Here is a 288,358-nt window from a genome sequence, read left to right as displayed (position 1 = left end):
TATATACCACATCTCCTTTCTCCAGTCATCTATTAATGGTCACTGGGGTTGCTTCCATTATCTTGGTTATTGTAAATAATGCTGCAATAAACATAGATGTGCATATATCTTTTCAAATTAGTATTTCAGTTTTCTCCAGATATATACCCAGAAGTGATATTGTTGAGTCAGAAGGTTGTTCTATTTTTAATTTTTTAAGGAACCTCCATCCTGTTTTTCACAGTGTCTGCACCAGTCTGCATTCCCACCAAAAGAGCTTGAAGGTTCCCTTTTCTCCACAAACATGCCAACATTTGTTTGTTGATTTGTTGATGGTAGCCATTCTGACAGGTGTGAAATCATATCTCACTGTGGTTTTAATTTGCATCTGATGATTAATGACTTTGAACAATTTTTCATATGTCTTTTGGACATCTGCATGTCCTCTTTGGAGAAACGTCTATTCAGGCCCATTTTTTCTTTTGTTTTGTTTTGTTAATTCTCACCCAAGGATATTCCACTCCCCACCCCCCTGATTTTAGAGAGAATGGAAGGGAGATAGGGAGGGGAGAGTGAGAGAGAAATATCAATGTGAGAGAGACACATTAACTGGTTGCCTCCTACATGCACCCTACAGAGGCCAGGGTTTGAACCTGAAACCCAGGTATGTGCCCTTGATGGGAATCAAATACAAGACTCTTACATGCATGGGCTGATAGTCTAACCATGGAGCAACACTGGCCAGGACTCCTCTGACCGTTTTTTAATCAGATGGTTTGTTTTTGGTGATAAGGTGTATGAGTTCTTTTTAAATAGTGGATATTAAACCCTTATCAGATGTATCATTGGCGAATATCTTTACTCATTCAGTAGTTTGTCTTTTTATTTTGTTGATGGTTTTCTTTGCTTTGTAGAAACATTTTAGTTTGATATATTTCCATTTGTTTATTTTTTTCTTTTGTTTCCCTTGCCCCAAAAGATATTTCAATAAAAATATTTTTAAATATTTAGAGAGAGAGAGAAGGGAGAGAGAGATGGAAAGAGAACATCAATAGGATGCCTCCTGGGACTGAGATCTGCAACCCAAGAGCGTCCCCTGACTGGGAACCAAACCAGCAACATACTGTTGCCTGGGAAGACGCCTAGCCAGCTGAGCTTTCCTCTTAAGGCCTTCTTCTTCCTCCACACTGGCCAGGGCAGGGCGAACAAAACATTATTAAGAGCAGTATCAGAGACTTTATTACCTATGTTTCCTGAAGTTTAATGGCTTCAGGTCTTACATTAGGTCAGTACTTCATTTTGAGTGTATGGTATAAGAAAGTAGACCAGTTTCACTTCCTTCCTTCCTTCCTTCCTTCCTTCCTTCCTTCCTTCCTTCCTTCCTTCCTTTCTTTTCTTTCTTTCTTGCTTTCTTTCTTTCTTGCTTGCTTGCTTTCTATCTTGCTTTCTATCTTTCTTTCTCTCTCTCTCTCTCTCTCTCTCTCTCTCTCTCTCTCTCTCTCTCCCTCCCTCCCTCCCTCCCTCCCTCCCTCCCTCCCTCCCTCCCTCCCTCCCTCCCTCCCTTCCTTCCTTCCTTCCTTCCTTCCTTCCTTCCTTCCTTTTTTTCTTTCTTTTTTTTTCATATATCTGTCCAGTTTTCACACCATTTATTAAAGAGACTGTCCTTACCCCATTGTATATTCTTGCCTCCTTTGTCATAGAGTAACTGGCCATATAGGCATGATCTATGTGTGGTTTTATTCCAGTACCATGCCATTTTGATTACTATAATGTTATCATGTATTTTGATATTACATAGCATGATATCTCCAACTTTGTTCTTTCTCAAGATTGCTTTGGCTAGTCTAATTTTTGTTTTTCTTGTGTGTGTGGTCCTATATAAATTTTTGGATTACTTGTTCTTTTTCTGTGAAAAAATGTCATTGGTATTTTAATAGGGATTAAATTGAGTCTAATGATGTTAATTCTTCTAATTCATGAGCATGCTATATGCTTCCATTTATTTGTATTTACAATATCTTTCTTCAATGTCTTATAATTTTCCAAGTTCAGGTCTTTTACAACCTCAATTAAATTTGTCCCTAGATATTTTAAGGTATTTTATTTAGATACAATTGTAAATGGGATCATTTTAATTTCTCTTTCTGATAGTTCATAATTGGTATATAAAAATGCAACTGATTTTGAATGTATGAATTTTGGATCCTGCTACTTTATTGAATCCATTTATCAAGTTTAGTAATTTTTTGGTAGAATACTTTAGGGTTCTCAATATAGTATCATATAATTTGCAAATAATGACAATTTTACTTCTTCCTTTCTAATTTAGATGACTTTTATTTCTTTTTCTAGTCTAATTGCTGTAGCTAAGATTTCCAATACTATGTTGAGTCAAAGTGGTCAAAATAGACATCTTTGTTTTGTTCCTGATCTTGAGGAAATGCTTTTCACTTTCACCATTGAGTATGATGTTAGCTGTGGGTTTGTCATTTATGGTCTTTATTATGTTGAAGTATATTCCTTCTATTCCCACTTTGCTGAAAGTTTCCCCCAAAAAAATATGTTTTTATTGACTTCAGCGAGAGGAAGGGAGAAGGGAAACATGACTGATGAGAATTATCAAATGGCTGCCTCTTACATGTCCCCTACTGGGAAGTGAGCCCATCCATAACCAAGGCATGTGCCCTGACAAGGAATGGAAATGGTGACCTCTTGGTTCATGGGTAAATGCTCAACCACTGAGCCTCATTGGCCTGGCTTATTCTTCATTTTGTTTATGTGATGAATCACATTGATTTGTGGATATTGAAGTGACCTTGCATCCCAGGAATAAATCCCACTTGATCATGATCTTTTTAATGTATTGCTTTTGATTTTCTACTAAATATTAAAGGTTTTTACATCTCATCAGGAATATTGGCCCTAAATTTTTTTTCTTTGTAATGTCTTTTCCTGGTTTTGGAGTTAGGATAATGCTGGCTCATAAAACACTGTATTTTTCTGTGTATAAGACACTATTTTTTTTCCTAAAATTGTTAGATTGAAAATCAAGGGGCGTCTTATACACAGAAGTCATCCCAGGAGGGAGCCGTGTGGGTGTGTAACCGCCCATATTTTGTCAAACAGGCTTCCTCCAATCACAAGCTTTATTATTACTGACGTCAGCTGATGCTGTAATTGGAGGTGGAGGTGGAGAGTGCAGATGCAACAGGGACCCGAGCATTCTGAGCCCATGAAGATGTAAAAAATAAAAATATAAATAGCAGTAAGTGATTGTCTTACTCTGCAAAGTTCAAACTGAATGTAATCAGATCTGCAAAAGAACATGGAAATAGGACTGCAGAGACACAATGTGGACCTCCTCCCACTGAAAGTATGATCAGACAGTGGAGAAAACAGGAAGAACAATTCCTTAAGATGCCAACAAAGAAGAAGGCCTTAAGAGGAAAACCAGCAAAATGGGCAAACTTGGAGCAGAAGCTTAAGACTTGGATTATGGAACAGCACCAGAGTGGCTTATGTGTGTCAACCAAGCTTATTCAATGTCGGCAAGAATGTTTGCAAATGGAATGAACATTGTTATTTTACAGGAAAGGCAAAATAGTGCTTCAATTAAATGAGGAGAGAAGGGTTGGCCATAAAAGAACAAAATTAGCTCAGGAAATGCCACCAGTTTTGAGGATGATGTCATATATATAGACAGTGATTCAGAAGACAGTAGTGATATGATAGAAGTTGGAGAAATTGATGTGGCTGGAACAAATAGTGATGAAGAAGAGAATAGTGATGCAACAGCGACTGAATAAAGTGATATGCTGCCTAATATCATAGTACTGGTATGTAAACATTACTTGTGGTAATTACTAAATAAAAATGTCTTCTGTTTTATGTCTAAATATTGATTTCTTAATTTGGGGTTGGAAAAGTGGGGGGGTCTTATATATGGGAGTGTTTTATATATGGGGTCATCTTATACATGGAAAAATATAGTAAGCTTAGGAGTCTTCCCTCCTCTTGAATTTTTTGGAATAATTTGGAAGGATATGTGTTAGTTAGTTCTTTGAATGTTTGATAAATTTCACCCATCTGGCCCAGGACTTTTGTTTTTGGAAATGTTTTTTTTATTACTGCTTCAGTTTCACTAATTGTAACCTGTCTATTCAGATTCAGTGATTCTTTCTGATTCAGTTTGGAAGATTGTATATTTCTAGAAATGTACCCATTTCATCCACATTGTCCAACATGTTGGCATATAATTATTTGTAGTATTTTTTTAAATAATCATTTGTACTCCTATGGTGTTAGTTGTCACTTCTCTTTCATTTGTTATTTAATTTATTTGGGTTTCTCTCTATTACTTTTTTTATTCTGGTTAAAGTTTTATTTATTTAATTTCTTTTCAAAGAACCAGCTTTTGATTTCATTGATATTTTGTGTTGATTTTTAGACTGTTTCATTCATTTTTACTCCAGTCTTTATTATTCCTTTCTTTCTGCTGTGCTTGGGCTTTGTTTGTTGTTCCTTTTCAAGTTCATTTAGTAAAGCTAGTTTGTTATTTGAGATACATATTTTTTGTTTCTTGAGGTAAGCCTGTATGAGTTATCCTCTTAGAGCTGCTTTGTCTGTGTTCCATAGATTTCAAGTCATTGTGTCTTCATTTTCATTTTCTCAGAGATCTTTTGATTCCTTCCTTGATCTCACTGTGAACTTACCATTGTTTAGTAACATGTTGTCTATCCTCCATGTGCTTGTATTACTCTTTCCCCCCAGTTTTCTTTTCGTAATTGTTTCTAGTTTCATACCTTTGTGTTTAGAAGAGACCATTGATATGATTTCAATCTTAAATTTATTGAGAGTTGCTTTGTGGCCTAATATGTGGCCAAAATGTTTCATATGCACTTGAAAATAATGTATATCCTCCTGTTTTGGGGTGAAATATCAATTATAATTTATTTGCTCTAAAAATATCAATTAAATCTATCTGGCTTAACTGCTGTTTCCTTGTTGATTTTCTAGATTATCATTGATGCCAAAAGGACTTTATCCTACAATTACTGGCAATTTCCTTCTTTCTATTCACCAAGATTTATTTTGTATTTTTAGGTGCTCTTATATTTGTGCATAAATGTTTACAAGGATGATATCCTCTTGAGTTGATCCCTTTATCATTATTTAGTGTCCTTCTTGTCTCTTGTTATGGCTTTTGTTTAAAAGTTTATTCTGTCTGTGTAAGTGTTGTGAACACAGCTTTTTAAACATCTTCATTTGCATGAAATGTCTGTTCTATCCCTTTACTTTCTGTCTCTGTGTGTTTTCTTATGTAAAATGAGTGTCTTGTACACAGCATATGTATGGGTTTTGTTTACTTATCCATTCAGACACCCAGTGTTTTTTGGTGAGTACATTTAATTCATTTATAATTACAGTGATTAATGATACGTATTTTATTTTGAATATTTATTTTCTTTTCTTCTTTTTCTTAAAAAAGTACCTTTAACGTTTCTTGTCATACTGGTTTGGTGGTGATGCATTCCTTTTCCTTGTCTGGGAAGCTCTTTATCTCTCCTTTGCTTCTCAATGATAGCCTTGCTGGGTAGAGTAATCCTTGCTGCATGTCCTTGCTTTTCATGAGTTTGAGTATTTTGGGCCAATCCCTTTTGGCAGTCTGTTTCTGTTGAGCAATCAAACAGTTTATGGCAGTTCCATTGCAGGTAACAAACTGCTTTTTTGTTTTGCATGGGTTTTTTTGTTGTTGTTTATTTGTTTGTTTGTGGAGTTTTTTTTCTGTCTGCTTTTAAAATTCTCGCTGTCTTTAACCTTTGGCCATCTAACTATGATGTGCCTTGGTGTGAACCTCTGGGTTTCATCTTGTTTGGGACTCTCTGCACTTCCTGTAATTGTATGTCTATTCCCTTCTCCAGGTTAAAGACGTTTTCTGTCATTATTTAATCAAACAGGTTTTCAATCGCTTGCTTTCTCTTTTATCCTTCTCATACACCTATGATGTGAAGGTTGCTATGCTTGATGTTGTCCCAGAGGTCCTTTAAACTATCCTCATTTTTTATTCTTTTCCCCTTTCCTGTTCTGATTGGGTGTTTTCTGCTACCTTGTCTTCCAAATCACTGATTAAGTCCTCTGCCTCATTTAATATGCTGCTGATTCATAATAGTGTGTTTTTCATTTCAGTTATCATGCTCTTCACTTCTGACTGGCTCCCTTCACCACTCAGTGGCACTCTGCCCTGAGATGTCCCACCCACTTCTCACCTGCCACAGGTGCCTGTAAAGCCAGCTCATTTTGGGTCTCCTATTAGTCTCGATATGGCCTCTTCTTTTTCTCCTTGTTACAGCAGTTCTGTTCAGCAAGTCTTTAGGTGGTTCTCAGTCTAACTGTTCTATAATTTAGTGGCAATTGTAATGTAGTTATGGGAGGAGGCAATCCTAGCACTTTCCTACTTTGATATCGTTCTCTCCTCTTCCTCCTTTTTCTTCTCATTCTCTTTTTTCCATTTATCTTTCTCTTCTACCTCCTTTTGCAGTATAATTTTTCTATCACTGTATTGGTTTTCTTTGCAATTATGAGGTGTTTCTTTCATCCTCCTGCTGGACAGGTTTTTAATTTCCATTTGAAAGCTAAAATCTTAGAGCCTTCCCTTTCCACTGCAATGATAACCAATATTTATTGCATGTGTACCTACGTCAATACTGAGCTCTATGTTCATTTAATGCTCCATGGTGCTTACTATTGTCCCCTCTTTATAGAGCACAAAGTTAAGACAATAGAGTTCAACCAACTTACCCAAGATCACCGTGCTGGGGAGAAGGGCAGAGTCAGGAATCAGACCCAAGTCTCTCTGATCCCACAGCTCACACACACCTTAACCCCCTTAATTAGGGATGAGGAGTTGGAAAACAATGTTGCCAACATATATAAAGTTCAGTGCAGTGTGAGAATGAGCAGACATAATGGAAACTGGGCTGACAGTTTGTGGCGTGTTTTTGTTGTTGTTGTTGTTGTTGTTTGTTTGTTTGTTTTTACTGCCATTGTATAGACAAACCTAGACCTTTTGTTTTAAGTTAGAAGAAGGGTAGATGGCAGTGGATATAGACCTTCATTTTTCAAAAAAGAAAAGTTGAATTAAGCAACTTGCCAATGGTTGCCCAACTAACTGGCAGAGAGAGGACCTCACCCAAGGTCCCCAGCGTCCAGAGCCCAGACATTTGGAACCCTGGGGCCTTTTTCATGGTTGTGCTCTCAGATGTCCTGCCTCAACTATCTATGAGGCTCAGTGAGGACCTCTTCCAAATTGAAATACACACACAATGAAGAGATGATGTAGCTCAGCGTTTTTCAACCGCTGTTCCGCAGCCTGGTGTGCCGTAGGTGCAGACAAGACAAGAATTTTATAATTTTTCACTATTTTGTTTACTTAATATTTCATAATAAAGTAATTATAAAATACTTTCTTTGTGTTTATTTGATTCCTATTCAAGAGAATTACTTTATATATAGTCAATATAGGCACAGAGTTAAATTTTTTAACATTTTCTAATGGTGGTGTGCCTCGTGATTTTTTTCATGAAACAAGTGTGCCTTTGCCCAAAAAAGGTTGAAAAACACTGATGTAGCTAGTTGTGTATGCCAGCGGCGATCTGTGCGATTACTTGGGTTGCTCTGATATTGACATTTTCTTGAAAGAGATTTTTTAAAAATATATATTTTATTGATTTTTTAAAGAGAGGAAGGAAGAGGAAGTTAGAAACATTGATGAGAGAGAAACATCTATCAGCTGCCTCCTGCACACCCCCTACTGGGAATGTGCCCCCAGCCAAGGTACATGCCCTTGACAGAAATCAAACCTGGGACCCTTGAGTCTGCAGGCCGACGCTCTATCCACTGAGCCAAACCGATTAGGGGTCCTTGATAGAGATTTTTATTATGGAAGGGGAAGACAACAGGATCTTTCAAATTGAACTGTCCCAGAAAAATATGGAGAACTTTCACCAGAATAGAGATATTAAAAGTAATCCTATATAATAAAACCCTAATATGCAAATCAACCAAAAGGCAGAACTATGGGCAGAATGATGGTAGCTATGATGTGCACTGACCACCAGGGGGCAGACACACTTGCATTGAGTGTCTGCCCCTTCCCCAGAGGGAGATGACTGGTGGCAGAGATGGGGCAGGGCTGGCCAGCAGGCGATGCCAGGCACCAGCCAAAGGGGGTGCCAGCACGGGCCCCTTGATTGCCCTGCCTGCTAGTCGCCCCACAGATGGCCAGCCAGGCCTAGGAACCCTACCCTATAAATTGGGAACAGTCTCTTAGATTTAAAAATTAAAACCTGGCAAGACTACTCTAACACTGAAAAAACAAGATGATGCAATGATGATATGCATGGACTCTGGCTTACACATTTTGTGGTTATCCCTGATTCTGACACTTATAATGTGTGAGAAAGCCAATTACTTAACTTCTCTCTGCTTCAGCTTTTTCACCCATAAGATGGGGAAATGCTACCACTTGCCTCAGAGGACCATGTTATGTACCACATTCTATAATCAGGGCAAAAAGTGTAGCTGCCCACACAACAGCAAGATGCCTTTCACCTGTTTGAAAAGTATGCTCACTGGTGCATGCAGCATCGCAGATTGATGTCCGGATCAGGCCTAAACTGGCAGTCAGACCTCCCCCAAGGGCACAGGCTGGGCTGAGGGACCTCCCCTTGCCTTGTGCACCAGACCTCTGGTGAGATTAATAATGAGATATTAATGAAATAGTGGCCTGCCTCCTGCCCATTGAGTTAGCGCCTTCCTGTGTGTAAATAAATAATGAATAACAAGGCTTACAGAGTATCTCTCAGCTGCTTGGAAAAGCTGTCTCTCCCCAAGGATCAGTCCGAGGAAGATTTTAAAATTGTCTCCAGTTGCTGAGATTGCCAGTTAGTAGTGAATAATCATTTCCTACTGGCCTCTCAAATGTGCTTAATTATATTTGGAATAACTGGCTTCAGCTTTAAAAATAAACTTGGATATTGCCTAAGTCCCTTTTAAAAATCGCTCTGGGAATATACCACGAATATAAATGACATCAATGTCTGCACAGTGCCTAGGCAGCGTGTGTCCTGCTCAGTGTATGAGATGAGCAGGATAATGCTCTCCTCTTGGGGCTCCGGTGAAGGCTGAGGCTGCTAATCACAGCTGAGCACGGACCAGGCTGTCCGGTGCTTGGTACTCATTCACTCACTGTTTTCCTGAGGATTGCAGGTGGGTACTGCCGCTGTCCTCAGAGGCAGGGATGCTAAGCACAGAGAGGTTAAGTCACTTACCTAAGGAGCACACAGCCAGTGCGGGCTAGACCTGGAGTTTTAAATCAGGGGGTATGACCACAGAACTGGGGTTCTGGGGAACAGGAAGAAGGTTGGATTGGTGTAGACCAGTGGTCGGCAAAGTCATTAGTCAACAGAGCGGCAAACCACGGCTCATGAGCCGCATGTGGCTCGTGAGCCACAGTTTGCAGACCACTGGTATAGACCAATTGGTGATAAGCCCCATGGGAGGTCAAAACAGTGGCCTGGAGTAGGAAAGGAGGGAGGCCATGGCTAATGAGCAGTCCAGCTGCCGGGTCTTTAGAAAGTGGGGTGAGAGCTAAGAGTGCTCTCAGCATGAGGAGAGGCCTGGAGGCCTGTGTGCCTCTGGCACCTCGGGGACCTACGCTCCCTGGCTGGTTGTGTCCTGGGTGGGTGTGGGGTGGCAGACATTAGAAGGTGTGGTTTTGTGGGACATGGGAGAGGCTGCACCCAGACACTTGTCCCAGGAGCTCTGGCCACAGCAGCACCCTCTCCCCGCCCCCCGCCCTCCGCCCCTGCTGCTGCTCAGCAGGGCCTCAGAGAGCCTCCTGCCAGCCAGGCGGGCTTGTGAATACGAAGCCCTGGATGGCCCAGCACCGAGCGAGCACGCAGGTGCCTCCTCAAGGTTTCGCTCCGTACGAGCCCACACCTTTGAGCAAGCCAAGAAGAACTGAATTTCTGAGAGTCTCACCCGCGGAGGGGTAGCCATTGAATTGAACTAATTTTTAAAAGGAAGAAATAATACAATTTCAGTTGGGGATAGAAATGAAACATGATGGACTGTCAGTTAATAATGTTTGAAGCTGGATAAGAAGTACATGGAGGTTCCTTATACCGTTTTATCTACTTGTTTCAGTCTTAAATTTGATTATAAAGAGATTAAAAAGGAAATGTGCTATTTCTTTCCCACCTGAGATTGTGGCTGCGCATTCTTATTGGTAAATCAAAACTGAAGGGAGCTACAACCTGGGAGTCCTGCTGTCTGGTTCTGAGAGATGGAGACACGCGCCCAGTCAAGTAGCCATGAGCACACGGAAGCTGAAACTTCCCCTGCGATGTGCAGGGCCCCTTGCTCACTTCAGCAGCTGGCCTTGGTGCCAGGACTTCTGAGGACGCAGCACACCTCCTCCTAACTGATCCTCACAGCTCCCCCGTAGCACGGAAACATAGATTTCAGGGTAAAGTTCCAAGGTGAAAATCCAGATTGAGAGAGAGCTTGTGATTTCCCAAACCTGTAGGGCAGTGTTTCCCAAAGTGTGGTACGCGTACCCCCAGGGGTACGGGAAGAGTTTGGTGGGGGTATGCGTTGCACCGGAGTTTGGTGGGGATATGCACTGCACCGTGCTTAGCTGCGCCTAATTCTACGTTCTCATGAGTACGAGGGGTGCTCAGCGTTACGAAAATTATAGAAGGGGCACACATATGTCAAAAGTTTGGGAAACACTGCCGTAGGGGAAGCGAAGAAGCAGAAATCAAATCTCTAAAACGCTGAGTGCCATTTGCTCTCCTGGCCTCTCGGGAGCGCTGAGCACCACAGGAGTCATCGGGCCCAGTCTTTCCTGGTTGGCCAGCCCCAGTTGTCTTGGGCCATTTATTTAAAAATATATAATAATAATAACATAATGTGCAAATCAACCGAGCAGCAGAACAACTGTCCGGACCACACACTATGACACACATTGGTGCCAGGCCAGCCTAGGTGGGTGCGCTGTGATTTGTCAGGGGGCCCCGCCATCGCCCCACGATTGCCCGGCAGAGGGAGGTCCAGGCCACCGGCCAGGGGGCACTCGATCCTAGAGCCCCAACCGGGTGGGCAGGCCTCACTCTGCGGAGCAATCGATCACGGGGCTCCCACATTGCCTAAGTCTCAGGCTGGGCTGAGGAACCCCCGCTTGAGTGCATGATTCTCATGCACCAAGCCTCTAGTACACATGTGTCAAACACAAGGCCCGCGGGCCAAATCCAGCCCGCCAGGCCTTGCAATGTGGCCCGCACCGCGCTGTCATCACTGCACTCCGCTGTCAGTTTATGACATTGTCAGTTTATGACTGTTCAGTAAACCATTCGGCCCGCGATTTAGGCTGGATTTTAGATTTTGGCCCCTTCTCTGATTGAGTTCGACACCCCTACGTAGTTAAATAATAATAGGTTATATAAGCATCTCATTTTGTAGTTCTTTTTTTCAAAACTATTGTACCTCATTACTAAATGGCACTCCCTTTAAAGCCAGTGCCCTGCAGAAGTCCAGAGAAAGGACCGCGCTGAGACTGTGCAGGAACACGGAGGGGGGCAGCCGTGAAACCCCGATGCTTTTGCTCCAGTGTGGGGGCCGAAGGGGCCTTGGCACTAAGGGTCCCTCTGGCTATGGCAGCAAATAGCATCCAGTGTTTGCGTTTGACACCTCATTCTTAGCTTCGCCAAACATTAAAGGAAGCAGTTGTTGTGCGTGCGTGCATGTGTGTGTGTGTGTGTGTGTGTGTGTGTGTGTGTGTGAGAGAGAGAGAGAGAGAGAGAGAGAGAGAGAGAGAGAGAGAGAGATAAAGAGAGAGCTTGAAAATGAGCATAGAAGATGCCGTCCAGCTTTTACTTGCTGTTGTTAAGCCTTACCTGAAGATATTTTTCCCATTAATTTTTAGAGAGTGGAAGGGAGGGGGAGAGAGAGAGATAGAAACATCGATGTGAGAGAGACACATCATTTGGTTGCCTCCTACACCCACTCTGATCGGAGACAGGGATCAAGCCTACAACTGAGCTCTGTGCCCTTGACCAGAATTGAACCCGAGGTCCTTCAATCTACCACGGAGACAAACTGGCCAGAGCTGGCTTCCATTTTTATTTTATTTTTTAAAAATATATTTTATTGATTTTTACAGAGAGGAAGGGAGAAAGAGAGAGAGAGCTAGAAACGTCGATGAGAGAGAAACATCGACCAGCTGCCTTCTGCACACCCACTACCAGGGATGTGCCCGCAACCATTGTCCATGCCCTTGACCGGAATCAAACCCAGGACCTTTCAGTCCGCAGACCGACGCTCTACCGCTGAGCCAAACCGGTTTCGGCAGGCTTCCATTTTTAAATGTTATCTTCTCTGAATCTTCGGAGGTTTTCTCTTTAAACAGAGCTTTTGAAAAACAGAAGTTTAAAATGTTTTCTTACTCTTACTCTTCCATTCTCCGCTCTCCACAGAAGTGTGGCGCCCGTTACATACCCATCCATGCCTAGGTGGAGGGAGGGAGACAGATGCCGCTTCCTGAGACTCACAAGAGGAAGGCCCTGCAGCCAAGGCACCACATGTCGGGGGACCTCTGTGCTGGCCGGAGCCCTGATTGGATTCGGTCCATGCAGTCCTCTTTATTCCTGTGAACTTCAGCTCTGGCTGCAGTTACAAGGACTTATCACTGATGAGCTATGTGGAGTTCATTTTCCCTCCCTGTCCTCCTCCCTCTCCTCCTTCTCCTCCTCCTCTCTTACCTTCTCCTCTTTAAATAAATTCACACCATTTTAGAAAGAATGTGGGGTTTGCTGTGGCCAGGTTTCTCTTTAACTTGTTCTTGGCATCTAGTTGGGAGTTGAATAAGCACAGCTATTTAATAGTGACGTTCAAGGGCACTGTATTTGGAGTTGGTTGTCCTACACGGTAGAGTTGGTTTGACTTTTGTGGGTGTTTGAAGGAGATCAATGAGTAGCTCCCCCTCAAATTCATAACCCAGTGAAAGCTGGACTCACATGCCACAGGAGGAGATAAAAACACAGGTTTTTGTTGTTGTTTTTGGTAATTGGCAGCCACTCTGGACCTGCGTTTGGCCCCAGTCTAGACCTTGGTGCCTCTCACCTGAGCAGGAATTCCTATGCATGGGATTGCTCTTTATCCTCTGCCCGGACAGAGGAGAAAGATAAACCTCTGAGCCTGATTCAAAGGAAGTCCTGGGTTCAACTCTTACATCCTGACTGTTTGGAAGGAGGAACAGAGCATTCGCCGCCCGTCTGACCGTGGTGCAGGCCGACCCTGCGCCCGGAGGGGAAGGGAATGGACAGGGCAGCGGTTCTGCCGCCAGCTCTGGCCGGGGCTTTGTGCTGCCGGCGCTCAGCCACGGGAGCCATTCCTCCGGTCCTCGTGCGGGCGGGTGAGGAACCATCATGCCATCTAATGTCTGAGCCCAGGACGCTCGGCAACACAGAGATGACATATGACGTTACTGGGAAGTCGTGGACTTGAACCCCACCTGGCATCAGGTGTTCACTCTTAACTATTCCCCCAAACTGCTTCAGAAACGTTTCTTGTTTCTTGGGGAGGAGAGAAGATGAGGGAGGAAAGGAAGGCTGGAAGTGTACTTCAGTGAGTTGCTAAGCAGCATGAGGAGAGATGAAGGTTCCAGTATCATCACTGATGGACTTCGGGGCTGAGAAAGAGGTGGAGACTTCTCTCCTGTCCTCAGAGGGGGTGGCAGGGCGCTGCGTTTGTGACATGCAGCTACTCGCTCCCCTCTTTCCACAAAACAGCACTGAAGATCAATCACAGCCCGGTTAGGGAGACCTGAATCCTGTGCAATTGGAGGACTCCTTTAAGAAAAAGAATGCAAAAATCACAAATACAAAAGTTCTGTTGCAACGTGCATATATAGTAGAATGAGAAAAAGGGGAGTTTTGGACTCAAATTATGGAGTTTCTTTTGAGTATGCTCGGCTTCTTTGGATGCTCTTTCTCTCCAAATTTGTTTGGTTCTCCTTCTGCAGTCCTATTAGACCTGCAGACCACTTGGGTCCCCTCTGACGCTTTACTGTCATGCAGAGCTCAAGAGAAACTCTATAGTGTAAGGAATGGCCTTGGTGGAGAAAGGGGAAATCGTATAGGCCAAGGTCAGCGAGAGAAGAGAAGACAGGAGTTCCACACCCTCTCACTTCTCCACAGAAGCCCATCCCAGGGCCCTGTGCTGTCTTCTCTTCTGTGGGGAAATCGCAGGCTGCTTGGCACCAGGCACTTGGGACTGGGAGTCAGCCATTTACAGTTTCCTGCAATACCAGCTGCCCAGCACCTGGAGAACTGGGAGCCTGTGGGATGTTGCAACGTTTCTCACAAGGGAAGCTGAGCTCAAGTACAGCCTCATGCAGGAGAAGGGGTACCACTGACCTTCTCAAAGCTGTGTGTTGTCCACTTAGTCTGCATTGAATACAGGGTCATCTCCAGAGATTGTTGCTCATTGCACCACACAGCTTCACATTAACTGATGCTTTCAAATGGGTCACTGCACAGTCTACTGTGTATTGAGCACTTGCAACATGCTCATTAAAAAGACCCTATTTTATAGCATCCTACTAAGGCTGTGGGATAGGTATATGTCACCTCCACGGGGCAGAGAGGGGACAGAGGCATAGAGAGGTGTGTCTTCACGGTTGTCACACCTAGCACAGGGCACATGTAGGAATGACTCTGATGCCAGAGCCAGTATCCTTTGGGGCATACCTTCTGGCTTGTCAGGGAGGGGAACCCAGGAGGAGAAAACTGAGTTCTCCCGGCCTTGCTCTGCCAGCCTTCAGTGTGCGCCTGTAGGCAAGTCACCTCACCGCGGCCTGGTACATGGGGCCATGGGCCAGCCTCACGCGCCAGCGCTGGGGAGCGGGTGAAAGGAGGTAATTTTCTCAATGGTAGAATTACTAAAATGTTAACATGAGATTGTGTCTTCATTTTTGGATCTTTGGTGTCTGCTGGGTACTTAATATTAAATGAATGAATGGAATGAGAATTCCTATTGGGTCGACATCTAGAATTTCAGCACCAGTTAGAAAACAAAAGTAAAAAGGAAACAGATAAAGTGAATTCAATGATATCCTATTTTAGCTTACACATCTTTAGTAATAACCCAATGAGAAGAAAATACCACACACACACACACACACACACACACACACACACCACTATTCACTCCAAATGATTCTCAAGCCTCAGAATAAGTAGGTAGATTACCTGGCAAAACTTTCAAGAACACTGAAGGACTTCTTTTCAAATGGTCACTGACATCACACTACCAGATTAATTTTTAAAAAATTGATTTGTCTTGGATGTATCTGGGAGACAAAAACAAAAGACTATAATTCTTCCTTCCTCACCTTTCTAGTGTAACTTTTAGGTACAAATATAGATTGAAGTGTTGCTGTTCTTACAATGACATACTTGTTCACATAGGCTAAGATTAGAGGGCTTCAGAAAAGAAATTCACAAGCGTGGGGTACAGTCCAGGAGCCCCTTTACTGTTAACTGTGCAACATAGTAAGAAAGCAATCAGTTCACCTGAGTTTACTGAGCAGCTGCGATGTGTTGTGGGTGAGTCAAAGACATCATAGGGATGTTTTGCCTTAATGTGCATTTGCAATGTAGTTGAAGAGGTAGGCATAAACTAGGCAATTTCACTAATGGTACAGTTAGTGAATACTAATAAGGACCCATAACTAATAAAGGCTTAAATAATAAAATAATGTAATTAACTACATACAAAGGTGTCAGGGGATTAGTAGTATCCAGGTTGATTGAGTCCTGCCATTTTAGGGTAAATGTCTCTGAATAGTCTTAGTATGTAAGACATCCTCACATGACTGTTCAAAAGCAAGAAGCTCTCTAGTGAGAAAGCTCTACTTGCATACCTCTCTCTTTTAGCATTTAAATAGACATTTGTCCAGAAACCCTCCCAGCAAGCATACAAGGACGTGCCTGGCTGCAATGGAACATGACAATGGAAGTATCTGGATTTTCCAGGCTCTGTGATAGGAAGCAACAAAGAAGGAAGGGATGGGAATTGGCTATTGAAAAGCCATCCCAGATAGTCTTTGAAATTATTGGGTTTGGGTTTCTTTGGATAAATACATGGAAGTGGAATCGCAGGCTCACAGGGCAGTTCCACTCTTAATTTTTTGAGGAAACTCCAAGGTGGCTGCACCAATCTGCGTTCCCACCAACAGCGCACCAGGCTTTGCTTTTCATCACATTTGCACCCACATTTGTTAGTTGGTGACTTATGGATGATAGCCTTTCTGACAGGTATGAGTTGATATCACCTGCATTTCTCGAATGATTAGTAACGTTGAGCATATTTTATATGTCTGTTGTCCATCTGTGTCTTCTCTGGAGAAGTGCTTATTCAGGCCGTTGACCCATTTTTTACTTGGATTGTTTGTTTTGTTTGGTGTTGAGTTGTATGAGTTCTTTATAAATTTTAGTTATTAATCTCTTATCAAATGTTTCATCAGCAAATATCTCCCTCCATTCAGTGGGTTGTCTTTTTCTTTTGTTGATAGTTTCTTTCCTGTAGAATCTTTTTAGTTTGTTATAGTCCCATTTGTTTATTTTTTTTATCTTTTGTTTTCCTTTCTTGAGAAGATATGACAGGAAGCATATTGCTAAGAGAAATGTCAGAGGTTTTATCGCCTATGTTTTCTTCTAGGAGTTCTGTGGTATAGTGCCTTACATTTGAGTCTTTAATTCATTTTGAGTTTATTTTTGTATATGATGTAAGAAGGTGGCTCAGTATCATTTTTCTTTTTGCATATATCTGTCCAAATTTTCCCAACACCAGTTACTGAATAAACTGTCTTTACCTCATTGTATGATCTTTCCTCCTTTGTCAAGTATTAATTGACTGACCACTATGCCATTCACCTGAAACTGTTACATAATAGGATTGAATGTAAATTTTAATTGAAAAAACAATAATAAAAAAGAAAAGACAACCCAAAGTCAGAAACAATGATTAGCTGCCAAATAAGTGGCACCGAGTTAGCTTTCCGATAGGATTTCCTGTGATGATAGAAATGCCCTGTATCTGTATATCCAACATGGCTACTGAGTATGGTAATGGCAGAGAAACTGAATTTTAATTTTATTTAAATTTAATTAGGCACATGAGGCTAGTAATTACATATTGCCCATTGTAGCAAAATGAGAAATATTTTCTTGGAGGTCAGAGGCGAAACAGACTTTAGGCCAGAATAATTTGGTGACTTCCATGGGGCATGATGAAAAATGGATTTGAAAGGTAGTTGGGATTTAGAAGTTTCTAAGAGCATGGGCTTATCCTGAGTCAGGAAAGCAGAAATAATAAAGCATTCTTAGGAGAGGTTAAGAAGATCAGTTTGGCAAAGTTTTTTTTTTTTGTTTGTTTTTTGTGGAGGAGTGGGCAAAAAGCTCAAAAGAAGGTTTAAGTCTAATGGAGAAATTTGGGTGTCTAATGGAGAAGCTTGGACTGCGAGCAGTAGGCAACTTAGCTTGTTGAGAGAAGAGTAAAGCATGAAGTGCTTTCCTGGGAAACCATTAACCTGATCATGGTAAGAAAGATTAACCAGGTGATGGTAAGAAAGATGGGTGCAAGGCAGGAAATTCAGTTACAACAGTGTTTTCCAAATCTCTCATGTTGTGGTGCATCTGCAAAACGATGCATCTATTGCTCACTGGGGCAAATGGATGCGACAGCTGCTGCTGGGAGGTGACCCGCCCAGAGACTCCAGCTGCTCTGGGCATTCATCTCAAATCTGTCAAGTGAGGATCACTGTCTCCTCACACCTATAACCTTTTACTGCCTGGCAGTGAGCTTTAGCACAGTTGGGATCCGCTTAGTTAGCAGACTCTCCTGCGCTAAATAGGCTTATGAAAGAGAAAGGGAAGAACGTGAGATATTTTACAGATGAAATGGAAAACAATTAGGAACTCATTAGATGTAGGTAGGCCGGATTTTGGAGTTGACAGTAAGTCCCACATTTTGAGGATGGTGGTACCAGAAGTAAAAATACAACATAAGATTGTTTTGAAGGCACATTAGGATTTCAGTTTGAGATGTGAGGTGAAAACTGGACCCCTAAGGTGGACTGTCTTATTGGTGGCCTCTGTAGCCATGTCCCTGTATAGTCCCCTCCCATATTGACTCTATTTGACCATATGACTTATTTGGCCAATGAGACATTAACATAATGCAGGCAGAGGCTTAATGAGTGATTGCTATTGAGGTTGTTCTCTTGGAGCAGCCACCATGATGGAAGGAGGCTCAGGCTACCCCACTGAATGGTGAGATGCAAGGCTGTGAGCTCATCTGCATGTTCCAGCCCCAACCCAACTCCTAGATGAGTGGAAGATGGGAGCAACTTCAGCCGAAAAACCACTCACTGAACTCAGTCAACCCCAAATAGATGAGAAATAATACACTGTTGTCTTAAGCTCTGGGTATTTTGTTGGACAGCAATAGGTAATGGAAGCAGCATTCAAATAAAAATGTTCACCAAGTCCTTGGTGATATGGACATGGAGCTCAGGCAAGAGATCTGGGTCTTAGATCTAATTTTGCAATATATGTGCGCTTCTGTCATAGCAGTTAGAATTATACTGACTGCTTTCTCTTACTAGACTATGAACTATTTGAAGACAGGCACTGTTGGTTTGGATGTTTGTTGTTGTTGTTGTTGTTGTTGTTGTGTGTGTGTGTGTGTGTGAATATTAATACACTATGCCTCTTTCAAAACAGATGCTTAAGAGATCTGTGCTAAATAAATAATTGAATAGGGGAATGAATATGGTGAAGGGCAGTGGAGAGGGAATGGGCCTTGGAATCAGAAAGACCGGGCTTGAACTCCAATCCTCCCCATTCCCAGATGCAAGATCTTTAGGAAGCCACCAATTCTGACTGTAAAATGTAGGTACCTCTCAGCACCTTCAAGAGGAGCAAATATCTAGTACACACTCAATAAATTATAGGTTTATTATTGATGATGAATAAATGACCATTGAAATGTGAGAGCAAATGAAATCAATAAGGGGAAAGTGTAGGAAGAGAAGAGCTGTGAGCCTGAAGAAGACAAGTAAGGAAAAGGAGAAAGAAAATGGGAGAGAGGAAGAGAGGGGGTGGGGAGGAGAGGGGGAGAAAGAGGGGGACAGAGGGAGAGGAGGAGAGAGAGAAAGAAAGAGAGGGAGAGAGAGAGAATAAGAGAGAAAGCAGCACACCAAATGGAATATTAGGAAAAAGAACCAAGAGACGGTATATTTTACTGGCTGAAAAAGGGCAGAGATTTAAGGAAGACCCAAGTCAACATTACTACTTTATGGGGTGTACTTTTCGGTGTTTATTAAAATTCAGACGCTGGTCCAGGACTGTCAGAAGGGAACTCGTCGAAGAAAAAGATTAGGCTCTCTTGAGTGATCTAACTGCATCATAACTACAGACAGTGGATAGATAAGACAGCTTCTGAGGTCTCTTCTCTTTGTAATGACGACCGAGTGCCTGGTGGGTGATAAGAAAGTTTGAACTTTATGTGGTTGGGCTTTCGGTGTCCAGTGGAATCACTGGTAGGAAGGAATTTGTGGAGGATTAAGAAACGGTCCAGGAAAAGGGAGCACTATTCACATTAGGCCTCTTGGGAAAGATTAACCTTCAGGGACCCCATGCTCTGAAGTCATTCCTCCCTGGGAGACAAACAACATAAAGATGAAAAAGACACAGTTCTTTGAAACATTGCAAAACACACACACAATAAAACCAATGGCTCTAAAACAGACTCATCACTTAGGCAAATATCTCTCCTTCTATTGCCCTGGAACTGGAAAGAACTTGGGCCAGACTTTTAAGGATATCAGATTTTGAGGGTAAGAACTCTCATGTTTACATTTGTGAGTTTTGCTGTCCATTTTTCTTTATTAGATACTGGCGTCCTGATTTTGTTTATATCTTTGGATGAAGTTGATTTTACTTCCCCTCCATCCTCTGCTCCAGAAGTAGGTGTGTGACAGATACCTAGACAGCAGATTATCACATCCATGTACCACAGTGATCCAGTCAGACAAGAGCATTTACCTGAAGCCAAGCCAATCCAGTCCAGTCAGAGATGATTCTGACATGTTGCCTGAGCTACTTTTCTTTTTCTTATTTTTTCTTTCATTCATTTTTAAAAGTTATCTTTATTGTTGAGAAAGCATTACAGACGTCTCCTTTCTTCCTCATTGACCCCCTCCACCCTGCCCCTGCCCCTACTCGGGCCTTCACTGCACTATTGTCTGTGTCTATGGGCTCTGAATATATGCATATAAATTCTTCAGTTAATCTCTTCACCACACCCCCAGCCCTAACTTCCCTCTGAGATTAGTCAGTCTGTTCCATGATTCTGTGTCTCTGGATCTGAATTACTGCTCATCATTTTATTTTATTCATTAGATTCCACTGAAGAGTGCAATCATGTGATACTCGTCTTTCTCTCACTGGCTAGCATAATACTCTCAGCTTTCTCCAGGCTGTCTGAAAGGATAAGAAACCCTTCTTTTTTTTTTATAGCTGCATACTCTTCTATGGTGTAAATGTACCACAGCTTTAAAAAATATCTGTTTTTAATGATTTCAGAAAGGAAGGGAGAGGGAGATAGAGAGATATGAATGATGAAAGAGAATGATTGGCTGCCTCCTGCATGACCCACACTAGGGATCAAGTCCACAGTTGAGGCATGTGCCCTGTGAGGGAATCAAACTGTGACTTATTGGTTCATAAGTTGATGTTCAACCACTGAGCCACAAGTGAGTTTTTTATCCATTCATCTACTGAAGGATACTTGGACTTTCCAGAGCTTGGCTATTGTAAATAGTGCTGTTATGAACATAGCAGTACATATATTCTTTCTGATTGGTGTTTTGTGATTCTTAGGATATATTTCTAGAAGTAGATCACTGAATCAAATGACAGATGCATTTTTAAGTTTTTGAGAAAACTGTTTTCCAATTGGCTGCACCAGTGTGCATTCCCACCAGCAGTGTACTAGAGCAGTGGTTGGCAAACTCATTAGTCAACAGAGCCAAATATCAACAGTACAATGATTGAAATTTCTTTTGAGAGCCAAATTTTTTAAACTTGAACTTCTTCTAATGCCACTTCTTCAAATAGACTCGCCCAGGCCGTGGTATTTTGTGGAAGAGCCACACTCAAGGGGCCAAAGAGCCGCATGTGGCTCTCGAGCCTCAGTTTCTCAGTTTGCCGACCATGGTACTAGAGTTCCCTTTTCTCCACATCCTTGCTACACTTATCTTTTGTTGATTTATTGATAGCAATTCTCGCAGGTGTGAGGTAATATCTCATTGTCATTTTAATTTGCATCTCTCAGATGATTAGTGACATAGAGCATTTTTTTTCATGTCTCTTGGCCATCTTTATGTCCATGTTGGAGAAGTGTCTATTTGGGTCCTTTGCCCATTTTTAAATTGGACTATTGGTCTCCCTTTTGTTAAGTTGCATGAGTTCTTTATATATTTTGGAAACTAATTCCTTATTAGTTGTATCATTGGCAAATATGTTCTGCCATACAGTGGGCTCCCTTTTCATTTTGCTGATGATTTCTTTTGCTGTATAGAAGCTTTTTAGTTTGATATAGCCCCTTTGTTTATTTTTTTTCTTTTGTTTCCATTGCCCTAGGAGATATATCAGCAAACATATTGCTATGAGAGATATCTGAGGTTTTGTTGCCTATGGTTTCTCCTAGGATTTTTATAGATTGACAACTTACATTTAAGTGTTTTATCTACTTAGTTTATTCTTTGTGAATAGTCTAAGCGGGTGGTCTAGTTTCATTTTTTTTTTTTTTTGCATGTATTGTACCTGTCACCATTGTATCCTAACACCATTTATTGAAGACTGTCTTTATTGTATGTTTTTGCTACCTTTGTTAAAAATTAATTGACCATAATGGTGTGGGTCAATTTCTAGATTCTCTGTTCTGTTCCATTGACCTATATGCCTATTTTTGTGCCAGTACCAGGCTGTTTTGATTACAATGACTTTGTAGTGTGATTTGATATCTGGTATTGTGACCTCTCCAACTTTGTTATTTTTTCTCAAGATTACTATGGCTATTCAAGATCATTTTTTGGATCTTGAATATTTGTACTAGATTTTTGAAATAGGGATTGCATTGAACCTATATATTGCTTTAGGTAATGTGGACATTTTGATGATGTTAATTTTTCCAGTTCATGAACATGATATATTCTTCCATTTGTTTGTATCTTCCTCTATTTCTTTTTTCAATGTCCTGTAGTTTTATGAATACAGGTCTTTTGCCTCCTTGGTTAAGTTTATTCCAAGGTATCTTTTTTGTTGCTGTTTTTGCAATAGTAAAGGGTCTGTTTGTTTGTTTGTTCAGTTTTTATGTTTTGTTTTGTTTTTTAGTTTCTCTTCCTGAGAGTTCATAATTGGTATATAAAAATGCCCTCAAATTCTGGATGTTAATTTTGTATCTTCCTACTTCCTTATTCCTTTATTAAATCTAGTGGGTTTTTTGGTGAATTTTTTTTTCACCATCTACTTTTTTTTTTTAATATATATTTTATTGAGTTTTTACAGAGAGGAAGGGAGAGGAATAGAGAGTTAGATACATCAGTGAGAGAGAAACATGAATCAGCTGCCTCCTGCACATCCTCTATTGGGGATGTGTCTGCAACCAAGGTACATGCCCTTGACTGGAACTGAACCTGAGACCCTTTAATCCGCAGGCAGACACTCTATCCACTGAGCCAAACTGGTTAGGGCACCATCTATTTTGAATGATAGCCTTGTTAGATTGAGTAGTCTTGTTTTCAGATATTTGCTTTTCATTATCATAAATACATCATGCCATTCCCTTTTGGTCTGTCATGTTTCTGTTGAGAAATTAGCTGACAGCTTTATGGGAATTCCTTCTAAGGTAACAAGTTGCTTTACACTTGCTATTTTAAGAGTCTCTTTTTGTTTTAATTTTCGGCATTTTAATTATGATGTATCTGGGAGTGGGCCTCTTTGGGTTCTTCTTGCTTGGGACTCTCTGTGATTCCTGAATTTGTGGGACTTTTTCTTCACCAGGTTAGGAACTTTTATGCCAATATTTCTTCAGATTATCCCTTGCTCACCTTCTTCACCTTTAGGTACTCCCATAATACAGATATTGTTACATTTCATGTTGTCTGAAAACTCCCTAAAACAGTCCTGATTTTTTATTTGTTTTTATTTTTTGTTCTCTGTTGAATGATTTTTTCCTACCCTGTCATTTAATTCACTGGTCTGATCCCTGGATTCCTCTAATCTGATGTTTATTCCTTCCAGTGTACTAGTATTCTTAATTTGTGCTATGTCATTCTTCATTTCTGACTGGTTGTTTTTTATAGTTTCTATATACTTATTCATGCAACTGAGCATCCTTATAATCATTACTCTGAATTCTATACATGATAAATTTCTTATCTCTATTTAATTAAGCTCTTTTTATCCTTTCATTTAGGGCTAATTTCTTTGTGTCCCCATGTTTGTGTTTGTTTCTATGTATTAGGTAGATCTGCTGTGACTCCCAGTCTTGTAGGGTGTCCTTATGTAGTGTTTAATCTGTGAGACCTAATGAGAGATCAGCAATCCTGGATGCTCTAATAATGTCATTTGTGCATATTGTGTGTGACCTCCATTTGTAATGGCTCATTCATGCCTGGTCTTGACCCTCAGGCTCAACCCACAACACAGTGTGTAGGCTCCTGTGGAGGGGCTGTTTACATGAAGTGATATTCTCCTCTGCAGTGTTTGCCAGTATCTCCCTGTACATACATGCTTGTGGAGCTTATTGGGTCCTGTTCTGTTGTTGTCTGAAGTTGGCCACTGGGTTTATTGGTTTGGGGCTTCTTCCTAGGATCTCTCATGCTGTCCAATGTCAGATGCTGTTTCTGACTGATCCTAAGTATGATGTTTGGAGCTATCAGCAATCCACAGCTTGTGGTTCCAACTGCTGTGGCTTGGTGCATTTGGAAGGGACCAGGCTGTACACCAAAGTCTGCTTTTCTTAGCCCAAGTCCCAGAGGCAGTTCAGGCAAAGACTCTTACCACTCAGAGTTCCACCTCTGCCTGCAGACTGATTATTAGTCTCAGTCACTTAATGAGCCTCAGGCTGTTGAGCTTAGCCAAGCATAAACTCCACAGGGTGAGGTGAGAGGGTTTCCAATGGTTAAGGCAATTTCTTTCCCCCAGGCTAACGTTGCCTGGATGTGTAAAGTTATGCCTGAGAAAGGTGGCTTCTTTAGAGTGTGAGAGTGACTCAGCACAGGGATCCCAGCATCCTCTCTGCTCTCTTCCAGCAGAGCCACCAAGCCCAGACTCTCCTCACACAGCTCTAGTCTACTCTGCTTTTCCACTGTCAGAGCACAAAGTGAGTGGCTGTACATGAAATTTAATGCATTGACCCTAAGGGATGTCTGCATTTCTAGTTGTCTCTCCCTGTGGACAGAATTCTAAGTGCTTTTCACAGCTAGATGTTATATGGGCACCTTTCCCAGTTCTGGTGCTCTGGGCTGGAGAGCCCAGTTTTGCATTCAGACCCCAGACTTCTCAGGGGGAATGCCCCACAGCTGAGATATCTCTCTGGAGCTTCAGGTGCTGCCTGCGGGAGCCCGGCCCGCCTCTTGTGCCTCCACACTTTCTAATAGTCTTGATGTTGTCTCCTCTTTACATTCTTGGTTATAAGGGTTCTTTGCAGTAGTCTTCGGTTGTTATTCAGGATGATTTTTCTACATTTTAGTTGTAATTCTAATTTGGTCCTTGGAGAATGTCAGCATAGTTTCCACTTAATACACCATTGTTGTGAAATCTCCCTGACCTTCTTTTCAAGCATAAACTTGAGATGATGTAAACTTGAAGCTGCCAGATGCCACCACTGGAAGAGAGTTGTCTGACAATATCATCAATAAGGTGAAAAACAGCATGGGAGAATGGAGAGTGATTGCTCCCGACTGACAGTGCCTACATCTCAGAAAGCAGCTATGCCTGAGTTTTAGGACTGTACAAGCTAACAAATATCCTTTATTGTTGAAGCAGGTGCAAATTATACAATATTTTATTACTTGCAATGGAAAGAGTGCTGATTATTAAACTAAGAAAATGTAAATGTATTAGTGTATGAGGACGGAAGAGCACCAGATACTTATTTTCCAGCACAATGCTCAGTGCTCTTAATTGGGCCCACTAACACTCTATTTTAAAGAGGGGAACTCTGATGCTAAGAGGAATAAATTAGTTAAATTTCAAAGAAAGAAAAATGTCAGTTAAACTAAATTATAGAGAAGTTGACAAGTTATTGCAGAATGGCTAAATTCAGTCCACCACTTATTTTGAATATTAGACAATTAGGTATGGTTCTTACATTTGTAAATGATAGAAAAAAATAAAAAGTAAATATAATTTCATGACCCATAAGAATTACAGTAAGTTGCCACTTTGGAAGATATTTGGGTGATTTTTTTTCAGAACTAAACATCTTTTTATCTTACAGTTGGGCAATCAGGCTCCTCGTATTTGCATAAAGGAGTTGAAAATGTACATCCACAAAAAAAATCTGCATGCAAGTGCTTATAGCATCTTTATTCATAATTGCCAAAACCTGTAAGCAACCAAGATGCTCTTCAGAAGGTGAATGGTAAATCTACACAATGGAGTATAATTCAGCACTAAAAAGAAATGAGCGTTCAAGCCATGAAAAAACATGGGGGAAACCTAAATGCATATTAGTAAGTGAAATAAGCCAATCTGAAAAGCTACATACTGTATGGTTCCAACTATATGACATTTTGGAAAAGGCAAAATTATGGAGACAGGAAAAAGATCGGTGGTTGCCAGGACTGTGAGTGTGTGAAGAACAGGTGGAGCGCAGAGGATTTTTAGGATAGTGAAAACACTTATGCATGTAATTATAATGATGTATAATCACATTACACATGCCAAATCCATAAAACGTACACCACCAAAGTGAAGACTAAGGTAGATGATGACATTTTGAAGACTATATTGTGTCAATATAGGTCCAGAGAACTTTCCAAAGAGCTTCCTGAAAAGAGACGTAATTCAGAAATTCTTCTCTTTCTTTTCCTTGTAAATATATCATGTGGCATCTGTAAAAATTCAGATGCCACAGAATAAAGTTTCCTTATGGCCTGTGACCCAAAGTCCTCCACCTGCATCCCCAGAGGTGCTAAGTGGCCAGTTTTGGGTACATTTTCCAGAGATAGCATGTGTCCATCTATCCTTTTTTATACCAAAGCCAGAAAACCATGCACACTTGCCATTTTCTCACTTAATATTATTATTAGAACATATCACATGATATCTGAAGACACAGAGTGATCTAAGTAGTTTTATTGTCTGCACAGTATTATTCTCATTGAAGGATAGCGAGGTTACTAACCAGTAATGTGATGTGCATGTATGTGTGTCTCAATGAACATGCATCCATTTCAGAGAGCTTTAAATTAATTTTTTGATAGTGATGGGAACTTGAATTATGAATTCTCTTCAGACATTTTGTTTTTCAGGTTTACTTGTTTGGATTTGGAGTACAACAAGTGTTTGTTTGTTTTTTAGGAAAATAAAGTGCCTGAAATTTTTATTTAAAAGTTTATTCAATAAGAAGAGTTATACTTATTCTTATTTTTCAATTACATTTTACATTCAATATTACTGTGCATTAGTTTCAGGTGTACAGCATAGTGGTTAGACAATCGCGTACTTTCCAGTGTGGTCCCCTCAAAATTACTGACTGTCTACTATGGGCTATGCTAATGGTTGTGTCTAATTTTCCTTACTGAACCCTCTGTGAAGCGACTGTTCTTTTCTTTATTTTGCAGATGAGGAAACTGAGTCTGAGAAGCGACATGAGCCACAGGGTTCTTATGGACTGCAAGCAGCAGGATTGGATTTGAAACTTCGTCTCCCATTTTCAAAGTCCAGGTTCATCCCATAAGTCATGGGTACAGAGTCTTCACAACTATTCTGGTGAGATGTTGGCTCCGTGCTTTCAGGGTTAGATTTTTTAAACCCTCCAGTAGGAGTAGGTATAGTAACCCACAGACTTCTCTTCTTAGCAAGGCAGCGAGGAAACGGGAGGAGGAGGGACCAGAGTCCCTTTATTCTGAGATATGAGCAGAGAGGTGAGGATTAATCATGTAAGAGGGCTAGGAACAGAAACAGTAGAAACAGCCATCCTAACTGAATCTCAGGTCTGCTTATTACCTCGGTCTTTCTGAATTTCTCTCCTTGACAGAACCAATCAGCTACATCTCATAAAGAGACCTATAATCTGACAAGCCTGAAGCCTTGGTAATTGGGAAACTCCTCACTCTCACCCATCTAGGAGCAGCTCAGACTGGCAGGCAATTGTCAGCTTCAAATTGGCCCCGGGTCCCGAAGCCTCTCCTCCTGTCAGGAGAAGGGGGCAAAGCTGCAAATCTGGCCCTTCCTTTAATGGATTGAAATGGGATTCGAACCAAGTTAGGGGCCATCTTACCAGCTGGGGCTAAAAAAATCTACCCTGACCTCCGGCATCATGGTTTAATTGGCAGACGCTGCGCACTCAGTGCTGCTGTTTCCCCGCACAGTGTGAGCCTCAGCGAGGCAGCATTCGGTACAGAATGCCGGAGTGGCAGCACCCAGGTCCCCAGCCCATGGCCTCAGAGCCCCTCTCCGCACCAGGCCCGGAGAGCTCCCCTGGGGAGGATCTGAGGCGCTGTCCCAGCTCTAGGACTCCTCGTCGGGCTGACATCCTGTGTGCAGTTTGCCACCCTTGTGTCAAAGCCTACCTTCCACCAATCTGTTGAGTCCCTTCCAAAAGAACTAGGGATTAAGTGTACAGCGCTTAGTAGGAGAAATGGCCGGGGCAGCTGTCAGATCTCACACTCTGTCCCCAATGCGGAGAGGAGGCTGCTGAGGGACCCGGCAAGGCCCCAGGAGGCTCCATGCCAAAGCGCCATCGGAAGAGCCCTGTGCCGGCGTCTTTGCCGCCAGGCCCTGGCCACGGCACAGTGAGGTGTTTTGTTGTCCAGCAGCTGGGGCACAGCTGTGCTGCTCCCTTCCCATGGAGGTTCACGTTCCCGGAGTCCACACCCCCTCTTGGCACATGAAGAGAGCAGATCTCATGGACCTAGACACCTGCAATCACGTGTGGCTATTGAAGCCCAGGGAAGAAAGACTGAGGAAATGGCGGGTGGCATGGCTAGGCCGGATCCCGTCGTCAGCAGCAGACAACCTGAGTTGTTGGGGTCTGCCTCCCAACAGGCTCATGATGGCCACTGGCCAGATGTGGATGGGGAGAGTAATTTAGGAATGTTTTCCACTGAAATGTGGGCAACGAGATGAGAAGGAATCAGAACCAAAAGCTGTGTTATTATTGGGAAGGACTCCAGAGCACTGACCCAGCATATTTCTGTTCTTCAGTGGCTCAGACAAAGCTGCTTTACCTTAGTAATTACGTTAGGAGTTACAATTAGCTACTGCACTAACAACAAACACCATTGATCACATCCATTAAGTACTTCTTCTTATGCAATGGGTATTGAAAACAGTTCTTGACTTCAGGTTGCCTACCACAGAGTTATAGCATAAGCAAATTCTACCAGTGTGTGCTGCACACACACACACAAACTCACACACTCACACACACACTTCAGAAACATTTGCACAAAGTAGCCCTAAAAGTCAGTTCCTTCATCTGCTGTGCCATCAAAGAAGCAGAGATTTGCTTCCAATGTGAGATGCTATATTTTTAGACTCTAGATACTGTTTTCCCCAAATTCAAGACATAAAAAGCTTCCTATTTTGAATGCATTTGTGTCATCATGGCTATAGATCACTTAGATGATTAAAAAGCTTCATTTGCTCTGTTTAGGACAAACACCAGTCATTTACACACATCCTTTTTGGGGGGGGTTCCTTTGAAAGGCTAGTGATGACAGCTGGTTTGAGGTGTGTAAAGGCTGGGATTCTCTGTCCTCTAACTCAGTTTGTGGTGAGCTGTGTCTTTCCCTACTTCCCAACCTGAATATCTGAGGCAGTGGTCAGCAAACTGCGGCTCGCGAGCCACATGCAGCTCTTTGGCCCTTGAGTGTGGCTCTTCCACACAATACCACATGTGTGCGCGCACATACGGTGCGATTGAAACTTCATGGCCAATGTGCAGAAGTCAGTTTTAACTCTCAAAAAGAAATTTCAATCGTTGTACTGTTGATATTTGGCTCTGTTGACCAATGAGTTTGCCAACCACTGAGCTAAGGGATAAACAGCACTAGGACGACTCGGGTTTGGGTTAGGTAGACTAACTAATTAAGCTTCAATACTTTGTGAATCTGTTACCCACTGAACAGGTAGGACAGCTGTGTTAGAGAAGGAATTCCCATTGTACCATGAGACATGAGGCCATGCTAGAACATAAGCATTTGGCTTAATCTGTGCTTGTGTGTTTAATCGTACGCTTCATCTTGTCCAACCTCGCGTAGCTGGAATCAATCTACACCAACTCCGGCCAGTGATCAAAGTCCTGGGCAGAGGATCTGCCTTTGTCATTGACCTTCCAAAGCGAAGTCCAAACGTGCTGCCATTGTTACTTAACGACAACACTTGCTTTGTTCAAACCCACTTTCTGAATCTAAAAGGAGTAAGGGAAGGACTATGGACCTTGAAGTGCTTTCTGCCTGCCTGGTAATTATTGGGAAATAAGCCAATCAAGAGAGGTATTCTGCTTTCAAAAAGACGGTGTGAAGAGCAACTGAATATATAGCAAGAGACCCCCTGGAAAAGGAGGGATCCTCAAATGACAAACACTAACGTGTTGCTCACTCAGAGCTAATGTGTCTTGAACAAGCTAACACTTCAAAAGCTGCACACTATTACAAGCGTGGCCACCTCCCTCCATCAGCGCTAACGAGCATCGCAGGGACCGGCTTGGCCACATTCCCATCGTCTCCGGAGTGAAGGACGAAGCACATGGGAGCGCAGGCTCTCCTCCCTGGCAGTTGCTCCATCACATTGGCTTGGAGAGAGTCGCAACTCTTTTGTGATAATGAGATATTGAGTTGATGCCACTTAGGGTTTGTCCTAGAAATCAGAGTGCTTGGCATTTTTTGTTTGTTTGTTTAAATACTAAAAATAGGAAATATTTTATATAAACCCACCTCCTGAAGATACTGTATCTTCTAATCATTATATATAAAAGTTCAATATATGCTTCTTAATTGTTATTTTTTCAAATGTGTAACTCCTGGGATTTCCCCATTAGCCTTGACTATATTAATTTTACCACAGCTACAAAACCAGAAAGAAAATAGTGCTTCAGTTCTTATCTTCCCCAGGTTCATCTTTAGAATTAAGAAAAATGTATCTTAAACATTTAAAGTATTTGTCTAAAGAATGTAATTTTCACAAAGAAATCAAGAAATCATTTTACATTTATCTTAGAGATTATCATGAGGGGAAAAATACTTTCCTGTGTGCTCACACATTCTCACACACCTTCATAGACACCTTTATTCAGACCTTCATACACATCTCTCACACACCCGCATACACACCCTTATACACATATTCTCATACAAACCCTCTCACACCTTCATAATACACACCCATAGGTGCCTCGTTAGCGCAGTAGGTAGCGCTTAGTCTCATAATACACACCCTCTCACACATCCTCAAAATACCCTCATATATAACCCTCATACACACCTTCATAATACAGCCACTCATACACACTCACTCATACACACTCATACACACCCTCATAATAAAAACCCTCATACGCACCCACTCATACACACTCACTCATACACACTCATACACACCCTCATACCTACTCACACAACCTCACCATCCTCTCACATGCCACGTGTGCATTCCCTCTTATGCATGTTCTCATCATGTTATCTAGAGTATACTGTATATATTCATAGCTAAGTAATGATTTTTTTTTGTATTGGTCCAATCAAAGTGCTTTTTAAACAAATATTTTCAGGAGACTAATTCCATGGTATTTAAATAGGTGTTCTAAAATCAGTGTGTTGTGTATGTGTGTGTATGTGTGTATGTGTGTATGTTATATGGCAAACACATTTGAGAAATTTGAGGTCAAGAAAGCTCAGTGGGTCTATGGATAGGCTTGCTCAGAGCCTGCAATGAACTGCTGTGCTCTCTGCGGCCCCCATGGAGACGTCCCTGTGTGCAGGGCTGTGTCCTGTGGTGATCACTCCCCATGTGTGGCCGTTGAGGCCTGGCCAGGTGAGTGGTTTGTCTTGGGAAATGATATCTTTTTGGCCTTGAACTTGAGAGCACCCTGTTGACATTAAGACGGCGAGGTCAGCTTTGGCATCAAAGGTGAAGGCTGTTTTGCACTCACCTGGGAGCGCTGTGGGTCTGAGGTAATCACGTGTGTGCAGTATTTTTCTGACATGCTATATGCGCCAGGCTCTGTGCAAGGCCCCGCATGTAGACCGTGAAGCCCACACACAGCCCCAAAACACGCAATAGAGACCAGCAAGCAACTGCATGCCTCTACCGCAGTTACTCACACCAGACTGTGGGTGCTCACACCAGGCCGCGGGTGCTCACACCAGGCTGCAGGTGCTCACACCAGGCCTCGGGTACTCACTCACAGCAGGCCGCGGGTGCTCACACCAGGCCTCGCGCTCACACCGAGCTGCAGTACTCACACGAGGCCGTGGGTTACTCACACCAGGCAGCAGGCACTCACACTAGGCCCTGGCCCTCAGCCTGCTGATCCTCTCGGCCTGAGGCCCTTCATAGCCAGCAGGACCCTGAGCGCGTGGCCGTGTAACTGCCTAAATATTTCATCATCTGCTGCAGCCACGCCAGTGCACAGCGGGCGCCCACGTCATTCTCTTCCGGACAGGCCAAGGCTGACACGCTCCTGTGATAGATGGCATCAGAGCCCACCCCAGGCTACAGAGCGGGAGACAAGCCTGGATCCCCAGGACTATTTGGTTCACAGCACGGTGGATTTGAGACATTCAGGAGACAGTTGGAAAGGCAACCAGACTCAGGTGTACGTTGCACCTTTTCTCGGAATTCCTCCTCGTGGAGTGAACTGGCATTAATGCATTTCCCCTCTCCGTCAGGATGTTCAGTTACTCCTGACAATCTGATCAGACTTCCAGTTTCAGGGGAGGAAAGACATTTTCCTTGTGGTTTTTGATCTACATCAAGAATGAGTGAGTTTCTCTATTTTCCCAGCCCGGACGCCAGCCCTCTGCAGCGGCCACGAGTTTCCTCCTCCTCCTCCTCCTCAATCGGCTCCGCTGGCCAGTCTGCATCCCGCATCGCGGGGCATTAAGCCCTGTTTTTAAAACTCTTTATTTCAGCCATCCTGCTCCAGGACGGAGCCTCATCCCCGGATGGAGGTACAGTCTGCATTCTTCACTTCTGAGGCGGGAAAGGGAGTTGAGCCGGGACATGCCTGTGCAACGGGATGTCCTATGTGTCTCTGTGGTGATTGTGGGTGGCAGACTGAGTTTGCTTTTTGCTTGCTCATGCAAAACCCCAGGCATACTTACTTGGAACAGGTGCAATTGCAAAACAACCCTTAGCAGGCATCTGCATAGGAAGGCAGCCCCATCACTCCTTGTGAGAACTTGTTGAAAAGAGCATTTACTCTATTCAACACAGCAGGCAGGAGTGATTACTCAGTGCCTGGGCTGTGGTGAGTGCACCCACAAGCCAGACTGTCTCTATATATTGTATGTGGAGGTGGATGTGGATGGTAATGATGTTCACTGGGGTAGATGTGATTACTCAATTTCTAAATCTAGTAACTCTGCTTTTTTTTTTTTTTAATGACAGGAATTATAAATGGGGTTCAAATAATAGTGCTCATATGAGGACCATGAATGCAGTATTGGCACTGTTCATTGTAAACAAGAGAACATTTCCAGATCCTTCCGAAAGCAGGCCAAGGCCATTCCTATAAAAACAACAACACTGAGTGGATTGTTGCTAACTTGTAGGTTATGCTTTGTGCTAGTATCATCCACTTCACGGAGAATCCATTGACTGCTCAAATGTGCCTCCTGGCCTTGATCTGCAAGACCTTCCCCCGTCCAGCTCCCACTGTCCTCAGTATATTCTAGAACCTTCCTAGAGGGACAGGTCAGTGAGGAGCAATCCTCACTGCAGATACAGCAGTGCGTTTCTACACTCAGAGAGAATAGTTCACTCCTACACCTTTAACTTCCCCATCTTAAAATGGAGACAATAGCATCTATCTTAGGAGGCTGGTTTGGAGATTAAATGAGACAACTGATTAGAAGTTTCTCACTGCCCAGCATCAGTAATGTCAGCGATCACCATTGTGCTCAGTCCTCTCCGGGTCAGGGCTGAGTAAACCATCAGGAAGGGAGACCAATGAACAGATTAAACACCAGGGAATGGACTAACCAGCGTCCTATGCCAAGAATCCATAACTGAACAGCCCTCACACATGTGACTGGCTGATGCTAACAGGAAAAGGCTATTACTTCTAGAAACTGAGACTGAAAGGTCAATATGTAGAAGAAAGATCACACTGGAACAATGACAAACCACAGGGAAGCTCAGCTCCAAGAGCCCTCTACCCTCTGCCCTCTGCCCTCGGCCAGCACTTACCGGACTATCTGATTTACTCTTTCAGTTATACATTTTTTATTTGGAATGTGCATGTATTGCTTTTGTGTCCTCGCACCATACAGGCTCCAGACAATCACTCTAGGTGTCTCAAACGGGGGGTTTCATATAGGGAACTATTACAAAGGCAGTGAAAGAGTGAAAGAATGAAGCAGGAGATTAGCAACAAGGGGAGCTAGCCCTGGGACAGGAGGGAGAAAGGATGGAAGTTGCCAAAATCCTGGATTTGGGACCATCTGCTGAAAGCTGGAGCCACACTAGGCGGCCAGGCAAGACCTGAGATGAGGGAGAGGGGGTGATCCTGCAGAAAAGGGAGGCACAAAGGAGGTCCAGCTAAGTCTGTTTCCCAGAAGCAGAGAGAAAAGTATCGGCATCTGCCCTCCTGTCCTTCAGCCCTGCATTAGTGCCTCCCGTTGGTCAAACCACCTGCAAGTCAGAGGCAACAGGCCCTGAGGACTGTGGCTCCCTGAGGAATGCAGCCCAGAGCAAAATGGCCCCTGACCAGCCAGGACCAGCCAGGACCAGCCACGCAGGCTGCTCCGTGTCGTCCAGGGCACAGCTGGGTGTTTCTCTGGAATTGCTAAAGCCACACTTTTTGCGGTAGATGCGTATTACTGCCTCTGAGTGGGCTGTGCTTCCTCCTCTGAAGGTGAGAGCTAAGAGAAGGGGATCACTGAAATTCCACAGGCACATTCAAGAGAACAGGCTTAAAGTAAAAGGATATTTTTAGACTCCCAGAACTCCGCGGCTCCTGCCTAAGGGTTTCTAGCTACAGCCGAAGACTGCTGACTCAGAAGGCTATTTTTTGGGTTTGTTATAGCAAATCCTGATTGTCAACGTGGTCAGCCCTCTCTCTGGATCTGGAGGAAATGCTAGCAGGAGGCCATCTGTGAACTGGACTAGATAACTTTGCACTTGGAAGGGATTTTTTTTTTTTTCATCCTTAATCTCAAGGGTTTTAAAAACAGCATAAATGTTTGCACACAACCTATGTTGGTGATGGATTTTGAATTATAGGTAATATTTTATGTATTGCTTTACCACCTCTCCAGTCACGCTTATGTGTGTGTTCTAATAGCATCTGACTGAAGTATCAAAGCTGTTGAAAATACCAGGCAGTTCTCAAGTTGTAAAAGGCTATTTTTACCCATTTATGTAGTTTCAGGAACTACATGCACTTGCTGAGTTACGGTGTGACAGGCTTTGCCGTTTCCGTCTCCTCATGGCAGAGAGGTGAAGCTCACAAGCCTGGCCATCAGCATCCTGCCATTGTGGACGCCGACAAGGGAAGTGCTAGACTTCATCAGCACCTGGAACCCCAGGGGGTTCCTTCCACGCCTGGCAGTAACTCATCCTGACACTTGCTCCTTGGCTCATGCTTCGCCTTGAGGAGTTCACCAATAGTGTATTTATTTTTAAACCAGTCCTTGCAAGGGCAATCACTTTACTGACAAATAAATCAAAGACTTACTAGATCTGGGGCTGAAAATATCCTTGCCTGTCCCTGGGAGCTGGGATCACATAGCCGTGACCCCTGCTGTTTGTAACATAGCTTGCTGCGGTTTGCACATTTGTTTCTGGGGTCCCCCCTTGTTTGTAAAAATATTATCCTTCCTGCCTATCACATGGAATCAGCCCAGCCATGGAGATGTAGACGTAGCCTGTTTTGGGAGACCCTGAAGAGGTCTCATAACTCTCCACACTTCCCATTGCACCACCAGTTCCTCAGGAAACTCACGTCTCATCTTTCATTCCTTGGAGTGTGTCAGGCACGTGGAGTTGGATACAGGTGGGTGTCTGCCAGACCCATGCTAACCCTCTTCCTCTGAGAACTGCCCTTCTCCAAACACAGAGGATTGGATCCCAGGCAGCCATGTTCTTATAATGACTTCATCCACATTAATTAGACCTGACCCATCAGGGCTAATTAGTTTCTCTCTCCCTAAAATTTACAATTTGGTAATTGCTATTCAGGGTGCCTTGAACCAAGGAGTTCCTACCTGGGAAGATGTAAGTAACCATTTGAGCCAAAGGCATGAAGTTCAAGAGGAATTACATGCACAGAGAGGAAAGAATAAAACAGATATGGGGAGAAAAGCCAAAGAAAAGAGGCAAAGTGTTGCCTGTGAATTTATTAACTACTAGAGGCCTGGTGCATGACTCCATGCACCAGTGGTGTCCCTCAGCCCGGCCTGCACACTCTTGCAATCTGGTCCCCTTGGGGGATGTCAGATTGCCAGTTTCAGCCCAATCCCCACAGGCCAGGCTGAGGGACCCCACCGGTACACAAATCTGTGCACCAGGCCTCTAGTATGCATATAAGATCTTTGTTAGTCTCTTTCTTTCCACCCTCCTCCCCATTTCCTTCTGAGATTCATCAGTCTGTTCCATGTTTCCATGCCTGTTCATTGAGCGTCTGCCCCTGGTGGTCAGTGTGCGTCACAGTGAATAGTCGAATGTTTGGACACTTAACATGTTAGCCTTTTATATATACTAGTGGCCTTGTGTATGAAATTCATGCACATTATAAGGGGTTTAATTAGAGGAAATGTTATAATATTGATATTTGCTCTTTCTCTCTAATAGAAGTGTCAGAGATGAAAGAAAATTAGTAAAATATATATGAAAATCTTCCTTCTGTCAGAATCTGGGGCATACCACATGACCCAGAGTTGAGTCCTCCCACCCACATGCACCTCAAAATCTCACAAGACCCAGATTCAACCCCTCCCCCCCCAAATTAGGCTAGATCCAGACCTAGCCAGTCCCAACCTTGTCAAGCCCCACTGGGTGGGGGGCATAGCCTCAGATCCCTGGCCCAGTGTCAGGGATGGGAGCACAGCCTGAGGGCCCTTGTCAAGCCCCGCCAGGTCAAGGGTGCATCCTCAGGTCCACCATCAAGCCCCACCAGGCAAGGGGTGTGGCCTGAGGTCCCCCATCAAGCCCTGCTGGGTGGGGGCATGGCCTGTGGTCCCCTGTCAAGCCCTCCCAGTTGGGGAGCATGGCCTGAGGTCCCCCCACCTGGCGCTAAAGGTGGGGGGTGCAGCATGATGTCCCTTATCAAACCCCATGGGGGCAGGGGAGGTGCAGCCTGAGGTCCCTGCTGATTGCTCATTAAGGCTCATTATGGGAACTTGGCCTCTGCTGTGGGTACAGCCATCTTGTATTATGGAAACCCCCACCTTCACTATGGGCACCACATCTCTGTGGCAGAGTGATGGTCAATTTGCATATTCTCTCTTTATTTATAGGAGGATAGATTGCTGTACAACAAATTATCCAAGACATAGCAGCTTAAAATGGCCAACACTTACTAGCTCACAGAGTTTCTGATGGTGCTTGTGGCTCAGGGTGTCTCATGAGTGTGCAGTCAAGATGCTGGCTGGAGCCGGAGGTGCACTTCCCTGCGGGCTGCTGGTGGGAGAGGTCAGTGCTGTGGGGTATGACCCTCCACCATGCTGTTCACATGACAGGCAGCAGACTTCCTCCAGAGCTGAGACAGAGAGAGGGGTGGAGCTTAATCCTCCTTTTGAGTATGTGTTGAATTTAGTGATTCTTCCAAAGGAAAAATATGGAAAGGGAAAAACAGAAATTATTCAGTGGTGAAATATGGTAAATGCCAGCTTAACCAAGCAGCCAAGGTTAACATCACCGGTGAGTAGTCCTGGTGATGTCATGTGCTCCTGATATGACATGATGACAAGGTCCCCTTGCTCTGTGTTGCTCTTCAAAATCATAGTCCCAGGCTAGTTCTGAGAAAACAGCAGACAACCCCAAATTTAGGGACATTTTTACAAAATATCAACAAGTACTTTTCAAAAGTTTTAAGGCAATTAAATAAAAGGACTGAGATACTGTCACAGACTTTGGAGATTACGGATACTAGATGAATAAATACAATGCGGTATCCTGGATTAGAACTGGGAACATAAAAAGGACATTAGTATAAAACTCATGAAAACTGAATAATCTATGTTTAAACTAATAGAATTGTTCCAACGTTAACGTCTCAGTTTTGAAAAACACACCATAGCTACGTCACCATAGAGGAAGATGGGTGAACGGGGTATGGAAATGCTCTGTGATATACTTGCAACTTTTCTGTAAATCTATACTTACCCTAAAATTAAAAAAAATATATATTTTAAAAACTTAAAAATCTCCACCAGAACTAACCAAACAAATAAAATCAAAAGCAAAATGTAAAATGACAAGCTCTGGGTGGGACCACACGCCGTAGAGAGATCTGTTCCTGGACGTGAGTGGAGGGGATGTTCCAAGAAGACTTTTCAGAGAGAAAGAGGGCCTTTCCATGCAAAAGCCAGCAAAGAATACTGCTGCAGCAGCATGAAATGTTCAGATGTCTTCTAATAACATCATACAGGCTCCACAAAACGGGGCAGTGGTGGTAGATGGGGTGAAAAAGAGTAGAAAGAACAATGCTGGGAGCTAGTCCTGAGTTCTTTGGGTAGCACTGACTTTCTCTAGGAGATTGTCTTAATCTGCTCACGCTGCCATAAAACGCGATACCATAGTCCAGGTGGCTTAAACCACAGGGACTTGTTTCTCGTAGTGCTGAGGCTGGAAGTGTGAGATCAGCATGCAGAATGGCTGGCTCTGTGCGGACCCTCCTCCCGGTTTGCAGGGGCCTCCTGCCCACTGTGTGTTCACCTGGGGAGCAGAGACGGAGGGAGCTCTCTGGTGCCTCTTCCTATAGAGCACTAACCCCTTCCTGAGATCCCTACCCTTGTGACCTCATCTAAACCCAATTTCCTCCAAATATACATCCCATAGGGCAGTGGTGGGCAAACTCATTAGTCCACAGAGCAAAATATCCACAGCACAACGACTGAAGTTACTTTTGAGAGCCAATTTTTTTAAACTTAAACTTCTTCTAAGGCCACTTCTTTAAAATAGACTCTCCCAGGCCGTGGTATTTTGTGGAAGAGCCACACTCAAGGGGCCAAAGACCTGCATGTGGTTCTTGAGCTGAGGCTTGCTGAGCACTGCCATAGGGCATCAACTTATGAATTTAGGGCAGGGAGGAGGAGAGATACAAACATTCAGTGCATAGCAGATATCTCATGAGACAATGTTATATCCTTCAGCTGTGAGGAGATAAACCTCATGATAGACTTGGAATGCTGAGGTTATAAAAATAGATATCTCTGCCGAAACCGGTTTGGCTCAGTGGATAGAGCGTCGGCCTGCGGACTGAAAGGTCCCAGGTTCGATTCCAGTCAAGGGCATGTACCTTGGTTGCGGGCACATCCCCAGTAGGAGGTGTGCAAGAGGCAGCTGATCGATGACTCTCTCTCATCGATGTTTCTAACTCTCTATCCCTCTCTCTTCCTCTCTGTAAAAAAATCAATAAAATATATATTAAAAAAAAAGAAAAAAGTTAAATTATTTAAAAAAAAATAGATATCCCTATATCCCTAAATTTCAGTGGTTTAATAAAGTTTTATTTCTCATTTATATTCCATGTCCATCAGGGATGGTGGGTGGGGGCTGTGTTTCTGTTATCCTCTCTCAGGATCCCAGGGTATAAGGAGCCACCACCATCAGTAATTGCTGTAGACAAAGGAAGAGATTGTGACAAATCACACGTTGACTCTTAAAGGCTTCTGCCTGGATGTGACATGCATTGCTTCCATCCCATTTTGTTGATCAAAGCAAGACACATGGGCAGGCAGCACTTCGAGGGTGTGGCGGCTCAATCTTATCATGTGATGGAGGAAGGATATGGGATGTTGGTCACTGATGGTCACTGCTGGAAGGGACCCTGATGGTCACCGCTGGAAGGGACCCTGCCGCCTCTTGGCCCTGTGCTGCCTCACCTCTTCCCCCCCTCTTCCCCTCTTTTTACTCCCTTCCTTCCTGTATATTTTAACTTTTTATTCTTTTACTTTTCTTTATTTTCCCTCCTTCCCTTTCCTTAAACAATTATTTTCTAATCACAAAAATGATAGATTTAAACTGAAAAAAATTCATGACACTGAAACATTAAACATTTGCCCAGGTCTTTTTTCCTACTAGAGACAATCATTCTTTGTTTTTTTAATTTTTAAATTGGGGTTACCTTGGCCAATAAAATTATATAGGTTTCAAGTGTACAATTCTGCAATACATCATCTGCATATTGTATTGTATGATCACTATACAAAGTCTAATTTCCTCCTTAACAGGTAGGGTAAGAAACATAATCCAGATCATTTTTACTCAATGTAATTATTAATATTACAGTGCTTTTAAAATTACAAAAATAAGATCACACAATATGTAGCACTTTACAACTTGCTTTTTTATTCAACACTATATCTCGGATACCTTTCTTGGTTTTAAACCAAGAAACAACTAGAAAACATTAATAACAATCATTTATTGAACACGTTGGCTGTGTCTCTCACTGTTTTGTGGATAGAAAACCCACGGTCAAATGAGACACTGTCTTGTCCTCAAAATTTTATATTCTACTGAAGAGAGATCTGCATTTGGTCCAACTTTATCCCTAACAGTTGTGACAGCTTTGCAAAATGCTTTGGCATTATTACACTTGTGTGTGCTTTTGGTCAACAACGACAAAAATCAAGGTGTGACCCTGGCCGGTGGCTCAGTTGGTTGGAGCATCATCCCATACACCAAAAGGTTGCATGTTTGATTCCCTGCCACAGCACATACTTAGATTTCTAGTTCAATCCTCAGTAGGGGCACATGGACATGGGAGGCAACCATTTAAGGTCTCTCTCTCTCTCTCTCTCTCTCTCTCTCTCTCTCTCTCTCTCTCTCTCTCTTTCTTTCTCTCCATCTCTTTCTCTCTCTCTAAAAATTAATAAAAAACCATATCCTTGGTGAGAATAAAAAAAAAATCAAGGGGTGGACCATATGTCCTCACTATATCTATGGATTTAATTCTAACTATTAGAATTTGTGTGGCTGTTGCAACAGTCACTGACTCTCACTAAATGACACAAGAAGGAACTAATTGGAAGACTAGACTGGTAGCTCAGAGACCAGAGGAAGAGCTGAACAGTCATTTCTGAGGAGGAGCAGGACCAAGGTTCTTGGGTGATCTCGGGAGCAGGGACTCGTTGGTTGATTCTGGAGGGGGCTGCCCCTGGATGGCTTGGCTCCAACAGCCTTCCCTCCTAGGTTTCTCCGGAGGAGCTCTGGCTTTGTGGGAAAGAGAGCTTACTGCTCTAGCTTGAGCCAGCAGACTACTCCTCTAACCAGAGGGAGCTGGGCACTGCTGACTGACAACCACCCCAATACCACCTGCATTGGAGGTCGGGCAGCTCCCTAAAGACAAAGGAAGGCGCTCCTTGAGAAGAAGAAAGGAGAAGGTTGACTCAATGAAAACAGGTGTCACTGTACCAGTGTCCTCCTTTCCCTCATCCTGTCTCTATCCTTTTCTCTCTCTTACGAATTTCTCAATTTTGTGCTTTTCTTCTGCCTATCAATGTCGTAGGTTTGGAAGCCAATGACAGGTTTTGTTTAAGTTTTCAAAAGCCATATGTATGTGTTGTGACAAAATGAAACATTACAAAAATGTGTGATTTTTGAAAGTAGAATTTATTTAAAACTCCTCATTCAGTCCTAGCAATAGCTGCTAATGGTTTAATCTATATATACCACCTCTCTTTCACAAACTATTTCTTAAATAAGAATAGAAGTAACATACAGTGTACTGTTTGCAATGTCCTTTTCTTCATGTGATGTCTCTCTTGGACCTCCTCTGCCTGCAGAGAGTTCACGGTAAGAGTGCATCATGATTTACCTCCCATGCCATGGATCCAGGTTTTCAAAATAACGAAAAATATTGCAATTAAAATTCTTGTCTATGCTTTTTTTTTTTTTTGCACCTTTGTGAGAGTATTTCTGATGTCTAGACCCCTAAAAGTCAAATTTTTATTCTGAATTTCCAGTCAGGTGACTGATCTCATTTCTTGGTGCCTCTGTGTGCTCTGAGGCAGTGGCAGCACGCAGGGAGTGGCTGAGCCAGCAGTGGGCACGGGCGCTCAGGTTCCTGCTTGGCTGAACAGCTTACATGATAAGAAAACATGCATTTCTGCCCTAACGGTTTGGCTCAGTGGATAGAGCGTTGGCCTGTGGGCTGAAGGGTCCAGGGTTTGATTCTGGCCAAGGGCACGTGCCTGGGTTGCCAGCTCGATCCCAGTAGGGGCCATGCAGGAGGCAGCCAATCAGTGATTCTTTCTCACCATTGATGTTTCTTCCTCTCCCTTCCTCTCTGAAATCACTAATAATATATATTTTTAAAAAGAAAACATGCACTTCTGCGTCCGCAGCAGACAGCATGTTTGCTTTGGTTTAATTGTCAGTCAGAGGAAAACACTGTACAATGCAACTCAAGGTACAACAGGACACGCCTGAGCAGTGCGTCCTTGATGATTTCATTGTTGTGCAAACAGTATAGCGTGCCCCTCCACAAACCTGGGTGATGCAGCTACCCCTGTAATTGTACATGCTGTGCTTTCAGACCACTGGCAGCGCAGTGGGCTGTTTACATCGGCATCACCTCAAACGTGCGAGCAATGTGTGTGTTAGGCCCTTACCACAACCACAGTGCCACTAGGCGCAGGGGTTTTTCAGCTGTTACACTCACGCGGAATTACTCTTAGATGCGGTCCCTTGTTGACCGAAATGTCAATACCCAGCACATGACTGTAGATCCTGGAGAGTCGGTCTCCACCCATCTCCTCTTTCAGTCTCTGAAAGAGAAACGAGTCGCCCAGTGAATGAGGGGATCTGAGGATCAGCGCGGTTGTCACTCAGCATGACTATGTTGTCAGTGAAAAGAAGAGAAGCTCTTTCTAAAACCTGCTTGCTTTTTGTTATTCATGATATTTGGATTAAGACACTAATGGTACATTTGGCTTTTATTGTGTCAAATGCTATTTATCTTTCCCTTCCTTTTCTGTAGAGACCTGCCCCCAATTAAAGAAAGACCCTACAGGTTAAAAATGTCCTCCACAGACAGAGATGTATATAAAAAAAAAAAATGTTTCCATACAATGGGACACTATATATTGATAAAAAAATAAATAAACCAAACTACATACAGTATAAAAAATGAATCTTTATCTGGAAACAGCCACGTGCCCATCTGTAAATGAGTGGGTAAAAGCTGTGGTTTTATACCATGGAATACTATGCAGCAGTGAAAAAGGATCTCTTGCCCTTTGAGGCAGCGTGGAGTGACCAGGGGAGTATCATGCTAAGTGAAATAAGTCAGTCTCAGTAAGACAAGTATCACACGATCTCAGTAATATGTGGAACCTTGTTAACAAAATAAACAGATGAAGGGAGTGGATCCAGAAACATGGAAGCATGGAACAGAGTGTGGAATCTCAGTGGGAAGGGGGGGTAAGAGGGTGGATGAGTGGAAGGTAATAAACCATAGACTTTGTATGCATATATGCATAACCCACGGACACACAATAGGATGGTGAAGGGCTGGAGTGGGGCAGGTTGGAGGGGGTAATTGGGGGAAAAGGGGACATATGTAATACTTTCAACAATAAAGATTTTTTTTAAAAAGAATCTTTAAAAAAAAATGGGTAAAGGAAACAAATACAAAATAATTAATACAATTCCTGGTTGTTTATCTCTTGCTGCATAACAAATTATTCCAAAGCTTCTTGGCTCAGTACAGCAGGAATAATGGATTACTGCGCTTGGTTTCTCTGGGTGAGATAAAGGAGTGGCTGGGGCAGTGCTGGCTCAGGGCTGCTCCTGAGGTTACAGACACATTGGAGCCACAGTCTCTGGGGGTGACTCGCTGGGAGCTCCAGGTCCCTGTGCTTCATCGGGAGGCGGGCGCTGGTGCTGGCTGTGGGTGGAGGGCTCACTCCTATCCCCCGGGCCTCTTCTCAGGACGCTTGGTTTTTCTGCTGCTCCCGCCAGAGCAAACAACCTGAGAATTAGGCACAAACGGCAGCAGACATTCATGAAAGCCTTACCGGCTGGTCACACAGAGCTGTCCTGACTCAGGGTAGGAAGTGACCCCCAGGAGACTATAATTTCACGGAGGAAAGGTCCAAAAATAAGCATAAGTGCCTATATTGCTTAGGGGGCCTACGTATGTGGGGGGAAAAAAAAAAAGAGAAGGCGGCAATGGGTTTGGCTCAGTGATAGAGCGACGTCCTGTTGACAGTGGGTCCTGGTTCAGTTCCAGTCAAGGGCACGTACCTAGGTTGCAGGCTTCTTCCATGCCCAGCCCCTGTGGGGGTGAGTGCAGGAGGTAACCAGTTGATGTGTTTCTCTCACATTGTTGTTACTCTGTCTTTCTCTCTCTCATCCACTCTCGCTTGTAAATATTTCTCTCTTTTCCATGTCAAAGGGCTAGAGAGAAGTCCAGTTCCTGAGTAGGGGCAGCTGGGGATGGAGAAAAATGAAAGAAAGAGACAAGATACAGAGATAGAAGGAAAAAGCTGGGACCGGGTGGGACCGCTGCCCTCTTCTGATAGAGAGACAGTGACCCAGAGCCATGCCTCGGGTTTATTTTATGCCCCAAATAGCAGGAAGCTTTCCATTCATTCCTGGTGCTCGGCTGGATTTACCGAAGAAAACCTACCCCCTGAACTTGGGCTGAAATGAAGGTCAAACTGATAACACTTCTGCCTTTTGGCAGAATGTGTTTCCAGGGGCGTGGCTTTGCCTACCATTAAAGAAATGCCAGTGTGCCTTCCCAGGAACCGCTACACTCCCTAAAAATCAGTGGGAAAATATCCCTGGGTGAGGATTAACACGAAGAAAAGAGGCAATGGTTACCACAAAAGTGTTTATATCTTGGAGGGAGGAAGTCATGAGTGGATAAGGGTCATTACTTTTAAAAGAATATGCTTATGCTTTATGCACTTTTCCAAGGTGTAATATATTTTATAGTTGCAAAAATGTTTCTTCTTTTTAAAATCCTCACCAGAGGATATGTTCCCATTGATTTTAGATAGTGAGGAAGGGAGAAGAGGGAAGAGAGAGAGAGAGAGAGAGAGAGAGAGAGAGAGAGAGAGAGAGAGAGAGAGAGCTCATCGATGAGAGAGAGAAATAATGATTGATTGCCTCCCATACACACCCTGATCAGGGAAGGAACCTGAAACACGGGAATGTGCCTGGGAATTGTGAAGGAAAAGAGCCACAGGCTAACCTGACAAGCTCAGGGGAGGCCTGCGTGACAGTCTTGCAAACTCAGAGACCTAACATAACCACAAAAGATGATTTGAAAATTAAATATCTAACTACAAACAGGTTATAGTGGGTAGTCATGTCCTAGGCTGATATTTTCCCTGACAAAGATCAACTTAGATCTTCTTTACTGAGCCCATCTGCCTTCCTGCCTCTAAGATAACATATCTGTGCGATGTCTGGGTAACTTGTTACTTCCCTTTTTCCAGAGCCCCTGGGGCACAACCAAATGTGGTGGGCGCCAGGACAGACACCTCAAATTCATCGTTTTACTTTTTATCCAATCCCAGGGGTTTCCTACTGCTTTGCTTTCTCCCGCCTCCTTACTCCATCACCAATGAATTTCATGTAACCCACCTATGTCCCTCCTTTGATTTCAGTGTATAAATAGAAATGTAACCCGCCATTCTTTGGAGCATTATCTCAATCCGTTGAGGTTCTGCTTCCCAGCATATGTCCACAGTTTGACTCAAATAAACTCACTAAAATTCTTTACAGGTTTCAATGTTTTTTGTTTTTTGTTTTTTTCCGTTAACAGAATCAAACCTATGACCTTTAGGTGTATTGAAGAACTTTCCAACCTACTGAGCCACAGTGACCAGAGCCAAAAGTTTCTTCTTGCACTGGATGGTTGCTAAATGGTTAGAGTATCAGCCCGCAGACTGATGTATCTCGGTTGCAGGCTTGATCCCTGGTACTGATTGGGGCACCTGCAGGAAGCAACCAATTGGTGTGTCTCGCATTGATGTTTCTCTGTCTCTGTCTTTCCCCCTCCCTTTCATTCTCTAAAAATCAATGGAAAAAATAGCCTCAAATGAGGATTCACAACTACAAAAAGTTTCTTCTTAAAAAATTAATTCAAAAGAGAAATGTTACATGAGAAACATTAATTTTGTCTTTTCTGCCTCAAACATAGATCAATGGGTTCCTAAAAGCTAATTTAAAGTGTGGTCAAAGAATCAGAACAACAACAATCAACATGAATGATATAACATTAGCAAAAGTTCTTAGGCGTTCCAGACAAAATAAAGCAAAGTGCTTTACACCAATTTCTTTATTTAACCCTCACAACAATTTAGTTCAATTATTCCCTTTTCACAAATAAGGGAATTTAGAATTAGGGCGATTGAGGTATCTTACTCAAGGCCCCAGGACCAATAAGTGGAGCCAGGGTTTGACGCCAGCCAGCGTGCCCTCCAGTGGAGGTCAGTGTACTGGCACACGCTGTAACTCTCTTTCTTTGTGCCCGAATCGAACCGCCTTTGGAAACTTTTCGCTGGAGCTGTCAAGCGGTTGTAGGTACTAAACAAATGTTTTTTTAAATAAACAAAGAAATAGAGATGCATTTAGTTTATAAAAATCTTGCATGGAGTGTATCATGTGTCAAGCACTCTCCCATGAATTTTACAAGCATTAATGCCTTCAGTCCTCCACCCAGCCCGGAGGCCCACTGTAACTCATCTCTCAGACCCAGGTCCCTGCGGACCTCCCCCTCCGCCCTCGCCCTGAGGAGGCTGGCGGTTTCTGTTTGTTTTCTGTTTCCCTGGCTGTTAGACTGCTGACTCCTGGGGCTTATATTTTAGTATTACTTTGGCTCATCAATTCAGCAGCAGTACATGGAGCCCTGACCCCTGCTGTGTTCTAGGGTGAACAAAGATGAATATATTTTCATCCGTAGCCTGGCAAATGAACCCTCATCTTCTAAAACTTTCTGAGCACTCCCTGTGTTAACATGGAAGGGGACATCAAATCCCTGAGGGCTGTCCCTATAACCTTCACGACCGGAAATGTGCACGCATCTTGGCTCACTTCAGTTTCTGATTGTCGTTCCTTTAATAAGTGATAGATGGGATCCACTCAGTTATTTTCCAGCATATTTCTCCAAATCACCCACCAGCGAGTCTGAATGTGTCTGCTGCTTCTCAGGACAAGATCTCAGCCTCCTTATCAGCAATGCCACTGGGACACAGGCTAAATTCTACTCTGATAAATCAATTCAGACTAAGAGCCCTAGTGATGGAACCATTATTTTGTTTAATCAATATCTGCCTGACATACCAATGGACACTGGAAAACATAGTAAAAATCCCATGTTCATTTGTATTTTTAGTCTATCATTACGAAAAGGAACAATGTGAGTTTGCTAGAAAACACCTTTCTCCCCCCCCTCCCCCCCCCCCCCCCCCCCCCGGACGGCTAATTCATTCATTTGTTCCACAGACAGTTATTGAATACTAGAGGCCCAGCACATTAAGTTTGTGCACGGGGGTAGGGGGTAAGGGAGCGGGGGCGGGGGGGGGGGAGCGGAGAAGAGAGGGGTCCCTCAGCCCAGCCTGCACCCTTTCAAATCTGGGACCCCTCAGGGGATGTCTGAATGTTATAGGCCCAATCCCACCGGGATTGGACCTACTGGCAGTGAGACATTCCTCTCACAATCTGGGACCACTGCTCCTAACTGTTGACCTGCCTGCCTGCCTGATTACCCCTAACTGCCTCTGCCTGCTGGCCTGATTGCCCCTAACTTGCCCCCCTGCTGGCCTGATCATCATGTGTCCATGAGTTATGCCTCTGCCTTGTCCCCCAGCCTAAGACTCCCTCTGTGAGAGGCGACCTGGCAGATCAGGGGAAGGCACCGCCCCATTACTCCACTGCTGTTGCTACTGCCAGCCTGAGCCTGGGCCCTTTGAAGCCACTGTTGCTTTGTCCGGAAGGACGTTCAGAAGGTCTTCCAGAAGACATCTGCCCTCATTAGCATGCTACCCTTTTATTAATATGGATGTTTCACAGGCTGGTCCCAGCCCTCGAGGAGCTCTGGGCTTGGAGTCACAAAGTCCACACCAGGGTCAAACCACTCTTCCTCCGTTGCTGTCCACACCAGGGTCTAACCACTCTTCCTCCGTTGCTGTCCACACCAGGGTCAAACCACTCTTCCTCCATTGCTGTCCACACCAGGGTCAAACCACTCTTCCTCCGTTGCTGTCCACACCAGGGTTAAGCCACTCTTCCTCTGTAGCTGTGCAGTGACAGCCACCTGTTGTCACCAGCCTGGTTTGGGACATCATGAGCCACAAAAAGCATTTGTTTGCTTTGAATCTTTTCTTGACCAGACTTCAGTCAATCTTCTCTGAATTCTTTTCCCACGTAGGCCTTGATTATTGGACTTCTATTTCCCATTGACCAATTTTAACAAAAATCCAAGTCAGTTTAGCCAACACTCCCCACTCCTGACATCTGATCATCTTCCTCATCCCCACAACCCCAGGCAATATCTGATGACCACAGCTTGCCTTTGGTGAGATCATCTTGCTAGGTCAGTTTAGGAAAGAATTATATTATTCTTTTAGTACTTTCCTACCCTCAACCGCCTCCCCCAGTTCTACTTCTTGACTATGAACCCCCAACCTTTCCTTGTATTCAGAATTGAGCCCAATCTGTCTCCTCTGCTGCAAAGCCCATGGCAGTAGTCACCATACTTATCCCAATATTAAGTTGGCCTCAGTTCTTCAACAAGTGTCAGAATAATTTTTTAAAATAATTCTTTATTGTTGAAAGTATTACATATGCCCCTCTTTTCTCCCATTAACCCCCTAGAATCCCCCCACCCCCACCCCAGGCCTTTAATACCGTATGGTCTGTGTCCATGAGTTATGCATATTCATACAAGGTCTTTGGTTTATTACCTCCCACCCACCCAGCCTCCCCAGCCTTCCCTCTGAGATTCCACACTCTGTTCCATGCTTCCATGTCTCTGGATCCACTTCATTCATCAGTTTATTTTGGTACTTAAATTGCACATATGAGTGAGATTATGTGATACTTACCTTTCTCTGCCTGATTTATTTCACTTAGCATGATACTCTCCAGGTCCATCCATGCTGTCTCAAAAGGTAAGAGATTCTTTCTTTCTTACTGTTGCATAGTATTCCATGGTATAAATGTACCACAGCTCTTTTATCCACTCATCTACTGGTGGACACTTAGGCTGTTTCCAGATCATAGCTATTATGACTTGTGCTGCTATGAACATAGGGGTGCAAACATTCTTTCTGACTGGTGCTTTAGGTAGAATAATGTTTTAAATAGCTTTTAACAAGGTAAAACCATCCCCCAAACTTCTGCTCATTTCTTACCCCAGGTGGCTCTTCAGTTTCTCCGTCTAATCAGCTGTGCTTGAGACCTATCGGATTTCCATTCCTAAGGTCACTTAAATCTCACTGCAGGTCTCAGCCAGCCTCTCCTTAGCTGTTAATGTCGTTTATACCCAGGCCCCAGCTTCGGGAACTGCCCTGGACTATTAGTCAACCATCCTCTGTCCACCTTGCTTCTCACCTCCTTGGCACCTCCTTCTTGTTGTGCTTTCTTTCTGCCTGGCTTGGTACCATCCCTTAAATAGTGGTTCTAATATTTCCACGTGTCTAACCACTAGCCAAGAAGCTTGCTGAAAATGCAGATTGTCAATCCCCACCTTTCAATATTATGATTTAGTACTTCTGGTTCTGGGCTTGGAAATCTGCATTTTCATGGGCACTCCAACGAAACATTGATGAACATGCTTCATGGATAGCACTTTGAGAAAGGCACACCAGTTTCCTCTGCTAGTCTGCACAGCACAGAACACTCCTCCCTCCCTCCTCCAGAGGCTCTAGGCAGCCGCAGTCTACAGCACTTGTATGAACAATGTATGTGGTAGACTGTGAGGCACATGGGTGAGGTACAATGGGTGACCAGAGTGCTCAAGGGCACCTCAGAAGTTGCAAATAGCATTTTGAATATGCTCATTTTCTTCTAGTAAGAATGTCTATAGCTCTCATCAGCTTCTTAAAGGGATCCAACAGGTTAAAAAGTTCTATATAGCCACTAAGTAGATGTATGCCTTGAAAATCAATGATCTTCCCACTTGACTGTTTCATGGCTGAACTTGGCTCAACTTATGTTGCTTTCTTGGGGCAGACCCATGCCTGGGCATATATTCCACCACCTTGGCACTCATAGGAAGGACAAACTAGTGTGCTCAGAGAACGATGCAGAAAACTTGCCTCTTGACCATCTCCTTCCCTCACCCCATCATCTTTTTCTCTTAGCATTTTTCTGTTATTTATATTGTTCTTTATATTGTTCTTCATCTGGGCCTATCTCACCATTTTTTTAAAAGTAACTAAATAGCCTCATTACTATTGAATCTGGTGTTTATTAAGATATATTTCAAGGAAGAGAAACAAAATTGAATTTGTCTTAAAAAAAAAAGAGGGTGATGAGGAAACTATGGGTTTGGCACACAGAACTGAATTTATTGCTGTCAAGAAGACTGACAAATAGTTTTATGTAGTTATCTTTAAAAAAATTTAAGTCTCTAAAGTAGTGAGAGTAAAGGATACTGAATGGCTTTGGGTAGAGTTTGGGCACAAAATCTATATCCGCCAATCGAATCCACCCTTGACCTCAGACTAGGGGATAAGTGGGCGGAGGAGCTGGAACTTTGTCCAGTCCATTTTGGTGGAGGGTGGCTGTGGCTCTATTCATTTCCCAGAGGCAGCATGTCACCAGCACGCTGTGTTCTGTCACATCAGAGGTGCAAGCTGTGATGTTAGTACATGCGAGGGCACTGGTGGGCGCCTCCCTAGCCCTGTTCCATGACATGGATTTTGGAGTTGTTCCTGTTTGCACAGGTTGTGCTGTCCCTCCGGAAGGTCTGTGAGGTTCTCAGTATACTTTCGGCAACTTCCTTTCTAGTTAAATCAACCATAGTCAGTTTCTGTGGGCTCTTTCCTCTAACACACCAAGTGCAACCCTGCTTCCATATCTCCCTTTTCTCTTTTTTAATGACATGCCTTGTTATCTAATTTTATCAGAAAGTGTACCCCATTTTTTCTTAAAGTGTCATGACAGCTTCCTCTTTTTCTCACTTTTTTGAAGTTTTATTTTGTGTCATGGAAAATTTCAAACATACACAAAAGTAGAGAGAGTAGTATAGTATATTTCCATTAGATATTACCCAGTTTCAACATTTTACTTGAACAGGTAAGAACTTCAGCTAAAAAGATAAGTATAGTACCACTATAACAACTAATAAAATGAACAGTGATTCCTTAATATCACCTAATTCCAGCTCATGTTCATACTCATTTTTTTATATATATAAATATTTTATTGATTTTGTACAGAGAGGAAGGGAGAGTGATAGAGAGTTACAATAGAAACATTGATGAGAGAGAGTCATCGATCAGCCGCCTCCTGCACACCCCCCACTGGGGATATGCCCGCAACCAAGGTACATGCCCTTGACCGGAATCGAACCCGGGACCCTTCAGTCCCCAAGCCAACGCTCTATCCATTGAGCCAAACTGGTTTTGACTCATGTTCATACTCTTTCGTTCTCTCCAAAAAGAATTCTGAAAATTGGTTGTTCAAATCATGCTCCAGAGAGTCTACATATATAGGGTGTCCCCCCAATATGTATACATACTTTAATAGCTGATAGGTCAATTTTGAAAATGAATTGTATTTTAATAAACACTATTTTTACAATTATTCAAAGTGTATGTATACATTTTTGGGATATCCTACATATTTGAGTGATATGAGTTTTTTGAGTTCATTTTTAAAGTATGTTTTTTAATTGATTATTTTTTGAGAGAGAGGAAAGGAGAGGGATAGATAGAAACATCAATGAGAGAGGAACATCATTGATTAGCTGCCTCCTGCATGCCCCCTACTGGGGATCCAGCCTGCAACCCAGGCATGTGCCCTGATGGGGAATCGAACTGGCACTCGATTGGTTCATGGGTCAACGTTTAACAGCTAAGCCACACTGGCTGGGTGAGTTCATTTTTTACATTGAGATATAATTTATATTTCTAATGTGTCTCTTAAATCTTTAAAAATCTCTAGGCATTCATTCTTCCTCTTTATTTCATGCTATTTATTTTTTTGAAGAATTTCTCAATGTCTTGCGGAATTTCTCAATTTTTGGGTTTGTCTGATTGCATCCTTGTGATATTATTAATATGTTCCTCTCTCAAAAATTTTCTGTAAATCATGGATGGATCTAGTGGCTTGATTAGATTCTATATTTATGTCTTATATCCGAATTTTTTTCTTTCTCTTTCTTTTTTGTTTAGCTCTAGATTAGTCACTTCTCCTCTAAGAATTCTTGACTTCCTCACTATCGCTGCCCTGAGTGGCTGCTCCTTTCTCAGACACTCACAGCATTCCCCCTTCCTGTCACTTTATTTACCCATTGAAACAAGGCCTGAACCACCCCTTGAGTGCAGGGGCCATATACGACTCATCACTGTGATTTCCCCCATACCCAGCACAGAACATGGCCAACTCAAGGCAGGTGCTTCATAAATAGTTGTTGAGCTAAATGGATATGAAAGTGCAAATCATACACCTATGATCTGCGGATTATCACTTGTTGCGTGATGTGCGGTTTCTCATTGTGTAGCAAGCTTTGACTCAGCTCCGGGACTGTGAGTCTCTGGAGAGCTGTAGTCTGGTACCCAGCACGTGTCTGTAGTCTGGAACCCAGCACAATGCATATCCCTATGTTGTGTATGTTCATGTATGCTAAGATGGGAACCTTGCCCATCTATCCTTGCTGGATTTTTCTTTTTAATTTTATTGATTTTTCCACAGAGAGGAAGGGAGAGGGATAGAGAGCTAGAAACGTTGATGAGAGAGAAACATTGACCAGCTGCCTCCTGCACACCCCCTGCCGGGGATGTGCCCGCAACCAACATACATGCCCTTGACTGGAATCGAACCTGGGACCTTTAAGTCTGCAGACCGATGGTCTATCCACTGAGCCAAGCCAAACCGGTTTCTTGGTGGATTTTTATGAGTTCAGATGTGCATGTGACAAGCATTTGTAAAAAAGTAAAAATATTCTATAAATATATTCCATATTACTACTGTGTTTCCCCGAAAATAAGACATCCTCCGAAAATAAGACCTAGCGCAACTTTGGGGAAAAAAAATTAATATAAGACACTGTCTTATTTTCGGGGAAACAGGATAGTGACAATGATTATAATCTCTAGACATTGCTTTTGTGCTTTTACTAGAGATAGTCCTTGGATGAAATGCACGGAGTTTTGACTTTAAATCACCTTGTTTATTTCTATGGAATCAAACTCCTGAATTTCCAAGGTTTCATTTTCCTTAGTCCCACCATGGAAGAAGTCCCATTTTTAAAAAAAATATATTTTATTGATTTTGTACAGAGAGAAAGGGAGAGAGACAGAGAGTTAGAAACATCGATGAGAAAGAGTCATCGATCAGCTGCCTCCTGCACACCCCCCACCGGGGATGCGCCCACAACCAAGGTACATGCCCTTGACCGGAATCGAACCCGGGACCCCTCAGTTCCCAAGCCGACGCTCTATCCATTGAGCCAAACCGGTCTCGGCAGAAGAAGTCCCATTTTGCCTGTAGCAGGGTTTTAGAATTTCCTTTCCCTGTCTGCACAATCCAATACAACATCATACTGGCTTAATTTGTGTTTCCCCACTGCAGCCCATCAGTCCATTGCATGTGCGGTCTGTGGGTCCACATGGCTGTGGAGGAAACACCGGTGAATGCAGGAAGCCAAGACTGAGCAAAGAGCATGAGAGAGAGAAAGAGAGGGAGAGGGAGAGGGAGAGGGAGGGAGGGAGGGAGGGAGGGAGGGAGGGAGGGAGAGAGAGAGAGAGAGAGAGAGAGAGAGAGAGAGAGAGAGAGAGAGAGAGAGGACTCCTTTGTTTGGAAGATTATATATTTCCAAACTTTCAATCTGGCCAATGACCTGTTCTTGGGTGTGACTGACAGTCAAGTACTTTCCCCATGTAACCCCGATTTTACTGGGCACGTGTTACTTCTCTTTGTTGGATCAAGGGAGAAACTGGTGGTTCCCTGAGGAGCACAAAGTTGCATCTTCCTGGTGAAGCTGCCCAAATGACAAACCTATAATGTGTGGCTTCCCCTTTGATCCTTTCCTTGTTAATAACTAGCTAATATTACAGTGCTATCACTCCTAGAGTTTAACTCATTAATGAAAAGGGATCACAGGGCCAGCTATCAGGTGGCAAACTTTCACTATGGGGATAAATGGTATGGCAGTGCATAGAAACTTTTCCAGCAAAAAGAAAAAAAGTTCTTTTGGTTTATATATCTGTAAATATCTAAGGATATCTTATTGTATAGCTGTTGATGCTATCTCATTCGCTCTTACTTTTTATCAGCTTTCCTACGTAGCCACAGTAATTAGCTCTATGTTTTCTTCTAAGCCAGCACCATGCTCCCAGAGATTAGAGTCTTCCCAGTTGTCCTAGCAGAAAAGCTCAAAGGACTTCTGCTCATGTTAGGGTCCTATGTCCAGTCCCAAATCATTGTGGCTAAGGCAGTGGTTGGCAAACAGCGGATCTCAAGCCACATGTGGCTCTTTGGCCTTTTGAGTGTGGCTCCTCCACAAAAAAACACGGCCTGGGCAAGTCTATTATGACAAAGTGATGTTAGAAGAAGTTTAAGTTAAAAAAGTTTGGCTCTCAAAAGAAATTTCAATTGTTGTACTGTTGATATTTGGCTCTGTTGACTAATGAGTTTGCCAACCACTGGGGTGAGGTAATGGGGCCCACTGATTGGTCAGGATTAGGTCACAAACCCACCCCCATTGGGTAGCAGATGGCACTGTAATCAATAACCCTGCCATGTGTAATGGAAGAGAACTTTTCCTGAACCAAGAGTAGGGTGAGACCAGAATGAAAGGTGTAGGGGGAAAGCTACCTGTGTGTACCTCAGGACAACCTCAGCTCAGAGCTCTGCATTCTAGGGATATTCTGGAAGGTACACTTTGTTGGAGGTAAGTTCAGGAGTTGTAGCTTTTTTGACAGGTTCATCCTGGTAGGTTTGGTCCCTTAGAGCAGGTCACCCTTTGATTTACGGATGACATAATGAATTGTTTCATTACAGCTCTAGAGAGGTTATGAACTGCATTTCCAAGATGAAGTCTTTGATAGTCTTCAAGGAATCAACAGGCCAAAATTATGTACAAAATCTTATTTACATCTATATGGAGAGGGTCCATAGCTTTCCTCTGATTGAAAAGCTTCTGGGGATTAGGAAGATTAAGAACACCCCAGCGTTTCTCAACAGGGGAATCACCTATATTGGACAAGAATGATTGTCATATCCTATATAATAAAAGGCTAATATGCAAATAGACTGAACAGTGGAACAATCAGAACAACCAAACAACAGGTCGCTATGATGTGTGCTAACCACCAGAGGGCATGTGGGTAACATAGTGGGCATTGGCAGAGGCAGGATGGTGGAACAGGTGAACAGGGGTGCCAGACCAAGGCGAGGCACCGGTCACTGTCATAGGGAGAGCCTCTGGTGGTTAGTGAAATTCTTTGCTCCTGTGCATTGTGGTCCTGCCTGGCGCTTGTGCCTGCTGCCAGTGCTGGCCCCACTTGCACCCACAGCTGATGCTGGTCCTGATTGCTCGACACCATCAGTGGGTACCAGCCTTGGATGCTGGCCCTGATTGCCCCTGAGGGCTTATTTACCTCCCTCTGCTCCTGAGGGGTAATCAGGGGCAGCAGATGCCACTGGCACCCACTGCTGGTGCCAGTCCCAATCACTCTGCATCATCAGCAGGAGGAAGCAGCTGTGGTGGGAGCAGACAAGGGACCTGGGGCCTTGGTGGGAGGGGCTGGGCAGGGACTTGGAGGATGGAGCCGAGACCTGTCCCATGCCTACCACAGCCTCAGGGCCCACAGTTCCTTTCAAGGTGCACAAATTCGTGCTCTGGACCCCTACATAGCATTTCTAGTCCATAGAGCTGAAATGACTGTAATCCCCCTAAGTCATTGTGAAATTCAAGACTGCCCCATCCCATTTCAAGCACCTACAGCTGAAAATTTAAGTTGAATGTTCTCTTGTGTGTTACCTTTCTGCTTCCTTCTGGCAGAAAGTGATATCCTCAACTCTTTTTTTTTTTTTTTTTTTTTTTTTTTTTTTTTTTTTTTTTTTTTTTTTTTTTAGATGTATATTTTATTGATTTTCTACAGAGAGGAAGGGAGAGGGATAGAAAGCCAAAAACATCGACGAGAGAGAAACACCCAGAAGCAGCCTCCTGCACACCCCCCACCGGGGATGTGCCTGCAACCAATGTACATGCCCTTGACTGGAATCGAACCTGGAACCTTTCAGTCCGCAGACTGATGCTCTATCCACTGAGCCATACCAGTTTCGGCATATCCTCAACTCTTAAGGTCGGTCTTTCCTGATGTAAAATTAAAATGTTTCACCGTGAGGCAGAACGGGCAACTCCTGGAAGATGCCCGCTAATTAGTCTAGCCTCCTTGGGGTTTTCTCCTGAAACGATCATTTAGTTTATTAACTCTGAAAGGAGAAACTCACAGATCAAATGCTAGTGTGAAAAGAGTAGATTCACTATTCAATAAATAAAAGAATGGCCATTGAGCAGCATTTTTGTAGATCACAAATCACTCTCCCTTGCTTTTGACCTTGCAACATCTTCCGAAACGCGTTTGCCAATCTCCTCTTTTACAGATGAGGAAATGAGGCTTCTAGGAACCCAGTGACATGCCCAAGATTACACAGGGCTTTGGAGAAGGACTCCAGGTCTTAACTTTCGATGCCATGGACTCTGTGCTGGCTCCCGGGCGCCTCAAGGCACTTTTAGAAACACTTTTATTGCTGAGCGCATTGCTCAGAGAAGGAAGACGTCCTGCTGGAAGTAATCAGTGAAGGCTGGAAGCAAAGGCAGTGGCAGCCCAGCCTGTTTGTCAGTTACCTAAACCGGTGCGGGAAGCTCGGCGGGGTGACACTTTTACAGTTTACTGCCCCGCAACCTCACTCCTGAAATGTTAGGACAGTCTCCTCTGGACGCCCAGGCGGCTGGGAGATGAAAGACAGCCAGGGAGGACGCTGTTTTGTTCTCTGCGCCTTTTTAAATGAAGGGGACCAGGGGACGCCGCTTTAGTCAGAAGTGAGATTGGACGAGGGGAGCTGGATGACAGTCCTGCAAAGCTCGGCTGATTGTGGCGAGGACTCACAGGAACCCCTGGACAGCAAGGTTTTCCTCCCCAAGCGGAGGCCAGTCGCCCCGCTCCGCCAGCCCGCGGGCCAGTGCGTTTGCCGCAGCGGCGCTGGAAGCAAACAGGCTGCTGGGCATCCTTTTCGGTTAAGGCAGGCTGAGGGCTAAAACTTTCTAGTGCCAAACCCTTCGCTGTTGTTTTTTTTAGTTTGTTTCAAATAAGGACTTGGTGTTCCCTCTCAGACCTCTGAGCTGCGAGGAGGGGTGACGGTCGGAGAGCCGGCTGGGTCCGTCCTAATTAATATTTAATGGGCAGGTCTGTACCCTTGAGGCGAGAGGGAGCCGCTGACATTGACAGGGATCCCGAACCGGAGCTGCCCGGCGGGGTCCGGCTGGCGGCCTCTGCCCCGCGGGCCGCTGGGAGTTGTAGTTCCCGTGGGCCCCGCGGCCCCCGCGAGCCGGAGAGGCCCCGCCCGGCCGAACTACAAGCCCCGGCGGCACGGGCGGCGGCCCCTCCCCGGCGAGTGCGAACCCCCGGCGCCGGGCGGCCGCGCGGGCGGCGGCGGGCAGAGCGGGCGCTGCGGGCGCGGACCCAGGCCCGCCTCCTCCCCTCGCCCGGCTCGGCGCTCGCCCGGGCGCCGCGGGGACGGAGCCGCAGCCATGCAGTCCGAGTCGGGCATCGTGCCGGATTTCGAAGTTGGGGAGGAGTTTCATGAAGAACCCAAAACCTATTACGAACTCAAAAGTCAGCCGCTGAAGAGCAGGTGAGGGGCCGCGGCTCGGCGCGGAGGGCGGGCGCCCGGCCGGGACAAGGACCCCGCGCCCTTGCCGCGCCCGCCGGGGGCTGCGCCGCGCCGGGGACCGGGGCCGGGGGCTGCGGCCGAGGCGCTCGGCGGGCACGGGCGGCGGGGGCTCCGGGCCGGTCCCTCCGGGCGGCCGGCGGCGGAGGGCGAGGGCGGAGCGGCCGGGCCGCTGCGGGCGGGGAGGGGGCCGCGGCAGGTGAGCCCTTCCTGGGGCGCGGGCGGCGGGGCTCGGAGACCGCGGGTCGCGGGCGGGACCCCGGGGGAGCGGGGCGGGCGCGTGGCCTCTGGAGCCGCCGCTCCGGGCGCCGCCGCCCAGGTGCGCTCCCGCCCCGCCTCTCACCTGCGGCGGTGCGGGGCGGGTCTCCGTGCGGCCCAGCCCGCGGGCCGCACACCCCGAGGCCCGGCTCCCGGGGGGCGGGAGGGCTGGGGGGTTGGGGGCCCCGCGCGGCGGCCGGCGTCCCCCTGGCCAGGCGGAACTTTGGGAGCGGAGCGGAGCCGGGTCCGCCGTGCACACCTGGTGCCCGCGCCGCACTCCCGCCCGCGTTCTGCCGGAGGGCGGGTCCCCCTTCCGCTCCGGGCCGCCCCCGGCGCGTGCGGTGTCCGGAGAGGAGGGGGTCAGGGCGGTGGGGGCGGAGGGTCCCGCCCTCCCAGCTGAGGGTGAGGCAGGCGGTGTAGCGGGGCGCCCGTGCCCCTCGCCGCAGGGGGTGGGGCTGGCAGGGCCAGGAGCCCAGCATCCTGGGAGATGGAGGAAGGGAGCGAGTCAGGGGCCCTGGGCCCGCCCCTGGGTGCAGGGGGCCGGCCGGGCACGGGGCTGAGGGCTCGGCAGCCCCGGACGGAATCCTTCAAGTTGGGGAAGAAAGTCCGAGGCCAGCACCCCGCTGGCCGCCGCGGCCGCCGCCTCGCAGATGCCCGCGGAGATGGTTAGATGCCTGAAACCGGCCCGTGGTTGGCGATCCCTCCTCATAATGGCTGTCTTGTGTGCGAGACGGATTGTGTGTGTTGGGGGTTGGGAGTTTGGGTGATATTGTGCAAAGGGTATTGTTGGTTATGCTCATCGGGGCTGTGTGCGCTCCCTGAAGGGACCAGTGTGGTACGGAGCAGCCTCTGCTGCTGCTGCTGTGAGCAAACGCTCCCTGGCCAGAATGAGGGACAGTGAGTGTGTGTGCGTGTGTGTGCATGTGTGTGCGTGTGTGTGTGTGTGTGTGGGGGGGGGGTCCTCAAAGAAATGAATTAACCGGACTGTTTGGAACATTTCTGATGGTAGCTGATACATAATTAAAGGAGTTTGAGAGAGTGAAGAAAATACCATCTGGAAAACCCACATGAGTGCCACGGAGCTCCTGCCGGTTCTCGCTCAGTCAGTTGCTTGCCAGGTGAAGGAGCGTGCTGGGGAGCTGGCGGGCACGTGCCAGGCGCCTGTGGGATGGGAAGAAATGGCTGCACATCCAAGCTGGAAGCAGGTGGGGGACAGCACCTGGGTGGAGAGCAAAGCTAAATCTAAAAAGTTGTCAAACTGTCTGTGGAACAGACACATGCTCTTTGAAAGAAAGCAGTTAAATAAAATCTGTTAATAAACATATGAGGCTGGCAGAATTTCCCTATACTGTTTTTCGTCGGTGTCTGCGGGATTGTCATCAGCATCTGCTGTGTGTCTCTAAAGGGACCACACATTGTGCGGGGCCTCCTCGTGGCTCTTTGACGTGTTCCATGGGCACCTCCCTCTAAGTATGGATTGGGAGAAGTTGAAGTGAACGGTCAGGACTGCTGTAGCTGTTTGTCTCTCCCATCTCAGGAGTGTGTGTTAGGGTTGAAAACACATCCAGAATCTGTCCACTTCCCTTCAACTCCTCTGCTACCACTTGGGTTCAAGCCCCCGGCTGTCCTCCCCGGGCTTATTGCAGTCATCTCTTACCTGGTCTGCCTTCCACCCTTACCCACTTTCATGGGGGTTCAACCCAGCAGCTATGCTGTTCCTGTTAAAACGGATTCTCAGCCCAGGGGTGATTTTGCCTCTCAGTCGATTAGCAATGGCTGGAAACATTTCTGGTCACCACAGCAGAGGGAATCATGCTGCCTCTGCTAAGCAGCCTGCCTCCGTTCTACAGGGCACAAGGGAACAGTTATTTGGCCCCCGATTGTCACCACCGAGGCTGAGAAACCCTATGTTAAAACTGTCACATCATGTCGTACCCTCCTCACAAAACCTCCAGTGGCTCCTAGTTTTACTAAAACTCCAGAGCCGGGGGGCCTGCACGGTCAGGCTGCCTTCAGCTCTGCCTTGTTTCCTTCTGCCACTCCAGGCTCCCTCTGCTCCAGCCAGGCTGGTCTCCTGTTCCTGGAAAAGACCCCGCCTCCTCAGGGCCTTTCAGTGGTTCCTGCTGGTCCCCTGGCCTGGACTGCCCTTTGCCAGAAAGCCATGGGGCTCCCTCTCCCTTTATAATTAATTAATTAGTTAATTAATTAATTTGTTGTTACTCCTACCTGAGGATATTTTTTCCATTGCTTTTTTATTTTCTATTTTTTTAATGTATTTTCATTGATTTAGAGAGGAAGAGAGATACTAGAAATATGATGAGAGAGAATCATCCATCAGCTGCCTCCTACACACTCCACATGAGGATGGAGCCTGCAACCCAGACATGTGCCTTGACCAGGAATCAAACCATGACCTCCTGGTTCATAGGTGGAGGCTTGACCACTGAGCCAGGCTGGCCTGGCTCCATTGTTTTTTCAGGGAGAGTGGGAGGGAGAGAGAAAGTGGGGGAGAGAGGAGCAACATTGATGTGAGAGAGCCACACTGACTGGGCTGGTCACCTTCTACAGGCACTCTAACTGACCCAGGATGGGCAGTGAACCTGCAACCCAGGTACATGCCCTTGACTGGAAATCAAACCCATGACTCTTTGGAGTATGGTCCGATGGTCTAACCACTGAGCACACCAGCCAGGGCTCCAAGTCTCCCTTTAAATGCCATTCATCAAGCCTACCTTGACCACACTATTATTTATAATTGCTAATCTTGCAAACTCCCATCTTCCTTGCCCTGCTTTGTTTTTCCATGTTATTTATAACACATTCTACAATTTTCTGATATGATGTGTTTATGGTTTTCCACACTCAACTGCAGGCTCCAAGGGAGCAGGGCTTTCTGTCTCTTCCTTGTTTACTGTCGTGCCCCAGAGTCAAGGACTGAGTTTCTCAACCTTGCACCATTGACATTTTGAACTGGGTGATTCCTGGCTGTGGGGGCAGGGTGCCTGAGCATCGCCTGGTGGTTAGCAGCGTGTCCCGCCTCTGCCACTAGAGGCCAGATGAATCCCTTCCCCACTTGTGACAACCGGAAATGTCTCCAGACATCGCCAAGTGTCCGTGAGGGGCAGAGTCACACCTGTTTTGGAACTACTGGCCTAGAACAACGCCTGGCACAATGAATGTTTGGTTTTTGTTTTAGCATTCAACATTGCATTCCTTTCAAGACAGATACCGCCAGGGCCTCTCCGAAGAGGCATTTAGGCAAGTGTGTCATGAAGAAGGACACGTGTCTTCCTTAGCCAGACTGCCTGCCTTCAGGGAGGTGGAGCCGGGGGTGTAGGTGATGGCAACTGCATCTTGTTCTGCTCCCTGGCACAGCTGTGCCGTAGGAAACCACGTGCCACGAGCAGAGCGAAGGTTCTAAGGAAGCCTGACGAGCAGTTTGGTTCCCCGGCAGGTTTGAAGCCTCTGTGTGTGGTGGGAATGCGCTCTGAATGGTGGTGGCAGAGGAAAAGTGCCAATGTCGTGGGTGAGCCTAGAAGCCACACACCAGCAGTCAGGTCAGGCTGCTGAATGCACTTCTAGGAGCCGGGAAACTGTCGGTCTTCGGGACCTGAAGAAAACATTTAAAAATATGTAGCATCTTCGGGCTCACGTTTCTTCAGTTTGGTTCACTCAGTCCTGTGGGCTTGTAGTGGCTGGTGTAGGTTTTCTTGGGCAGACTTCAAAATGGACTTAATCTAATTTCAGTTGTTTTCTCTTCTCAGATTTTTAGTGATATTTCAGATAACTTCCTACAAATTAGAAATGAGTTTTCAATGGGACAGGATATAGTCTGGTTCCTAAATGCTGGCTCATCGGTGTGTGAAGTTTTCACAGGTTGGTGGTGCAGCGTTACCCGCAGTCACGTGAACATGCTCGGTATAAGGCCACTGCCACTTCATGGACTCATTCTCAGGTATTCCCTCCTGTCTTCCTGTTAAAAAAGCCTTTTATTTCATGAAGTGATTAGAGGCCCGATGCAGGAAATTCGTGCAAGAGTAGGCCTTCCTTCCCCTGGCTGATGGCACCAGCTTCCCTCTGGCACCTGGAACCCAGACTTTCCTTGCAGCCGCGGCTTCATTCTGGAAGGTCTTCTGGTTTAATTAGCGTATTACACTTTTATTATTATAGATAGCCATTCTAGGAAAAACAAAACTGTCAGTATTTTATTGGTTTCTGAGAGTTTCCTTGATTTGTGTGGTCTGGTCTATAGGGACCCAGTAGCATGAGGGCTACCAGCATTGTCTGCATCGCTATCTGTCCCTAACTGGCTGAGTGACCTTTGGCAGGCTCGCTAACTTCTGACTTCAGTTGCCTCCTCAGTCTTCAGAACATTAAATGAGGAAAAGTATTAACATGGAGGCTGGTACATAGGAAGTGCTCAGTTGACAGATGTAGTTCTTGTTATTTTATTCCTTAGCTGTGAGACCTGACATTCCAGAAAGTGTTTGCATTTGTTGACTTTGGCTTTTTTCTCTAAAGCCAGTGTTATACAGCAAAACTATTCCAATTTTAATAAATTCTTCTTTGCTTTCATCCTAATGAGGCGTTCAGACAAATTTTTTAATTTTATATTTTTATTCCAATCTGCAATGGTTTCTTTAAGGTAATTTAAGAAAAGCTGTTGTGGCATCAGCACATACATAAAAATTCATAGTCAATGGGTACCTATTGAGTTCTAGTGCAAATCAATACCAATAATGGTAGCTAACATTTATTGAGCTTATACCAGCCCCTGCTCCAAGTGCTTTTTTAAAAAAATTTTTTATTTATTTATTTTTTTTACAGAGAGGAAGAGAGAGGGATAGAGAGTTAGAAACATCAATGAGAGAGAAACATTGACCAGCTGCCTCTTGCACACCCCCTCCCGGGGATGTGCCTGCAACCAATGTACATGCTCTTGACCAGAATCGAACCTGGGACCTTTCAGTCCACAGACCGACGCTCTACCACTGAGCCAAACCGGTTTTGGCAAAACTAATGACATTTTAATTATAATTGTAAAAACAAGTAACGCTTATATAGTGCTTGCCAGGAATAATCCTGAATATTTTACTTATATTAACTCAGATAATCTTCACTTCAACCTTGGGCATATATATTTTTATCACTCTCATTTTACAAAGAAGGAAACAGAGGCATAGCAAGTCGATGGACCTGCTTCAGTGAGAGGCCACCTGGCTGTAGCCCAGGCTCTTGTCCATGACTCTGTTTCATATCAAGGGCTCTGTGTGTGACTGTGGGAAAGGTGCGTCATGCCGTGCCTTCTCCAAAACTCCCCTTGTGGGTGGGGAGAGGAGGTATGGATTCAGCTCAGCATACGAGCAAGAGTGTCATCTCCTCCGGCTGGCCACAGCATTGTGTATTTAATAGAGGAACAGAAATTGGGGGCAGTTTTGTTAATAGGGGTATTTGAGTTTGGCCTTGAAGGTCAAGCATGCTCAAACATATTTCTCTCCCACATTAGATAAAGTGTTAGATGCCTTGGAAGGCATACTCTTAAAACAGACTTTTAGGGTGTTTGGTTACCCTTTTAACTTCCAACCAGAGTGCCAACTCTTCCTCGTGGTCCACGGGCACCTGGTGGCCGAGAGGCTGGCTGGGATGCATGCGGACAGGTTCAGAGGGAACTGGCTGGAGGGCTGTGCCCTTGGCTTCGCCACTTAACTGCGATGTCTGTGTCCAACTCTTGGCGTTTCAGTTTCTTTACCTGAAGATAGGACCAGCAGATCTGTCCTCTGAGAGTTGTAGAAGTTTTAAAGTTGTGATAAGATGTGCAAAAGCGCTTTGCAGAGTGCTCAGCCCAGGCTGGAAGGTGATGACAATCCCTTCTTTTCTGTTTTGTCTCGATCACAGTTTCCCTCTGCAGAGCAATGTCCGAGCGGTGTCTGAAGCAAAATGGACAAAATTGAAGCACTTTACCTGGCAGATGTTCAGTCTTGCTTTGCAGATGACTTGTGTGGGTGATTAGTTGGGAAGCTTGATTAAAGCGGGGTTGTAAGTGTGGTTTTGAGTGTTTGCAGATTTCCTTTTCCCAAGTACTGCTATTTATAGGAAAGATGAGAGTGTATGTATGTATGTGAGTGTGTTATTCCCTTTGAGTTCTGCAGTGCAGTTTGCACAGGCTGATGTTTATATCTGCTCCAGTTGTGCAAGCAGTGGAAAATATCCTTTTTTTAGAACAGTCACGTGCTTACTGTCAGGAATAGAACCTCAGTGTAAAAAAAAGTATCTTGGGACAAATCAAAGTTACTAAATTTCTCTCTCTAACTGCTTTGTTTCAGAACTAGCAGCATTAGGATAAATAATAGGAAACAAATCCTTAGTTAACATTTTTGGGGTCATTTTTCAGGGACAGTAAACAAGAGTTTCATTTGTTTTGTGTGCATGTGGTTTAAGTATAAAATATATTATGCTGTTAGGTTTGATTCATCGAAGTAAATTACAAAAATATGTTTGACTTAACTCCAAGTATGCATTATTTTGGGAAAATAATCCAGAAGATGGGTCAAAGGCAGTGAGGACAGTGAGGATGGTCACCCACACGCCTCTGACACTGTGAGGGCAGGGAGGACGGTCACCCACACGCCTCTGACACTGTGAGGTCAGAGAGGACGGTCACCCACACGCCTCTGACACTGTGAGGGCAGGGAGGACAGTTACCCACACGCCTCTGACACTGTGAGGGCAGGGAGGACAGTCACCCACACGCCTCTGACACTGAGGGCAGGGAGGTCAGTCACCCACACGCCTCTGACACTGTGAGGGCAGGGAGGTCAGTCACCCACACGCCTCTGACACTGTGAGGGCAGGGAGGACAGTCACCCACACGCCTCTGACACTGTGAGGGCAGGGAGGACGGTCACCCACACGCCTCTGACACTGAGGGCAGGGAGGACGGTCACCCACACGCCTCTGACACTGAGGGCAGGGAGGACGGTCACCCACACGCCTCTGACACTGTGAGGTCAGAGAGGACGGTCACCCACACGCCTCTGACACTGTGAGGGCAGGGAGGACAGTCACCCACACGCCTCTGACACTGTGAGGGCAGGGAGGACGGTCACCCACACGCCTCTGACACTGTGAGGGCAGGGAGGACAGTCACCCACACGCCTCTGACACTGTGAGGGCAGGGAGGACAGTCACCCACACGCCTCTGACACTGTGAGGGCAGGGAGGTCGGTCACCCACACGCCTCTGACACTGTGAGGGCAGTTTGTAGGAGGCTTTGCACGCCCACGGAAGTGTGTGCCCAGGGCCAGAATGGCCTGGCTGTACCGCTGGCAGGGCTGAGGAAGGCCCCACACCTACTCTGTTCCTGAGGAATTGGGGAGGAGGACCAGCTCCCGTGTCTCTGGGGTGGGTCTGAAACATGGCTTCCCCATTTCTTCAATACCTCTTCCCTCTGCCACCTCTCACACGTGCCCTGAGGAACGAAGAAGACACCTTAGAATGTCCATACAAGACAGCTGTCCTGAGATTGAGGCTCTTCTCTTCCGTGGCAGCATTTCTGTGCTGTCGCATGGTGGGCACTGCGCTGGGCACTGCTGGGCATCTTGCAGATGGTCGCTCACTGGCTGGTGTTGAGCTGGGGCAGGTGTGGGCTGTGGGTTCTAAGAGTGGAGACCACAGTGAGAGAAAGATCCCCAGGGAAGGACATGGAACCTTGAAGTCATGAGGATTCTGTTGACCTCCCCAGGATGGTTCTAAATCATCGCTCAATCAGTTGAAGCAGAGGCAGGACTTTGGTGTCAGCAGGACCTGTCGTTTATTCCTCTACTTTTCCTTCCCTCCCCCCTGAGCTCTTCTTACAACACTTTTAAGTGCCTCTAGCTGCCACCTCTGCTGGCCATGAGGATCAAAGGTAGAAGGAGACAGGTGAGGGTCCTGTGCATCCTGCTTCCATCTTGGAGGTGGAGACGCAGTTAATAATTAACCAGAGTTGAGTGAGATAACTTTTTTAAAGAGATTTTTTTATTTTTATTTTATTTTTTAGAGAGAGAGAAACATCAATAAGAGGGAAACATCCATTGGCTGCCTCCTACATGTTCCGCTCCCTCCTGGGGATTAAGCCCACAGCCCAGGCATGTGCCCTGACCAGGAATTGAACCAGCAACTCTTCAGTGCACAGGAAGACATCGAACCAACTGAGCCACACTGGCCAAAGCTGAGTCAGATAATTTTTGGTGCCATGAAAATTAATAGAGGAACAGAATGTTATTAATAGAGTGTGACTGGGAAAGAAGGGGGCTTTATTAGATTGGGTCATTAGGAATGAGCTCATTCATGGAGAAAGGGATTTGGAGGCAAGATCTGAATGTCTAAAATAGATGTGCAAATCTTGACACTACCACTCAGTAGCTATGGGTCTTTGGATGAGTTACCCAACCTCTCACCTCCATTCCCTCTCTTGTAAAATGGGGCAGTACTCCCTTGCAAGGCTGCTATGAAGATAAAAGGTAAGGCATGTAAAGCAGCTAACGAAGACAGCTAGGACTAGGTAAAGGCAACACTATTTTTAATCCATGGTTGGGGCTGGCAACAGTAACACCCACATTGTCAACTGTGTCTGAGTAGTGGAGAAGAAATACAGACATTAATCTTCCCTGTAAGTGTTTATAACTTAGTCTTAAGTGTTTTCCTAATGCTGAGTGACTCAGAGATTTATGCTTGTCTGGATTAAAAATGCAGATGGGTCTTGTTATTTTATTATCCTTTCTTTCCTCTAGGATCATCTTGTGTGAGTTGTTGCCTAGTTCATCTCACTGTTGGTTGATTGAGATCATTCATGTCTGAACATGATTCCCTTATGTTTGGCTTAAGAATGGTTTTTGGCTGAATTTTGAATCACTTTTTGATATAAGGAAGAGGTCCAAGTAACCTAGGATTAAACAGTAAAGCCTAAGTTCTAACTGGTTTGGCTCAGTGGATAGAGCGTCGGCCTGCAGATTCAAGGGTCTCAGGATTGATTCCGGTCAAGGGCATGTACCTTGGTTCATCCTTAGTAGAGGGTTTGCAGGATGCAACTGATCGATGTTTCTCTCTTATTGGTGCTTCTAACTCTATCCCTCTCCCTTCTTCTCTGTAAAAAAATCAATAAAATATATTTAAATTAAAAAAAGGAAAGCCTAAGATTGATTCAACAAATATACACACACACCACAAATGAATAACTTCTTAGAACTCCTGACTCCCAGTCCTGTGTGTCCGCCCTGTATCACCCTTCCTGCGTGCGCTGCTGTGAGATGTCAGTGCTGGTGCAGAAAAGGAAGAAGCCTCTCCCACACACCGCTTCAAGCTTTTATCAGCCTGGAGACCCACAGCAATGGTGTGCTTCAGTTCAGTCATTTACAAAGAATCTTCACAGCGTTTTAATTTCAGTAGCTGGGTTCTTTAGTTGAAGTACCCAGGGAGTGGTAACTTTCAAAGGGAAAAGTCCTGAGTTGTGTGGGAACAAATGTTTAAAATTCAAATCTAGTGAGTTACAGGTCTAGGGAGGGCAAGGGTAGAGTCCTAGGCTAGAAGAAAATTCTGGGTTATTGAGCAATTCTTGAGGAAGCATCTGTGGCCTTTGCCCTCCCACTCCACCCCTTCCCCAAAGTGGGATAAGTTGCTGAGTCACTCTTAACTGGCTTCCATGGGAAGAGGATTTGAGGCAGAGAAGAGCCATTTAGCCTGATGGCAGAGATCATATGTGGGATTATGAAATGACAGATAGGAATGCTATCTTGTCTTTGGTACCTTTACTGTAAATGCTCCCAAATACTAACTGGTTCTAAAAAGCATGTTTTCCCCAATATACCTTTTATTTTTATAACTGGAAATTTGAAACGTGGTGAAAGGGGAAGCATATAAAAATCCTGAAGATGGTTTTCCTATTTAATTTGGAACCTGGCACCGTCCTAATGAAGTCTACAGCAGCCCTCACAGCTGGAGACGGACACACAGATATTGTAGCGGCCCTCTCTCCATCAAAAGGACTAGCTACATTTTTTGAAGTTCTTTAGCTCTGTTGTATTACTGAACCTACATAACAGCATCATCTAAATTTAGAACATTGGCACCTCGGCCAATGGAATTCTTTGCAGTGAACTTACAATGCTTTTGGCAAAGAATGAGGATGAACATTCACATAGTATTGGCTGGTTAGGATCACTTACTGCAACGAGAAGAGAATGGCACCAACTCTGCATTATTGAAAATATTCTATTTATTTTTAAAGGAAGAGTTTACAGTAGCTTATGTAAACATAAGCAACAGGCATGATTCCTTGTTATAGTCCAAATAAAAGTTTGTCCACCTGCTGCAAAGAGGTGTGCATGGAGAGAAGCTCATGAGAGATGGGCACTGGCTAGTGGTGTATGGGGCATTGGCTATGTAGACTTTTTGGAACCTCCGCATCTTGCATAATGTAGATGGCTATTTGTCCAACTGGTCTTTGGGTAGATAAACATTAATAATGTTTTAACTAGATAAATGTTAGATATGTAAGTGCTAAATGATGGGATCCTGGAATGTGATTCTAATGATACTGATTATATACGGAAGCTTTAAATCTTTGTTGGTGCAGAGAGGAATGAGAGGGTTTGATGGACCTTCTTTGGTCATATATTATAGTCACTTAAATTTACCTGTAGGGCCTGCATGGCAAGGACAATGAATTGGGGATTCACTTTTGGAGTCAGTTATACCGTATTTCACCTTGCTGGCCTAGTGTACTCCTCTTTTTCACTTGGGTTCATGTACTTGACATCTTTCTAACCAGTCCTTGCTGGCAGCCAACTTCCCTTACCATGTATATTTCCTCTAGTGGACATTTTCACTTTGCCTACACAGTCTCCTTTTCAAACCTTGTACCACCCCCTTCCTCCATGCTCAGCTCACGTGCTTTAGGGGTAGAGAATTTGACACAGGCCAAGCCACATTTCTTCCTTGCAGGGATTAGGTTCAGTTAGGTACATGTTGGCTCATGAAAATGAATCTCAGGGTTTTGCTCAGGTGCTATCAGGAAGAGATGCTCCCTTTATTTCCATTGATCTTGAACTTGGGAAGCTTGAGAATAAACTGCTACCATACCTTGGAGACAGTGAAAAACTAAGTCTTTATATTAGGTCGTCATATCTGTAATAAATAGTTCCTGGTTGGCAGGAAGCTTTCCATATGCCAAATCCAGAACACAGGCTCCTTCCACCTTCTGGTTCTGTCATTGCCTAGATCTCAGGAGCCCTTTGTGACCAGTGGTGGAAAGAGAAAGATGAGTAGAAGGTATAAACGGAGTTCCAGACGTGACTGGCATCCCTTCTGTGCTGCTTCTGTTGGTGAAGACCAGTCTCATGTTCTTTTTTTTTTTTTTGATTAAAATCACCACCCTGCTTCCCATCCACCATAACCACTACCATCTTAGTGCATTGGTTTTCAAAACGTGGCCTCAGACCAGCAACGTCAGCATCACTCAGCAACTTGTTCGAATATAATTCTCAGACCCTACAGTGAGGCACCTGGAGTCAGAAACTGTTGGAGGTGTGTTCTGGCAGACTATGTTCTAAACACCCCAGCAGATGATGATGCCCACAAGTTTGAGAACTGCTGCCCTAATGCTTTTACCATAAGCCCCATGTCCCCGGATTGAATTATCCTTGTAGTACTGTTCTAGAGTGAAACATTTTCTGGATTACAATACATTTAGTAAAAAATGTGGTGTTGCTTATCATGGTCAGGCCAGAGGTAATCACTGACAGTAATTCCTTACTGATTAAAAAAGAAAAAAGGAAAACCCTCTAGAAAGTCAGCCCTCAGTCTACGTTGGTGAAACCAGGTTGGCTCCTGGTTTCCCAGATGTGATCGCTGAGGGATTTGGAGTTAACCAGCTTTGTTACCATCGGAGCCAGCCCAGCTCTCACAAGAGGTTTGCAGTTTAATCTGGACTCACACTTGTGAAATGTGAAGCACACTGTAGTCACTTGACTGAGAGACTTGGTTGAGAAACAGGGTGATCGTGATTGTGAGCATGCCCACATGACCAAATTTGTTTTTCTCAAAACTTCTGCTGAATAAAACTTGAAATATGACTGTCAGCCTGTTTTCCTGTCCTAATGAATTCCAGACAGTTTGTAGAGTGTGGGAGCTTCCAAAACAGAGGAGTGGAATGACTGACCAGCCAGCATCTGTTTTGTCAGACGTAGGGCTGAGCTGACCGAACAGTCATCCCTCCCGAATCTTCCCAGGCTGCTCACTTCTGTGGAGGGAAGGCACAGCAGTGTGTGCCCACAAAGGAGCCCGTGGAAAAGCTCTGGACTTGTTCCTTGCCAGGAGATTCACCACCTGTGATTAGTCCACTGAGGCTGAGAACCCAAGCGTGTGTTTTTCTGCATCTGACCTTCTCCAGAGGAAAAGCCCTGATGCTTTTTGGACAAAGAATCTGCTCTTATTGTAAACTGGTTAAGAGCCGTAAAGTTCTGGGTTTAACCTTTTGAGTAAGAAGGGTTTTTAACTTAAATTTCAGTTTGACTACCTACATGCTCTTTTATCATTGGGCAAATTATTTTGTAGCCTCTGTTTTCACAGAGGCCTGAGCAGTGCTCCTGGGTAACAGTGGATTTAAGTCAGGGGGATTTAAGTCATTCCCAGCAGCAAGTCGGCAGAGTGCTCAGCCCAGGCCTGGCCTTCGTCAGCACTCTGACACTGCCTCCCTCACTGCGGCTCCCTCTGTATCCATGACTTCAGCAAGGCTGTTGACTTGAAATGCATTTTTACTTTTAGACACTTGAATAAAGAGAAACAGCACAAAGGCAGCCAGCAGGAAAAGAAGAGGTTCTGTAGAGGAGAAAGGGGTGTGGGACAGAGTGGTCCCCAAACCGGACAGGCAGCCTCAGGATCCTGGGGAGTGAGGCAGGTCAAGTAGTGCTGACCTGTAGGACGCCTGCAGGAGGTTTTGAGATGGCACGTGCTGCTACAGGTAAGGCCTGACTTTTGTGGCCAGAACAGTCTTCATCCCTATCACATGCTTCCTTTCATCATAATTACAGACTGCAGCGAGGCGGAGAAAGAAATAACATGATGCGTAGCTGGGTTTCACAATACTGCACGCTGGAGCAGCTGAGCTCTGCCGCCCCCATGCAGGCCTCCATCATTCCTAACTGTTGTGTGTCAGCTGGCCTGCAGTGGCTTCCGCTTTAGCTTTTCACATGTAGCACGGCAGTCTATAGTTAACATTACCTAGTAAAAGCCATTATACCTATATTATCGAATCTTAAAATCCTTACAACTTTCATTTTTCTAAAGGTTTTCCCTTCCATTATAGCTTTTTTTTTTTTTTTTTTTTTTAAAGACTGGAACCTAAGTTTCAATCCACACCAATACAATAGCTTGCTTTTCTTTTTTCCAACTTTGTTGAGGTCTAATTGCCACATATGAATTGTATATATTTCAGGTGTATAATTTGTTTTGTTATCTGTGCACAATTGAGAAGTGTTTACCACAGCAATACTTGCTTTTTTTGATTGTTAAAAGTTTCTTCCCTAAATCTGTGGTTAACCAGGTCACCAGCAAGCACCAGGGGATTAGCCAGAATGATCACCCTCTTAGGATAGTGCCCCAGATGACTGACACACACACACACACACACACACACACACACCCATCAAATACAGCCTGGTCCTGGTGCATAGATGCCTAGGGCACCTGCCTCACAGATTGCTGTGAGGGTATAGTGAAGTCAGCACTGCCTGTGCACGGGCCCAATTCTGCCTGGTGGCTGCCACTCCTGCTGTGCCACCTGGCTGCCCTCTTTGGGTTCAGTGCCACTAGAATTAAGGAGTTTACATGAGAGTAAATCTGGGCACGTACTGTTGACTCTACCATTGTGTCTCTATTAAGTAAGTAGATAGTTGATTTTCTAGAGCTGAAAAACATCCAGGCATAGAGTCTGTTCTTTAGTGTTTGGGATATATGTAGCATGTTTTCAAATGTGCTTACATATATCCCAACTGTCAGCTGCTGTGTGCAAAGGGATGGGAGCAAATTTGATTACCAGTTAATGGGATACATCTGCCAGAATCCATACATACTTTATACCAGCACAGAGTGGTTTTCAGAGCACTAGTTGCCATTCTCTTGTATTGTCACGACTAACCAAAACTAGACTCTGTTACACAGTTCCTATCCTGGAGTTTTGTAAAAAAACACAGGGAAAATGTTTTCCTTTTTACCTGTGATTGAAACATACATACACACAATCAAAAGACGCATCAAATTAGGTGCCTTACAGTGAGAACCAATATACTTGGAGAATAAATGAGCGCAGGAGAGAATGAGCGATAGTCTGTATTGGGCCAGTCTGATGGGCTTCTGACTCTGCACATCAGTGAGAGGACAGGATGAATCATCTGTGTAGGCCGGAGTTGGGAGTTAAGACACCCGTAACTAGGGGAAGAGGAAATGGACAAGACCGTTTTGGAAGTTTTCAGAACAGATTTATTTCTTAGGCATCTGAATAGGTGGACATTAAGAGATCTGACTCCCGCTGAAACCGGTTTGGCTCAGTGGTAGAGCATTGGTCTGCGGACTGAAAGGTCCCAGGTTCGATTCCGGTCAAGGGCATGTACATTGTTTGCGGGCACATCCCCGGTAGGGGGTGTGCAAGAGGCAGCTGGTTGATGTTTCTCTCTCATCGACGTTTCTAGCTTTCTATCTCTCTCCCTTCCTCTCTGTAAAAAATCAATAAAATATATTAAAAAAAATAATAAAAAAAAAGAGATCTGACTCCTACTTTCTTAGCGTCATGGTTTGGGAATTATTTGCAAGATCCTTGGGCAAATTTTTTTTGCCCGTGAGGCAAAATAATATTCAGAATATATCTATTGAGTCTACTATGGAGTCAGAAAGTAATGCGAACAAAAAGGGTCAGCACTACTCCACTGTCACTGTCAGCAAAGGGGCAGCTATGGAGCCTACATGAAGTCAGAGCTGATCAGGGGCCAGAGGACCTCTCTTCTGGGGGAGGGAAAGCGCCCCCTGGTGGTCATATTACTTACATTGCAAAATAAATAGTATTTATTTATTTACTAGAGGGCCTGGTGAACGAAATTCGTGCACTCTACACCAGATTGTGAGAGGGTGTAGACCAGGCGGAGGGACCCCACTGGTGCACGATTGGGGCTGAGGAGGACCACAGGAGGTTGGCCAGCTGGGGAGGAACCTGGGTGGGCTCCAGGGCATGTCTGGCCCATCTCACTCAGTCGCAATTGACCAGACCCCAGCAGCAAGCTAACCTACTAGTCCGAGCTTTAGCATGTCATAGTGACTGGGTGACCTGTTGACTCTGATCCCTGGTGGTCAGTGTACATCATAGTGAGCGATTGAGCAGCCTTAGCATTATCATTAGCATATTATGGTTTAATTGGTTGAATGGCCTACTGCACAATCGAACACTTTGCATTTTAGGCTTTTATTATGTGGATTGAGAGTGGTACATTATTTAAAACAATATATCCAACATATTACCAAGTCAATATAGGTAATCAATATAGGTTTTTTATTGAGGTAATATCGACATATAAAATTATGTTATTTTCAGGTATACCACATAAGGATTTGATATTATAAAATGATCATCATGCTGTCTAGTTAACATCCATCTCTGTACATAGTTACAGAATTTATTTTTCTTGTAATGAGAACTTTAGGATTTACTCTCATAGCAACTTTCAAATATGCAATAGAGTATTAACTATAGTCATCATGCTGTGCTTGCATCCCCAGGACTTATTTATTTTATAGCTGGAAATTGTACCTTTTTATCCCCTTCACTCATGCCACCAACCCCATCACCCACCAATCTATTCTCCATATTGATGAGCTTTTTTTTTTTCATTTTAGATTCCACATATAAGTGATCATATTTAATGTAAGAGATCATATATAAGTGAGAAATATATTTTTAACTTATATTCACTAATGACAACTTTCAGTTTTAAGAAATCAAGCATCTTCCTCCTATAGATAGGCTAGTAGGAGACTTATTTCATTGTCTCTCGGTCCTCACTTGAAGGTGGGCTCACAGGAACAGGGAACATGTTAGCTCACTGGGCATCTCCAGCATCCAGGATAGTGAGTGTCCAATAAATGTTTCTTGAAGAAAGAATGAGCAGAATGGATGGAGTGTTGTTTCTGGTGTGCTAGAAGGGATCAGTAACTTTGGGGAATTCTGTTAAACTCTACCTCAACTTTTCTTCTTATTAGTGATGGACCCTTGTTAAGGTTTTGTGAACCTCAGTTTTCTCACCTAAACTATGAGAATAATATTTCCTTCTTGGAATAGCTGTGAAGGTTTTGGAGGATAATGGTAACATTCCTGGTGTATGTAAACTCAATCCATTAGGTTAGTAGGGGCAATGCCTATTGTTACTACCGTGTTTCCCCGAAAGATAAGACATCCCCTGGAAATAAGACCTAGCGCAACTTTGGGAGAAAAAATTAATATAAGACACTGTCTTATTTTTGGGGAAACAGGGTACTATTGGTCCAAAGAGATGAAATAAAAATATACTTACTTTTCATTATTTGTGGTAGTTGTGTTTTATGAAGTCACATGGATATTTAATTAGGGATTAGTGAACTGTAGCCCCAGGGAAATAAGATTAGGTTCCTATGAGCCTGTGGTCACATTTTTGTCAGCTGGTTGAAATATAACCTTATCTTACATGTGTTTCTGTTTGAAGACATTTTACTTAGGGTATATATTGTAGGTTTATTAACAATGAACCCCCGGCCAGCAGCACTGTCAGTCCTGTCTGAAGGAAGCTTTTTGATACCTGCATGTTCTCCACAAGGCACAGCAGGGCCTTTTTGTGCTGAGGTGGGTCCTGTAAGCAGTGAAGTCCCGCCACCAGCACACTGGTTTACTACGTAAGAGCTGACACTGGAAGGCAGAGTGTCTGCCTTCCTGCTCTGACCTTACTGGGGAATGCATTTTTCACCTTTCTGTTTTCAGATGGCTGCAAAAATACTGTGAACTCTGATTTTGGTTACAAATAAATTTTAGCAGGCAGGTGAACTCGCAAATAGGGAATCCATCTCTAATGATGTTTGGCTATTAATTTTTTTTTTTTTTTTTAAATCTAGCTGTCTTTCTCTAGCAATTCTTTTCTGAGTACAAAATATGCTCATTGGAAAAACATTTTAAAGCACTGTTTCCCCAACACTGTTATGGGTTATATAAATGAAGCCACTATAGTACATCTTTTTCAGGGACCCGACCTTCCATTTTTACTTGTTTATTGGCCAATAAGAATAGCTCATCACTTTCAGATCTTTAAAATTCAGTGGGACAGTTCTGATATGTTTCTCTTTCTTTTGCTATAATTTCTCTGCTCTTTAGGGTGTGGAGTGTAAGAATGGTACCTAGGAAAGAGGTCAGAGGGATTATGGGGCCTTGCTGGAGAATCCAGCAGAAAGCAGTGGGTGCTGGGAAATTCTTCTGTTGGAAGTCTTCGAAATAGGCTCAATTTACGCATAACTTACAAGATAAAGATGAAGATTTTGACTTCTCAGTGTATTGAAAATTAGCATATTGTAATTATCAGCATAGTCATTATTGTAAATATTAATTGAGCACTTGTTGGGTGTGCTTGGAATTCTTTTAGAAGGAGGGAAGAGAAAGCTTGTTTTAGCAGGTGCAGTAGTTTTTAGTTATATATCAGATAGAGCCCACAATTTAATAACAAGAAAGAAATACAAACAGCAGTAATAATAACAGCAGCATCTACCATTTTTAAAGCCCCTTTTAACAGGCTGTGTCTTGTGCTAGGGTTTTAATCTGGTCTATGTTTAGGAAACTGAAATTCGCTGGGGTTGAAGTAATAAAAGTTGCATGTCACTGGAGTTAAAGTATCAAAAGTTGCATTTTTTTCTGCCTTGCACTTGCAGTCTGCCATTTGCATTTTGCACTGCATCCTTGTGCATTATAAAAAGAATGGCTTGTTTAGTCTGTATGTGTATATGCATGTTTCTGCTTGTGTGTATGTGTAGCTATCTATTTGTCTTGGTTCTAGGATAAGGAAGGTACCTATGTAATCTCCCCCCCCCCCCATATTTTTCCTGTGCTAGAAAAGTCAAGAAGCTGAAATAGCAGAAATGAATAATTCAGATCTAGTTGAGTTACAAACATTAAGGTAACTAATATCTACCAGGAACTGTATTAAGTATTTCAAATGTTTTATATAGTAATTTAATCCTCATATGAGGTAGGTAGGATCCCATTTTATAAATGAAGAAACTGATGCTGGGCCATCTTAAATCACTTGTCTAAAATCACTCAAATGAGGGAGGAACCAAGACTTAAACTGAGGACTGTTTGACTTCAAAGCTCACGCTCTTATCTATTTGCTGTGATGGCTGCTGTATATATTGGGGTACCTAGGTGAGTCAGGATATGAAGTGATTAGGAAGACAACTCATGTTGATTTTGGAATAGAAAGAGGACTAGTTTTCTGATGAAGTAAAGACAAGAGACTCTGGGTGTGGTTGAGATCTGAATCCAAGATAAACAGGTCTATCTATTAAAGGTGCTCCCAGCACACTTGGCTGCACAGTCCTTTGTTTTCAAAAGCTGTTTCTGAAGAAGGAAGGGAGATAGGCTGTTAGGGCTCCTGAAAAGGCAGCAAAGATGAGATGGTGGTAATCATTCTAAAGGGTGTGGTGTGTAAGTTGTACATTTTCCTCATTCCTCACTAAGGATCTTTGTTCCTAGTTGATGGTATCTAGAAGTCTTGCCTACAAAGCCATCCTTGTGGTCCACCACTGAACACATAGCTCCGAACATCTTGATGCTTTTCACTCCCCTCTCTCTCTTTCACCCCTAACCTGACTTTTTAATTGCTTTTCTTGTGTGTCTTCATAAAGTTGTAGCCAGTCTGTTCCATTTTGGACTGTTTATCTTTGAATGTCAAAGGTCTTGAAACATAATGTTGTGTAATGAACATAGCTTCTGCCTTGACATGTGTGTTAAGAGCATTAGTCATTGCAAAGCATCGAGTTAAAGGTTTTTCAATAAAAGGATATAATGATATAATAGAGAGGAAGAAGTTATAAAAATACTTAGTTGATGGCTTTAATGATGAGCCATATTCTTAGTGGGTTCCATCAGTGATGAGTTAGAGATTCACAAAATGAAGTAAAAGCATTCTAACTCTTATTGATGGGAGAGGAGGAAGACCAACAATTTAAAAACCCCACTTAATTCTCATACAGACCAAGCATAAACCTCCTGAGTTTTCAATGCTTCTGCTCTGGATTTGCTACCTTGTGTGTATCTTTACCATGAGAAACGTTGGCGATTTCCATGAGCTATTATCAATAGGGTCTCCTGGGCTGCATCTTGTCGGAAAGCCTGGAGCCTTGTAATGACCTCTGTTTGGCAAGCCAAAGGCATCCTTCGCAACTCCAGCAGAGAGCCAGGGGTTTTCTGAGTGAAGGAGAAGAGTCTTTGCCTGTGGAGTTGACTTTATGAACAGTTTGGTCAGTATTACTCACTGTGCAACCATGTGCCTGCTGCCCTGCTTTATCTCTATAGGTGTCTCCCAGGGCAGAAGGCTGACTCCTCAGGTCTCCATGTTTCTGGGCATCTCAGGATGTCAGAGGAACAGTGGTTTGCTTCTGGCTGGGGAGCGTGAAGTAGGTATTGGTGTTCTCTGATGAAATATTGTGTAGATGAGAGTTTGGTAAGCAGTTTAACAGGTTGATGTATTGTCTTGTTTTCGGGGGTTGGAGGTTTAAAGTGCAGGCACCACGAATCCCCTCCTTTACCCTGCCAGCAGTCTTCAGTTGTTCCAGTGAACAACTTCTGTGCTGACTGTCCTCTCCTATAGCACTTACCAACAAGGACATTGCTTTAATGTCAGAATATAGAGCGTAAACTGCTTCTATGTGCTGGGAAAATTTTCTCAGCACACGGGATATTTTCAAAGGCTGTCCAAGTCAAAGTATGTCACTTATGGGATTACTTTTCTTTTCCAATAGGGCATCTTATAAGAATAATTATTTTCATGACCAAGTTAGGAATGTATGACATTTGTGGGTTGGAGGTATGTGGAGAGATGTGTTTTCATCAGAATTTCCTTGCATCTGTGGTGATATTCCAGAAGAACGATTGATCTCCAATCCTTGTATTATGTCTTTGAATTTATTTGCCATCATTATTAACTGCATCTGGAGATAAGGAGGTAGTTTGGAATGGGTGCCAGGTAATCTGTGAGGTAGTCTGTTTCACCTTTATGATTCCTGTCATGTGCCCGCCCTCCTCCTGGCAGGGTTCCATGCCATCTTCAGTAGGCAGCAATTACTGGTGGTTACAGCAGCCGGCTGCTGCTGCCAGGAGCCTATTAATTATCAGTCCATCTCTAGTTTAGCCTTCCTGGTGTTGAGGAGCGTGTGGCAGAGCTGCGGTGGCATCTTTGTAATCCTCTCCTCTCCGAGGCGGCTCAGTGGACTCCATGTTCAGCCAGAGGGCCCCTGCGGCCCTGGTGAGTGTCCCGCTCTCTGGTGGGTTATTCGGTCAGTCGAGTTTGGTGTGGTTTTCTTCTCCCTTTGACTCTGACCTGAAGAAAAGTTAATGGTTGGCATTTATGTTGGGAATTCAGACCTATTCCTGGTCTACCTCTGAACTCAAGTGGGACATCTTCAAATACTAGTACTTCAGTGGGTTTTCCCGTGAGCTGTTTTCTCTTCTGGGAAAAGGAGACCATGGACTTGAGTCTGTGCCTGTCTTCAAGAAGGTAATGCAGGCGGAATCGCAGGAACTCCGCTTGCCGCTCACTGCACAGCAGAGGGACCGGCTTCATGTCACTTTGGATCTTTGCTTCTGGTTTGTAAGTGGCGAGACTCCTTTCTGTTTTCAGAAATGTCCAGTCACTGGTTTCAGTGAACATTTTCAGAAGGTCCACTGGGTCGGTGATTAGGTTTGGAGGCTTACGCTTTCTTTCCCACTTTTTATGTTAGTCTTGGCTGTGTTGATGTTTGAAACTGTTGAAGTCAATCTCTGCAAAGTGCATTCATTTTCCACGCTTTCGCATGCGCTTGCCAGGTGCCTCCCAGTCCTCCCCTCAGATGATCTGCAGTTGTGGTTCTGCCATTCTTGCTGGATCACACATAAATGCTGATGTCACTGTATTTCTTCAATTTCAGCTGCAGGGGATTAACAGAAATTGTAAGAGAATACCACTTCCTCTTTTGGCTGTTTTTCTGGACTAACTATTGTCCTTTCAAGTCTGTAGGAGGGTGGGGATTTGGACATGAGTTCTCTGTCTTCAAGTTAAAACATCAGTTTTTATTTTCCTTTTTCTGTTAATGTTCTTCTTCAATAATAATCTCATGTCCAGGATGTTACTCTAATGTGCCCTGTAATAACCCCAGACAGACTTTCCCAGTCCTGACTTTGCACATCGCTTGTCTTCTATCCTGGGTGAAGGGTTTTGAATACTTCCCTTAAGTAAGTTTCCTTATATAGAATATTTTTACTCAACAGTCTTTGGCCAGCTCCAGGCTGCTGCTGGTATTAGGTGAAGGGTTGCGATTCATTACTATCGATATTTTTTCCCAGAGCCCTTTGTTCTTTAAGGAAAGCCTCGCTCTGTCCCCATTGTCTTCTTGTTTAGTGTCTGAGTGTTCTTTATGACAGTTCGGATTGCTTGACACCCTCAAACATTTATTTTTTTGGCTTTGCAGTCTTGCCCCAGCAGTTGGAGTCAGAGCCCAGGCTTTCTTGTTGTTTGTTCTCTTTGTGGTTTGAGTGATGGCGCCTGTATCTTTCCTGGGAGTTCTCTGGGCTTCTGGGCGGGCCCTGAGGCCACCTGGAAGTGAGCATAGTGGTGGCTGGGCATGCACGGGTGGCAGTGATCGAATTGCAGTCCTGTGGAAACAGAAATAGAAAGGGTTCAGCTCTGCACTTTCCTCTGGTGGCGTTTTTGCTTATTTTGTGTATTTGGAAAAGGCAGCTGAATGCAAACTGCTGACTTACTGTTTTCCCTGGAATGGAAACCATTTGGATTATTTCAATGAGTTTTAGCTAAGATTTGTTTGTTCACAGTGTCAGTTTTGTTTTCTGGTATCCTGTTTAGAATAAGACAATAATGTGTCTTTTTACTTTATGGAAATAAGTGTTACTTGGTGCCTTGGGATTTTGCAAGCCATGAATTTGAAAAATCACCTATTTACTCCAGAGTCAAAATGTAAACTCTTTAGTGAAAGTTATCGATACATAAGTATTTCCACTTGGGGTCAGTTACTTCCTTTGAAAAAAACTTGCTTTTGTGCTAAATTATTTAAGATTTCAGAGCAGTCCCTTTTCCTGGTTAATTTTCCCACTAATTAATGTTGCTAGTTTTTTAAGGAGAAAAAGAGATTAAACAGAAGAGCAGCCCCAAGTCACATGAACTACATTATTTGGTGTAAGGTGGTGACTGGTTCTTTCTCACTGTCTTTGATGACAGAGTAGATTTAGTTTACCTTTTAGTGGTAAGATTTGGACTAGGCATAAAATAGAATGTCCCTAGTCTAAGAACTCTTAGCACTGGAGGGAGTTCCCAAGTGCAGTTATGGGGGTTCAGTTTCAGAGCAGGTGCCCTGCAGGACCTCACGCACCCATTGCATGTTCTGACGAGTTCTTTGAATTGAGATTTGGGACTGGTGCAGCTATCTAAAAATTATTTCAAATATTGCCACGGAGTTCTGGGTTGAATGTTAGTTTCTATAAGTTTGAATGAATAAAGCAGGGAAAGAAAGAATAGTTATGAATTGGTTGAATTGTTTGGGATGAAATATTTAAAAAAATGAATTCTTATATTTATTTTAGGAAATGTCATTAAATATAAGAAAATAGGAACTTAATAGCAGAAGGGAAGTGGGCATTATAAGTTAGGTATTGAATAAGCTATAAATCTCACTAAGTTGATGACCATGAATGCTTTTATTTACCATTTTAGTCCAGCCAGTGACAATATGCAGGACCTAATAGTTACTCAGTGGGTGTTTTGGGAGGCCTGGTTCCAGGCCCAGCTGTGACCAGAGCTAACCATGTATTATAGCAGGACCGGGTCTCATTTACGTACAGTGAAGGATCAGGCTAGGCCAGAGTAGTGAGGTGGTGCTGTGCTGCTTCCCAGGACAGTGTAGTACCGAGCCTGGATGGAGTACCGGGTAGCGCAGCCTGAGCACTGGAGAGCCTGGATGGGGCCCTGCTGCTCTCCCAGGACAGAGTAGACAGGCCGCGCTGCTGTCTCAGGACAGTGTAGACGGGCCGTGCTGCTGTCTCAGGACAGTGTAGACAGGCCGCGCTGCTGTCCCAGGACAGTGTAGATGGGCCGTGCTGCTGTCCCAGGACAGTGTAGACGGGCCATTCTGCTCTCCCAGGACAGTGTAGACAGGCCGCGCTGCTGTCCCAGGACAGTGTAGACGGGCCGTGCTGCTGTCCCAGGACAGTGTAGACAGGCCGCGCTGCTGTCTCAGGACAGTGTAGACGGGCCGTGCTGCTGTCCCAGGACAGTGTAGACGGGCCATTCTGCTCTCCCAGGACAGTGTAGACAGGCCGCGCTGCTGTCCCAGGACAGTGTAGATGGGCCGTGCTGCTGTCCCAGGACAGTGTAGACGGGCCATTCTGCTCTCCCAGGACAGTGTAGACAGGCCGCGCTGCTGTCCCAGGACAGTGTAGACGGGCCACGCTGCTCTCCCAGGACAGTGTAGACAGGGCCCTGCTGCTGTCCCAGGACAGTGTAGACGGGCCGCGCTGCTGTCCCAGGACAGTGGCAGATGATGTCCACGCTCTGCCCTGTGGACCCTGGAGGAGCCTTGGGGTTCCATCTCCCACCATGGAGACTGGAGGGGAAACTTATTTGCTGTCTAAGAAAGCCTTCTCTCTGAAGTCCTTATAATCCTTGGTTTTGGGTGATTTTGATTTTGATACTCAGGCCCGATTACAAGTAGGCAATATTCTGTGAAGCTTCTGGTCAGCAGGTGCTCACTTAAACAGCAGCAATGGCACTGGCACACATTTTGTCTCTCCTTTTAGTCATTTTTTTCTGGTAGATTTAGCAGATATAGATAGAACTCAGTGAATGGGTCCAGCCATATTCCTCTGCTGGATATGATATCAAGGAATGATTAGATTAACAGTTTTCCCTTCTATGCTCTGAAGTCCATTTATGCCTTTAAGAAATGATTGCTTCAAACCTGCGGCCTGCCAGCCACTGCTGGTGCTAATGGGCCGCCCCTAAGGTGGAGCTCTGGGTTCTCATACCCACAGCGGAAGGGATGTGATGCTAGGCGTAAAGTTGAAACTTTGGGGACACACGATGGAGGGAAGAAGGGAAGAGTGAAATCTCCTAGAAGAAATGAAGTTTGAATTTATTATTGAAAGATGGTTCCAAGCAGACAAGCTGAGGGCATTCAGCAGGTGGGAGGCATGGGCTGGAGCGCAGCACATTGTGCCTATGGGACCCTGTGAGCTCTGGAGCGTGGCAGAAGCACCAGGGAGCCAAGATGGAGCACCGGGGAGCCTGGATGGAGCACCGGGGAGCCTGGATGGGGCACCGGGGAGCCTGGATGGGGCACCGGGGAGCCTGGATGGGGCACCGGGAGTGTGGCCGGAGCACCGGGGAGCCTGGATGGAGCACCGGGGAGCCTGGATGGAGCACCGGGGAGCCTGGATGGGGCACCGGGGAGCCTGGATGGGGCACCGGGGAGCCTGGATGAGGCACCGGGGAGCCTGGATGGGGCACCGGGGAGCCTGGATGGGGCACCGGGGAGCCTGGATGGAGCACCGGGAGTGTGGCCGGAGCACCGGGGAGCCTGGATGGAGCACCGGGGAGCCTGGATGGAGCACCGGGGAGCCTGGATGGAGCACCGGGGAGCCTGGATGGGGCACCGGGGAGCCTGGATGGAGCACCGGGGAGCCTGGATGAGGCACTGGGGAGCCTGGATGGGGCACCGGGGAGCCTGGATGGGGCACCGGGGAGCCTGGATGGGGCACCGGGGAGCCTGGATGGGGCACCGGGGAGCCTGGATGAGGCACCGGGGAGCCTGGATGGGGCACCGGGGAGCCTGGATGGAGCACCGGGAGTGTGGCCGGAGCACTGGGGAGCCTGGATGGGCCACCGGGGAGCCTGGATGGAGCACCGGGGAGCCTGGATGGGGCACCGGGGAGCCTGGATGGGGCACCGGGGAGCCTGGATGGGGCACCTGGGAGCACAGGTGGCCTGATAATGGAGGAACAGCACTGGGTGCCAAATGAAGAATGGGTTGGAGGGTGGCCAGGTCTAGTGTCACAGAGGCCAGTTAGGATGGTTCTAGCTTAACAGTCCTTGTCAGAAATAAGGATGCATGTGTACTATTCATCCCCAAAGAGGTTATAAGTGCAAGAGGATACAGACCTTGGCCACAGATTTTAAGAGCAACGAGGGCAAAAGGCTATACACTGCTTACCAGTGGCAGTGGTGAGGGCTTATTCATTCATTCAAAATATATTTGGGGCCTATTCTGTACCACACACCTGGGAAGCCCACATGCTAATGGGAGACACAGCCAGATAAACAGACTGTGATAGATTATTGTGTATTCTTTATAAGTTACATGAGCAAAATTCTAAATGTCTATCCCGTTCACAGCCATGCCCTGCCCTTTGCCGCAGCTCACTCACGCTCTGACAGATGGGCTCTGCTCCCTATCGTAGGTTTTGAGGGTAAGTTAGATGAGCACTGTGCTGTATATGTATTGTATTGCACGTGCACACTCCATGCACAGATTAAAGACATCTGTCTTTATTCCAGACATAGATAGGCACCAGAATAAAGGATATGAGGCCTCGCATAGGAAAATCTGCTTTGGGTAAAAGTTCTGTGAATTTTTGATATTTTCTGAACTCTGTTACTTTATGTGGAATAATCCTGGCTTTTAATTTGAGATCCAAGAGGAAACATTTTGGCTTTTGTGGTCCTTCCACACACAATTGGATATTGAAGCTGACTTTGGTGGCCACTTCAAATTGGCTTTTATGTCTATGTTCCAGGTTATTTCCACTGTTTGGGATTCCTGTGCAGAAGCAAGAATTTGCCTCAAGGCAGTAAGACTGGTGGACCTTGAATAAGTGGCTTATTTTATTTTATTTATTTATTTATTAAATGTATTTTATTAATTGTTTTACAAAGAGGAAGAGAGAGGGATAGAGAGTTAGAAACATCGATGAGAGCCGAAACCAGTTTGGCTCAGTGGATAGAGTGTTGGCCTGTGGACTGAAAGGTCCCGGGTTTGATTCCAGTCAAGGGCATGTACATTGGTTGCGGGCACATCCCTGGTAGGGGGTGTGCAGGAGGCAGCTGGTTGATGTTTCTTTCTTATCGATGTTTCTAGTTCTCTATCCATTTCCCTTCCTCTGTGTAAAAAATCAATAAAAAAAAAAAAAAAAAGAAACATCGGTGAGAGAGAATCATCGATCAGCTGCCTCTTGCACACCCCCTATTGGGGATGCGCCCTTAACCAAGGTACATGCCCATGACCGGAATCGAACCTGGGACCTTTCAGTCCGCAGGCCAACGCTCTATCCACTGATCCAAACCGGTTTCATCATAAGTGGCTTATTTTAAAGAGATGTTTTGGTATAGAAAGGGCAGTAACAACAAACTCTTCTCCTAAACGCAAATCATTACATTCTCCATCCAACCCAGGCAAGCCTTTTGATCATAAGGAAGCAAAATTCAGCTGGGTGGATCTGATAAAAAGTCCTAGGAAGCAATTCTAAGTTCTAGCACCATTCTTGGAAGATAATACTTTCTCACTTATTACTATGGTAACCACAGCTGGTTCAGCTGGGACAGGCACATTTTCCATTTTGCATGACTTCGACAGATATATATTATAGGACTAAAACTCTGGAATCAGGTTGTCCTGGGCTTTAATCCCTGCCACACTGATTAGCTGCTGTTTGAGTTTGGAGCAGATTACTGGGATTCAGTTTTTGTTCACCTGTAAAGTGAGGTAACACTTATGCATGTAAGTCCTTTCGTTAAACCTGCCTGGGATTAGCTCTCTCTTCTTCTTCATCACATGGGGCAACCTGTTCTCTTTGTTTCTTGCTTTCCTTATCTGTAAAGTAATAATTGTAATAGTAATATTACTAATTCCTAGCCCATGTGGATGTGGTAAGACTTAAATGAGATAATGCACATCAAGGGTTTGGCATAGTATCTGGCACATAGCACACAGCACCTGACTCTGCTGGTTCCTTGTCACCATTTCCCGAGCTTTCTGATGTGTTCTGTGCCCCAAGTGGTGAGTTGCTGAATTCTATCTGAAGATTAAGGCTTCACAAGATAAATTCATTGCTATATGCTTTCCTCTGTTTTTTTTTTAATCGAAGATTCAATAATATAATTTCTGGGTTTGGAGTAGGGGTGCTAGATAAAATATTGAGTGTCTAGTTAAATTTGAATTTCACATATACAAAGAATACTTTCTTAGTATAATTATGGTCCAAATTTCATGAGGTGTGCATAATAAAATATTATTTTTGCTAATCTCAATTAAAATTTAATTGGGCATTCTGTATTTTTATTTGGTAAATCTGGAAACCCTAGTATGGGGGTAAAACTTACCCTTTCCCTCTCATCCATTTCTTCAATCAGATATATGAATGGATGCTTATACAAAAACAGTTAATAACACCCTTGGAACTTGGGTATAGAAATAGTTACACAAATTTGATGAAATATTTCTCAGTATCTTTAGTAAATCTGTCTCCTAAATTCTTATATACCTTTGTAAGCAATGGGACCATCAAATTGAGATTATATTGATACCTGAGTATATAGTGTGCAGTTGCTTGAAAATTCTGAAATGTTCTAGTGTTGCTTCTACCTGGAGGGACCTATTAATAATGACACATAAATGCATAGGTATGCATTCCAGAGATTCCTGAAAACCTCATCATCTTTGAAGGAAATTACCTCATCACTCTTAGAGTCGCCTGTATAGGGAAGGTTGTTCTTATGGCTGGCCTGGTTTTCCAAGTAGGAAAATAAACAAAGAGTGGGTAGGTTAATAATTTAGAGTGATGTTGCTGTATGCACAATTTAAGTTAATTTTTAAGTGGGTTTGGTCCTTAAACTATTAGACTAGTTGAAGATTTTGAGAGAATTAAATCAAAGACAGATCCTCTCAGTTCAACCCATTTTTACTGACTATTTGCTGGAGATACAACAACCTGCTAACAGGAGAGAGGACTTGTAATGTTTGGTTCTGTCCCTCAAAAACCTTAGTGTTAAATGGAGCAGTAAGGCAAGAAACGATGACAAAAGACAGAATAAATGCTGTTAGGGTCTAAGGCAAGTAAAGCCAGAGCCCAGATGGTTGAATGTAGGAAGCGATGAAATCTGAAGAACAAGTAGGAACAGCTTCATATTTGAGAGAAGTCTTCAAAGACGAGACTCATTTCACCTGAGAAATAAAATGTTTTAGGTGTAGGCTTAAATTAACAAAAGCCTGGAGGTGGCTACATTTGGAAATGAGTATGTTATTCAGACACGAGAAGAATATATATAGCATGGTAACTGGCCGTGACCTCTTCTCATGTGTGACTGTTGTGGTCTAGAATTTCCAGATCAGAAACTTGATTTATGTAGGTGGAGCTGGATTCATTCCATGTTAGTTTCTTAAATATTTATCATGCACCGATTGTTGCTATGTAGGTGGTGGCTAGAGAGATTAGGGCAGTGCTTAGAGATTCTTTTAGTTGGTCACTTAAAACCAACTAAAAGTCACTCCATTTAAATTTCTTTTCTGAAATGAATATTTCTAGTGATTTTTTATTTAAGTTGGGCTAAGTCAACAGCAGAAGGATTTCATGAGCAGCTTCTGTGAGGTACTCTGAGTATTTGCTTAGATGACTTTGAAGGCCAGCTTAACTCATTTCCTGTGGTGATGACACTTGTTTATTGGACTTGGCCTAGGTCAGAGTTAATAGCCTTATGGCTTTGACTAGTCCCAGATGATTCCCCAGCAATGTGCCATTAGCACATGGGAGCTTTCTACAGGGGCACCAGCAAACACCTGCTTTAGCCATCATAGACTTTGGAGAACATCTCAGATTTAGCTGTGGAAATTTGGAATCTTGGAGAGGACAATTCATTAAATACTAAAATCATTTTCAATAGTTGTCTTTTAGTACTTTTTTCTTTCTTTTCTTTTTTTCTTTTTTTCTTTTTTTAAAATATATATTTTATTGATTTTTTTACAGAGAGGAAGGGAGAGAGATAGAGAGCTAGAAATGTCCCGGGGATGTGCCCGCAACCAATGTACATGCCCTTGACCGGAATCGAACCCGGGACCTTTCAGTCCACAGACCGACGCTCTACCACTGAGCCAAACCGGCTTCGTCGTACTTTTTTCTTTTTTTGCAATTACTTCATGTTAAATTAATGCCATTTAAAAATGACCCCAGGATTCAAAACTTGTTGAAATCAATCACTTTTCCAGCAAATAAATTAAAATGAGACAGGTGTTCATGTTGCCAAGGAGATAGTAAGACACATAATGAAAAAACTTTGGTTTGGATAGCATGCCCCCCTAAGAGGGACTAATAAGGCTGAGAGTGGAAGATTTTGATTCTAAATTCACGTGTGTTGGGCTCTACAGCTCTGAATTAGACTGGGAATTAGCAAGGCATTTAGTGATCCTTAGTACTTTGTTTTGTAAATTAGAATTAGCCTGTGTTTTTCAAGTTTGGACAAGTACTCCTTTGTGGCTATGTTCGCTGTTTCAGGTACTGGATGAGATATAGTATGCATGCAAACGTCACTGGGGTTTTAAACATGAATGAGCACAGACTGTTTATGTTAGTTTGAGTTGGTCTGGATGTTATTTTTTTTTTTTTCCTTGATGGCTGGGCCAAATGTTATGTAGTTTTAATATCTTCCCTTGGTTCCTACTGCCTTGTTTTTGGCTATTCTTAATAGCTTCCTTTATGTATCTGTCATTAGTTATAATTGAAGCCTGGTGGTTTTAGATTTTGAATGATGCCAGCCATTTAGGCTTAATAGCAAATGTTGGTTCATGCCAGAGTTTTTGAAATCTGGGCTCTTTTTTGGATGCTCAATCTAAGCAAGCCATCTCTTCTACTCTAGCTGAAGGGCACTGGGAAGCCATTTAGAAGTGACTTCTGCATCTGTACATGTAAGACCATCTTGTTTCTGATAAATTATTGGCTTTCTAGGTCACTCTTCAGCCCAGAGTCACACTGCCTCAAAGGGGATTGTGTTGACAAGTATTTATGTCACTTCATTGCTTAGTTTACTGACTTTCACACAGGCTATCAGTGAATGCCAGTTCTATAGTGGGTTCATAGTGATGGTAGATGGCACCCAGGCCACAGCTGCTTCCCAGGGATTGCCTGACACTGTCAGACACTTCATGGCTCCTGCATTCTCTGGATTTGGGCCACTTTTAAACTCCATCCACTAATCCATATAACCAGTTACTCAACTAACATTGACTATGTGGTAGTCACTCTTATTAGGTACAAGGAATACAGTAGTGAACCACGCTATTGAAATCTTTGTACTCATGGAGTTTATGGGTGGAGAAGGGGGAATGCATTCATAAGTAAATTTATAATAATAATAGTGGCCTGGTGCATGAAATTTGTGCACTTGGTGGGGTGTTCCTTAGCCTGGCCTGCTCCTCTCAGTCTGGGAGCCCTGGGGGGATGTCCGACTGATGGCTTAGTGAGTCTAAGCTAGGGGTGTCGAACTCAATCAGAGAAGGGGCCAAAATCTAAAATCCAGCCTAAATCGCGGGCCGAATGGTTTACTGAACAGTCATAAACTGACAATGTCATAAACTGACAGCGGAGTGCAGTGATGACAGCGCGGTGTGGGCCACATTGCAAGGCCTGGCGGGCTGGATTTGGCCCTCGGGCCTTGTGTTTGACACATGTGGTCTAAGCCATCACTTGGACATCCTTAGCATTGCCATGGAGGCAGGAGAGGCTCCCACCACTGCTACTGTGCTTGCCAGCTATGAGCGCGGCTTCTGGCTGAAAGGCGCTCCCCCTGTGGGAGCACACTGACCACCAGGGGGCAGCTCCTGCATTGAGTGTCTGCCCCCTGGTGGTCAGTATGCATCATAGTGACGGGTCATTCCACCATTCCATCATTTGCATATTAGCCTTTTATTATGTAGGATATTCTATAGATGAGGCCCTCTAGAATAATAAGAAATGCAAAAATTCAGTTAACTCATTCTCTAATTGCCCCCACTTAAAATCAAATTGCCCCCCCCCCATGGGGCGTGTGCTGCACCTCGGGAACCCCTGGGCCTGACACTTTCTCTCTGAGCTTCATTTCTGAATACATACACATATACCATGGGAATTGCAATCTCTTTTCCCCTTCCCTCACTGGGTTGTCATGAGGAGGTTCTGAGCTAATAAACCTAGAAATGTTCCATCCAGTAAGTGATGTCTAAATGGAAGGGATTGCTTTTTTAAGCTCACCAGTACCCTCACAGGAAGCAGGTGCTGATTAGGGAAGGAGGCCATGATTGTTTCCTGGGACTGTAGCTATGGAAGCTTTGCAGAGGGTTCTGCAGGCCTCGCAGGGGCGGGCTCTGGCCAGCAGCCCTGTAGCGGTGGTTGTCTCTGGAGGCACTGGCAAAGGGGGTGGCGAGGCCGAAGGGGGGATAACTAACAAACCTTCCCTCTTGGCACCATTCTTTAAATTGTACCTGGCTGTTTCGCAGCTGCACCTGCTCAGGGCTGGGCCCCAATCTCCTGGAGGGGGAGGGCGCTGGGCCAGGGAGGAGGCAGGCTGGCTAGGAGGGCGGGTTTAGCCGTGCCCCCCAGCGAGGTTCAGTGTGCTTTCCTTGCGGAGATGGTGCTGCTGCTGGGGGGGGGGGGGAGAAAGGGTCTGACCCTGGGAGGCTGCTCAAGCCTGCCTCCACCCAGGTCTGGAGTTGTAAGGAGGAGAGGCATGCCCAGCCCCAGTGGAGGGGGCCCGGCCGCAGTGGGCTGCTGGCCCTGGGTGTCTCAGGGTGCTGATGGGTGGTCGCCGGCAGCACTTCTGGTGGCGGTGGTGAGGGAAGAGATCGGGAGTTGGAGGTGTGGGCTGCAGCTACCCCGAGACTGGGTCTTCTCCCTGTCCGGCCAGCCTCTCTGTCCCCCCAGTGTGCGGGGACTGGGGTAGGATGTCTATGCAGGGGGATTGGAAGAGCTGCTTCCTCTTCCTTTGCAGTGTGGGCTCTTGTCAGGCGCTCGGCTCAGACCCTTGGGAAGTTGGCTCAGGCCTCTTGGTGGTTTGTCAATATGCAAATTGGTCATTACTGGGACACCATAATGGACAATTAGCATATTACTTCTTTATATGTATAGATGTTAAATGGTTATAAGTGCTAGAGAGAAAATAAAGCACGGATGGGTTTGGGGTGAGTAGTAATTTAAAGTTGGGCTATAAGGAAGGCCTCACTGAGAACGTGGCCCTTGAGGAGATATCCCAAGGAGGTGACAAAGGGTGTTGTGCCATTTTTCTGGGGGAGTGGGTGTGTGGAGGCTCATCAGGCAGAGGAAGGGGTAAGTACGCAGGCTCTTGATGGAAGCATGCCCAATTCAGCAGGGGATGGATGTCCACATTGGCTGGGGCAGGCTGAGCAATGGGAAAGGTAGTGGAATGGCAGGAGACGAGGTCAGGGACGAAATAGATAGGAATGGCCCTAGCTGGTTTGGCTCACTGCTAGGGGTGTCGAACTCAATCAGAGAAGGGGCCAAAATCTAAAATCCAGCCTAAATCGCGGGCCGAATGGTTTACTGAACAGTCATAAACTGACAATGTCATAAACTGACAGCGGAGTGCAGTGATGACAGCGCGGTGTGGGTCACATTGCAAGGCCTGGCTGGCTGGATTTGGCCCGCGGGCCGTGTGTTTGACACATGTGGGATAGAGCGTCAGCCTGCGGACAGAAGGGTCCCAGGTTTGATTTCTGGTCAAGGGCACATGCCTGGTTGCTGGCTCAATCCCCAGTAGGGGGCATGCAGGAAGCAACCAGTCAATGATTCTCTCCCATCACTGATGTTTCTATCTCACTCTCCCTTTTCCTTTATCTCTGAAATCAATAAAAATATATATTAAAAAAATAGATAGGAATACAGTAGACTCATAGGGCTCTGTAAAGACTTTGCCTTTTTTTTTTTTTTTTTTTTTAAATCCTCACCCAAATATATGTTTTTTATTGATTTTCAGAGAAAGGAAGGGAGAGAGGGAGGGAAGAAGGGTGAGAGAGAGAAAAACATCAGGCAGTTGTTTCCCCTCCTCATATACACCCCACTGGTGATGGAACCTGTAACCCTTTGGTGTATGGGACAACGCTCCAACCAACTGAACCACCCAGCCAGGGCAAGACTTTGCTGTTTGTTCATTAAAAAAATGGGGAGCCATTGCAGATTTCCAGCTGGAGGAGTGAGGTGACCTGAGTAATTCAGGTGGCAGCCCAGTGTGGGGAAAACAGTGGTCTGAGAACTTAGAGATCATAGACCATGGATCTGTCACTTGATGGGGCAAAGTAATTCAGCATTCTCTACTTAATATTTCCTCCTTATGAAACAAAGCTAGTGCACCAGACCATTATTATTGACTGTCCAGATTTTGATACTGCCTGACTGCAGATTCTTTGATCCCTCGCCATCCCAGTTTGTTTGAATATTTCATATCTGAGGCATACAGCTTCTTTTTGAGCTTGCAGAGCTGTATGAATTAACTTATTGCACTTTATTTAATTTCTGTAAAGATCTCACATTGAAAACTTTGCAAACTGTGAAGTAATTTTATGTATTGACATTAAGGGTTGTTCATAGACTAAGGCAATCTTGCCTTTTCTCTTGTCTGTTCATATTGAATGTGCCCATGCTGGCCAAGGGTAACAACTGTTATTGCATATTATTAGAGATACTGAAGATGTGATTTTTGTCTGCCGCATAATTCTGTGGCCTTGTGGAACTTTATTAAAATTGACTACAAAAACCAGAACTTAGTGACATATGCAAATCAGCATTCTTTAACTGGCATGGCCTTGACACGTTGGGCTGAAATTTATCAACTTATTTTGCTACTAGGCACCTGTTGCAGGAATATTCTTGTAAGACTTCCAGAGGTCTTCCTTCCTGCCACTGCCATCTCTCCCCCCGACCTCTCCCACAGCGGTGGGCAGGGCAGGGCGGGGTGGGCTGGCGGGGCTCCCCGCCTGTCACACCTGCCCCACCACACCCGTGGCTGTGCGCCTCACCTCGCATGCCCAACCTGCGCACCTGCCGCATTGCCTCTGCAGCTGCGCATGCTGCCGCCGCCGCCTCTGGGGCCTCGAGTGCCGCTGCTGGCGCTCCACCCGGTCCACACGACCTGCTGTGCCTGCCGCCCCCACTGCCTCCTGTCGCCTCTGTGGCCACGTGTCCTGCCCTGCCCCACACGCGCTGCCAGTGCTTTCCCTCCAGCAGCCTCAGCCGCCTTGCTTTCCACTTTCCCTCCCTCTTCCTTTTATGGCTGTCTTCAGTCTTCACTCCTCCCTCCCTCCTTGCATGCAAATTAACCGCCATCTTTGTTGGGTTAATTTTCATATCCTCTCTGATTGGTGGGTGTAGCTGGTGGGCGTGACTTGTGTAGCGGAGTGATGGTTAATTTGCATCTCTCTCTCTCTCTCTCTCTCTCTCTCTCTCTCTCTCTCTATTTATTTATTTATTTTTTCCATTTTTGTTCCTTAATTCTTTTCCAGAAATGAGCTTTAATTCTATTTAGATCCACTTCCATTCTATTTATTAAAAATTACTAGAGAACTATTATTTTTTCTTACTAGGATTCATAATGCTTTTGGGAGGATTTGTTTTGGCTTATCTAATGGAACTTTGAAGTGGGTAGGAAGAGAAAACGGAGTGATACTTGCTTCAGAAGAAAGAAAGAGCAGAGTTTCCTACTGGGTGAAAGAAAAAACAACAGTGGGCTCTGTTTATTTCTAAAATGAAATTTTCCCACGTGTTCATATCACAAAGATAGGCTTTTCCCAAGCTGGGTGGGTGTTTAATTCATAGAGAAAGCATCATTGTTCTAGAGGATGCATTGTGGTTGCACTGGCTCCCAGAAGATTCGCTCAGAGGTATCTATGGGTAGTCACACCCTAAACTACACAAACTGAGCAGTTTTAAAGAGGTGGAAAGTCTGATGTGCACTGTTTCCCAGCCACTCCTGCCTCAGGACAAGATGTGGGGAGGTGGGAATGAAACCCAAGACTGCTGCTTCTGTCTGCCAGTGTGGCACTTCTGCCTGTATGACCCTGGAAAACAGAATTAACTTCTCAGAGCCCTAGAACCCCATCTGTAAAGTGGAGCAAAGCCACCTACCTCAAACTTACTGCAAGTGTTTCATGGGCTAATGCATGGGAAGAGTCACCGTGCCCAGCACATTCCACATGCTCTAGAGCAGTGGTCGGCAAACCGCGACTCTGAGCTACATGCGGCTTTTTGGCCCCTTGAGTGTGGCTCTTCCACAAAATACCATGGCCTGCGCGAGTCTATTTTGAAGTAGTGGCTTTTGAAGAAGTTTAAGTTTAAAAATTTGGCTCTCAAAAGAAATGTCAATCGTTGTACTGTTGACATTTGGCTCTGTGGACCAATGAGTTTGCTGACCACTGCCCTAGAGAGATTTTTATTACTTGGGATGGCACAGTGGGTAGGTGTTAGTGAAGTGCAGAGACTCCAGAGGCCTGGCCTAGGTTTGAAACCTGGATCGCCAGCTTATTGGCTGGGCCATCCTGACCTGACCTTTCAAATATGTGAAGTAAGGTTATAGTGATACCTGCTCCAGAGGGTTGTTAGGAAGACTGAGCATTTGCCAGCTCCTGGTCCATGACAAGTGCTGCGTAAAGGTTTGCAGTTGTGCCGAGACCCCCCCATCTGCAGAGGATGTGAGGTCACACGCCAGCTTCCACCATGTGCAAGATGTACAATTATGAATAAGCTGCTAACTTTTTTGAGCCTCAGTTTCTTCTCTTTGTAATATGGGGATGCTTCTAGTGGTAGTCCCAAATTTTATTAGAAATCAGTGAGATAATGCGTATGTAAAGTGTTTATTTTTAACATAGGGTCTGGAACATGGAAATAGTCATAATTACAGTGAATACTTACAATTATCACTACTATCACTATTATTGTTTCCATTATTTTTAATTCTATTGTTAATACAATATGTCTCTGGCTTAGGTAAAAGTTTTCTAAGATGATTACACAAACCCTCCATGGAAATCAATATGGCTAGTATGTGGAAAATAATGTTGAGGTCTATTCTTACTTTGGGTATTTTTGTATAAATGGAGCTATTTCAGAAAATTGACAATATTCAGTCAAATTCTTATAATCATGTATTTATAATTTCATAGGTTATAGAAGATAGAAGTTAATCAGGATCAGTTTTAGGTGGACAGCCTTACATTCATAGAAAATGACTCATAGGAAATACCAGGAACTAAAATTTCCAAAATAGAAAAACAAAAAGCCGTCACATAAACCGTGTTTAAATCAAGTCTGTATCTGTTTCATATCTTCACTGGGATTGTGTTCATAAAGTTTTGGCATTTCTTAAACTTCTGATGCTATATCTCATTTATGACTGAAAACCATGCATCATAACCACGCACCATGGGGAATGAATGGATAAGCACTTGTTCTCCTGTTGGTAACATTTTCCACATTAGTCATTTGGGTCACTGTGTCTGCAGTATCCAAATTTAAACCGTTGTGTTGTTTCACAATATATCCTTAAGTTCAGCTCCTCCTACCCCCCCGCCTTTTTTTTTTTTTTTTTTTTTTTTTTTTTTAAGAGGGTAGGGAATAAGGAAACAGTGATTAGAATTTAGGACTGTGAGAAAGGCAGGGCTCTGACTAGCACTTGACACGGTAGTACCTTGTGTTTTCAAGGAAGGTGGGAGCTTGCACTGAGCTGTCAGATGTGCAGATATTTGTACCAGGCCTAGATTCAAACTCTCAAGTTACCACATGGAGGTGCTGATGAAATTTCTAGGTTATATGTTCAGGAGAGATGAGTAAAGTTAGAGAGAGATACAGGCTGGGTAGAGTGCCTTCTCATGTTAGGGTACAACTTCTATATGCATGGGAACACTTCTTCTGGGGTAGGTGCAGATATCTGCTGAGAGTATGGAATGCTTTGAAGGCTAGAACCTGGAGAGTGAATCCGAGGTTGGTGTCATCGGGGTCATAGAATGGAGGGCCTTTTAAGCCATGATTAGAAAGATGGGCTTTATTCAAAGGCCAAGAGGGATGTATGGAAGAGTTATAAGTAGGAGCCATAGGATCCTATTTGTGTTTCTGAAGGATCACTGTGCAAAGACCAGTGAGGAACAGTGCAGTCAAGAGAGGATGCCGCCTTGGGTGTTCATGTGGTGCAGAAAGGAAGAGAGTGGCGTTGAATGAGAGATGCAATGGAGTGAAGCAGCACAGGCCTGGGTGATTATTTAGACTTAAGTGGTGACAGAGTGGGGAGGATGGAACCCATGTGGTAGAGCAGAGATCTTACAGATACAGAACTCTGAGGAGAGAGACTCAGGCTGGATAGAGTGGATGGTAGCGCCGCCTCATGTGTGGGGTGCAAGGTGGAACAGTGTCTCTTCACTGGGAGAGCTTTAGGGCTGGCACTCTTCTGGGGCAGATTTGTTTCAGTTGGGTTTACATTTTCATGCATGGAAGTCAATAGCCAGTTAACAGTTGCCTGAACAAATAGGGATCCATTTACTCCTGTACAAGAAGTCAGAGGTCCATGACCACGGCATTCTTCTAGTGGCTCCATGAGGGGTCCTCACACTGACTTGTCTTGGCGTTTTCCTCATGGTTTTTACCCGTGATTGCAAGATGGCTGCTGCTCCTCCAGTTGCCATATCTGCTTAAGGAGAGGGTAAAGAAAAAAGGAATGAAATCTGTAGTGGGAAAACACAGGCTTTTCCAGAAACCCTCTGTGATGTCTCCTTGCATCTCATTGGTCAGAACTGGGTCAAATGGCAACTCCTCACTGGCACATTGCTGCTCTGATCAAGTGATGGTTCTGAGAACAGGAAATGGAGGAAGTGGAACTTCTATATGCAGAGTGGCCCAGTTCGCTTCACCAGGTTCTGTAATGGGGGAGGAGTAGGAAGAGTTTGAGGAATGAAGGAGTTTAATCACATGGTGAGGAATGTCAGTGGGCACATTTTCTTTCAACTCTGCAGTCAGCCCCAAACTATAATTTCACATTAATATAAATTATGAAATGCATTTAAAGTTTGCCTATATTTTTGTTAGTTATCTTTAAATACATATAGCATTGAATTGTCTTTAAAATATATTAAACACATTTTTCTATCTGATAAAAATTCTCAACCTACAAAATATATTTTCTCAAATTTATTCCAAATCTTCCTTGTCCCTAAACTGTCAGTGGACCTCTTTGGGTTTAGAGCAAATGTAGAAAATTCCACTTGGTGTTCACTTACTGATGTGTAAGTGAAAGCAGGGAATACATGATGGAGAATGTCCCACCCTTTACTGTTGTTTTTTGTATCTGTGAAAGATGTAATGATTCTGTGTTTAAAACTGGAGAGGGGAAATGCTTCTTCACCCTTTTTGAAGGTAACTTTATTTGGGAATCATATGATGCCAATATTTGTCCTCTACTCTGGCTTAATTCAAGGTAGACTCACTACTGATACATGCAGAATTCTGTTAGTGACGGTGTTACCTGACAGTGGTTATGAAGATAAATAATGCCAGTCCCTGAGGAGCAGAAGGAGCAGAGGTTTTGTAAGTGGCATCTGAAGCCTAGCATTCTGTCACATAATCTCGGGAAAACCCTCTGAACTGGCTTAGTCTATGAAATTGGGAGGAGAGAGCAGGAGATAAGTATGTAGTCCTTACCGCACGTATGTACAAAACACCTCTGAAACCTGGTGGCAGGGCTCTCGGAGGCACAAGTAAAATCTGGCGGGATGTTACGTAGAGATTACTTCCTGTGGGCAGGCTTAAGAAGGCGTTGTGGAAGGTGGGTTTGAACTCCATGTTGGCGAATGAAGAGGGTTTACAGGATGATGGACGATGGCCCCAGGCTGAGCAAATGCACACTGTGTGTGTTTGAGGGTTTCAGGGATTAGGAGTTGTTTTCAATAAAGGACAAATGAAGAAAGCCTTGAAAGTCTGGCTGAGTGGGTTTGGACTTTGTTCTCTAGGTGCTGGGGAGCAACCAAGACATTTTAAAAATTCATAGAATTTACTTTTGATACAAGTGGAATTTATTGGTCAAAGAATATGTATAAAGTTTCCATAGATCTTAAATGTTAAACTTTTTATTATTTGAGATCATTGTAGCTTATACCACACGGTTATAAGAAATAGTACCACCTGGCCAGTGTGGCCCAGTGGTTGAGTGTTGATCCATGAACCAGAAGGTCATGGTTCGATTCCCGGTCAGGACACATGTTTGGGTTGCAATCTTGATGCCCAGTGTGGAACATGTGTAGGAGGTAGCCAATAAATGATTCTCTTTCATCATTAATTAGAGGCCCCGTGCATGACATTTGTGCATGGGGGAGAGGAGGAGCGTGGGTGGAGTCCCTCAGCCTGGCCTGCACACTCTCCAATCTGAGACCCCTTGGGGGATGTCCAACTGTTTTTTGCAATTCAGGACTGCTGGCTCCTAACCTCTTGCCTGCCTGCCTGCCTGCCTGATTGCTCATAACCCCTCTGCCTGTCTGCCTGATCGCCCCTAACCACCTCTGCCTCATCCCGCACCCGGAACCCAGGCTTCCCTACTCTGGCTGGTTGCGGGCACCAAGGATCCGGGCTTCCCTCCCTCTGGCTGGCTGCAGGTATCCAGGACCCAGGCTGGCTTTGCCTGGGCTGGCAACAGCCACGGGCACCATGGGAGGGCAGCTTTACCTGGGCTGAAGCTGCAGGTGCCCGGGGCCATGGGGTGGGTGGCTTGACCCTCTCCAGGGCCACATCCTGGCTGGTCCCCATTCCTCTTCTTCAAGCTCATTTGTGCCTGTCTGGTCTCTATTCCTCTTTTCCCAGTGTTGAGTGTCTGAGACCTTATGGCAGGGGTCCTCAAACTTTTTAAAGTGGGGGCCAGATCACGGTCCCTCAGAAAGCTGCAGGGCCGGACTATATGAACTACTAATTCCTACTGTAACACCTCGGCTGCGCTCACTGCCCAAAAAACCTGGCGGGCCGGATCAGACTCCTCTGTGGGCCGCATGTGGCCCGCGGGCCGTAGTTTGAAGACCCCTGCCTTATGGAATGACAGCACGAGGGCGTGATGATCATTTGCATATTAGCTCTTTATAATATAGGATGTTTTTATCTCTCTCCCTCTCCCTTTCTCTCTGAAATCAGTAAAAAAAAAAACCAAACAAAAAAACAAAACAAAACAAAAACAAAAACAAAAACCTAGAGATCCTGAGCATTTCCCTGTTTCCCCAGGGTAACACATGGCACAATATTACAACAGGAAACCAGCTGAAGACTTGAGGAATGTCCATGATATGCTTAAATCCGTGTTGTAAGCGGGTGATCTTAGTAGGGATGAGAGAATGGATTGGAGGCACAGAACGGAGGCCAGGAGACCGTTGGGAGGCTCCTGGAATTACTGAAGAGAGGGCATGAAGAGTGATGACGGGATTTGAAAGGAGAGGATATGCAGGTGGAAACAACAGGATTTGGCAGTCATGTGGAATGATAAGAGCAGTTGATGCTGTGTGCAATTGCTCAGTAAGTAGGGATTTAGGGCCAGTCCTGTGCCTTGCACTCTGCTAAGCACCGCAGAGGTTAAAGACCATCTTACGGAGACTGGGCAGTGTGACAGAGAGGAGGTGGGGCGCAGATAAAACTAGTATCCTAGATTGGAAGAGATAGGGCGAGACTACACCTGTGGAGGAGGCAACTACTTTGCTGCTGCTGCTGCTGCTGCTGCTGCTGCTGCTGCTGCTGGTGGTGGTGGTGGTTTCTACCATGTGGTAATGTAGGTCCGAAGCCAGAAATCTAGATTTTTATGCGAGATCTCCCAATTTTTAAATGTTACCTAATACAACTTAAAAAAAAAAAATACAAACTATTAGCATGCATGTATGGGCCAGATTCACCTCACAGATTAGCCTCAGCCTTTGTGACAGAATGTTTAGAGCTGAAGTTATTCAATGTGTGTAACAAATCACCCCAAATTTAGTCGCTTAAAATGACCACCATTTTATTATTTCTCGCAGTTCTGGGGGTTGACTGGGTTCAGCTGGGCAATAATTATAGGTAGATGATGTCCAGGGCTGGGGAAATATGAAGGTCCATCTTGGGCCCTGAGACAATGGAACTTTCTTTTTCTTCATACAGTTTGAGCGGCTCTTGTGGCCTCTCCATCTGGTCTCTCCATTCGCCAGGGTAATTGGATTTCTTATATGGTGGCTCTGAGCCTCCCGAAGTGAATGTTCCAAGAGAGGATACGTGAGAACAACCAGCCTCCTTGCAGCCAGGTCCAGGATTGCAAAGCATCATCCTGGCCCCTTTTGTTGGTGAAGGCAGCCCAGGCTCACTGGGGGAGGGACGCTCATTCGAGGCCTGCCATCTTTGGAGACTGCCTGCAGCTGAAGCAGGATCTCCAGCAAGTGGCGATGTTTTCATCTAGAAAAGTTGGAAGAAGGGGCATGTTCTCCTGCTGCCAGCCCATGTTGCTCAGAAGTTTTTGGAGAAGTGCATAATACTATGTTTTATGGTGACAGTGATTCTGGGGAAAGTGTTTTTTAATACAATGGCTTCCTTTGGAAACAACTCATTTATAACTATTTGGCTTTTAGTCATTAAAAAAAAGCCAATATAATAAAAGAGTAATATGCAAATTGACCATACCTCCACTACACCAACAAGCCATGCCCAATAGCCACACCCAACAGCCAATCAGGAGCAAATATGAAAATAAATCCAACCAAGATGGCTGCAGCCACAGAGAGCAGGAGGGAGGCTTGGTGCTTGGGTTTCCCCTGCAATAAAGAAAGCCAAGCTTTCCACCTGCCCTTGATGGCCTAGGCCTCCACTCAATGCCATAAAGTTTCAATTATAGAATATAAATAAATTCCAACAGAAATGGCTACCACCAAGCGAGCAGGAGGCTTGGCTCTGCTCCAGGCTACAAAATTTCAATTGTAGAAGATAAATATATCCCAGATACTAGGGCCTCTGCTTGGGTCACCAGGGGGTGTGGTCGGCCTGCAAATCACCACAGGCCCCTCACCTAGGTCGCCCCACATCCCAAGGGAACCCCCACCCTTATCTGGGACACCCTTTAGGGCAAACTAGATAGTCCCCACCCATGCACCAGGCCTCTATCCTATCTAATAAAAGAGTAATATGCAGATTGACCATCACTCCATCACTCAAGATGGCTGCCTCATGTGGACACAAGATAGCCACTACAAGATGGCCAGCAGGGGGAGGGCAGTTGGGAGGCACCAGGCCTGCAAGAGAGGACAGTTGGCAATCAAGCTAGCAGGGGAGGACAGTTAGGCTGGCACAGGAGGGAAGTTGGGGGTGACTGGGCCTGCATGGAAGGGCAGTTGGGCGGGACCCAGGCCTGCAGGGGAGAGCAGTTACGGGGAGGGGATCAGGCCTGAAGGGGAGAGCAGTTTGGGGGGGACCAGGCCTGTAGGGGAGGGCAGTTAGGGATGACCAGGTCTGAAGGGGAGGGCAGTTGGGGACAAACAGGCTAACAAGGGAGCAGTTAGGCATCAATCATGCTGGCAGCATGTGGTTAGGGGTTGATGAGGCTGGCAGGCAGAAGCGGTTAAGGGCGATCAGGAAGGCAGGCAGGTGAGCTGTTGGAACCAGCAGTCCTGGATTGTGAGAGGGCAATCGGACAGCAGGTTAGGCTGAGGGACCCCCCACCCCCCCAAACTTTTCTGGTTTGGTGAATGTGTGTTTTTCAAATATGTGACCAGATGTTATAATTAATATTGGGTCCTTAAACACGTATTCCTTTAGAAAAGGGGCCCTCAAATAAAATGTTGCCTAAGAATTACAAATCTTTACTGACCCAAGACAGGTATAGCTGAAATGCCCATTAGCATGGACGTGTGTTCCTAAGACAGAAGACCAGTCTATATAATATGTAGGACCCTGTACAAAATGAAAATGTTTAGAAATGAAGAATTTTAAGATATTGACAGGAAAGCATTAAACCAAGCCCCAGACTCCATGAGCTGTACAGGTCATTCACCTTTCAAGCCCACCCTGTTTAGACCCTTGAAAATATGTGCAAATATTGGAGTAAAATGTAATTTTCCAGCAGAGGGCCATTGGCTCTAATAAAATTCTCATTTCGTTTTGACATCCACATTTTTTTTAGAAGCACTGCGTAGACACGTCAGAAAAGATGGAAGCTTTGTGCTAGATAAGTGCTCCGTTCCGAAGCAGCACCATTCCTTTTGGCCGAGCAGTTGGTCCTGGCAGGCCTAGGCTGAGCTTTCTGCCTTGTAGCCTTCCTGAGTCCCAATGGCCCAGTCTCAGAAGGTACAACGTATGTATGCCATTAAGTATTTGATATCTACTGAATGTGCTTTTCTCCTTTCCCCTCAGCCCTGTTTCGGAAGCATACGGAATACATTGCTTGTCTAACTGATGGGCACTGTGTTCATTTGGAACAGACTGGAACATAGTTCATTAAGCTAAGAATCTGGGGTCAACATTTCTGAAAGGTGCTTGGTGGACTCTAGACAGGCTACAATGTTGCACTATTTCAGGGAGTGTATTAGTCACCTCAGGCTGCTGTACCAAAGAACCGCAGACTGAGTGGTTTAAACAACAGAAATCTATGGTCTCAGTTCTGGAGGCTGGAAGTCCAAGATTGAGATGTCAGCAGGGCCTTCATGCCTCTGAAAGTGCCGAGGAGGGAGCAGGCCTGGGCCTTTCTCCTGTCTCCGTGAGTTCCTTGGCCTGTGCTAACTCAACTCGATGTCCTTACATGGCTTCTCCTTGTGCGTATGTGTGTGTGCCCAAATTTTCCCATTTTATAAAGACACCAGTCAAATTGGATGAGTGGCTCACTCTCTTCCAATATGACTTCATCTTAAATCATCTGCAATACATTCTGAGGTACGGGGGGGGGGGGGGGGGGGGGGGAGGGGGTGTTGAGACTTCAACATATGAATTTTGGAGACACATAATTCAACCCATAACAAGGCATGTTCGGGTTATATCTGGGAATGGCAGCCCCTGGCATTGTAGAGCTCACAATGAGTGGCTGTGCACGGAAGCCCTGCGGTATAAGAATTCATCTGCTTTACTATTTTAGAGATGTGTTTGTGGAGGTGACTTTTTAAATACATGAGCCACGTTGAATTACTTGTTTAGGCTCCTGATTGTGGCATCATGGCTCTTAAAATTTTTTAATTATGCTTGTCAATCAGTGGATTTCAAGGCCAAATTACTCTCATACCCACATGCCTGATCCTTATAATAGAATAATAATAGCTAACATTTATTGAATGCTTATTATGTACTTATAACTCTGCATGCATTATCTAATTTTATCTTCACAACAAGTCTATTAGTTACTGTTATTCTTTCTCTTAACAGATGAGAACATTGAGATTAAGTGTGGTTATGTGACTTGCCCACAGTCACACAGCTAATTAAGAGACAGGCTATGATTTGAACCCACTTCTGTCTCATTTCCAAACCCAAGCAACATTACATAGGGTGTGCCCCATATTAAAAAAAAAAAAATGTTTTTTAGAGAAAGGGAGGGAGAGAGAGAGAAAGACAGCAATATCAATTGGCTCTTTCCAGCATGACCCCTACTGGGGATTGAGCCCACAACCTGGGTAGGTACCCTGATTGGGAATTGAACCTGTGACCTGTTGGTGCATTGATCAACACTTAACCACTGAACCACACAGGCCAGGCTGCCGCACATTTTTAGAGGAATACTTGTATATGACGGTTTACTGTTCAATGTCTATTCATCAAAAGATTTTTTTTTTTTTCCCCTAGATCATTCCCTGATGAAACATTCTCTACCTACATTTATTTTTTGCAGGATTCTTACTCCTTTTCAAAGTAACCACCTCTCCTTCTATAGGTTTTTTGGAAGGATTTGCACTTCTGTAAATCTAGGAATACTCAATCTGAAGTAATTAAAATTACAAATGTAAATGGTGAGTGGGCTTATATATTTGAATTGTGTGTTTTCAGATCCTTAGGAGAACATAGGAATTAACTGATTTCTTCAACACAGATGAAAATAGAGCCCTCATACTACCGGAGAATTTCCTACTAGTGATCAGGAAAAGTATGCTCAGCTCATTTATCACTGTGCTCAGTATAATTTGCTCTGTGGTGAGACCTCGACCGATTTCCTCGGTAAATACCTTTCACTTTGTTCATTCTTTGCCCGGTAGCAACTGAATCCTCTTGTCTCTCAGAGTGATAGTTCACTTGAATTCAGGCCTGTGAAGAGATAGGTTCCTTTCCAGGCATGACACAGTGTTGGTTTGGAAGCAGAGCCTGGTATCCTCTGATGGATTATGGGGAAGTTCAGATACCAGAAATTACATTTTGTGTGGATGCTTTTTATCTCACTTGCCCATATGATAGAGTCATCTTTCTAAAAATCCTGATTATTCTTGACTAATAGTTCATATTGAGCAAGTAGAAAAGAAAGATAAGGCACAATCAGTGAGGACACCATCTGAGCTTCTCTCATCTCAATAGTAAGTGACAACATGAAATGGCAGAGAAATGGATCACACTTTTTTTCACTTTATTTCACTAAGATACTTTATTTCATTAAGTATACTTAGTCGAACATGTATCTATGTATGTGTGTTATCACCTTTGTTAAAATACCAACTCAGGTATTGTTGCTTTTAGTACCACAAATATTGGCTGAAGACCTCCCTTTTCTAATTGAAGTACTTGCATAGGGGCTATGGAATACTTTATTGTACTTTTCCTGTGTCTAATAGCAATGTTTTGGGGAGCAAAGTCATCAGGGAGCACATTAAAGATATGAATTCCGGGGTCCTGGATGCCAGCCCTACAGATTTGAGGGCTCCAGGAGATGCTGCCCAGCTTTGCCTCACCATAGTCTGAGGTGTGTTAAAATGAGGATGAAGCTTCAATGCAGTTTCCTCTTATTTGATTCATGTTCCTCTTGCCTGTCTCTCCTACTGTTTCCTTACCCCAAGTGTAGTAAAGAAAAGGATTTTAAGGGCTGTTCCAATAGCTTATTTTAAAAAATTGTTTGTGAAGAACTTTGTTAATTTTAGCAATATCACAATTCTATCTTTTATTGTGTGGTCTATATGAAAGAAGCCATTGGGGAAGGACTGTGTGTGTGTGTGTGTGTGTGTGTTTTATGCAACAGATTTTATTTAGCATAGGTAGTCAGTCCCAACATTCAGCACAAAAAGTTTACAGAGGATAGAAAATGCATTAATAAAAGCCAGTTACCAAAAGAAAACAAAAAATATATTATTGATTCAAAATATTTTACATTTGAAAGATAAACTGCAATAACTTATTTGGGCACCTACTGACGAGAGAAAGAATGAGAAGAAAAGAATGTTTTAAGAAGAGCTCAGTCTCCAGCCGGTATCGGAGAAGTTAGGTGAGGTAGCTCATGGCTAAAGTCTCTTTATGTTTTGCATTGGTACCCTCATCTGGAACTGTTTACGGGGCAGAAGACCTCCAGGTCTATTACTCCCACCGCAGGTCCGCTCCCAGGTAAAAGAGAGTTCCTTCAACAGCATTTTTCTCTGTGTACAGATTTAGGATCTGTTTATATAGTGGGACTGTTGGAATGATAACTTCATCAATATCATTTACAGGTTGTTTTTCCAACTTCTTTTTTCAGAGCAGAGCTGAGTTCTTCATCCTTCTTTCTCAAAAGTTCTCTCTGTGTGTGTGTGTGTTTTTTTATTTTTATTTTTATTTTTTAAAAATCAATTTCAGCTACTTCTTGATCTGAACAAGTAACCATCTCTTCTAGATTCTGGTGACCTTATTTTAGGTCTTTCTCTGTTCATTGCAAGGCATTGAGCTTTGCCTAGGGCAGCCATTTCCTCCTTCATCTGCCATCTCAGGTTGTCACTGACTGTTGAGATGAGAGAAGCTCAGATGGTGTCCTCACTAATTGTGCCATCCCTACTGGGACCAACAGTGTTCACAGGAGGCTGGGAAGGGTGCTGAGAACTTGTTGTGGCAGGATAAGGACTCCCAGGTGGGTAAGGACAGCCTGGGTAACCACTGCGATTGGAAGGGTATCCGGATGGGTATGGAGAGATTCCACTGGGCACACTTGGCATGTAGGAAGTGTTTGGTGGCCCTGTTGCCTGGTATGATGAGTAAAATGTTAAATTGTAGGTCAGGAGCAGGCTGGAGGTTCATCTCCAAACACCACAGTCATGACCTGAATAAGCCTCAACACGTCTGACTGAGGATATTTCCATTCATGTAGATAACAAAGATATATCTTTCCAGTTGCATCAACATGCTCTCCCGTTTTCATAGTCATTGAACTAGTAGGCTCAACAAAACAGATAGGGGGATTATATGGGTATGTGTCCAGTAGCCACATGCATATTGGAATATTATATGTATTTCCTCTATAAAGCACAGGAACTGTTCCAGTGAGATTCATCATTTCCTAGAAACTGCTATCATTAAAAACATATGAATCCAATACAGGTTGGAGATCTCTGAATAACATAATCATATTGATAGTTTCACGCCAGTTAGGTCTCTGTATTTGTACTTAGACACCATATTCTTGAGCTGCTATCATACATGCCATGGTGGCCACCAGAGGCTCCATCCCGCAGGCAGAGGGTCAGCTGCTCCAGGGCTGCCCTCACCTTCCCCCACCCCCCCCCTCCCCCATTGCACACTGCACACCAATAGCCAGCTGCCTGCCGCCTGTGTGTGTATGTGTGTGTTTACTACCTGCTATTCTCCGTAGCAGATCTCGGGAAGATAGCAGCAGATCCATTTGAACAACATGTTTATTCTTTCTGAGGATGAGCCCTGGGTTTCTGTGCCAGTGAGTGCTGTTCTCAGTGCTTTTCAGCAAATTATGACTCTCCTTTCTATACATCCCAGACTGTAGTGCAGATATTTCTCAAGTTTAGGGAGGCTCCTTTTTGGGGTGAGAGAAGGAAATCAATTCTTTTAAAAAATATATTTTATCGATTTTTTACAGAGAGGAAAAGAGAGGGATAGAGAGTCAGAAACATCGATCAGCTGCCTTCTGCACAACCCCTACTGGGGATGTGCCTGCAACCAAGGTACATGCCCTTGACTGGAATCAAACTGGGACCCTTCAGTCTGCAGGCCGATGCTTTATCCACTGAGTCAAACCGGTTAGGGCGGAATCAGTATTCTTTGAAAAGTGATTTTGAGGATTTCTGGGATTCAGAATAGGTAGTAATGACTTCCTCGGTGTTTAGTGGCTAGGATTTTGAATTCTCTAAGTATGTGAAACAGTCACAACCAAATGTCCTAATGGATATTCAAAGAGATGAAGTTTTTAGCTAAAACTTTCCGACAGGTGAGTTCCCATTTGTTGAGAAGCTGAATTAGCAAATGAGGCTCCTCTTTAACTCCTGGTAAAGATCTAGAGAGCAGGAATATCCTCAGTGATTCCGGTGGCTATCCTAAAGGAGTAGAAATCTAAACAATAGTTTTCGAGGGAGAGCCTTCTTTATAAAGGACTTAGTAACATAGGAAAATCATAAGTTAACTGTTGTGAAGTTAAGACATTGTGATTTTTTCCCCTAAAGTGTCAGATCCAAGGTCTGGTTTCCATTGGAGACCCCAAGTAAATCTCAAGGGTCCCATATTTCAAACGGGAAAGATTGGCCTGGATTTGAGCTCCAGCACCCAGCTGGTTGGCTTTTGTTTGTTTGGGTTGGTTAATGCAAGTGAGAGCCTGTTATCTTTGTCAAAGTGCTGCAGTTGGCTTTTCTTAATGGTAAAATATCTGTCTCTGCTGTCTCTTCTATGAAAGCTTTGTACTAGCAGATAACCCTTGGCTGTGGAGCTTTGCTGATGGACATGGCTCTGAGAATAATTCAGGTTATCCTGCGAGGGGCTTGAACATTCCTCTTAGGGCTGAGGCAAGGCAAGCTGAGTCATGGCGTGCTGGGGCAGGTGTCCTGAAATCGCAGCTGCAGTAGCAACAACAATTTAATAGCAGTAGCTGGCTTAGCATTATTGATGCTTCCAAAGTGCCAGGTACTCTGCTAAGTGCTGTACATGTATTATCTCACTTAAATTGGCAACAGTCCCATTAGCTAGGTACCATCTTTCATCTCCTTTTACAGATAACCATCTCAAAGTCACATGACTAGTCAGAAGTAGGAGTGGCCTTGAATTCTGATCTTCTGGCTTAAATCCATGCATTTGATAACAGCACTACTCTCTTAGACCCAAGTACACATTGTTACTCAAGTATCCACTCCTTAAATCACATCATATTCAGGTTTTACTTAGTAATCCAGGGACCTGAAGACTCTTTTCTTATTTTTAATGAGTTTAGATTTTGAGTGAGAGGAAAAGACAACATGAGAAAGTTTAACCTTGTGAAACTAAGAATGACTTTTAGCCTAAGGTCATGTCTACCTATTGAATGGTCAAGGGAAAAAAGATATCAGGGTGTGTGTGTGTGTGAATGTTGGGAGGGTAAGGTGAGAGAGGAGATAGATAGGTGGATACATCCTTAGAGGAGAAGGAGTGATATTAAATATAATTTAAGAACTAGAGTTCAGAGGTCAGCTATGTGGTAATGTCATAGGAGGGTTTATGAAAAAAGGTTCTGTGATCAAATAAATTTGGGAAACTGTACATTCTAACAATCAATTGCAGAGCAACAACAACAAAACACTCCCAGCATCTAACACTTACTGAGTGCTTCCTGTGTGCATGTTAAATGTACCAACACTTCGTGAGGCAGGTGTTATTTCAGTATCAGTTTCACAGATGAAGAAAGGTCATCCTGCTCTGGTGTGGTGTGGCTGGGATCCCAGTGAAGGGAGTTGGTCCCAGGCACCAAACTCCTTCCTGTCTCCTGCTGCTTTCCCTGGTGGCATGTAGATATGCACCAGGCCCTCTTCTGACATCTTTCATGCATGTATGTTGACTCATTTAGCCCTCTCAAGCATCATAATGTGCATTAGCACATTAAAGGCTCTGAAGTGTCCAGCAGTCAGAAACTTCTTCATCTGTGTCCAGTGTTTCTCAGCTTTACTTGAAGATGGGATTCTCCTGCCTCTCTTTGGAGGGGGAGAGTTGAAGGGACAGTATCTGTCTGTGTGCACTTTAGGAAATTACTAACAGGAGAATCATCTTATTCTAACTTTGCTTCCTCTCAAACACAGGTTTGAGACATGATTTATTTTCAAAATGGAGCAGAGAGTCTGGCTTCATTCTGCAACTGCCCATGCCTGTGACCTTCATCAGCTCCACCTTGCTGCCCCAGGGACACAAATTCCTGCTTCTTTCTACTTTATGGGAATGTTGACAGTAAATGATTATAAAGCTCTTTGGGCTCCTTAGAAAAAGAAGCTACTGAAGTTCAAGGTCTTGGTAATGTCCTAATAAATATGTAGAGTTCCTTCAATTTGGTTTCATTGAAAAAATGAATGTATATCCTAACAGGACAGGTTAAATAGTTTTAGCTTATTCCGAGAAGGAAAGAAAATTTATATGGAAAATGTTCATTGCTCCCAGGAGCCAAATCTTCAAGTTTTCATATGTGGCATTGAGATGTCATGATTGGCAACAGTCACTTAAGTAACATTAATATTGAGTCTTTATAAGACTATGGAAGCCATATGTTTGTTTCTATGGTCTTATCCTTTTGAAGTCCAAATGTTTGAGGCCAGAGACCCAAATACATACATCTGGGGCATATATCCTTGGAATTGTATATTATTTAATATGTTTTGTTTTAGCATTAGTTTTTTTAGTGTAAGGTTAAAAATCTAATCAGTTATAAGTGATATGAAATTCAACTCAAGCAAAAAAGGTTTAGGGTTCATTTAGGTGATGAGTTCACATACTTTCAGAGTTGGTTTGAACTTTAGGGTTGGTTGACTTGAGGCCTAGAGTTAGTATTGTGTGTCTTGTCTGTGATCTCTTCCACTCAGCCTTCATGGTGGCCTCTCACCTTGACTCAATTGTTGATTCTACTTTATGTCAAGATGTCTACCAAGTACCCCTGGGGCTGCTTACTCCCTTCTCCACATCAAGAAAGAAAGGGAGGGGGGAATACCATTGAGGGGGAGACATATTATTTCTATAAGTTATTTTAGAATAGAAAGAAAGAAGATCAAATCTTTTTTGTTGGCCAGAATTGACATGTTCTCATTTGTGAGCAAGTGCTTCTGAGAGAATTGAGGCTGATTAGGATAGACAGTGGCTCCATGTTCTACTCCTTGATTTTGAGGTGGAGTAAGCTTCTCCAAAGCAGGTGTGGGTCCTAGAGGAGAATCAGGGTGGTTTGCACAATAAGTGAGAATGGCTGCAGATTTAGAGTTGACAACAACTCATGATGCAACTTACCTGGTAGTTTTCTTTTATACACTCACTAGAGGCCTGGTGCATAAAAATTCATGCACTGGTGTGTGTGTGTCCCTCAGCTCTGCCTGCACCCTCTTGCAGTCCAGGAGCCCTTGGGGGATGTCCAACTAATGGCTTAGGACTACTTCCTGCTCCCTCTGCTGGAGGTGATAGGCAGGCTGATGAGGGAAAGGCGCTGGCTGGCAAGCGGCTGGCCCCGCCCCCCATTGCCCCTCTGCTACCCTCCCTTCCCCTGATCACTGTCCTCTCCCTGTGCCTGCTGGCACCCACCTTGGCTGGCTTGGCCCCGCCTGCTCGCTGGCGCCGCCCCCCACCTACCTGTCATTTGCTATTTGGTCAGTTTGCATATTAGGCTTTTATTATATAGGATGTTAGCAGTTACTTGTGAAACTGGCTTGTTAATGAATAAAAGACTGAGATCAGAGTTTTACTTCCAAAGAATTAAGTTTTAAGCTCTGTTCTTTCTTAGTCATACAGGCTACATCAGACCAAATTGAGGGATTATCTTCCTTTTAGCTGGTTGAAAAGTCTTGGTGTCTTGTTTTGAATTTGCAAAGCATTAAATTGATTCTTTATCTGGCCATTGTGTTTCTATACCAAATGCCTTTTGGATGAGTGAATCTGAGGTTGCATCAAGATAGTATAAATTACCTGAACTTTATTTCTTTTTCCTTTTTATTGATCTCATCTTGACTGTTCCTTGCATCTGACATCGAACTTCATGCTTTAATAAATAAAATATATCTGTATCCACATGTGTCTCCTAGGTGCCTGACATTACATAATATTACAAAAATTACAACACTAATAAAAATAAAATAGTTATTATTGAGAGGCATAAAGACCAAGAAGGATGGTAGTAGGCAGAGCTGACCTGAGTGCTGTGTGCCAGGAAAGCACTATGCCAAGTGCTTTATCCGCATTGCTCTGTTCATCAAAACAGCCCTGGGATAGAGATGCTGTCATAACATCCCTGTTACAGATGGGGAAACAGAGGTAAAGTTATATGCTTAAAGTTGAATGTATAAAGTTACATGCATAGACAGGAAATGGTGAAGCCAAAACACAGAACTTTAACTCTGGGCCCTGTGCCACTGCTTCCTGCATCACAGCTCAGAAACTCGAGTCTGCTTCATCCAGTGCCCTGTTTGGAATTCTTGGAAAGTCACATTGTCTTTAAGTTCTTCTGATGTTAGTGCTTCTGCATACTAGTAGTGGTATAGGATTTAAAGAGAGCTTTACCAGCTTGTGTCTCAGAAAATCCTAACCCAAGAGTTCTTCACAAATAATCTGTATTTGCCCCAGTAGCCAAAATAATTTTGAAAAAGAACAAAGTTGGAGAACTCACATTTTCTGATTTCAAAGCATATTACAAAACCATGGTAATCAAAACAGTGTGGGGCTGACATAAAGACACACTAATACACCAGTGGACTTCAATAGAGAACTCGGAAATAAATCTTTACTTACATGGTCAAATGGTCACTAAATGTATAAAGGACAGTCTCTTTCACTAAGGGGGTTGGGAAAACTGGAATGTCACATACAAAAGAATGAATTTGAACCCTTTTTTTCACTATATACAAGAGTCAATTCAAAGTGGATTGATGATTTAAATATAAGATTCCAAATGAAACTTCTAAAGGGAAAAATAGAAGAAAAGTTTCATGACATTGGTCTTGGCAGTGATTTCTTGGATATGACAACAAACTCCTAGGCAACAAAAGTAAACGAGTATGACTACGTTAAATTTAAAAACTTTTGTGCATCAAAGAGGAATCAGTAAAAAGGCAACATATGTAATGGTAAAGTATTTGTAAATAATATATCTGATAAGGGGTTAATATCCAGAATATATCGATATAAAGAATTACAGTTCAACAACAAACCTAATTTAACCTGATTAAAAATGGGCAGAAGACTTGAAAAGACATTTCTCCTAAGATGACATACAAATTACCAACAAGGATAGGAATAAATGCTAACAATCTCTAATCAGATAAATTCAAATAAAAAACCACAATGAGATGTTTCCTCATACCTATTAGAATGGCTGTTATAAGAAAACATACTATTAGTGTGGGTGAGAATGTGGAGAAATTGGAAACCTTGTACACTCTTAGAGGGATTGTAAAATGGTGCAAATGCCATGGAAAACATGATACTTCTGGGTATGTACCAAAAGAATTGAAAGCATGATCTCAAAGAGAGAGATTTTCAGCCCAGCACTATTCATCATAGGCAAGAGGTGGAAGTAATCCAAATGTCTATTAACAGATGGATAAACAAATTGTGCTATACACACACAATGGAATATCATTGAGCCTGACAAAGGGCAATCTGCCACACATGCTACAACACGATGAGCCCTGAGGACATATGGTAAGTGAAATAAGCTAGTCACAGAAAAGAAAAGTACTGAATGATTCCACTTACATGAAGTAGCTGGAGTGATCAAGTTCATAGACACAGAAAGTAGAGTGGTGGCTGCCAGGGCTGGGGGAAGAGGGTTTTTAAGTTGATAAAGAGTTTCAGTTTTGTAAGATGAGGACATTTGGAGAGGATTGCACACCAATGTGAATGTATTGTACTAGGTACCACCGAACTGAACGCTTAAAAGATGGTAAATTTTCTTAACAGATTTTTTCAAAAATTGTGTTTGTCTCCTGGTACTTATGTAATACTTAATTGAATTATTGGAATCTCTGGCTGGAGGTGCCAAACACAATCCTTTGGGCTGTATGTGGCCCACAGTCTGTTTCTGACAAAATATGCGTGAGTGGTCAATATTTGCAAAGATTAGGACATTTCACATGAAGTCTCTATTTCTAGCTGCTCTTGAAGACTGGAACTCTGGGAACTGGGCGGACTGTTGAAAAGTCCTCCAAGTTGTTTTTCTTCTTCACAGTGTGGTGCTTCTTTGAGTGTCATACTTAGTTCATTTTACTAGCACTGGATTAATAGCACCAGATGAGTCATTTTTGCAAGCAAAAAAATAAAATAAAATCATGGTTATTTTTTAAAATGTGCCATTTGTAAGTAAATGCCTGTGTATTAGAAAGGAATTCGGAGACTGAAGGGGCTGCCCCTTCTAGGAAGCTAAGAAGAATAGTTACTGGTGAAAAATATAAAAATCGTGGTTATTTGAAAGTTGATGTTGGCCCGGTGTTTTATCTATCTTTTATCTTATTATCACATAGTATTTCCAGATAGAGGCAAAGCACTGGAGGAGCAGCAGTTGTGCTGCGCGTGACATGTCCGTGTGTGCGGAAGCATGTGCTTGAGGCTTCATAATGGGTCTGCTTCGCTTGTGCAGCAGAACTAAGAAAATGCACTTCGTGCTTTGAATAAAGTAACTGGCATTTAGCTTCCAGTTCTGGGGGCTGTAGGGGGTCTGAGACCTTGGTGGTGATGAGACTTGAGTAGTGAGGTTCCTGTGCGAGCATTTTCCTCACCCTATCGCCACACAGAGTGAGGCTGCCCTGGCCGCTGCATGAGGAGGTGTGATGAGCTGGGCCCAGCACAGGCTTGGGCAGATGGGCAGTGGATCAGAGAAACCCCACAAACAGGCCACCCGAACCAAACGGGGCACTGCTGCTGCAGGGGCCTGAGAGTGAACAAAGTAGTAGATGCCTGGAGTCGCTTTCCCAAGTTATTTTCCTTTCATTCCTTAAATTGGTCAAGAGCAGCACTCGCTGGTGAAGCCGGGAACAGCAGACTCCAGTACTTGGAGCTTGCGTGATGCTTTCTTCTTTCCCCTTTCTTCTCCTCTATCTTTATCTTCTCTTTCCTTCCCTTTATAAACTTTTTTAAATTCCAAAAGAACAATAACATATAAAGAAAAAACCTTAAGTTTCTTCCTCACCATCACCAATCCTGCCATTCTAAAAAAATCAGTATTAACAGTTTGGTTTGTATCAATGTTTTCTGCTTGTATACACATGTATGCAAGTAGAAAATTTTATTTGCTTAAATTTTTACAAAAGTGGACTCATATTATATACAGTGCCCTGTAACTTTCTTTATTCTCTTAGAATGATTTCATGGGCATCTCTCCAAATTAGTAAATGTACTGAATTAGTATATGTAGCTAAGGTTATTATTTTAATGGCTGCAGAACATTTCCTAGTATGACCTTATCATAATTCATTCACATAACCCCCTATTGATTGATTCAGATTGTTTATAAATTCCCCCTCTTCCCCAAACTCCCCAAATAGTGCTGCTTATTTAACTGCATTTTTGGAAAGCCTTTACCAAAGGCTTTGAAGAAGGAGGTTAAGGGCTTCTTTTTCATTTTTCTTTTATTTATTACTTGATGATTTTATCTGGTTTTATGAGCTTAGCTTCTCTAATTCGCTAATTTACCTCTTGGGATCTTTGCATTTTGGATATTATGCCAGCAGGCAGGCTTTCTCAATCTTGGTGCTATTGTAATTTTGAGTCAGGTAGTTCTTTGGGGGTGGGGGGGTTGTCGGTGCATTGTAGGATATGAAACAACATCCCTGGCCTCCACCCACTATATTCTAGTAGCATGCCAACCCCTCACCCCCCGCTCAATTGTGACAACCCCAAATATTTCCAGACAGTTTCAGATGTTCCCTGGTTTTTGTGTGTGTGTGTGTGTGTGTGTGTGTGTGTGTGTGTGTGTGTGTGTGTATCTCAGCTGGTTGAGATAATGCATAATAAAAATTTAGTCACGTGGCAGAATTATTTTCGTATATGTTCATCTACATTTGACAACATGAGTCTAATGTCACATAGTATTATTAGAAGTGAACCTCAATATTAGGTTCCAAATGATGAGCCTCAATTGGCTCATGTGTACCAAACAGCCCTAGAGTCTTATTTAGGTTATGCCATTTTGGTGACATACTGGCCCATTCACTATGCACATGCTATCTTAATCACAGTGAGGGTTTCCTGGCTGTGGCTAGGGAGCATCTGCTCAGCCAGAGAAGCATGGGAACACCATCTGAGTCTTACGTCATTGTATTCGAATGAGGTTCAGCACTTTGTGTGCTACGCATCCTCCCCTGGCATGCTGTTTGTCTCAGGTGTGGAGGAAGCAGTGGCACCCAGATCGCTACACACCTGCTGCCTCCTTATCTTCTACAGGGTCTCCCAGGCTTCTGGCCTTGGGCAGAACAGTGCTTGGGAGGATCATTAGGGGGCTCTCCACTTTCAATATATTCTGTAATTATTTTCTGCAAATAGATGCATTGTATAATGATTTAAGTAGTTTCATATTTAACAAGTGACTATCTGTGATTGAATAGAGCTGGGCCTCATGCCCTTAATTAGAACTGTGTCCTCTTATCAGAGCATTTTTTAAAACAACATGTCAGATTGCCTTGCATTGGTTTGACTTAGTGCCTGTTTCAAATAGCTGACTATAAAGATTACTGATGTTCCTAGGGGCTGGGTAATAAGCCTGTGTGCATTTCCCTCCTTTTGCCTTAATAGTCAGCTAAGATTATTTGAGAGTTCATACTCATGTCCTGATTGACATTTTAGTTTGATAGCTTTATTGCCAAGGTAATATGCAAACTCTCAAGTTCACATACATTTATTTAAACAAACTAGAGGCTCAGTGTATGATATTCGTGCACTGAAGGGTGTGTATCCCTCAGCCCGGCCTGTGCCCTCTTGCAGTCTGGGATTCCTTGGGGATGTCTGCCTGCCGGCTTAGGCCCGATCCTAAGGGAGTCCTTAGTCCAGCTGTGAGCCTGGCTCTGGCTGAGTGGCACTTGCCCTGTGGGAGTGCACTGACTACCACATGGCAGCTCCTGCATTAAGCATCTGCTCCCTGGTTGTCATTGCATGTCATAGCAACTGGTCATTTCACCACTTGGTCAATTTGCATATTAGCCTTTTATTATATAGGACTAAAGGCCTGGTGCAGGGAATTTGTGTATGGTGGGGGGTGGTGTGTGTCCCTTAACCCAGCCTGCACCCTCTCCGATCTGGGATCCCTCTCACAATTTAGGACTGCTGGCTCCCAACTGATCGCCTATATGCCTGCCTGATTGCCCCTAACCACTTCTGCCTGCCAACCTGATCACCCCCTAACCACTCCCCTGCCAGCCTGATCGATGCCTAACTGCTCCCCTGCCAGCCCAATTGTCCCTAACTGTCCTCCCCTGCAGGCCTGGTCACCCCTAACTTCCCTCCCTTGCTAGCCTGGTCGCCCCTAACTGCTCTCCCCTGCTGACCTGATTGCCTCTAACTTCCCTCTCTTGGCAGTCCGGGACACCCCCCCCCCCCCCCCCCCCCCCACACACACACACACAATTGTCCTCCCCTGCTGGCCTGGTTCCTCCCAACTGTCCTCCCCTGCTGGCCTGATCGTCCACCACTGCCCTCCCCTGCTGGCCATCTTGTGGCAGCCATCTTGTGTCTACATGGGGGAGGCCATCTTTGAGCACATGGGAGTGGCTATCTTGTGTGTTGGAGTGATGGTCTATTTGCATATTACCTCTACTATATAGGATGATAGTCATCCAGGCTGCTTTGCATTTGTGATTTATTTATTCATTCACTCACACACATTTACACTCACAACTACTACTACCAGATCGAGATTTAGAAGAATCCCAGCACTGTAGAATGGTCTGTGTCTGTGTTAGCCACTAACCACCTGCAAGAGAAACCATTAGTCTGACCTCTGTCACTCTTCAGTTTGCCTGTTCTTGAACTTCATGTAAATGGAATCGACCAATGCTCATTCCTTTGTAGAACACTTTCAATTAAAAAATGCAGAAAATTATCTAATCACTTAACGTTACAAAGAAATTATCTTTGGTTTTAGAAATAGTAATGAATTTTCTTACTCTGTTTAGAAAACTTTCTGTTCATAATATTTAAGGATATGTATATAGCTAGTATGTTAAATCAATCTTACATGTTATAAATGCACATAAAATTATCAGTACACAAATACACACTCTTAGATGGTCTATGATTTCTCTCTGTTTGCTCACGTGCATAAAATCTGTTGTTACAAATTTTTCTTTTTTTAAAATTTCTGTTGTTATTTTGGGAGATTTGATTTAGTTGTTATTCCTTTGAGGATTATGGCAGCCATCCTTTTTGGTGGAAAAAGGGGATATGATCTGATAGGACTTTTTAAAACAGGATGTCAGTGCCTGTGAGGAATCTTTTGAAATAGGTAGGAAAACCTTTAATGCCATTCCGATGCACATAGTGTGGGAAGTTGACAGAAGTGCTCTCTTCCTGAGAGTTATAAAAACAAATCTGGGAGGACTGACCCGTTACTTTTGTTGGCTGGATAAGAAATTAAACATTTCAGAATATTCGGGTGTCAAAAACAAGCCATGTCTAGGGATTATGTCCTTAAGGCAGAAGCACTAAGACTCTTGAGCTGATAAAGGTTGCAGAAACCATTTTCACATAATAGGATTCTGACTCTGTTAAAATTTATTCGCATTATCAATGAGACATCCTTTGGTCTAAGTGTAAAATGTATTTTTAATAGCAACATGTGGTAATTTGCTCTGTATTTTAGTCTTAAGGGTGTACCTCTAATTGTTTGGCTTGTGGCAAACCAATTTAATGCCACATGTGAATGGAATACTGGACACACCTGTCACTGTAGCTGAAGGTTAGGTTGATACAGGGAAACACAAAAATATCAATCTTTTTGCATATGTAGTTTTTTTTTTTATTAGCTTGTGTCCTCACTTTGTACATATTCACAGATGTATTTGTTGCAATATCTACAAATCATATAAATGAACACTTCTTTTGGCATCTACTAGATACTAAAGACCATTACATAATTTTGGACAGTGAATAGATTATAGAAAAAATATTTCTTTGGTCAAAACAAGATGGATTTTCTGTTTTGCTGGACTTGGTGGGAGACATGAAAATAGATCTGTTGCAGCAGTGGATACTTGAAGGGGGATAGATTTGGATAGGTGAGTAATTAGGAATTCAGGAAGCCCCATTCATTCTTTTCTGTTTGTCTTGAATTCTTATTGTCTAACATTGTCCTCTTCGATTATAAGCAACATTTATTTTCATTATTGACTTTGAAATGCTAATATTTTCACTATACATTTAATAAAAACATAATATGACTCCTTATAGGTGATTTGATTGTCAAAATAATTTCTTCCCATTTTGGTGGGAATACTCAAAAGTCTCCTCTAGAACCAGGTTATCTTTCTGCGCTGTCAGTGCTGCGGTGACACATGAGCGATGCAGATCTGGGGCTCCCAGTGCTGTGGTCAGAGTCACAGTGAAGATGGGATGTGGGTTTCAGACATCCTGCATCTTAGATGTAAGGGAGGACTCTGAACAGATTATAGATACAGTGGCGAGTCACATTTTTAGTTTGTAATTGATCAGTCTCCTAATTGAAAGGAAAACCCCTCCAGACTTTCTTGTCTTCAGTGGGTTTGGATCTCCATTCTGTGACTTTCTGAGGTAGAAATATTTATGTACCTAGCTAATGCCACAACTGACCTGGCTCTGCCTCAGTTTCTCCATCTGTTAAGTGGGGATGCTGCTCCCCATGTGGGAGGATTAAAAGCGCAACTTTTGGTTTTAAGATGCAAGCACAGTTCCAAATTAGTTGATATTCCTATTTTTTTTTTTATGATAAAGAAATTCTGTTGTATTAGTGGATTCCAGACAGACAGACTTTATTCAATTCCTGCTCCTATCATATGCCTGCTTCTTGGGGTCTCAGCCAGCTGATTTAACTCACTTTATTCAGTTTCCTCAATTGTAAAATAAAAATTCAGATATTTACCATTCAGAGTGGGGAGGAAAAAAGATAATATATTTAAAGTGCATAGCATGGGTTTTGGCATGTAATAGGATCCAGCAAATGATAGTGTTGCTGTTATTATGACTGTTATGATAATTTTTATTATTATTTGACCATTTATTTATATAGCAAAATTTTGCTGCCATTTTTCTAGCCCTCTGGCCTTCTCCCATGTTGTATAGGACCTGCATGACCTGGCCGTTGCCTACCACCCATTTTCCCAAATTGCTCCCCAAAATTCTTTCCATGATTCACCCACCACAGACTTAATTGGTTTAACAAATGTGTTATGCTACTTCCTTGCACAGGCCTCTGAGTCTGCTGGTTTTTCTCCTTGGAGCAGTCCTGATCTCTTTTCACCTCCCTTCCTACGTCTTCACTTCCCTGCTCATCCTCTTATTAAATATTCTCATGGGATCCTTGTACTTTACTTGAACTTTTTCTTGTACTTAATTATTGAAGTCACTTGTCATTTTATGCTTTTTGTGTGTGCTCTTTTAATGCATTCTAAGCCCCACTCCTAGACTGTAGGTTCTGAGAGGGCAGAGATAATGTCATATCTGGGTTTCCATTGTATCTTCATTTGGTTCCCTACCATAATTATTTGTTGTGGGCGGGAGTAAATAAATGGATGCATGACTGAGATGGTAGCAGAACATGTCTGGGCAACATTTGAGGAGGTTGTGGGGTGTGAGGGTCACCCCTGGGAGAATGCATAAGAAGGAGGCAGATTAGCGAATGGTCTGGCACTGAGCGGAGGAAGAGTGGTGTGTTTGCAGGAGGAAAGCCTGTGCAGATGAAGAAGCACAGGGAGAGAGGGAGGAAAAGGGTTAGCAGGAAATAGCTGTGGAGTGCTGGGAAGAGGAAATAACTGAGAGGTGACTTGATAGAAAATTGTTCCTGTATGTTCTGTGCTGGAACATATTTTTTTTCCAAATGTACACATTTGTCACCTGGTGCTTTTTCTTTTTTTTAGACTGATTTACAATACTGTGTTTCCCCACCTAGGACCCCTTGTTCATGTGTGTACCAGAGATGAGCAAAGAACAGCCGCAGTTTCACCTTTATTTTGTCTTCCGTCCTATGACAAACCCTCCCTCCCCTTTCTCAGTTTCTTTCACTTTCTTACTATTTCTTCTGTCAAAACAACACTTTCATGTTTTCGTGGTTCTCTGCTCTGTCAGGATTTCAGTCTCCTCACAGAGCCTGGCACCATTTCTCACTGTTAAACCTCCGCTCTCAGTGGTTCAGGCACTTACATGAGAGGGAGGTTTTCCAGAGAGGAAGCCGCGGCAGGACCACGGTCAGGTCGCAGGGCTGAGGAACCACTGCATGTCTGTACATTTAGTGCTTCTCTTTTTTTAGTCTCTACCCTGTTTTCTAGCATTACATTAAATAAAGCTATAGTCCGCATAGCATAAAACTCACCGTTTTTAATATATTCTCTGTCTTGTGCAACTCTCACCACTAATTTCAGAACATTTCCATCCCCGCCTAACGAAGCCCATCAGCAGTTCGTCTCAATTTCCCTTACTCCCTGCCCCTTGGCAACCATTAATCTACTTCGTCTTCATGGATCTGCTTACTAGGTACTAGTAGGCCATATACGCAGTGTTGTGCACAATGGCCTTTTGTCTGACTGCTTTCAGATCATGTTTCTAAGGCTCGTCTTTGTTGTGTGGCCTATCAGTACTCCATTCCTTTTTAATGGCCAAGTAATATTCCATTGTGAAGACAGACATTTTGTTTATTCATTCCTCAGTTGATGGCCCTTTGAGTTTTTTCTACTTTTTGGCTGTTATAAAAAACGTTGCACATATTTTTTGTACAAGTTTTTGTATGAATATGTTTTCTGATTTTTTGTATATACCTAGTATAATTGTTGGGTTATATGGTAACTCTAATATTCAACCTTTTGAGGACTTTTGGGCTGTTTCCCACAGCAGTTGTGCCATTTTACATACCCACCAGCAGCAGACTAGGGCCAGTCCTCAGTTTCTCCATATTCTTGACAACATTTGCTTTTTTCAGTCTTCTTAAATTATAGCCATTCTAGTGTATTCGAAGTGGTTCTTTTAAAAAAATATATATTTTATTGAATTTTTACAGAGAGGAAGGGAGAAGGATAGAGAGTTAGAAACATCGATGAGAGAGAAACATTGACCAGCTGCCTCTTGTATACCCCCTACTGGGGATGTGCCCGCAACCAATGTTCATGCCCTTGACCAGAATCGAACCTGGGACCTTTCAGTCTGCAGGCCGATGCTCTATCCACTGAGCCTAACCGATTTTGGCTCGAAGTGGTTCTTGTGTCTGACTTTTTGAATGCTGTTTTCTGGGGGTCCTTTATTAGTTCTCTCCTTACCCCACCCCATTTCATTTAAAAAATGTGTATTGTTCCTGTCATTTTTATGCAAACTTGATTTTGAATTGGCAATGTCTGGAGAAATGATTTTAGTTGTCACAGCTGGATATATAGGGTGGTACTGAGGTCTAGTAAATAGAAGCCAGAATGCTGCTGAACATGCTACAATGCTCAGGATAGCCCCTGCAACAAAGAGTTATCCAGCCCTACATGTCAGTAGTGCTGAGATTGAGAAGCCTGGCCGAACCATAGACCTCTAGATAGAGAAGTAGGATTGGAATCAACTTTTCTAAATCATGTTTTTATTAGTGCTTTCCTCTTGAATACATTCCATTTCTTCATGAGAATCCAAGAAATGAAGTAAAATTTTTGACAAGTCCCTTTAGGATAGTCTCATGGCTTGTGACTAAATATGGCTTTGTGGGGAGGGCGACAAGCCACACCCAGAGAAAATGAAGTGATGTTGGAGCAAACGGCCATCTACTTATTTTTTCACCATTCACTAATGCATTGATTTGATACATGTGTTGATCATTAATTCTTCAGACACTTTATAAGCCCCAACTCTGAGCTAGTTGACTGTTCATAGTCTCATGCAGCTTCTATTATGCTAGTCAAACATCACTCAGAAATAGAAGGGAACATTTCTGAAATGTAACATGAGAAGAGAAAAGAATGATTTAACATGTGAAAAGCCAGCTATGAAGTTGTCTAATTGGTACCCACACATCAATATTTGTCTCTTTATTCCTTGACTACTCGAAGGCATTTACTTATACCCTAGCTTCCTTTTGCTAGAGGCTTGGTTAGGTCTTGGCACTGCGTCTCCTGTTCATCTTCCCATAAACCATGGTGTAGCCCTCAGAAAGAATTTCAGTTTTATTTATTTATTTTAATAAATCTTTATTGTTCAGATTATTACAGGTGTTCCTCCCCCCCCCCACCCCCCCAACCCCCATAGCTCCCCTCCATCCGATTCCCCACCCCACCTCATGCCCTTATCCCCCTGCCACTGTCTTCATCCATGGGTGTAAGATTTTTGTCCAATCTCTTTCCGCACCCCTCAGACCCCCTTCCCCCTGAGAATTGTCAGTCCACTCCCTTTCTATGTCCCTGATTCTGTTATATTCACCAGTTCATTCTGTTCTTCAAATTTTTTATTCACTTGATTTTTAGATTCACTTGTTGGTTGGTAGGTATGAATTTGATGTTTTTTGGTTGTTCATAATTTTTATCTTTATCTTTTTCTTCTTCTTCCTCTTCTTAAAGAATACCCATCAGCATTTCATGTAATCCTGGTTTGGTGGTGATGAACTCCTTTAGCTTTTTCTTGTCTGTGAAGCTCTTTGTCTGACCTTCAATTCTGAATGATAGCTTTGCTGGGTAGAATAATCTTGGTTGTAGGTTCTTGCTATTCATCACTTGGAATATTTCTTACCACTCCCTTCTGGCCTGCATAGTTTCTGTTGAGAAATTAGCTGCCAGTTGTATGGATACTCCCTTGTGGGTAATTGTTTTTCTCTTGCTGCTTTGTCTTTTGCCCTTGGCATTTTAATTATGATATGTCTTGGTGTGGTCCTCTTTGGATTCCTTGTTTGGGTTTCTGTGCACTTCTTGAAGTTGTAAGTATATTTCTTTCACCAGGTAGGGAAAGTTTTCTGTCATTATTTCTTTTAATAGGTTTTCAATATTTTGCTCTCTCTCTTCTTCTGGCACCCCAAAAATTCGGATGTTGGTGTGCTTAAAGTTGTCCCAGAGACTCCTTACACTATCCTCATATTTTTGGATTATTTTTTTCTTTTTGTTTTTCTGGTTGGGTGTTTTTTGTTTGCTCATATTTCAGATCTTTGGTTTGATTCTTGGGGTATGTTGGTCTACAGTTGAGTTTCTGTATATTCTTTATTTCAGATAGTGTATGCTTAATTTCTGACTGGTCCTTTTCCATTTTTGTTGGCATTCTCATTAAGGTCCTTGAAGGTCTCTTCAAGTTTCTTAGTGGTTTTTAGAAGATTCTTGAGTATCCTTATAAATGTGGTTTTGAATTCTATGTCATCCAGTAGTTTGCTTTCCTCCATTTCTTTTATTCATGACATGTTTCTGTGTCTCCGCATTTTGGCTGCTTCCCTGTGTTGATGGAGTGGCTTTGTGTGGTAGGTGACCTTTAGGGGCCAGTAGCTCAGCCTCTCCAATCACCTGAAGTGGATGCTCTTGGTATACCCCTTTGTGGGCTGAATGCAAAGTCTTGGTGTAGTTAAGCGTTGATTGCTGTTAGTACACTGGGAGGAATTGACCTCCAGGCCAATTGGCTGTGAGGACCCACTGTGTCTATAATGGAAGAACTGCTGCGCTGGAGACAAGCTTATGGTGCAGGTCTTGTTTCAGTAGGGCTTTGGTGCTCAGTGAATGTGTCACTTATGGATGTGAGGAGTTGAAATCTGGTGTCTCACACTGACCACTAGGTACCCTGGCTTCTAGATCTCCAATGGGGTGCAGGTCAGCTACTGTCTGCGGCCACCCTGCAGGAGCTACAGCGAGAACCACAGGGCTTGGAGGCTGTGGAGCTGTCTACACCGGTTGCAAGTTTGCTAGGTTAAGCTGCGATAGGGAAGGCCATTCATATGCAAAAGCCACTGCTTGGAGCTTGGGTGGGCTTGTAGGTTTTGCAGGGCAGGGTCTCAGGGCGTCACCAGGCTAGGGCATGGCAAACAGTGATGGCTTACCACCAGGGTAGGGCATGGCAAACAGCAATGGCTGCCAGCCAGTCGTCCCTGCATTTCTGACAGCATCCCCGAGTCCAGCGTCCCAGCGCAGCAACTAATTATTCCTGCGTGCAGCTTTGCAAGCAAGCCACCCTCACTTTCCAACCTGATGGTAGACAGTCCAGCTTCTCCCCATAGGAGTTTGGGTTCCCCGTGTCTCCCCAGAAACTGGATTTCAGAGAAATCAGGAGCTCATCTCCCTTTGGGTTGAAGAAAGCAACACCTACTGCCAGCCGGGATCCGCCACAAGCCCAGATCGCATGCGCCTCCATACCTCAGCTTTTTAGCACTTGTGCCCTGAATGCTCTTTTCTCTTTCCTTCTAGTTGTAGAACTTCCACTCAGGCAGCTTTCCTGTGGCTCTGGGTGATAGACGTTTTGTCTTTTGAAATTGTTGTGCAAGGCAGCAGTTTAGGTGTTTACCTACACCGCCATCTTGCTGTACAAAACCGAGTATTTCAGTTTTATCATTCTCATTCCCAGTGTACATCTTTTCAGAAACTGGAGCTGTATTGATGTATGTCTCAGAAGGCTTGGAATTGAGATTAATGCATGAGGAAGGAAGGTCTTCCTTGGATATTTATTGAGCCCTGGGATTTACTTTTAATATTTTAGTATGAAATGGTTTGCGGTAAATATCATAAAATACTCAATTTTTTTTAAAAAAATGTTCGACTCATAAAATGATTGGAATGAAGCAATTCTATTTTTTAAAAATGTGTCTCTTGATAGAAATTACTTTAATGACCATAAGGCAGTGTGCATACATACACCTTAGGGTACATTGAAGGCTTTCATTCTCAACACTTTCTACTTTTATCCCATGAAAAAACAAGAATTGCAACTGTTAATATTATGAACTCCATTGACTCAATCATTCAAGTTTTTTTTTTTAAATTAACTACAGATTTTCCCTTCTCGAGGAAGAGAAACAGCTCCCACAATGCTGGGAAGCCCCCTCTAGGAGTGTGTATTCCTCACAGGTGAGCCAGCTGCTTTGTGCTTGTTTCTCTTCTCATCTGAATAGCAGAGTCCAAGGTTTGGAGCCTGCGCTGCCCCAGGAGGGACGGCCAGCACAGGGCAGTCTCACGCCACCGCTGGTCCCCGATGTGCAGCCAGCAGTGCCACTCTCCCACTGTGGACAGCCAGCTCCCCATCTCCTGAAGTCCTGAAACACACTACCGTTTGTGAGGACAGATTGTGGAATAGTTTTTTTTCTTGATCCATTTTGCCAGTCTGGTTTGTCTCTCCTCCCTCCTGTCAACAATCTCTTCCAGCCCTTTGCACACTTTAGGGGTTGAGGCCCCTGTGTATTCTGGCTTCTCTCTCCCCTTTTCTGTTCTTTAGCACTTACCTTTTTTCCCTGTGATTCATCCATGACCAACACTTTATAATTTTGTGATTAATTCTTTTTTAATAACACATGCTAGCACTTGATGTTATTCTGATGTTTATTCTTTTCACTGGCACTTTGGAAAGTTTATGTATGTAAGTGCAATTAAGAGCTGATAGTCTTAAAATCTGATTTACTTTTGTGATATATGAGGACACACTTTTATTTGCCTCCAATCTATATACTTTCAATTTCTTTTTGTTCTGCTCTCCCCCCATCTGAGCCCATCCTCAGCAAGGGTGTTGTGAATGAAGGGCAGACATGCGTGCTGGTTCTGTGGAAGGCCTGCACGAGGCAGCCCTGAGACCTCACCTCGTGGAATCTTACTCCTTGAACTTGAAAAGCTGTGGATCAATTGTGCTCTGCCTAGTGGAGCTAGGAGCACACATTATGTTACACACAGAGGTCGCACATCTCTGTGCCTGGGGACTGCCAGATTCTAAATCTAGGTTTTGACCAAAGCTTGTCATATTCTGGATGTATTATAGAGTCAGATGTTGCAGGAATCATTCTCTGACTTTTCAGTCATAATTTTGTCTGCTAATTTTTATGACCTTGTAAATTTCTTATTGCCTTCTTTTTTGTTGTTGTTGTTAATCCTCACCTGAGGATATTTTCCCATTGATTTTTAGAGAGTGGAAGGGGGTGGGAGAGACACACAGAGAAAGAAACATCGATGTGAGAGAGACACATCGATTGGTTGCCTCCTGCATGCACACTGACTTTTGTGCTCTTGACTGGAATCGAACCTGGGACCCTTCAGTCCATGGATTTACGCTCTACCCACTGAGCCAAACTGGCTAGGGCTCCTAGTGCCTTCTTAGCTAACCAGTTCAAATTAGAAAAATAATTTTTATTGCCATTTGTAACTTTTTGTTCATAGACATATTAGAATTTTAAAATAACTAATATTTTAACAACTATTCACTATTTTAACTAAGATTTTAATGATAACTTGATACTTTAAAGGTACTAGCAGCTAAAAACGAGAAGCTCTGTACAGTTGCCTCTCGCTCTGATTATTGAAAGCTTTGTGCTCTGTTTCTTGGATGGAGGAAAAAAGAGCGGGTCCTTTCCTGTCACCTGATGGCATAGCTGCCTGCTGGTGTCTGTCATGGGATTCAGAACGTATTTGATCATGCATTTTATTTATTTTTTTCTGGACAATAATTTTTTATTATATTTGTTTCAGGTGTACAGCATAATGGTTAGACAGTTATATAATTTATGAAGTGATCCCTGATATTTTCATCACACACCCGGTACCATACATAGTTATTATAACATCATTGCTTATATTCCCCATTCTGCTCTTCCATGCCCATGACTGCTTGGTATAATTTCTTATTCCCTTCACCTTTGTGATGCTGATTTTAATTATTTACTTATTTGCTTGTTTATTGTCATCTCTTTCCACTAGACTTTCCATGCTACAAGGGCAGGAAGAAAGTTCACTATACCTCAGTACTTAATATATTCATGATATATAATAGACACTCAGTAAATATTAGGTAAGTGATTAAATGCATTTTTAGAAGAATGGCACATAGTGTTATTTTAATTTGGTTTACTTAATGTACATGGTTATATGAAATCCAACTTGTGGAGCAAATTTTGGGTGCACTCTGCAGTACTAAACATTTTTTTTTAACTGAGGGATTCATTTTACTATTCACTTAATTGGGAGCTTTTTAAAAAAATGAATTATTTTGATAATAAGAGGGTTCTTAACTATGAGATCAAGAACCAATTTATAATTTGAAGCTAAGGATTCTTTCCCTAGGAAAAACAATTTAGCCCATTATAAATCTGTGCTTACAGCAGTAAGGTTCCTGGATCTTTACAGGTGAGCCCTTGAATCCATCAGCTAAGAACTCAGGCTGTACTCTCTGAAGCTGTGTATAAAGAACAAAACTCTGATAGTTTAAAAAATGGAAGTCTTGCCGAAACTGGTTTGGCTCAGTAGTAGAGCGTCAGTCTTTGGACTGAAAGGTCCCGGGTTCGATTCCGGTCAAGGGCATGTACATTGGTTGCAGGAACATCCCCAGTAGGGGGTGTGCAAGAGGCAGCTGGTTGATATTTCTCTCTCATCGACGTTTCTAGCTCTCTATCTATCTCTCTTCCTTTCTCCTCTCTGTAAAATATCAATAAAATATATATTTACAAAAATAAAGTAAAATAAAAAAATAAAAAATGGAAGTCTTTTACTTAAAACCCTTGAGCCTATGGACTTGTAATCAAAACTGTAATTATTGTTAGATTGGCTCCATGTGTAATTAAGGCAGGAAAAAAACACAAGCCAGTACAATGAGTAATGCAGGGAAATTCTGATACAGAGCTCCCTTTGGAAGAGGGTTTTATACGTTCATCCCTGGCCGTCCTCTGGGGAAGATTCTTATCTCAGCTGCACAGATTGCTCACAGTTTGAAACATAAAGGAAAACACAGTGTCTGCCTTTTCTTGGGGAAGCCTCAGGAAGTATTTCTGGCTGGGCTGTTTCCCAGCATGCTGGTTGGTGGTCTGATTGCAGAACTTCTTTTTTATTTCAGATTCCTGTGGTACATCCAGCCCTCTGGAGCTGTGTAGGGATGACACAGCACACCTCAGACCTGAGGAAAGCTGGGATGTTATTTTATTGCCTTTGGCACTTTGTGGATCTCCTACTGCTTCAGTCTGATCAATGGGGAATTCAGAACTGCAGTTAGGAGATAGTTTACCTGAACTATTATCGCTGTGATGGAATTAATGATCACAGATTGTCCAGTGTCCAAAGCAAATGCATGAAATATGTTTTATTTTATAGTTCCCTTCTCAAATGCCATTGTTCAACAAAGGCTTTTTATGTTGATTAAAGGCAATTAATAAATGAAAATATAATTTAATTTCTTCTACACCTATGGTTGAATTTGATGAGTCTTGCTTGCCTATAATGATATATTAAGGCAACACCTTTGTTTACTAAGTGCAGTAATCACGTAGAATGCCTTTTCCTGTGCTTCTTAGTGGACAAACCACTCTGATATTTTTATTTGGGTCAAAGTGTTCTTCACCAACCTTGGAAGTAGTGGCCTGATGGAAACAGTTTATCTTCCCGTGACCCATTTTGGAACAATATGGCTACAAAGGTGCTTCTCTAGACTTGATCGAAGTATTGTGTGTTTAGTAACTAAGTTACTTGAACTGCCAGAGATTAAGAGTGAGAGCTATATATTTGCTAGTTCTCTCTGTTTAGCAGTTTGGTATGTTTGAAAGTTACTTGGTAAATCTCTTTTCCCCCCTTCATATGAAAGTATACACATATATAATTAGACTTTATGCTCATTAGTAATTCAGTCAATACTAACTGACTATATAGTTGCTAAGCAGTAGTTACTGGGGATTCAATGTTGAACTAAAGTTAGGATAACCATGTAAGTTTTAGTCTGGTTAGATCTTTTTGAGACACAAAGATATCACTCTTAATAATTACTCTAGGACAATAGTTGTGAACTGGGACTGTGCCAGGAAAACTGGGCGATGACTATCCAGTTACAGCAGGCAGTCTGTCTGCATGGAGCTTGTAGTCAGTGGAGGAGATGGGAATTAATCCAACAGTCAGATAATAAATGCTAGTTTACAGCTGTAAAAGTGATAAAGGACCAAGTAGTAGGGGGTGTGACCTGAAGAGGGGGGAGTTAGGGAAGGCCTCTCTAAGGAGGTAAATTTTATGCTGAGATAGGGAAGGGTATGGGTATGAGTAGAGTATGGGGAGAATATTTCAGAAGGAAAAAAAAATGTGCTACAAGCTTTGGGGTGGGAAGGGAGTATGGTGTGTCCGAACATCCATGAGACGACCCTATGGAGCCAACATCAGTCTCAGTGCAGAGCATGGAGGGGGCTGAGGCTAGGAAGCTCGTCAGCTCCGTACCGCACACATGGCGCAGGCCTTGGCTGCCCTGGCATGGATGTAGATTTCACCCAAAGCAGCACGAAACCATTTAGAAGTTAAAGGTGGGAGGGGGTAATAGGTGGGTCATGTGCGATTTCTGAAAAGATGAGTTGGGCTGCAATGTGAGACAGAGGTTGATGGGGACAAGAGGCATTCTGAAGAGAGTGTTTAGGTAGCTTTTGTGTTAGTCCAGTCAAGAGACTGGTGACTTTAGGGTGGAACAGTGGAGTTGGAACAAACAGAAGGATTTGAAAGCAACATTCAAAAGGACTTGGAAATAGACTGTTTAGGGAAAATAAAGGGTATTTAAAATTCTTTTGTGCCACATAGCTATCATTCTGCCTAATAAAAGAGTAATATGCAAATTGATCGTCATTCCAACACACAAGATAGCTTCCCCCATATGGTCAAAGATGGCCGCCCCATGTGGACACAAGATGGTCGGCAAGTGGGGGCAGTTGTGGGCGATCAGGCCAGCAGGGGAGGGCAGTTAGGGGCGACCAGGTAGGCAGGGGAGGGCTGTCCAGCAGGGAAACAGCTAGGCATCAATCAGGCTTGTAGGGGAGTGGTTAGGGGTGGTCAGATTGGCAGGAAGAAGCAGTTAGGGGCACTCAGGCAGCCAGGCAGGCGAGCAGTTGGGAGCCAGCAGTCCTGCATTGTGAGAGGGATTTCCATCTGCCCATTTAGGCCCCATCCCGGCAGTCGGACATCCCCTGAGGGGTCCCAGATTGGAGAGGGTACAGGCTGGGCCGAGGACACCCCCCCCCCCCCCCCCCCCGCACGAATTTTGTGCATTGGGCCTCTAGAGTATATATATAAAATCCTAAGTGACTAGATGACAGGACAGCCATACGACCATCCGACAGCTATGATGCACGCTGACCACCAGGGGTAGATGATCAATGCAGAGGCTGCCCCCTGGTGGTCAATGTGCTCCCATGGAGGGAGTGCCACTCAGCTGACAGATGGGCACCAGATGCCAGGCTCACGGCTGGCGAGTGGAGCTGTGTGAACCTCTCCCTTGGACACTCCCCCTGCGCGGCACCCAGCCCAGGCTCAGGCTTCTCCTCTGCTGCCCATGCTTTGCGCACTACTTTGTGCTGTGTAGGATTGATGTGGACAGTGGGCTGGAACCCCAGAAGCTGGCGGGTAAGGCCCGGCTGCTGTGGTGTGGAGGTCTACTGATCTCCATGCCGAGGGACCCCGCTGGTGCACGGATCCATGCACAGGGCCTCTAGTAATGACATATAGTTCCATTGTGTTCTGCCTGCCTATTTTATAAGTTAGTAATGGGAGCACAGAGCAGAAACCACAGGACATTTAGGGCTGGCCTCACTGACTCTGGAGATCCCCAAATGACTACACATGGTTTCTGAGAAGTCACAAACCCAGAAAATATCTTCCCTTTTGGTATCTCCAGGATACCATGTAGTCTGTGGCGTAAAGAATGAGTTGGGTGTTGGGGAGAGTATGGCCTTTATGTTCTTTTGCAAGAGTTGAACTATAGTATGATCCTAACGAGTATTGCTGTGTCATTGATTTCTTACCTGATCTATCCTATTAGTCCATAGGGCGCTGTGACAAAGGTGTCATTTAGGATGCCAGAATATTAATTTTCTCAATAACGGGTTGGAGGTGCCCTGAAGGAGTTAAGGTAAAGATTCCCAGATACTTCGTCTGTGATCAGGGTGCATGGTGGGCGTTGGACCAGCTGGTTTGTCACACGGTTCTTTTATAAGGTTGTTGCTCATATTAAAGTGTGATGTAATAGAGGCTATGAATTAGAAATAAAAACCCACAGGGTCACGTGAATGTGTGTAAACACCAATGAACTAAGCATATGTGTCTTTGTAGAACCTGCTGTTGTGGGTGGAAGACGTTTGCTTTTTGTACCTGGCACAGCATCAGGCTAACATCGCCGTCTGCGCATTTGCCGCATGGTGAAATACTGCAGATGCTTCTTTCCTAGACTCTGGGTTCTTGTTTCACTCACACTGCCTTTATAGCTGATGTGTGTGTACACTTTTTAGCAACAGTTGAACCAGACCTCTTTCTGGGATAATCTCGAAATCTTAGTACAGATATTGTACTAAGAACATCAAAATTTATATTAATGAGCAAAATTGTTTACTTTTTAGGTATTAAATATCAATTTTATGGCATTCTTAAGATGGTATCTTGAATGTTCTTCCAAAAATATTTTCAGAGCAGAGGTTCTTTCACAGGTTTCTCTTTACTTCTTTTTTCTTTTCTTTATTTTATTTTTTTCCCTTCCCCATTTATCCCCCTATACCCTCTTTCACCTTCATCCATCCCCTCCTCCTGCAATCAGCATACTGTTGTCCGTGCTCATGAGTCCTTTTTCTTATTCTTTTTGGTTCTTTTTTTTTGCTTAATCCCCTTCATCCTCAAACCCCTTCCCAACTCTTTATCTATGAGCCTATCTCATTTTGCTTATTAATTCAGTTTGTACATTAAAATTTACATATGAGTGAAATTGGCACTTGTCTTTCTCTGACTGGTTTATTTCACTTAGTATAATGTTTTCCAGGTCCCTCCATGCTGTCAAAAGGGAAACTTTTCTTCCTGTTTACAGCTGAGTAGTATTCCATTGTGTAAATGTACCACAGCTTTTCTATCCACTCATCTACTGATGGGCATTTGGGCTGCTTCCAAATCTGGCAATTGTAAATAATGCTGCATTGAACATAGGAGTGCATATATTCTTTCAAATTAGTGTTTTGGGATTCTTCAAATATACTAGTATTTCCAGGAATGGAATTGCTGGGTCATAAAGTCGTTCATTTTAAATCATTTGAAGTAACACCATACTGCTTTCCACAGTGGCTGCATTCCTACCAGCAGTGTAGTAGAGTTTCCTTTTCTCCACATCCTTGCCAACACTTGTTAGTTCATTTATTGATGATAGCCATTCTGACAGGTGATATTTCTGACAGGTTAGGTGATAATTTTTTTGTGGTTTTAATTTGCATTTCTATGATAATTGGTGATATTTAGCTGCTTTTCATATGTCTATTGGCCATTTGTATATCCTCCTTGGAGAGTTGTCTTTTCAGGTCCGTTGCCTACTTTTTTTTTTTTTTTTTTAGAATATATTTTATTGATTTCTTACAGAGAGGAAGAGAGAGGGATAGAGAGTTAGAAACATCGATGAGAGAATTATCGATCAGCTGCCTCCTGTACACCCCCCACTGGGGATGTGCCCGCAACCAAGGTACATGCCCTTGACCGGAATCAAACTCGGGACCTTTCAGTCCGCAGGCCGACGCTCTATGCACTGAACCAAAATGGTTTTGGCCGTTGCCTATTTTTAAATTTGATTCTTTGTTGTGTTTCTTTTTTTTTTTTTCATGTTGAGTTTTATAAGATCTTTATAAATTTTGAATATTAATGCCTTATCAGATGTATTAGCAAATATGTTCTCCTATTCAGTAGGTTGTCTTTTCATTTTGTTGATAGTTTCCTTTACTGTGCAAAAACTTTTTCATTTAATGTAGTCTCATTTTTATTTTGTTTCCTTTGCTCAAGGAGAGATAACAGAAAAATATTGCTATGAGAAATGTTTGAGATTTTACTGTGCATGTTTTCTTCTAGGATTTTTATAATTTCGAGTTTAGTGTTTAAGTCTTTAATCCATTTTGAGTTTATTCTTGTACACAGTGTAAGAAGGTGGTCTAGTTTCATTTTTTTGCCCATATCTGTCCAATTTTCCCAGCACTGTTTATTGAATAGATTATCTTTAGCCCACTGTATGCTTTTGCCTCCTTTGTCAAATAGTAATTGACATTAAAGGCATGGGCTTATTTCTGAGCTCTCTGTTCTGTTCACTTGATCCAAATGTCTGCTTTTATGATAGTATCCGGTCTAGTAATAATTAATGTCGTTTTAAAACATTCGTTTAAAATCTTGCTTGGCGTTGACTTGTATTGACATAACCTTCAAACACGTGGTATCTACAGAACGTGTGAAGTGCAATTAACAAGTTTTGCTTGAAAAAGTTTGTGTTTGGTTTGGTTTTTGTTGCAAAACTAGGGCTAAGAAGATGGCGGATGAAGAGCATATTCGGCACTGCATGCTTTACGAGTTCCAATTAGGAAGAAAAGCAAGTGAGGCTGCAAAAAACATCTGTAGTGCTCTTGGTCAAGATGCAGTTAGCGCCAGAAAATGCCAGCGTTGGTTTGAGAAATTTCGCGAGGGAAATTTTTCGTTAGATGACAAGAGTGGTCGAGGCCGTGTGTCCAATTTTGATCAAGAAGCTCTTCAAGCTCTTTTGGTGCAAAATCCTCAAATTACCCAACAAGAGCTTGCGACAACTTTAAATTGTTCACAAAAAACAATTTCCAATCAATTGCGTGCACTTGGCAAAGTCCAAAAGTTTGGAAAATGGGTTCCTCATGAGTTGACCGACAACAACCATAATCAAAAAGTCACAATTTGCAGTTCGCTCCTCTCTCGTCAAAACCGTTTGCCGTTTTTAGAGCAAATTGTTGAAAAATTTGCTGTATGTTATTTTGAAAAGGCGGCCTCAATGGTTGGACAAAAATGAGGCTCCGCAGCCCACGCCAAAACCTGACTTGCATGCGAAAAAAGTGATGTTGTGTGTTTGGTGGAATTTTAAAGGAATTCTTCATTATGAACTTTTACCATCTAACCAAACCATTACAAGTGCAGTGTATAGTGCCCAATTGGAAAGGTTAGCCCAAGCTTTAAGAGAAAAAGAACCCGCGCTGATTAATCGGAAGGGCGTAATTCTTCACCACGATAACGCAAGACCGCATACTGCAAGAATCACTGCTGAAAAACTGCGCCAGTTGGAATGGGAATTTCTCCTTCAACCTGCATATTCTCCTGATACTGCCCCTTCCGATTACCATTTGTTTCGTTCTTTGCAAAACTTTCTTCTTGGAAAAAAATTTAATAATGAAGAATGCCTCAAAAATGCATTGACCTAATTTTTTGCATCAAAATCACAAGAATTTTACAACAGAGGGATTAAAATGCTTCCTGAGCGTTGGGCACAAGTAGGAGAAAACAACGGCAACTATATTGTTGATTAAATTTTGTTGTATTGTCTAAATAAATTCGATTTAAAAAAAGTATTAGAAAACGACATTATTACTAGACCTAATACCATGCTGTTTTGATTATTGTGGCCTTGTAGTATAGTTTAATATCAGATAGCATGATTCCCCCAACTTTGTTCTTTTGCAAGATTACTATTGAAATTCGGAGTCTTTTGTGGTTCCATGTAAATTTTCGGAATATTTGTTCTAGTTATGTGAAATATGCCATTGGTATCTTGATAGGAATTGTGTTGAATCTGAAGATTGCTCTGGGTAATATGTATATTTTAATAATGTTAATTCTTCCTACTCATGAACAAGTATATACTTCCACTTACTTGTACCCTCTTTAGTTTCTTTCTTCGATGTCTTATCATTTTCCAAGTACAGTTTTTTTTTTGTTGTTGTTTTTTTTTTACATCCTTGGTTAAATTTATCCCGAGATATTTTATTCTTTTTGAAGCATTGTGAAGGGAATTATTATTTTAGTTTCCCTTTCTGATAGTTCATTATTGGTGTATAAAAATGGTACTTATTTCTGGATATTTCTTTTGTATCCTGCTACTTTACTTAATTCATTTATCAGTTCTACTAGTCTTTTGGTAAAGTCTTTAGGGTTCTCTATATACAGCTTCATGTCACTTGTAAGTGACAGTTTCACTTTTTCCTTTTCAAATTGGATGCCTGTTTCGTGCCAACACAGCCAAGGGTTCAGTGAGCCTGAGAGAGGGCAGTGAAAGATGGAGAAAAAAGACAACCAAGAGAATAAGCTGGGTCTACTCTAGGTGGATCTTCTGTGCCTTGCTGAGGCCACAGAACCCATCCAGACTGCAAAGCTGGTGCTTTATTTATAGGCAGAGACAAACAAGGTAATTTACAATGTTCTTGTAAGTTTCACTAGTTTTGGCAGTACTTGCTGCCCCTCCCACAGCCCGCGAGCTACCCAGGAAAGATCTAGGGAGCAGTCACAAGATCCAGCTTAATTATTTATTTTTTCTGTTTGAATGCTGTGGCTCGTTCTTCCATTATTATGTTGAACTAAAGGTCCAGTGCAAGAAATCCATGCACGTGTAGCATCCCTAGGCTTGGCCAGTGAGCAGGGCCTTCCTTCTGGCTGCCAGCCAAACTCCCGAGGGGACACTTTGTATATTAGTCTTCTATCTATACAGACTAGAAGCCTGATGCATGAAATTCGTGCAAGAATAGACCTTCCTTCCCCTGGCTGCTGGCACCAGCTTCCCTCTAGCACCCAGGACCTGGGCTTGCTTTCCTCCAGCTGCTGGCAGGCACCCGGGGCCCCAGGCTCGCTTCCCTTGGGCAGCCTGCAGAACCTGGGACCTGGGGTGGCTTACCTCTGATCCAGGCTTCATCAGGAAGGATGTTCAGAATGACACCTGGAAGATGTCAGTCTAATTAGCATATTATCCTTTTATTATTATAGACTAGAGGCCCAGTGCATGAAATTCATGCCCGGGGGAGAATGGGATCCCTCAGCCCGGCTTGTACCCTCTTGCAATCCAGGACTCCTTGGAGGTGTTTGACTGACAGTTTAGGACATCTCCCTAAACTGGCAGTTGGACATCCCTCTTGAAATCTGGGACTGCTGGCTCCTAACCAGCCTGCCTTCCTGATTGCCACTAACCACTCTGCCTGTCTGCCTGCCTGATCTCCCCTAACTGCCTCTGCCTGCCTGATCACCCCTAACTGCTCACCTGCCTGCTTGCCTGATCACCCTTAACCATTAGCCTGCCTGCCTGCTCACCCCTAACTACTTTGCCTGCCTGTCTGATCGCCCCTAACTGCTGGCCTACCTGCTTGATCGCCCCTAACAGCCTCTGCCTCGGCCCCTGTCACCATAGCTTTGTCCAGAAGAATGTCTGGCTGTCCGGTCTAATTAGCATATTACACTTTTATTATTATAGATGAGAGTGGTGAAAGTGGACATCCCTGTTTTGTTCCTGATCTTAAAGGGAACACTTGTAGTTTTTGCCCTCTGAGTATGATATTTGCTCTGGATTTATCATATATGGCTTTTATTCATTGAGGTTTGTTCCCTCTATTTCTGTTTGGCTGAAAGTTTTTATCATAAATGGGTGTTGGATTTTATCAAATGCTTTTTCTATTGATAGGATCACGAGACTTTGTCTCTCAGTTTGTTTATCTGGTTTATTGATTTGTGGATTTTGTACCAACCTTGCATCCCTGGAATAAATCCCACTTGATCATGATGTATGATCATTGTAATGCGTTGCTGGATGATGTTTGCTAATATATTATTGAGGATTTTAGCATCTTTGTTCATCAGAGGTATCGGCTTATAATTTTCTTTCTTTGTCATGTCTTTATCTGGTTTTGGATTAGGGTATTGCTGGCCTCTTAAAATGAACTTGGGAATCTTCCCCCTCTTGGATTTTTGGGAATAGTTTGAGAAAGATAGGTGTTAATTTTTCTTAGAATATTTGGTAAAATTTACATTTGAAACCATCAGTCGATTACTTTTATTTTGGGGGAGTTTTTTTTTCTTGTTTTTGTTCTGCTTTAAATTCACTAGCTGTAATCTGTATATTAACATTATCTGATTCTTCCTGATTTAATTTTGGAAGAATGAATGTTTCTAGGAATTTACCTATTTCATCCAGATTGTTCAATTTGTTGGCATATAGTTGTTCACAATACTTTTTAAACAATTCTTTGTATTTTTTGGTGTCATTTGTTACTTTTCTTTTATTTCTGATTTAATTTATTTGGGCCCTCTTTTTTTCTTGATGAATCTGTTAAAGTTTGTTAATCTTGTTTATCTTTTTAAAGAGCCAGCTTAGTTTCATTGTTCCTTTGTATTGTTTTTTATCAGACTGTGTTTCATTTTATTTCTGCTCTGATCTTTATTATTTCCTTCCTACTTTTACTCACTCTGGGCTTTGGTTGTTCTTTTCCTCAAGTTCCTTTAAGTGTAAAGTTAGATCTTGTTGTGAGCTTCTCCTTATTTCTTTTGCTTAGCTCCTTAATCTTGGCAAATTACAGATTACTACCTCACTTTATACATAGGGATTGAATTTCCATTGCCAATCTTGTTGGTTGATTGGAGATGAAAAAGGATGTTATTGGATTTTTTTTTTCTTTCTTTCTTTCTTTCTTTCTTTCTTTCTTTCTTTCTTTCTTTTTTTAATTTCATTTGTTCTCAGCTGAGTATTCTTCCATTTTTGGTTTTCTGCTTTCCTTTATTTGTTCTTAGCTGAGTACTCTAAGCAGGCCCTCGGCTGACCAAAAGAGTTGGGTATTATTTTTCAAAAGCTCAGTGTAGATTTTGATATCTTGTTGTAGGATTTGATACTGAGAATGACCGAAGCCAGTGTTCAGGTGACTTTGACTACTGCTTTCCAACTCATTACTTTACTAAGCACTGAATCATATTTTAGATTAAATGTGGTTGATTTTTTCCATTCAGTTTTTAAAACCTTACACACTGAGTTAGTTATGTGGCTGGAATTTAAACTGTGTTTGCCATTGTGGGGTTTTTGGATTATTGTCCTATAGGAACTTGGATAGTCCAAATATTTGTTTGATAGCAGTGTATTCAGCTTTTGAAATTTAAGTAGTAGTATTCAAAATCACTTGTTTAACATACAAGTTTAGATCTTTGATTAAAAGATCAATTTTGATTAGCTCCCTGACAAGACATGTAATTTCAACATTATCCCTGTGGTAAGTGGAGCAACTGTATTGCTTAAAAATCCTTATTGGTGACAAGGAAGTAATAATGCTACCTACGAGGTCCACTCTGAGGGTAAATAAGATCATTCATTTATTCATTCAACAAATATTTATTAAGCATCTGAATGTATAAGGCACTGCAACTAGACTTTAAGGATATGACAGAGAACTAAACCAAGTCCTTGCTCTCACCGATCTTATATTAATATTTTAAAGTGCATTATTGGTAATTAACAAATGGTAGCTCTAATTGGTGCTATCCAAAATTTTTATAAAATTGTGATCTAAAATAGGTTGTTAAATTATTTAAGAAGTTTTCTTATTTTGAATCTGAATCAAATTAGAGGGGTTGAAAAATTTGCACATTAATTTTAATGTTCTGAAACAGTGATTCTCAACTTTGATTGAACATTAGAATGACCTCTGGAGTTTTAAAAAACCAAAATGCCAGGAGGCTGTCCTCAGAGATTCTAATGTAATTGGTCAGGGTTGGACCTGGGCACTAGTAATCTTTAAAAAGCTCGAAAGGTGATTCTGAGGGGCAGGGATGGTTGACATTTACTGCTTAAAGGTGGGAATATTTTATGAGTACTTACACATTATGTGGTTGCAGGTAGCCAGGATGTGTGCCTGGGGCGTGCCTGCCACAATGGGTCTGTGTCACTGTACCAGCAGACCCTGGTAGCCTCATCTTTAAAATGGGGTTTGGTTAAATGCAGTGAGGCTGCTGGCCTTCCTCGCATTTTGCTGAGCTGTGATATTTGGGTTAGTGCCCCAGTGTACAAATTGCTGTTACCAAAGACTTCCTGGCCAGCTGCCTCGTTCCTCCCTTCTCTATCACCAAACCAGTGGGGAATATCCCACCAAACCCTGCCGGACTTGGCCAGCTAACTCACTCTCGAGAGGGTTTGAATAAATACACAAATGTTATTACACCCGGGAGACAGAAAGGTGAGGAAGAGGTGTGAGAGCACAGTGGTCACCTGGGGCCATGTGTGGACTGAGGCCGACGCACAAGGAGAGTCTAACATGGGTAGGTGTGCGTAGCAAGGCGCACTGACCCCTGGGAGAGACCCCTTGTCCAGCTCCATCTGCAGGCCCCCAGCTGGGTTTAGTTCCTGCCCTCTGCAACTGTGATGTGCCTGCTGTTGCCTTAGCATTTCTTCTTCCCGGGATGCCCCTCAGTGGGCTTCTGTCCTTTGCTTTGAGTAGAACATGAGGTGGGTAGAAACTTTTGAGAAACAAATGGGACAATAATAAAAATAGGAATGGGGTAAGGTGAATAAGCAGAATAGTGCGATGTTGTGGAAAGAATGAGGATAGGAAGCGAAGATCAGAGCCCTTACAAAAATAGCTCTGACCTTACCCAAGGTGCTTCACACGACCAGGTTTGTCTAAAACGGGAACGGCGCGGTCTCAGAGGGATGCACAGGGAAAAGTCGTTGCAGTTGTAGAAATGCTTTGAAAGGTAAAGGGGCATATCTGTGAGGGGATCATCTTGTTAACAGATATTTCCAGAATGCATATTTTGAGGCGTTTGCCTCCAAGACATCGATAGTAGAGAAGAGTTATAAAATATGTTGAAGGACTAAGTTTGTAAGTGTTGATTTAACTCTGAACAGAATACATTTTTACTTCTGTCAATTTTAAATTTTTGTAGCTTGTTTTTCTCCCAATGATTATTTTCAGAATTTCTAATTATTTGTTGCTTAAATCATCTTATAGATTTCTTAAAGTATATATCTTAGATATAGTTCAGTTTTAATAAAGTTCTGCAGAATATATGGATAACATGTTCTGTGTGTTATGAGTTAATGATAAAGTTATTGTTTTTCTTTGCATTCAGTGAAGAGCAAGAATTGGGTCATACATGTAAATGATTTAGTCAGTTCGTTTCTCTCTTGTCCTCAGTTGGCACACTCTAAAATTAATGTGCTGTCTCCCACTAGTGGGACGGGCGGACAATTGGAAAGGCCTGTGATTGGAACAGCGAGGGTGTCACAGTTCAGAACGGAGGGAAATCGTTGCTGCTGGGAGCGTGCTTGCCTTTGGACGGCTTGAAGCCTGACTCAGATAAGAGTTCTCACCCGTCTGCAGCCTCTTCGGTTCATTGACATAGTTGGGGAACTAGGAATGACAAGGTGGGGAAAAAAGGAAGGTTGGATCGTTCCTTAGGTAGAATGTGTATAAAATCTTTCCTATCTTTCATGCAGCTATTTACACCAAGTGGAATAATTCCTCCTCCAGGAAATGCTGTTACATTTCCCATTATATTTGGGCATTAATGTTGGAATGCATAATGTTTACAAGGATTTTATCCTCTTGTTAGATTGATTCTTTTCTCATTGTGTAGTGTCCTTCTTTGTCTCTTTTAGAGGCTTTATTTTAAAGTCTATTTTGTCTAACATTAAGTGTTAGTATCCTAGGTTTTCTTTTTTCTATTTGCACAAAATATCTTTTTCCATCCCTTTACAGTCAGTGTGTGACTTGGATATGAAGTGGGTCACTGGAGACAGCATATATACACTGAGTGGCCAGATTATTATGACCACCTGATGTTTGCAGGAATTATGTTAATTATACACCTGAAACTAATATAAAATAATATTGAATGTGAACTCTATTTGAAAATTTTTTTTTAAAGGTTTATTTTCTTTAATTTAGTTATTAAGAAAATTCATTTAATATATTTTACAAGTAGTTCATGATTTAGGAGAAAACTCAGAGAGATTTAGAATGAAAAGCATCAGTCATTAGTCCCACTGTTTCTCAGTCCTGTGTGATTAAATGTTAAAATTTCAGTAAGATTCACCTTCAAGTAGAAAATGACTTAAGAGAAGTACCTGCAGTTGTTCAATTGAGGAGTGTGGGAATAAAGTTCGCACTAAAGATTTTTCTTTCTTTTTCTAATCTTTACCTGAGGTTATGTTTATTGATTTTATTTTTTAAAATATCTTTTTATTGATTTCAGAGAGGAAGGGAGGGGGAAAGAGAGATGGAAACATCAAGGATGAGAGAGAATCATTGATTGGCTTCCTACTGCACTCCTTCTACTGAGGATTGAGCACGAAACCCAGGAATGTGCCTTTGACTGGAATCAAACCTGGGACCCTTCAGTCCGAAGACTGATGCTCTATCCACTAAGCCAAACCAGCTCGGGCTGTTTATTGATTTTAGAGAGAGAGGAAGGGAGGGAGAGAGAAACATCAATCGGTTGCCTCCTGTATGTGCTCCAACTGGGGATTGAACCTGCAACTTTTTGGTGCACCAGATGATCCTTCACCCAACTGAGCTGCCCAGACAAGGCTCAAAATTTTTTTAGTGTAAGTCATGTAAAGCAGTGTTTTTCAACCTTTTTTGGGCAAAGGCACACTTGTTTCATGAAAAAAATCACGAGGCACACCACCATTAGAAAATGTTAAAAAATTTAACTCTGTGCCTATATTGACTATATATAAAGTAATTCTCTTGAATAGGAATCAAATAAACACAAAGAAAGTATTTTATAATTACTTTATTATGAAATATTAAGTAAACAAAATAGTGAAAAATTATAAAATTCTTGTCTTGTCTGCACCTACGGCACACCAGGCAACGTCTCGCGGCACACTAGTGTGCCGCGGAACAGCGGTTGAAAAACGCTGATGTAAAGGGTCCAGTGTCTTCTCCAGTGTTAGCTTGTGTTTTCTGTAACGTCCTTCCTTCCTCCAAGTTCTGTCTGGTAAAAGTTCAGCTCCCCCCCCTGTCTTTTAAAGACAGTATCTCAAAAATGGTACTAATCTGAGCCCTGCTAAATGTCCAGACGCAGCACCTGGGAGGACGGAGTTCAGAAGTTGAGTGTGTGGAATGCTTATGCGGGAGAATCTTCTTGCTGAGGTTGCAGGTCTGCTTCCAGAGGCTGGTACCTGCTTTTGGGGGGCGGCGTCCCCTGAGAGCAGAGGCCCGAGTGAGGGCGGCAGGCAGGGAAGAGGGTGAACTCGTCCACGAACTTGAAACTTCTCAGACATTTTGTTCAGACCAGAGCCATGCCATTACAACTGGAACTTTCTGGGTTGGAAGAACAAACTCCAGGAAGCATGATGTTGTCAGTGTTGTTCTGCGGCGGCACCAGCCGTGTGTGGGTGCAGAGCAAGCAGGACATGGCTCGTCCAGGTTGGAAGGCGCTCGCTAGAAGTGCGGGATGTGCACCAGATTTTGTATAAAAATGTAAAATAGCTCATTACAGTTTTAATATTGATTGATGTTGAAATAATATTTTGTGCACACTGGGCTAATTAAGATAAAATTTCACGTTTCATTTTTTTTTTTTTAGTATGGTACTAGAAAATATGAATTTATGTATATGGCTCCATATGTATATGCTGCTTTCTGGAAAGTCTTTATCAGGGATGTACTTGGAGCTTAGTCCAACTCCAACTTCGATGTGGCTATATATTGTGAAATATGTCAGGTCAGATATAGAATTAGAACCTCATAATTCCTAAGTTAGCTTCTTAATAACTTATAGTTGGAATGTAGCAAAAAGCAAGAAAAGGATTTTTCTTAAGTTGTAAAAGAAATTTCTAAAAACTAAGGGCTTAGAAGAACTAAAAATTCACTTGCATTGTTTTATTTTCAAGCTCTATTTTAAGTTTCTGCCAGGACGAAAATGTTCATTCCCTTTCGGGTTCTGATGGCCTGGTAAAACTCTTTGTAAGCCCCGGGGACGCGACAGAATTGGCAGAGGAGGAAATTAACTTGGGTGGAGTCCATGAGTGGCGGTGCTGTGCCAGGCGTGCAGCGGCCCTCATAATCAATCACTGCCCAGGTCCCACGTCCCACACCCGCTCCCTGGGCAGCCTGTCCGGATCCTTCCTGGAAAATCCCACTAGTGTGCGTGAGAGAGGAGCCGCAGCACAGGCACGGATACGTGTCGTTACGGGCCACAAGTTACACGCACTCAGGAAAGGTGCTTGGCGCTGCTTCGTGGGTGTGAGTTTATGGAACAAAGTTAAATGGTGTTTTCCACAACTTCTTTTCTTCCAGCCTAATCTTGGAGTATTTTCTGACCCCCACATTTCCCCAGTAATTTAAACTCAGAACTCATAGCAATGAGGAACTTCCTTGTCCAAGGTGCGTAAGAAACAGGAACCTTTTAATTCTGTCATGTGATGCCGGGTGTTATAAAATAATAATATCAAGGAGCTGGTTTTCTTCCTTTAGTTGTCAGGCTTTTAGCTGCTTGACTTTTTCCTGTTGCCACAGCCGGGAACTTGGCGCAGGGCAGTTATTCTCCGTAGCAAATGCATGCAGGAGCATGCACATCATGTGGGTTATAAATAGTATCTGCCCTGACAATGCTGGAACTTTCTCAGCTTCTGGGGACATTGAAGTCTTTGTTTTGTGGGTCACTGCCCTCTCTCCCACCCCCTGCACTTGAGTCATAAAGGCTGAAAAACTAATGAGTGTGCTGAAATTTATCTAATGTGTAGGATATATGGGACGATGAGAGATGGCAGAGAGCAGAGCTTGTATTCAAGGCGACTTCTCTGGTACAGTCCTGCCATTTCTCACTTTGCATTTTGTTTCAAGCCCTTGAATTAATTTTTTTCCTTCAATAGATCAAGTTAGACTCATTGAAAAAAATTAAACCAAAAGTTAAATAGCCATCAAGGCTGATATTAGATCCTGAGACCTCTATTAGAATAGAAACTCTATCTTGAAAACAGTGGTGCCCACAGCCAATAAGGAGGGAATATGCTAATTGACTGTCCCATCCTTAAAGATGGTGGCACCCACAGCCATCAGAAGTACAAGCCAGGGTTTCTTGATAGTGCTATATATATTTGAAATATTTTGCTCTTACATTTCTGAGTTTATATATGACTAGAGGCCTGCTACATGAAAATTCATGCACTGGAAGCGGGGGAAGGAGGGGTCCCCTCAGCCTGGCCTGCCCCCTCTCACAGTCCGGGAGCCCTTAGGGGCAGGAGGCAACTCAGTGATCAGGGGAAGGCAGTGCTCCACTACACCTCTGCTGCTGCCACTGCTGGCAGTGCAAGCCTTGGCTGGCCCTGGTTTCCTGAGCCTCAGGCGGCTCTGGGCGGCTGGGCAGCCGCCATCCAAGGCTTGCCTGTGCCTTGGGCCAGCCCTGGTTGGCTGGGCAGCCAACATCTGAGGCTTGCCTGCACCTCAGGCATCAGCTGGGTAGCTTGCCATCTGAGGCTTGCCTGCGCCTTGGGCCAGCCCTGGGTGGCTGGGGGGCTGAGGGGAATGGGGGATTCTGGAGGCAGATGTGCAGAGCAGCCGTGCCTGCCACCCTGGTGGGGCTGAGGGGACTGGGCGCTGCCATCTTGTGGCTGTGGGTGCCACTATCTTTGTGATGGCGTGAGGGTCAATTGGCATATCTCCTCTTTATTAGATAGGATAGATTACAACAGGTATTTATACACCATAAGCCACATCCAGACCTGTTCATGTATAGCCATGAAACCAGGAATGGTTTTTATAATTAGTCATTGTTTTCAACCATTTAAGGATCAGAGCAGGAGAAAAACAAAACTAGAAATGTGCATAGAGGCCATCTTCACCTGAAGATTTGCTGACCCTCGTTTTCGACTGTGCCTGCCAGACACAAAGCGTCCCTTTCCTGGGGTTTGTTAGTTCTCCCAGCAGGCAGTTGTTGAGTATTTGGTTCCTAGCACTGTCCTGTTCCTAGATACTGGGGAAATAAAGTTAAAAAGAGGGGCACATCTACCTTCACAGAGCTTACATTCCTGTGGAGAAAAAGCCCAAACCAACCAGGTTACATGGAGATCAGAAACGGAAAGCTGAAGTGCTGGGCAGGCAAAGCCGCTGAGTGTGAGGCAGAGGAACAGAGGCCTGTGGCGCCCTCTGCTCGCCTGCCGGACTCGGCTGTGGACGGTGACTCCTTACTTCCCAGACTTGGAGTTCCTTCTGCCCACAGCTGTTTGCGTTTCTTTGTGGTTCTCTTATTTTCTCTTTTCTTTCTTTCCCAAAGTCCTTTTTCCCCCAGTGGAGCTTTATTATCCAGCCCAGGCTTATCGAGTGCCACAGGTTGGTGTTCACGAGGTCTATTCACTTCACCTTCTCCAGGCAGCTTTCTGGGGTCCTTGCACTTAAGGCTTATTGCTTTTATGCAGTTGATAATTGGATTTTGAACCTTAGTCTTTTCTGTTAGGAGACATGGATTATGATTATTTTATTGCTTTCAGCATCAGGGTCTTTCCCAAAACTTGTTCTCTGAAAAGTCTGTGTGAGGTGATTTGCACCAGAGGGAGTAATTGCAGATATTCACCCGGCGCCTTGATTTTATTTTTTTAAATATATTTTTATTGATTTTAGAGAGGAAGGGAGAGGGATAGAGAGATAGAAACATCAGCGATGAGAGAGAATCATTGATCAGCTGCCTTCTGCATGCCCAATACTGGGGATCAAGCCCACAACCCGGGCATGTGCCCTGACTGGGAATCGTACTGTGACCGCCTGGTACATAGATTGATACCCAACCACTGAGCCACACGAGCCGGGCCGGTGTCTTGATTTTGGACCATTCCTGTTGTTGAACCCTTTGCGGCTCTCCTGCTCTCCTGATCAGATGCTTAGTTGAGTATGAGTCCCTTCTGGTTTAGAATGTGTCCTTTTGCCTGCCTTTTGGTTAGCAGAGTGACCAGAGCTTGGACCAAAGGCCAAGACTGACACATACACAGACCTGAAATTATCCTATTATACTCATCACATTCATATAAATGTCTAAGCAAAGGTCAAAATATGAGCAACATTATTTATGGCTCAGTGAGAGATTGGATATTCAAAGTCTGTCATCATTTGTCAGAGGACTGGTGTTATCAAGGTCTTTGCCTGGCTCAGGACCATCTAAAAAGTGGCTTGGTACAAACTCAGAATCCAGTATAAAGAAGGCAGTTTTCCCTAGCTGGTTTGGCTAGGTGGATAGAGTGTCAGCCTGAAGGGTCCCGGGTTCAGTCCAGTCAAGGGCACATGCCTGGGTTGCAGGTTTGATTCCAATTGGGAATCTGTAGGAGGCAGCCAATCAGTTATTCTCTCTCACATTGATCTTTCTATCTCTCCTCAATAAAAGATTTTTTTTTTTTTAAGAAAGGCAATTTCGATGCATTCCTGTATCTGACTCGGCAGGAGTTCCCTTATTTGTACTACCATGGGACTTGTACGCCTCCTGACAAGAGAGCTTTCCTCCCTCTGTGTCAGTTTTGTCATCTGTACCAGGGAGTACTCCTAGGATAAGCCAGCACCGGTGGCATACGTGCAAGGCGGCAGGCTGTTGGAACTTACCGAGGCTGCTTGCTATAGGGCCAGGGCCAGCTGCCTCTATTGCCTGCTCTGTGACAAAGGATCTGGACTCTGAATATTCTTCATTTGTCAGCTGGCATTGGGTAAACTTTGTCAGGAGGGGGAGCTGGAGAGACATTGCAGGGGAAGGTGTTTTCCCTCCTGGCTCCTGCAGCCTGTGGCTCCATAGCAGAGACCTCTCCGTGCTCCTTTCCCACAATGCCTGCAGCTCCTCCCTCGCTGGTGCCTAAGGCATGGCCCCTTGTCCAGGACCAGCTCCCGAGTGCATGGTGGCCACAGCTGCATCTAGCAGCCAGCAGCTCCCCTGGCATCCCCGCAGGGCATTGTTGGAACAGTGTCTCATGAGCCACCTCTCTAGGACAGTTTCCCTGGCATCTGGGGGATGGATTCCAGTGCATCCCTCTGGAGCAGTCAGTACCATAGCACGTCCCTGCACGCAGCGAGTCCAACCTCAGCCCAGGGGGAAGGCTCTCCTTTGAGCCCTGTGCCTTAGCACGAGGGGTTGTGGTGGTTCCTCACATCTGCCATTCCTATGTTCTTTAGGGCTCTGTTTACTTCTTACTAGCTAATCTGTGTTATAGTGAATGAGTTCGGATGTTAAACTTTCCCCAAACGGGAGTGTGGTTTTTCCTGAGAGGACCCTGACAGTGGCATGTGGGGTCCGATCAGTAGAATGAGGCTCTATGCTGGCATAGCAGGAAGTAGGTGAGAGTCCAGTGGATTTGGACAAGGAGCAAAAAATCAGAATGTTTATGCTATTGCATATTTCTCAGCATTCTTCTGATTGAATGAACAATTTGTAGGAAAATTTAGAGATTTGCAGTTATTTCTAGTAGAGGAGGAGGTTATTGGTTCTTATGATCCTAGAGTAACAGATCCACAAAGAATTTGAGAAACTGACTGTTCTGAGTGGTGTGTGGAAGCTTCAGAATGTGTGAAGGAGGCTGCTCTGGGCCAGTGGGGTGGTATTTGTTTCTGGGGGCTGTGTGCAGGGCTGGAGCATCTGCACTGATAATCACAAGTTGATTAAACGTACGTGTCAAGTTCGTTTCCTTCTATCCTGTATCTCATGATAAGGTAGAAGCAGTTGCTCTTTTGTTCCCCTTTTCGTTATGAATGCTGCAGCCTGTCATATGGGTCATGTAGGACTCCTGGGGGTGCGGGGGACCAGAATGTGGCTTAGATATTTATTGAGCTTTTTATCCATGTTTCCTTCCCTCCTCTGATGCTCCCCAGAAGTGGGGTTTTGTCCCTGTTTACTGCAGTATCCTCGGCACCTCCAACAGGTCTGGCACATAGTAGTCAATAAATATTTGATGAATGAATGAGTGAATATGGGATCTGATTCTTCATTTCAGAGTATACAGCATGGAGCTTAAATTCAGCTACTTTAGCTGAAATTCATTGTAGTGTGTATTTTATCCCATTGGTTACAGCTTTGTAAATCTCAGTTCTTAGGTTGCCATAAATAAGCTTCCAAATACATGTCTTTATTTTTGTTTCGATTTTTAAATATTCCCGTAAGGCATTTTCATATTTTTCTTACTGGTTTTGCTGTTTGTTAAATCTTATTTTACCCCAGACTCTCAAAGCATCCATAGATAAGAGCTTAGGCAATTTAGCTGCCCTCTCCATCCCTGGGTTTCCTCATCTGTAAAGTGGGAATAATAATATACTGTCTTACAAGGCTGTGGTGAGGGTGACACTCGAAGATGCTTATAAAGTGGATTGCACAGGGCCTGCAGCATGCTGATGAGGTATCTTAGGGTTCAGCACTTGGCAGGCACAGAGTAATTGACGATATTACAGTTATTATGTTTCTTACTCCTCCCACCCCCCACTGTTACCAGACCAGAATCAGAATGTAGGGCATTAGCAGAAAATTCTAAAAAAGATTATATTGTCTCCCCTCCCCTCCCCTCCCCTCCTTTCCCTTACCTCTCCCCTCCCCTCCCCTCCCCTCCTTTCCCATACCTCTCCCCATTCCCTCCCCTCCCTTCCCCTCCTTTCCCTTACCTCTCCCCTCCCCTCCCATCCCCTCCCCTCCTTTCCCATACCTCTCCCCATTCCCTCCCCTCCATTCCCCTCCTTTCCCTTACCTCTCCCCTCCCCTCCCCTCCCCTCCCCTCCTTTCCCATACCTCTCCCCATTCCCTCCCCTCCCTTCCCCTCCTTTCCCTTACCTCTCCCCTTCCCTCCTCTCCCTTCCCCCTCTTCCTTCCCCTTCCCTCCCCTCCCCTCCTCTTCCCTCCCCTCCCCTCCCCATTCCTTCTCGGTGGTAGGGACAAGCTGTGTCTCACCCCTCACTGTGCAGTGGGAGACTTGTCAGGTTCAAAATGTGTTCCTTGCTGTCCCATGTGATGTTGGCTGCCACCATTATTGCAGTACTTGCTCTTTTTGCGATGTTCTGTTAGATAGCAATAAGTAACTTGTTTGGGTCTTTGAGATGTATTTCCACATGCATATTTCTGGCACAGGTTTTATTTTTGGAGGCTATTCCAGACCTGCCCTGTAAGTCTGTGAATGCCTGGGTTGTTTGCTGTCTGTCTTTATTCCCTCAGTGCCAGGTTAGTAAAACTCCCAGATTTGAACTCGTAAGTAATCAATCAGCAATTTTTTTATTAAGTATACAGGATGTCCCATCAAAATATGCACATACTTTATATATATATAATTGTTTAAAGTATTACATATAGAAGTACATCTATCTCCTTTTCCCCCCATTAACCTTCCCCCGGCCTCCCCTACCTCCTGTCCCATCCCGCCCCCCAGTGTCTTGTGTCCATTGGTTGTGCTTATGTGCACGCATACAAGTTCTTCAGCTGATCTCTTTCCGCCCGCTCCCCAACACTCCCCAGCCCTCCCGCTGTAATTCTGTTCGATGCTTCACTGCCTCTGTATCTATCTTTTTGTTCATCAGGTTATAATGCTCTTTATTTTTCATAAATGAGTGAGATCATGTGGTATTTTTCTTTCATTGCTTGGCTTATTTCACTTAGCATAATGCTGTCCAGTTACATCCATGTTGCTGCAAATGGTAGGAATTCCTTCTTTTTTATACCAGTGTAGTATCCCATTGTGTAAATGTACCACAATTTTCTAATCCACTCATCTGCTGATGGGCATTTAGGCTGTTTCCAAATCTTAGCTATGGTAAATTGTGCTGCTATGAACATAGGGGTGCATATATCCTTTCTGATTGGAGTTTCTAGTTTCTTGGGATATATTCCTAGAAGTGGGATTACTGGGTCAAATGGGAGTTCCATTTTTAACTTTTTGAGGAAACTCCATACTGTTCTCCACAGTGGCTACACCAGTCTGCATTCCCACCAGCAGTGCAAAAGGGTTCCTGTTTCTCCGCATCCTCACCAGCACTTGTCATTTGTTGATGTTGGCCATTCTGACAGGTGTGAGATGGAACCGCATTGTTGTTTTGATTTGCATTTCTGGGATAATTAGTGACTTTGAGCATGTTTTCATATGTATCTTAGGCCTTCCTTCTGTCTTCTTTTGAAAAGTATCTGTTTAGATCGGTTGCCCATTTTTTTTTATTGGATCATTTATCTTCCTTTTGTTAAGTTGTATGAGTTTTCTGTAAATGTTGGAGATTAGACCTTTATCAGTGATAACATTTGGAAATATGTTTTCCCATACAGTGGGCTTTCTTGTTTTGTTGATTTTTTTCTTTTGCTAAGCAAAAGCTTTTTTTTTTTTTATGTAGTCCCATTTGTTTATTTTCTCTTTAGTTTCCATTGCCCTATTGGTATTGGTGAAGAAATTGCTTCGGCATATGTCTGAGATTTCGCTGCCTGTGCATTCCTCTAGTATTTTTATGGTTTTCTGTCTTAAGTTTAAGTCCTTTATAAATTTTGAGTTTATTTTTGTGTATGGTGTAAGTTGGTGGTCTAGTTTCATTCTTTTGCATGTATCTGTCCAATTTTCCCAACACGATTTATTGAAGAGACTGTCTTGACTCCATTGTATGTTCATGCCTCCTTTGTCAAAAATTAAGTGAGCATAGTGGTTTGGGTTAATACCTGGGTTCTCTATTTTATTCCATTGATCTATATGTCTGTTCTTGTGCCAGTACCAGGCTGTTTTGAGAACAATGGCTTTGAAATACAGCTTGAAATCTGGTATTGAGATCCTACCTACTTTGTTCTTCTTTCTCAGGATTGCTGTGGCTATTTGGGGTCTTTTTTTATTCCAGATGAATTTTTTTGGAGTGTTCTTTCTAGGTCTGTGAAATATGTCCTTGATATTTTATGGGAGTGCATTGAATCTGTGAATTACTTTGGGTAGTATGGACATTTTAATGATGTTGATTTTACCAATCCACGAACATGGTATGTTCTTTCATCTTGTTTACATCTTCCTCTATCTCTTTTTTCAGTGACCTGTAGTTTTCTGCGCATAGGTATTTTACCTCCTTAGTAAAGTTTATTCCTAGGTATCTTATTTTTTTTTTTGAGCTATGGTAAATGGGATTGCTTTTTTAGTCTCTCTTTCTATAAGTTAACTATTGATGTATAAGAAATGCCATAGATTTCTTGGCGTTAATTTTGTATCCATTGCTGAATTCATTTAAGTCTAATAGTTTTTCTAAAAAAAATATATTTCATTGATTTTTGTACAGAGAGGAAGGGAGAGAGATAGAGAGTTAGAAACATCGATGAGAGAGAGTCATCGGTCAGCTGCCTCTTGCACACACCCTATCGGGGATATGCCCACAACCAAGGTACATGCCCTTGACTGGAATCGAACCCAGGACCCTTCAGTCCCCAAGCCGAGGCTCTATCCACTGAGTCAAACCGGTTTCGGCAAGTCTAATAGTTTTTTGATGGAGTCTTTAGGGGACTTTTACGTACAGTATCATGTCATCTGCAAATAAGGACAGTTTTATTTCTTTTAAAAAAAAATTTGGATGCCTTTTATTTCTTCTTGTCTAATCGCAATGGCTAATACTTGCAACACTATGTCGAATAGGAGTGGTGAGAGTGGGCGTCCCTGTCGTGTTCCTGTTCTTAGGGGAAATGGTTTTAGTTTTTGCCCATTGAGTATGATGTTGGCTGTGGGTTTGTCATATATGGCTTTTATTATGTTGAGTTATGATCCTTCTAGTCCCACCTTGCTGAGAGTTTTTATCAAAAATGGGTGTTGGATTTTGTCAAATGCTTTTTCTGCATCTATTGATATGACTGTGGTTTTTATCTCAGTTTGTTTATGCGATGTATTATGTTTATTGATTTGCATATATTGTAGCATCCTTGCATGCCTGGGAAAAATCCTATTTGGTCATGATATATGATCTTTCTGATGTACTGTTGACTCTGACTTGTTAGAATTTTGTTGAGGATTTTGGCATCTATATATACACACTTTAATAGCTGATAGCTCAATTGATGTTTCTTTCTGGCAGCCAATGTATATATATATATATATCTTTGTTTTGAAGGGGGAGGGAGATAACCATATTGGAGGACTTTTTGAGTGATAAATGACACAGTTAAAGGTGAGCTGTAGAAAAATTCGGGCCGGGGCACACTGTGGGAACTGGAAAGAACCAGAAATGTCCAGTGCCGTGACGGTGAGCCATGCGGTGCTGCATAGGTGCTGTGCCCAGCTTGCCTGTACTGCCCGCAGGCTCACTAGGCTGGAGACAGATGGTGGTGGTCCACCATCTACAGGCGGAAGCCATTGGTGGTCAGTTTATAGCCAAGGGACAGGGCCAGACTAGGATGAGCGAAGAGAAGTAGAAGTTCTGGTCCTGCCAAGGAATGAAGTCAACATTTATTGAGCATTTACTGTGTGCTAGGCTTTGTGTGAGATCCTCTATTATGATATGAGGTTTTAGTTCCTTCAGCATAACCTTTCTTTCAGAGTTAACTTCCTACACAACCCTTTCCTTAACAGCAATGTATTTAAATATACTTTTGCTTTTTATTTTTATCTTATTGCTCAATTCATTACATTTGTAGCACTTATTTACACTGTATATTTAGTTTTTGCCTGTGTACTGTCTGTTCACTCAAAGCCTAGCATTAGAGGGAAGGTCCATTAGAGGACCACAACCCCGCCCCTTTTCTGTTTACCTAGGGCACTGGTGGGCAAACTCATTAGTCAACAGAGCCAAATATCAACAGTACGATTAAAATTTCTTTTGAGAGCCAAAATTTTTAAACTTAAACTTCTTCTAACACCACTTCTTCAAAATAGACTTGCCCAGGTTGTGGTATTTTGTGGAAGAGCCACACTCAAGGGGCCAAAGAGCCGCATGCGGCTCGCTAGCCGCAGTTTGCTAACCATGGACCTAGGGTCACCAGATTAGATATAGGACAGTCAGCAAAATTTGAATTTCAGGTCAAAATAAATAATATGTCCCAAGTATGGAACATTTTAAAGGTATAAATGCATCTGAAAAACTTAAAAAATTATATCCTTGAAAATATATATCTCAAATGTGGGACAGGCTTATATTGAAATATTAGTTGTGGTTTATTTGAAACTAATATGATGTCTGCTAGTTTTATTTGCTACATCTAGCCACTCTAGTACCTGCTTTTTTGCACAGTATGTAGCACATAATAGAACCTCAATAAATGTTTTAATAAACACATAAGTGAATAAATAGTCACTCATTACGTTCTCAGTTCAATTTGCAAAGTGAGTAGTACAATTCACAGATAGAGGAGCGGATGGTTAAGTTATCTCATGAGGCTTCCATGTGCCCAGACATGTTGGTACAGATTGGGGAGACGAGTAATATTTTGAATGCTGCCCGCTTTGACTTTCAGTTATCTTTTACTATATCATTCTGCCTTAGCTTGTTAAATTTCCTCTGTGTAGCAGTCTTCTTATTTACATTAACATAAACCTAAACACTCTTTAGTGTAAGTGGAAAAATAGTTTGCTAAAGGATTTTTAGGAGCCCAGGATCCCTGGTAGGACAGAGAAGCTGACCTGAATTCTGCCCTGGCTCCCTGAAGGACTGTCCAGGAGAGACAGTGATGTTGCTGCCTGTAGTTAGCAGCATAGATCCTGCCAGAGTAGAGCACTAGCCCCACAACCACACTCCTAGCACCAAAGCTGCCAGACGTAGCTGCTGCTTTGCTTGCAGGGTACAGTTCCACACAGTCTGGCCAGGTATATCCCACAGGCAGAACTGAAGACATGGCTTTATCCTAGCTGCAAGGGAGTCTGAGAACATGAACCTTTGATCCCAAAGTCAAAGCCGTCTCTGTCTCTCTCTCTCAGCTCCTAAGGGGGATTCTCCACATACAGGAAATGTCTGTCTTAAAAGGTCCTGGGTAGTCAAAACATCCTCTGTGTGCACCTCACACCTCCTTTGAACTTTGGTAGTACAGTGCCTTCTGATTTTAGAATAGGTTTTACTTTCTGCCTTGTGTGAAAATAGGAATTATGTTGCCTTTTTAATGTGCCTCCAGAGTCCCAGGAGGCACTCAGTACATGACTAAATATAAACTCCATTCTCTGTGTGGTGGGATTTTATGGGGACTTTAATTTTATTCATATATATTTTCTAAATTTCCTATAATAAATATTTGTAATAAAAATAAAGTTCTGAAAACTTGTTAAGTAGCTAGGAAAAAAAATTTAGGTCTGAAATTTCTAATACATAGTTCCAAAATTAAAAAGTCTCTGAATGTTGTAGGATGTCATTATTTTCTTTACCTCATTTGGCAGAATTCTCTGACCTGAAATGACATGAGACTATTTATAGTCATTATTATCCCACTTAGTTGAATATTCATGTTTCCTGGCAGAAATTGATTACTAGCTGTTGCCCTGAGCTACTGGGGATTTTATACTGTGTATGTATTCTGTTATCTTTATAGAATCTGGAAAATTCGGATCCAAAGCACGTAGAATCCCAATAATATTTTAAGTGTGTGTGTGTGTGTGTGTATGAATGTGAATACACATGAATAATATGTACATAGATTTTTCTGGAATGATAGATGAAAAACTGCCAATGATTACCTGCAAGAGAAGGAATTGGATGGAGAGACAGTGGGAAGTGAATTTATGCTTCATATTCTTCAGTGTTTTAAAAAATTATTATAATAAAATGAATGCCTTTTTCAATGAAAGAGAAGGAAGGATAGAATTGGCTACAAGTTTTAATTTATTTAGGAAAAAAATGGTAATATTAATTTTTAAAGATAGTTTATCAAGCAGGCCATGCCTTCACATTTTAGTTCAACATCACTGACTGCTGATAAGGACCTCCCAAAAGGGAGACACACACCAGGCAGCCTAAATATGTTCATGCTCTAGTGACAGGGCAGTTACATTAGTAAAAACACTAATTTTGCTTTAGAAAGTAAAGTAGATCCACTCAAATATATGATGAGTAAATGAAGCTGCTGTTACTAACATTGGGTTTGGCACGTTTTACGAAGTCTGAAAGATTACTCATCCACTGTACATTTGCAGAAGTTCTTTAACAAAAGCCAGATGCTTTGGTGGCGGGCTTCATAGGTGGAGCCCAGTGAGCGCGTGGGGCATCGGTTTGCAGCTGTCTTAGGCTTGTCAACAGGTGCTTTCTGAGCCAGCCTCTCCATGGCTTCCAAGGGTAAGTCTGATTTTGCGTACAGTGGAGGTGGTAAAGGAGATCTGGATTCTGTAGGTGAATGGTGCCTGTGTGTCTTCTGTTAGAAAGACCTCTATCAGATTCCAGCATATTCTGATGTTCTGACTTTTATAGCTGTGCCTCTCCTCCCCCTAATTTTTAAAGTCAAATGACCAAGTGTTGAAAGGATTTGCGAGGTCATCTGAGCGTCTGTGGCTGCCGTGTGGACAGCGCTGTGAAGGAGCCGGAGCCTTGTGAACCCTTCTTCTAAAGGGGTGTTTCCAACAAACAAGGAGCACACGTTATGTGATTGTTTATGGCCTTAAAAATTGTTCAGATTTTGCTTAGTGACCATTATTGATGCTTTATGACATGTTATAATGGTTTCACCCTGTACATTGTTTTTTATTTTTTATTTTTTAATTAAGCATTGTCATGCATCAGTCATTGTGAAGTTTATATATTTTTTTCTTTCAAATGGGCTCGGGAGAACATTGAACATTAGAATAAATCCCAAGCTTCCGGCTCCAGAGCATGTTGGTTGTCAAGGTCAGAGAAAGTAAGGATTCACCAAGCTCTTACAACTGAGCTTTGTAGGAGTTGCTGATGAAATAGTGAAAACACTGCTTTTCCGACAGGGTGTTAAATGCCTCTTTTCATTAACTATAGTAGGGGGCACATCACGGGATGTTTTCCATGTTTAACCACAGCGACTTTCAAAGCAGCTTCGTTTTGTGGCTGCTTTTCCCCTTCTGGTGTTGAGCACAGTCCAGGACTTCATCTTGTATCGTTTCAGGGCACCCCATGATTCAGTGGGGTGTGAGGAGCTCTCTGAGGAAAAGGGGTCTAGGGGAGCCTTGGCTGGAGGGTGTGGAAGGCCCAGTGGACCCTCTGAGCCAGGGTGGGCTGTCCTGCTCGCTCCCTAGTCCTCGGGATCAGATAAGCGGAAAGAGGTCACTGCGCTGTGCCTGGGCATGGTGGTGGCTGAGAGCTTTTCCGAGGGGCTCTGACGCTGCTGGCTCAGAGGGGAACTTGCCTCCAGACTGTTACTGTCCCCAGGGAAGAGAAAATAGACCTGCTCCAATGCAGTCTGGCCTCAAGAAAGTGAGACATAGAAAGTTAAAGCACTCACACCTTTAGTGCTGTGTGTTTCACCGGAGTTTGCAGGCTGGAGTGAGCTGCTTGAGGTTGGAGGTAGGGGCATCCTCTTCCTGCAGTGCCAGTAGCTCTTGCATATTTGGGGTCGGGTGCTAGCAGCTGGTCAGGAGTTCAGGAACTTTCTGCTGCTGATAGAAGCAGGGGTATGTGATGGAGTTGAATGCAAGATGGAACATGAGGCTACAAGGAGGTGTATTTCCTGCTGACAGTGAACGCAGACCCTCTGTGGGCGGCTCCCAGGCCTCCTGCCGACAGGGCTCTGTGGGAGAGGGGCCTTGCCAGACAAGTTCCCCGGTTCACTTTGCCCCTTCTCCACAAAGCCTCCCAGGATGCTGTGGGGAGAGGGTATTGGCGGAGCTGATGGCACAGCAGGTGTGTGTGGGCAGTTTGCCTCTTTTGTTTCTGTCCTGTGGCTCCTGTTTCTTAGTGTTTCTCAGCATCGCATCAAAGGGCCAGAGAGGATGAAATACCAAATAGCTACTTACTCCAACTGGCTTTTTGCTTATTGAGAATTTGCCTTACTAGTAGACACAATGACATAGTTCATATTTTGTAGGAGAGACAATTCAAAACTATATATATATATTTGAACCTAGTTTTTGATACATACATAGATATGTGTGTATCTGTATTTATATTTATTTATATCTTATATAAAATTTACTATACTCTTAAATTCAATATTCCCACAAAAGTCAAATCTATAATAATAAAAGTGTAATATGTTAATTAGGCCAACAGCCAGATGTCCTTCCTGATGAAGCCATAGCAGCGGAGGCCAAGGCAAAGGTGGTTAGGGGTTATCAGGCAGGCAGGCAAAGCAGTTAGAAGTGATCAGGCAGGCAGAGTAATTAGGGGCAATCAGGCAGGAAGAAATAAGGGGCGATCAGACTGTAGGCAGAGTGGTGAGAAATGCAAAATGAGACAGATTAGGAGTGATCAGGCAGGCAGGCAGGTGGTTAGGGGCGATGAGGTGGCCAGGCAGAGTGGTTTGGGGCAGTCAGGCAGACAGGCAGGTGAGCAGTCCTGAGGTGCATTCCCTATGCATGAGTTTTGTGCACCTGGCCTCAAATAACCTAGTGCACCTAGTCTTCAAATAACCTTGTTGGAAGAAATTAAGAAGGAAAATTAGTAGCCATTCTTCACAAAACTTTAATGCATGTATTTTCTACTTAGAAATATTCAAATACAGCCTGTATTAGATAGTTAATTCTGGTGGTACAGTACTTGAAGAGGTGACAGATAAAAGGCAGAATGCAATTCTTTAAGCTGTAATTGCAGGGGACTAATACATGTCCATTTTCTTTTCCCAATGTGCCATTTATATAATTTATATTTTTAACAAATCTTAGAACTAGATTTAAAATAAAAATAGTAATTATTCTTAAGGGCAAGAAATATTGCAACTATTCCAAAATTGGAAAATTTAAGTAATTATCTTGGTGGTTAAATCCAGCCTGTTAAGTGCTCTAATTCCTACATCCTAGACGCAGGGGTCTTCAAACTACGGCCCGCGGGCCACATGCCGCCCGCAGAGGAGGCTGATCCGGCCCGCCAGGTTTTTTGGGCAGTGAGCGCAGCCGAGGTGTTACAGTAGGAATTAGTAGTTCATATAGTCCGGCCCTCCAGCTCTCTGAGGGACCGTGATCTGGCCCCCACTTTAAAAAGTTTGAGGACCCCTGTCTAGAGCCTGGTGCTGGGCAGATAGGGTGTGCTTAGTTAATGTTAAAGCAGGGGGAGTCAATTTGGGGTTGAGTGCTTTCTTTCTTTTCTTGTCTTTTCTTTCCTTCCTTCCTTCCTTCCTTTCTTCCTTCCTTCCTTCCTTCCTTCCTTTCTTTCTTTTTTTAAGAAAAGTAAGCATATTTGATTTAGAAGTGGCGGGTCCGTTGTAAAGCGAAGTTAAGATAAATAGGTCAGGCCAATTCTGCACATAGCCAAGATAGCACTGTTCCATGCAAAGAGAAAAGTCTGTTAGGAAAAAATCAAAATGTTTGCATGTTAAAATGACTTTTATTTTTTTTTACACATTTTTACTTTCCTTTAATTTTTCAAAATGAGCAAATGCATGCTTTGGAACAGTACTTTTCTGACACATATTAGGCTTCACATAACTATTTGCTAAATGCCGAGTTAATAAATTTATAATAAAAATTATGCACATAAAATATGATGTGAATGGTGTCCCCTGGAGTTGAGCAGTGTGGTGGCTTTGAGTATAACTTACAGTTTGATGAAATTAATTTTTTCAAATAATATTTTATATTGAATCTCAGTGTACTCAGTTCTGCCGCAGCATAGCGTATGCCTTTCTAAACAATCCCCAAGCTATGTGGGATCAGGCAGCAGGCACCGCCGTCCACAGGGAAAAGGGGGTTAGGGAAGCAGTGCTCATGAACTTCTTCAGTGACATTAACAAAGAAAAGATAGGAATTTAGTAAAAACAGTAGACAGTGTTACACTTGATAAATGGTTAAGCAATATATAAATATAACAGTAAACCTGATCTTCGTTTGCTGTGGAAGTGGCTGCAGGAAGGATTGCAGATTGTACATTATGGTGAAGAGGAAGACAAGGTAGATCTGTGAATGACAGGAAGCTGGAGCACTAGATGTGGCTGGTGTAGTGCATGACATGCATAGGAAACTGAGGCAGCTCACGGGTGTTTCAGGCATGTGCTTTTCGTGTCTTCTCCACTGCTAGATTTAGCCGGTGCAGTATTCTGTGTTCACCTGGTGTTTCTTGCAGATAATATTGTGCATAAGCAATCCAAAAATTCATCTGGGTTACGTTTAAATTGTTTCCTGATGTATTTGAATTTGAGCAAATTTGAATTTTCAAAACAAGGTGGTAGCAGAACTGAGTGCATATGAGATAAATGAAATAGAGCTCCACTGGCTCTGGGGTTTGTCAGGAGCCAGGAGTCCCACCTCCCTGCAGCCACCCCAGGGTTTCCACAGCTTCGCTGTGTGGCAAAGAATTTGGTCATCCTTTTCTTTTTGGCCGAAACAGATACAGAACAAGGCTCTCTCTTTGTTTTGTTAATCCTTACCCAAGGATATTTTTCCATTGATTTTTAGAGAGAGTGGAATAGAGAGGGAGAGACAGAGAGAAACATGGATGTGAGAGAAACACATTGATTGGTTGCCTCCCGCATGTGCCCCTACCATAGCCCGGGCAGAGCCTGCAACTGAGGTACCTGACCTTCACCAGAATCGGACTAGGAACTCTTTGGTTCACAGCTGATTTCCTATCCATTGAGCCAAACCAGCGGGGTCCAGACCAAGGCTCTTTTTGTGGGACACTTAGTCTTAACCTGTGTAGCCTCCTTAGCCAGTGACTGGAGGCATGCCAGGTTCTTCAGCATTCACAGTCTCAGTCTCAATGGCAAGGGGATTGCCCAGGAAAGTCAGTGGCCTTGAATTTAATGGCCCCTAGAATAGGTCACTCCAGGTCCTTCTCAGGGAATCTAACCTTGAACGTGGTTCTTAACAAATGCTACAGTAAAAAACCAATATTTATGGATTGCAGTCTGAAGAATAGAGGTTCCTTCGTTGTCTGAACACTTAAGCAATGAGGAGGAAAATAACGCCATTTGAAAAATCATCTATAATAATAAAACGCAATATGCTGATTAGACCGGACATCATTCTGGATGTCCTTCTGGACGACCTTCCAGACAAAGCTTGGGCTGTGAAGGAAACCCAGGTCCTGCGTGCCTGCCACAGCCAGAGGGAAGCCCGGCGGCTGGAGGGGGGTCCGGGCCCCAGATGTCAGAGGGAAGCTGGAGCCAGCAGCCGGCGGAAGGAAGGCCTACTCTTCACGAATTTCGTGCATCGGGCCTCTAGTTTACTAGGGTAGCTTTGACTTTGATTTGTGAAATAACATTAAAGAAATGTGTATTTTACATTTGTCAGAAGGGGACATTGCTTAAAAAGTAGTTAAGGGAAATCTGTAAAATCAATACCTAAAATAATGTAGACCTGCAGACACCATTGTATCTGAGAATTTGCAACCACCCCGGCAGTTATTTTTACCAACTATGCTCAGTGTTATGGCCATAGCCTTGTTGAGAGCCTTATAAGATAGAGCCGTGGACCTGAGTGTACGGTGCTGCCTTGGGGAAGACGTGGGAGAAAGGTCTCTCTGGTTTCAATGACACAAATGACTGTACTTCTACACATCTTTGGGTTTGTGTCTTATGGATATAGTTAGTCACGAAACTGATCATGTCTTCTTCCTCTTTATGGCTGCAGGCATGTTTTTTAACCCACACTTTTTTCTTTTTCTTTTTTAACCAAAAGAAAAACTAGTTTATCAACGTTAACAAATGGGAAGATTGTACACAACTGTGTTTGAATTTCCAGCATCTCTTGAAAAATGAGATCTGGCAACATTGGGCTCACATGTCTCCATGGTAACCATGGGATCCAATAAAGTAATGCCATTTTTCTTAAAATAGAACAGACAGTTTTCAATTTGTTTTACTCCTTTAACTGCCCGTCCTGGTAGACAGACATTGGACTGTGTGCCCCGGCTGGGAAAGCAATTTGCAACTCACCTCTAAAATACTTGATGATGCTTACTTGCAATTTGTGTGCTAATCTTATTCCTAAGGTCATTTTATTAGTTTTTCGTGAATTCTATTTTTTTCATCCTATGTTCTTCACCCACAAAAATTAAATTTCTCTTGTTTCATCTTTGGATGTTGTGTACTTTTCCATAATCTTTTGAGAAGAAACAAAGTAAGAATAAATAAAAATAAGAGAGTGGGTTCCCTCCCTCCCCATCATTGTATTTTTGGCCTGGCAAGAGTTTAAGCGATTTCAGCTCTTCCTCTGACCTATTTTAGAGTCTACTTGAGTCTAGTTCCATTAACAGCTCTGCAATTCTTTTTTCTTTTTTGTAATTTTTTTATAGACACTGAGAAAATGTTGTTTTTTACCTAAGATTGGTTACTTTCCATAGTATTGCATTAAGAACTGAAAAGCTAAGACAGCTGGAGTAGTTTATTCAGTTCTAAGAGAGAGGATTAGGACACCACAAATCCCTTTAGAGGTTATTTGCCAACCACAGAGGTCACAGTGGCACCGTTCAGTGCTCAGAATTAACGACAGAGCTGATGGCGGTGACCGTGACCAGTTCTGGAGCCTGTGAACAGTGACTCCAGATTCTCATGCTGAGCAAGACACATTAAGTGCATAATTGGCGGTACTGTTATGATTCAGGAAAGGGATCTGGGGTTCTATGAAGGTTTCACCTTGAAGGCATCAGTCTAATCAATGAGGGGTAGTTCCCCAAATTCAGCTAAATATTGGTCACCCTCCAGAAAGAAATAAGGGCCTTTATTTCGGGCAGCGTCTGTGTCTTTGTTGTTATCTAACTTCTAGCATAGCAGCTATGGACTCATAGTAGGAACTTAATACAATTTGTTAAAGTGCAACTCAACCAGAGCATGCACACATTTGCAGCTCTCCCAGAGCCGTGCGCGGTCACGCTGGGAAGGTATGTGTTCTGCTTGTTTCCTTCTCAAGAAAGACACTGGGACTAGAGAAGATGGAAAAGTGAGGTGGTGTCCAGGCCATATATAATGTCTTATTTGCTTTAATTCATTTAGTTATCATCCTCATTTTCAGGTGGGAAATGGAGGCTTAGAGCTAATAAGTGGCAAGACCAGATAGTTTGAGTGCAGGGGTTGTGTTCTTAACCCTTGGAGTGTGTTGCTTACAAGAAAGAATAACTAGCAAGCATAGAAACAGAAGTATGCAAGGACCCACTGAGGCTAAGTGAGCTCTGTTGGTGGCATAAGTGATGATCCTTTCAGTCGAAATAAGTGTCTTTCACACATGACAGGTTTTAGAAGCAGGAAAAGCTGCTTAGTGACTCACACTTTTTAGTTTCCTTGTGTAAACCTCAGACTGCTTTGCTTCAGGTGCTTGAGGATTTATTAGGTTTTCTGAAAGCCATTTGGGAACCCTGTCCTCACGTGCATCCTTGTTTTGATTCTGGTGAGACAGGCATTTTCTAACTGCCATAGTCACATTCCACATGCTGCACAGCCTATCAGTCCTTTCCATCGCCTTCGCACTTAACGATGTGCTGATGTGCTAGCAACATTATCTCTGTCAGCCTCATTCCTTCCTCCTGTCCCCAACTGATGAACACTTGCTGCTACTTTTTATTTTAGCACAATTGGCTGTTCCACTGATGTTTTCATTTTCCATGGCATGAATTCATTTATTACTATGCTTTTTCAGGGGAACAAATGTAGAACTAATGAAAGCTTGGTGAATTTGTTACAGTCTCGGGTTCAGAGTAGATCATTGGAATCCCAACTTTTCCTCTGATTTGTGTGCTTTAAAGTGAGGGGACATTGTGGATGTTGTAGGTGGTGTCAGCTCAGATGGCAGGGGAAGCAGATACCCTGGCCAGCTTTCTGGGGAAGATGAGGATGATTGTGTTCCTCATGACTTTATTTTTCCAGTGCTGACTCTATGGCAGTGTCACTGGCAAATATTGCTTGGCCATGGAACATTTTTAAGAAGAAGGGTTTCATGAATGTTCCGTCTATTGCCATGGCTGAGGAATGAAAACAACGTGTTCTGCACTCATTTCCTTGTGCACTCATGGGGGATTCCAGCATATTTCTTTATGTTAACTCCTGCACCACATGAAGAATGTAAAATAAAATGTTACTGAAAACACAGTAATTAAGAATTGGGGAGAGTATATAGTACCATCTCTCTTTTCTGCAGAGTATACCATTCCAGGAGTGGTAACAGAGATGGGCTGGGGGCAGAGAGGCTTTGTAAGACTTGATGTTCCCAGACTTTCCCTTCCACCCCGTCTCTTGCTATGGACATGATAGTAATGACGATAACATGCAACATCTCTCTAGCTCTTGAGAATGGTCACTGTTCTCACTTGAGAAGAGCGGACACTGATGATGTTGAACACCAAAACAAACCCACAATATGTTCCTTCCTTTTCTAGAGTACTCTTTGTACTTTTATATGATTAATGAGAACAAGTAATGGGTCTGAATTTACAAGTAGTCTACAAGGACAGTAGTTAGAGAGGTGGCTTTTGCACTGGAGCTTTTTTTGGGCAAAGATCTTTCTACAGTAGCTTGTGCCTGAGAAGGTAGCACGTGGGCCCAAACAGACCCAGAAGCTCAGTGTGCTGCGGCTATGGAGGAGTGGCCTTGGTAGGACGGTGGTGGTGACGGTGCTGGTGATGTTGTTGATGATGCTGTAGTGCATGGAATGCCAGACCATGTCAGGGTTAGAGCCCGGTGCACACCACGCATTATTCCATGGTCACAGCAGCCTATGATGGGGGCTCTTCTCCCCTACTGTATTTGAGGAAACTATCTTGGTGGGGTTCAGTAATTGGGCTCAGATCTCATTCTTATCACGGCCTTTCTAAAAGGAACTTGCCTGGAATATTGCGCTAACATGCCACCCATTTTCCTACTTCACTCCCCTTTGCTCTTTAGATAGGCTATGGCCCAAGTAGTCAGTTGAGTTTTGTGTGTCTTTGCCTGGGTGAATTTTTTTCCAGAGACACTGTAGGTTTCATACGAGTCACAGGAAGGTATTTGACCAAAAAGGTTAAGATATTATTATGGGGTCCTCCCTCCCCCAAGTAATGAGGCCTGGAGGGGCGGGGCATAGCTTATTCAGTTAACTTGCTTGGATGGATATCCTATCTAATAATAGAGTAATATGCAAATCAACTACCACTCCGCTACACCCACAAGCCATACCCACCAGCCAATCAGGAGTGAGTATGCAAATTAACACAACCAAGATAGCTGTGGTCATGGAGCAAGCTGGAGACTTGGGTTTTCCTGGCAATGGAGGAAGCCAAGCTTTCTGCACACCCTGGCAGGCCCATGCCTCCACTCAAGGCTACAAAGTTTCAAATATAGAAGATAAATAAATCCCAACAAAAATGGCGCCAGCCACAGAGCTGGAGAGAGCAGGAGGCTTGGGTTGCCCCCAGCGATGGAGGAAACCAAGCTACTGCAGCCCTGGCCTGCCTTGGCCGCCGCTACAAAGTTTCAATTATAGAAGACAAATAAATCCCGACAAATATAGCTGCAGCCACGGAGGCTTGGTTCCGCTCAAGGTTACAAAGTTTCAATTATGGAAGATAAATAAATCCCAGCTATCAGGACCTCCGCTTGGGTCGCCAGGGGGTAGGGCTGGCCTGCAAACCACCACAGAACCCTTGCTTAAGCTTCCTCATGCCCCAAGGGAACCCTCACCCTGATCTGGGACACCGTTCAGGGCAAACCAGCCAGCCCCCACCCATGAACCAGTCCTCTATCCCAGTGTTTCCCAACCTTCTCTCATGTTGAGAATCACCTGGTGGAGTTGTTAAAACACAGATTCCTGAATCCCAACTAAGAAGTGCTAAACTAGAATTTTTGAGAACATATAGGTAAAATTGCATACCTAACTTAGTGCTCTGTATATAACATCTGTCTTAGAGCACTAGTTAAATATACAATTTTACCTATATGTTCTCAAAAATTCTAGTTTAGCACTTCTTAGTTGGGATTCAGGAATCTGTGTTTTAACAACTCCACCAGGTGATTCTCATCATGAGAGAAGTTTGGGAAACACTGCTCTATCCTATCTAATAAAAGAGTAATATGCAAATTGACCATCACTTCAACACACAAGATGGCTGCCCCCATGAGGTCAAAAATGGCTGCTGCCCCCATGTGGACACAAAATGGCCACCATAAGATGGCCAGCAGGGGAGGGCAGTTGGGAGGGACCAGGCTTGCAAGGGAGGGCAGTTGTGGGTGATCAAGACTGCAGAGGAAGACAGGGGTGACCAGACTTGTAGGGGAGGGCAGTTAGGGGCAAACAAGCTGGCAGGAGAGCAGTTAGGCATCAATCAGGATGGCAGGGGAGTGGGTAGGGTGTGATCAGGATGGCAGGCAGAAGCGGTTTGGGGAAATCAGGAAGGCAGGCAGGCAAGCAGTTGGGAGCCAGCAGTCCTGGATTGTGAGAGGGATGTCTGACTGCCTGTTTAAGCCCAATCCTGGTAGGACAGTCAGACATCCCTTGAGGGGTCCCAGATTGGAGAGGGTGCAGGTTGGGCTGAGGGACACACACCCCTGTGCATGAATTTCGTGCACTGGGACCCCAGGAACAATATAATTGTCTTTGAGTGTCTGGATGAATGAATGAATACTAGTAGAGCTTGCGGTGGTATAGCGTCTGCGTTAAAAACATGACTGGTCATTGAACTGAATTCCTCCTCTGCAAACCCTTCAGCAAGTGATGGGATCTATCCAAGCCTCTTTCCCCTCATTGGTAGTGGGGACATCTAAACAGTCTTCAAGTTAGAGTTGCTATTGAGGATTGAAACACAGCATATCTGCTCTAATTAGTTATTGATATTACTAACTTAAGAACTGTTAAACGGCTGGAGAAGGAGGTTGTCATGAATTTCTTGGTGACAGCCACACAGATAGTAAGACTATGAGTTTTAAGGAAGCCTGGAAGCAACACGCTTTCTCTAGCCACGGGAGCAGGGACAGCTTCGGGTCCTCCCTGAAATGTTCCTGGACATTTTCTTTCCCCTTGGCCTGACCCCACCACGCAGTCACTTCACAGACGGACACCTGAACGCCAGCTAATGGAAATTTTGTGATGTGGGCACTGTGCCCCTCAGGGTCTGGACATATGTTTTTTTGTGTTTAAATCAACAGAAAAAAATGCAGCTGTAGCCACCTCTGCAGTCCTGGAGCTAGCCTTCCTTGCCTGTCACTGGCCATCCCCTCTGGACATCATGGGAGGCCAGCTGAAAGGCAGTGGCTGGTGGGTGTACTCCTGTGTACGCGGCACTGGGCAGAGCTGGGCCGGATCCTGATGTGCATCACTTACAGCTATGTGGTCAGAGGGCCCATGGACCAGAAGCAGCCTTAAAAAAGGGTTCTAGTCTACTCTTATTGTTCCCATCATCATTTCATACCATTTAAAAATTTATATATTTTATTGATTTTAGAGAGGAAGGGAGAGGGGGAGAGAGATAGAAACATCAATGATGAGAGAGATCCATTGATTGGCTGCCTCCTGCATGCCCCCTACTGGGGATCGAGCCCACAACTCAGGCATGTGCCCTTGGCTGGAATTTAACCTGGTACCCTTCAGTCGGAAGGCTGACACTCTATCCATTGAGCCAAACCAGCTAGGGCAGTCCATAAACATTTTTAAAAAAATCACCAGTAAAAACTAATGTGAATAAGTTACTTCCAAGTATTCCTTTAAAAAAAAAATCTTAAAACTGGATAGCAGCTTAATTCACAATCACCAAAACCTGGAAACCATCCAAATGTCCTTCCACTGGTAGGACAGACCGGCTGTGCTTCCTCCCTGCAGGGAAGGCGAGCCAGTAACTAGAGGGGCGGGCTGCTGACACTTGCAGCCGCAGGATTTTTTGTGGATGACATTCTGGGAAAGACAAAGCTATAGACAGTGTGGGGTGTCAAGGTGTTTTTAGGAGTTGAGAATGACTGACACTTTGACTGCGAGGCACAGTTCAGGGGGTAGTGTGAGCAGATGGAACTATATGTACTTGATTGTGGAGGTGGTTACATGAATCTACCGTGTTTCCTCGAAAATAAGACATCCTCCGAAAATAAGACCTATTTACAGGTTTCCTTCTGAGTGAAATATAAGGCATCCCCCCGAAAATAAGACCCCCCTAGGCTAAACATGAGATTTGGTCCACTGATTCTGAAAGAAATGGAGTCACAAGAAATTCACCAGGAAATTCAGGAATTGGATTGTTATGATGATGTTCAGAAGATGATGACATGATTGCCATTGAATAAATTGAGTAAATTCTTGATACTGTAGGATTCACAGTTTGTCTGGTTTGTGTTGACAACTATCGTACTACCTTACCATATACAGGTAATAAATTTTCTTTATTTTCATTTAACAATAAATGTGTACCATATTCTTCATGGAAAAATACGACATTCCCTGAAAATAAGACCTAGTGGATCTTTGGGAGCAAAAATTAATATAAGACACTGTCTTATTTTCGGGGAAACAGGGTAGGTATTTCATAACTTACAGAACTGCATGCCAAGAAAGGTGAATTATAATGTATATAAATATAAATAAAATTATAATTATAATAAAAAAGGGAATGACAACATTTACTCAACACACTCAGAAATGTGGGCTTGCTTTGAAAGGGCAATCTATGTCATTTAAATTCCATAAATGTTTATTGTTTAGCTATTATGATACAGTGCGTTATGGGAAATTATAAAAGAAATACTGGTCCTTTTGCTTGGTGGTATAACAATCGACTTTGGTAAATGTACAAAAAGCTGCAAGGTAATTTTAAGGTTAAAATTATATTATTGGAAGTTAGGGGAGAAAGAGACACCTAGTTGGGATCACAGGTGGTTTTTTTTTTTTTTTTTTTTTTTTTTTTTTTTTTTTTTTTTAGAAAATGCAATAGATTTGTTAAGCAATAATTTTGAAGAATTGGTAAATTAAAAAAAAAATTTTTTTAAATAAGTATAGCAACCCTGTAGAAAAGCATACACATGATTCATCTTCACCAAGTTATCAGCACCCCTGTGCCTTCTACTAGGCAACCCTTACCTCATGTATAATCACCATTCTGACTTCTAACAGGATAGACTAACAATGTCCGGTGGGTTTTTTTTTGTTTTTTGTTTTGTTTTTGTTTTATACAAATGGAATTATACAGCGTGTATTCTCACATCTGGATTCTCAACATTACACATGTGAGAGTTATCTCTGTTGTATGTGGCAATAATTTATTCCTGTGGAATATTCCATTGTATGAGTATATACAGTGTTTATCTCTGCTACTTAAAATAAATGTTTATATTGATTTGAGACAGAGAGGAAGGGAGAGAGTTGGAGAGATAGAAACATCAATGATGAGAGAATCATCCATTGGCTGCCTCCTGCATGCCCCAAACTTGGGATTGAGCTCACAACCCGGGCATGTGCTGTCACTGGAATCAAACAGGTGACCTCTTGGTTCATGGTTCTATGCTCAACACTGAGCCACACCAGCCGGGCTTATCTCTTCTACTCTTGATGGGCATTTGGGTTCCTACACTTTTGCATTGTAGGACATGATTGCTGTGAACATTATTGCTTTATGGTTTTGGTGAACATACATGTACAGATCTTTTTTTGAACTTGGTAACTTTTTATTGAATAAATGAATAAAGTGATGGATGGATACTGAGGTTTTCTTCAGATCCATTTGAAGTCTACTATGAAATAAGGTAAGGTCCTTAAATGCAATAAGGTCCTTATGGTAGTTTGTAAACAAATAATTTTCCCCAACAGAAATTTTAGATATTTTATTGTATTAAGCTTCTTAAGTTGTATGAAGACTTTGCTGTAATATTTTCTCTATGCAGATAATTTAGATAATTTTATGGGTTTAGTATTAGACTCCTTTTCCATTTTAGGGCATTTACTTACTACAGTAATACACATATACAGATGTGGTATCATTTCTGAGACATAAATGCTAAACAGAAGTTTTCAGCATCTATACAATGTACCATTTATTACAAAAATTATTTTTATTGCTCTTACCAGCAGAAATATTATTTTTACATCACAAGTATATAAATCAAGGCAAAATCTAAAGTAACATTTGTAGTTTGACTATAGGGTGCAACGTGAGATATACTTATGTATGAATGTTATCCTAATATATAAAGTCCCTTATATATTAGGATATTACATATCAACATATAAAAACACTTTATATATTAGGATGAATGTTCTCCTAATATATAAAAACTATGGCAACCACTGCTGACTGCTTCCACTGCAGGCCTGGTGCCCTAGCACTAACTGCTGAGGGAGCTGCAAATGAGGGCCAGAGAGAGGCCTGAAGGGAGAAGCAGGGACTGATCCATTGCCTCTGTGGCAGCTTTTGATCAGGACTTGCCTCTCTCTTTCTCTCCCAGTCTGGCCAGCAGCCTGGTGTTTCTGAGAAACTGAATCTGTTGCTGGAGGCACTGCCTGGGTTTCAGCAACCCTATGCCTGCGATATTCACAGGCCATTTGGGGTTGGATATTGTCTGTTGATGGGATGGTCCCCAGCATCGCAGTTTAGCAACATCCCTTTCCTTTGCTTACTAGATGCCAGTAGCACTGCGGGCCACCCCCCCCAATCCCCCCCCCCCCCCCCCATAACAACCAAGTGTGTCCAGACTTTGTCAAATATGCCCTGGGGACAAAGTCATCCCCAGGTGGGAGTCATTGCTTTAAAGTGTTAGGGGCTGATGAAAAGGCCCCAGGTTAGTGACTGTGAGCAATGGTATGTTCATGTCTTATACAGCGGACCTTCCCTTGGTTCAGGAGGTCAGCCATTCCTCTTGCAAGTGTGCTAGCTGATTTCCTTGGTGTTGGCCACGGGTTTCTATTTTTCTCCTTGACCGTGAGTCTCCATTCTGCCTACCTCTGACTTTCTATCCTAAAGCCTCCTATCCTAGCAGTAGTTTGCTTATGTGTCTGATGAGACAGCCATGCTCATTGCATTAATAAGTCGCTTCCATTTCCCCAAGGCAAAGAAAGTATTTTTCTGAAATTATCAGATTAAAACTATAATTACATATTTAATAAACCAAAGTTTAAAATGCCAATGAACTAGAACATGTACATGTTTTAAACACACTTTTACATAACATGATTGATCATTTAATATTACAATAATTTGGGTTTAAGGGTCATAGAACATAATGTGGAATGGTAAACGAGGGGACTTTAGATCTTTAAAATGAAATTTTAAGAAATTTACATTAAAATATATTCAGGTTACGTTACTGCCGTAATTAGCTAGTTAACATTAATATTACTAGGAAGAAGCAAAAGAGAGGTCACACATTATAAGCATGGTCATCTGGGAAGCTTCACCAGGAAACTGCAACCTCACACTCCCCAGGAGCCACTGTAGAGCACTGGGGTAAAGGGTCCAACAAAAGGGGAGACGGTGCATGCGCAGTGAAGTCGGGTGACACAGGAGAGGTGCTTGTCAGTCTAACCTGAACAGAGATCACTGGTCAGCAGGGCAGAGCCCTGTGAGCACGTGAAAACGGGGGATATATAATCCCAGGACAAAGGAGGCCTAGCTTTCTGGTTCCCTTTTGTCCCTGATTCGCTCCTGCTTCCTTGCATTTGCTGGTTTTCCGTGTCCCTAGAAGCCACATGGCTTACAGCCATGCAGGGCCCCCACACAATGGACTGATGGACTGTAGCTAAAACACAGCAGAGGTAGCCTGGTGCTAGACCGGACTGTGCAGTGACGGAACGGAAACTCTGGGCTTTTCTCCTACCTCTGCTCAAATCAGCTTGGTGAGATGAAAAGGACCTTGGAAACTTAGGGATGTAATTCCGTGCTAATAATGCCGCTCATTCTTCCGTGTGAGTCTCAGAAAATTCCTGTCCTTGTGCTATCACAAGCACCCCCTCCCACAGGCGACAGCTGGGCACACAGCTCTTCACCAGTCGGGGTATACAGCTTGCCCATAGCTTTGTGTTTGGATTTTCTTATGTGCCACACAAACCTGTACATGGACCCTGAAGCTTACAAAGTTGGCTCCATCTAGTGTGTGAACAGAGTACACAGCTGGGTCTCTGTCCTAGGCCACTCGTTTCTACTTCCTTAGGAGAGGAGGAAAAACCAAACCCAAGCAGAACTGGACTGTAAGCTCTATTTATGCCCCAGGAGATAACGCCAGCCGAAGGGACCAGGGCCCGAGAGGAGAGGGCCTTGTGCTAGCACACTAGTATTGAAGCGTCAGCATCCAGCACGCCCGACATTTGCTCCATGTGATGTTCTCAGCCCGCTGGGCCAGGCCCCCCTCTTCCCGTGTGGAGATGTGTCTGAGCGTTCTGCTCATTTCCCTCCACGAGGGAGCCCTTAGGCCAGGCCTGCTGGACTCTGATTTCAGAACCCGGCAAAGTTTCAGACTGAAATTCTCGGTGGCTAGTACCTTCTCACTGAAGCGGAGGGGCCGCTGTCTGTGGGCTCCTTTCGCCTGTCTCCGCTGCAGGATGCTGGCTACTTGTTTCCGCCAGTGTTTCCAGATTTAGGCATTCTCATGCTAACTTCATGACTTTTCCCCCTTCAAAAGTTAAAGATGTACGATGTACTTTATTCATTTTTTAAAACCTGACTGGGGATCGAGCCCACAACTTTAGTGTATGTGGATGATGCTCTAACCCAGTGGTCGGCAAACTGCGGCTCACAAGTCACATGCTGCTTGCCAACACAGTTTGCCACTCAGTTGACTAATGAGTTTGCTGACCACTGCTAGGAAAAAACACTTAAAAAACATTTTACTAATGTACTAATGTCTTTAACCTGAAGTCAAAACTTCTGGGTAAGGATAATAATGCCTTATGCAGTGGTGGCAAACTCATTAGTCATTAGTCAACAGAGCGGCAAACCAAGCTTGCAGACCACAGCTCTAACCAACTGCGCTACCCCGCCAGGACCTAAAGTATATTTTAATGGAGATGTTGTAATAAATGGACACCACAAATGGAAGTAAAATAAATATAATAGAATTGGAAGAAAATCATTAGATTCTTACTAGGTGTATTGTCTGGAAGGGCCTGAGGTCTGAGCTTTTTTTGTTACAAAGGGCAATTGTTAAGAGATTGAAGACATATTAGCATCAAACAGGGACTTTTCCGGGATGAAAGATGTGAAAGGGCCTTTCTCCTTGTGCGATTCCATGGCTATTTACCGTGGAGTCTGTGTGTCTGGATCTGAGACCCTCTTATCTCCCACACTTTGGGAAACTGCTCAAGGTTTACTTCAACTTTGCCAAAGGAAGTTCGTCATTCTTCCCCAAATTTCCGAAGACCTTGTTTCTCCTTGAAAGCCTTTTTGAACAATTCTTTATTTTTATTTTTATTTTTTGAGGGCTTCCTCTTTTCTTCTCCCATTAGCAAGTATAAATCGTGCCGATATTTCCCCTCCTTGTAACCACATTTAATCACTCTGTCTTCCAACTAGATTAAGTTTTCGAGGACAAACATTGTATGTTTCTTTGTTTCTTTCTAATCAGTGCCATTAATTTCACTCTTGCTGTATAAATATCCAGGGAAGCCTACTTCTTTCCCATTCTGTTTTGTTTTGTTTTAAAGGGAGGTGATGGCCAAAAGTGGCCAGAAAAAGCGCCATGGTCAGTTGATCATTTAACCCACTGACAAATAGTTATTGGACACCTTGTCTGGGCCTGGACTTGTGCCTGATTCAGGAATGAAGAGGGAATAAATTAATGGAATTCAGGACCCAGTGTGGGGTGCTGGGTAAAGACAACTCCAATAGAAGTTCTAATTTTAGAATTTGTTTGCTTTTGTGAGCGTTGGGTGGCTCACAAAACTTGGTCAGAGAACCACAGTGAAAGGTATGTGGCTCTGGAGTTTCAGACCCCAGATCTGCATCTGCTCATTAACATCTTGATTTGGGGCAAATACCTCACTTCCTGGCCCTCAGTTTCTTTATTTAAATGAAAAGAGATTAAATAAACATGAGCTGTAATATGCCAATCGGAGGTACAGTTATCATTATGATACTAGAGGCCCAATGCATGAAATTTGTGCATGGGTAGAGTTCCTAGGCCTGGCCAGTGATCAGGGCCAATCTGTGGGGCAACCAGCAGGGCCCCCGCTGGCACCCGGCTTGGCCAGCCTGGTGCCACCCACTTGCTGGCCTCATCACCCACCATCGCCATCTGCCTCCCACTGTGGGGCGACTGGTGGGGTGATCAGGGGGCCCATGCTGGTACCCACCTTGGCTGGCCTGGGGCAGCTCCTATGATCAGCATCTGCCCACTGGTGGTCATTGTGTGTCATAGCGACCGGTCATTCCACCATTTGGTCTATTTTCATATTCGTCTTTTATTATATAGGATGATAAATTCTCTGTCTCCCCCCCAATTCTCCCCCCCCCCTTTTTTTTGTATTGATTTCGGAGAGGAAGGGAGAGGGAGAGAGAGAGAAACATGAGAAATATCAATGATGAGAATCATTGATTGGCTGCCTCCTGCACACCCATCACCAGTGATCAAGACTACAACAGCACATGTGCCCTTTACCAGAATAGAATCTGGGACCCTTTAGTTCACAGGCCAACACTCTAGCCACTGAGCCAAACCAGCTAGGGCATGATTTCAGTTTTTAAAATTTTCAAATTTTCTGCCTGGCACACTAGGAAGTAAAAATATGTTGTCCAATGTAGAAACAAAATCATTATATCAATAAATGGGAATATCATGGTGGAAGGTGCTTAAAAATTGCAAATCCGTTCAATTTCCAGATTGTCAGTTTAAGTTAATTAACGATTTGAAAATTTAGAATTACTTCAGAATATTTCTCTCTTTAGAATCTAAGGTCCATGGTATATCACTGAGGTATAAGCATATTGGACAGTGCCTGGGACATAGTAAGTATTCAGTACACATTTGTTGAATAAATGACTTTTAATAAGAATATTTTGAAGTTTTTTCATCATTTGTCCATATATTTTTTAAATGAACCAATGTTATTTGACCTAAGAAGTGAAGAAATCGTGAATGGAAGTGGTATTATCTGCATCTGTATTACCTTTCTGGCCTGTAATACCTGGCAGGTAATTAATACTAAACATTAAAGAAATAATTAGGTAGCTTTGTTAGGCACTTTTTTGAAGGACACATGACTTAGTTTTTGTAAGCAAAGATATATTTTTTCCTTTTTGTCACTTCATAGCAGTATACCTTAAAATTACATAGGATACTAATTTAAATATTGATATTTTTATTTTCATGTTTTACTGTTAACATAAATATACAGTTAGATTATAGGCAAGATGCCTGAGAGTGTAAATGAAATACAGCTGCTAATGTGTATTGAGTTTATTATGATCCATTGAATTTAATCAACAGGAAGGATTTCTGTGCAAATATTATTTTTCTCATTTTATTTATCTAGTTATTAAAAGTCTCACTCCAGGTTCTGTTCTTATTTATTTCAGAGAAAGTGGAAGGGAGAGGGGGGATTGAGAGAGAGTGAAAATTTTATTTGAGAGAAAATATCCAATTGTTGCCTTCCGTACTCACCCTGTCTGGGGATGGAATGGCAACCTGAGTATGTGCCCTGATCGAAAAATCTAACCCGAGATCTTTCAGTGTCAAGGATGATGCTTCAACAACTGAACCACATTGCTGGGCCTATTTTTCTCATTTTAAATCTTGTCTGCCTAGCGTGAGGGAAACAGGAAGTCATTAGTATAAGACTTGAGTATTGAGATACTTTAGAAGTTTGGGAACTGACTATTAACACAAACTACCATAAGGCAATCTATTGAACATTGGTTACAGTTTTGCTTATTTAAATACATGCATTCCTGCTTGACCGCTGGATATGTTTATACTTATTAAGTTAAAATGTAATTGCTGCAGTGAGTGAGAACAGAAGGCTTCCTTGTCCAGAACTTTTCGCCTGTAGCTAAGACAACCATTGAAAAGACGTAGTCAGTTACCCAATATAAAAAGTTATTTGTCATCACCAACATCATAGGTTTTATTTACTTATTATGGATGTACTAGTGGCCCGGTTCACGGATTCGTGCACATTGAAAGGAAGTTAATTTAGAAGAAATACTTTAATATCGCTATTTGGCCTTTTCTGTAATAGAAGTATCAACCAAATTCATGATCGGCAATGACAAATCGAAACACACACATGTTATTGATGCTAGCGAGAGCTCTATCTATCTATCTATCTATCTATAGATAAACTTGCTTAATTAGACCTGCTTTCTGATTTAGCTAAACTTTTTCCAGCCCAGTGAAGCACCCCAACTTCCCTTTCAGGTAATTATTAGCAACACAACAGTAATATCAACACGAAGCAGATTATTATTGTAGTTCATGCAGGGAGAACAAAGAGTAAAATATTTTAACTGTAGTAGTGTTTGACTATATTCTGCACAGTGAGAAAACCTGAAGTCAATTTCAAGGTCCACCATTTCTTACTTATTTTCAGCTGGGTCAAGTTTCTAAGCTTTCTAAATCTCCATTTTCTGGCTAATGAAAAGAAAATAGAATTCCACCGAGTCTCCTATCTACCTACTCCAGGACTTCTGTGAAGGATCAAATGAGATAAGGCACGGGAAAACGCTTCACAGACATTTGGTTAAAGCCATGGTCAGCAAACTGCGGCTCGCAAGCAACGTGTAACTCTTCCACAAAATACCACAGCCTGGGCGAGTCTATTTTGAAGAAGTGGCATCAGAAGAAGTTTAAATTTAAAAAATTTGGCTCTCAAAAGAAATTTCAATTGTTGTACTGTTGATATTTGGTTCTGTTGACTAATGAGTTTGCCAACCACTGGCTTAGCATAATGCTCTCCATACCCATCCATGCTGTTGCAAATGGTAACTTTTTTTTCTTATTTATATTTTATTGGTTTTTCACAGAGAGGAAGGAAGAGGGATAGATAGCTAGAAACATCGATGAGAGAGAATCATCAACCAGCTGTCTCCTGCACACCCCCTACCAGGAATGTGCCTGCAACCAATGTACATGCCCTTGACCGGAATTGAACCTGGGACCTTTCAGTCCGCAGCCCGATGCTCTATCCACTGAGCAAAACCGGTTGTGGCAATGGTAACATTTTTTTTTATAGCGCATAGTATTCCATTGTGTAGATGTACCACAGTTTTCTAATCCACTCATCAGCACTTAGGCTGTTTCCAAATCTTAGCTATGGTGAATTGTGCTGCTATGAATATAGGGGTGCATATATTCTTTGTGATTGGTTTCTTGGGTATAGTCCTAGAAGTGGGATTACTGGGTCAAATGGGAGTTCCATTTTTAACTTTTTGAGGAAACTCCACACTGTTTTCCACAGTGGCTGCACCAGTCTGCATTCCCACCAGCAGTGCATGGGGGTTCCTGTTTCTGCGCATCCTCGCCAGCACTTGTCATTTGTTGATTTGTTGATGACAGCCATTCTGACAGGAGTGACATTGTATCTCATTGTTGTTTTGATTTGCATTTCTTATATGATTAGTGACTTTGAGCATGTTTTCATATTTCTCTTGGCCTTCTGTATGTCCACTTTAAGGAAGTGATATTTAGGTTTTTTCTCCATTTTTTGACTGGATTGTTTATCTTCCTTTTGTTAAGTTGTATGAGCTGCCTGTAAATGTTGGAGATTAAACCCTTATCAGAGATAACATTGGCAAATATGTTCTCCCATGCACTGGGTTTTCTTGTTTTATTGATGGTTTCTTTTGCCTTCCAAAAGCTTTTTATTTTGATGAGTCCCATTTGCTTATTTTCTCCTTAATTTCCATTGCCCTAGGAGCTGTATTGGTAAATATATTGCTACGACAAATGTCTCATATTTTGCTGCCTGTGGTTTGCTCTAAGGTTTTTATGGTTTCCTGTCTTATATTTAAGTCCTTTATCCATTTTGAATTTATTTTTGTGTATGGTGTAAGTTGGTGATCAAGTTTCATTTGCTTTTCTATCCTTAATTAATTTTTAAAAGACACTACAGTGAAAGAGAGGTTCCACATTTTTATTTTTAAGTGAGTTAGAAGACAACCACTAAATAGAGAGAAATACTCCACAAATTTAACCCTTTGCACTCCGCTGTCCCCTCTCAGGGGACATCGGAATTCTAGCATATCACTCGGATGTCCCCTCTCAGGGGACATTGCAGTTTATTAGTGATTACAGGGAACTGAGTTAATTTAATGCACGCTTTGCAAAGTAGCGTTGAGTAGCTGGTAGCCAATCTCCAGAATGGTTCGGAGTAGCTGGTAGCCAATGTCCAGAATGGTTCGGAGTGCAAAGGGTTAAAGTATTGAAGCAGAACATTTTATTTATTGTGAAGTCATATTTCGAATAACTTTGCGCACCTCCCCCCCCCCCAGTGGCAGCAACATCATCTTTTACTGATTATTTATCTAGATTAGGAAAGTAAGTTGCAGTTTTACTAAATTTGTCACTTGAAGAACTACCTTCAAAATGGCCTAATCTCCTCAGCGTTTCCCTCTCCAACTTTGTGCTCTCTCATGAATTTTGTTTATATTGTAGATTGTGGTCTGCTTATTGAAGACACTCTGTTGCTTTTTATGATAAGAAACAACCTCCAAATATTCCTTTAATGAGGAACAAATATTTTGTGTAATTGAACCCTAAGAGAGAATATCAGGGATTTCAAAATAGGAAATTAATCTGTTGTATTGATTGTTATATTAAAAGAAAAGTCCAACCTATTATTTCATGCATTTCTCCCCTCACTTGCTTAAAAATAAACTTCAGAGGGAATTTGTGACACCTCTTTGTAAATTATACTTTTATTCTTAGGACAAATTTTTCTAAACAGTTTTTAAAAACCATTAATTTTTCCCTTCGGATGTTTGTGTAAACATCTGAACAGTTCTTTAATAATGTTGCATGAGCTTCAATCAGGTTTATCTGGGATCCTTTTGGTCTTGTCTGCATTTTCCTTTAAGGCCTTAAAGGGCATCTGCTTTGTGCCAGCTACAACGAATACCATTATTGCTTCTGAGAGACTTGTTCTTGGTGGTAGAAAAAATAGAACCGGGATGGAAGGATGAAGGTGATTGAGTGTACTGAACAGTTACTTCTGCAGATAGGAAGTCATTAAATGTCCTTTAGTCACTGCTGTAAGAGTATCAAACGAGGACTGCTAAAACCATTTCTTGTAACTTTGTATCCTGTACTTTATGGAAAGTTAGTTGTGTTCAACTACAAGGCTTCAAAGAGTATACAGTTGTGTGTCCCATTTATGCCTGTTGACTTCCTTCCTAATAGTTAAGTGCCACCTTCAAATTATGCTTCATAGGTCCTTCCTTACCTGGTCATTTATGATTCTCCCTCCCTCCCTCCCTTTCTCCCTCCCTCTCTCCCTCCCTCCTTTACTTCCCCCCTCTTCTTGTCCTTCCATCAAATATTTATTGAGCATTTATACTATATGCCAGTCACTGAGAATAAAATAAATAGAAAAGACCCTGCTCTCAAGGGAAAAAGACAATTAAACAAATAAAATGATTACCAGTTGGAGTAAGTGCTGTAAAAGAAAGAAACGATTCCCGAGAAAGCACAAAACAGACGTGGGTGTTTCTGCTTCAGGAAAGATGGGCAGGGGAGAATCTCTGGGGCAGAAGTGTAACCTGTGAGCGCTTACCTGGAAGGTGGAGGAGTGGCCCTGGAAAGGAGCCACTCCCCGCTCTCTCTACTGGTGATAGGCCTGGGCCTGGGGTCTGGGGTTCTCTGGTGGGAGCCCCTCAAACGCTGACCCTCTCACACCTCACTATTGTCTGGAGCGTCATGGGTGGTGGGGTCGGGCCTGTCCGTGGTGTTCCACTTTCCCCTGCAGTTAGCGTGGTGCTGAGAGGGGTGGTGCTGAGAGAGGACTCCTGGAACTTTCTAACCACCGTCATGTACTCTTCATCACCTCATAGTAAGGCTTTCACTGAACAGTCAAAAGACATCCATAGGAATTCCAAGTGGACACTTTAAATAATCGAACTGTACAAGTAAAGACTTCTTTATTCAACAAATAAAGGGAGCTTACATTCTTGAATGTTTTACTGCCACCCTTAGAGAGGTATCTACAAAGAATATCCTATATAATAAAAGCCTAATATGCTAAGTGTCTGGTCATCTGGTCGTCCTTTCAACTAATCAAAGCATAATATGCAAATGAGATGCTAAGGCTGCTCAATTGCTTGCTATGACATGTACTGACCACTAAGGGGCAGACAGTTGACTGGTCGACCAGTCGCTATGATGTGCACTAACCACCAGGGGACAGACGCTCAATGCAGGAGCTGCCCCCAGCCCGCAGGCCCAGGCCAGCCAAGGCTGGTGCCAGCGGGGGCTCCCTGATTGTTCCACTTGTCGCCCCACAGATAAGCCCTGATCGCCGGCCAGGGCTAGGGATCCTACCCATGCATGAATTTCGTGCAGTGGACCTCTAGTATTGTATATAATTAAGGGCATTATAATATGTGATATTATATATTACTGGTTCCCAGGCCTGACTTTACATTAGACTTTTATAAGAAATCTTTAAAAAAAAAAATTTTTTTTTTTCCAAACCATGCTCCTATTTGTTTCAGGAAAAATCCCTGACATTTAGGCTTTTAAATGTTCTTGAGTTAATTTTAAGGGGGTGGTGTGGGGAGAAGGGTCCCAGGTGCTTCTGCAGGACTGCAGGTGTGGGAGCCGGTGGCTGGCACCGCAGTGGAGACCTGTGACACCTGGTGCTGCTCCCTTGGCTGTGAGGAGGAGCTAGTCCCTGGTCCTTACAGTGCTGCCCGGGGCAAGCCCCAGTGCTGGCTGCTCGAGGCCGTGCCGAGCTGTGAGCTCACTGAGAAGGGCATTGGCTGGCAGAAGAAGACAGAAGACTGGCATTGGGCAGTAAAGCGTTCGATACCCAGATAAAATAAGAGGAATTCTGACTATGGGGAAGCAGTGTTTCTGCTTTTCTCCAGTAGAGTTTTGAAAAGGATAACAAGTAATGCCTCTCTCTCTTCTCTAACCCATTCAATACAGTGACTGAGTTTTTCCTCCAAAAATATTCCAAGACCCAAATTTTATATCCAAAGAAAAAGTTGGCTCTCTCTAGGATGATTGATAGTTTTAGGTTCCATTTCAGTCAAGGTCATCTTTTAAAAGGGCCAGTAAAAATTCTGCCGACTCTAGTTGATTTGCTGGAATTTGGGGCGAGGAGTATAATTAAGATTTGAAATGCATTATAATACAGATAATATTTTCACATTGCATTCAGTGTTTCGTTTTCTAAAATATTTATTTTTCTTTACTATCATGTCTTAGTTTGTGTTTAAATTAGTGTTTGTGTATTAACTCAATGTGTGTGTACAAATATACATTTACTAGTGACCCAGTGCACAGGTTCATGCACATTGAAAGGAAATTAATTAGAAGGTGTCCAGCAGGGCAGGGCTGGGCAAGACGGACCGGACACACCCTGGAGCTAGCCTCCTACAGTCCCTCCCCTGCCAGCTGCTCCTGAGGTGGTGCTGTGGCTCCAAGGGCATCTGCGGAGTGAGTGGGGTCCCTCCCACAGGTGGGGTCCCTGGGCCTGGTCTTCGGGGATCGGGCCAAAACCGACTCTCTGGCATCCCCCTAGGGGTCCAGAGTGTGAGAAGGCACTCTGCCAAGTTGCTGTTGTTCAGGGTGTGGAACACAAATGCAAGTGTGCAGTAAACCGGATTCAGGGTGACAGTATCCCAGCAACAACATCACCCACGGCCCAAGGTGGAATCTCGTGGCCGTGGGAGGAATCGGGCTCTCCCCTCTCTAGTTTCAGGGTGCGTATCCAAGAACCACCACTGCTGCCAAGCCACTGCAGCTTGGTAGCTTCTGCGTTGAGCATCTGCCCCCTGGTGGTCAGTGTGTGTCATAGGTACCGGTCGGCAGGACACTTAGCATATTAGCAGTGTGTGTGTGTGTGTGTGTGTGTGTGTGTGTGTGTGTGTGTGTGTTTATATGCATTTAGGTACTCATATGGATGGCGAAAATGTACTCAAGAGAGTTGCTTATGTATTATAGAGTAATTCATTTTAACACCAACCATGGACTGTCAGGGATACAATGGAAACCAGACCATGTGGCGCCTGCCGCTCAGAGGACATCTGCAGAGTAATGGGGTGCCCACTTGGGAAGCAGTCCCAGTCCGGGGGAGAATTGTGTAGGTGGTGGCAGATGTGCACACTGAAGTCCTGCTTCAGTGCGTTTGCTGGTGGCCATTGCCTTGCTGTGTCCATGCAGGTTCCTGTAGAGCTGTGTCCCAAGGTTCCGTGTAGTAAGATCTTTCCAGAATACCATCCATAAGTGGGACTTATGCACCTCAGAAGTAATTGTATTTAAATTTGATATAAATGGTCAATGGATAGCTTCCTTGGGGGGTGGGTTACCAGGGTAAAAAGCAGGCGATGTCACTGTGTGAACAGCCAGGGAACACTGGGCACCATCGTAGGTCCCTCCTGGCGGAGGGGAGTTCCTGCTGGTGGTTTTATGGTCCCTGAGAGCCCGTGCAGGGACAGACCTTTTCTGTGTGTAAACCTGTAATGCGTCAGGGTTTCAGTACTAAAATGTACCCGATAACTTATAACTTAGCGCCGTTACAAATAGTGCCCAAGGGGGAGAGGCCAGCTCAGCTCTTTAGAAACAGTCCCTGACTGTCCTGACATGGTAATGTCCTGTGTCTCCATTTTCCCTGGTCTCACCCTTGCTCTGTTTCTGGGGAAGGTGGTCTGGGTTAACAGGCCTGACCACAGCGTGAGAGCCACTTTTAAAGTGTGAGCTTTGCTGTGTGGCAGAGACCATGCCAAGTCACCTGGCACGTGCCATCACCTCTGTCTCTAACCGGAACCGGTGGGTGGCTGCTCCCTTTCTCAGGTGAAGAATCCGGGCACAGAGACTCAGTAACCTGCTCCTGGAAGGTCCTGGGACCTGTAAGGACGGGATTTCCTGGATATGTTGACACCAGCACTGCGTCTTGCATTTTCCTGCCGCCCTGAGCCAGAGGCAGGAGGAGAGGTGCAGAGGCTTGTGAGGGGAGAGTGGCGTCCGTGGCAGCACCCAGCTGTACCTGGCATGGAGGAAGTGCTCAGTAGCGGGTGAATGAACACCATTCTGTATCATTTCCTCTCCCTCTCCTTCTTCCTCCCCCCTTCTCCTCCCCCCTCCCCTCTCCTTTTTATTGGTCTTTAATTTTATAATTATCTGCTCACTGTGTGCACCCCTTCCTGCCTCCTGCCCTCCTCCCATGAGCTGTCTGCCTCCCACCAGGACCTGCAGTGGCCAGTTGCCCCTTTTCCCTTTGGTTTCCAATACAGCAGCCAGAGGGGCTTTTCTAAGACTCCGATCTGAGCCCATGGCTCCCCTGTTTACAACCTGGCAGTGTGCCCGCTCATCTTGGATCAGAACCAACTCCTCTTTTTTGGCCACCAGGTCCTACAAGCTTGGGCAGGCACGGCTTTGATGTCATGGGTGCCCGCCTTCTCCGTGCTCTGTGCCCCTCAGACACACGGGTCTTCCTTCTAGCTTCCCACCTCAGGGCTTCTGCCATGTTGTTACCCCTTCTCAGGCACTCCTCCACGCGATCTCAGCCCAGGGCCTGCTAAGGGAAGCCTTTCCTGACCCCTGCCTGAGAGGCTTGTCCAGCTCCCTGGAGTGATCATCACATGTCATTACATATGAGTGTGATTATTTATATGTGTCCCACTGCACTGTGAATCCCAAGAATTTATACAGTGCCTGACGTAGTCGGCGATCCAGAAGTATATATTAAACAATGAATGAATGAATGAATGAATGAATGAATAAAAAAATTAACAGAATAAAAAGAGCTGGAAATAGCTTGTTTGAGACTTCTGGCTGGATGCTTCCTATTATTAAAGGGAAGTTTTAGGAAGATAATTTCATTACAGTATGGAATTTGAGATTGATTATAACTTATAGAGACTGGGTTGTTTTCCAGCCAGTTACTTTGGACAAACTCGTAGTCAGAGAGGTAAGGGAACCTTCCCAGGGTCACAGCTGGTCACTGCCAGATGTCTTTGTTCTGACCTTGGAGTTGTGTGTGGGGAGAAAGACCCTATTTTCATCCCTGCTGGCATCTCTGCTGTGCGAGTCCACAGGAACAGCATCAACATTTGATAACATTGCAGTTTTCATGTTGGCATTTAGTGACTCTTAAGAACATGTGTTTCTGTGTGTTTTTTCTTATAATCAAGTGTGTTTAGAATTTGATTGCATAACAGTCTAAAAATGCACCGATTCATGGCTAAAGATGTGCGTGTCCTGAAAGGTGGTGCCCACGGTACGAAGCAGCTTGCCTCTGACTCCCCCAGGACTGGGCAAGGCCACCTTCCTGGGGGCTTGGGGTGTGAGGGTAAGGACTGCTGGCAATAGAGGAGCATGTGCCTTGAGCACGCTCCGGTTCCAAAAGTGCCTGCTCATGGGGCAGGGCAGCCAGTGGTGTGTGCTGAGTGGATGCTGAGATCCCAGGCCAAGAAGGGGCACAGCAGCCCCCGAGCTCGCCTAGATTCTGTGACTCTGTTCAGTGTTAAAAACCCTTTGCTATGTGAAGTCATCTCTCCTTTCTCTAAGAATGGCCAGCGCCGCAAGCCTCAGCGGTCCCTGCATTCTGGAGGGCTGAGTGGCCCACGCCGGTCTGGCCGCTCGGGTCCTTGCAGAGCCCTGTGCTGTGCGAGGCAGCACTTTCGTCCTGCAGGTACAGTAGGTACTGGATTAAACAGGTCTGCTGTCGCAGACAGACACCGGGCACCTTTTAGCAGGAGCTGTGTTTGGATTGGAGTTTCCAGGGCCTTATCAGGAGCCACCCCTAGTGACACAGCCAGTGCCAGGACTGACTTTGACTTTCACTCTTCGCCAAGGGCTTGCAGAACACCTTAAAGGAAAAAGATGGAGGCGCTGAGAGTTCAGATGTTCATGCCCTGTGCCTTTGAGAGCTTGCATCTGTAAGTGAAGTCTTATTCTGGAAATAATCCAGGGACCACTTAGCAGGAGTTATTTTTGTTTTAAGGGGAAGGCCAGAGAAAGGAAAGGTTTTATTCGGAGTTAAAACACTGGAACTGTTTCCTGTGGCTTTATTCAGCTTGCACTGTGCCTCTAGGTGGGCATGACAAGGAGAACAGCAAAATTGGGGGGAATTGAAATGTTAGCCCCTTTGCCTTTATATTTAAATCGAATGTTGGTGTTAAGTTAATAATGCTAAAAATGACTGCTTGAACAAAACCTCAGAACAGGGCTTGGTGTATTATTACAAGGTAGACTGTAGTCCAGCTTCGTTAGGAATTGGAAAGGATTTTCTCAGGAAGAAGAGTGTGCTTACTAGTTACATTTGCTAGAACTGTCCCCTGCAGACACTTGGTTTTTTGCTTCTTTTTCACTCCTGACTGGAATGGTAACAGTTTATTAATGGTAACAGCATTAATAAACATCTTTGCATTTCTTCATATTGATTGATTTCTTTGTGAGGGAAAACAAAACATCCAAACATCAGAATCATCTGCCGGACATATACATGTAGAACGAATTCTGAAATAGTCAGTTTCAAAAAAAGTACTAAAATGGAGAAATACTAAATGGATGATACCTCTCCCCACCTTTTTTTTTTTTTTTAACATTTACTTTCAATGTTAGGTGGTAAGATTTGCAAATAATACTAAGAGCTGTATTCCTAGGTGATTAGGCATTCAGGCAAATCAACTTATGCAAAAGCCACCTCTGGGCTTAATAATTATTTACTGAGCGTTCCCGGGTCATGAGAGAGGCTCTGTTTAAGTCAGGAGAGCATTGTGTTCAGCAGCTTGTGAAGGTGTTTAAAGACGGCAGGAATAATGGAAAAATACTAGATGTAGCTGAACGATTTTGAGAATTTGATTCTTGAAAGAAAATTCCCACAAATTTAAGTGTGGCTAGAGTTCATGTTCAGTAGGTATATCTTAAAAGGTCTTATAGAAGCTACTAACATTATTTCAAATTTCTTGTGCTATTTTTGCTGCATGGAGTTTACTTTTATGGATTTTTTTCCCCTGCTGCATGTCATTAAAACAGTTTAATCACTTATCTCTTTAAAATGATAGGTAATTTCTATGAACAAAATATACACGTATATACTTATGTCTTTGAATGGTATTATGCTAGAAATGTTTAAATTTCTACTTTGTAATGCAGATAATAGTGAGATGATAATCACCCCTTATGATTCATACTCCATAAGAATGTCCTTTATAACTTAATAATTTTTTTAAGATATTAATTTTAAATTGCTGGATGTTGTGAATGGCTAAACGTGTCATTCTGATGCAGCGTAAGAACAGTCGTGCTGTAACCCTTGAGTGCCAAGTTCATCTTGATTTCAACTACTTTTGCTTAATTACTTTGAAGTTTCCTTCCGGTGAACAGAAATACTTGCGTGGGAGCATGCTTCCGTGTGGACTCGCAGAATGCCATTCTTAGCGCTTACTGTTGCCAGCCTGTCCACGGAGCTGTTGCCCATTAACTTCTTTGTGCCTGTCATTTCAGGGAGGGCAGGGCGGGCACTGTGAGTTAATTGTTTCTTTGTATTTTCCTCCAGGAGAGAAAGGCACAGCTTAGCAACAGTCTAAGAGTTTGGGCTTCCTTGAAAATCACTTTAGTTTTCACTAGTTGTGAGATGCTGAGATGTTCAGGGGGTGCGAGTGCAGGAATTAAAACGCATGGCGAAGAAATCCTAGCCAAGCTTTTACTGGCTGTCTGTATGGGGTGTTGACCACAGCTCATTAACACATTTGAATCTCATATCCGCTGGATGACAGGTACTTTTTCCTGCCTGTTTTGCAAATGAGAACATGGAGGTGTGGGCAGGTGAAGTCACAGAGCTGAAGGGGGAGAGCCGGGATGTCAGCCTGGGTGTGCGGCTCCAGCGCCTGTGCTGCTTCCTGTCTGTCCTGTGGGTTTTCATTCAAGATCCTGAATGAGGTGACATTTCTTCCTCTGCCTTTTTTTTTTTAAATATATTTTATTGATTTTTCACAGAGAGGAAGGAGAGGGATAGAGACCCAGAAACATTGATGAGAGAGATACATTGACCAGCTGCCTCCTGCACACCCACCATGGGGATGTGCCTGCAACCAATGCACATGCCCTTGACCGGAATCGAACCTGGGACCCGTCAGTCCACAGACCAATGCTCTATCCACTGAGCCAAACCGGTTTCGGCTTCCTCTGCCTTTTTATGGATGGGTTTCTCCCAGCCCAGATTCTGAATTAACCAAATGTTCAGTTATTGAGGGGCCAGGAAGAGTCCGATGTTACAGAATTGTCTATCAAGTGTATTTATTATGTCAAATCAGCTATTGATTATAAGGCAGCTGTTTGAGAGAGGAGGAAACTCTATTAAATCTATACATTGATTATAAGATCTGTTTTATTTGAAAAGTCTAAAATGCAAAGGGAAAGTTTGTCTTAGAATTAAGAAAATACTCAGATCTCCTTGGAAAAAATGTGTCTCTGTCACTGGATGATTTAAGCAAATTGTTTGAGTTAAGGTTTTCCAATACCAAGTTTCTAGTATTATCTGACTTTATGAGGTGGGATATTTGTTAGAGAACATACACCAAATTTACCCATCGAACATGTATTTATTTCAGCCTATTATGTGCCAGATATTGTAGGTGCTGAGAATAGAAATGTGATTCCTGTCTTCATGAGTAACCAGGTATATTTCAGCTCCATCACTAAGTTTAGGGGCCTCATCCTCATGGTCCAACATGGCTGCTGGGGCTCCTGCCATTACAGTCAAATTCCAGGGAACGTGTTGGCAGAAGTTTCAAAGAATGGTATATCTCTCTTTCTTTTTAATTCTTTATTGTTGAAAGTATTACATATGTCTCCTTCCCCTCTCCCCCATTGACTTCTCCCTACCTGCCTCCACCCCTAGCCCATGCCTTTACTTCCCTACTGTCTGTGTCCATGGGTTATGCTCATATGCATGCATACAAGTCCTTTGGTTGAACTCTTGCCATGGTCCCCTTCCCTTGACTTCCCTCTGAGGTGTGACGGTCTGCTCGATGCTTCTATGTCTCTGTATCTATTTTTGTTCATCAGTTTATGTTGTTCATTATGTTCCACAAATGAGTGAGATCATGTGATATTTATCTTTCTCCAACTGGTTTATTTCACTTTGCATAATGCTCTCCAGGCCTATCCATGTTGTTGCGAATGGTAAGAGTTTTTTTGTTTTTTTTTTCACAGCAGCATAGTATTCCATTGTGTAAATGTACCACAGTTTTCTAATCCACTCATCTGCTGATGGGCACTTAGGCTATTTCCAAATCTTAGCTATGGTGAATTGTGCTGCTATGAACATAGGGATACGTATGTATTTTTCTGATTGGTGTTTCTGGTTTCTTGGGATATATTCCCAGAAGTGGGATCACTGGGTCAAATGGCAGTTCCAATTTTAACTCTTTGAGAAACTCCATACTGTTTTCCACAGTGGCTGCACCAGTCTGCATTCCCACCAGCAGTGCACGAGGGTTCCTTTTTCTCCACATCCTCTCCAACACTTGTTTGTTGATTATAGCCATTCTGACAGGAGTGAGGTGGCACCTCATTGTTATTTTGATTTGCATCTCTTGGATGATTAGTGACTTTGAGTATGTTTTCATATGTCTCTTGAGTATGTCCACTTTCGAAAAGTCTATTTAGGTCCTTTGCCCATTGTTTGATTGGATTGTTTATCTTCTTTTTGTTAAGTTGTATGAGTTACCTATAAATTTTGGAGTTAAACCCTTATCAGAGATAACATTGGCAAATATGTTCTCCCATGCAGTGGGTTCTCTTGTTGTTGGTTTATGGTTTCTTTTGCAGTGCAGAAGCTTTTTATTTTGATGTAATCCAATTTGTTTATTTTTTCCTTCGTTTCCATTGTCTTAAGAGATGTGTTCGTAAAGATATTGCTATGAGATATGTCTGATATTTTGCTGCCCATGGATTCTTCTAAGATTTTTATAGCTTCCCATCTTACTTTTAAGTCTTTTTATGCATTTTGAGTTTATTTTTTGTATGGTGTAATTGGTGGTCTAGTTCATGTATCTGTCCAATTTTCCAAACACCATTTATTGAAGAGATTTTAAAAATATATATATCTTATTGATTTTTTACAGAGAGGAAGGGAGAGAGAGAGAGAGAGCTAGAAACGTTGATGAGAGAGAAACATCGACCAGCTGCCTCCTGCACACCCCCTACCGGGGATATGCCCGCAACCAATGTACATACCCTTGACCAGAATCGAACCTGGGACCCTTCAGTCCGCAGACCGATGCTCTACCACTGAGCCAAACTGGCTTCGGCTGAAGAGACTGTCTTGATGCCATTGTATGTTCTTGCCTCCTTCGTCAAATATTAATTAAGCATAATAGCTTGGGTCAATATCTGGGTTCTCTGTTCTGTTCCACTGGTCTATATGTCTGTTCCTGTGCCAGTACCAGGCAGTTTTGAGAATAGCTTTGTAATATACAATAGCTTGATATCTGGTATTGTGAGCCCTACAACTTTGGTCTTCTTTCTCAGGATTGATGCGGCTATTCTGGGTCTTTTTTTATTCCATATACATTTTGGAGAGTTTGTTCTACATCTGTGAAATATGCTGTTGGTATTTTAATTGGGACTTCATTGAACCTGCAGATTGTTTTTGAGTAGTATGGACATTTTAATAATGTTGATTCTACCAATCCATGAACATAATATATTCTTCCACATGTTTATATCTTCCTCTATCTCTTTTTTCAACATTCTGTAGTTTTTCGAGTACAGTTTTTTACCCCCTTAGTTAAGTTTATTCCTAGGTATCTTATTTTTTTGTTGTTGCAGTGGTAAATGGGATTGTATTTTTAGTTTCTCTTTCTGTGAATTTGTTATTGGAGTATAAAAATGCCATAGATTTCTTGGTATTAATTTTGTATCCTGCCACTTTACTGGTATTTTCTAAAATGTCACAAAAGCCATTTGTGGTACACCAGAGCACATCAAATGGCCTAATCAGAAATGGATATTGGCCCTTGTAAATCAACATCCAGCATTCAGGCTTATCAAGTCTTTAAGGATAGTTTGATTCAGGTGCTCACTGTCATCTAAACACCAGCTCCTTCTTCACTCTTCCTTGTTCTCAGTTCTCTGTCCCCTCTTTCACTGGTTTGGCTTTTTCTTTTCCCAGATAGGTCCAGGAAATTTCAGATTTACCTTCTACATTCTATTATTTTCCCAAAATTGAGTTTAAAGAGAGTTATTTTACCGTAGTGGTTCTAGTCAAGGGCATAGAGCTGACTCTTATTGGACCATCTTGTAGCATGAGCTTCAATGTGATTGGCCAGCCTGGGTGTGTCTCTATGTCTGGAATTAGTAGCACCACCCTAACCTCATGAACTGAAAGTGAGCAAGCTGATTCTTCAAAGTGAAATCAAAATATTTTGCCAAAGAAGAGGGACAGGATCCTGGGCACGCATCGATGACATGTGACCACAATAGGCCATCATTCCCATGTGTCAGGCTGCCTCCTCCACCTGATAGTGCCTCCCTGAACTGCTCCTGAGACCACAGTTTGTACTGTTGTCTCAATTTCCACACAGCATGCACACTTGGCCGGCATGAAGTAATTACTAAGTGATGGTAGGGTAAGGCTTCTGAGTATTCTCTGACCTATTAGGATGTGGACCAGACAGGCCCATAGAGCATACTTGAGGCAATTGTTTGAGTAAGTCTAGAAGGGCTTTCTGTCTTTGAAAAGATCCTTGCAATTATTTTCACACTGATGACTGATTTCTGTCATTAGATTGTCCAAGTTTGGGATAAAAAGTTCTCCCTTTTAAAATACTCTAGGTGAGCCTTGCTGTGCCAATTACACACACTCATAGGGGATGCATTTTTCAGAACCTTTTAAGACATGGCAGTTGGGTGTGAATGGAACAGAGTGTGGTCTAGTAGATGGAGGGCTTGGTGTGAAGACAGAAAGCTTGAGTGTCGGCCACACCAACCTCATCTGCTTTAGAACTGTGTAATGCTCTCGGACAGTTTCTTGAAGGGAGTAGAGTGTTAAGAGTATGCCACACCATAGTGGCATCTTGGAGATGGAGAGCAGTGTCATAAAGTGAGGAAATGGCATCCTCATATCCTTGGTTGAAAATACTGAGATGCACCTTCTCCTTAGTTGGAGTGTATAGAAGTGAGAAACTCTTTGGGAGTGGTGAAAATAACCAAATTTAAAAAAATCTGATGATAATAATTGCCTGGAAGAACATTGTTCATATATTACGAGGTCTGTTAAACATTTCTGGTCATCACTCCTAGTTGAAGAGTTTTTTTTAAGCAAACTCTCTTAATATATTTTTATTTTATTTTATAAATTGTGTACATGTGCCACCAGACTAATATTATAGTATGCAAGATGTACAAAAATACAAAATAAAAATGGTGAAATATATACATATACACATATGTATATATGCATACACATCTATATAATAAAAGCCCAAGCGACCTTTCTGGTGAAATGACCAGAACGACCGGTTGCTATGATGCACACTGACCACCAGGGGCCATACGCTCAACGCAGGAGCTGCCCCCTGGTGGTCAGTTTGCTCCCACAGGGGGAACACCACTCAGCCAGAAGCTGGGCTCATGGCTGGCAAGTACAGCAGCAGTGATGGGAGCCTCTCCCGCCTCTGCTGCAGGTGGGTGGTAAGGAATGAGCGGTCTCAGTCTGTTAGAGCCCAAACTGTGAGAGGGATGGCTGAGTGCCGGGGAGATTAGGCCTAAGCCAGCAGTGGACATCCCCCAAGGGGTCCCAGACTGTGAGAGGGCACAGGCCGGCTGAGGGACCTGCTACCCCCTCCCCACCCCTGTGCACAAATTTCATGCACCAGGCATCTAATATATGTATATAAGCTAGAGGCCCAGACCTGCCGCACAGGTGGGACCCAGACTGACTCCTGCCATGCTGTGAGACCCAGAGTCAGTCCCCACACGCCCGTGCGCACCTCACCAGCATGCATCCTCCTGGTGACCAGTCTTTGGTCATTCCACTGTGACGGCATCACGATCACAGGGTGTCTGTAAATTTTTCCTTCCTGTGCTCCAGCCTGTCATTTTTTTGTACCCTCTTTTAGGAGAATATTGATGTATTGGGAACATTATTAAGGTTCTCTTGATTTTGAGCTAATCAATTATTGAGATTACTCTTTTAAAGGTACCTGCGAAAGGTCCAAGTTAAGGAATATTGATCTTAAATAAATGAGTGCCTTCAATTTTTTATCAACTAATAGTGCCTACGTGTTGAACAAAGGAGATTTCAGATTTTAACTTATATATCATTGCTGGTCTTTTTAGTATGTTTTCCTCCTTCTGTACAGTGAAAGGCACACAGCCCCAGAGGCAAGAGTCCCATCCACTGTGGACACCATGATGTCCCTCACAGGCAGAGAGCCTGGCCTTTGAAAACATTCAAATATTGGTTGAAGGAAAGAAGAGGAGATAAATAACACCTTGCAAGAACTTTTTATTTTTTCTGCACCAGGAACCTGTAGTATTGGTTGTTTGGGCTGGTAATATTACTGGGACGTGCTGGAATTTTGGCAGGTCTTCATTTTTCGGTTTGAGTTTTGACTAGTAAAACCTGATGTTGGCAAAAATCCAGAAGATCTCAATTTTTGAAGCTGAACTGTGAAATCTGGTACTTTCACATTTCCATGGTTAGACTCGGCTATTTTAAGTACAAATGACAGTTTCTTACTTTCTTATTTCAATTTCAATATTTTCTTATTGGTACTTGCCTCCATGGTACATGGTGAAAAAGTCTTCCTTAAATTTGCAAAGTGATTGCCTTGGAAGGACTGGGAAGATGTACAATCATTCCGAAGTGTTCGAGTGTCACCTAGAAAGACATATCCATTTTCCAGCGCGTACTTCAGTGGGTTTTGCACTTGAAGGCACTTTCAAAAGACTCCTGAGAATTTCTTCCAGCTGACAGAACAATCTGGTCAGGGCAGTTTCCGTAGATACAGCCTGCGATCCTTTTAGTTGTGATAAAGAGTTCTGTTGTAACCATAAAGGTGCACAGGCATTTCAGGACTGCTGCCTTTGTCTGCCAGTCCTCCTATTTCATCTCATCCCACACATTGATTCAGTATGTAAGGGCTCTTCAGAGCTGCCAGCCTTCTGGAGGTAGGCATGGAGTGTGAATTTTCTCAGTTAAGGACGGAAGTACTCTGGTCTAAGAATCAAAGGTGTGGGTTTACGTGCAAGTTGCAACTAAAGGGCTGGGTGAACGTGGGTGTTCGTTAGTTTCCAAACATGGCTAGACATCAGAATCAACTGCAGAATATATTTTAAAAGATTTTTAAAAGTGATTTTTAGAGAGAGAGGAAGGGAGTAGGGAAACATTAATTGACTGCCTCATGTACACCCCTTACCAGGAATTGAGCCCAAAACTTGGGCATGTGCCCTGACCGGGAATTGAACCAGAAACAGTGCACAGAACATCCCCAATCAACCGAGCCATATTAGCCAGGGCAACTGTAGAATTTTGGTAGACATATTGATTCCTGGGACTTACCTAAACTGAAATCAATTTCTAAGGACAGAGACTGGGCATTTTGATCTTAGACAGGTGCTCAGCTGATTGAGTGACACCCAGCCTGTGAGTTTGGAAACCCAATGGCTTCGTCCCTCCATGACATAGGTTCCTCACTTGTACTCTGGGAAGCTGATGTTCTGTGCCTTTCTGTGTCTCCACTGCGGACGTGAGCCATCACGTTGTGCTTTCCTGTGCAGACTCACACTGTGCCCTAGTGCAGGCCAATGCTAGGCTATGAGCTCTAGCAACGGAATGATTATCATGAATATTAATTTTTCTTGGAGAAAGATACTAGGACTTTAAGACTCATGTGATAATCGCAGGATAAATTATCTTCTCTCTTCACCTTTGAAACATGTTGTCAAGTTCTCTGATTTAAATATGGATGCCCAAACCCTAAAAGACAAATCTGCGATGGTGCAGACTTGCGTAGAGGCGTGTAGGAAGTCACTTCCGTGCATCAGGAATGAAGTAGCATGTTCAGTTTTGTATTCTCCTTTTTTTTTACTAAATTTTGAACTCTGTTCCCATTTATTGGACTATGTTTTAGTTATGTGCTTAGCTTTTTTAAAATTGGATTTATTGGGGTTTCATTGGTTTACAAGACCATACAGGTTGCAAGTGAACAACTCAAAAAATGTGGGCTGCTTGACGAACTCGCATGCCATCCTTGCAGGGGCCATGCTCACCTTCTGTGTATTGTTCCAACTTTAGGGATGTGCTGCCGAAATGAGCACTGTCTGCTTAGCTTTTTACGTCTGTTACAAACTTTAATCATCATCACAGTGCTGACAGACAGAGGTATTAAACAAATACTCTATAAATAAGGAAAATTGAAGCTCAGAGATGGACTAACTTGGACACAGTTACAAGTTAGTAAATGGCAGAGCTTGATTCGGTGTGAGGAAATGAAAAGAGGAAACGCAGGGGAAAGTTTGTCATTTCCTTCAACCTACAGGACAAGTTCCAGATGACCTCGGTCTCCTACAGAGACCCCGGCGTGGAGGCCAGAGCCTGAGCCTAGGCCTGTGAAGGGCTCGGCAGCACTGGCTGTCACCGGGAGGAGAAGGCGGCAGGTGGTGCTTAGGTGCTGGGTGGTGGATTACATGGAGTTCCTGATATACTGAAGTGGCCAGCGAAGGCAGTGGGATTAACTATTTGAATTTAGAGTGTGCCAAATAATGTGGAGCGCAAGTCCTCAAGTATCTGTGGCTAATTGGTGTCCATATTCTAGCTACTGGGTCCAGCACTTTAACTTAGTAACAAGCTCATTTAATCAACACCATAGCTTTGGGAGGAACATTCTGGAGAGGTATGGAGAGGTGGGAGGGCTCCTTAAAAATCACTGCTTACCAGGGACTGAACTAGAATGCAAGCCCCATTGATGGCAGTCCCAGCTCAATGTGCAGGGAGGTGTGAATGGCTTCCGTGAGTCCTGTGTAAGCCAGTGCAGGCTTTGGCCTCTTGGCTTTCAAAGAAGAATCTGGTGAGGTGTGTGCCTTCCCACACAGAACTAGGTAACGGTCAGATAATCTAGATGATTGGCTTAATTTTAAACTATATGTCCATGGCTTTAAACTTTCTGAGATTAGAGACCAGGTGGTCCCAGCACCTGGCAGAGAGGAAGCACTCCCTAACTGAAGGGTGTCTTCCCACACACTGAATAATCAAAAGGCAGTGTTTATTGAAATACTTTTCATTTTGAAAATTGAGCTGTTAGCTGTACCTTTTTAGGGCCACCCTGAATTTATTGAATAAATGACCTTTACATAATCTGATTAAAAGGAATCAGATTTGTGGAATTAAGATTATCTAAGGCAGGTTGAGTTTCTCTGGCCCTGGATGAGTTCAGTTAGCTTCTAGAATTAAATGCATTTGGACAGCTCTCCTTGCTTGCTTATATCAGAGACTTCAGTATCAGGGTCTTATTTTACAATAGACAGTTTAAAAACTAAGATTTTTTTTAAAAAAGGAGCTAATAATTAGAAAAGTAATTTCTGTAAGGTTGTATTATATAATTGTACAGAAACCTATATTATTTTATTAACCAATGTCACCCCAATAAATTCAATAAACATTAAAAAAGAAAAAGAAATAATATGCTTATGGTCACTGGTAATGTTTAAAACATTTATGCTTATTTGTCCTGCTACCATTTAAAAGTGTGGATATCTTCATTTTTGTCTATAAGGTGCTCATTACAGATTCAATTATTTTGAAGAGAAAGGGATGTTTAAAAGGTTGAAAGTGAAGCTGAGAACCTGGAGTTATCTTAATGACATAGAAATATCCCACAAGGAGTGTGTGCAATGCAGTAACTGCAATCTTCCTGTGCACTTTATTTTTGGAACATTTGTTAATAATGTCAACTAGTGAGCTCTGCTAGGTTTTCTTAGTGGGGTTTCCTTTTATTTACATGGATCTACTGTCTCAATATGTTTTATTTTCTGATTGGATAGTTCAGTAAATACTTTAAATGACATTGTTATTGACATTAAAGTCCAAAGCCTTAATGTGGTTGGTAGCTCATAATTTTAATTTAAGGAGTCTCCAGAATGCTTTACTGTTAATTGACAGGATTCCTCCCTCCCCTTTCCCCCCCTCCCCTATATCACAGCCAGTGGGCAGCTAATTAGTGCAATTATTCTGCAGCTGCATTTGCTGCTGCACAAAGGGTTGCTCATGTTCCTATCAAAAGATCAGCCTCTCTGGAAATGTCCTAACCTGACAGGCTTTGACTGCTAAGACTGTTTATTTATTCATTTTAAGTAATACCCCACCCTGCCCCTTTTCCTTAGTTTGGGGAAGTACTAGTGCATTTTAATTTTGCTGATCTTCTGCCAGTTGAACAGATTATTTTGAGTAATGGCTACTTTTATTATGTGGATGAGCACATGGTTTACTCATAAGCAGGGTATCAGCATTGTCCACTCGGTGTGCCTGGAGGAAACAGTGATGGAAGAGGGATGGGTTGCTCTGGGATTCTGAAGGCTCAGAGCACCCTGTGCTGGAGGCAGTCCCTGCGTTCCCATCGGGTTGTCAGTATCCTGTCTGTGATGGATCCGGTCCCCTTTTCTAGCCAAGTGATGACTGACCACTCAGGCCACTTTTTCATTTTCTGAAATTAGCAGCATATAGTCTGCCATTGAGAAAAATCATTATGGCTTTATTTAGCTTAGTGAGGGAAAGACTGAGCAAGAAATTTTCCTGTAATTCCACTCTGATTCTGGCAACTTGGCAACTATGATCATCTCTAGGCATTCCCTGTAGTCATGTGTATTTGTGAGCATACACATGCTATTCTTATTTTAAATTAAAATGTAAATACATTTTTGAATCCTACTTTTTAATGTACTCTTATTACAGGTATTTTCCACTTTGCTCTGTAGTCTCTATTTTAAAAAATGCTACATTACCAAATTCATGTATCATTCATGTATTCTGATTTACTTTTTTAAAACCTATTTTATGCTTAAATCTCTTAAATTGTTGTATTCCCCACCACCACCACTTTGTTCAGGTGTAATTGTATGTACAGTATTTGAGGTATATATCTATATGTACGTATTGTGAAATGGTTGCAATCAAGCTATAGAACACACCTGTCACCTCACATAGTTCCATTTTTTTATTTTTGTAACGAGGAGAATTGTTCCCTACAGCCTCCACACTGTACCTCAGGTCCTCAGACCTTACTCATCTTGTAGCAAAAACGTTGTGCCTTTTGACCAGCATTTCACTCCTAATTACTTAACCCTTCTCAACAAACTTAGGTGCACAGAACCTTTAGCAACTTGAAGATAGCTTTTTAATGTCAGGTTTTCTACATTTTGAGTTAAATTTCCACGAATGAAATTTTGAGTCAGATTGTATGAATAATTTCACAGCTTTTAATAAGACCTCTAAGTTGTGCTCTTAAAAGACTGTAATGATACTTACCTGCAATGGTCCAGAGTGATGGCATCCTTATACTTCTTCATTGGTGCACTTTTAAAAAATTAGATCATACATTGAATACTATTTTGCATCTGGCTTTTCTAAGTTTATTATATTTTGTCCCCCAATATTTCCACTACTCACCTGACACCTTACGTACATGGTTATTACAATATTATTGACTGTATTCCCTATGCTATAGTTTACATCTCCTATTGTGACTATTTTATAACTAACAATTTGTCCTTCTTAATCCCTTCAACTTTTTTTTTTTAATCTTTACTGGAGGATATGTTTTACATTTTTATTTGATTTTGAGAGAGAGAGAAAGGAAGAGGGTGTGAGAGAGAAACATTGACGTGAGAAACATAGATCAGTTGCCTCTTGTACATGACCTGACTAGGGATCAACCGGGGATCAAACCCTCACCCTGGGTATGTGCCCTAACCCGGAATCGAACCCACAACCCGTCAGGGCATGGAACGTTGCTCCAACCAACTGAGACTCACCTGCCAGGGCAATCCCTTCTTTTTCACCCAGTCCCCCAAGCCCCTCCCCTCTGGCAACTATTTGTTCTCTGTGTGTATGTGTCTGTTTCTGTTTTGTTTGTTCATTTAGTTTGTTCTTTAGATTCCACATATAAGTGAAATCACATGGTATTTGTGTTTCTCTGAATGACTTATTGGTCCATCTGTGCTATTGCAAATGGTAAAGTATATGGTTGTCTAACTCCTATTCTCTACACCTGAAACTAATACAAAATAATATTGGATGTAAACTGTGATTGAAAAGTAAAACTTTAAGTTCTTTATAATAAAATAAAATATATCTTAAAAGAACAAATAAAAGTAAGTTGATTATACTGTGTGGTTCTTATTCAGAACAATACATATATTTCTCTACCTTTAATGGCAGCTTAGTATTATATTATATGAACCTGCCACAGTTTAGGGAAACGGATAAATAGGTAAACTGCCAGCTAGCCCTCTGTGATGGAGTTTTCTGGACGTGTGGGCGGGGCAAGCATAGACAGTTCTTCACCCTCACCGGCAGAGTCCGGAAGAATTCCTGAGGGTGGTCGATGAATTAAAGGCTTTATTTTGTTTTTTTCTTAGAAGGTAAAGACAATACTGGGGATCATACTCTAACAAGCTGCTTCCCTTGAAGAGTGACACAGGAGTGAATCTTTTCTGGAATGTCACCTTTCTCCATTTCTGGATGCTAAGATTTTGCATTGTTTGTTCTGAACATAGCTTTTAGAAAAGCACATTGGAGAGGCGAAGAGCCTCTCAGACTCCAGCCCAGCCCAGTACACTTCCCTTTGGCATCACTGTGGGCTCTGCCTACGGTTTAGTGAGTGAGGAAAGCCCTCTGTATTCAGTGTAGCCCTTTAGGCAGCTTAAATCTAACCTCATTCCTGTTGTTAGTGTCTCTAGTAAAAGTGGACAAAGGGATAGGAGTCCTTTAAGTATGAAAAACAGTCCCATGTTGTAAGACTGCTGTAAACATCCCTCTGTTCCTACTGTATTTTAAGATCACTTACGTTTTTATGGACAATTAAGATGCAATAATAAAGTATGATGAATAAAAATGGAAATAAAGAACAGTTAAATGTTCTAGGTAACAGTGACTATTTATTGAGGCAATAATACATGGTATGGTGCTCATTGTACTAGGGGATTTATGTGAATTATTTTATTTTACCTGATTCTCACAAAATCCTTCTTAGCCAGGGCTTTAAAATATAATGATGCAATGGAAATTTAAAAAACACACCTCCCATGTTCATAAATGGATAATTTGGCAACACCTGTTGTCATCCCTCTGTTCTGGAAGTGTTAGTAACTGCCAATGTCATAAAACTGGCAAAATAAGTGATTGAAAAACCTATTTAGGAAAATTAGGAAGTCATTTCTTCTCCACTGGTGACTGGTGTCCAAGCCTTAGAAATAGCTTTGGGAAGAGGCAGTCCCTGCCAGAAGGCAGCTTCCTGGGGAACTCGGAGGAAAGGGCATGCCGGGTGTGTCAGAGGACACGCACAGAGAAAACCAGGCGGCGGAGCCAGGGGTCAGGCCAGCTTCTGCTCCTTTTCCCAGTGGCTGAGGTCAAGTTCAGTGTGAATATTTCCCTCCAAGTACTTCTTTCATTAATGGTTTTTACTTTCTGTATCTTAAATGACCCCATTGGCGAAATACACCTTTCCTTTATAGTACTCCATGTTAGTAAACATTTCAGACATCTTCGAGGAATTGCGACAGCATGTAGTAGTTATTTAGTTAGATTCTGTTACAAAGAAGCAAATCAAGCAATTCACTTTTACATGTAAGAATCGGGTGCCATTGTGTGCATCGCTTCTCAGCCACGTGATAAAATGCCTCAGTGGAATCACGACTTATTTTAATTCAACTGCTAATGACTTGCTATCACCATGTGTTCTCAGTTATGTGGAAACTACTGTGCAACTTGATTACGTTTGCCAGCTTCATTTCATGGGGCATCATACAAGTTAGGATACCCCAAATGCAAATGAAAGGTCTCACTAGGGAACTAAAGTGCATCTTTTTTTGGTTTTCCCACAGCAGTTCCGAGGAGCATCCTGGGGCCTCCAAGCCTCCGCTAAGCTCCTCCAGCATGACATCACGCATCTTGCTACGCCAGCAGCTCATGCGTGAGCAGATGCAGGAGCAGGAGCGCAGGGAGCAGCAGCAGAGGCTGCAGGCGGCCCAGTTCATGCAGCAGCGAGTACCTGCGAGCCCAACGCCGGCCATCAACGTCAGCGTGCCCACCACCCTTCCCTCTGCCGCCCAGGTGCCCATGGAAGTCCTTAAGGTACGTGAGTGTGGCTCTTGTTGGTTAGACGAGCCCTCTGCCAAATCAGCATTTTCCAGCTTCTAGGCGTTTTATTTGTCTGAATGTGTACTTGGTCCTAGCGACCTGTCTGAATCATGCCAGTCATCGCCAACCCGACTGTCCCTCCATGCTTTGGACTGTGAGATACCTGCATGCTCTTGGCACCTAGTGCTGACCTTGTTTACTGAGGAGAGGGAAGTTTCATGAGAAATCACAAGTAGGAATGGGTGTCTGCTGCATCCATATCTTCCATCCTCCTTTGGGAAAGTTGAAAATGTAAAAGGAGCTCTTCTAATGAGTTGTATGCATTTTCCCCTAATACATCCCATGGCCCTTCCTTAAGTTTCTTCTCTCTGTAGTGAGTAATCTTGGCTATAGAGCCTGACTCTTTTAGAAGGCTCTTCAGGTGTAACCGGGAAGAGCTCCCTTGCTCTCCTCCCTCGCTTTCCCTGCCAGAGGGCACGACCCTGGGCTGCAGGGAGTTGTCTGTGTGGTCTTTGATTCCGGGCTGGAGGGGAAGCTGCGGATGGAGCCCGTCAGCTTCATTCCAGCAGAGCCACCGCTTCCTAATTACTGGTAAAACTAACGTGAGCGTAGACCTCCATCTCACACAGGTGTACTCCACATCGCATTTGGGAGAGACTCTCTAGTTTAAAGATAAACACCCCAACTCTTAAATATGACTGATGCAAGAAAAGTTCCCTTAAAAAAGTTTTAACCCATTCACCTAATTGATTCATTCTGAAGAGTCTGAGTTAGCTACTCTTTAAACACTGTGAACTTCACACACCGGAGACTCATTGCTGGTCTCTGCTTCCTCTGTGCTCACAAAACCATCTCCCACAAGTTAGACTTTTCTGTTAAAACAAGTAGTGGGATGATGTGTTATAACTGGGAAGCAATATGTGATCCTACCCAGGAAGTAGGACAGAGATTCTTTAAAAATAATTTAAAGTAAATTGTTTTTTACTTGCAAAGACTTTTTAAAAATGTAATGATGAAATCATAAAACTCTTTAATGGGGGGGGAAACAAAGGATTAAAATTCTTTTAGAACAAAAATGACCCAAACAGTTTAGCATAAAAGTTTACTCTAATGTGATTGAAATTCTGGATATTGCTCAATTAACAGATATATTACCCCACCCCAGTCACCCCAACTAAAGGCAAGGTTTTCTCTTGGGAAAAGGTTGTATATTAAATCTTTGTGTTCTATTTGGGTGAAGATTGGCAGTCAATAAGTTTTTATAGACTTAAGATTTATTTAAGACTTAAGTTGTCTACTAATTACAGAAATCATAATTGTTTTATCTATACTTTAGATTATTTAAAGTATGAATTAGTAAAAAATACAGAGAAATATGTTTATTTTATTCACTGTATTAATCAACTTTTAATATCTGAAGGTCAAATTTTAGAAGAGAACATGGATTGTATTATTAGTAGTTTATGTCCAATTCAAAGGTAATATTTGATATTATGTTAAAGTATATTAATTGAAATCAATATTCCTATTAATGGTATTATATTTCATGGTGGGGAAGTTATCCAAATGCAATGTGTTGAACCATTTTCATATCATCTTAAAAATGCACATTATTCCTACATGTTCTTGTTACTTAAAATATGTTATTTTAAAAATGATTAATATTAAAATCTTTAGTATGTGGTTTGAATAATGTATTTGTTTTCCTCATATGTTTCGGTTAACTGGTAATACTATAATAATGGCTTGAGCTACAGTCCCCACTAGGTGTGCCAGGAAAATGTCCATAGTTAAAGCACAACTAAAGTGTTAGAACCAGGAGACTTCATCTAACTAAAAACGAGCAGTTGGTAAATTTATGTTTCATGTTGAATACAGGTGATCTCTGCCATGCATCTTTACACTGCGTAAAGTAGTGAAGTGTGTCATGTAAATGAAGAACAAGAATTGTTGGCATAGCAATGATGATGGTTTGAAAGCTAGGCAGATTTTAGTAACCTTAAGGCCAAATAAAACTATATGATTTCATGTGACATTCTAAGAAACACAAATAACAGTTTTAAGGAGAGTATCATATTAGTGATTGCTTCAGATACTTAATGACATAGTACTTTATAAAAATTGTTTACATATTTTTAAAAGTGTTATGTATAAAATATGAAATATTTGTTATAGAAAGGTGAGATAAATGTATTTTTTTCTTTTCCCATTTAAATCATAAGCATAATTTTATAAAGTAAATGGTTAATAGCAAAAAGTTAATATGCTTAATTTTTGACCATTTTTCAGTAAATGTATGTATTCAAGGAATGAGTAATATCAAGTTGACCAATTGAGTGCATTATGATACTGATTATATGGAAGGTGTGTTTTCTGAGTGTAGTGAGGAAACTCTTCATTGGATTTTAAGGAGTGATACTGCCCGGGTGGAACCCCGCTTCCCACGGAGGCAGTGGTGCCCGTGCTGCAGGGAGAGCACCGGGAAATCTCCGCTCCCTGGTCTGCGAGAACGTGAGAGAGGATCGCACACAGGGCCAGCTTGCTGACACGGATAGGCTGTCAGTGGGCTGAGGAACTGATTTCAAAAGCTAAATGGGTATTTTCAGGTTAATCGCCCCCCCACTTTTTTTTTTTTTTTTTTTTTTGGCAGTTATGCTTAAAATATATGAAACTATAAAGTGTGTTTAAAAATTGTTTACAGCATCTGGCAAACTAGGTCTAGTCCTTGGAATTCATAATAGAGATTGGAAATTTGCTTACTTATCCTCCCACGGTCGTCATTTAGTCTGAAAATTTGTGAAGGTTTGCAGGATCAGCCTTGAGTTTCCCTATTGATTTAATTAGTTTGTACCTTTATTCCTGTTGTTGATTTTCGTGTTGGGTGACATGGAATGTTAGATGCTTTGCGATGTATTTAAGTACTAGAGATATCCTCTGGGTTTGAACAGCCCTGCTCAGTTGAATATTGTAATTAAGGTTGCTTCATCATAAATTAACCAATGTAGTGCATAATATGTTTTTTTTGCAGTGGTGAACACACCTTGTATTTTAAATTATGAATTATAAAAAAGGAACATTAAGACCATTAATGGAAACAGTTTCTTCTCCAGGTGGGTTTTGTTGACATAGGAATCACACAAACCTGAGGTTTGAAGTTTGATGCACCTTCTTTCAGAGGAAAGCAGAGCACCCAGGTGCAGGCCCTGGGACACGCCGGGTGTCCTAGCTAGAGCGGCATGGCACCCAGCCCCGGGCTGCTGTCCGCACCCGCACGGAGCACGTGTTTTCACTGTCCCGTCTGCCTAACAGGACGCCAAGCACCGAGTGCTCAATCCCACCCCAGCTCCTCTCCCCACCCGGCCTGCACAGCCTCTGACAGTTTATCGTTAGAGAAAATTGGTTTATACTTTGAAAATTTTCCTCTGTTTAGAGCTTTGTAGGGAATTGCCAAGGATTTCTACACTCTCCCTTCCTTTCTTTGCCTTGGAATTTAAAACTTTAAAGGAAGATGTTCTCTCTGGAATAGATCGGGCATTGACATTTTCTGCTCTGTAGAAAGGCTATAAGAATTTAAAACAAAACAAAGAAGACTTTTGTAACGTTAGGATATTTTAAGTAGTTTTGGAGAACTTATTTTTAAACGTTCCTTGTTTGCAGATCATTTCAGGCGGCCTAAGGGACCAGGCAGCTGCTGTGCTGTTCCTTAAACACAGACACTCTTACCAGGCCCACACGGTACTCATTTGCTCCGGCATAATCGGTGGGCGTCCCGTTGGGACAGTTATTCTAGGGAAGTCCTACCTGTCTCCCTGTTCTACACCCAGCATCCGGGCTTTTGCTAATGAAGGCAAGGACAGGTGACTGAATTGCTGGCCTTTCTGTACAACTTAGGAAATGTACCTGGTGTAGACCGTCCTAGGTGCTGCTTATTCCTTGGGTATAATGAAGACCTTGGAGGGGGGTGTGGAGGTACAGAGGGCTGGTCGATGCAGCAGGAGGAAAGCTCCCATAGCGCCCTGCGCATTAGGCTTCGTTCGGTTTATGTATCCAGGGGCAGAGCTGCCACAGCATAAGAAGCAGGCCCGGCACTCGCTTTTCAGATCTGCTGCCTCAGCCCCTCAGTTAGGGGAACCTGTCGCTAGAGGCCCTGTCTCCATAAGAAAGGACACCTGAGCGTTCTAATACCACTGTCCCTGGCTGTCACGTCCTCTGTCACCTTGTGAGCCGCAGGAGCATTCTGCGAGCCTGATCCAGGACTGTTTGTGAACTTCAGAGTCCTTCTGTTTTTGGTTCAGACTCTGTCTGTGTAAGGCGTCCTTCTTCACAGGGACAAAGGGACTCCGTTTCCAGGTTCGCAGAGCGAGAGGCCACATCTCCCTGCAGGAGTCTCCTAAAAGTATCACTTTGACGTGTTCTTCCGTTTTAAAACTCATTTTGTTGACTAGTACAGATTTCCAGTGCAGAAGAAACAGCGCCAGGGCCGCTCCGGGCTCCCTGCCCTCCCTCTCGGGCCCGGGGCTGCTGTTCGGGGAGGCGCAGCCTTCCTGCCAGAGCTGCCCACCTGCCCTTGCAGTGGGGAGAGGTCTCTTCGAAGAGACTTGGTGAGCAGTTCTGTCAGGTAGACATAAACGCTTGCTCTTTGGTCACATTTGCAAATAGAACAAAAGAAACAGAATTTCTCTTTCTGGGTTGTCTCTACTTTTGAGAATATGGCTCCAGCCTCCAATCTTCCTTAGGCAGATTGGTCTGAAAGCAATTGGATTGTTTGGCGTCACAGGTGTGCCCGTTTGCATGGGCCCCAGCTGGCGGCCAGTTGCCTCCCCTGCTGTGTGACCCTGTGGGGAAGGACGTGTAATTTCGGGGCTGACACCACAAGGTGCTCTTAGAGCTGTCCTGCATGGTGACACGAAGCAACACGGGCCAAGCAGTGCGGCCGTCTTAGTGGAGCCTGTTGATTGCTATTGAGATGTTTTCTGTCTGCACTAGTACCTGGTGATGAGACACTGGCTGAAGAAAGTGCGCTTCACTTAGAAGTTTAGGTCTAGTCCACTTGAAAGGGTAGACCTAGGCAGAGCAACTATCTAAAACAAGCTATTCCGCCTTGACAAAGCTAAGCCTCTGAATTAATTCACTTTTCTGAAAACACTGGGACATCTGTTCCAATCCCACAGTCACTTGGGAACGTGGCACTAAGTGGAAATGATCCCCCCCCGTGATTACAGGACATGAGTATGTGGCCGGCCCACTGTGTGTGGGTGCTGCTCCGGGAGCTTTGGGAGGCCCCTTGTGCCGTCAGCGTGCTGCGTCGCAGTCACTGAAGGCACCTTGGGTTTCCGTGAGGGTCACCGCCTCCGCTCTTTGTCTGCTGGAGGAGGAGCCAGACTGACGGGCTCTCGCCCTCACTGGCACGTTTCTTATGATGACCCATGCTACTGGAGCAGGTTAGCATCTAAGGAGACTATCAGGAGCTGGAGCTTAGGAGTGGCTCTGAATGGTGACTTCTTTCTCCGGTGACATGCCTCTGCAGCAGCAGCGATATTGCCCCAAGGGGGGTGAAAATTACATCATAGAGGGCAAAAAAGTCTTAGCTATTTGAATGATTTTTAAATATATATTTTATTGATTTTTTACAGAGAGGAAGAGAGAGGGATAGAGAGTTAGAAACATCAATGAGAGAGAATCATCGATCAGCTGCCTCTTGCACATCCCCTACTGGGGATGTGCCCGCAACCAAGATATATGCCCTTGACCGGAATCAAACCTGGGACCCTTCAGTCCGCAGGCCGAAGCTCTATCCACTGAGCCAAACTGGTTTTGGCTGATTTTTTGCCCCATGGAATGTGTGCCTGTTGAGATTTCCTGGGCATGGGGATGGGAATGGGGATGGGGATGTGTGAGAGGGAATTGGGAAAGAGTATAGAAAGGCTCTTTGGGGTGCTGATTATGAAAGAAGGGTGGAGAAACATCCTGGCAGAGGATCAGCATCTGAACTCCCTTTGTGTTGTGTGTAGAGGACACTTACCAAGGCTCATAACGCCACGTTCTAAGTGGTCTGTGTCGCCCTAGGAGAACTGTTGGCATGTCCAGCATCCTGTGTCTCAGATGGGACCTGAGGCAAAGGGGATAAGTAGCTCACCCAAAGTCGCTGAAGTAAGTGAGGCAGCGGGATTGGAACCCACTTGATTGAACACCAGACTCCTAACTATTGGTGGGAGTACCTGTCCCAGAGTGAGTGGCCTGAGGAACTCCAGAAGGGAGAGGCAGTCACCCACATCCATGGCAGCCTAGGGTGTATTGCAAATGTTTATTATAGAGCTTCAGGCCATGCCTTAAAATGCTAATAGGAATTACTGGCATAAATGTGGTAGTACCTAAAGCAGCCTGGAGGAAGGAAGGAGGTGACTGCCGTGAGGTAAACTAGTGGGTGAATTGGGTGGTAGGCTGACAGGCCATATCCTTCCAGCAACCCTATGGAAAAGGTAGGAAAAAGCCTGTCTTCCAGATGGGGAAATAGGTGTAGAGATATTGTCCCTGGCTCCTGGTCACACAGTTAGGCTCCATATCCTACCCTAGCAACTTATGCCTCTCTGGCTTCTACAGAGTTTAAGGATGTGCCCTAAACATTTGCAAAGAATCACCAGTAACACTATGTTAGAGCAAAGGGGGAGCACAGAGAGACTACAGGGGGTCTCCAGACTTAACAGAAAGGTGCATGACCTTAGGCATTTGGAATTGGTAAGATCATCCACATTGAATACTGAACACATCTCCATTAGTCTCCACCATATGCCTGACTAAAGATCTAGAATTGTTCTTGCCTTGACCACGATAGTACTTTATGGTTAGTAATAGTCATCGTTATTCGTTAAAAAGCGCTACAGTACCCAGACCTCATGGCTCAGTTGGTTGGAGCATCGTCTCATACACTGAAAGATGGAAGTTCCATTCCCAGGCAAAGCACAGACCTGGGTTGCAGGTTTGATCCCTGTTGTTGTTGTTGTTTTCTCTCTCTCCATCCCTCTCTCTCTAAAATCAATAAAAACATATTTTTAGGTGAGTATTAAAAAAATAAAAAAGGAACTACAGTGAAAGTTTCTGAAACATAACTCAAGGTCACTTATGCTCCAAAGGTCCTGGTGGCCAGACTATCACAATTCAATATGCGTTACAGTTCTATTTATTTTAATAAATTTGTTTTATTTTAAAGGATTTTTAAATACTCAATTTGATAGACTCACACACATCTTTCAATATGAATTTTCTGCTGAAATTGTGGTTGCATTTGTAGAGTTTCTTTCACTGCCTCCCTGCAGTATTAGCGCTTTGCTCTAACATTTGAAACTGGAACTTTGGTTCTGGTTATTTTTCTATTTGTTTTAAAATGAATAATGTCAGCTGTCATAAATTTTAAATAACTGCATGAAAAGGTCACCAAGTCTTATGAATGTTACCTACTTAATCTCAACAATTAAAGACCATTGACTTGACTGACTACCTTCTATAGTGGCACACGTAAACTAATTACTAAAACTCTGTGACATATAAAAAATATATATTTTGCCAATATGACAGAAAAATAGGTATACTTTTGATTCATTCACACCAGATAGCAGTTGTTGTGTTGGCTGTTGTCATTCTTTTTATTTGACAATCTTAGGGAAAAGAGGTTGGAGGTACACACTCAGGTACTGCAGGTTTTAAACATTCTCATGGCACATGGGTTGAAAATCACTGTTTTATAGACATGCTCTTAAATAGTAGCAATTATGGACATGCATAAGCAAAATCTAATTTTAACATTGCCCTATTAAAAAAAAAAAGTGGGTGGGATCTGTGTTAAAAATATGTAAATCAGAACAGTGGCTTTGCTTAAGGTGATAGCTGCAATCGGTACTAGAATCTTGGCTCTTGCCCTGAATATGTCTCTTTTTATTGACTTCTGTGAGCCTGAACTTTAAGGAAAATTTAGCTCCTGGCAGTACAATAGTCTTCCGGTCCTTGTTTATAAAGTTGAATGTTTTTGTGTATTGATTTATAACTTTGAAAATGAGAAGAATAAAAATGGAGCTTATGCAGCAGATGAAGTAAGAGGCTGTTATATAATAGTAGAGAGAGTGATCTTAGGAAAGTAGGTGTTTTTGTCAGTCATTTAGAAAAGAGAGACTGTCCTAGAACAGTGTATACATGAATCTACCCCAGACTGTTCCTACCAGTTACCCGTGGGGTGAGATCTGGGAGTGGAGCCGGTGGTGGTCTGAGCCTGTTTGCTGTTTTTTATAGGAGAGCATATGCGTTCATTCTGAATGTAATGCAAACGAGTGTCCTGGCTGCCTTTCACTTGGGAGTCTCCGGGTGTTCTCTTCACCCCGGTGTTGGGCAGCACATTTCAGTCGGGCAGGCTTACTGGACTTGCTGATGCACATTATGTGACGAGTGGTCTTTTCTGCAGAAAGACAGCGAGGTCCTGAAAACTAAAAAGGAATAAAAGGACTTGAATCACTAGCTTGTGAATAAAATTTTAAAGTAGTTAAGAGGCCCAAGATGAAAAGAAAAATTCAGATTTCTGCTACCTTACCACCGCATAGCTTTGGCGTAATCTCCTCTGTTGGCCCTGAGTTTTGTATAATTAAAATTTAGGAGCTAGAAATTTTGTTGAGAGTTAATTAGAAATGACAAACCAGAGACATTCCTGATGGTTAGGAAAGGCTTAAGAAATTCCTATTGGCTAAATTACAAATATGTAACATTTTTTCTGAACACTGCAAGGTAGTTCAGATGCCTAAAGGTGACAAGATTAGCTCTATTTTTCTAGTGAAGTAGTAAAAATTAGATTAATGAGTGCCAGGCAAAGAACCTTTTCTTTCTTCTTCTTTTTTTTCAAAAGAAATCTTACCTTGAGTACAGACTGTGGGGATCCGTGCCTTAATTAGCCACATGCTCTTTTCACCTCCTGGGAAATAAGTACAGGCTGAAATTGGGGATCAAGAGGCAGCGGCACACTGACTTAGCACACCCTGCTAAGTAATTCACCAAGGAATGCTGGTAATTAGGCCTGCCGCTTTCAACTCTTGGCTTATTTCATAAAACTGGTTGATTTAAAGTGATGCCTGCTGATTTATGACCAACACGTTTCAAGACTGAGACTTGGCTCTTAAACAAAGCTATATTGTGCGGCGATGGGAACGCGCCCTCTTGTATTTGTTCTTACAAATTCTGAAGGGCCATCTATAGGCTTCTGTTAACTGCGCTGTGTTTTCTTTTACCCCATCAGCATATTCCAGGCTTCCTTTTGTCTCCTGGTGAAGAGATGGGGAGCAAATTAGGCTCTTGGAGGTTTGGCTGTGAGGTGCTTGTCAGAGCGTGTTGGCTCCTTGTGGTTTGATGGAATGTAGTTGGAGTCCTTCCTCTGGTAAGACAGGAGATAGTAATGGCCTTTGGTCCTCCTGCATTGCCAAGTGTTTGGTGAGATTTAGGACAGCCAGGTTAACCTTGAAAGATTGAATTTATGAGAAGCACAGAACCATATAACTTCAGCCCTGTAACCTTGGCATCCAAACAGTAAATTATTATTTGGATGCCAGATCCCCATTAATGACAACTGATGTGCTTCATTATGTATTGAGGTGTGACCGTCTTCAGCATCCCTGTGGAAAGTCTAGGATTAGCCTGACTCCACTACTGACATGGATGACCTTGGCATATTTCCTGTTCGCGGGCCTCAGTGCCCTCATTTTGCTGAGGGTAAGGTGAGGGTTTACCAGCACAGCTCCGCACAAGAAATAGAATATGAGCCATAGAAGATTTAAATTCCATAGCAGTCACACTAAAAACAGTGAAAAAAGAAACAGGCGAAATCAATATAAGAATATATTTTATTATGTAACCCCATGTATCTACAATATTATCATTTCAACATGTAATCAATATAAAAATTATTAAAAGATTTTAAAGTTCTTTTTTATAATAAGTCTTCATCTGAGTCTTTCACACTAAGTGTTCAGAATCAGGTGTACGTTTTACACCTACAAGCACATCTGAATTTGCATGCTCATGAGGGAGAAGGACGACGTCCGTCCATGCCGTTCTTTGACTGCACTTCCACAGCGGTTACATTGACAGGCAGGGTATTGAAGACCTGTGTTCTGGTGACTTTTAGATACTTTTTATCTGTGCTGTGGAGGTGAGGCCCTCTCTTTTCTCTGTTCACTGCAGTATGTTTTTAGGACTTTACAGTACGGCTGGTAACTCAGTGAAGCCAACCAGGCACCCAACATTTGTGTGTTTTGCCAACATTTGTGGGTTTTTAAAAATATATACTTTATTGATTTTTTACAGAATGGAAGGGAGAGGAAGAGAGAGCTAGAAATATTGAGAGAGTAACATTGATCAGCTGCCTCCTGCACACCCCCTACTGGGGATGTGCCTGCAACCAAGATACATGTCCTTGACCAGAATTGAACCTGGGACCCTTGAGTCTGCAAGCTGATGTTCTATCCACTGAGCCAAACCGGATAAGGCGCCAACGTTTGTTTTGATACTAGTTTTTAACCATTTATTAAACTAGAATTAATATTCTTAAATGATAATTTATATATTTTAGGTATCTTGTCATTTCCTAATGCAAATGAGTTTATTGTGTTGGAATCAGAAAACTGTTGGAGATATTTAATGTGATCTTCATATAAAACTAAGCGCCTACAAAGGTGTGTGCTCACCCAGTTACAGTAAGAAGGACAACAAGAGAGCAGGGCTACCAACACTCATAACTTCCTGAAAAAAGCCACTGAGTTGTCAGACCCTGGTTTTCTTAGTTTAGAATTACACACTCTCCTCACTGCTTATTAACGATGTTGTTATTGTCTTATAAGATATGTGAATAAGCATGCAGGCCTTTGTAAAGTTGATTTCAATTTTCTAGTAGCTTTCCAAATGTACATTAAAATCATATGCCACAATAATTTTTCCAGCTCAGTAATTGGCATAATCTAGATAGAATTTATATTGCAATGTTACCAGTATGGATTGTTGTGCCCATTATTATTGACAACATAGGATCACCGATTATCTCATAGATGAGAGAAAAACCAGAACATTCTAAAAGGTTGGTTAATTTTTACGTAAAACCCTCATTCAGTTTGATGTGAATCTAAGGAATGTAGGACTTCAGTGGAGTTTCTTGGAAAGTATTCTGGGGCTATTCTCACAGGGTCCTCTGGGCCTCAGTCCCGGCACCGCTAGGAGCTGTTCAGAAGGGCAAACTCCTGAGTCCCTCCCAAGTCTCTGAGCTAAAGCTCTGGAGTGGGGCTTGTTATCGGGGTTTAGCTGCTTTCAGATTGAGACTAGCGCATGCTCATATTGGAGAAGCACTGCTGTAGGGACTTGCGAGTTAATTTGTAAGAAACATGAGAAAAATTGGGCAATATTAGTGCAAATAAAATCAACCAAGTTTCTTTTTTATTAAATCCTCACCAGAGGATATGTTTTTGTTTCTTTATTGATTTTTAGAGAGAAACATTTATCAATCAGTTGTCTCCCAATACATGCCCTGACTGGGGATCAAACCCACCACCTAAGAATGTGCCTTGACCAGGAATCGAACCTGAAACCTTTTGGTGTATGGGATGGGATGATGCTCCAACCAACTAAGGCACCTGGCCAGGGCTCCACCAAGTTTCCTTACTTAGGGGCTTTTTAGACCTCCAGTAGCCATGCGGAGAGCTGGGGCAAGTCTCCCGCAGGGACACATTAGGGGAGGATGAAGACAAGCAAAGGATTTTAGGATTTTTTGCTTTGTGTAAAATTGTTAGTGGAAATTATAAAATTCCCAATATCTATTTATCTCTCTCTCTCTCTCTCTCTCTCTCTCTCTCTCTCTCTCTCTCTCTTTTTAAAAAAATATATATTTTATTGATTTTTTACAGAGAGGAAGAGAGAGGGATAGAGAGTTAGAAACATCAATGAGAGAGTGACATCATCGATCAGCTGCCTCTTGCACACCCCCTACTGGGGATGTGCCCGCAACCAAGGTACATGTCCTTGACTGGAATAGAACCTGGGACCTTTTAGTCTGCAGGCCAACACTCTATCCACTGAGCCAAACCAGTTTTGGCCCAATATCTCTTTTGATTCTCTTGTACACATTCCATTATATGCATTCTATTATATGCAAAGTTGATAAAATAGATTGATCCTGTCAAATCAGGGGAGGTGATTAATCCTGTGCCTTTGGAGGAACTCTGAGAGGTCAATGAATCCATTGTCCACAAATGTTTGTAATATATATCCTATCTAATAAAAGACTAATATGCAAATTAATCATCACTCCACCACACCCACCAGCCACGCCCACCAGCCAAATACATGTAGCCTGCTGTGATGAACATGGTACAATTTAAAAAAAATATATTTTATTGATTTTTTTTACAGAGAGGAAGAGAGAGGGATAGAGAGCCAGAAACATCGATGAGAGAGAATCATCGATCAGCTGCCTCCTGTACACCCCTACTGGGGATGTGTCCACAACCAAGGTACATGCCCTTGACCAGAATCGAACCTGGGACCCTTCAGTCTGCAGGCCGACGCTCTATCCACTGAGCCAAACCAGTTTCTGTTGAATACAGTACAAATTGATACCTAAGCCATATATTTCTTTCTTTCTTCATTTTTCACATTTTCTTAATCAATGAGAACTAAGTACAGGGCCTCATCAAATGGGGTCTTGAAATATTTGACTTTTAAAAAAGTTAAGACCTACTTCTTTTTAGGAAACTTTTTAAAACTCTCAAGTATTATTTAAATTACAGTTTCATGGTCTACTCTCTTTTCATACATTGGATTCACTAAATGTAACACAAAATGGCCCATTCAGAGTGTGAGGGGCCTGGCATGTCTACTCTGACAAGCAGTGGGCGCTGGTGGTCCCTGGCAGCAAGGGCTGCCCTGGCCAGCCGTCCTCTTGGCGCTGCCTTTTACTGCAGCCTTGTCATCAACACAAAGTGGTTTTCTTTTTTCAGGATTAGTTTTCTGCCTGAAGGCAGTCCCTCCATGCATGTGGCCTGCTTGCCTCCTGGTTGGAATAAAACATGTGTTCGAAGCTTCCCGGGATTGAGAAACTTTCTGATGCTGGGCCTGAGCATGCTCTCACTGGGGGCCTGGCTGTGCGCTCAGCATTCGGGCCGGCCCGCATTGGAAGAGCAGCTCACGTAGGAACAAGGCGCGCTTTCCCTCCCCCCACACAGTGTGTCTTCTTACCTCCCTCTTGTGAGAGGAAAACTCAGAGGTAATCCTAAAACGCCCTTGTAAACTTCTGCACTAACCATGAACCTTGTTTCATGGACCTACTTTGCTTCTCTGTTTGGGTTTCCATTTTTCAATTAAAATTCACTCAAAGAATTCTTGCCCAAAGGGGTTTGATTATGTGCCACACCTGCTCCCTGGATGCAGCATTCATGTAGGGCAGGGGCCCTAGGGTTAGATGGGCTGTGTCCAAGTCCTTCCCACCTCAGTTCCCTTGTCTATGCAGCAGGAATGACAGTGTCACTATGAGAAATAAGTGACACGAGGCTTGCAAAGCACTTAGCACGGGCACAGTACTTACTAATGCGGAGCCCTGTAGGCAATGTTTCTATCAGAGACACATACCAAGTCCACAGTGACTGAGCCACATAATGGGCTCTTGAGAAATGACCAAAATGTTAATGCTTTGGCAAAAGGGAGGAAGTTGATTCTGGCATTGATTTTCTAGAGTTAGCATAAGGGGTGTTCAAAGACTCTTAACTGATAACTATGGAGCTGTTTTAGCAGCAAGGAATTTTCATTCTGAAACATCACCTGATGATGCAGGTTCCCTAACAGTGACTTTTTCTGTGAGGCAGTGAGTGGTATGCTTGGGCACAGTTTTTAACTTCCTTCCAAATTATATGCATTATTTGTAGCTTGGATCGGAGCCAAGCCTTCTGCTCGATCCCTGTAGGCAGGGGATTTATTTACCTTCTATAATTGAAACTTTGTAACGTTAAGCAGAGGCCAGTGTGTGCGAAAGCTTGGCTTCCTCCATCGCAGGGGGCAACCCAAGCCTTCCTCCTGCTTTCTCTGTGGCTGCAGCCATCTTGGTTGGGTTAATTTGCATAATCACTCTGATTGCCTGGTGAACGTGGCTTGTGGGCATGGCTTGTGGGTGTAGTGGAGTGATGATTAATTTGTATATTACTCTTTTATTAGATAGGATTAATTATTATAAAGATCTTGAGTAGGAGTTAACATACAATACAAAGTACAAGGCTTTGTCCTTGGTTTGAGAATTTTGTTGTGAATCCTCACTAGAGGATTTTTTTTCCATTGGTTTTTAGAGAGAATGCAAGGAAAGGAGGGAGGGAGAGAGAGAGAAGAGACAGAGAAACATCATTGTGAGAGAGACACATCTTTATCTTTCTATTGGTTGCCTCTCCTACACGCCCAGGAGATTCAAAGTGCAACCCAGGTACATGTCCTTGACCGGAATCAAACCCTGGGTGCTTTAGTGCATGGGCTGGTGTTCTAACCACTGGGCCCACCAGCCAGGGCAGTGTGAGGAATTTTATGTGCTTTCCTAACAGATGCGGTGCCAGAGGCTCCGCAGCCCCAGGAAACAAAAGGGAAGTGGAAGGTTGGTGCTGAGAAGGAAGGGGCATGCTGGAGGTGGGCAGGGCTTGCAGGTCTTGAGGAGTGTTGTCTTTCTCCCAAGAGCAGTGAGGACCCGGGGAGCGGCATGGACCAGAGGAGCCAGATTTAGCCAAACGTAAGAATTGTAGTCCAGCGTTTGTAGAGTGTGAGAACTGGAGTACCTTTCGGGACGTACAGGCAGATAACCCTCGGAAGCATCCTCATCTCGGGGACCTGGGCCTGGCTCACTGCAGCCGCCTGCCTTGGCCTTGGGGTGCGGCCCTACCTAAGGCACCTGAGACAGTTCTGCTGAGAATGATGTCCTCAGGGACTTACATGCTGTGCCTGCAGGGGCCCTGAGTTTCTGCGTCAGCCAGTGGTAGGCAGGAAAGAAACAAAGGCAAGTGCCTCTGACAGGAGTGATTTCAAAGGCCACTCACTGGCTTTTGGTTGGAGTTACCTCTGGGCGGTGTCTGTCCTTGGGCTCTGCCTGGGACATGATCACAAAGCACACGTGTTTTCAGGCTCCCCCTGTGAGAGCATTGTACAAACGCCGCCCTCCTGCCTTCTGTTCCCAGCCCTGGACCAGGAGGCCTCAGGGAGGGTCCTCACTGGTGATCAACTCCAAAGCAGCTGTGTTCAGAGGGCGTGATGGCCGCTGGCCGCTGGCCTCGGGGGTGGCGGTCTGTGTTCAGAGGAGGTGGTTGCTGCTGGCCTGGGGGAGAAGGAAAAGGGATGGGTCTTCAGAGCAAGTCCTGGTGGGCCTTTGGGGCTAAGGCAGGCAGCCTTGGCTCTCTCTGCCACCCTGGATCCCAGCGCATGGCGGCCCCTTCCTCACCTCCCACAGCTCTGGTGTGGCCGGGTTATTTTTACATTGATGATAAACTTTCTCTCCGGAATGAAAAAATTGTGATACTTCCCTGTCCTATTCTTACCCATGTTCTCCCTTGTAAGCCTCCCACCAAAGAGTGTCTCCTTAATTAGCTTTGCATAAAATGTGTGGTATAATTACCTGAATTCTTCTCCTTCCTGGTGCTGCTTAACCAGACACCTCCCACGTCTCCATTCTTCCTGCTCATCCTGATCCACCCAGGAGGTGACACTAGCTGACGCTGGGCAGACTAGTGACCTTATACAGCTCGAGTCGACAGAAGCTGCTGGAAGGCAACAAGGGGGATGAAAACAGGCAGCTGGCCCATATTTCAGTAGGCAGAAGCAGCGCAGTGAATACATTAAGAGGAAGTTATGGATTGAATGTTTGACTAGATAATTTACTCAAGAACAGAAGTTTAATATAATTAAGGCAAATAAAGGATAGGGGCAAAGCTTACTAAGGAGGTATGATAGATGGACAGAGTGAAAAGTGATTGATGAAGTTTATTATAGAGACAGTATTTGTTTCCTATTAAAATTAGAAGAATTTGCCTGGAAAAGTGATAGCTACAGAGGAAAACTGGGCTTAAAATATGTTAAGCACCAGAATCCCCCCTTTAGAAAAAATATTGTTGAAAGTATTACCCATGTCTTTTCCCCCTCCACCCCTGCCCGCCCCCCATTGACCTCTTCTAGCCTGCCCCCACCCCATTCCCCAGGCCTTCGCCACCCTGTTGCCTGTGTCCAAGGGTTATGCATATAGGCTTACAAGTGCTCTTCCCACCCACCCGCCCTGCCTGCCTTCCCTCTAAGATTCAGCAGTCCGATCCATGCTTCTGTGTCTCTGGATCTGTTTTGTTCATCAATTTATTTTGTTCATTAAATCCTACAGTTGTGAGATCATGTGATACTTATCTTTCTCTGCATAATGTTTTCCACGTCCCTCCATGCTGTCACAAAGAGTAAACTTTTCCTCCTGTTTACAGCTGAGTTGTATTCCATGGTGTAAATGTACCACAGCTTTTCTATCCACTCATCTGCTAGTGGGCACTTGGGCTGTTTCCAAATCTTAGCTATTGTGAATGGCACTGCTATGAACAAAGCAGTGCATATTTTCTTTCGGATTGGTGTTTGGAGTTCCTTAGGATATAGTCTTTGAAGTGGGATTATTGGATCAAATGGAAGTTCCATTTTTAATTTTTTGAGGAAGCTCCGTATTGTTCTCCACAGTGGTTGCACCAGTCTGCATTCCCACCAGCAGTGCACTAGGGTTCCCCTTTCTCTACATCTTTGCCAGCACTTGTCATTTGTTGATGATAGCCATTCTGATAAGAGTAAGGTGAAAATTGTCATTTTAATTTGCATCTCTTGGATGATTAATAATGTTGAGCATTTAAAAAAATATATTTTTATTGAATTCAGAGAGGAAGGGAGAGATAGAAACATCAATGATGAGACTCATTGATTGGCTGCCTCTTGTACACCCCCTACTGGGGATTGAGCCCACAACCCAGGCTTGTGCCCTCCATTGGAATCGAACCCAGGACCTTCAGTCTGCAGGCTGACACTCTATCCACTGAGCCAAACCAGCCAGGGCAGCATTTTTCATATGTCTCTTGGCCATCTGTATGTCCACTTTGGAGAAGTGTCTGTTTCCTCTTTCCATTTTTTAATTTGATTGGCACTTCCTTTTGTTAAAGTGTATGGGTTCCCTAAGTATTTTGGAAATTAACCCTTTATTGAATGTATCATTGGCAAATATGTTCTCCCATACAGTGGCTCCCTTTTCATTTTGTTAATGGCTTCTTTTGCTGTGCAGAAGAGAAGCTCCCCTTTTTAAATTTCTTCAAAACAGTTGTTTCAATTAAAAAAAAAAAAAACTTGTGAGGAGGGAATGAAATATGTGTGAAGTACATTGAACTCTTTGGATGAAAGTTGCTACTGTATAACTTTCTATATATCTATGACTTGGGTTGCTTGTAATTTCAAGAAACATATTCCTAGACCAGCTATATAAAATAAATTACTCTTTACCCAAATTGGCAGTGATTTTTAAAAATCCAACAATTCTTAGTTAGACTTTGTTTCTGTCCCGGTGAACATTAGTAGTATTTACTTCATTTGGATCCTTTTCTTCCTAAGTATGAATAGTGTGCTACTAATGCAATTGGTTTGGTTCTTTATTAAAATTCATGCAAGGGGCTCCAAAGGCCGCCACCTCGGCCCTCTCAGCCCCGGCTTCGTCCAGAAGGTCATCTGTCCAGAGGTCATTCAGCCATCCAGTCTAATTAGCATATTACCCTTTTATTATTATAGATTATTATTATAGATGTTTTATATCATTTTTTCTATTTCCATAGAAATAGAAAGAACCCAAAAACCTTGGGTTCTTGAACCCATAAAATGTATCCAAGGTTTAGATAGATTTTATGGGTTCAAGAACCCAAGGTTTTTCCATTATGCCCTGACTGTGACCTGATGTGACTCTGCTCATCCTCATCCCTCCCAACCGTAGAATTCTTCACGTCCATCTTTGTCAGTGCACCCCCAGTGACTGGTGTGTGCCCGTGGGGGGACTTGGTGCTCAGTTGTTTTCCTGGACAGCCCAGGGTCAGCTGGTCCTGTCCGGTGAGCAACTCATACTTCTGCACACTTTGCAAGCAGATGAAGAAAACAATGATTTTTATAGAAAATTCTGAAAATAGACATTTAACGTGTTGCCCCTCTATCTAATCCAGAGGTCTGTGGAAACGTGGTATGGTGTGGGCTCAGTGGAAGAGCTCATGTGGTACAGGCAGTCACCTGACCCATTTATCTCAGCAAGAGGCAATGTTGGAAACTCAGAGCTGTCCACTGCGAGCGTAGGGGGTCAGCAGTGGGACGCAGCCTGATCTGGGCGGCAAGGTGTGGGCCAGTGGTCGCAGTCCCACTGGCTTTGCATTAGAAATCCAAAGGCAGCCCCGGGCCAGCTGGCAGGAGAGGGGGCACCTTCCAGAGGGTGCCCCTGGTTGAGAGGTGGGGTCAGTGGGAGGCAGACCCCTTCCCTCAGCCATAAGAGCCACCAGGAGGAAACACCCTCATGCTGTGTGGTGGTTCCTGCGTGACGGGTCATTGTGCTCCCTCCTCCTCTCTGTATTTATGTAAGTTCATAGCTATTTCACACTTAATATCACACTTAAAGTGTCTTAACTTCACGAGAACATGGATCTACTTGGCTACTGCTGGGGCTTGGCACCTAGGAGACACCATGGCCTTGATGCACATTGAAGGGGGTTAACGTTTAATTCACAACTCACTCACTCCTCACCGGGAGTTTTGCGTGTGAGTGACCAGCTGTCCAGTGGGTTTGTGGGAGATGTATAGTCTCTCTAAGGAAGGGTTAAACAGCTCAGAGGCAATTCTCCTATAAAACAGATCCTTTGAAAACCAGCCTGAGGCTTCCTTTAAAAAAAGTATGACGTTAATTTGATCTTCTGACAAAAATACTACTTTTAATGACTGCAGTCTTTAGTTATACTCAACCTTTCAGCACTGAGATGGCAGCACATTCAGCTCTTTGTTTGTAGAGATCCTGCCTTCTGACTTGGTTGTTGACAATTCATGATATTTAGCTGGAATTGCCTCTGGAACATTTTTAATATATACTTTATCTTTTTAAAGGCAAAGGCCCGCCCCCCCCCCCCCCCATCCAAATGGGTTTTGTTTTTTTTTTTAATTTTAAATAAATTGTTCTTAAAATAATTAAAACACTGGCATGTTTTATCATTTTTTATTTCATTTGTAGTTTATAAGCTCTGGTCTGTGAATCTTCAAAGGGTTCAGGAACTACATTTCCTTTTTAAGTTGACCACATTTTATGGGTTTTAGTTTCAATTATTATGAAACCATAGAGTTGAAAATTTAATGTGTATCACAAGAACAGTTTTCCCCTAAGATGTGGGCATAGTTTGTGATTGAGAACAGCGATTTACAAACAAGCTAATCATAGAAGTACCCTACTCAGGCTCCTAAATATAAACCTAGCTGGCCCAGACCTAGAGCCTGTAAGTGCCCTCTCAATCTGGACTTTAAAAACAACACGACTCCCAGGAGTTTCTGATGATGAGCGGAGGCTGCTTCAGAACACAGGATCAGCATTCAAGCCCATGGGGATGTGTCTGTGCTCAGTTGTGCTGGAGTCTGTGGCCTGAGACCCGCCTGACTCTGAGCGCTCATGGACGCCCAGCAGCTATGATCGTCCTCTCTAATGCCAGCTCGCTTTGTTAACTGTGTCAAACAGCAGCCTTGTCCTGGGGCTTTCTCCTTCTTTTCTAATCAATGCTCGGCGCAGGGGCAGTGATGAGTTGCCACTAATAGAGACTCCAGGATCCTTCCCAGTTCCCACTGGGGCTAGAATTCAGAAGCGTAACTCCCTCCCGGGAGTCATCGCCTCTGACTGCCTGGCGTGGAGGTGTTTCAGGAACCTGTGAGCAAGCGGCACCGGGACCAGATCACCTGGGCTGATTTTGCTTCTCCCACCTGCTAGATGTGTGATCTTGGCAGCAAATTCCTTAACCTCTCTATTTCCCCATAAGAGAGATAGAAACATCAATTTTATTTGTACCTCTATTTCCCCATAAGCAAGCCAGCAATAATAATTTGCAAGGTTGTTGGATAGCTGACAAAATGCCAATGTGTGCAGAAAGTAAGTGTTCTGCACATGTTAAGGTAATGACTGCACATGTTAATGTAATGACTGCTGTTACCACTATACATTTTAATGAAAACTCTAGACAACACTATACATTTTTAATAAATACTCTTCAACTTGGGTTGAAATAGTGTTGCCCCTGATTGTTCATTAATTGTCTCCTTTGGTATTTTTAAACATTCATGCATTTCACACATGTTTATTTAGTACTGTGTGCCAAGTAGGATACTAGGCAGTAGGGATACCATGAACAGAAGAGAGAAAACATATTGACAGTTATAAAATGACTCTGAACTGCCCTTTAACACCTCCCCTCTCCCCCATTTAAGCACCCTGGAGAGAGGGAAGGACTGAGATGCTTGACCATTGTTAGATTTTGTGTGAGTATTTGGTTCGATCAGGCACTGGCCATCAGGAAGAATAGCAGAAAGCAGACTGCTCACCATGTCTTCTTCTGTCTGCCCTTCTGCCTCCCTCCGTCTTTGGCCAAATCTTACTCAGCCTCAAAGGTCCAGCTTGAGCACTGCCTTCCAGGGAGATGTCTTGGACTTTCCTTCTTCTCCTTCCTCTTTGCTCCTCTCCACTCTCCACGCACTCCTTCCTAGAAGTTTCTTCGTATTCCACCTACTGTACAAACCAGCTTATCCTGAATACTGTCATTACTTATTTATACCCTCCTCTGTGTAAGTAACGTGTCAGAAGGACCACATGGCCCCACAGCTTAGCTCCATCCTGGCTCTGAAGACAGTCCCCAGGGTATATTAATAGTCAGTATGACACAGAGTTAATCGAGAGAAAGAAATTTAGTCTACTAATGATATTTTCCTCTCTTCACTCCTCTGTAAAACAGGAGTAAAATAAAAAATACCTATCTCAGAGGCTGGAAGAAAGCATGGTGTGTGTGTGTGTGTGTGTGTGTGTGTGTATGAGTGTGTGTATGTGTGTGTATGTGTGTGTGTGAGTGTGTGTGTGTGTGTGTGTGTGTGGCCGCAGCGCATTAATAGCACTGTTTCAGTAACTAATAATTGTTAATCTATAAAACAGCTTTTTGAAATATAATTGGTATATGATCAGTTGCACATATTGTAGAAGTATGGAATTTGATAACCCATGATGTATTACACACCTGTGACTTGATCACCACAGTTAAGTTGATGACATCCCTTCACCCTCAAACATTTCCTGTGTCTCCTTATCATTCCCCTTTCCCACCCTGCTCAGTCCTCTCATCCCCAGGCACTACTGATGTGGCTCATCATTATAGTTAGTTTGAATTTTCTAGAGTTTAATAAATATGGCTTTATGCATTATGTAGTCTTTTCTTGGTTGGGGAGGGATCTGGCTTCTTTCACTCAGGCGTAATTACGGGTAAGTTGAGGTTCAATATTGTTGCAGCATGAATGAATAGCTCATTTTTTTTATTGCTAATTAGTATTCCTTTAAATCAGTCATTCTCAACCTTTTTAATGCCACGACCCTTTAATACATTTCCTCATGTTGTGGTGACCCCCAACCATAAAATTATTTTGTTGCTACTTCATAACTGTAATTTTGCTACTGTTATGAACTGTAATGTAAATATCTGTGTTTTCCGATGGTCTTAGGCGACCCTGCTAGCAGTTTTCAACCTGTGGGTCCAGACAGGAGGAACTGTATTAAAGGGTCGCGGCATTAAAAAGGTTGAGAGCCACTGCTTTAGATGCATATACCACAGTTTGTTTATCCATTCATCTGTTGACATACATTCAGGGTTGTTTCCAATTTTTAATCAGTAAAACCGCAATAAATATTTACGTACAAATCTTTTCATGAATGCATTCTTTCCTTTTCCAAATTGGTTGTGCCATTTTATATTCTTTTAAAAATATTTTTATTGATTTCAGAGAGGAAAGGAGAGGAAGAGAGAGAGAGAAACATCAGTGATGAGAAATAATCATCGATTGGCTGCCTCCTGCACACCCCACACTGGGAATCGAGCCCACAACAGGGCATATGCCCTGACCAGGAATCAAACCATGACCTCCTGCTTCATAGTCAAAGCTCAATCACTGAGCCACACCAGCCAGGTCCATTTTATGTTCCTGCTGGCAGTGTATGAGGGCTGCATTTTCTTACATCTGCTCCACCACTTGAATTGGTAATTCTTTTTCTGTTAAGTATATAATGCTATCTTATTGTGGTTGTAATTTACATTTTCCTAATGACTTATCAGGTAGAGCATTGTCTCATGTTCTGATTTACTGTCTATAATTTCTTTTGGGGAAATTTGCCCAATTTTTAATTGGGCTGTTTATTTTATTAGAGATCAGATGCACGAAATTCATGCAATAATAGGCCTTCCTTCTCCCAGCTGCCTGCATCAGCTTCCCTCGCAGCCCCAGCGTCATCCAGAAGGTCATCTGAAAGGATGTCTAGTCTAATTAGCATAGTATGCTTTTATTATTATAGATATTTTGAGAATTTTTTATTTATTCTGGATCTATAAGTCCTGTATCAGGTATAATATTTTCTCCCATTTTGTGGTTTGTCTTTTTGTTCTATTAATAGTACAGGTTGAGCAGTTTTTAATTTTGACAAAGCCAAATTTATCAGTTAATTCTTTTATTATGCTTTTGGTGTCATATCTAAGAACTCCTTGCCTAACCCAAAATTATAATACTCCTCCTATGTCTATTCTAAATGTTTTACATTTTAAGATTTACTCTGAGGTAATTTTTGTATTGCTGTAAGATGTGAGTAAAGTTCATCCTTGTAAATACAATGTCCAGTTGTCCAGTACCATTTGTTGAAAAGACTGTTATTTCTCCATTGCATTGCCAGATGAGCTGATCCATGCATGTGCATCCATTTCTGTACTCTCTGTCCACTGATCTATCTTGTCACCATTACCAACTGCCTTGATTCCTGTAGCATTCTAGTATGTCTTGAAGTCAGGTAATGTCTGCCCTCCAGCTGGTTCTTCTGCTGCTGTTAGTAAGATTTAATGGTGACTAGTCATGTCTATGGTGTCAGTCTTCAGGGAGGTAAACCCGAAACCTTGCTTTACCACTCTGATTAATAAGGGCCATTATTTGGCATTCCACCAGGTTTTTTTCTCTTAAAATAATTTATCTGAGACATTTCACAATTTTCCCAAATAGCAGAGGGATGAGTTCTGCACAAGTCCATTTGAGTAATCTTTAAATTTTCTGCCTTTTTAAAACATGGTCTTTAATGATATAATTATTTACCATTTAGACAGTGACTTCAGAATGCTTGTCACAAAACTGATTAAACCCTGTTAGATCTGACTTGGATTACAGATATGTCTAGAGGACAGTGGCTGGGATTTTGTTTTCTTGTTTAGAAAGATGCCCAAGTGTAAGGATCTAGAGTGGTGACAGCCTATGTTGGGCATGATTTATAGTAGGAGCTGTCAACACAGCCCCCATTCTGCCTCTTGACCACATGTTTACTGGTACAGTAAATGCAGCTTTTATTTATTAGCTACTTAACATGTGTCCGTCGCTGCGCTAAATACTTTTAATGAATGTCACATTTGATACATTGTCACTGTGAGGTAGATGATTTCTATGATAAAATGTGTTTAATCTGAATTAAGTCCTTAGAAAATGTCTTTGATGCTTCTGATTATAGACTACAGTGATTTCCTTTACCAGCTGCTAAAACCCATTAAGTTTCTAACCACACTTTCCAAAGATGGTATTGTAAATGTTGGGACGTCAAAATTATGATTGTATGACATTTACATAAGCAGTAAGTTGAGTGCAACAGAGTTGATTCTTGGTTATCACACACGTTTTAATGTTTGGTATTGAATTTGAATATCATAGTTAGTGATTGTGATTAAATGCTGAGTCTGTCTGTATACAAAAGTTCTCATTCAAAACAGCGATTTTCCAGTGTTTAGAAACCAGATATTATAGATTGACAACTGTATTATGTTTATGGAATAGTTCACTAATAAGGTCATTAAATGTACTTTTATTTGAAATCTTTTAGAACGTACATTTTATTTTTATAAGCACTTTTGCTTTGCTCTGGAGAGCTGATGCGGGCAGTGCTGAGGGCCTGGTTTCAAGAAAGGCAGGCGGAGCTACAGAAACACAAAGATAAAAGACAATAAATGTGAAACCAATATCAGTGATGTAAGGAACAGCATAGGATTAGTACCTAGAATATATAAAGAACTCTTAAATAGCAATAAGAAATCAATGGTACAAGACAAAGGTAAGAATATGGCTCACAGAAGCTCAACCTGATTTCTAATCAGAGGGACTGCAGATATTATTTTACAACAAACGTTCAGATTGGCAAAAGTTAGGAAGCCTGATAATTCCCTGTTTGGACAGAACAGGGAACTCAGAACCCTCATATGTTGCCAGTATGAGCATAGAGTGTACCGACTCCTTGGTTATAATTTGGCAACATTTAATAAAGTTTTCAATATGTGGAACCTACAATCTAGCAGTTCCACTTTAAGGTTTATACCCTACAGAAATCCTAAAGGATTCATGAATTGCAGTACATATGTGTTTACAACAAATTGTAATCAACTTAAATGACTATCAGTAAGGGATGGATTGCATGGACACTCAGCATCAAGAAAATAAATGAGAGCATTTGTATCAATGTGGATAGATTCAGAAATGTAATTCTGAGTGATGAACTCAAGTTGGTTCATACATATGGTCAACATTTATGTGTTTTGTTTATTTTTAAAAATATATATTTTATTGAGTTTTTACAGAGAGGAAGAGAGAGGGATAGAAAGCTAGAAACATCAATGAGAGAGGAACATTGATCAGCTGCCTCTTGCACACCTCCTTCTGGGGATGTGCCTGCAACTGAGCCAGACTGGTTTTGGCATGGATAATATTTTTAATCCTCACTCAAGGACATGTTTATTGAGAGAGAGAGAGAGAGAGAGAGAGAGAGAGAGAGAGAGAGAGAGAGAGAGAGAGAGAGAGAGAGATAAGTTGCCTCCCTTGTGCACCCCAACTGGGGAGCAAACCTGCAACCTAGGTATGTGTGTGCCTTGATCAGAAATAAAACCCGCAGTCTTTTGGTGATCAGTGCGATGCTTCAACCAATTGAGCCACTTGGCCAGGGTTGTTTTGGTCGTTTCTTAGTTGTTTTCTGTATTGCGATTTAAAAATATATATATTTTATTGATTTTTTACAGAGAGATGGGAGAGAGATAGAGAGCTAGAAATGTCGATGAGAGAGAAACATCGACTAGCTGCCTCTTGCACTCCCCCTACTGGGGATGTGCCGGCAACCAATGTACATGCCCTTGACCGGAATTGAACCTGGGACCTTTCAGTCCACAGACCAATGCTATACCACTGAGCCAAACCGGTTTCGGCCAATTTTTCTTTACACTGTAATTATCTTTAGGGCAGTGATGTCTCCTATGGTTTCTTTGAAGTCAAGCTTCATGCTATTTCCCAAAGAAAGTGTGACACTAATTCTGTTAGCTTAGCTGCTCACCAATTTGTTAAAAAAGCTTCTCAAACCTGTTGGAGTTGGTGTTAGGTTAGGGCACATGGGCACTGGGATCTGTTGGACATGCAAAGGGAGGAGCCTCTTGCAGGGAGTTGTGCAGCACCTGTCCGACACAAAACAGGCCCTCTCCTTCCCTTCCCGGCGTCTGCTTTCTTAGACTCCAGCCAGAAGCTCATGGGGCAGGGGGATGTGCATGGTTGCAGGTAGATGCGATCCGTCTTACTTATAATAGTGAAGATTGGGAATCGCCTGAATGGCCTTCAATCTGGAATGATTTAACATTTGTAATAATAGAATGGAACATGAGATGGCTGCTTTTTAAAAAGGGGAAATGTGGGTGTGTTAACCTGGAAAGTTCACATTATTAAAGAAACTGCAGGAGCATATGCAATTTATAAGAGATGTATGCAATTATATTTTACTAATTCTATTTAATTTAGCCTGGAAACAAAATCCATGTAAACTCTGAAATTGATTAATTCTGGGGAGTAGAAATAGAAGCATAAAATGGGGCTTTGTGGCCTGGATTTATATTTGTCTTTAAAGTTTTTTTAATGAGCTTATTTTATCCCTTTTTAATGAACATCATCGTGTTACTGAGGCTTGAACAACACTTCTGACTGACTGTGTAAAGGGAGCTTGCCATAGATTGCATTTCCTGCCATGTGCCATCATCTTCTTCAGGGAATGAATTCTGTGAGCACTCATTCACCCTGCATTTGTAATGGAAGCTTTTCTGTGGTTCCAAAGAGAAGGCTGAGGTAATGGAGCAGTGACAACAGCTCATTGTTGAGTTTGCATGAAGGTGACTTGGATTTCAGCCCTTGGGATACCTGATCGTCGTGTGCAGTGATGAACTGCATCTGATCAGGGGGCTGCAGTCGACTCTTTCGATGTAAATAATAGCTCAGCTCTCCGGTGAGAGAGAGCCTGCAGTGCCCGGGCATCCCAGCAGGACGCTGAGCCAAGTGAATTAGCCCTTGGGATCCATGATGCTGTTAAGCTGTGACTGGCTTTCGCAAATGCAGTATAGACTTGATAGTAATTTTTATTAACTGTGACCCAATGAATTATGGCACCTTAAATGAGAAAGGGAATTCATTCTCTCCCTCCCTCCCTCCCTCTCTCTCTCTCTCTCTCTCTCTCTCTCTCTCTCTCTCTCTCTCTCTCTCTCTCTCTCTCTCTCTCTCTCTCTCTCTTTAATGTGAATTAACAAAACGCTTCTTCTTAGGAAGAATGGTTTTCATGGCCTTCTCATTGTTTCTGTTGAGGTTGCCCTCTTCTCCTTCCTTTATTAGACACACACACACCACACACACACACACACACACACACACACACACGACTCATGCTCATCGATACTTACTACTATAATAGATTTGAACACTTGTTTTTAAAGGACAATTTTGCACTTCAGAGGGTATGGTCAGACAGTAGAAACTCTGCAACAGCTGAACTCGGCACTGTTGTGTATTTATTGTTTGTTTTGTGTGCAAATAGTTACTTTCTCAGACTTCAGGACTCTCCATCCACTGGTGAGGTGGCAGTTGGGCAGATGCCATACTTGCGCAGTGGTGGATGAGTAAATACGTGAATGAGGGTGGTTGCTAAGGGTGCTGTGCACAGGGGTGGTTGTTAAAATAGGAGACTAAGTCAAGGACCCCTGAGCTTCACTTCCTCTAGTGGGGCTTGACCTGTGAAAATAATGAACTATCCCGGCTTGTTCATATCAGTTCAATACTGGAGCAGATATTTATTGAACACCTGCTATAGTAATGTATTGTACTAAGCATAGAAGGAGATATAAATCCTAGTTTACTAGGTTCTAATGAAATATAAACATCTTTATGTAATAGCTTCTGTGTTCTGTGGGTCAGTCACTGAGAAAGGCATCGATATAAACATGGATGTTAAACATAATCAGTCATGTTTTTCTCCAAATTTAAAGAGAAATAGTATCTGCTTCCAGATAATTACATTCAATTGTAAGATATGACCCAGAGAAAAATGCTAACAATTCATTTCACTTGTTTCCAGTGAAAGGAAATCTTAAGAATCCATTCATTTGAGGTTTTTCCATGTTGTAGAATTATTTTCTAAGCTAAGCCTGTGTTCTATTAAATATAAGAAGTGTATATCATAATCAGGTATAATAACAATGACTTATATATGGTTCTTGTTTGTGTTAAACATTTCTACATAAAAATTAAGGAATAATAATTCCCCTTTATATACATGTAAATACAGGGTATCCCCAAAATGTATACACACTTTGAATAATTATAAAGGCAGTTTTTATTAAAATATACTTCATTTACAAAATTGAGCTACCAGCTGTTAAAATGTGTATATATTTTTGGAAGGATGCTTGTATTTATATGTAGGCACATATTTAAGTATATACATCTATGATAATAAAAGGGTAATATGCTAATCAGACCAGACATCCCTCTGGGCGTCATTCCAAATGTCCTTCTAGGTGAAGCTGGGGCCGGAGCGAAGCCCAGGTCCCGGGTGCCTGGCGGCGGCCGGAGGGAAGCAGCCCGGGTCCCGGTGCCGGAGCGAAGCCGGTTCTGGCACCGGGGAAGGAAGGCCGCTCTTGCACGAATTTTCATGCATCGGGCCTCTAGTATTTCTATATGAAGAGCCAGGCTTGGAGCAGTGTTGCCAGAAGCTGTACCTCAAACCATGCGGAATTGGTCTGGAAATTAATCACTGGAACCTGCTCCACTGGTCCCCCGCCCCCACAGACTCAGTCTTCCTGCAGCGTGACGACCCCTTGTGCGTGCCTCTCATCTCTAGCTCCGGAGTCATTGGTGGATGCTAAGTGATGTTCACTTCTGAACGGCAGGGAGGCTGGAAAAGAAATGCCTCCAGTGGGAGGCTATCTCCTCAGCCAAAATAAAGGGCAATTTCTTATTATCATAATTATACCAGAAAGTTTGGAAGGATGGGAAAATCATATTAAATTATTCTGATACAAAACAATTTTAAAATATATATTTTTTCAATTAATATGTTTTTGAGTCCGTGAATTCACAGCTTTTATACTTTTGCATATGCATTTAATTTTCAAATCATGTGTTATTATATACTGCTGTATATTCCCCATATATATTATTTTTAGTAACTGCATAAAATTAAAATGAATATACTTACTTTGCCATTATTTTAATGTTGGTGATTGCAGTTACATTTTTATTATTATAAAAAATGATCTGATGAATATTTAAATATTTAAAGCTTTGTCATCTGGACATTGGGTTTGTCAGCATAACTTTTCTGCCCATCTTGCTGTCCAGAACTCAAGGTGATATGAAGTCTTGGGTTTTGAATTAAGCCATTCACAGCAATGATGACGTTTCCTATCCTTTCATTAATGGACAAGGCATCCTCCTTGGATCTGAGACTCATAGTTGGCTAACAGTTATTTCCTGTTGTTTCTTTCATTGATTAATACCCTTACCATCTAGCCATGATAATTGAGCCAGCTAAAAAGACAAAGATGAAAAGATTTCTAACATGTGTCCTCTCCTCACTGCCCTTTCCACTCCTTCAAGTTGGCCTTAAATTGTTTTGAGGTGGATGAACGAAATGATCTAACCCTGTCTACTTGAATGTGAAAGCAAAAGTCTAAGACTAACCATGAAAGAGAACATTGTTTATTTACTGAGCATGTACTGTGTGCTGAGTACCTTTTATGCATTTTTATCACTTAATCAACAAGATCAGCAATTACTAGGTAGGTAGTATTCATGGTCCCATTTTGTAAATAAAAAACTCAAGTTCAAAACATAGAAGCAGCCCTCAGTGGTTGAGTTTTGACCCATGACCTAGTAGGTCATGGTTCAGTTCCTGGTCAGGCCACATGCCCAGGTTGTGGGCTCTATCACTAGCAGAGGGGCATGTGAGAGGCAGCTGATCAATGATTCTCTCTTATCATTGATGTTTCTATGTCTCTCTCCCTTTTTCTCTCTGAAATCAATAAAAACATATTTAAACAAACAAAAACACTGAAACAACTTGCCTAGGATTTGAACTGAGATCTATGTGAAACTCCAGCTAGATTCTAACAATACTAAACTACCCCTCTCCATTGTGCTCTGACAGTTGGCAATATACTTAGTTTGTATATTCCAAGCAGGCATATACGGGGTATTATAATGGTATGCATCATCCTATATAATAAAAGCCTAATATGCTAAGTCTCTGGTTATCTGTTCAATCAATCAAAGCATAATATGCTAATGACATGCTAAGGCAGCTCAACTGCTGGCTATGATGTGCATTAACCACCAGGGGGTATACAGTTGACTGGTAAGTTAGCTTACTGCTGGGGTCTGGCCGATCAGGACTGAGTGAGACAGGCTGGACACACCCTGGAGCCCTCCTGCAGTCCCGCCCCTCCTGGCCAACCTCCCGTGTCCCACCCTGCCCCACACAGGAGCTGCATCCCTGGTGGCCAGTGCACTCCCACAGTGCACTTGCCAGGTTCACAGTTGGCAAGTGCAGCCAGTGCAGCAGTGGTGGTGGGAGCCTCTCCTGCCTCTGCTGCAGATGGGTGGTAAGGAGCCAGGGTTCCCAGACTTCAAGGACCCCAGACTGTGAGAGGGATGTCTGACTACTGACTTAGGCCCAATTCACGGGGGGATTGGGCCTAAGCTGGCAGGTGGACATACCCCAAGTGGTCCTAGACTGTGAGAGGGTGCAGGCCAGGCTGCGGAATTCCCCCCAAACCCCAAACCCTCCTCCTTCCTCCCTTCTCCATCCTCCTTCCTCCCTCTTCCCTCTTCCCTCCTCCCTCTCAGTGGCTGTCTGCTTTCTCTCCTGCTTCAAGCTGCTGCTGTTGTCTGCAAGGCTCCTTCTTTGTTGATTTGTTTCCATCGAGTTTGTTGCTGCTTCAGAACCGAAATCTGGTTTCTGTGGGATCAGGAACTTTCCTTGAGTTCTGCTCTCACCTCAGTGCCCTGGAAGTGGTGATTGAATGAATGACTGAGTCATTAGGTGGGGATAGTTAGGGTGTCTGCGTGTAAAGCTTAGCACAGTGCTAGCACAGCTCTTGAGCTGCTGTTACTTTGGGTTGTTAATCCCAAACTGGGATTTCATCCTCACGTTTCTGTACCGTCTTCAGAATTGCCCCAGACAGTGACCTTCTGCAAACACGGGAGACCCCAGTCTCATGATTTAGGTCCTGAATTTTGTGTTATGACAAGGCAGCTGCTTTGTGCCCGTTGTCAGCTCTTGAGGACTTGACCTTCAAACCTGCAGCATGCAGCTTTCACTTATGGCTGACCTTTGCTTAGGCCTGGGGCAAGGTTTCCATCTCTCACACACTTGACCCCTGCCAGTTATCTAAGAGTGTCTGTCCTCATGAAAATAAGTGTATCTGCCTGTGCCATAATGATCTCTAATACCCGATAAACTGCAAACAATGGGGCTTTTGGGGGAAAGGCTAATATAAGGAGTCTGCAATTCTAAGCAGTGCTAAACTGGGGCACATGGAAAAATTGTAGCACGTGGCATACCCCTCTCACACCTCCCATGGTGGGGGGACTGCACGGTCCTCACAATGGCCTGTTGTAAGGACACCACTGAGCTAGGAATCTCCGCCATCTACAGAACCATAGTGTGTCAAACACTGTACACACTGGGCGAATGTTAGAGTAAAGCATCATAAATAGCGGGGTCCTCTTCCTCTGACCGAGTACATAAAGAAAAGGTGGAGATGAGACAAGTTTCATCAATATAATAACTTCATGGGTTTATTTGTTGCTTGCAACATTTTCAGTAGAGGAATTCTGCCTGAATATTTTTTTATTTGTCCAGATCCACAGAATTTACTTTTTGTGGAATTTATAAATTTTTTAAAATTACAAAATCAGTGCCATGTATATAATAGAAAATATAGAAAAGAATCAAGTAAAAGTCACTTATAATTTCATCATTGCAGAATATTTATTACTAAGACTTTGCCCAATGATTTATAACTGGTCTTCTGGTCTCTGCATATGTATAAACAACATGTTTAGGGCAATTTGGGATCACTGTGTATGTACTGTTTCTAACCTGCTTGGTTCCTATTTATGTAAGCATCTTTCCTCTCATTAGGTTGTTTTATAAAATAAGGGCTTTAGGACTGTGTTGTATCCATCTACTGCAGAGGTTCTCCACTATGCCTAAGTTGGCCCCCACAGGACATTGGAAGGTCTGGAGGTCACAGCTGGTGTTGGGGAAGGTTTTACTGGCATCTACTGGGCAGAGACCAGGGATGCTGCTCCATATGCTACATACAATACACAGGGCAGCCCCCCCCCCCCCCACACACACACACAGCAGGATCTGGCCCCAGGGTCATTAGTGTACAGGTTCAGGAACCCTGAACTTACGTGGTTGCCTCATGATGAATTTAATCCACTGCATAGTACTAGGTATTTGTTTCCCATATTTTTGTTATTGGAGATTAATGGTTGGCACACTTTCTGTGAAGGGCCAGATAATGAAGAGTCAAACCTCGGTTCTTGAACATCTCCCATTGCGAGCAATTCAGTTCTCCATCAAGTTCTTCATGGAAAGAATGTCTTGGTGAACAAAACTTTGGCTCTTGACCTGACAGCTAATTTATGGTGATATTGTAGCTGCAGATAATTTCATGACAGAATTTCAAGAATACGTAGAGGTGAGGGATTTGTTCCCAACAGTGTTCAGTTGCGATATGACAGGACTCTTCTGGAAGAAAGCGCCGAAAAGGACCCCCATCTCACAGGAGAAGTCATTGCTGGGACACAAGCCGGTGGGCAGGCTGATGTTACTGTCGAGTGGGAATGTGAGTGAGGACTTTCAATGGAACCCTCTACTCAGCTACCAACCTGAAAACCTGCGAGTTTTCAAGAAAAAGAATGTCATGAACAATAAGTTGAATGTGACAGAGAGACCTAATAGCAAAGCTTGGGTAACTAGGCAGTTTTTGAGTGAATTCATGAAGTGTCTGCTTGAGTCTGAAGAAATACTTCCAGGAAACACAGTCACTGCTCAGAGCACTTCTTGTAATGGGCAGGGCTCCTGCCACCCTCCGGGCTTGGAGGCACAGCTGATGGGGCGTACAGCTTCCTCTCTGCTAGGTCCTGGCCACCTACAGCTTCATCTCTGCTAGGTCCTCGCCATCTGCCAGCTCCTCTCAGCCAGCCATGGACCGGCAGGTCACCTCTAACTTTAGGAAGCTCTACACAAGGGCCCTGTTTCAGAGGTGTTTTTGAATTGACCTGTGACACTGATTGAACCCTTAGGGGTTCTGGAACTCCAAGCCCTTCAGAGGGAGCAGCCACAGACAGTGGCTGAGGAGCACTCTTCAGAGGATGGGGAGGGAAATGAGGCGATTTCTACCTCACTAATCAAGGCAATGCTTGGGAAATGGGGAGAAGTGTAAAGTTTTATTGAGAAATATCCTGACAAAGAAGTAGCAAGCCACGCAATAAACTTGTTCAATGACAGTGCAGTGTTTCACTTTAGGCAAGTGTTAATAAAACACAGGCAAAACCATCAGAGTGTTTAGTGAGTCAGAGGCCCAATGAGCTTGAAGCAAGTTCTAGTGGAGCAAAGAGAAAGAAGAGCTACATGATGCTTTTAAGGAGGGGTTTCCCTAACAATGACATCCCTCCACTCTTCCGTCCCTCCCTTCTTTCACTCTTCCATCCTTCTATCTATCCCTCCACCCCTCCATCTCTCCACCCCTCTAACCTTTATCCTTTCCTCCTTTCACCCCTCCATTCTTCCACCCTATCCACCCATCTATCCCTCCACCTTTCCATCCTTCCACCCCTCCATCTCTCTACCGCTCCATTTCTTCACCCCTTACCCTTCGATCCTTCCCTCCTTTCACCCCTCCATCATTCCACCTTTCCACCCGTCTATTCATCTACTCCTCCATCCTTTCACCTCTCCACCCCTCTATCCATCCACTCCTCCATTTGTCTACCCCTCTATCCTTCCATCTCTCCATCCTTCCCTCCATCCATTTACTTTTTCATCCCTTCATCTTTCCACCCATCCATCCTTCCACCCTTCCATTCCGCCATCCCTCTACCCCTCCATCCCTCCATCTCTCCACCCTTCCATCCTTCCATCCCTCCATCCCTTCACCTATCCATTTCTCCACCCTTCCATTCTTTCATCCTTTCACCCCTATTTCCCTCCACCCAACCATCCCTCCTCCTCTCCACCCATCCATCTTTCTACCCATTCTTTCACTCCTCCCCCCATTCTTCCATCCCTCCATCTCCTTCACCCCTCCATCTCTCAATCTCCCCTCCCCTCCACCCATCCATCCTTCCATCCCTCAATCCCTCCATCCCTCCTCTCCAACCCTCCATCCCTCCTTCCCTCCTCCCCTCCACCTATCCATCCCTCCATCCTCCCCTCCATCCACCCATCTCCCCTATTCTCCTCCATCCCTCCTCTCCATAGTCAGTCATTAGTAGTTCTGGACATTGATGGATGGAGAGAAGGATGGGTGGAGGAGTGAAGGGATGGAAGGAAGGAGAGATGGATGGGTGGAAAGGTGAGTTCTAGTGTGATTTTCATTTTTTACTGTACATTTCATCTCTTTTTTGTTAAATTTTCACTTACATTTAATGTCCTTTATGTTTTTAAAGTGTTTACTTATAGATTAAACAATGCATTAGACATGTATTGTATATAAGAAAGATTGAAACAGGGAATCAGCCCTAGTCAGTGTGCTAAATGGTTAGAATGCCGGCCTTGGAATGAAAGGTTGTGGGTTTGATTCCCGGTCAGGGGCACATACTTTGGTTGCAGATTTGGCACTGGTTAGGGAGTGTGTCGGATACAACCAATAGATGTGTCTCTTTCACATTGGTGTTTCTCTCTTTCTTTCTCCCTTCCTCCCTTCCACAATCTAAAAATCGATGGAAAAAATACCCCTGGTTGAGGATTAACAAAAATAAAGGAGGGGGGGCGGGGGAATCATTTGGGGATTTGAAATGGATTAATTTAGTTTACATTATTTCTAATGGGAAAAATGATTTCATTTTTGAACAAGTTGCTTCTCAAACAGCCTTTGGGAACACATAGGATCTGAGAACCGAGTCTCCACTGTGTTTTAGGCTTTTGCTCCAGCACTGCTAGAGTTTGACTGCCACTGATGGAATGTAAATGATGGTGCCTGGGAAACTTGTGACCATTCCTGTTCCAGATAATGCTCTGGCTGCATCCTTGTCCTTAAATCTTTCCTGCTGTAGCTGATAATTTTCTTAGAAAAGTTCTTGAAAGTATAATGGCTGATGGATATGTATGGACCTTTTCGAAGTTTACATCAATTTATTTTCTTTTCTCACCCAAATCACGAGGTTGTTCATTTGCTGTGGCCCTACTTCTGCCCTTGCCCGTGCTCTTCCCCTGCATCTGCCTGGCTCCTCTCCCCGCCTCAGGTCTGTGCTGCAGGCCTCCTCCGAGAGGCCCTCCCTGGACAGCCTGTGGAAGAAGGGGATAGTTGTCAGGCATCTGGTGGGCACTCAGCAATATTTGTTGAATGAATGGTGATCATATAACTCTCTTCATGGGAGCAGAACTCCAGCTGAGAATGCGTGAAGCATCAAGGTGTGGTGTGGTCCACGGAGCACCCCCAGGTGCTTCATAGAAATGCATGATCGTGGGTCCTGCCCAAGATCTATGGAATTACCCTATTTAATAAGATCCCAGGTGATTTACATGCACATTAAGGTTTGTACCCAATCCTGTACTTAGTTCTTTATGTATACTCTCAGATGTACCAAGAACACATACGTCTATTATAGTTGCTTCTATATTACATCAAATGTCATCCTATAGTTAAAACTGTGTGAAGAGGCTTTCAAGAATATTTTATATGGTCATTCAAGTGATTTCTTAGTTTTATTTTGAATGACCTGCACTGGGAATGAATATAAATTGCACAGCATCTCATTCATAATAGACACTTTTGAATGAAGGAATTCTTATTCTCTTTTCTGTAGTTTAAGCCTCGCCATTTAATAGGACATGCTAGTTAATACCCATGCATAATGACTGGCATGATCCTCAGAGAGCAGGACCTGTACATGCATGGTTTTCTCCCAAAGTGAGTATTGGATTAAGTTTATTAGGTCTTGCTGCTTCTCTCCCTAGAAATTTGATTCTGTAAGTGATGTTTTTAATCTAGGTTTATAAATATTCTGCAGATAATGGCTCCCACACTTAAATCTCTCATATTTCTATTTGGCCAACATTAAAATGTGGAATTCTTTTTGGATCTTTGCCTTATTTTAGTCTGATATATATATATATATATATGGAGTTTCTTTGAGGATACCTTTTTTCCTAAGGCTACTAAATATTGTTTGTCCTAATCGCAAAGCATCCCATTTTGAGGATTATAACATGCACATTAGCTAAGGATAGATGACTGGCTAGGAATTTTTGGTCTAGTTTATTCTATTACAACATCAAATGTTTAGAAAAATGTACTTACTATCCTTCCCTTATGTGCACATTTATAACTGATTTGTCTGAATTCAGAATCCTACAAAGTAGCATGACAGGAAGCAATGTGAAAGTATATAAACCACTAAAAGTGGGACATAAATTCATGTGTGTTTCCATGCGGAGACAAAGGGTATGGGAGTGCACCTCTGGATGTGCGTGGCTTACCTTCTCCTCTTTACTCAGTGCCGTAGATCCAGACTCGCCAGCAGTGCAGGCTGTGTCCTCCTTTGCTGCTGGGGACAGAATGATGGACACCTGGGTTTGATTTCTCATCCTGGCAAGTCTTTTCACCTTCTTTTCAGGGTTTCTGTTTCTTTATATTTAAAATGGGATAATTAAGCACACCCTGGGTTCTTACATGGCTGCTTGTTCAGTTTAGATGTCTTTGGAAAAACAACTACACAAAATTATATAGACATATATTAGTTTTTAGAAAAATGACCTCATTCTTTTCTTCAAACCTGGCCAAAACGTCAGTGTAATAGGAAAACTGAATTCTAGCCCAGTGAAATGTCCTACAGGGCCGGTTTGCACCTTCTGTAAAAATCCTGAGAGTAGATATGTTAGGTATTGGGGCCCTGCAGTAATGGTGCAAGGACTCTCCTGGGCCTCTGCAGTGCATAAGGCGCCTGAACAGTGTAAGGAGTGGGTGTGGCCACCCTGAACAACATGTGAGGAGTGGGCGTGGCTGTGTGCAAGGACACTTCATGGACATTGATTAGTTTCATATAATTTTCCTGTATCATGAAGTATCATTCTTCTTTTGATCTTTTCTAACCATTTAAAAATGTAAAATATATTCCTTACTTTATAGATCTTATCAAACATTGGGAGGGACAGGTTGGGTTGGTGGGCGGACTCCTGTGAGAGGGAAAAAGGACTTGGGCTTATCAACCTTAGACACTTCTAACTTTCCTTTATTTAAGGACTAAGAGGCCAGGTTCATGAAATACGTGCACAGGGGGTTGGTGTCCTTCAGCCTGATCTGCACCCTCTCCAATGTGGGACCCCTTGGCAGATGTCCAACTGCCTCTTACAATCCAGGACTGCTGGCTCCTAACCACTGCCTTTCTGCCTGTCTGTTCACCCCTAACCACCTCTGCCTGCCTGCCTGATTTCCCCTAACTGCTCCCCTACTGGCCCTATCGCCCCTAACTGCTTCCCTGCTGGTCTGATCACCCCTAATCGCCTTTGCCTTGCCCCACACTCAGGACCCAGGATTCTCTCCTCTGGCCAGTCACAGGCACCCAGGACCTGGGTTTCCCTCCCTTTGGTCAGCCAAAGGCATCCAGGACCCAGGCTGGCTTTGCCTGGGCAGGCCGCAGCCACAGGGGATCATGGGTGGGCGGCTTTACCCAGACCACAGCCACAGGCACCTGGGACTGCGGGGTCGGAGGCTTGCCTCACTCCCGAGCCATAGGCACATGGCGCCCAGGACCTCGGGGTGGGTGGCTTTCGCTCTCGAAGGCATAGGTGCAGCCCCTGGTGCCTGAGACCGTGGGGACTGTGGGATGGGCGGCTTGTCCCTCTCCCAGGTGCAGCCTGGCTGGTCACCATTCCTCTCTCCCCAGTGTTGAGTGTCTGAGCCATTAAGGCGTGAGGGTGTGACAACCACTTGCATATTAACTCTTCTTATCTAATAAAAGAGTAATGTGCAAATTGACCATACTTCCGCTACACCCACCAGCCATGCCCACCAGCCAGTCAGAGCGAGTATGCGAATTAACCCCAACCAAGATGACTGCAGCCACAGAGAGTAGGAGGAAGACTTGGGTAAATAAATGCCAGATACAGGGGCCTCTGCTTGGGTTGCCAGATGGTGTGGCTGGCCTGAAAACCGCCACAGACCCCTTGCCCAGGCCATCCTGCACCCCAAGGGAACCCTCACCCTAATCCAGGACACCCTTCAGGACAAGCCAGCTGGCCCCCACCCATGCACCTAATAAAAGAGTAATATGCAAATTGACCATCACTCCAACACACAAGATGGCTGCCCCCATGTGGTCAAAGATCCTGCCCCCATGTGGACACAAGTTGGCCACCACAAGATGGCCAGTAGGGGAGGGCAGTTGGGAGGGACCAGGCCTGCAAGGGATGGCAGTTGGGGGTGATCAACCCTGCAGGGGAGGGCAGTTAGGGGTGACCAGGCTGACAGAGGAGGGAAGTTGGGGGAAAACAGGCTGGCAGGGTAGCAGTTAGACATCAATCAGCCTGGCATTGGAGTGGTTAGGGGTGATCAGGCTGGCAGGCAGAAGCAGTTAGGGGCAATCAGGAAGGCAGGCAGGCAAGCAGTTGGGAGCCAACAGTCCTGGAATGTGAGAGGGATGTCCGACTGCCCGTTTAGGCCCTATCCCATGGGGGGGAGACAGTTGGGTGAGATCCTGGTGGGATTGGGCCTAAATGGGCAGTCAGACATCCTCAAAGGGTCCCAAATTGGAGAGGGTGCAGGCAGGTCTGAAGACACCATCACCCCCTCCCCCAAATGCACGAATTTTATGCACTGAGCCTCTAGTTATTATAAAGGACTAGAAGTCTGGTGCATGAAATTCAGGGTGGGGGGGTTCTGCACCCTGTTCAATCTGGGAGCTGATTGGTCCTAAACCAGCAGTCAGATATCTATCTCACAATCCAGGACCACTGGCTCCTAACTGCTCACCTTCCTGATTGCACCTAACTGCCCCTCCAACCCCCACACTGGCCTTGTCACCCAAACTGCCCCCCTTTGCAGGCATAATTACCCCTAACTGCTCCCCCTGCTGGCCTGTTTACCCCCAAACTGCCCCTCCCCACAGGCCTGGTAGCCCATTAGTGGCCCTCCTGCCAACCTGGTTGCCCTTACTGTACACCCTGCCTATGTGGCTGTTCCTAACTGCCCCTCTGCCAACCTGGTCACTTATCACTGCCCCCCTCCCCCACCCCGGTCTGGTTGCCCCTCACTAATCCCCCTGCTGGCCTGGTCACCCCACTAAGCCTGCTGCTTGGTCGTTTGGTCATCCCTCACTAACTCCCCTGCCATCCTAGTCTCCCCATTTTTTTTTAGAATGGTGATTGCATAATTGACCTCTATAAACTGTCGTTTAGAATCTAAACTTTAGATTTATGAGAAGAATGGTGGTGTGTGGGTGACAGTGGGTAGCAATTTGTTAAATTATAATTAATTTTCCTTAAATTAATGAGCAAAAGAACACATTCTCTGTTTTTTGACTTGTTAAAAAAATAAAATCAATTATAAACTAAAGGGATTATGTGATTTTCACTCAATTTTATTTATAATATTCTGGTTTATAAATAGTACAGGGAATAGAACAGTGGACATCAGATGGGGATATTTTTTCCTCCAGTGAACTATTTTTTTAGCCAAGACAGTAGTGTCTGCTGCACCGTCTCATACGAGTGTGCTAGGATGTCTTCAGAATGAAACCGATGGCAAATGACCTGTCAGTGTCACCTGGGAAGTGACAGAGCTCAACTGGGACAGTTAGAAGGTGATCCATTCCAGTTCTCTTACTATCAGCTCAACTTCTGAATGAAGAAAGGAAAGAGGGCTGCGGAGAGGAGTTGCCAGCGGAGAGGAATACCACTGGAGGCAAACGTGGCCACCCCGAAGCTGTCCTACTCCGGCCCGTCATGAGGAGGCAGGTTCTTAGGAAAGGGAACAGTGCTGGGAAATTAGAAGGCGGCAGGCAGAGAGGAAGACCGATTGTGAGGCAGGCTGACCCAGAGAGAAGCACAGGCCTGGCACTGTGGATGTCCCTCATTCATAGGGTCATGAGGGGTCACTGCTGAGTCAAGGGTATGCAGCACAACACAGTAACAAGGAAGAAAAGTTTCAAGGCTTTGTGTTTGCTTGTTTGTTTGGGTTTTTTTGCACTTTAACCAGATAGTGATCATTCTTTATGTGAAATAAAAATTTTGTCAATAAAATATGATGTTTTGATAGGGTATAAAGTTTTCTAGCTTTATTTTGTGGTCTGTGCTTCAAGTTTTCGCTGTTCTAATTTCTCAACTTGAATAGTTGGTTTGAAGCCAAAAAAGAATGCAGAAATGATTAAGAAATTGTGCAGATGTTTAATGCCACATGTATTTTCATTTGCATGCTCATTTGCTGGCTATTTAAAATTAATGAAGGGAAAGTCACTAATTTAAAAGCTATGGTTTAGGATTCTTGAAGACAGAAAATTATATTTATATGGCTTTTAAAATAGAGGACTGTAGACCCTCACAGTCATGCGACGAGGAAGTTAATGCAGGGTTCCTGCCTCCTCCGGCATCTCTGGAAGGTGATTGGCAGCCTCTGTGCCCCTTGCTTCCTCACTCAGGCGTGAATGGCAGGCAGGCTGAATGGTGAGAGTGCTAGAGTGCGGCTGGGCCAGGTCAGGGCCTGCAGGGATCCTACCAGGTCAAAACTATCCTCTCTAATAAAAGAGTAATATGCAAATTTACCATCACTCCAAGACACAAGATGGCCACCTCCATGTGGTCAAAGATGGCTACCCCATGTGGACACAAGATGGCTGGCAGGGGAGGACAGTTGTGGGCAGTTGTGGGTGACCAGGCCAGCAAGGGAGGGCAGTAGGGGGACCAGGACTGCAGGGGAGGGAAGTTGGGGGGGTGGGGGAAAGGCTTTCAAGGGAGAGCGGTTTAGGGGGACCAAGCTGCAGGGTAGGGCAGTTTGGGGGGCTAGGCCTGCAGGTAAGGGCAGTTGTGGGGGACTAGGCCTGCAGGGGAGGGCAGTTGTGGGCGATTAGGCCAGCAGGGAGGGCAGTTAGGGGTGACCAGGCCAGCAGGGGAGGGCAGTTACAGGTAATCGGGCTGGCTAGGGAGCAGTTAGGCGTGATCAGGCTGACAGTGGAGTGGTTAGGGGGTGATCAGGCTGGCAGGGAGAAGCAGTTAGGGGCAATTAGGTGAGTGGTTGGGAACCAGCAGTCTTGGATTGTGAGAGGGATGTCTGACTGCCCATTTAGGTCCTATCCCACCGGGCAGGGGGCAGTTAGGTGCGATCCTGGTAGGATCAGGCTTAAATGGGCAGTCAGACATCCCTCAAGGGGTCCCAAATTGAAGAGGGTGCAGGCTGGGCTGAGGGACTCCCTTCCTCCCCGCCCCTCCCACCTGCCGTGCATGTATTTTGTGTACCGGGCCTCTAGTCTTCATAATAATACCAATTTGTTAGTCTCCTTTTTTCCTTCTCATCTCACGAGTATGCAGAATAGTTTTATAAATGCTACAGGATGTGTTAAAATGTCATTATTCTCATGTTCAGTGGAGTATGTGCTAGTGTATATTCTTATGTTTTAAAAACTTCTCATATTTTCTAATATGCTATATATTGATAGGTGTAATCCACAGAAACACAACAAACTTAAAGAGTTAAAGGGTGCTGTGACATACACAGTTTGAGAACAGCTGTTTCAGGTAGTCTTCAGAAGCATGGTTTAATTTAAAGCCAGAAATACTGTGTGGTGGGTTCTGTTAGCACCTCCTGGAGCACCTAGAAAAGGAAGGCCTACAAAGGGTGCTGACTCCTGGAAGATCACATAAGTTGTAAGTTGCAAAGGCAGAATTCAACCCCAGTTCTCGAACTCTTACTACCTATTCTGCTGACTGCAGCCAGGCGGCCGCCTCTCAGAGAAACAGCAGGTTTTGACACTAAGTTCTCAGAAGAGGGACTAACTTTTCAGAACTGGGGCCACCCCCAGGGAACATGGATATGAGGGTGTCCTCATGAACAGTGGGGAGCAGAGACCACATTCTAGTCACTTGTGAGCTGAGTTTGATTTGTACAATCAAACAATCAGGTGTCATTTTCTTAATCTGGGAAATGTTACTCAAAAAAGTTGAGACTTCCAGCTAAATTGAAGAAGTGGAAGATCTAGCTCTACTGGCTGCTATTCCCAGGCCACCAGTCTGCCATTTCTTTTAGGTGAAGTGCGCATCCCCTAGTTTGCCACAGACCTCACAACTCCCTATTATTGCCCCATAGTTCATGAACCTCCGTTAGGTTTCCTGACCCAGGTGTTTGGATTGGAATGGCTGGAGATGATATATCTACTGCGTAGTGTTTATAGACAATCTGTTCTCAACTTAACTGAAACCTAAAAGGCACTGACATCCCGCTCCGGTCACCCCACCGCAAATGTAGTGCAGACCTCACTGGCAAAGCTAAATGGAGACCACGTGGCCTCTCTCCTCACTAAAGCACAAAGTTCTGATTCAGTAAAGAATGAGGATCTGCCAGTGAATTGCCATTTATTTTTAAATGTGCAGCCTTTTCTTTTCTAAGTGTAATAGTGAGATAAGCACTTTGCACTCACTGGCCTCATTTGTGTTTATTTTAGTAATGTCTGTTGTCCTCATTATTCCCGGGTCCAGGCGCTTCCTGGAACTTGGAGTGTCTCTGAACCTCTGGTGCTCAACAGATCAGTGGTCTGAAACCACCAGAGACCGTAATCTAAAGGGCTTCTTTACCACACCATGTGGACATTTCAAATTTTTATGCTTAAAATAGCTCCCAGTTCACCAGTGAATATTAATCTTATCATAGTTTTAGGTGTATATTTGTTAGCCTTTTTCTTCCTTTGCTTCATTCCAGACCATAAGTTTCATAAAGTTGGCAGCCATCTCATTGTTCACAATGTAAATTCAATGCACAGTGTTTAGCATATAGTAACAGTGAGTAATAGAATGAATAAATGAGTAAATATATAAATGCATCAGTTGTGTATATGATACCTCTCTTGTTCTCCTTTAGCCCCAGAATTGTATTGAAAGATCTTTCATAAATTTTCATGCTTCCCAATTTGAGGGTTAAATCAGGGAGACGTTCCACTTAAATATACTTGCACATAAAGGTACATTCAGTGTGTGTGTGTGTGTGTGTGTGTGCAAGTGCACACGTTCTGTTGTATTCAGGAGCGCTCCCCTCTTCCTAATGTGAGGTCTGGAGGGAGGTTACACATCTGTCCAGCTGGGGTGAGGTGCACTGGAGACCAGATGAGAGGTGAGGCTGACGGGCCTGCAGGCTCGGCACAGACGCCTGCACACTGGAAGGATCATGGTCCTGCAGTCAGAGTGGCGGCTGCTTAGCCTTCAGGAAGCCTCATGTATAGCAGCAGCTTCCAGGCAGAGTGCTCTCCGAAGGGACAGAACTCTGACCTACGGCTGGAAGAGAAATACCATTGTCTATTAATCCTACTGGAACTAAAGATGAATAGTGAAGCGGCCTTGATCTGACACTGAGTTTGACTTTGATAGCTCGTCACTTTAAAAGGTTCTTTTATATTTATGAAAAAAAGCATGACGTCAAGTCAGGGGGGACATTTATATCAATATTTAAGACCAAGCTTGTAGTGCTTCCAGAAAAATAACAACAACCCTTGTGTGAACGGGCTTTTACATGCATAACTAATTAGCTTAGGTTATTATAAGCAGGGCTGCTGTGGCAGTTTCCAGCGGTGCCTCGGGACACCTTGTGTAGTGCCTTCTCTATGCCAGTCAGTCTCCGATCGGAACTGCAGGGAGTGGAGGGAGCGAATTGCCTACCGTTTCTCGTGGGAGTGGGCCACCTAAAGCGTTGTTATGCTGGAAATGCTAGAATATAATCACTATCAGGTGAGCTTTATTCTTCCTATTCCGTCTCTGAGATATAATGCAGTGTATTGAGTAATTCGCTTTTTCACATTATTGCAATAGACACTACTTTCAAGAAGTGTAATTGTTGAAATAATTATAGTTTGGTGCTATTTACCGTAAGAAGTAATTCAATTTTACTTTTAAATTAAGTAAATATTAGCAGGCTTTCCCCCCAGAGCTTGGCTGTGCTTAGCTCGTAAGAGTAAATTATGTTTGTCAAGGAAAAGTGACTGAGTATCACTGATTTTTAAAAAAACATTTTTAATTCTGTATTAATGTTTATGAGAAATAAGAAAGGAGGAGAAATATCCTGGTAACTTAATACTCATGTGTTTAAAAACACAGATAAGTGTTAGTGCTTTGTAAGAAGCTGCTTAATGGGCATTTGCTTTTTCGGTTGAGTTCACGATCTTAATTAAGATGTTGACTAATTGTGTCCAATGAAAGTGAAGGATTTAATCCACGACACCTGCTTTAATCATCAGACCGTTTTTATTTTCAGTAACCATTTTTCAGGTGTTTCTTATGGAATTAAAAAACACACACAAAACAAAACCAGAAGCTGTTCTGTTTGCCAGGGAAAGTGAAATAAGTTGAGTTATGCTATGCTATTGTTTTGACCTTAATAAATCCGTTCAGGTGTGCTGGGGAAATTTTTGCCCTACAGTTAGTTGCATATTTTTAGTTCTACTTGAGAAGAAGGGCCGGTTTACAGAGATCTACCCTCATTCCCCAGGAAACCAGACAGGCAAAGTGGGAGCCCAAGTCCTAAGAGTGAGGCTCTGGACTTCAGTGATATGAGAACCCATGAGCACAGTGCCTGGTATGCACCCGGGACTGGTCTTGATTCTGTCGGTGGACTGGCACGCCTCACGTCTGTGCCTGAAACCAGAGCTGTCTGAACTCACCAATAACAGCGCTGTCTTCTCTTCCCTCCGCGGCTATGTTCAGGTGCAGACCCACCTGGAAAATCCCACCAAGTACCACATACAGCAAGCCCAAAGGCAGCAGGTAAAGCAGTACCTTTCTACCACTTTAGCAAATAAACATGCCAACCAAGTCCTGAGCTTGCCATGTCCAAACCAGCCTGGCGATCATGTCATGCCACCAGTGCCGGGGAGCAGCGCACCCAACAGCCCCATGGCTATGCTCACACTTAACTCCAACTGTGAAAAAGAGGTAATTCATGTCTCTTCCCTCTCCTGTTTTCTTACACTAAATGACTGTCTGTTGGATATTGTTCCTGCACTTGACTGTGGACTAAGGTCTATCTGCGTGGCTCCATTCACGGGCCTTGTCCCAGGTTGCCCAGCACCCAGCCCTTCGCAGCCTCTCTAGGTTTTGGGCGATGGTGCATGTGGAGACCTGGCCATTTTCTGCCAGTTTCCACTGCCTCTGCTCAGGGTTCTCTTCTCTTCAATGCCTTTCCATTTACAAAGCAGTGAAAGTGCAGCGAGAGAGGAGAGGGAAGGTGGAAAAGGAAAAGCAAAAATAGACAAGGTGTGGGACAGGCGGTTTGAAGTTCCGCTTGTATTTCTCCCTGAGTGGAAAAAATAGTACAGAATGTGTGTGGATGGATTTGAATAATACAGCCCACGAGAATATAACAGAAAGGCAAGTGTTTAATTGCTGGGTAAATTCAGTTTATCATAAAAGCTGCTGCCCATCCAACCTGCTTTTGTAAAGGCTAATTGGAGACAAGACTCAGACACACCTGCCACTAATTGTGGCCGCAGAACCTGGTGCATGGAAATCCGAGAAGAGAGTTGTGATCTAAGTCTGCCATTTCCAGATTACGAGGTGCTGAACCTCATTTTAATGGAGTTTCGGTGTACTCCAAGGTGGCTTTTCGGAAGTTTGCTTGATTTTAATTTCTAAAGGCACCAAGTCTTTACCCCCTGCCCAAACCAACTGTCCTGTTTTCTCTGCCCATATTTGTCATCTAACAGGCTGATTTGATGCAAGTTTCATTATTTCATTTCTTGCTCAGATTCACCTTTGTTTGAAAATGTAGTTCATCTTGTTGCTGCACAATCAGCCTCATGTGAACATGTGGTTGAAGGGTCATTTGCAAACCCAAGTCAAGGGCTGATTTCGCTTGTGTTTTTGCAGGGATTTTATAAATTTGAAGAACAAAACAGGGCGGAGAGTGAATGCCCAACAATGAACACACACTCCCGAGCATCCTGCATGCAGGTACTGAGGGGCTTGGGGCCCAGGATGGAACACTTGGGAATGAGGATCGGAATTTGTGGCTAATCACACCATCCTGATGTTTAAGACCCCCCCACCCTTTGATTTTTGTATTTGTTTTGTTTATTTATTTATGTATTTATATAGTATGCCTTTTATTTCAGTTTGAACTCATACCACTCCTACTCACTCCATTATATTCCATTTTGTTTCACAACTCAGGGCATTCACACATGCTCTTATATTTTGCCAAGACTCCTTCTCTCTCTGGATTGTACCTGGTCCTTTCTTATTCTTCAAGACACCCCGGCATGTCCATGTGTCTGGATGCCCCCCTGACCGCAGATGTAACACTTCACCTCGCATGCGGTCACTTCTCTAGTTTCTCTTCCTGTTGGGCTGCGCTACAGGATACTAACAAGGGTTACTGCGCATGGCCAAGGGAGTAGGGAATATGCTGTGGTCCAAAAAGAGAGAATTTTGTATAAATAAATACAATTAAGCAGGTTTTTGTTTTTTCTCTAGGGATAGTGAGAGCCTTTTCAGTTCTCATGTTCACTGCGAATCTTCAGAGTAGACTATCTCATATACACTATTTCCCATTTTTACACAGTACTGAGTATCCCATGGAACTCAGATATCCAGTAATTGTCGTTAGTGAAAACCGTTCAGCTATTTTACTTCTGATGAGAGGTGCCCTAGAGTTCTCGGCTTCATGAGGTCAGAGTCTGTACACTTTGTAAAATGAATTTTCCTTTAATCCCTTTACTGATTTAGTTTTAAAGGTAAAAAGCTATAAATAGAGCCAATTTCTCTCCAGTGTCTCAAGATTAAATAGTTACTAAAAGATTAGACTTAAAATGCATTTTCCCTAAGTTGCTTTAAGCAATTAAATAGTGCGTATAATACATAAAGTTCAGTAAACAAGGTTAAAATGCTATAATTCATTTAGATACCATCATATGTGCACATTATGCAAATGTGTAGGGTAGCAGTTTTGATAGGCTATTATCAGTAATAGGTTCATATGTTATATATTGTTTTGTAAAATGGAATCTCATGGAGCATATATTCTGAAATTATTAATTTAATATTTCATGGATATTTTCCCAAGTAATTAAAGGTTCTATGACAGTCTACATAACGGGTATATAAATTATGCTACATTCACTTATTGATATAGTTATATATTTAAAATGTATGTATAGATGTATAAGAGAAAGCAAAATAAGCCACAAAATTTATTGCTTTTTGTATATTTTCTGTTATCAGCTTGCATTACTTTTTTCATAAAAGAAAAAAAATTATTTAAAACATTTTATCACACCAGGTCCTCTTAATTTTTATATGAAAAGAAAATAAAAATTTACAAAGGAAGGTTTTTTTAAGTCCCTTGGTCCATTTGCCTGTTCACTAGCATAATTAGAAAATTATCTCTTAAAAACAAACAAAGCTGGTATACCTACAGATGGAACTTAATAAAGTATGCTGGCAGTTATTCAAAACTGACTTCCAGTCACTCTTCTCAGGCCCTGTGAGCACTTTGCATGATTTATTCTGAAACCTTATAAGAATCCAGTAAGGCGGTAAGCATTATGAACCCATTTTACAGACAGGCCCACTGAAGCATTAAGGATTGGGGGCTTTTCCTCCAGTACAGAAAGAGGGAGAACAAAAGTTCCAACAAGTCCCATGATATTGCAGCTTGTCCTCTTTAATTGGAAGCGTCAAAAAAAAAAAAAAAAAAAAGACCCACAGGACCATGTCTCTGAGTCCTGAGATTTCGTCATGTGCTTACGAAGGACTCTTAAGATCCAGGCCTTGTGGCGTGCCCATGCGCACGCGCACACACACAGACACACATACACAACCAGCCCGTGTACATAAGGTGTTTGCTGGTGGAGAAATGTTTTCGCAGACTCGTCTTCCAGCAGCTGCGATACGCACATAATAACTGCTGTTTACCGTCACGGTGGTGCTTTGACACTTTAGGAATAAAATTGTCCCATGGGATGTCAGCTCCAGGGCTGTGATGATAACCCCGTCCTGGGGGAGTCCTCGGGGAGCACAGGGCACAGGGCACCTGCACCAGGAGAAACTTACTTTACAAGTCACTGTGAGATCAGAGCAGGCTACCAGGGCCCGAGAGCCGTGCCCCACACCCTGACGGGAGCGAAGGGCTGGACTGCCCCATATCTCCCTCCTCCAAGGAGGGCCCCGGAAGTGAAATACCACCGCAGATGAAAGCCTGGTTTCTACTTGGGATGCTGAGCCTTGCATGAGTGACTTAGGGGTAGTTGCTTCTCGTTTATCCTGCTTGGAAAACAGCTGTAATAACAGCACTGTCCCTGTTTGGGCTCCTGCAGCAGCTAAAATCTCTGAGCGCAGTGCCTTGCCCGCTCGTCACGCACACAGCGCTGGTGGGTGCCATCCCTGCCACCTGTGCGTGCTGACGGCCTCAGTCATGCTCTCATTTTGGGAGAAAGGACAGTTCTGAGAATCTAACTAAAGAGCATCATTGCTTTGGGTCAGAAAAGAGTTGGATCTCTTTTTGGGTTGCTTTGCATGGTTTTGCTTACATCTCTCCCATTGCCCTTTTTCCTGCAGATGGATGATGTTATCGATGACATCATTAGCCTAGAGTCAAGTTACAATGAAGAAATCCTGAGCTTGATGGATCCTGCCTTGCAAATGGCAAACACGGTATTGATGACTTTTCTTTAAGGAAAACCTTAAGCTGTTTTCAGTGATCTCTTCCTTTCCCAGAACTTTTAGTTTATCTTTGGAAGTGATTCATCAAGAAATGTATAATAATAAAACAGAATTATCTCAGGATCACAAAGAAGTGACTTGGACATCAAACGTTAAGTTTACAAAACTCCACTTTCCCTAGAGGCCAGGGCCACTTTCAGCAGGACAGGCCTTCCTGTCCGCCGGCCTCCTCCCGCTGGGCACCGCTGCCCGGCCGCCGGGCTGCGCCAGCAGGGCTCTGGCCGGAAGACAGTGCCGTCTGACAGGCAGCGTCTTGCTGTTCACAGGTGACGGGGACAGTCAGGTTACCGTCAGCAGCAAAATTTATTCCTGTTTTAGTAAATTTTTAAAAAGTAGAATATTTGCTTTTATGTGTCACTGCCCCCTATAATTTGGAGCGCTGCCTGTATTGTTTACTGTAGTTCACTCCTTACATGTGTGTCTTATGTTACTCTTCTGCCAGTCTCTTGCAGGTATTTTTGTCCTCGCAGTCATTCTGTGAGTTCTGTTGGTCAGGTGGGGTTTAGCGTTGCTGCCGTCATAGGGTGAGGGGGTGTGGTGTGGCTGTCAGCTCCCCAGGAGTTTTTGTGTGCCCAGCCAGGCCTGTCGCTTTCTATGAGAGCAATGCCATGTGCTATCGTAGTCGTTAATGACTGCTGTGTAAACGCGGACTTGCACAGGGGTGAAGGGAAGCCCTTGGTTGCAGGGCGCAGTTTCAGATTTGCGTGATGAAAAAGCTCTGGAGATGTTTTACAGCAATGTGAATATACTTAACACCACTGAACTGTATGCTTAAAAACTGTTAAGATGGGATATTTTATATGATTTTTTTACTGCAATAGAATAATTTTTACAAACTAAATTCCTGTAGTAAGTTCTCTTGGCCAGGAAGCATGAAAACCTATAAAAATTTCCACCTACATTGTTAGTAAGCTCAATGTTTATAGTTAGCATTTTCTTTTCCATCAAATTCAATCACCTGATGCCTGGAGGAGTGAGGACACTCCTTGCAACCTCAGGCCTCTTCTAGGATCTTTAGTTTTATCAACTCCTTCCCATTTAAAGTCACTCCCTGATTTTGAAAGAACTAAATATCCTGCCATCCTGACAGATGTGTCCATGCAAACACACTCTCTGAGCCCTCGGTTGGCTTCCGTGGACCCTTTCCTTTCCAGCTTTGTGCCCCTGTGAGGCAGACCACACCTGTCGACAGGCAAAAGCTCAGGTGAGCTTGCCCTCGGGAATTGATAAATCCACCCCAAGCCAGGGGTATATTTCTAGTGTTTTCCATGCCCAGCCGCATCCATCAGCCATGCCCCAGTCATCTCAAAAGAACGTGGTGGTGGGTGAGGTGGCCTCTTTGCCCCTGGTGTCTGGCGGACAGCTGGCCCCACTCAGGACAACTGTAGAATCGATAAAATTTAAAAATCATCATCGCTTTTGTTTTCCTCCAAGGGTGAGGGCATCTGAGCCACCCTTCTCTGCACTGACCTTCTCTTGCATGTCCTGTGTCCCCAGCTGGAAAGCTGCTTGGCGCCTCCAGGGAAGGAGTGCCCTCCTCTCAGGGAAGCAGCGATGCACAGCGGCCAGGAGCCGGAGATTCCCAGCAGGCCTGGCTTCCAGTCCAGGGTGGTCTTGCAGTTCCTTAGCTCCCTGAAGCCCTGCACTTCCCCTCTGTCAGATGGGGCTGTTAATGGTCTCTCCCTCACATGGTCATCCCAGAAAGGACGTACAGCAGTTAGCATCAACACAAGTTGTACTCACATATTTAATTATTAAGTGTAATTTATTACACTGTAAAATAATTGTGATAGCATTTTATTCTGGCACTATTTATTGAGCACCTGACTGTGTCCAGCTGCACGTTCGAATAGCCTCATACTTAGTAACCCAGATGTCCTCACCGGGAGTCTCTGGGAATCCCAGACACAGCCACAGCTCACCTCACAGAGGACTCGTCCCTGACAGCACCTCTGGAGACAGTTGTCATGACCCATTCTTCTCTGCTTTAGCCTAAACCCTGTGTCTCCTCAGTCTGTCCACACATTCCCTCGTTGTCTGAATGCTCTTGCAGTGAAGGAAGGCTGGGTTAGCATTAACTAAATGCCGAATAACCAGCCCGCACTGGGTGAGGCCTCAGCAGGCGAGGAGCTACTCCTCTGAGAATAGGGCGTCAGGAGTGGGGAGGCTGTCTCAACAGTTTCCAGATTGGACCCCCACCCCGACCCCCTGGGCAAAGTTTAAGTGATTCCCTGCCTCACTTTTCTAGTCCAGAAAATGGGGATAAAAACAGCATCTAAATATTAGAATTAAGAATGCATCTACAAAACAGCATTTGAACAGTCCTGGCCCTGATATGCCCTCACTAAATGTTAGTTAAGCCTTTATTTTTGATAAATTTGGTTATCAAAATTAAATAACAAAGCTACTACAACTTACTAACATTTTAATTTTTTCCACAGTGAAGTTTAAACAATGTTTTTCATGTTAGGCATTTCCCCCTTTTATTTGATTCTTTGAAATCTTTGTTTCAAGTTATTTAAAAAAAAAAAAAAAAAAGTGGAAGGAACACAGAGAGGAAACTGTCCTTAGGGGATTGGAGTCTAGAAACCACTCTTCTGAGAGCACAAGGGCCTCTTGTGGCATCAGAAACAAAGAATAGAAGTCCCAGTTTGCTTGTGCGAACAGTGCCCAATTGATACTCAGAGAAGGGGACCATCCAGAGGGAGATATTTTACAATGATCATTTACTTGAAAAAGTAATCATTTTTGGTGGATCAGAAAATTGAACAACTCGATCCAGACCAAGTTTGGGGTCACACCCCCAGTGAGTCCGCCTTCTTGTGTGCCAGGGGCTGTGCTCCCGCTGTCCGTGTCGTTGGTGGGCCGGAGGGAGGTCTGGTCCTCCAGGCGGAGGTGCTGGTAAAGCCCAGCAGACACCGCTCCCTGGAGGAGGAGATGCCTCTGCTTGCTTAGCTCCAAAGGTGTGGTTTTGGCCTGATGTTGATGTTCACTGTGTTTATGAGGGGTTTTTCTAATCCAGAAGGGGAACCACAGCATCACGACTAGGAGACTGACTTTCAGTTAGAAAGCCGTACCATTGTAATCAGCCATCCTTATTGTAGCTTCAGCGAATCACAGCCGTTAATACAAAGAGCAGACGCCACCCTTTAGGGCAGGCCCCTTGGCCGTGGCACTGTTAACATGTGAGTGGGTAATCCTGGGCGTGGGCCGCCCTGTGCACCTCACAGTGTGTAGCAGCACCCTGGCCTCCGCCCATAGGTGTCAGTAGCACCACTCCCAGTTGTGACAGCCAACAATGTCTTTAACGTTGACACGTGTCCCTTGGAGGGAAAATCACTGGTTTGAGATATTGAGTGAGCATCTCAGCCCCACAGACTCTGATTCCTGTGTTAGATGGTGCTGCAGGCTGACAAATGAACATGTGCACGGTTTCCTATATCAAAGCAAATCATGCCCAAAGCAGGTTTGAACTGGTCTCTGACTCCCTAGCCCAAGTGTAGAGTCGCCACATTATTACTTTGTGAGTTTGACTATCCGTACTCTGAATTGTTCTGGGCTTTGAATTGTTCAGATCCAGTTGGAAATTAATTGAAGACTGCAGCTTCTCACTAACATCAGCAGGTTGAAACTGCCCTCCCCCACTACTGCCAAGAATGCGGGACATGGGCCTCCTACCATGCAGGCAGCTAGAACTGGGGCTTTTCTCCCTTCAAAATCCGTAATATAACACACAAGAGCCTGCCTCGTTCTGTGCCTGGGCCAGACTAGCCCCCACAGAATGCAGCTTTCCCCAGCAAAATGTGCTGCTGGGCTCTGTGTTGCCAACTCCTAATCGTGAGGATAGGATAGGGAAGGACGCTGAAGCAGATGGAGGCTTCTGCGCTGCTTTTCTAACTGGGAGGAACGCTGTCTGACTCGGTGGGTAAAGTGAGGCATCTCTGCAGACTGGAGGTCCTCTCCTCCCAGGAGCCACCGCCAGTCCATGCCACTCCAGCCTCCAGTCCCATGCTCGCTGGGTCTCCCCAGTCTGGCTCTGTCTCCCCACCCGCCGGTCAGTTCACTTGCTTTTCCATCCCTTGTCCCCTCTGCCTCTGTGGCTCTCTCGTCCTGTTTTATACCCCACACTCCTTGTGTCTGTCTCTGTCTTGTTCCCAGTTTTTGATTCTTTCACCTTCTGTCTCTCTTTCTGTGATTCTGCACTTAAATCTGTGTACACAGACCATCATCCTTTAGAAAATGGTTAGGAAATATGTCCTTGTCCTGGGGAAGCTGTCAGTTAGGTGTCTCCAGATGCATCGGTGACAGGATTTTAAAATTCCTAACAATCATCATCATACACAATTGCACCTTTCCCTTCAAATTACATTTGAAAACATGATACAGATGATTTATTTCCAGAGCTATGGGAATAGTTATTTAGCTTGTTATATTGAATTTTGGAGTCATTTTCTTGGCTTAATAGTACCCAATACTTCTCCCTGAATCTGAAATTTCAGAAAGCTGGGAGGCGGAGTCTTTGTGATCCAGATGGTGATGAGAAGTCACAGCAGCTCTATAATTTCAATTCCAATTCTACAATATTAAGACATTGGAGTACCTTTCACTCGGCTGTGTTAAGCTGGACAAGAATAAAACTGAACACACACAAGGCAAGGTTGACCCTAAAAGGTGACCTAATTAAAATAAAACAATTTTATGAAATGATAGCTAATAATCAAAGTCACCTTTTTATCACTTTCTTAGTTAGAGGGTCTTGAAAGGTGGTCCCGGAGCTTTTTACATTACCCCATGGCCTGGTTTATATGCCTCGGGGCCGGGAGAGAGGTGTCCTTCCACACGGAGCTACAGCCTAGGAGCAGAGAGAGAGCCCTGCTCTGCTGGTAGGCGTCTCCCTCCCCCACCCAGCAGGAGCAGAGCTGGCGCCTATTCCTGCCAGGAAAAAGCTTACTGTGTGTAGGCCTCCTGTCTCTTCGGCGTGGAGTTTAGTTCATAGAGTATTTATTTAGAAGCCATGAAAGAAATGAATGGCCGGTGGCTGCCCAGGGGGAAAACACATTTGATCCATCTTTATTTGTGCGATATTTACATCTGCATGTCAGTGGCTGTTTGAGAGAATGGAAGGTAGAATATGCAGTACAGCTTTACACAATACCTCTTGGTCACTATCCATTTTAATCACGTTGAATACTATCTAAGTTTACAGCTCAGGTATGTAATCAAGGAAGGGCATGCTGAGGGATGCAAAGCCTTACCAGGTAGTAGTAGTTACAGGAATTGAACTGGGTGGAAATGGGAAGTTTCACTTCACTCTCCCTGTAGTTAATCCTTAGAATTTATTACAGGGAGTGGGAAAAGCAAAATGTCTTGGACCTGTTATGTTTACAAAAAATGGACCCATCAAACTCTTACTATGAACTAGTCAGAGGAAAATATATATACAATAAAAGGAAGCCATTGTTGGGGGAAAATATTTTTACTACTGTAAAATATTCAGTTCAGAGCTAGAGAAAGCTCCTTTTAATCTATCTTAAGAAAGCTAAATGCTTCCTTTTCTCCTTTTTTTAAGTATAATTTTTTACTTTTATTAAAGTCTGTGAGCTCCCTCTTGTGGCTTTGTGAAAGATTTCAGTTTCAAGAAAAAAGCTTTTCATTGGCAATAAGGAGATGCTTATTTCCAATAAGATGCTTTTCATTGCGGGGAGGGGGGAGTGGGGAGAGAATAAGATTAACAATAAGTAAGAATAAGAATAAGAGGAAGAAAGGGAAGGAAGAAATTGGCTTTGGTGAAAATCCCGACTGAGTGAGAAAGGCATGCCATATAGAACCCTATTTTACAGCATCAGCCAGCACCCTAGCCGTGCGGGGTGCCCTCTGCCAGCCGGTCTTGTACCACTTGTGGGTGTGAGCCTTTGTCCCTTCCTCTCACAAGGGGAACTAGACAAGGAGATTATACACTTGTGAGCGAATGAAAAGGCAAACTTCTCATGTTTTCTAATAAAAAAAACAAAACACTTTACATCAACCATTTCTTTTAAATAAAGTCTAATATAGGTATGGGTTTTGTCTGAGTAACTTAGGACTTGTTTAGCAACTCATTTCCGTTACTGATTTCTCTCTCCAGTTACCCGTCTCCGGAAACCTGATTGACCTCTATGGCAATCAAGGACTGCCCCCCCCTGGCCTCACCGTCAGCAACTCCTGTCCAGCCAACCTTCCCAACATCAAAAGGGAGCTCACAGGTAACACCCAGCAAATGTGCTGCTTCATTTTCTCATGAGTAAAGTAATCAAAACAGTGACCTCCAGTCTGTTTCCCACTCACAGACATACTTTTTAAAATCTGTGCAGCAGGTGAAACTGAGAGCAATATTTTAAGATGGAGGGCTTTACTTAAAAATCCTCGTGTCCAGGACTCCGTGAGATACCGGGAGTCAGGGCTGCCTTTGCCCCCTGGGCTACCTCTCTGTGGCCCCCGTGTATCTGTGATGGCTGCTGCTCTGGGGAGGGAGCGTTGTGGGGGGGGGGGGAGGTGGGGAGACAGCTGACAGAACTGTAAATGCTGCTGCCTGGCCTGGTGTTTACGTCACTCGCCAAGCCCTGGAGGCATTGAGGGCCCCTGTGTGAATTTTCCTGCCACAGACCCCGAGGCCCACAGCTGGGATGGGGAAGAATATGTTTCTTACATCTTCACATGCCTCCTATCATTTTTGTGTATTAAGTGCAAGAGACGTATTACACAGAGTGAAAAATAAATTACAAAATGGAGTGATGGGTCTTGTTTGTTCTGAGGCAAGTGTGAAATGACCCATTTCTCCTTTTTGCTCAACGCGTTAGGGAAGGCAGTGGGCCGTTAAAACATGAGGATAGTAGGCCAGGCATTCCTCCTTGCTGACTTGTAGGGCCCTCTCCCCACCCCCTGTTTCTGTTTGGTCCTTGCATCCTGTGGTGTTGGGTGAATAGGCTGAGAATATGGTATATAGATTTGGTGCCAAAAATCTCTGTCCTATTCAATGGTATCTTTAAAAACTACTTCAGAAAATTGTGGCAGGAGAAAAAATTTTTTTAAAAAATTACTGATTTGGGTTAAAAAAGATAACTAATTAATTAATACAATAGATACCATCAGAGGCCAACCAAGTAGTGAATACCCTATAGGAAAGAAAGTACCATGAGGTTTTAGAATATATTGCTAAATAATAAAATATGGTTAGAGCAACATGACTAAAATTCTTACTACTTGAGTTCGAAGTAGAGTTTGAATTATGTACTATATGATTGTTAAAAAACCTAGGAAAACCACAGAGACAGGGTGAGGAGTGGGAGAAGTGGGTGAAGGGGTATTAAATTTTTAAAAAGCAGATACAATGGAGAGTATACTTCTAAAGTCACTTGCCTCTAAAAAAGTGACTTCTGTGGACAGGCCAAGGGTAACATGCCAGGAAAGGGAGCAATGTGGGGTGCTAGAGGGGAGCGTGCATGATGTCACCAAAGGCAGACAGGCTTAGGAGTCAGGGTCTGACCTAAGGGGAGGGGAGGAGAGGAGTGGTCTTTATTAACACGAGGAAACTGGGCAGTGATTTGAACAGCGGTTTAAATGTTCTTGAACCATGGAGAGGCAATGAACTGCTAAAAAAGGGTCGATACTAATGAGTGCCCGACCTCGAGAGGGAGCCTCCTCCCAGGGCCAGTGGGGGGTGGACGTGGCCACAGCAGATGCACAGAAGCCATTGGGAGCCTTGACCAGAGCTGGCCCGCAGCTGGTGAGCTGAGGTTGGCAGGCAGAGAACTGTGGGGTCTGGCTGGAACCCAGAAACAAAAGGAAACCAAACAAATTAAAATCCTGAGGTGGAGGGGCATAAATAATAGTGCCTGGAAATACTGGGGCTGGCCTCCCCAATTGCACTAAGTCAGCCTGTGATTTCCGGATTTAAATTTATACAATAATATACATCTAACCACTCCATGTGCTTCTCTAGCTGGAAGTTCTAGGGCGTGTGTTATAAAGGCATCAAAGAAAGACTTAAAAGTTCTGTTGCCGGGAAAGCTGGTCTGACTCCTGAGGGAGGAATGCTAGGTCCTTGCACTTGCTGCTTTTCTCCTCCGGCCTGTCTGTTCCCAGTGCGCCTGCACTGTGACCAGGGGACTGGTCTCTCTATTTTGTAGAAGCCCCAGGTTTGCATTTACTTGATATATATTTAGACTGAAAACTGCCTGCTTTTTCATATTGTGTGGAGTCAGGTCAGGTGACTGGCCTCTTGGAAACGGGGCTGTTCTGTGTTCACATTGTTTTGTGCCGTGACCAGTTCCAGTTTCTAATTGCTTCATTCACGTGCACAGCGTGTATTTTCCCCACAGAGTCGGAAGCGAGAGCCTTGGCTAAAGAGAGACAGAAAAAGGACAATCACAACCTGAGTAAGTTGGTTTTGTTTGTCATAGTGAATGTTGGAATTGATGTTCACTTTTTATCAAGTTTCCCCCCAGAAAATTTAGAGGGAAATTGACTTCTATGATATCAAAGGCATATTTTATAGCAGAAAATTATTTTTTCAGAGAAACCAAGGTATTTTCCCCATGCTTTATCTCAGATCAAATTGAAATTTTCCAATACCCTGAAGACTGTGTTCCTTGTTTATAGTATTGGTTTTGTATGTGTGTGAGTGAAAGACACTTGATCCCCAACTACCCAATTATAAGTGTTGCTCACACCGGAACTTATTAACAATACAGGGTTAGGGGAGCACCTTCTCCGGAGAGATTTGAAAGGAAAAAGGGAATCCTCGGGGGGGTAGTCTGTCAGTAGGTGAGGTAGCCTTCCAAGTTTTTTACTTTACCTGTGACATAAAAATAATTTAACATTTAAAATTATTTGTATGTGTTTAATTTACTCTCAATCAAATGTTTAAGCTGTTCCTATAAAAACTTAAGATTTTTGTTTCATAAATAAGTAAAGAGGCTGCGCGTTAAAAACAAAACAAAAAGGATTGGGCTTGGAGGCAGGAAACCGTTCGCTTGTGAGTCAGTGTCTCATCCCATGGCCTCCTTGCTCTCTTTCCGACACTGATGTTTAAGAATGTAGGTTACATAAAATGCTCTGTTCTGACGGAAATGATAGAATAAGGCCAGAGTTCTCCTCTGATCCTTGGGATAATCTTTCTTTTTCTCAATTTGCTGTCGGTCTTCTCGGCCTCTTTCCTTGTCTTTAAGCCACACCCAAAATAGAAAGCACTGCGCTGTGATGAGGAAACAGACACTGTCGCATGGTGCACACTCCATGCCTGCTGCTTTCCTCTGCGGCGGGCCTGGAGACTCCGCAGTGATAACTGACCCGCTGCCGGTAAAGACAGTTCTGAGTGTTCCACAGCGTGGCCGCCTGCTGCGAGAGCTCTTTCCACGTGTCCCGCTGCGAACAATGCCACGTGGACATCTGTGCATGTGCCTCTGTGTTTGTTTCCAAATAGAAAGAACCTGTGCTCCCCCCACCAGCCACCCCTTCTTCCCCCCGCCCAGTGCTGGCAGAGCCACACCCGAAGTCCTGAGCACTGGGGAGGAAGACTGGCCGTTTTATCATGAATGATGCCACCCCGGAGAGCGGGCAGCTAGTGCTCAGAGCCTGGACTCCCGGTGGCATGGCCTGTCATTACAGATTCTATAGGATAAAGCACAGGGCACTGTGGGTTGGGATTCCGAGTTGTACCGGGAGCTGCCGGGGCAGGGAAGGGCCGGGGAATCAGTTCCTGAGCGCAGCTCTGTCTGGTCTCATGGGAAAGTAGCCAGGGGCCATTCCACCTCGGGGCTCAGGAGCTGACACAGCCCAGTCAGAATGTTCTCTCCTGTAGAGCTCTATTCCTCAGTCTCGGCTCCTGTCTGCTGCTGCCTCGGGTTGCTGATTCCCAGGGGAAGGTCTCTGAGGGGTACAGAGAGAGACGATTTCCAGAGTGAAATGTAATTATAGCCATCCTCAGGTTCATGTGCAGGGGAGCTTGCTGCTCCAGGTCAGGAGCTGCAAGATGGGATTGCTGGCTGGCAGGCAGTCCCCAGGGCAGTCTTTCTAAGTGGCTATTGCCCTAGGCAGTCCCATCCAATGAGGAGAAGCTTCCTTCGACTCTTACCAAAAGATGTGAGTTAATATTAGGTCTCCTCTAGCTTCCAAGTAATTTTACTCTTAGATATTTCTCCTTTTCAAATGCCTTATAAGTAACTTATCCAAAACTTGTCAAAAACAATATTCACCAAATCTCTCAAGTTCATAGTTGTCAAAGTGCAAGCATGGTGAGCTCAAGCATGGTGAGGGCTACAAAACAACCCTGAAATGGCATCTAACCATTAGAAATTGACACTCGACGTTACTCTGCCTTTTGGCGTAGCTCCTCCTCTTCACGCATTTTATCTGTGAGAACACTTGCCAACATGTGCAAAAGGACACAGCCCTTCCTCCCTCCTGCTTACTGAGCCCCTGCTACACGGGAGGCTCCTTCTCAGACAAGGCTTCCCGTGCTGTGCGCTCAGATTCAAGTCCGGGACGGCAGAATAGATAAGAAAACTAACACATCCAGGTGGTGTGTTCCACATTAAGAATTATGATGATAGGAAGGAAATATATGTGCAAGTCCTGGCAAAAACACTTCTTATGCATTGAAAAGGAGGGAGAACTTGGAAACAGTGTAAATAGTCATCAGAAGAGAATTTTTAAGTAAAGTATGATGTTTCCATGCGGGGATTCTCAGTGTCCCTTAGAAGACTGGGGTGGTCTGGCGCACCTGATTCAGATGGTGTCTACCATACATTGCTGAGTACAAAGCAGAACAATGCGTGCAGTGTCTCATTAGATACAGAGTACCTGCCATGTGCACCTGTGTGTGTTTATGGGTGCATGGTGGGAGGTTCTGGGAGTCACCCTCAACCTTGACAAGAAATATAGGTGTTTGATGGTGTAAAAAGGTGGTTTTTAATTCTTCCTTCATATACTTTTGTATGTTTTGCAAGTTTATATAAGCTTATACCACTTGCATAATTTTAAAAAGCTTTAAGAAGGCATTAAATTAAAAATAAAATGTAGTACATCTAAATGTTGACAGGGATAGATGTCTACAATATGCTGTTAAGTGAGAAATGATAGATGTAGAATCATCCTATATAATAAAGAGGTAATATGCAAATTGACCATCACTCCAACACACAAGGTGGCTGCCCCCATGTGGACACAAGGTGATCGCCACAAGATTGCCTGCAGGGGAGGCCAGTTGTGGGTGACCAGGCCAGCAGGGGAGGGCAGTTAGGAGCATCTAGCTGGCAGGGAAGCAGTTAGGTGTTGATCAGAGTGGTTAGGGCAGGGGTCTTCAAACTACGGCCCGCGGGCCACATGCAGCCCGCAGAGGAGTCTGATCCGGCCCACCAGGTTTTTTGGGCAGTGAGCGCAGCCGAGGTGTTACAGTAGGAATTAGTAGTTCATATAGTCCGGCCCTCCAGCTCTCTGAGGGACCGTGATCTGGCCCCCACTTTAAAAAGTTTGAGGACCCCTGGGTTAGGGGGTGATCAGGCTGGCAAGCAGAAGCAGTTAGGGGCAATCAGGCAAGCAGGCAGGCGAGAATTTGAGAGCCAGCAGTCCTGGATTGTGAGAGGGATGTCCCAGATTGGAGAGGGTGCAGGTTGGGCTGAGGGACACTTCCCCCTCCTCGTGCACGGATTATGTGCACCGGGCCTCTATTTTTAAAAATTATTCTAATGCAACTGCATCATTCTTTATTTAATACATAGTTTCCGAGGGCCTACTATGATCCAAGCTCATGTGGATGTTTTGAAAGCCTCAGTGAAAGTATGTACATACATACAGAAAATACAGGCATTAGATGGTAGAAAGTCATATAAGTGAACCTGTGAATGAATGATGTGGATGTCGGATGGCAGGAAGTTTTATGAGACAAAGTGCAACCACTCACTAGTAGAGTATCAGGATGGAGTGGATATTGGGTTTTAAATAGGGTTGCCAGTGAAGGCTCACAGGATAATGTGGGTCACTCCCTGAGGCAGAGCCACTCAGATACTTGAGGACAAGTGCTCCATGCAGGGGTGACACCAGTATGAAGCTCTAAGTGGGGAGTGGAGTCCCAAAGTGGTTGAGGAATAGCAAGAAGTTTGGGGCTGAAGGGGGACCCAGAGGAGTAAGGATAAAAGATAGGTTTGGAGTGGGAGAGGGTAGAAAACGAAGCGGGCGTGATGGAGGTGCCCGGGCTTGTGGCGTGCCTTGAGGGTGGGGCTTTTGTCCTGGTGAGATGGGGAGTGATGGAGGGTTTTCAACCAAGGACAGCCGTGCTCTGCCTTACTTTTCACGGGACCCCTCCGGCTGGGATATTCTGGCTAGACCAATGGGGGTGGGGAATGGTGGGTCTGGGTGGAGCACAGAGACTAGGTAGTTGGATTGCAGGAATCCAGGTGGGAGATGGTGGCTTCCATCAGTAGCCGTACAAGCTGCATGGACTATTCTAGAAATACTGTGAGGATAGAGCCAACAGATTTGATGCTATAGCAGCGGTGGGATATGAGATGACAGGTGCAGTATTGATTCCAGGAGAGAGTTCTGCCAAGTGAGAGGGAACCTGGGCGGAGTGTAGGCTGCCCCTAGAGCTCCCCAGGGAGGCAAGGAGGCGGACCTGCAAGTCTGGAGTTCCAGGAGGATGCCGGGCTGGATGTGTACCTGTGGAGTCTCAGCTGGTGTGTGGCATTCAACCCAGGAGGCGGCACCAGTCACAGGAAGTGAATGTGGACCTAGAAGAGGCCCAGAACTGTGGCCGGGAGCCCGTGTGTGTGTATTTTTAGGGTTAAAAATAATCACCAGGGACATGTAAGACATGTAAAAGCAGTTGCTGGGTTGTAGGAGGCTTTCATGTCACTCGGTGTATTTCAGTGTTGTGTGAATGTTACGATTATTATGTGCTTTGGAAAAGGAAAGAACGTTGTCAGAGGGGGTTAGCTAAGCAGATCAGAGGTGCAAAAGCTCCTCCTTCGGCACCATTGCATATGACCTGTTACTTCTGTTTTTTATAAAAGCTCAGTGATGGACAGTAATATATATGATTGATTTAATGATAGAGATCATCACTCAGCTTAAAAAGGCAACATATTTTGGGAAGTAGTGAACAATATTTTTTATTCAAGTGAATCAAATGTAAATATGTACTCAGTTATACAAAATAATCTAATAATAAATATGTATTAGGTTATAATATATTTAAAGTAAAAAGTTAACATCTTTAATTCAATTTATTAGACCTTAAGTTATTTGGAATTAATAAATTAAGAACATTTATTAACACATATGCTTTGCTACTTCCTTCACCTTCCTCTAAGAAGAACATACAACTAGATTTATGAGTGGGGGCGCTGTTGGGCTGGTGATGTAGGTAAGGGTGCTGGACGTACCTTCTAGTGGGTTATCCGGACCACGGCCACACGTCACAGGGCCTGGCGAGCACGTTGAAGCGGTCACGTGCTGTATGAGTACAGTACTTAGTACAAAGGAGAGAATGTAAATTATAAATTTTTATACTGACTACATGTTGAAATGACAATCTGAATATATTGGTTCATTAAAATGTTAAAGTTAATTTCACCTCTTTGTACTTTTTTAATGTGGCTGCTAAAAATTTAAAATTTCACCTACAACTTGCATTATGTTCCTATTGGGAAGCACTGGGCCAGAGCAGGAGTTTTTGTGTGGCCTCTGAGCAAAGAAAGTGTTTTACATTTTTAAATAGTTTTTAAAAATCTAAACAAGAATGACATTTTGGGATATGTAAAAGTTATATAAAGTCCAAGCTTCGGCAGCCAGGCTTTTTACTAGTAGACGTGCACTGCACACACGTTTCACCTGGTTAATGTGATCGTTGACATTGACTTTGGTCAGTAAATAAGTTGTGGAAGTCTGTTTTATCTCCTGTTGTGTGAGTGCCTACATAGTGGCCTCAGTTCTTGCCGCTCAGCCAGCAAAGCCGAAATCCCCAGGGCCCTCTGCAGCAAGTCTGCCTGGTCTGCAGCCACGGTGGGGACCTGGCCCTCCCACTTCCTGCTGTGTCCTTGCCTCCCTAGTCTCAGGGCAGTTTTCCTGTTTGTAATGGTGTATAGGAACCCCAATTCAGGGTTGTGATAGGATCAGATGGGATCAGAAGAGAAATGTGTATCTGAGGGCTTAATAATTACAGCTCATTTGAAAAGCTATTTTAACCTTCAGTACCAAAACCACGGAAAGACGGAAATACATGGTCAGGTTTCCGTGGTCCTGAGCCATAAGGTTGATACACGCATGTCATTAATGAGATACTTTCATGCCAATGCGATGCTGTTGCTAATAGTTCTTCCTGTGCTCTTTTCTTGAAGTTGAACGAAGAAGAAGATTTAACATAAATGACCGCATTAAAGAACTAGGTACTTTGATTCCCAAGTCCAATGATCCGTGAGTACAATTGCATGTTAATCTGCATCGTATATTTTTGTACCTTAATGTTTTTTTCATATATTGCAAAAACTGCACCGTTATGAAATCCAGTGTAAAGAAGTCCCCCTTTCCTTGGGTTTCATCCTAAATACGCCATACACCTTGCTTTTGATAGTCTCATCAACTAAGATGCTGAGGGAAGTGCACCGAACTGGACAGCAGGGTGATTGGACATGAGATAGCTCTGGGAGTGAGGAGAATCCTTGGCAAGCAAACGCTGAGCTGCTAAACAAAACGTACCAGCTTCTGCAGGACAGCGATCGCAGTGCCTGCTGAAGCCGGGCTTTGCTGGCTGCTCTTCATCTCGAACGGCATCTGTAGGCACTGAGAGCTGCTATTGCAGACTTCACGTTTAACAGTTGTGTGTGTTTTTTAAACATTCGTGTTCTTTGTATGTTTTTCCTTTCTAAAGAGTACGTTTTAATCCCCTTCTAAGTACATGGGTCAGCTCCGGGGATTCAGCTGTCTTCCTTCCCGCCCACTGCTTGGGGGGGTCACAGTGTAAAGGTCTCTTTCCTGCTGGCAGCAGCAGCAAACAGGACAGCACAGAGTTTTTATCCATTAGACACCGGCCCATTGAAGTGAGGGACTCCAGGATGAACACATTTAATGGCTCCCACAGGCATTCGATGAAATTAGCGGGTGAATATGACCTTTTAGCTATCTAATAAAATGGAAAGATGAAATCAGCCATTATTCATGCACGGCTTATTAAGTTTGCTATTCACATTATTGTCAGGGTATTTGTGACGAAATAAAATGAAACCATTGTAAGGTGGCTCTGATGAATGAATGTTCAAGCACAATTTCCATCATCCACATTTTATTTTCCAGGTTTATCAAGGAAAACCATTTTGAAACTCAGAACATTCGCATTCTCAGCTCTGCAGCACACATTTATCCCACGAAGGGGCTGTGACCTTCATTTCCTGTCCTCGTTCTGGCATGATAGTGGAGCTTGAATCCCTCCTTTCCTGTTCTTCATCAGCTCTTGCTTCTTAGCATGTACTTTTAGGCTAGCATGGGAATCTCTTTACCGAAGGATGAAGTTCTGGGCGGGAGTGAAAGCCTCCCCTGCCTATCTCCTTGCTCCTTTGGTCATTACTTAAGTTTACAATCTAAACGGATAATGATCTGAATTGGTAGGCATTGTTTTAAGATAAAATGGACTGTCATCTGATACGGAAACCCCCAAACCCCCATGCCAGGTCCGGGAGCAGACCCTGGGGCGACTGAAGACACAGTCACGGACCATGGTCTCGGCCCCACGCCCTCCCTGCCCTCAGCAGACCTGCTCTTGTCCATGTACATGGTAGGGATTTGTGTACACTTCTATGTGAAAATGGGTTCTTTCTCGTTACGACAGAGGAGTTTAAAAACTCTTCTTTTAAGCCCCGAAGCATAATTAATTGGTTGGCTCTCACAAGGAAGTAAACCCAAGATGACTGGTTGAAATGGCCACTTCTTCCGCAGGAAGCGGCTGTGTGCGTGTCTCAGTAACTTCCCTCACCCTGCTGGCCTCCGCAAGGCGTACGTTTCAGTGCAGTTGCCTTTCTTGCTGGCTGCTGAAGTTTCTGTTCCTTGGATATTAGCCCTGACATTAGCCAGCTGGCTCAATCCCAGGACACCTCCTGTGCTGCCATCTTTGGTGTTTAGGCCCTGGGGATCAGCCCCCAGGAGCTCACAGGGGCCTGGACCTGCCTCTCCTGGGAGAACTCTGTTTTGTTCTTTATCTGACCATGTGAGGATCCGTGCCTTGGAGACTTGTGTTAACCGCCCTCCATTCACCCGGCCACCTGATACTTCTGGTCCACTTTGAGCAGCTGTAGAGTAAAGCTTTGGAGGTTTTTATGCATTAAAATTGTTTTTGTTGTCATCACTATCATTGTCATCATCATAAATATTGTCTATAAAAGGGCTCAGATTAAAGTGCTATAGGAATATTACTTACGTAATTATAGCTTCATCCTTAGTCATTCATCTGGAGTGCTCTAAGTGGTGTTCTGTTTGTTCCACATACGACTGCATTAGAGCTGTGGCGATCACAGACTGAGGGGCCTGGACCGCAGGTGCTGGGTGTGAATTCCCAGACGGCGCCTTCCTAGATGTCTGTGTGGGGAAGGCCTGGAGCTCTCGGGCTCCTCCTCCTCAGCTGGTCAAAGGAGCAGTCAGCATATCCTGCCTAGGCGAGTGGTTTTGAGGACTCAGTTACATACGAGGAAGAACGGCACAGTGGTGTAGAGCCTGCGTCCGAAGCCAGGCAATCTCAGCTTCCTGGCCTACTGCTTCCCAGCCATGTGCCTTCGGCAAATGCTTTGACCTTTCTGTGCCTGAGTTTCCCAGTCTGTCAGATGGAGTAAATGAGCTGTAAGATTCTTGGTAAAGCACCTGGTACCTAGTGAAAGCTATTTAAAGATAGCCATCGGTGAGTACATGGAGTCCCTCACACAGAATTGCACCCTCAGCTTCTCACAGCATTTCTATAGAAAGTGCCCCCCCTTTGATTCCAATAACATCCCGGGAGGCTGCTCCTGCGAGGGTCATATCACGGTTTACAGGAGGAAATAAAGACGGAGAAGTAGATAACCTGTCCATGGAAACCACGACTCAATTCAAGGATGCCACTTGTGTGCCTCACACAGTCAGGCAGTGAGACATCATGGGATGTTATTGCCACAGCTTATTCTCTGAGTTAATGTGATAGTTAATGTGATAGAAAGCTGTAACTATTTACTATGATAACTAAGTTAAGAATATTGACTTTGCAACCAACAGACTTAAGTGTTTAGGTCCTGACTATATCTTGTAACTCTGACCCAGGCTAGCCCGTGCACACCCTCCCTGCCAGGGTGCTCCTCGGGGTACATGGGGGAGAGGGGATGGAGCGACTGGTAGCTGTACCAACCTGCACTCCGTAGCGCATTTTTAGAAATTGCTCCGACCATTGCATTTCGTTGAGCCTCAGTCATACAGAGCCTGTCTCCTTGCCCTTCACCAGGGACATGCGCTGGAACAAGGGCACCATTTTAAAGGCCTCTGTGGACTACATCCGGAAGCTGCAGCGGGAGCAGCAGCGGGCGAAGGAGCTGGAGACGCGGCAGAAGAAGCTGGAGCACGCCAACCGGCACCTGCTGCTCCGCATCCAGGTACGGCTTCACCGGGGGAGAAAGGGTGCAGGGAGCCCCCCGGGAGTTGACTCACGTGATCCGCATTATTTGTGGATTCCCCATTTGGATCTGCCACTTGTAACAATCTGTTTGTAACCCAGAGCAACATTCAAGGCACCTTTTGGTCATTCTTGAAATTGCAGAGGGCAGACTTGAGTTGCCTGGGACATGTGCCTCGGGGAGCAGGCGAGGCTCCGCCTTCTGCTCTCAGCGCCGCCTGTGACCATGTCCTTTTCACAGTCTGGTTAGTGCCAGGCTTTTTATATTGTTGAGGGTTTTGTAGGTGATTTTGCTGATTATGGTGGCCTGTAAGCATCATGCTGATTAGTTTCCCAAGCAGTTAAGGCTGTGCTGGGTCTGATGGAGCTCAGCTGACGTGGGACATAAGTTGCAGTGCTGTTAGCGAGTTCAGTGCTCACCAGTAACATTACATGTTAGATAAGGGAGCCTGGCTCCGGGGCGGAGTGTGGCCAGAGGCCCGCAGGCCCAGCTGTGTCCCCAGGAGCTAGGAGTCCTTCTGCGGCTGCAGCCCAGTCCGCTCTGCGGCTGACAGAGTTGCCACAGCCCATGGCTTACCGCACACACTGTCTCCCCATTCCGAGGCGCCAGCTGGTCCTGAGGGAGAGGAGGGCTCGTCCTTGGTTCAGAGACAGCGCCTCCTTGCCCAAGTCCTACGTGGGGGAAGGGGGAGGGCGCTCTCGGGTAATTATGTAAGGACACAGATCCCGCCCAGGAGGGCTGCACTCTTACTACCTACGCGCCTCCCAAAGCTGTCTCCAAACGCCATCACCCGGGACATCGGTTTCCCTGTAGGAATTTGGGGGCACGTACATCCAGTTCATTGTGGTGACTGATTCCTGCGCATGATGAGAACTGACTGTGGTTGCTCAGTACAAAGATGCCTTAGTATTGGAGGGGAGGGGGTTAGTCCACGGTCAGAGCCCATGTTAATAGGCAACTTGGGGATGCCCAGAGGATCTTATCATCAAGACATAAATGTAAGAAGTAGGACAGAGAATGAACTTATACCAGGTGCATCTTTAGTTTACACTGTATTTTCTTAGCGGGAGAAATACTAGTTTTACGGGTCTATAGGATCCACCGCCATTTCATTCAGGGGGTGTGTGTACAGTGCAGCGTGAGCAGGGTCCCCGGTGTCAGCCAGGCCTTCTCTCAGTCATGGACTCTGGCGCCGAGTGTAAACACAGCTTCCTCTGAAACTGCCTTGAAAAAGAGGAAGAAAAACTGAGGCTGCTACTGATGAAGGAGTTTACAGGAGTATTTTTAATGTCCTGGCCGACTGAACACGGCCCACCAGTAGGAGTCACTGCCTTCTTCTTGAGTAGATGAACCCACCTCATACCAGATTTTGCCATAAAGCAGTGGCTATGTTTCAGGTTTCCAAGGCAACTGTTCATGGAATGGCAGTGCAAAGTGCAGCACTTTAGCGACCAGTTGTCTGCCATAGTGCTGGGAGGCCCAGACATGGGGTTAATGGCTGAGTAGTTCACAGATAACGATGCTCTCGATCTTTCCATGCCACACCACCGTGACACTTGTGGGCACCGCTTGCACAGGGGGTGAGGACAGCTGTCCTCTGGGGGCATGTTTTAGAACCTCAGCAGGGAAGAAGCAGTCAGCTGAAATGTAGATTTCTCCTTGCCCTCCCTTTATTTGGCTTTTGCTGTTGGTCCTATGTCCCGTTCTTCACTGAGGAGCTACATGTCTTGGATCTATTGAATCTAGGCACTAGTTTATAAAAGCAGCTTGTACTAATGTGCTCGTTCCTCATACAAATATTTAGATACTAGTGGCCTGGTGCACAAATTCGTGCACCAGTGGGATCTCTCAGCCTGGCCTGTGGGATTGGGCTGAAACCAGCTCTCCAACATCCCCTGAGGGGTTCCGAATTGCCAGGCCGAGGGACCCCACTGGTGTATAATCAGGGCCAGGGAGGGACATGGAAGGTTGACCAGTTAGGAGGGGCTGCAAGAGGGCTCCAGAGTGTGTCCAGTCCATCTTGCTCAGTTCCAATTGGCCAGACCCCAGCAGCAAGGTAACCTACTGGTCCGAGTATCTGTTCCCTGGTGGTCAGTGCACATCTTACTGAGTGTTGAATGGCCTTAGCATATCATTAGCATATTACGCTTTGATTGGTTGGAAGGCTAACCAGCTGACCAGACACTTAGCATATTAGGCCTTTATTATATAGGATAGTAATTGTTTTGAAAGAGAGTCTAGGTTTTGTTTTAAGGTTCCAAATATGTCTTTTTGTGTGAAATGCAAGTATTGTAAAATAGTGAATTGGAAAATCCCCAAGGGGAGAATCTCAGGGTTTCCTACGTGATAGTGAGGCAGTCCTCAGGCTTAACATGTCCTGGAAGTGTGACCGGTCAGGACAGCTCGGCTGGCTCAAGCCTGCACTTGGATGAGAGGCATCGCATTATTTAGAAATATAAGTAAGGCTTTAGTCAGCTGACAAATATTTTAAATTAAATAACAGAAGATAGAGTAGGATGTTTGCCTCTCTTAGTTCAACTTTATTATTTGGTTTGAAAGACAAACTGCTTGTGTGGGAGTGCGTTCTTATTAGCACATTGGGATGGATTTACAGAGTGGGCGCTCTCAGCCAGGGCTTCCTTCCGTTTCTATCCTAAGTGATGCCCGCACAGAGTCTCCCAGAGGAAACCATGAGGCTGAACGGCATTGGAATCCCTGTTTTACCCCACAGCCAGGCTCTGACCTGACGCTGAGAGACAGGTGTTTCTGGAGGGTGCGAGGAGGGGACAGGCAGGTGCTGCTGGCTGTGGCTCTTATTTGTATTGCAAGTAATTGGATGTATTGCATCCAAAGGTCTTGCAGGTCAAACAGCCTTTAATAAAGACTGAACACGGCTCTTTCGCAAGGTAGGTCCTTGGGTGTGTGGGCCGAGGCTGAGGCTTTGTTATGTTGCAGGGCCGCTCTCCTCTCCGAGGAGGCCATGGGCTCACTCAGCCTCACTGCTGTTCTTAGCAGAAGGGGCGCTGCACAGGGAGGGAAAACGCGCACTGGGGAGTCTGTCCCGGTCTCTAGGGTTCCTTTTGGGAGGGTGCAGGGATACTCAGGAAATGAGTGCTGGAGTCCATCAGGCAGTGTAGACAGCAGAGACTTCATTTCCTCTCAGTGCAGTCCCGGGAAGGCAGTCGGCAGGGCTGGTTTCTCCGGAAAGCACTCCTGGGCGTGGGAGGCTCTTCCCTCTGCGCCTGCGCCCTGGCCTCCTCTTCTGCAAGGATCCAGGGCTGCAGCAGGCTGGGTCTGGCCCCAGTGACCTTGTGGTGATTTACGGACCTCTCTGAAGACACTGTCTCCAAACAGCCCCATGCTGAGGCACTGCAGGCAGGTGTCAGCTCAGCACATGGGAAGGAGGTGGAGGAAGGAATTAGTCAGAGGAGAACTTTTTTTCTGGAATTAAAAGAAATGTTCATTTCTCGTGATGAAATGGCCAGAATGATGCTTCTCAACCTCCAGTTCTTGTGCAAACCTTTACCACTTTTGCCACTACTGCCCACTTCCTTAGTGCTGCTGGCCCTAGTGTCTTAGTAACTCTTCCCGTTTCTGTTAGATCCTGACCACTTAGTAGGCATTTGAAAATTTAAACATGTAAATTAAGAAAAATAGCATTTTTTTTTATATTATTTTAAAACTAGAGGCCCAGTGCACAAAATTTGTGTATGGGTGGTATGTCCCTCAGCCCAGCCTGCACCCTCTCCAATCTGGGACCCCTTGAGGGATGTCTGACTGCCCGTTTAGGCCCAATCCTAGTCCCTCCCTACTTCCCTCTCCTGCTGGCTATCTTGTGGCAGCCATCTGTGTCCACATGGGGTCAGCCATCTTGTGTGTTGGAGTGATGGTCAATTTGCATATTACTCTTTTATTAGGTAGGATAGGATACCTGCATTACTTGCTTCTGGGCCTGTGTGCCTGGATGTGGGAGGTGGCAGCTGCCACCGTCTCCGCTGCAGGGTGACTCCCACACAGTGCTGACGTCTGTCAGAACTGCCACCCCACCCCCTCCAGGCCCTGCTCCATGCAGCGGAGGAGCCCAGGCGCAGCTGGCCCAGTGTGGACCCCTACGTGGGCGGGGCCCTCACAGCGTATGACCACTCCCCTGAGGTGATCTCCCCAGGGCCCTCTGCGTGCTTTGCTGCCCCCGAATACTTCAGTGCATCGTTTAGTGACCACGGACCAATAATGCTTACTGAACATTTCCATTTAATCAGCAGCTTACATTTGAAAATTTTATTTTGATTTTTTAACTTCTCCTCATTGTGAACATAAATAATGTTTATTGTTTTCTCTCTAAGTGTATGCTTTTTAAAAAATAGACTTTATTTTTTGGAACAAGTATAAGTTTACAGCAAAACTGAGCAGAAGGTACAGTGCCTTTCCATACACCTCCTGCCCCCCATGATCCACCTCTCCTACCACGGGGTGCACTTACCACAGGCGGGGAGCCTGTCCTCACCAGCGCAAGTCCTCACCCTTTAGGCTCCCTCCCTCCCCGCCCCCTCTCCCCCTTCTCCCTCTATCCCTCTCCGACCGCGTCCTGTGGGCATGGACAGTGTCTGTGCCCCAAGCCCTCTGTGCCCCTTCGGGTCCAGGGTCTGACTTTCCCTTTTCTTTCAGGAACTTGAGATGCAGGCCCGGGCGCATGGCCTTTCCCTTCTTCCGTCCTCGGGCCTCTGCTCCGCGGACCTGGTGAACCGCATCATCAAGCAGGAGCCCTCGCTGGAGAACTGCAGCCAGGACCTCCCGCCGCGCCACACGGACCTCTCCTGCACCAGCACCCTCGACCTCACCGACGGCACCATCAGCTTCAGCAGCAGCCTGGGCGCCGGCACCGAGAGCAGCCAGGCCTACGGTGTCCCCACAAAAATGGGCTCTAAACTGGAAGACATCCTGATGGACGACACTCTTTCTCCTGTTGGCGTAACGGATCCACTTCTTTCGTCCGTGTCCCCGGGAGCTTCCAAAACCAGCAGCCGGCGGAGCAGCGTGAGCATGGAGGAGCCCGAGCACGCGTGTTAGCAACCCCGCTCGCCACCTCCGGGGGATTCCGTAACTGACCTGAGGGGTTTTCTCGATAATTTTCCTTTAATATGAATTTTTTTCATGCTTTCTCAATAGCCAAGGATATATTTTATTTTTAGAATTTTGTGAAGCGGACCTGTATATTCTATTTTGCAACTATATATGCCTCCAAAGTATTGTACAATAAGCGTACAGAACCTGTGAACCGAACTCACCCTGGATGCCAGCTTCCTGAGCAAAAGGATTTTCATCAGAGAAATGTCTGTCCACTGTTATTCAGGGGACGCAGGTTGGAGATTTTTATGCCTGTGACTTCCTTGGAAATTAAGTTGAAAGTTTAATCAGAGGGATGTAAAACAACCAAAAATAAGTAAATAAAAAGACAGACAGACAGACAAAAGAAAAGAAAAAATTCACACTAACCTTTTCCATTTTGTAAATGTGTTCATTGGTACTGCCTTAAAGATACAGTACCCTCTAGCATCAGTCTTTATACTGCAAACTATTTCAAGAAATACTATATTCTGCAAAAGAAAAAAAATGCAACCATTTTCATGAGGATTGTCTGGTGAGAAAAGTAGCTGGTGTGTCCTAACCGCTGACCCGCAGGGACGGGCAGGGCTCCGAGCCGGAGCTCGCTCCCCTGCTGCCGCGGTCTCCTCACCGGGGAGTGGGTCAGTGTTTGCTAACCTCTGCTTCATTTTGAAATGAAATGAATGTCCTCTCAAAGTAAGACATTGAGGAGCACTGAATGTTTTACTCTCTTTTTCTTTAATGTTGCTTTTGATAAGAAAACCAAACGGCACATTTCTAATTGGCTTTCCTATTTTTATTTTTAAATTATGTTTTACTGTTCATTTGAGTTGTACAGATTCTTTATTATCATCGTTCTTTTCAGTATGTTTGTATTAATTTGTAAGAATATGCATCTTAAAATGGCAAGTTTTCAATATTTTTACAACTCACTGATGGTTTTCTGCATTATTTGTACACACATGAAAGAAAACTTTCACGCAAGGTCTTGTGTTTAAAGAGAGCTTTGCGAATATTTTGTATATTACAGTCTCAGGACTGGTTTTCCACACATTTAAGGTGTAGATTAATAGGTAAAACTGGCCTTTTAGAGAGAATAAACTCACGTATTTATTTTTAGTGATATAAAAGTAGCAATATTCTTGGAGACTGGTAACCATAGTGTTAATATGCCCAGTATGGTCATTTAAATTGAAGTTTATTTCAGCGAGCTTGCTGAACTTTTCTAAGGAGAGAGAGAGTGTATTGGCAGATGACTGGTGCTTGGTAGCTCTGCTCCGCTGAGCGCAGTGCCACCAGGCAGCTGCTGCCCCGCCAGCTCCCGTGCACGGCTCGGGCGGCCCTGCCAGGTAGCAGCAGCGGCCCCGCGCTCCGTCGGGCGAGGCGTCACGCAGGCGCGGGGCCAGGAGCCGGGCTGTGGAGTGGATGTCTCAGCAGCAGGTGCAGTTGAACAGCTGGTGGCATCAAGCACACCCATCCGGAATGAAGTGCCTTACACAGAGCAGAGCCGCGTGGGCCGGCGCCGGCCGAGCTGGTCTCGTGGAGAGCGGCGTGTGGCAGGGTGCCTCTGTGGACAGTATCAGAGCTTCCAGTCTCCTCCAGATATTTTTAATATTAAATATATTTTAGTGACAGAGTGCCAACTTCTTTCATCAGGAAACCTCATTCAGGAGGGTTTTATAAAAAACGAGGCTGAGTTTAAGTGTCAAATGTGAATTGGTGATGGCTGTTAGAAGGTTCAGGGAGGAGTGATTGTCGAACGTGTGAATGGATGACTTACGTGAAATAGCCCATGCCTGGCTCCAGGCACGCCGGGCAGCCGGAGTCCTTGGAACTTTGAGAATGCTGTCAGTTTATAGCTTCATTACTTAAGGGGCAGGGAACTTGGTTCCCATTCTTTCAGCCTCCTTCACTGTACAGAAGCTCTTCTCCTAGAATAGTGACACGGGTGTGCATGAGCAGCTAACTGTGCCACAGTGGCACGGCCACAATCACAGCATCGTCCATTTCTCTCCCGGTGGACATGGGGGAGGGGGCCTGGGTGCCAAAGTCGAAGGTGGTGATAGCCTGATGCTAATTTTCTTGTGCTGAGTTGGAGGTTCTTAAAAATAGAGCAAGGTTCTTTAAAAACCCAGGGCCCAGGATTAAGCGAATGCAGAGGAAGCCCTGTGAGGGAAAGCATGGCATCTCCTACCACTTCCCTGGGTCTCGCACGCCGGGCTCGCCCCCTGCTGCCCCAACCTTCTTAGGAGACAGTTTCTGGGAGTGGCAGGGAGTGAGCCAGAAGGCTGCAGCTGCGGGAGTGGTTTTATTTCTTTCTTTTTTGCCAAATAGTGTGTGGGTTTGTTGTAGGGACTAGTTAAGCCAGGAGGGGGTGGTCTGGGCTTGCCTCTTGTGATGAGAAAATGATCCACCCACTCCCCACCCTGGGTGCAGAGCTGTGGCCTGGGCCTGGGCCTCCATCTGGGGTGACTGAAATGCCAAACTTGTCCACTAGCCTCTGGGTACGGTGATGGAAATACCAAACCTGACTTTGCCAAAAACATGCAACCAACTTGGTCATGCTAGGATGACAAAGTTCTTTCTGGTTGTTTTTTAAAAATACAAAGCAATAAGAATAAATAAAATTCATAGGAAGATAAAAGATACAAAATAAAGCACAAAGGAATGCACTTACTAATATTTTTTAAAAATGCACTGGGGAAAAGTTTATGTTGATAACAGTGTATTACAAAACTCCTATTTCTTGAAAAAAAAAAAAAAAAAAGACAAATGACTGTCTCTTTCGGACACTCGGTACTGTAATGTAGTCACCTGCTGGGGTGCAGCAGTGCTTTCTGTGTGGTCCACAGCACTGTATATTGTGGATCAATATTAATGTATCGGTGATATTTGAACTGTTGTTCTCCATAGCTTCATTAAAGCATTTGGTTTTTCACACAGTGCTGGCAAGTTGTGTTTAGTTAATGCCAATTTTGAATATTGTTTGCCTTATCAAAAAATGGTAGTGCACGTTTTCTTCCAATTGAATGAATAACAAATTGCATGAAAAAAAAAAATTTTAAGTGCCAGTAAGTACGCTTTTTTGTTTTAAATGTCATTCTAAGGTATTGCTTTTTTGTTTCAAACACTGATTACTTTATAACTTGCACTCAGATGAACTATAATTATGCAGCTTTTCCCCTCTGACTCTTGAGGAGATTTGAATTCCTGAATGCCAAGAATTCATTATAGATATAAGGGTATTATTTTAAATGTGTTAGTGAGAGGTGGTTCTCCAAGAGAGAAGGGTCCCTTGCATATTTACAAAAAAAGATACTGGGTTTTAGAATACAGATTTATAATAATGAGAGCTTAGTAGATGCAGATTGCCAGCTCCCGCCTTCTTTTTTTTAAATACAGCACTTAGAGATAATTTGATAACTCCTGGGTCTGACAGAACATGTCTTTATTCCCTAGCTAGACCTTAAACTTATGCCCTCTTAAAAACGTTCTGGTTGAACCTCTGGAGAAAATGAGCAAGAAACTTCGTTTAATGCTTCTGATCTGATTGTCAGCTTTTTTTTTTTTTTCCTTAAAATTGTAATATACAATAATTGAGCTCTTTCTTTTCAGAGTCATTTGAATTATTTATATTTCCCATAGAAGTGTGGTTATGTGGTGTCCTGTGTAAAATGTGTAAAAGTAAAAGCTCTGCTGCACAGGGGATTCCTGAGCACCGAGAGCAGGTGAGCGGGGCGCTGGGACCTCCTGTCTCGGAAGGCCGGCCGGCAGCAGGACCTCCACCGGGACTTCTGCGGGTGCCTGTCACTCAGGTCACATTCTACAGAGAGCCTTACCGCCAGCTTCCCCTTACACAGCCCCCACCAAAACCACATGCATGTGTGGCATTGTGCCCTCACATGAGCATGGACTCGGCAGACTTCTGAGTGTGGATCTTCTCTCTGCCTGTGTCCAGTGTGTGGTTTGAGCAAGTTACTTGGCTGCTGCATCCCACTTCTTGTTCAATGAAGGAAATACCAGCCTCACGGTGGTCTTGTGGAAACCAGTCATCAATGCTCAGTGTTTCTCAAACTTCTCTCATGATGAGAATCACCTGGTGGAGTTGTTAAAACACAGATTCCTGAATCCCAACTAAGAAGTGCTAAACTAGAATTTTTGGGAACATATAGGTAAAATTGTATACTTAACTAGTGCTCTAAGACAGATGTTATATACAGAGCACTAAGTTAGGTATGCAATTTTACCTATATGTTCTCAAAAATTCTAGTTTAGCACTTCTTAGTTGGGATTCAGGAATCTGTGTTTTAACAACTCCACCAGGTGATTCTCATCATGAGAGAAGTTTGGGAAACACTGCTCTAGAAGTTTTGTTTGGCAGCACGTAGCACATGGCAGCTGTTTTAGATGATGGTCATCACCGGCTCCGTTAGGGAACCAGCACGCTCCGGACCAGCGGAGGCGAGGCTGTGCCGCAGCAACTGGCACGCTGGGACACACTGTTGGAGCAGAGGCTAACGGGTGTGAACCAACCGAGGCCGGAAGCTACAGCACTTCAGAGAAGAGGCCCTGGCTGTCTCCAGGACCCAGGATTAGAACATTGTAGAGAATTAGTAATAAACCCAACTCATCACCTTTTAAATACATCTTCAGCACAAGTGAACTGGCCTTTATTTTTTTATTCTATTTTACATTTCCATTAAGCAGGAGCCATTTTCTTTTTAAAAAAATAATTCTTAATGTTTAAAGTATTACATATGTCTCCCTTCACCCCCACTTTTAACTCCCTGTACCCTGCCCCCACCTCCCGCCCCAGGCCCTCACTGCCCCAACGTCTGTGTCCATGGGCCATACATATGTGCATACAACGTCCTTGGATAATTACCTCCCACCCACCGACCCTCCCCCACCTTCCCTCTGAGATTCTGCACTCTGTTCCATGCTCCTATATTTCTGGATCCATTCCATTCATCAAATTATTTTATTACTTAGATTCCACATGTGAGTGAGATCATGTGATACTTCTCTTTCTCTGACTGACTTATTTCACTTAGCATGATACTCTCCAGGTTCCCCATGCTGCAAAGGGTAAGAGATCCTTCTTTTTAACTGTTACATAGTATCCCATGGTGTAAATGTACCACAGCTTTTTTATCTACTGATGGGCACTTGGGCTGTTTCCAGATCTTAGCTATTATAAATTGTGCTGCTATGAACACAGAGGTGGGTATATTCTTTCTAATTGGTGTTTCAGGGTTCTTAGGATATATTCCTATTATAGAAGTGGGATCACTGGGTCAAATGGCATTTCCATATTTTGTGAGGAAACTCCATACTATTTTCCATAATGGTTGCATCAGTCTGCATTCCCATCAGCAGTACACTGGTTCCCTTTTCTCCACATCCTCTCCAGCACTTACCATTTGTTGATTTGTTGCTGGCAGCCATTCTGGCAGGTGTAAGGTGATACCTCATTGTCGTTTTAATTTACATCTCTCTGATGATCAGTGACTTTGAGCATTTTTTTCATATGCCTCTTGGCCATCTGTATGTCCACTTTGGAGAAGTGTCTATTTAGGGCCTTTGCTCATTTTTTAATTGAATTGTTTGTCTTCCTTTTGTTAAATTGTATGAGTTCTATATATATTTTGGATATTACCCCTTTATCAGATGTATCATTGCAAAATATGTTCTCCCATACAGTGAGCTCCCTTTTCATTTTGTTTATGGTTCCTTTAGTTATGCAGAAGCTTTTTATTTTGAGGTAGTCCCATTTGTTTATTTTCTCCTTAGTTTCCTTTGCACTAGGAGATGTATCCGTAAACATTCTATCTAATATAGACAGAATATACAAATTGACCATACATCTTGTGACAAAGATGGTGGCACCCACAGCAAATAAGGAGGGAATATTCAAATTGATGTGACAAACATGGCAGTGGCTGGATCAAGACGCTTGTGATGATGCAGGCATTCTGCCCCACCTCTGAAGCTCTGGAGTGGCTGGGCCGGGGTGGGATGGGGCGGGAGCAGGGGATGGAGGGAGATACAGGCAGGCGGCTCTGGCTGGAGTGAAGGCCTGGGTTCCGGAGGGAAACCCGTGCAGGCAGCAAGGGGAAGTAAGGCCTATTCTTGCACAAATCCTCGTGCATCAGGCCTCTAGCATTGTTATAAGAGATGTCTGAGGGGTTTGTTTGGTTTTGCCTATGGTTTATTATAGGGTTTTTATGGTTTCCCTACTTCCATTTTAGACATTTATCCCTTTTGAATTTATTCTTGTGTGTGGTGTAAGTTGGTGGTCTAGTTACATTTTTCTGCATGTATGTGCCCAATTTTGCAAACACCATTTATTGAAAAGACTCTCTTGACTCCATTGTATGCCCTTGCCTCCTTTGTCAAGTGTTAACTGAGTATAATTGTTTGGGTCGATTTCTGGGGTCTCTGTTCTATTCCATTGATGTATATGCCTGTTCTTGTGTGAGTACCAGGCTGTTTTGAATACAGTGGCTTTGTAATATAAGTTGATATCTGGTATTGTGATTTCTCCAACTTTGTGGTTTACTTTCTTACAACAGCTATGTGGGGTCTTTTTTGTTTCCATATACATTTTTGGAATATTTGTTCTATATCTGTGAAATATGCTGTTGACATTTTAATAGGAATTGCATTGAATCTATAGATTGCCTTAGGTAGTATGGACATTTTAGTGGTATTGATTCTACCAATCCATGAACATGGTATATTGTTCCTCTTGTTTATCTCTTTTTTCAACGTCCTTTAGTTTTCTGAGTACAGGTCTTTTGCCTGCTCTGTTGTTTATTCCTAAGTATCTTATTTTTTGTTGTTGTTGCAGTGTTAAATGGTATTGTTTACTTCCTCTTTGGGAGAATTCATTATTGGTGTATAAAAAAGCCATAGATTTTTGGGTGTTTATTTTGTATTCTGTTACCTTGTGAAATTAATTTATTAGATCTAGTATTTTTTTTGGTGGAATCTTTAGGGTTTTCTATGTACAGTATCATGTCATCTGTGAATAATGAGAGTTTTACTTACTCCTTTCCATTATGGTTGCCTTTTATTTCTTCTTCTTGTCTGGTCACTGTGGCTAGGCCTTCCAGTGCTATGTTGAATAAGAGTGGTGAAAGCAGACCTTCCTGGCTTGTTCCTGTTCTTAGGGAAAAATGGTTTTAGTTTTTGCCCTTTGAGTATGATGTTCACTGTAAGTTTGTCATATATGGCCTTTATCATGTTGAGATATGCTCCTTCTATTTCTACTTTGCTAAGAGTTTTTATCAAAAGTGGGTGTTTGATTTTGTGAAATGCTTTTTCTGCATCTATTTTATATGGGGGTTTTTTTCGTGTGAATTTTGTCTTTTAATTTGTTTATGTGATGTATCATGTTTATTGATTTGAGAATATTGTACCAGCCTTGCATATCTGTAATAAATCCCACTTGGTCATGGGTAGGGAACAGCTCTAGGGACAAGCCTTGGGCTGACCTGTGTCAGGGCCACAAACAAGTCCCAACCTGGAGGACAGAGCTTTCCTAGCTTAATTAAATCCAACCGTGTAGACCTCCCTAATTCCTTCCTAATTAGCTAATAGGAGGTGCAGCAAGTGTTGCCAAAACAACATTTGTATAGATTAATCAGACTGTAAAATAAAGCATTGGCTTGCAGGCTGGGTCTTATGTGTTCTCATCCAGGCATGGGAGATCTACCAAGCCCCATCTGTATTCTCTTTTCTGTCTTTTCTTCAATCCTTCACCACCCCTCAGATTCACCCTTGGCCATGCTAACACAGCACAGTCATTGCATATGATCTTTTAAATATATTGCTGGATTTGATTTGCTAGTATTTTGTTGAGGATTTTAGTATCTATTTTCATCAGGAATATTGGCCTGTAATTCCCTCTCTTTGTTGTGTCTTATTCTGGTTTTGGAATTAGGATATTGCTGGCCTCATAAAAAGAGCTTGGAAGTATTCCTTCATCTTGGATTTTTTGGAATAGTGTGAGAAGTATAGGTGTTAGTTCTTCTTTGAGTGTTTAGTAAAACTCCCCTGTACAGCCATCAGGATCAGGGCTTTGTTTGCTGGGACCTTTTTGATTACTGCTTCTGTTTCATCAGTTGTTATTGGCCTATTCAGTTTTCTGATTATTCCTGATCAGTTTTGGGATATTGTATTTTTCTAGGAATTTGTCCATTTCATCCACATTGTCCAGCTTGCTAGCATATAGTTGATCATAGTATTTTCTCATAATCCTTTGCATTAATATGGTGCTAGTGGTTACTTCTCCTCTTTCATTTCTGATTTTATTTATTTGAATTCCTCTCTCTTGTTTTTTGTTGAGTCTGGCTAATGGTTCATTAATTTTGTTTATCCTTTCAAAGAATCAGTTCTTGGTTTCATTGATTTTTTTTTTTTTAAGTCTCTATATTATTTATTTCTGCTATAATCTTCACTATTTCCTTCTACTTTCTCTGGGCTTTTTGTTGTTGTTGTTGTTCTCTTTCAGTTCTATAAGTTGCAGGGTTAAATAGTTTATTGTTGATTTTTCTTTTTTTTTTTTTTTTTTTGAGGTAGGCCTGTATTGCTATGAACTTTCCTCTCAGGATTGTTTTTGCTATGTCCCAGAGAATTTGGGTTGTTGTGTGTTCATTTTCATTTGTTTCAAGGAAGATTTTTATTTCTTTCTTGACCTCATTGTTAATCCTTTCATTGTTTAGTAACATGCTATTTAGCCTTCAGGTGTTTGAATATTTGGGGTGTTTTTACTGTACTTGCTTTCTAATTTCATTCCACTGTGATCTGAGAAGATGTTTAATATGATTTCAGTTTTCTTAAACTTGCAATGACATGTTTTGTGTCCTAACATGTGGTCTGTCTTTGTTGATGATCCATATGCACTTAAGAAGAATGTATATTCTGCAGCTTTGGGGTGAAATGTTCTGTAAATGTCCATCAAATCCATCTAATCCAGTGTGTCCTTTAGAATCACTGTTTCCTTGTTCAGTTTTTGTCTGGCAGATTATCCAGTGAAGTCAATGGTGTATTAAAGTCCCCTACTATGACTGTATTGTTGTCGATTTCTCCCTTGAAGTCCTCTAGAAGTGTGTGTGTGTGTGTGTGTGTGTGTGTGTGTATTTAAGTGTTTCTATATTGGGTGCATATATGCTTACCAAGGTTATATCCTCTTGTTAGATTGATCACTTTAGTAATATGTAGTGACCTTTGTTGTCTCTTGTGATGGCCTTAATTTTGGAATCTATTTTGTATTGCTACTCCAGGTTTCTTCATTTCCATTTGCATTGAAAAAAAATTTTTCCATCACTTCACTCTCATCTTGTGTGTGTTGTTTGTTCTGACATGGGTCTCTTTTGACAACATATATTTGGGTCATGTTTTTGTATCCATTCAGCCACCCTATACCTTTTGGGTAGAGCATGTAATCCATTTACAATTAAGGTTATTATTGATAGGTACTTATTTACCACAATTTTAATTCTGTATGCCTAGGTTTCTCTCTCTCTATTTCTTCTTCTCATTGCAGCAGTTCCTTTAGCATTTCTTGTAATGATGGCTTAGTGGTGATGTACTCCTTTAGCATTTTTTTTTTTTTTTTTTTTTTTTTTTTTTTTGTCTGGGAAACGTTATTTGAATGATCGCCTTGGTGGATATAGTAATCTTGGTTTCAGATCCTTGCTTCTCATTACCTTGAGGACTTCATGACAGTCTCTTTTGGCCCTGTTTCTGATGAGAAATCAGGTGTCAGTCTTATGGGAGCTCCTTTGTATGTAACAGTTCACTTTTCTCTTGGTGTCTTTAAGATTCTCTCTTTGTCTGTAATTTTTGACATTTTAATTATGTGTCTGGGAATGTGCCTGTTTGGGGTTTTCTTGTCTCCTGAACATGTGTGACTTTTTCCTTCACCAGTTTAGGCAAGTTTTCTGTCATTATTTCTTCAAACATGATCTCTATCTCTTTACCCTCTCTGCCTCTTCTGACACACCTGCTATTCAGATATTATTATGTTTTACATTGTCCCACAGTTCCCTTAAGCTGTCTTCCTGTTTTTTAATTGTTTTTCCTTTTAGTTTCCCTGATTGAGTAATTTTTCCAACCCTGTCTTCTAATTCACTGATTCTATCCTAAGCTTCCCCTCGTCTGCTATATATTAGTTCCAATGTGTTCTTTATTTGTGCTATGTCATTCTTTATTTCTATTTTCATAGTTACTATATCTTTTCTCATGCTGTTGAACATCTTTATCATCATTGCTTTGAATTCTATATCAGATAAATTTCTTATCTCTATTTCATTATCTCTTCTTCTAGAGAATTCTCTTGCTCTTTAATTTCGGGGTTGTTTTTTTGTCTCCTCATTTTGGCTGCCTGTTTGCATTTGTGACTATGTATTAGATAGATCTGCTATTCCTCTCAATCTCTAGTGCAGAACAGTGTCAAACGTTTCTGACTAATTAGATCAGGCAAAGACTCAAAGCAACCCAGGAATGTGCCCTTGACTGCGAGTTGAACCAGTGATCCTTTGGTGCTCAGGTTGATGCTCTAATCATTGAGCCATGCTTGGCAGGACTTTCTGACTTCTTCAAAAGTGCATCTGAGAGCTAATATTCATCATCCAGCCCACATGAATGAACCTTTAGAACTACTGTTCTTGTTTTTTGTTTTTGTATGCCAAGATGTAATGCGTAGCTTAGTAGCATGAGGAAAAGTCATTTATGGGAGTGTAATCAAGTTAGACACATTGCATTTAGCAAGGGCAGGGATGACCTTCCATGTTTGCTGCCATAGCAAAACCTTACCAGCAACGGCTTTCTATCCTCATACGGCAGGGCTTTTAGTCTGCACCTCATGCAGAATGTAAGCGAAAAAGTTTCCATTGCACTCACTCCTGCTGTTTCCAAGAGGCATTGCCCGCCCGCCCCCCCACCCCCCCCCAAAAAAAAAAAAGTTCCAAGTACTTTGTCATATTAAAATTGTCAGGCTCTCTTATGTGTGAAACTTAGCATAACTAACCAGACTTGTTTGGTACTTACAATCTGTGTAGCCCATTACCTAACTTAGACGGACTGCAAGTAATAGGACTGGATCCAATTCCAATAAGTCTCAACAGTGTTGCTAAATGGTAAAAGCAGTTTGCTTTTGGAAAAAAAAAAAAAAAATCATTTTAAGGATTCCAGGACAGTCCTGTGTGGTGCCTGGCGCAGGCAGGGCTGCAGTGTCGTTTTTCTCAGCTGTGTTTCAGGCCGTGGAATACATGGCAACTTCCAGGGCAAATAAGCTTTCTGAGTCTCAGTTTCCTCCTCTAGAGAAAGGAGGTACAAATGCCATCTCAGGGCCGCTCTGAAGATTGAGAGAAAATACAGAAGCACCTATTTCCACACTTGGCAACACTTGATGGCTGTTACTGTTTCTTCAATTGTGTTTATATCCTAGTGTCTTTCTTCAAACAATAGTTGTCTTTTCTCCATAGAAAATAACTCTGTTATTAGCCAACATCTTTTAGTGGCTCTGAAGCCCAACTGTATTTGGCCTTAGCATTTGAAATGGTGTAAGACATCAGAATTAATTTTTCTTTATTCAAATGCACTTTCTTGGGGGATGGAAGGAAAGCCAATAATTGTTTTGCTTTTATGAAAAATGCCATAGGACCTGCTCTAGGTCTCTAGATTTCTCTGTGGGACCACATGGGGCCTGTGGGGCCAGCTCTCGCAGTGACCTGGAACCTGGCTGCTGGAAGCAGGCTGGGTGTGGCATCCAGATCCTCTGCTGGCTGCCAGGCCTCCTTTTCTTGGCCGCCCTCCTACCCTGCAGTGACAGCCTCACTCACTGCACTCTGGTGTGCTCCTGGGCTTTGTTTCCCAGCTGTCTCACTTAACTACCGCCTCATCCTGGGCCCGTCCAGGGGGTAATATGCTAAGGCCCCGTTCTACCTAAGCACTCAGGGGTCCTTTCTCCTCTCGTGCTGCCTCTCCAGGATGTGCCTGGGAAGAGCCTCAGTCTCTTGCTCTCATAACATTCCTTGAGATGCTTGCTGGCTCCCCAGGCCTGGTCTGCACCACAGTGCCCAGGGTACCCTGGTCTCTCATTGCTCTTCCTCTGACCTCCTCTGCTCCCATAGCTGGAGTCTCCTTGGAGTCTGTGAGGGAAACTGCATCCAAATACTTGTTCTATACTGTGTGTCTTTCGTTTTCCTATGAAAAGCCTCTGCTTTCTACTTTCTGAAGAAACATGGCTGTTCCAAACCCATAGTACAGAACAATTGAGCTGCCAGACCAGGAGGAAGTCATAATACTCAGAAGTTTGGTTAGTATTACAAAAATACTATTCTACCTGATGACTTCCTGTAAGCAATGGAGTTGGAGCACAGAAGGATGGTCAGTAGTAACAGGAAGTGTGTCTGGGCTGTGGAAGGAGCAAGTGCAGGTTAACAGAGGGATGTTGTAGGCCTTAGCATATTCACCCTGGAGAAACTCCCCGAGTAAAGGAGGAAGCAGCTGGTTCTGCAAAGAATTTGTAGAGGAGGATGAGAAAAGACTCATCAGTAATTCATATGGGCCCATCGCCAAAGACCAGAGAGAGGGACCTGGGGGACATGGTGCTTAGCAGGCCCAGTGACTATTCTATAGGTTCCCATGAAATTTGGACAAAACCCCATATAAGAAAAGAAAGGAAACCCCCAAATTAGACTCAAATTAGAAATTAAATCTAGTGTCTTTTTTTTTTTTTTTTTTTTTTTAATGGCCAAGTAGCATTCCGTTGTATATATGTACCACATCTTCTTTATCTAATCATCGGTTGAAGGACACTGGGCTGTCTCTCAGTCTAACCTATTGTGAGTAAGGTTGCAATAAACATAGGGCTACATATATCTTTACAAATAAATGTTTTAAAAATTTAGATGCACAGAAGAGGGGTTGCTGGCTCATGGTAACTCTAGTCATAATTTTTTGAGGAACCTATGTACTGTTTTCCACAGTGGCTGCAGCAATTTACGTTCTCATGAGCATGTATAAGGTTCCCTTCTCTCTACATCCTCGCCAACAGTTGCTATTTCTTGTCTTATTGATAATACCCATGGTCACAGGTGTGAGGTGGTATCTCACTGTGGTTTTGATTTACATTTCCCTAATAGCTAGTGAAGGTGAGCATCTATACCAGGGGTCCTCAAACTTTTTAAAGTGGGGGCCAGATCACGGTCCCTCAGAGAGCTGGAGGGCCGGACTATATGAACTACTAATTCCTACTGTAACACCTCGGCTGCGCTCACTGCCCAAAAAACCTGGCGGGCCGGATCAGACTCCTCTGCGGGCTGCATGTGGCCCGCGGGCCGTAGTTTGAAGACCCCTGATCTATACTAATAAAAGGGTAATATGCTAATTAGATGGGATAGACTGGATGTCCTTCCGGACAAAGGACTGGATGTCCTTCTGGTGGTAGGGGCCAAGGCAGAGATGGTTAGGGGCAATCAGGAAGTCAGGCAGAGTTGGTTAGGGGTGATCAGGCAGGCAGGCAGGTGAGAGGTTAGAAGCCAGTGGTCCTGAATTAGACAGGGTGCAGGCTGGGCTGAGGGACCCTCCTGCCCGGGCACAAATTTTGTGCACTTGGCCTCCGGTATTTTCATATATCTGTTCGCTTTCTGTATGTTTTTCTTGCAAAAGTGTCCAATCAGGTTCTCAGTCCATTTTTTTATCAGATTGTTTTCTGTTGTTGTTGAGTTGTATGAGTTCTTTATATACTTTGGAAATTAGGAAATTAGCCTCTTACAGGAGGTATCCTTTGCAAATATATATATTCTCTCATTCACTTGGTTGTCTTTCTGTTTTGTTGATGGTTTCTTTTGCTATTAATAAAAATAAAAATAAGTTTTAGAAAAATAAAACAAGTTCTATATTTTTGCACATCAAAATGTATGTACTATAGTCTATGTTCATGTTCACTAGATTTTTTTTTAAAATATATATTTTATTGATTTTGTACAGAGAGGAAGGGAGAGAGATAGAGAGTTAGAAAAATCAATGAGAGAGAGTCATCGATCAGCTGCCTCTTGCACACCCCCTACCAGGGATATGCCCAAAACTAAGGTACATGCCCTTAACTGGAATCGAACCCGGGACCCTTCAGTCCCCAAGCCGGCGCTCTATCCATTGAGCCAATCCAGTTTCGGCACATGTTCACTAGATATTTTCAATGTTTCACGTTGAGACAGATTTCTGGAGATTGATGGATGTACCCAATAGAACACTATCTGGCATTGGTCTCTTCAGAATTAATTCTGATTTCTCTTGTCTTGGAATTGTATTACACATTGGATTTGTCAAATACATTGATAGGGAATTAGAGCTGCGGACTAAGTGGAAATTGTTATAAAGGAAATCCACCATTCACTCACTGAAACCTTTCTGAGTAACTTCTATACGTCAAACATTGTTTAGGCATTGGGGTTACGGAGGTAAAAAGAACATAGTCTTTGCTCATGAAAATGAAGCTCACATTCTAACAGTTTTAGTTCAGACAGGATTTCTTGGTTCCATAAATTCAGCCTCATGTTCATAGTGAGACACGTAGAAATGCGTGGGCAATCTGGTCAGTTTTGAAAAGGGATATCCTTAGAGCTTTTCCCTCTAAGCCTGTGTTGATCTCTGGGGCAGTTCACCTCTTCCGTGGCTTGCCAACAGACTCAAGAGTATGTCTTGAAACACGTCCACGTTCATCCACATGTGTCATCGCTGTGTCTGTGGGAGGGCACAAAGCCATGCATAATATATTTAGACAAAACCCACTTACTTTTTAATGATCTTGTTCACATAAAATCTGCAGAAATAAATAGTATTGCTGATTTTCTTCTTTTGTCTGATGTCAGTGTAAGATATTTATTAAGAAAATGCTCTGGATATAATGTCACCTTAATTACAGGTGTGGAGGCTTGAAGGAGGCAAATTCCCCTTTAAAGCTTTAAGGCCCCTAGTTCTCCCATTTATTCCAATGAGTTATTTTCTGGCATCCATAGAAATCCCGTTACAAATGCATGACTAACATGACATTCACACAAAACATCCCATTAGTTCCGTACGAATGCTTCTATTCTCCGTGAACACCCAGCCAAGTCATGTTATTGTGATGTGCGTGGTGATTTACTACCTCCTTTGTAAGGGATTTTGTCTGAGTCTAGCATGTTATTTACAACACTCGGGGTGGCTTCTAAGACAGACTAGACACACTTTATTTGGTTTGGCTATCCCCAGTACACACAGCCTAAATAATATATCAAATAGTATTTTGCTACTAAATATATTCTCAACCATCTTCCTACCAATATTATAGGGTGACAGTAGTTGACTTTCAATAAATCAAAAGTTTCTATAATGTAACATGCTTGGAAATTTGGAGAACTACAAATTAATGAAGAAACAGAATATCATCTAGCCCAGGAAAACTATGAAACGAGGTCAAAATCATTCTGAGCAGAAGTCACTCTGGTCTGAAATATGACATTCTTTGCGCCGGAGCCCTCCTGCCCCAGCCCCAGTCCCAGGGGAAGCTCCTTGCAGCCTCAAGGCCTCACTTAGCTGTGAACTGGGGAGGGCCTTGGACCCCCCTTTAAGGCCCCCCCCCCCGTGCTGGTCACGCTCCCCCTCACCACGCCGCAGTGCCCACTGCCTGCCTTTCCCTCTGCTCTTCCTTTGTCTCAGTGACAGAAAGACTGCCCATTCCCACACACATGGGCAACAAAGCTACCTGCTCCGGCTTCTCCTGCAGCCAGGGCTACGTTCTGGATGTTGAGATAAACACTACATTATCCTTAAGGGGAGAAGCTCTGGCTCCCTTAGTCTTTCTTGAATGTGTAATGGCTGAAACCCAAGCGGTCATCCTGGCCCATGAGGTGGAACCACGTGCTGAGGCTGGACAACACAAGTCCTTGATGAATTCATGAAGCTGCCGTGCCCATTCTTTAATGTGGGAGAAATAAATAAACTCCACAAGCCACAGGCAATATTCCACAAAGATAGCAGCTTGTCCAGCATATGACTCTGAATCACCTAATGGAACAGCACTGATCAATCAGAATAAATGCCAGTGTTCAAAGGACTTGAGTGCATGCATATGAGCCTAACCAGTGGTCACTGACAACAGGGGGATGGGGGCATGCTTGGGAAGGGGTTTGGGATGGGAATGGGTGATGAGGACAAATATATGATACTTTAATCAATAAAGAAATTTTAAAAAATGTTGTGGCTGCCCTGATGCACACTGGCTGAACACAGCCTTGGTTAGAGCCACATTGATTTCAAATCTGCCACGTGCAGCTAAGCCAAAGCCTAAGCCATAGACTCTGATTCTGTTATAAACCCCCTGCTTCACCTGTTCATCATCTTCCCTGCCCTGAACTCGCTTGTGTGAGGGCAGCGGGCCTCTGGGGTGTGCTGCTGGCACATGGTTCTGTTGGACATTGAGAGGATGAATGAACTAATTCTTTAATGTTTCATTGTGAGATATAATATTTTGGGACTTGCAGATCTGGAGGAGTGAAAAGAATTCTATTTGGAGGACTGGGGTTGGCAGTAGAATTGACAAAAGTTATTTTTTAATTTTTTCTCTGACTCAAAAAAAACCCCTGATGAAATTAGTGGTAGATAAAAATTCATTTCCAACTTTGAACAAGGAGTCACAAACAATGGAGGACATATAAATAGAGTAGCAGCTTTATTAATAATACTTCCCTCTCCGCTCGTGGGCTTTTAATGACAACCGTAGACGGAGGCTCTTTATCAGCCACCAAAGCAATTTAGATGCTGTCACATGCCTTTCTGGATACATACGCATTAGACATAGAGCGGTTCCTGCTCTTTAGCTTATTTTAGTGTATAATTAAAACTCCACTGCCTGCTACTAAGCAACGGAGCATGGCAGAGGTTGATCACATCCTATCACAAAAATAGAAAGAGGAAAATAATAAAAATAATCATACACATTCCTGTAATCAGTCTTCAGATCTTAATTATGTCTTAACTTCTTTGTTATGCCAAAGGCAATGCCTACTGGCATTGAAAAGACACTCTCACTTTTCTGCCTAAATTCAATCTGTCCTTTCATTTGGATCCTAGTCCATTTATGGAATCCTCTTGGAGGCACTGAAGGTCACATGGGGTGATAGAAAACTGGGATAGAGGTCAGGAGGTTGAGGTTCCATTCAGTCCCAAACTGGTGAGATGTGTGCAGGTCTGATCTCAGCTTGGGCCAACAGAGGCTGGAGCTGGGGGTGTGCCAGGTTTGGAGGAGGAGAGGGAGGCGGGACTCGCACTGAATCCCCTGAACAGTCTTCCCCCTGGAGGAGGGTCTGACCTCTGAAATGTGACTGTATGTTTCACTCTGCCTCCAAAGTTGCATTTTCATCTGAGCTTGCACCCAAAGATTCTTAACCAGCTGCATAATTAATTGGTGCTATTTCTTTAAAGCTATTGCAAATGCATCCGTTTGGGAGAATGTGCAGAGGGAACAGCTCTTGCTCTGCTCTGGTCCTTTTCCCTCAGCTCCCCAAGGGCTTCTGAGTATGAAGCTTCTTCATTCATTCACTCATTCATTCATTTATTCATTCGCAAATTGCTAATATTAATTTGTGTTTTTATATGCAACACTTTAATTTGACTGTGATGGGTCCTGTTTGCATATTTGTCGGATAAAGTTTCCTGTTCTATATTTCATGCTTAGGGCCTCTAAGCCAGCCTGGGAGTCTGGTAGCCTCCTCATAGACTTCTGTTGGTCAGTCCGCTTGTGAAAATTGTCCCAGCTGTGAGTTCCCTAAATGGAAGAGAAGGTTCTGGAGACAGGAACCTG

General features: G+C 43.5%; 1 protein-coding gene, 1 long non-coding RNA gene and 1 pseudogene across 10 annotated transcripts; 1 reads left to right on the top strand and 2 right to left on the bottom strand.

The window, feature by feature from the left end:
* The first annotated feature begins 57,503 nt into the window (after nucleotides 1–57,503).
* Nucleotides 57,504–273,441, top strand: MITF (melanocyte inducing transcription factor). 8 transcript variants are annotated; one of them, XM_084902863.1, is made up of 11 exons: nucleotides 57,510–57,782; nucleotides 198,666–198,915; nucleotides 243,728–243,787; nucleotides 243,863–243,955; nucleotides 244,889–244,972; nucleotides 247,577–247,672; nucleotides 253,866–253,983; nucleotides 256,081–256,155; nucleotides 262,114–262,189; nucleotides 265,230–265,377; nucleotides 270,064–273,441. In XM_084902863.1, the coding sequence occupies exons 1-11, from the start codon at nucleotides 57,679–57,681 to the stop codon at nucleotides 270,463–270,465; spliced, it is 1,506 nt and encodes a 501-aa protein (XP_084758989.1). In that variant the 5' UTR covers nucleotides 57,510–57,678; the 3' UTR covers nucleotides 270,466–273,441. The 8 variants fall into 8 exon arrangements, with proteins under 8 accessions (XP_084758992.1, XP_084758986.1, XP_084758988.1 ...); XM_084902866.1 differs by lacking the exon at nucleotides 243,863–243,955 and having other exon boundaries at nucleotides 57,504–57,782; nucleotides 198,669–198,915; nucleotides 256,099–256,155; XM_084902860.1 differs by having other exon boundaries at nucleotides 57,508–57,782; nucleotides 198,669–198,915; nucleotides 243,728–243,955.
* LOC311632134 (tumor susceptibility gene 101 protein-like) lies at nucleotides 104,867–106,023 on the bottom strand (annotated as a pseudogene). Its single transcript has one exon. The product of its transcript is annotated as a tumor susceptibility gene 101 protein-like (transcript).
* Nucleotides 273,442–273,884: 443 nt separating the features above from the next.
* LOC311631994 lies at nucleotides 273,885–275,162 on the bottom strand. Its single transcript, XR_014796683.1, has 2 exons — nucleotides 274,859–275,162; nucleotides 273,885–274,559 (listed from the first exon to the last, which is right to left on the bottom strand). It is a non-coding gene; the product is annotated as an uncharacterized lncRNA (long non-coding RNA).
* Between the last annotated feature and the right edge of the window lie 13,196 nt (nucleotides 275,163–288,358).

This window comes from Pipistrellus hanaki (genome assembly GCF_964339955.1).
Source record: "Pipistrellus hanaki genome assembly, chromosome: 13".
Classification (NCBI taxonomy): domain Eukaryota; kingdom Metazoa; phylum Chordata; class Mammalia; order Chiroptera; family Vespertilionidae; genus Pipistrellus; species Pipistrellus hanaki.
This window is presented reverse-complemented; position numbering and strand designations above follow the sequence as displayed.

Excerpts from the sequence above, each read along its gene's own strand:
- MITF (XM_084902859.1), top strand. The coding sequence starts at position 57,679 with ATGCAGTCCGAGTCGGGCATCGTGCCGGATTTCGAAGTTGGGGAGGAG. Across the intron at positions 57,783-198,665 it reads AGTCAGCCGCTGAAGAGCAG|CAGTTCCGAGGAGCATCCTG; the intron begins GTGAGGGGCCGC and ends GTTTTCCCACAG. Across the intron at positions 256,156-262,113 it reads AAAGGACAATCACAACCTGA|TTGAACGAAGAAGAAGATTT; the intron begins GTAAGTTGGTTT and ends CTTTTCTTGAAG.